This window comes from Silurus aristotelis (genome assembly GCF_946808225.1).
Source record: "Silurus aristotelis genome assembly, chromosome: 26".
Classification (NCBI taxonomy): Eukaryota; Metazoa; Chordata; class Actinopteri; order Siluriformes; family Siluridae; genus Silurus; species Silurus aristotelis.
Genome location: NC_139599.1, coordinates 8,971,441 through 9,250,409, shown reverse-complemented (window position 1 = coordinate 9,250,409; position 278,969 = coordinate 8,971,441). Strand labels below are relative to the sequence as shown.

The following is a 278,969-nucleotide window of genomic DNA, read 5'->3' as shown; positions in this document are numbered from 1 at the left end:
CAGTTCACTACACAGCACTACAATACACTATACTACACTACACTACCCAATACGATGCTGTATTACACTTCACAACACTACAATACACTATACTACACAGTGCACTACACAACACTACAATACATTATACTACACAGTTCACTACACAGCACTACAATACACTATACTACACTACACTACCCAATACGATGCTGTATTACACTTCACACCACTACAATACACTATACTACAATCTCCACTACACTGCACAGTACTATACTACATTACACTTCACTACACTGTAATACTCTGCACTCCACTACACTTCATCACACTACAATGCATTATATTACACACTCCACTAAAATATAATACACAAATCTACAGACTTCATAACACTACACAATAGTAAGCTGCTCTGCACTGTAATGTTCTCCAGTTCACTATAATTCATTATTACACTACTTTTACACTATACTACACACACTACTACACTAAATACACTATTCTGCACTTTCCACAACACAACCCCACACTACACTACACTACACTACACTACACTACCCAATGCTATGCTGTAGTACACTCCACTCCACTACAATACACTATACTACACACCCCGCTACACAATACTATACTACACTACACACCCCGCTACACAATACTATACTACACTACACTACACTACACTATTATACTCTTCATTTCAATGCAGTCACTACAATTCATTACACTGCCCTACGCTGTACTACACACTCCACTACACTAAAATACAATACACTATACCACACGCTACATTTCTCAAAACTACAATACACCACACTACACTGTAATATAGTCGACTTCAATACTCTACATTACACATTACACTACAGTACATAATACTACAGAAGTCTTATTTTATTTCTTTTATTTGCTGTTTGAATTTTTGTGTACTTTGTGCTCACACACTGTTGTGTTTGTGCTTCAGAACATATAAAATGTATTATTAAACCATATTTATTTTAAATTACTGGGAAGATTACCCAGCAATAATGTACAATAGTTATTTTGATTAATTAATCAAATAATTATAGTTATATTTAGAATAGTTCAGAATATTCAGAATAGTTATTCTGTATTAATTACATTTTATTATATTTATAAATTATAATGTTTCTAAAACACTTGGATAAACTGGATAAAAAAATTATATAGCATACATAACTTGCATAACCAGTTTTTTTTATAACATTTAATTTTGTATTGTGTATGAATTACAAATAAAATATTTATAAATAAATATCACGTCTAAAGTTATTAACAAACCTAAAGTGTACTATCTACACTGTCGTTTACTGTTGAAAAGACAATCTTTTATAGTCTGTCTGAAGATATCTGGACAAATTCACTACAAGATCTGTCTTGATTTTTTTTTTTTTTTTTTACAGAATAATTATGTTGCAACAGTTCTCATGTTTCAGAAACTTTCTGTCCTGTTAGGGTAAAGCAGGAAAGCATTTGCACTGGTTTAATCCAGTTCCCTATGTCTCACTGCTCCAAGATCCTACACAGCTTTATTTAGTCTAATCCACTTTTTCCGCCATCCAATATGATGACATCATAATAATACTCAGATGGAAATGAAGACTTAAGGGAAAGTGCTGAATAAACACAAACACGAATAAACCTACCATTTGTTATGGTTAATTAAACAGTCCAGGTAATAATAATCACTATATGTAAATAAATAAGCAATTGATTATCACTGTCAGTGATAACTTATACACTAATAAATTATTTACTACAAAGTTTTAACCCAGTAAATGTTCATTCTGTAGTAATAGAGCATATTTACTGCCGTGAGAATGTTAATTCAGCAGTGTAGGAGTTCAGAAATGAAGGAGTTCAGCACTGTTGGAGCTGCTAGGAATATTTAATTACTACTTCAAGGCAACAGCATAATCATGTTTTGCAGCCAGACACTTCATTAACTTTAAATCTGTAAAGAACTGTAGAGTTTTGTTTCACAAACATAATCCAGCTATTCAAATGTGCATAATAATTCTTTAATCTAATATTTTTAATCCAGTTGTTAAATCTACAGAGCTTTTTAGAATAATTTTTTAGATACACTTTGATCTTACAAACCCAGTTCCAAAAAAAGTTAGGACACTTTAAAATGTAAATAAAAACAGAATGCTATGATTTCTATGATAAACTGGGGTTGTATTTTCAGAAACGATTATTTGAGTTACGGGACATAAAATCAAATAAGTACTTACTGGTTAAGACCTTTGCATGATTTTCTGTTAAAAACATTTAATCATCATTATTTTTCCTTATTGATCAACAGTAAAACAATACTTTAAATTTCAGTACATTTCATAGCTCTGATTTTTGCACAGCACTGTAAATATAATATTTTAAATAATGGAAGAATTGTGATATGATCTCAGCAACAAAACATTTCACACACATCAAGCTATGTTTCATCTGAAGTATATAAATGTCAGAAATGTAGGATAGAATAGGATTGAATAGGATGTCATTGTATGCTGTAGTTTTACAGTTTCCCTTCACCACACATGTTTCAGCATAACAATGCCCCTGAGCACAAAGTGAGGTCCATGAAGTCATTGTGTACTAAGGATGGAATGGAAGAACTCAAGGGGCCACCACAGAACCCTGACCTCTGAACCCCTCTGAAAATGAACTGGAATGCTGACTACACCCCAGGCCTTTTAAATGAGCATAAATCCTCTCAACCACACTCCAAAATCCAGCTTTCCCAGGTGAGTGGAGACTGTTGTAATAGTGTGGGAGAGACTAAATCTGGAAGCGGATGTTTAAAAAAGCATATGGGTGTGATGGTCAGATATCCACAACTCTTTGTCCATTTAGTGTACTCCTAAAAACACTTTGGGCATCATGGATGCAGGAAATGATAACACAAGTGATAATTATAAAATTTTTCACAAATATGGTCACATTAAAAGACACATGAGTTGCAGACAGCTTTACAAAAATCAACACCATCTGATCAATAAGAATTCATAAAATCAACAGTGCTGTAGTATAATACATCTATACTCACTGTCCACTATTTTAATACCTATTGATTCATGCAGTTATCCAGCCAACTAAACAACATCTTGTTAATAAGAGCGGTCAGTGGAAAATGACCAGATTCATTTGCGCTGCCAGGACAGATATTGTAACTTAAATAATCACCCTTTGCATCAGTCTTGAGCAGAGAAGCATCTTAAAACATCAAACTCTGAGGTGGATAGGTTTTAACAATAGAAGCCCACATTGTCTGATTAGCCAGAAACAAGAATCTGAAACTTTCCTGGACACGAGCTCATTCAAACTGGTATTTATTGTGGTAAAAAAAAAGACAGTTAAACATACTTAATGGATTAGATATTTTATTACTCCCTGAAAATAGTGTAAACCACAACCATGGTTTGGAAAAATAGGAAAATAAGTCCTCTTTTCACTTATGTAGTGAGAACTGGAATGTTATTTTCATCTGACTTGCACAAATAATTTTCATATACATACATACATACATACATGTACCCCTCCTTGAACTGCCACCCCCCTCCTTGAACTGCCACCTTAACGTGGTGGAGGGGTTTGAGTACCCAAATGACCCTAGGAGCTATGTTGTCCGGGGCTATATGCCCCTGGTAGGGTCTCCCAAGGCAAACAGGTCCTAGGCGACGGGTCAGACTAAGAGCGGTTCAAAAAACCCCTTATGAGACAGAATAGATCAAGGATCGTGATGTCGCCCGGTATGGCGCAGCCGGGGCTTCACCCTGGAGCCAGGCCCGGGGTTGGGGCTCGTATGCGAGCGCCTGGTGGCTGGGCCTTCCCCCACGGGGTCTGGCCGGGCTCAGCCTGAAGGAGGGACGTGGGGCCGCCTTCCCGTGGGCTCACCACCTGCAGGAGGGACCGTAAGGGGCCGGTGCGAAGAGGATCGGGCGGCAGTCGAAGGCGGGGGCCTCGACAACCCAATCCCTGGACACGGAAGCTAGCTCTAGGGACGTGGAATGTCACCTCGCTGGCGGGGAAGGAGCCTGAGATTGTGCGTGAGGTTGAAAGGTTCCGACTAGAGATAGTCGGGATCACCTCTACGCACGGCTTGGGCTCTGGAACCACACTCCTCGAGAGAGGATGGACTCTTCACCACTCTAGAGTTGCCCATGGTGAAAGGCGGCAGGCTGGTGTGGGTTTGCTTATAGCCACCCAGCTCAGCCGCCATGTGTTGGAGTTTACCCCGGTGACTGAGAGGGTCGTTTCCCTGCGCCTACGGTTCGGGGCTAGGTCTCTCACTGTCGTGTGTGCCTACGGGCCAAGCGGCAGTGTAGAGTACCCGGCCTTCTTGGGGTCTCTGGGAGGGGTGCTGGAAAGTGCTCCGACTGGGGACTACGTCGTTCTTCTGGGAGACTTCAATGCCCACGTGGGCAGCGACAGTGACACCTGGAGGGGCGTGATTGGGAGGAACGGCCCCCCTGATCTGAACCCGAGCGGTGTTCAGTTATTGGACTTCTGTGCTAGTTACAGTTTGTCCATAACGAACACCATGTTCAAGCATAAGGGTGTCCATCAGTACACGTGGCACCAGGACACCCTAGGCCGTAGGTCGATGATCGACTTTGTGGTCGTTTCATCTGACCTGCGGCCATATGTCTTGGACACTCGGGTAAAGAGAGGGGCGGAGCTGTCAACTGATCACCACCTGGTGGTGAGTTGAATCCGATGGCGGGGGAGGAAGCTGGACAGACTTGGCAGACCCAAGCGTACTGTGAGGGTCTGCTGGGAACGTTTGGCCGAGTCTCCTGTCAGAGAGATCTTTAACTCCCACCTCCGGCGGAGCTTCGACCGGATCCCGAGGGAGGCTGGAGATATTGAGTCCGAGTGAACCATGTTCTCCACCTCCATTGTCGAAGCGGCCGCTCGGAGCTGTGGCTGTAAGGTCTCCGGTGCCTGTCGAGGCAGCAATCCCCGACCCGGTGGTGGACACCGCAAGTAAGGGATGCTGTCAAGCTGAAGAAGGAGTCATATCGGGCCTGGTTGGCTTGTGGGACTCCTGAGGCAGCCGACAGGTACCGGCAGGCCAAGCAAACTGCAGCCCGGGTGGTTGTGGAGGCAAAAACTCGGGCCTGGGAGGAGTTCGGTGAGGCCATGGAGAAGGACTATCGGCTGGCCTCGAAGAGATTCTGGCAAACTGTCCGGCGCCTCAGGAGAAGGGAGCAGTGCCCTACCAATGCTGTTTACAGTAGAGGTGGGGAGCTGTTGACCTCACCTGGGGAGGTCGTTGGACAGTGGAAGGAATACTTCGAGGATCTCCTCAATCCTGCCGTCACGTCTTCCATTGAGGAAGCAGAGGCTGAGGGCTCAGAGGTGGACTCGTCCATCACCCAAGCTGAAGTCACCGAGGTAGTTAAGAAACTCCTCGGTGGCAAGGCACCGGGGGTGGATGAGATCCGCTCTGAGTACCTCAAGTCTCTGGATGTTGTGGGGCTGTCTTGGCTGACACGCCTCTGCAGCATCGTGTGGCGGTCGGGGACAGTGCCTCTGGGATGGCAGACCGGGGTGGTGGTCCCTCTTTTTAAGAAGGGGGACCGGAGGGTGTGTTCCAACTATAGGGGGATCACACTTCTCAGCCTCCCTGGGAAAGTCTATGCCAGGGTACTGGAGAGGAGAATACGGCCGATAGTAGAACCTTGGATTTAGGAGGAACAGTGTGGTTTTCGTCCAGGCCATGGAACACTGGACCAGCTCTATACCCTCTACAGGGTGCTGGAGGGTTCATGGGAGTTTGCCCAACCAGTCCACATGTGTTTTGTGTATTTGGAAAAGGCATTCGATTGTGTCCCTCGCGGCGGCCTGTGGACGGTGCTCCGGGAGTATGGGGTCCTTTACTAAGGGCTGTCCGGTCCCTGTACGACCGAAGCAGGAGCTTGGTTCGCATTGCCGGCAGTAAGTCAGACTTGTTCCTGGTGCATGTTGGACTCCGGCAGGGCTGCCCTTGGTCGCCGGTTCTGTTCATAATTTTTATGGACAGAATTTCTAGGCGCAGCCAGGGGCCGGAGGGTGTCCGGTTTGGTGACAACGCAATTTCGTCTCTGCTCTTTGCAGATGATGTTGTCGTGTTGGCTTCATCAAGCCAAGACCTTCGGCAGTCACTGGGACGGTTTGCAGCCGAGTGTGAAGCGGCTGGGATGAGAATCAGCACCTCCAAATCCGAGGATTTCCTCAGTCGGAAAAGGGTGGCTTGCCCACTTCAGGTTGGTGGAGAGTTCCTGCCTCAAGTGGAGGAGTTTAAGTATCTTGGGGTTTTGTTCACGAGTGAGGAAAGGATGGAACGGGAGTTTGACAGACGGATCGGTACAGCTTCTGCAGTAATGCGGTCGATGTACCGGTCTGTCGTGGTGAAAGAGCTGAGCCGCAAGGCGAAACTCTCGATTTACCGGTCAATCTACGTTCCTACTCTCACCTATGGTCATGAGCTCTGGGTCATGACCGAAAGGACAAGATCCCGGATACAGGCGGCCGAAATGAGCTTTCTCCGCAGGGTGGCTGGGCGATCCCTTAGAGATAGGGTGAGAAGCTCGGTCATTTGGGAGGAGCTCAGAGTAGAGCCGCTGCTCCTCCACATCAAGAGGGGTCAGCTGAGGTGGCTCGGGCATCTGTTCCGGATGCCTCCTGGACGCCTTCCTGGGAAGGTGTTCCGGGCGCGTCCCACTGGGAGGAGAACGCCTCGGTGTCCCCCCGAAAGAGCTGGAAGAAGTGTCTAGGAAAAGGGAAGTCTGGGCATCTCTGCTTAGACTACTGCCCCCGCGACCCGGCCCCGGATAAGCGGGAGAAGATGAGATGAGATGAGACGAGACATACATATATATATATATATATATATATATATATATATATATATATATATATATATATATATATATATATATATATATATATATATATACACATATATATATATATATATATATATATATATATATATATATATATATATATATATATATATATATATATATATATATACAGTGAGGAAAATAAGTGTATGTATATATATATATAAATTAGTTTTTGGTAGACGGATTACAGGAAGTAAGATACGTGTTCAAGCAAGTAAACCACAAACGTGTAATTTTAGGGAAATTATTATGTGCAATGCAGTGATTCCAGCAGCAGTAGCATTGGAGCATTAGAGCATTGGGAAGTTTTGGAAGTTCTGACGCAGCGCACAATGTGGACACTGAGTAATTTCCGTCATGTAGGGGGGAGAAGAGCGGCAGAGAGAATGGGGGGAATCAGAAGGAGAGAGGGAGTGAGTGAGAGAGAAAGGAGGGGAGGGAAAACGGAAACTCGTCAGTGAAAGTTTTGCTCTGGGTGACTCACAGCTTTCCAAACTTAAGATTGCTTATATAAAGAGCGCTGGAGTTCAGTGCGCATTAGGATCAGGGATCCGGTGCGGTGTGGACGCGGAATGGACGCCATGCTAGAAAACCCGGTCTTCTCCTCCTTTGTGTTCTACAGCACACTGTTAATCCTGAAGATGTATACCATTGCTGTCATCACTGGACAAGTGAGGCTGCGGAAAAAGGTAAGAGATTCATGATCACAAACTTTGTATCCCGTTGTATCCCGTTTAATTGAGTTTTGCGTTGTTTTGAGTTTTATGTGGAAAGGCTAAAGTTTAGTACACCTGCTAAATCTTTTGCAACTAATCCTATCTACAAAGATAGTTGAGCACAAAAGATTTCACACCCCAACTTTAAAAGCGCGCGCGCGCACACACACACACACACACACACACACACACACACACACACACACACACACACACACACAAGAATATGCGAGGTAGAGGTTTACAGATGTTTACAGATGTTTCTCCCATCATTACAGTCATATTCTTTTATACCCTCTTGATCAATCATTAAGGAACACGTTTTTATAAAACTTTTTCATACCATAAAAAAAGATTTATCTTTGATTACCGACTGGGGTGCAGTTTTGTGTCCCACTGCAATTACATTCACCAATACACTAAGTACATGGTGTACAGGTTTGTCCTTGCCCACTATAACTACACATAACTACTTTAGAATACACTCATTAAAAATACTTGTTTATTTCTTAGTGTGAATCAGTTTAACGTGTTTTTCCATGAGTCATATATTATAGGTAATTTTCTTTCTTTCTTTCTTTCTTTCTTTCTTTCTTTCTTTCTTTCTTTCTTTCTTTCTTTCTTTCTTTCTTTCTTTCTTTCTTTCTTTCTTTCGATCTTTATTATCTGTGACTTTTCAAGTAAAAAAAAAACCCTAATTGTAGATTATAAGCAAAATGTAAAAATATATATTTTAGTAAACTCCTCCAGCTTGTTGTGATATTAGAACTGATACTGTTTTTTCTTTATTTGTAAATTCAAAATGAAGACCAAAATGTCTGAGATGGGCTTCTCCATAAAGTGGATAAGAGCATGTTTTTTTATACTCATTGTTGGATTAATGGCAATCATGCAATGACACACATAAAGATTAATACTGACTAGACTCGAGTGCTGCAATACACCTACAGACTGTTTCATGATGCATTATGAAACATTATTCTCCAGGCTTTTGCTAATCTAGAGGATGCAGAGCGCCATGGAGGAGCACAATTCTGCCGCACAGACCCATACGTAGAGCGCTGCAAGAGGTAAGAATGCAAACATCGATACTGGAAACATTTTTATCCGCAACGAACAGAATGTAAAACAACAGCAGACATCTTCCTGTATAGTACCTATAAAATGTTCAAATGGAGATGTTTCTAATGCAATAGTGGAATTTGGACAGTGTTTATATTATATCCCTATGGATATTGAGACTAAAAAAAGATTGTCATATTTTTTTTTATATCAGTTATATATGTCATGGTCAGTCTTTGCTTTCAATCAGCTCCTACAATCTTACAATTATCTAGAAATGCAGTAGAAAATTGTCTTCCTAAATTTTTGTGATTGAAATCACAACCACCAGGCAGGAATCTGCTCAATCTGGTAACCCTAGGAATTTGAAAACATGGAATATTTTTTTCCCTTTAAAGTGAGAGTGACGCAACTGTAAATTCTACACCCTATGGGCCTCTGTCCCAGAATTGTGAGAGGGGTATTTCTTAAGAAAGGTTTTTTTTTCTTGCAAGATTTTGTTTTCTTTGCTATTTTTTATTATTTTTTTCAACTTTGATAAGTTAATTCTATGTGATGTTCCTTGAGACATTTTAAACCCTTGGTCTTTGAGAGGAAATATTATCCATACATCCTAAATGTTTTTATGGATAGGGTGTTCATTATGCCAGTCTTTTTATTGGCCATTTATTGTTTTGCTTCAATATTTTGATGATTAACACATTATAAACAGTGCAGCGCATGTAATCTTTCCCTTGGTTTGTTTTCAAAAGTGGAATGCTGATTGCACCACTTTCTGATAAAAGTTACTATGGCAAACAGGAGTAGGAACATTTAATGGTGACTTAATAGTACAGGACCTGGTTACTGTGCAAATGTGAACTTGGCATAAAAGTGTGATGCAGTTCAGAAAAATTATCCTTATACCTCCCAGTCCACAAATACACTTCCTGACAAAACTTGAGTTAAAAACTAGGAAAAACTTTGTTTTACAGCAGTAATTCACTGTTGCCCTTTTCATACATTTTCAGTTTTATGTACGAATTAGAATTTTTTTTATTTTGTTTGCTAAATACTCAGCTATTGGCAGGATATTTGAGTGTATAAAGAACTTTTTGGGTTGTTTTCAAATTATAAACTGTTACTTTTATGACATCCAGAAAGCAAACAATGTATTCTATTCTCTACATTTCCTCATTTCTCAGAAAGAATAATTTCTGTCGAAAGAGGTGCTGAGCGCAATTACACACTGTTTTACCTTAGAAGGAAATATTTCATACATGTTAAATAAAAGTGTCTGTCTAAACAGTCCTGAGTTTCTTTTGATTCAGTTCCAAGTAAAGTCCATTTCGAATCCAATCCTTTTCCTTCCTCCACACACAGAGGTTTGGGGAATATGAGAATGTTATCACAGTACAGTATTTTTTACAAACATTCCACTTCCATTGTGTGCTGCAATACTTTTGCCCACAGCAGCTGAAAGTCTCCCAGCTGTGTTCTCAAGTGACTCTAAAAGCTTAAATTCTTTAAAACCAACCCTGTAGTTTTGATGGTTGTGTGGAATTAGTGGAAAAAAAACGTGCTTTTCAAAAAAACATTTCGGTCTGCACGACGGAGCACTGCACTATAACAAAATTTTACCCATATGTCAATAATATGTGTAAATAAAAATATGTTTTTATTTTTATTTTAGTCGTGAGAGCAGACTAAGTCACTTTGAATGCACACGTTTGCATAACATATCCACAATTACAATTAATACCTATTTCATTAATAAGAAGCAGAACCCTGAAGTCAACCCAGCAATTTAACCCTTACAACATCTACAATAGGATTGAATTAGTGATTTACAGCACGGTTATTTCTAAATCACATGAAGGACAAAAATAGTTAAAACTGCCATGTACACACATATAAAGTGTGTCTAAGGCATTATAATGGTTATAAAATAAGGGTGACTTCTATGAAATTGTGCCTATATTATTACTATCAATCTCTGCTGTATTTAGTTCCGTTCTTAGTTCTTAGTCTTTAGTTCCTTCCTTTAGAAAAAAAAAAAAAAAAAGAAAGTCTTTTGAAATGGAAATTGTGAGCTGGTTGAGAAGTGGAAGTTGGGTAATGCAGCATGTTGTTTCCTTTCATCTTTTATAATCTTGTGAATTTCCATTTGTAGATGCCACATATTTTGTGGGCAAACAGGAATATTTTACCATTTCAGACACTGATTTGAAGCAGTTACTGTACGTGAGGAATGATTATACAAGTAGAACTGAGTATGTTCCACAGTAAACCTTTTATTAGCATTTGGATGGTGTTGGCAATGTTGTTGGTATCTGGGCGTACTGTCAAGACAATGAATCAAGTAGAACACAGGCAGATGATCCAAAACAGATGTCATGATTTTGTTGTGTATGCATGCATTGAAGCAAATATCTTCAGCAGAAGCCTACAAGGAATTTTTCTCTATGTCTCATCAGGGGCCAGATCACTTCAGTTTTCTCTGTGTGTCTCTGTTTCAGGGCTCATATGAACGACATGGAAAATGTCTATCCTTTCTTTTTTCTGGGTGCCATCTACTCCATGACAGGGCCATCACTGGTGATAGCACAAGGTCACTTCCTGGTCTTCTTCTTGGGTCGAGCCATGCACACTGTGGCTTACTTGCTTGCCCTTAAAGCACCAACACGCTCATTATCCTACATTATTGCTCAAGTTCCTTGTGTCTCAATGGCCATCCAGGTACTTCTTACTGTGGGTTTTTAGGTGTGAGCTTATTTTGAAGGCAGAACTCAATAAAATGTATACATTTTTAAATTATTGATAGCTAGAAGACTAAATATGATACTTAAACACAGTATATTGTTAGTGGTATAATTAAATAAACATTTAATTGATGCGTTAAATGGATCATTGTTTAAAGTTGCAAGACACCATTTCCCCCTTTTTTGATGTGTGCAAAAAGCAGATGTTTCCTTTTTGAAAAGTTTCCTTCATGAGCTTCACCCTGTGATTAATCAACGGAACCTTTATCTTTTGAGGTTTTTTCCCCTGATAATCTCCCCATTAGTGCAAAACACACAAAACATCATCAGCAAAATAAAATGGAAGATGGATGTCTTTTTAAACATTACATGCTTGATGCTAATTGAACAGAACAATTGAAAATCGCAAGGCAAGACTTCAATTTGTATATATGTTACTTGAGGTTGTTGTTTTTTTTTTTTTTATCACACCGAAATTTCATCTATGCTGGTCTAATGTGTCCTGTACTTCAGGTAAAGGATGCTTGATATTTAATACCAGTATGTTGTAATAACATTAAAAAGTTATAGTGTATAGAGTTTTGGTACTGTATTTTTCCACAGTGTATTGTATAATAAATTATTATCTATATGTTCTAGCATGTATTTTATTTACACACACACACACACACACACACACACACACACACACACACACACACACACACATACAGTATATATATATATATATATATATATATATATATATATATATATATATATATATATATATATATATATATATATACGTATATAAATTTTTAAAATATTTTATTGTCTGTTAGGTTAGATGTAGCTGCCAAATAGACTGTATTATAGACTTATACAGAACAGTCTGTGTGTGTGTGTGTGTGTGTGTGTGTGTGTGTGTGTGTGTGTGTGTGTGTGTGTGTGTTTGGAAGAATGAAAGACTGAAATTTGCAACCCCTTGGGGTTATAAAATCACTTTTTAGACAAAGACAACAAACAAACCATGAAGTCCTGAATACCAACATTCCAGTTATGCAAGAGCTGAAAGGTGGACGTGAGAGGAAGTGAAAGAGACAATATTTTAACATTTTCTATGAACAGTGTTACTCACTAAAGTTGTTTTTATTTCAATTATAATGTGACAAAAACACATTAGTAAATGTTTGTTTGTAAACAGTAAATTGCACATTTGTGTGAGTTCCTGCAACAATATCACCACCTTTCTCATTCAGCTTATATATACTGAGTGACCCAGTTTGTGTTTCATAGCTTTATCTTCACACTATCATAGACTCAGAAAGAAAAAAAATCACACGGGCACACCAGTGATTGAATGATAGTAAATAAGGATAGGAACGTGTATGTGGGTTTAGATGATAATTTCAAGGAGATTTGAAGAAGCGTGCACTGGCGTGCCTCTCAGCCCAGATCTCTGTTTTGTATGTGTCAGCACTTGTCTGAGGCATTTCACATTTGTTCACTGAAGGATACTCGTTAAACATGTCATCATATGCATTACTGTTTAAGCATTGTTATTTTATAATTTGAAAGGAAGGGATTTAACAAAGAATTAAGGGGGACAAGACAAACAAAGACTTTTAGAGCTTCTATTGTGGTGGCTGAGACAGACAAATACCTTCCTTCTTGCTCAGAATGACACAGAAATACCTTTAAGTCTGGTATAGTCATGTGTCAGTGAACCTATACTGTGAAATTTTTATCTGGAAAAGAATCTTAATGTGCCCAGTGTGGTGCTTCACACAAAACAAAGCAGTTCACAGACATATTTGGAACAGGGCCTTCGTTTGAATGTCGACTCGATCCCAAAGGTTTAAAGAACACAACAAAACATCAACAAAAATATTACAATGTGTTTAATAAATAAAATAAAATTTCATAAATGTAAAAATGTATTAGAAGCAACAGAACTTGGAAGAAAATTCCCCAAATTCTATAGACTTATTTTTTTTGCACTAGTGGGTAGTGAGGTGGCATTGTATGACCAAAATGTAAATAAAAAACCAGGATGTTATATTTTTTCTGCTATTGGTACTGGCCAGACATAGTTATAGAAATTAATTAAGGGTGTAACAATGCATCATGACATGATCTATTGCACAGCAAAAATGTTAAGCTGTGTATCATTAAAATGTAACATATTGTATATGGGCATTTTATCAACTGAACTTCAGAATTCCTGATCTGTTAAAACCATTGAGTTTAAATAGATAGAAATGATGGTGAACAATACACATCATAATGACTGAGATGTATTCTAGGTTAAACAGCCACTACCTCTGAATCACCGTGATCTACAGTAGCCAGGAAAACCCATTTTAGGTTCTATTTCTGCATAAAACGAGGTCTCATGTAATGCTAAGAGCTCATTATGGTATGAGTCAAAAACTTCCTTTAATTATACTTGTATTTTTAATGTTCCCTGACTTTGGGGGAATGAGGAGCAGTAGGCAGGCTTGGACAATGCCAGAAACATTCTTTATTTTTCTCCACACTTTGATATAGTTTTCAGCATTTCTTTATCAAGTTCCATTACGAACACTTGGCTTTTTAAAGTGCATCTCTTCCTATAACAATCATTAACTCAAATTTCCCCCAGGGATCCTTAAAACTCACATTTCACAGCTCCACCCTCCATTAACACACAAGCGCATGATCACCCCACTGCTGCCACAGCGTTTATTTCTGTGTAATATATGGTAACCCTCACTACATTTACAAGATTATGTTATATAAGGACCTGAAACTATTTATGTGACAAATATATATAAAAAAAGGAAAGCAGGATTGGGCTTTTTGGTACTTTACTTGGTTCTTCACTGATGGTCATTATACTTGCTGGAGTATATAAAACTCAGCAAAATTTGATTGCACTGCTTATGTTTGGTTGCTTGCTTGTGTGAAAGCTACACTGAGGTGCCTGTAACATTCATCTATTACCTTCAAATAAAATTAGTTTCACATCAGTCTTATGCCCAGAGATTACATAGATCTTAATCAACCATGATGCTCATCTCAATTCCAGGAACATTAAAAAAAAAAATCACAAATTGCTTGCGTAATGAAAAATCTTAATATGATCAAGATCAAGATAAAATAAGAGTGAAACCAGATGCACAGTGCATGCTTTTCCAGCTATGTGCATATGCATGCATGCATGCTCTCTCTCTCTCTCTCTCTCTCTCTCTCTCTCTCTCTCTCTCTCTCTCTCTCTCTCTCTCTCTCTCTCTCTCTCTCTCTCTCTCTAACACACACACACACACACACACACACACACACACACACACACACACACACACACACACACACACACACACACACACTCCTATCCAAATTAAAGTTGTGAAGGTGATCATATAGCCTGCATCAAAAAGCCCTCTTATTGAGTAAGCTGAATGTTATGGGTTTATGGGTTTGTCTATGGGTTTGTCTTTCTGGAGCAATCAAAGCTTTGATATTTAACCCAAAAACACAACACTTGTAAAACACTTCAATAGAGAAATACCATCCACCCAAACCGCTTATACTGATTCATAAATATTCTACAGGATGATGTCTGTATTTGTGTATAAAAGAACATTCTCTTTTTATTTCCAGTTCATCTTGGGACTTTGTGTAATTGAGTAACATGAAACATGCAACACAAGACAGTCAAAATAGGCCAGACTGTGCAGACAGACTTTTGTCTGCTTTTTCATCTAAAATGAATGTCAGACATCTGTGTCTTTGCTCACAATAAACCAGACATTCACTTGAGTTCTCATGCCTTTTGAGAGGTGACCTTTTTTTTTTTTATATATATACAGCTTTTCTACAATACATTTTAAATACAGATATTTTACAGGTTGCAAATCAACACAAATCTGCAAATAATCTGTTCTATTCAAGCAACACTGCCAGCTAGTGTTTAAACTGAATATGTCAACAATATTCAAATTAAGATGTAATAGATGAAAAGGTTTATATAAACTAATAAGTAAGGGGTCACATGTAATTTAACAACCCTTCGTTGTCTTAAAACATGTAGGTTACCTGATACCAAGATACATTATATTATAGAGGATAAAAAAACTATAACTATTAATATTATAAACAGCCTCCTCTGCCAAGACCTGTGTTTAATTCAGTCCCCTCGTGAAGAAACAGCTGGCAAATGGTAACTCAAAACAGCACACAGCACACTCCAAATGCTAGAGCTTTCATGATTAATATTCTATTATATATTTACCACTCCACGGGTGCTGCCAGCCTGAAGGGCTGTCCAGATTGGCATCATCTATAAGACTGGCAATTAGGAAATAGACATGACATCTGCTCTGGCATTTGGCCTTGGCTAAATTCCCCAAATCTTAGGATATAATGTAAGTGTTAAATGAATACTTTAGTGTTTGACAACATCTCTATTTTGGTTATAAGAATCATAACCCCCCCCCATAAAACCCATAAAAAAGAGATAATTGTAAGTCTCTCTCGACATGGGCATCTGTCCAATGCTGGTAATGTAAAAGTAAAACCCTCTTTTTATTGTATTCCTCTAGTGCTGGAAAATCTATGAAATTAGAATGTATTAGACATTCCCTGATATTTGTCTCATCTCTTTATTAAAGCATTGATAGTTTAAGCATTGAATTAGCAGATCTTTGCATTTTAGCATTTGTTCTATATTTAGACGTTTTTGAGTTTGAATCCCAAATGACACCACATACATGGTCAAAAGTCCCAAACAAGTTCTTTGTCTGAGTGAGACTAACCAGTCTTGGACATCTTTGAGCTTGTGTGTTGGGATGAGTGCAGTAAGTGCTCTGTTCTGAGTGTTCAGATGCTCTGTGTTCTCAGACATTTTAATAGCAGGTAAAATATAATTAATGACCCCTGGTGTAAAACGTCTCAAATGATACGTTTCGTAGGCTAACAATAGATACATTAATACATTCCTGTTTTATTTACTTATGTTTAAAAATACATCAGATTGTATATAATGTATATGATATTTTGTGAATATTAATAAATATCAACCAATATTAACAAGATAAACCATATAATTACAAGGTCATGTAGTTTCTTACATATCCGCTAGGGGGATTTGGCATTCAGCGACGACCTTCATTGTGTTGAATCTGTTGCAATAAATTTTATTTCCGTTAAAAAAAAAACTTTAAGGTGACAAAAAATATATCCTATAAAACATTTTGCGTATGCTTATAATTTGTATTATTTTTAACGGATATATATTGCATAAAAGTGCTTAGTGGCGAATCGAGATATATCATTGTTTGAATAGATTTACCAGCCTGTCAAACGCACAGCTTCAACATGGCGGCGCCCGTAAGGAGCAGCGAGACTTCAGTACCCGGTGTTTCAGTTCAATCCCCAGCAGCGCCGGGAGCCAAAAATGCCAACCTACACTACAGTGTTCTGCTGGACCATCTTATCGGTGACAAGAGACAGATTAAAGAATTAGACCCGGGCGTTATGGGCGGTTTACCGACGCCACACAAGACAGATGATCAGAAGATGATTGAACGCGGAATGGAGAGCTGCGCTTTTAAAGCAACGCTGGCGTGTGTCGGAGGTAATGAGATCAACATCACGCCTAAACTCATGGGAATGAAGTAAGAGTATTGTTTGATATTTGGAATAATGGTCTGAGTGTTGATCTTTTATGATTTAGACCTGAGTGGAGCTGAATAATGATGTTCTGTCACCCACTTTAAAGTGTGACATTCACATGACGTCATTGTCTCTTTTCCATATTTATTCAGTCCTTGTGATTGAGCATCCATGACGTATTAATATGCTTTATGAAGGAGTTTCTTTGGTTACATAGAATACAAAATAATCGTTTTTACAGCAGGATATTACTTATACTATTTATATATAAAGTATTTGGGCATGGAAATACAAACTAATTACATGTTCGACAAATGGACTCAGATACTAGTGTGTTTACAAAATGCTTACATTTCTTTCCACATCCAAGAAAAATGAAGGACCTTTAGTGAGTCGGAATAGAAACAAAGAAATTTTATTATTTCTATTATTTATTGGTTATTTCTTATATCACTAAGAGTTGCCATGAGGTGATTGGTTGTAGGAACATGATTCATTTGTGATTTAACTGCATACTTTTTTTATTGCCAGGTTTTGTATTAGGAGGTGCTTTTGGAGTCTTCACAGCTGGCATTGACACCAATGTTGGGTTCGATCCTAAAGACCCGCTGAAGACCCCCACAGCGAGAGAAGTGCTAAGAGACATGGGGCAGAGAGGAATGTCCTACGCCAAAAACTTTGCTATTGTTGGTGCAATGTTCTCATGTACAGAGTGCATTATAGAATCAGTGAGTTTTTCCCCTTCACTTCCTCTTCTCATGAAGATGCACAAAGCAAATGTAGTTACATTACTACAGTACACTTTTAAACATTAGTTTCATTTTTACTTCCACTTGTCCTCTTAAAAATCAGTCAGACTACAGAATCACTCCTTTCTTTTGGTCTTCTGTCATTTCTCTGATGCATGATAGATAGCTATTGTTCCAGGGCTGAGTACCGAAGAGTCCAAGTTTCTTACTCAATACACTTTTTACTCCTTTATAATGCTCAGCTGCAGTCAACTGCAGACTTATAAACCCACTACAAAAAGGTAAATAAATACAGTTAATTGCTTCCAGTTTCCAGAAATTCTGTTGTTGAGGATAAACATGTAAAACCCCTTTATAATCCTCACCTTTATGTCACTCTCATTACTATGAGGGAAGAGTTTTCAACAAAAATGATCATCCATAAATGGTGGAATGGTCCTCTACATTCTTTGCCAGTGTTTTCTGAGTCACTCAGTTTGCACACGTATAAAACATCTACTGTAGCATCTGCCAAATGAATGTGTAAATGCAATAGTATGTAGCTACAAGATAAAATAATATTTTAAAAACTTCACAGCATCGCGGTATATCAGACTGGAAGAATGCAGTGTACAGTGGCTGCATTACTGGAGGTGCGATTGGATTCAGAGGTAGGAGTCACATCATTAATGTTTAAATTAATAAAAAATTAAAAAACACTGATAAAATTTGTCCGTTACACCAGGCTTACAGGCTTAAACTACATTTTTAACCCTGATTTGGTCACATTTTGTTTTTGGTTAAATGATAATAAAATGCACAATGTGACAGTTTTGTGTTTGGTGCTGGCAGCATAGGACACTTTTGTTATTAACATACACAGCGTGTGACTGCAGCTAAAAAACACCATTGTGGGAACATCAAAAATGCAAAAAAAACTCCTGGGGCAACTACATACTTCAAGACAGTAGCAATACAAAAACATGCAAATGGAAAGAAAACAAATTCTTCTTACTTTTAGCTCAGTTGAATTTATTTCTGTTTATGCAATCTCGTATGTGCATAAGGCAAGATCACGCTGATTGTATCATAATATATATTCTCGAATTTATGATCTTTACCATTCTGTATGATCTTACTGTTCTAGATGTCAGTAAAGATTTGATCTCCTACAGAGTGTAATACATTTCAAAAGAGCACAGTGTGAACATGGTGGCAATCACTGCTAATTATTCATTTTTAACACTGTTTATCCTTTAGCTGGCCTGAAAGCGGGTGTTCTGGGCTGTGGAGGTTTCGCTGCATTCTCCGCTGCTATTGAGTATTATCTAAGATGAACTGCTGCTTCAGAACTTCCCAGGTCAGATGGGCTCTGAACACCTGTAGAACCAAGAGCAGGCTCTGAACATGACTTTTTTTGGCAGGAGTTACTTGTCAAATAATTTTTAAATTGTTCTCATGGAGAACCAACTTTCCAATTCCTTTTCCTGACTTAGTGTGTGTTTTGTGATTTCTGAACGTTGTGTTGGGGTCAGGCAGTGTAAAAGTACCAGCTTTAGGTTGGGATTGCAATGCTGACAGGTGATCTATAACCCAGCAATACCTTATAAAACCTCATGTGTTCCATGCAGTCAGAGGACTTCTCTAGTTTAAAAAACAAATGAAGAAGCTGAGTGAGATCATGGTGATAATATCAGCAAATGCTTAATGTTATGTAATATGATATTTTGGTCCCATAGCTGTTCATGTATATAATTGTGCAACTAATAAAAAAATAAAATATCAAACCATACAGTGGCTTTGGACTGGCTGAATGTCACAAAGTTTAGGGAAAATGTACTTGTGGGTAATTAACTTAATCTACATTTATGAGAATAAACTGGGACTAAAGTAAATGTATTTTATAGAAATAAAACTTAGTGTTTAATAACCATGGAGTGGTTGTCCAGGACTTCCTGTTTCACTTGGGTAGAAATGAGTTGATGTGCAGAATAATCTGTGGAGTGGATCATTTCAATTCTTCAATACAAGGAAAAAGAGAATATACAAATAAATTGCGACCAAAGTGTGTTGAATTTTATAAATCATGCAATGGCTGTAAAAGAAATCCAGTTGTGTTTAAAAAAAAAAAAAAAAAAAAAAAAAAAAAAAAAAAGCAGTACAACATCAGTAACCTGTTAAAGCAGATTTTAGCAGCAGTAATGCTTCTTAAATGCAAATAATTATGCTTGTAGATGTAGTGTTATAGAAAAATAGCTCACCAAACTGTCATGACATGCAAAGTATTTGTTTTGAGTAACTCATTCAATAAAAGGGGCATGTTCAAATTAGTAGCAGTGTGGAGTTCAATTAAAATAGTGTCATTAATTATCCTTTATTACTAAAGAAATGCACATTTTACATTTTTTTATATTATTCTGAATGGCTTAAGTAAAATGGGCCATTCCAAAAGATTGCTCTAAGGGATAAGATAATTTGATTAAAACGTTGATTTGAGAGGGAAAGATGTATAAAGAAGTGCAGCAAAATATAGGATGCTCAGCTAAAATGATTTTACATGCTTAAAAATAGCAAGAAAACCAAAAACACCTGGAAGAAATCAAGCTACTACTGTTAAAACAGATTGAAGACAAAGATCATCAATTATCTAAAATTGTCTGTAAGTGCAGTTACTGTAAGCTGTTTGACTGAAGCTAAGATATTAGAAAGAATCCCCTGTAAAACACAAAAAAAAGGCGTGTGCAGAATCAGGTACATTTGACTGAGGAACACATCAATTGGCCCAAAAAGAAATGGTGTAACATTCTGTGGTCTGGTGAGAACAGAACGTATTTTTGGGTCATCGACAGTATGTCAGGTGACTGAATTCAGGACACAGTACACAATGGAGTACACATTAATGCATGGTGGCACAAAAATCAAGGTTATGGGAAAGTTTTTCATACTATGGCTTTCCTTCATATACCAGGGATCATAGATCAGTTTGAATACATAAAAAAAATTTACCATATTGCTCTATGCCAAAGTGGAAATTACCCTGAAATGGGTGTACAGGTCAATGACCCAAAAACACACAGGTAAGCAAGCAACATCTTCAACCCTTTGAAAACTTGTGGGTGAAATTAAAAATGCAATTTCTGAAGCACAAACCCAAATATTCACAGGAACTCATTCATCCTGGGCTGAAATACCCGTTTCTAGGTGCCAGAAGTTGCACAGAGGTTAGTTATGCAACTGAATATTAGTTCAGTCATTTAAAGTGAAGTTAAATTAATTGGTTTATAACTGAAGAGCAAAGTGAATTTTTTGGAATTGAATCTGTGATATTTTCAGATATAAAATCTATTAAAATTATTTACACTTTTATTCAAATACTGCTATTTATTTGAACACAGTTGTAGATGGTTATCATGTCTATAAGGTAACATGTAAAAACCACCAGATCTTTTTCTTGAAAGAGAACGTGCTTATTTTCCTTACATGAAAGGAGGAGGATCACCAGGAGATTTGTTGAAGAAAGTTCAATTTTGGCAGCAAGACCAAATTTACAAATAATCACAATCCCAATAGCAACAAAGACCTGACAGAAGAAATCCTTCATCTAACTCGTAGTTCTTGGGGTTCAACAGTGATGTTTTTGTACAAAGTAATAAAAAACATTTGTATAGAGTGATATGCTGCAAGAGGTGGTCATGCTATCGTCATGTGACACTACAGATTACTGTAACAGGGACTGCTATGACAAATGGAGCACTAGTTACAAAAAATATAATGGATTGCAACAAAACTCCACTTATTTTTTAGAAGCTCTTCAAATTCATTCATCCATTTTACAACCAACAATTATAAAAAGCTGCACATACACCACCTTTTGCAATTTTCCTGTCTTTCATGTGTCACTTAAAACATTTGACTGTGTGTGTGTGTGTGTTTGTGTGTATGTATGTATATATATATATATATATATATATATATATATATATATATATATATATATATATTAGTGTGTGTAATAATAATAAAAAAAAATACCCAAGAATTTCAGCAAATTCTGCAAATTTACTTCTTAGCGCCGAGTCACAAGGTTCAAAAAATAAATTTCTTTCTCAGCTGAAGGTTAGTTGTATGTAATAAGCAATTTACTTTCAAACAAGACATTTCTTAAAAGGTTACACTACAAACAAAAGCCTCATTGTATATCAAATCTGATACATAAATATATTTGTATTTAAAATCAACTTGAAAATAAGAAGAAACTTTTTTTTTGTTTGGTTTTTTTTTGAGAAAATTAAAGTGACACAAAAGGATATGAATTCACATTAGGAAACAATATACAATTATAGTGTAATTGTTGTCTCAGAATGAGGTCTTTCTTCGTTTAGGACCTGAATGTGGACAACAGTAAACGAATAAATGTTTTTAAGAGTTTAAGGAGGTTGCACTGAATGATGGACTGATTTCAACATTGGAAAGCTGTTACAGTGTAGTTCAAGTACAGTAGGTAGAGTTATTGCTAATGAGTTCAGTTATTAATAACTTCAGCTGTGAAGCTGATAATGCATTACATTCAGCAAAATAGGAAGAAATAAAAAGACATTAGACAATAGTAAGACTTTAGGGAGGAAATCTAATTAGAAGAAACTCATCATATAACAGACCTAAGGGTGATATTGATGATATTCACTTTCTTTAATTATAATAATTAAAAAGCATACCGGCAAAACCATTATGATCAGGTTTGCGCTTATGCCTCCAGCAGAATAACAGGCAGTATATTTGTCTTGGGAGTGAAATGGGCCACAGTAAATATTTGAAGCTGAGCAGGCACAGCTGCAGTGAGAACACTACCTGTACTGAGCTGTGTACAAACCTGAAATGATTTGAACAAAAGGCACAGGATAATGACACTGGATAATATGGACTCTTTTCTCATCCCTTTACATTGTGTAATGCCTCCAATCAAATTACAGCAAAAGAAAACTGCCTCAAACTAAGCATCTTAATACTGATTCCGACACCAGCCTAAGCAATGGAAGAGTCCAGTCTAACAAAGATGTGTTAAGACCAAAGCGGAAAGCATGACCTAGATAACAAATATCTTCAACATTCTCCTCAAACCTGTTCCTTCCTTCACAAAACCAGCACTGTATACGAAAGCACTTAATATATGTAAAGACTTCTAGTGTGGCAAGTCATATTTAATATTGTTGACTAAAGTGACAAGCAATCTTTGGTCTCGAAGATTACACTGCGAGCCTTGTCAGACAACAATCCACCAAAAGACGAAGCACAAAAACAAACTCAAAAGACTCAGTTGTGCCATTCCATGCTTTTTCCAGTTTAACTTTCACAGTTGTGTTCACAGTTCCAGCTTTCATATATAAAGTAAATCTCTATAGATCTAATGGGCTAACATTGTCTTTACCAAACCCTGAGCAGTAACAAAGCCTCATATGAGACTAAGCTTAGGACTTACTAAAGTCCATCTATATTAGGATTCAAAATATTCTGGTCATGTTTCTAATGTCTGAAAGGAGTAATAGATTTCATTGCACACATTTGGTGCTTTAAATAATTATTAGCACAGTACATAAGCATTTTATTTCATGGTATTTAATGACTGATGATGCACAGGTCAAATATAGGAACATTAGCAATAGTATTAATAAGAAAAGTGTCTCAGTCCCTTAAATTGGCCAGTTCACTTATTTTAATAAATGTTTCCACTATATCTACATCTGCAAACTGATTAAATCTACTCCAATACTGTACAGAAGTATATGGAGAATTGTTTTAAAGGGAGAATATCACATTTACCCGTAGTTTAATCAGTTAGCCAAGACATGGCTAACCACAGTTAACCTGTAGTGTGTCTGCTTGTCCAAGATGGATGCCTCAATATTACATTCATTTCCTAGCTCCAGTGCAGAACTAAAGAAGTAAAGACTGGTCAGCCATTTCTTCACTGATCCATTACATTCAGAGTAAATGGAAAATTGTGTAAAAATGTTCGAGTCCACAAACTAAAGGAGGAAGAAAAAGGACTGAAATGGTAAACTGAAGTCTTTGTCACAGAACAAAAAGAAAGAAAGGACCTGTGAATTGAATGAAGTGACAGACTCTCAGGTAAGTGCCAATCAGAGATATTTCTCAACTAACAGGCAACCTGGAAAACAAAGCTAATATCAGACTGGCATTATAAATATTAATTTGTATACGATGTGTACCTTTTGTTTGTATAAAAACATACAAAACGTACTTGAAGGTACATATGGAGTAGAGAAAGTACAGTAATAAAATAGTTTATCTGTAAATTTTTTTTTTTACTGGTTACATACTACCTTATATGATTCATTCTATCCTGGTGAGTTTCTATGCCATGTAGTCATGCTTTAGAACACTTACTTTGAACATGAGACCTGAAACTCTGCTGCCTCCTTCGCTCAGAAGGAGGAATTGAATATTCTCATGACTTTCCACAGAAATACGATCAGCCGTTATATCGGCTAATGCCAAAAAATCTAGCAATCCTGGAGCAGTTAAGGCCAAGCAATGGGAAAAGTGACATGATAAAGGGTTTATGAAACACTTACAAAAGGAAAAAAGTTAAAGGGTTTTTATAGTTTAAACACCTTTCGTACATTTGAGTTAGAATTGGGAGCATTTAAATAACAACCTGAATGCAAAATGTGAACAGTCTTAGTCTGCAGAATTGAAAGAGTAAAGGATGCAAAACAACCTACGCTCTGTTCACTCATTCCCCCTCCCTGCCATACATCATACAGTAATACCACACGGCAGAGCACCAGTATGACCACACGCATCCTCTCACTGCAAAGAGGACCAGTTCACCCCCTCCCCCCCCCTCATTCTTTACTCCAATTAATCACAGCATATCATGATTGTAACAGCGATATATGTGTTTTGTGTTCAGAGAAATACTAGTAGACCTTTCATAAAGTAACTAACAGTAGAAGCAGTTGATGCTAATCTGTACTGAAGTATCTTAGTGCTTGGTTATCGCTGTAACATTATCAGATCCCCTTACTCTATTCTGGCTTGGTGTGAGGTGATGAAGCCGAGTTCAGGTGATTGGAGCTGCGCTGGCGCATGTAAAGACGGTAGCCCTTTTGGCAGAGCAGGATGAACCAGTACAGTTGTGGTGCAAGGATGCACATGTTCCCCAAGTTGGCGTAAATCGGGATGTGCAGGGGCACAGCATAGAGAGGGAGGCTGTAGTGTTCTCCGTACACCCAGTACATGTAGGGAAACAGTGCAATCCGGCACACGAAGAAGCTCAGTAGCACCATGCAACCATTCACTTTGTGTAGCCAACAGTTTTGCAGACCCACCTACAGGGGGAAAGAGGGGTGGGGTAGATGGTGGCAGACAAAAAGAAGAAACATTCATAAAGAGGGACTTAAGGGAAATATGTTCACATTTACAATGCATCTTTTACAATCATAACATCAAGTCTCATAAGTAAAAATGAACAACATAACTGCATTTTCGCACTAGGGCTGATTCTACAGCCATGGCCAAAAGTATTGAATGACAAATATTAATTTTCACAAAGTGCTTCAGTGTTAGTTATTTTTGTTAGATGTTACTATGGTATACTGAAGTATATTTTTAAACATTGCATAAGTGCCAAAGGCTTTTATTGGCAATTACATTAAGTTTATGCAAAGAGTCAATATTTCAGTGTTGACCCTTCTTTTTCAAGTCCTCTGCAATTCGCCCTGGCATGCTTTCAATCAGCTTCTGGGCCACATCCTGACTGATGGCAGCCAGTTCTGCACTTGTGGTGCCTCAATCCCGCAGCTAAATCAACTTTAGGAGACGATCCTGGTGCTTGCTGGACTTTCTTGGGTGCTCTGAAGCCTTCTTCACAACAATTGAACCTCTCTCCTTGAAGTTCTTAATGAACCAATAAATGGTTGATTTAGGTGCAGTCATACTAGCAGTAATTTCCTTGCCTGTAAATCCTTTTTTCCCTTGAAGGTAACCATGGTAAACAGAGATTGATTGAGTTAGATTGTTCTAACTCAATCAGCATGACAATGATCTGCAGCCTTGTCCTCATCAATACTCTCACCTGTGTTAACGAGAGACTCGCTGACATTGTGTCAGCTGGTACTTTTGTGGCAGGGCTGAATGCATCTGAAATATTTGTAAAGTTTACTTTCAGAATCTTCTTTAGAATTATTTGCAATTCATCTAAGCATGCCTTATAACATTCTGGAGAATATGCCAATTGGCATCATAAAAATTGAGGCTTTGTGATAATTAATTTGTGTGTCATTCTTAAAACTTGAAACATGGCTGTAGTCTCACAGATTACATGTAGACAATGCATTCTGTCTGTATGTGTTCATAAATATATAGTATAGAGAAAATGACACTTAATTTTTCTTATTAATGCTTGTTATAAAAGTATATATATACACAGTAATGTTTGTTAGGGTCTTTTATTTTGTTTGCCACTGCACAGAGCATTAAGAGTAATATTTCAGTCAGAGCTGCTCTATATACAGTTATCAGCCATAGCATTATAACCAGAAACAGGTGAAGTGAATAGTGAATAGCAATTATTTTATTACAACGGCTCCTGTCAAGGGATGAGACACATTAGGCAGCCACCAAACAGTCAGTTCTTAAAGTAGTTGTGTTGGAAGCAGGAAAAATTGTGATGGCTATTTGACTTGGTTAGACATCTCCAAAATATAAATTTGTATGGGGTGTTCCATGTTATTCAGTGGTCATGAACTTTTAAAAGTGGTCCAAGGAAAGACAATTGGTAAACTGGCGAGAGGATCATGGGAGCTCAAGGCAAAGCACCTACAATAAGTATGATATGTTTTAGAGCTGACCAAGAAGCAGTGGAAGAAGGTGGCATGGTCCAATTAATCATTTACCTGCAGAAGTGATGGCACCAATGTACACTATGGCAAGCTGGAATGATACTTTGGGCAGTGTCCAGTGTTCACAATTCATGTGGATATTACTTACATTCTTAACTAAACATTGTTGCAGACCAAGTATACAACTTTGTGGCAACAATAATTCCCTTAAAGTTGCCTCTTTTAGTTGGATAATGCACTCTGCCACAAAAAATATGCCAGGAATGGTTTGAAGAACACCAAAAGCTCAATGTGTTGACAGCTTCAACCTAATCTACTAGAGCGTCTGAGTGACCGATACCACAGTCCAAGCCTCAATAGGTCAAAGCTATTTCAGAGGAACATGGAGGACCTACACAATATTAGGCAGGTGGTTTTACTGTTGTAATGGCTGATCAATGTATATTAGACTAAATACATATATATTTCAATCACAGACACATTCACAGGTGCAGGTTTAAAGCAAGCATATTGGCAAGAGATTCAAATGTTAAAATGTACACCTTATTGAGAGACCGATATAATTTTACTTCCATATCAAAATCACCAATTTTTGGACTACCTTTCCTCCATGTTCTTTAAACAGATAAAACAAGAAGCTATGAAACATCTAAAAGGAAATTCTTCCTTTAGCAAAAGTGTAATAAAAATAAATATATAAATTAAATAAATAAAAAAAAAAAAACTTGACCAACCATCAGATGAGAATTTATATATATATATATATATATATATATATATATATATATATATATATATATATATATATATATATATATATATATAAAATAAATAAATACACACAATTGGGGTCAAACGTTTTCAGAAAAACGAACATGTGCATCATGGTGGTCTTGAGTTTTCAAAGATTAGTTTTCAAAGACTGCTGCGCTCCCTTCACTGGCTTCCAGTAGCTGCACCTCAGTGTCCTCATCACATCTCGCACTGCACCACGCTGTCTGAGATCCTCCAGTACTGCTCGACTGGTACCACCTTCTCTCAGAATGAGAGGTAAGTATACTTCAAGGCTCTTCTCTGTTCTGGCACCAAAGTGGTGGAATAAACTTCCCCTAGATGTCCGTACAGCGGAGTCCCTGGCTATCTTCAAGCGACGGTTGAAGACCTACCTCTTCCTGAAATACTTAAATTAGCACTTTCCAGGTTTGCTTTGTAGAATTCAAGAGTTACATTTATATTAAGTTTGTAATCTTGTGTACCAGTGTAGATTTATTCATTGCTATAGACTCAAAGCACTTTTGTACGTCGCTCTGGATAAGGGCAAACTTTTTGGCTCGTTTAAATTAATGATCTGATAGTTTCTGAGCTTGTCAGACTTACCCATAGTAGCGTTTGTGGTGGACTCTAATGAGTGTATTAGACCAGACATATTTAAATAGAGAAATCACAAGTTGTATTCAATCAATCATTTACTTAAGAAGAGGTTAAATAAAAAATATATCTTAAGTTGCTGTAAGAATATTATGACTCAGCAGATTTCATCATATAATTCCAGTAAAAAATTTATGAAAGAACCAAAATGCATTATTTTGTTAACAACAAAGATGTTTGTTTCAATGATTCAATCACAGAAAAAAAAGTTAGAATACATCTTTAAATTTAAAACTACCATGATATACATGTCCTTTACAAGCATATGCAAACTGGTGACCCTAAATGTATATATATATATATATATATATATATATATATATATATATATTATACACTATACGGACAAAAGTACTGAAAAATGGCTCTATTTTTGTAGGTGTTTCAATCAGAGTGTATAAATTAAAGAACCTAGACATGCGGTCTGCATTTACCAACATTCATGGACAAAAATGTCAGTCTCAAGAGCTCAGTAAAAAATGTCATCCCAGATAGATATTTCACAGTCAACTGTAAGTGGTATTATTGGAAACTGGAAGCATTTAGTATCAGCAAGGACTCTGCCACAAAGCAGAAGACAACTGCATAAAGTCACAGAGCAGAGTCAGCAGACACCCTTCTAATTCTTTCCAGGTTTCCAGGCTGCTACTGGCATTAATATAAGCACAAAAACTGTACAGCAGGTGTTCCATGGAATGGGGTTTTCCCTTGCCCAGCTGCTGCATACAAGCCTTACACCAGTGAGTACAGTATAATGCATCAGGCGAAGTGAACGCACAGCAACACTGAACTTTAGAGCAGTGGAAATGTGCTCTGTGCGGTGACAGATCACATTTATTTGGCAGGCTGAGGGGAAAGACTGGGTTTGGAAGATGTCAGGAGAACTTTACCTGTCTGGCTGCATTGTACCAACTATAAAGTTTAGTGGTAATGGGCTTTTTTTCTTAGGTGTTAATCTAGGCCCCTTACTTTCAGCTTTATCATACCAACAAAACGCTTTGGACAATGGTATGTTTCTAACTTTGAGGGATTAGTTTGGGGAATGCTCTTTTCTAATCCAGCATGACTGTTCCCCAGTGCACAAATCAAGGTCCATAAAGACGTGATTGGATGATTTTGGTGTGGAAGAAGTTGACAGAGCACTGACCTCGACCCCAGGACTTCTCGTCCAACATAAGTGGCTGAAATGCTTATCTGGATAAATAGGCAAGAAATCCCACTGAAACACTCAAAAATGTTGTGAAAAGCCTTCTCAGAAGAGTAAAAGTTGTTATAACTACAAAGGGGAGACCAATTCCATATTAATTTATTTGTATGAGAGAATGCCATATGTGTGCCAAGCTGTCATTAAAGCTAAATGTAGCTACTTTGTTCAATCTAAAAATATTCTGGGTAAACACTTTTTTTTTGTTTTTTTTTTTGTTTACTACATATTTCCAAACATGTTCCTCATAGTTTGGATGTCTTCAGTATTATAGGGGTGGGAGAAAAAAAATCGATTCACCAAACTATAGCGATTCTTTTTAAAATAATTTTGAGATTGAGTTGTTTACATCAGAATCGATATATATTTAATTATTTGACTTTTCCAGAGAGGTGGTGGGAAGACGTTACCTCTTTTATTCCAACAGAGGGCGAAACGTATTTTGTTGTTGTCTGTATAAGATGACGTTGTATCCATTTTAAGCTGGACCTCATCCATATTTATGATGTGGTGCAGCCCGATTCAGTGGGAGCGCACCCGATTTAATATAAAGAGTGTCATTGGTTCACCTGAACCCGTTCGCAATTTCATTGGTCTAATGGTATGGGGCTCAGTGTTTTTGGCTTGAAGCTTGTGAAACCAGGAAAAACCCAGGAAAAATCCATAAATTAGCCGCTTCGTTGTTTAAGCCACGGGGTTTAAAGCGTGTGAAAAAAGTAGCGGCTTATAGTCTGGAAAATACGGTAGTAATTTGTTGCACATTTGAATATTATATTCAAGTTTTTGGTACTTGAAAGTTTTATGGTTCAAGGTTCTTTATGCACTATGTATGTGTATGCTCCTCAAATAAAAATTCAGAAAGATGTGATGCATTATTTTTGTTAATATAACTCATATACAGTCTCTTTAAGGGTATGATCAAGTACTTGTCATTGTCTAATCTTTATTAAGCAAACAAAAATCACAATTTAAACAATGAATCGCAATAGTTACAGAATCGCAATATGTATTGAATCGGCACAAAAGTATTGGGCTAGTATTGAATCGCCAGATTAGTGAATCGTCCCAGCTCTACAGTATTAATGTACAATGTTAAAAATAATAAAAAAGAAGTGTTCAACTTCTGACCGGTCCTGTATATAAAAGACTATAGACATATACAGTAACTTACAAAAGTGAGTACAACCCTCACATTTCCAAAACCATTTTAGTAGATCTTTTTAAGGGACAATACTATAAAAATAAAACTTGGATATATTTTAGGAGTAGTCAATGTGCAGCTTGTATACTAGTATAGATTTACTGTCCTCTGAAAATAATGCAACATACAGCCATTATTGTCAAAATAGCTGCCAAAAAAGTGAATCACTCTAAGTGAGAACAGCTGTACATCGTGTAACCATGCAATGTCACATGTACTATTCATCAAGTTCATGTTTTTGTTTGCTTGACAGGACCATACAAAATTGTGTATCTTGTACTAGAGCTGTTAACATTTAATGCTTTAATGGCACCTCATGGCAAAAACTTTGTATTTGAGTATTAGAATTGTTGCCCTCCACAAAGATGGCCCAGGGTATAAGTAGATCAATAACACCCTGAAACTGAGTTACAGTACAGTGTCCAGGGTCATGCAGAGGTTTTCCAAGACTGGTTCCACTCGGAACAGGCCTTACAAGGGTCGATCAAGTTGAGTCTTTGTGCGTCAGGTGAAGGAAGCCTCTTCTGAAGATGGTTTACGAGAAAGCCTGCAAACAGTTTGCTTAAGACAACCAAGAGCATGAATTCTCCAAGATCATGAATTACTGGAACCATGTCCTGTAATCTGATAAATCTAAGATAAGCTTGTTTAGCTCATATGTTGTCAAGCATGGTGGTGATGGCATCATGGTCTGGGGCTGCATGAGTGCTGCTGGTACTGGGGAGCTGTGGTTCATTGACACAAACATGAATTCCAACATATACTGTTTCATTCTGAAGCAGAACATGATGCCCCCTTCCAGAAACTGGGCCAACGGTAGTTTTCCAACATAATAACGACCCCAAACACACTGCCAAGATGACAACTGCCTTTCTGAGGAAGGTGAAGGTGATTGAGTGGCCAAGTATATCTCCAGACCTGAACACGATTGAGCACCTGTGGGGATTCTCAAGCAGAAGGTGGAGAAGCACCATGTGTCCAACATCCAGCAGATCCGTGATGTCATTATGAAGGAATAGAAGAGGACACCAGCAACAACCTGTGCAGCTCTGGTGAATTCCATGCCCTGGAGGATTAGGGCAGTGCTACATAACAATGATGCTCACACTTTTGACATGTTCACTTGTACTCTCTTTTGTTGCCAGCTATTTTGACAATAATATAATAATGGCTGTATGAAGTTATTATCAGAGGACAGTTCATTTGTACTGTAAAGTACAACCACTTTACTCATATCTATCTATCTATCTATCTATCTATCTATCTATCTATCTATCTATCTATCTATCTATCTATCTATCTATCTATCTATCTATCTATCTAAAGAGAGAGAGAGAGAGAGAGAGAGAGAGAGAGAGAGAGAGAGATAGATAGATATAGATATAGATAGATAAAGATATAGATTGCTGTTGAGGGATGAAACTGACAACGTCTGACCATGGAAGACAGAGATGTGGAGGAAGAGAAAGTGCTTAATTCTGTCTTATTTCTGCTTTGGCTTACACACAAGATTTTAGCTAGGTTTCAGGAAAAAGCTTGATAGACAGCACCTTTGCCAGGCTGACCTGCAGAAACAGCATTCTGGAAAGCTGCTGAGCAGAAAACACAGAGCAATTGTGTATCATGGCAACCTCTTTGAGAACAGTACAAAGTTAACGATTGATGGCTTCCACAGATCAGCAAATCTGTAAGCCAGTCATCAAAATCTTGCATTCAATAGTGTGCGTGCGTGCGTGTGTGTGTGTGTGTGTGTGTGTGTGTGTGTGTGTGTGTGTGTGTGTGTGTGTGTGTGTGTGTGTGTGTGTGTGTGTGTGTGTGTGTGTGTGTGTGTGTGTGAGTGTGTAAGTGTAAGTTACCTGGATCAGGATTTTGCCAAGAGAAACAAAAGGTGTGCTGATTTCTGTAAGAAAGAGGCAGCCAATGAAGAAATCACCATGGTCATTCCTGAAAAACTGATTCAGAGAAAAACACAGTCAGCAAAATACATCTTTATTTTGCTGTAATTATTTTGCTTTAATTAACTGTAAAATACAAAACAAACACCATGTTGCCATGTATATCAATATAAAACAATTTCCCTACATTCTCTGTCTCTTTATCTAGGCCTCCCTTTCTCTTGCTCAGAGAAATGCTGTATAACTACATGAGCCACTTAGAACTCATCTGTTCGAGTCTGTGTGTGTAGACAAAATAGATGATGAATAAATGAGGAGGTGAAGTGTAACACTATATGCCAGAATCCCAATAGTGTGCATGTGTGAGTAAGTGAGAAAACCCGGTGTTGAAATGTGTCTGAAAATGTTAAGTGTAATCAGCAAATGTATAAGCTGACATTAAATATTTTATATCATCAAAGTTACCGCTAACACTAATAATAATATCATGTTTCATTGTAGGGGAGAATAAAAAAAAAAAAGAAAAAAACCTCACTCAGCAGATTCTGAAACACCATCTGGCACAGACAACCGCTGTGTCACGGAGATCCCATATCTCTCTATTCTGTTGTTCTCGACTTATATCTTTCTCTTCTCAAAACATTCAGTTATTCACTTACATACTCTGTTTGGTCATATTTTTTAGTCAATGCGTTTGTATATTTGTGTTAAACACGTGCATGCGTGTGTGTAAGATGGTCTATACAGCAGCTGTGTGTGAATAATAGAAGGCACAGGTAACTTGACCTCATATCACTACTGACATCACAGCATCCCGAAACAAAAGGCCAGGTTCCCTCCACACCGCAACATTACACTGCTGTGTGTGTGTGTGTGTGTGTGTGTGTGTGTGTGTGTGTGTGTATACACGCGCAAAAACATCCATCAGTGCTAGCAGTGTAACAGCAGTCATTGTGATCAAACCCTCCTCCACCTGTGACAAAAGAGCTGCATTACCTTTCCTTCTCTCCACTATACTAACTGGTCCACTTGTTTGGACTTCATCTCTCACTTCTGTGTCTCATTTTTCACATTTCACCATCCCTCCCTCCATGTCCTTTACTGTTTACTCATCCTTTAACCCCACAGCTGCTCTCTCTATCATCTGTCTCTCACCAGTGTAATAGGCAGGAGAATGGTGAGGAGGGCGATGTGATGAAGGACTAGCAGGAACTCTTTCCTCACAAATGATCCGATCGTCCTCAGCGAGTGTCCTCTATAATCCTCATGGCCTTTGACCTGGAAACGGTAGTAATGGCTCAGGTACATTGCAAAGACGTCGTAAGCCATGTAGGGCACTCCATAACTGATGACAAATGAGGTGGCCAGCCAGTGCCTGAAAAACAAGTACATGTAATGCTTCTGGTATAAAAATCAATTACTATTAATTGTATTTTTGTACATAATTTTTTAAAAGTCTGTTTTACTATAACATTTATTATGTTACTAACTATGTTAATAACTGACATACATGCATTCATTTAATTGTAATAAACCAAATTAGCGGTGTTTCATCAGAAATACATACGCGTATATTTAAACAGTCTATGCTTTAATGTCCATGAATGTGAACATGATAGCAAACAATGAAGAAAAATATGAAATTGTGCCACACTTTTCTGAAATACAACAAAATATTAAGTTTCACGCTGAGACACTATGTAAAAGTTGTGTCATTGCTCAGAGAAAGTGTGTGCAATGTGTTGTGAATTACATACTAACTTTTAACTAAAAAGATCATAGGAAAAACTAAATTTAGTATCATATCTGTGCTCTCTGTGCATTGATATGTGCTTTAAATAAGAACCATGGTGGTTTAGATAACTTTTCTTTATATGTACCGTGTGTGTGTGTGTGTGTGTGTGTGTGTGTGTGTGTGTGTGTGTGTGTGTGTGAGAGATAAGATAAACCTTTATTCGTAATTTTCTGTATTACAGCAGCAGAGAAAAAGAAATGTGCCATGAGGTATAAAAAAAAAGACTAAAACACGTATAAAAACACTAAAGATCCGTTTTGCTAGCGTTAGCTACCGCTAACTAGGAAGTGGCTATCGGCTAACACTAGCGCTTTTGATTCTTTAGTGTTGTATGTATGCTGAAATGAGTAGAACACACACACACACACACACACACACACACACACACACACACACACACACACACACACACACACACACACACACACACACAATTACCGAATTGGGTCTAACTAGTGTATACTTTTTTCCATTTATTTAAAATTATGTAATCAATTTAATTTGTGCCAATTTAATTGATTACTCTATTTAATTAATATAATAAAAAGGTGTATTATATTAATATTATTAATTTTTATAAAGTATATATATTTTATATATTTTATAAACTGTTCAATTGTTGATCACAAATATCAATAATAATAAAAATAAACTGTGTTAATAAAAAACGACAAGCAATTTTATGTTGTGCATTTCTTCCCTCTAACCGTACTGAAATTGAATGGAACCGTGACTTAAAAACCAAGGTGTATTTTGTGTACCGTTACCCTCCTAGTACTGCTTAATATTTCCCACCTAACAGGTGCCATGGTGAAGAGATAAACAGTGTTATTCACTTCACCTGTCAGAGGTCTACAAACAATTCCTTGGACTTCATGGCTTGGTTTGTGCTCTGACATGCACTGATAACTGTGGGACCTCATATAGACAGGTGTGTGCCTTTCCAAATCATGTCCAATCATCTGAATTTACCACAGGTGGACACAAGTTGTAGAAACATCTCAAGAATCATCAATGGAAACAGGATGCACCTGAGCTCAATTTTGAGTATCATGGAAAAGCTGTGAATACTTATGTTCATAATGTTCACAAGGATTTCATAAAGCTTTTTTCATGCTGATATTATGGAGTATTGTTTGTAGAATTTTGAGGAAAATAATTAATGTAATCCATTTTAGAATAAGGCTGCAACATCACAAAATGTGGAAAAAGTGTAGCGTTGTGTCGCTGTTTTTTATCATTATATTGATAGAAAGGAATTTTGTACAATTGTTAGGTGGAAAACTTCTTGCCTACTTAAAAAAAAAAAAAATAAAGAGCATGTAAACTATACAATTTGTATAAGCCATAATTGCAATGTTTTGTATCTTAAAAATAAAAAAAGAGGTTCAGATACAGGTAGTGTGTTGTGGGAAAAACATTAAATAGAAGATAAAATTTATTATTTTTTGTACACCCAAAAAATCTAAATAAAATAAAAAAACTAAGGAGGCTGGACTTGTGTTGAAATTCCCAGGAAAAAAAAAAACAGATCAACCATAGCATTAAAAACGCTTAATACTGTGCAAGTCCCCAGGTTTCCTGGTGGTCTAGTGGTTAGGATGCGGCGCTCTCACCGCTGCGGCGGGGAACCGACCCCAGCCATTAGGGTTGCACAAGCCTTAGTGCCGGTCCCAAGCCCGGATAAATGGGGAGGGTTGCGTTAGGAAGGGCATCCAGTGTAAAAACATGTGCCAAATCAAACATGCGGATGGTCCGCTGTGGCGACCCCTAATTGGAGAAGCCCGAAAGAAACTGTGCAAGTCCCCCTTTTACCGCAAACACAGCTCTGACACACTGAGACATGGACTCTGCAAGGTTTGCTATGGCGTCTGGCACAAAGCTGTTAGCAGATCAGACTTGCTATGCCTTTACTCTTATCAATGAGCCTTGGGTGCCAATTTACAGACACTTTATTTAATTTACTTCTTTGATCAGAACACATAAACTTTGAGAACTAACTATTCCCTTGCTGCTAATTATTCCCATATATATTCCCAAACCTTGAAAGGTGTCACTGTAAAAAGATGTCTGTGTAACATCGCCTGTTCGTGGTTTTAATGTTATGGCTGATTTGTTTATAAGTGGAAGCAATATAACCATACTTATTTTCTTTCTCTCTTGCGCACACGCACACAAACACATTCTGTTAAATAAAAAACAGTAGCTTGACTAGTCTAGAGAAGTGGGTAGATTAATGGACATTGACATGGCAGTGCTGATTGGTTCATTGGGGCCGAGGCACGGCGTAGTATTAGATGACTCACCTGTTTGTTATCACGTTCTCACTACATGAGGACACCACAATGATTCCAGCCGTGGTGGCCATGATGGCATGAACAGAGGAGACCAGCCTGAGAGAGACAGAATGTGGAAAGACAGCTTAGTTTAAATTATAAACAGGAAATCAGTTAGTTCAATACACAGCAAATGTACATATAATAATAAAAAACACTGTATAACTGTGTGACTATATATAACTTCCACTTGTCCCACAATGCTGTATGTTCCCACACAGCACTGCTGAGCAGTACAGCATTGACTGTTCAATATTCAATTCACCGAGTGGCAGCTACCAGCTTCTCATTCACTTTTCACCAACAAGCATATTTTTTTTGTTTAGAGAGCCAGTATACTCAGTAGGTTGCGGAATCAGCAATTACCAGAGTAGTTTAATCCATTCAGCTACAGAACAAAAAACAACTGCCACCATTTGGCTCACAAAAAAAGGTTCATATTTCATGCAATCTACATAGTAGTATGCATGTCTCTCGCTGTACTACAAACACATTCTGGCTTTTATTTAATTATTAAATACTTTCATAAGTTAGAACAAATTGTATTTTTTGTTTTTAGTCACTTTAAAACAGATAAAACTGATTTATGTACAAAAGGTTTATTGTTAAAATTAAGTTCAATTACTGGTGAAAATGATAGATATAAAATATTTGCCATTCACATAATTTGTCCAATATATGTTTTAACACTAAAACATGGCACTGAAATAATAAACTGTGCTGCGCTAAACACAGCAGATTTCTCCTGGCAGATCTGATGAGGTTAATCAATGTGCATTTACAAATGAATCTTGGGAAAGTTTGCTCTCCCTACCCTGGGCTCTAAAGTGTGTGTGTGTGTGTGTGTGTGTGTGTGTGTGTGTGTGTGTGTGTGTGTGTCTGACATCATGGGTGCTGCACACGCTAATAAAAGCTGATTGTGCATATTAATTATGAAAAGGGGGTTCTACTCGTTCTCAATAGTTTGTTGGGGCTTTGAATGAGCAGCAGCTTTATTTGAAAAACACTGCATTTATCATCACTGTGTTAGTATTCCTGAAATGTACAGCAGGATTGAGATCTTGTGAGAAGCCTGTGAATAGCCTGTATTCTAATCAGCAAGAATTAAAAAATAAAATAAAATAAAAATACATTTAATTATTAATGAATAAAATAAATATATTCATTATAAACACCATTTGTCTGGCAGTAAAGGAAAATAAAATGTGAAACTCTTTTGCTGTCAGGCTAAAAGATAAAAGGCTCAGTTTTCCATATGGGATGACGCGTGTTCGCCATGACAACTCGGTCACATGACCTGAGGCTGCCAGCTTACACTAGAGTTGGCCCCAGGATAAGCAGCCCCTTCCTGAAAGAAACACACACACGCGAACAAACACACACACACACACGCGAACACACACACATAAACAGAGCTCTGCCCCCAATAACCCCTAGTTCGTGAAGACTCGCAGGCTGAACACTGTCACAAGGCCCAGATTTCTACAATCTACCCTTTGTGTGTCTCTGCCTTACTCCGGGGGGTGGGGGTGGGGGGGGGGGGGTGGTAAAGAAGGAGGGGTAAGTCAGGCAGGAGGAGAAGGTGGTCTTTGTTGTGTTTTTGTGTTGTGTGACTTTGTCTTTTCTTTCATTCTGCTTTTAATGCAAAAGCCAGTCTAAAAAACAATTCCCTGTCTTTTCACTTTCCAGTTTTAAATAAAAACATTCTTTTTATACACATCCATTGTTTAAAATGACCCTGAAATAAAAAAAACTGATGTTTGTGCTTGTTTTTCTCTGTTTCTTACACAACAATACTATATTATATCTGTATTTATTCAAATTCTTTTGATGACATTACTGTATTAATCTTATGGTTCTACTATTCAATGTTCTCTACAATGCTGATGTCATGTCCCTTTTTTGGGGGGTGGGGGAGTGGCTGTCAGGTCTTTCTCTACAGTAGCAGCTTGGTTTAGCTGTAGTTTTTTTTTGGCTGTGTATCTATCACATTAATATCTTTGCCAACAATCACTTGTTTGATGCTTGGGGTTTGTTTACTTAATACATACCAAAATCATTAGTAAAGCAATCATTTCATTAAGTTGCTTCATTAGTGACAGTCTAGCTCAGCTGGAGATTTTTTTTTAATTCTTCAGTCATTAAAAAAAAAACAAGCTCTTACTTTCTTCTTCGTTCAAATTAATCAAGTTTGCTGAGGTTACTCTCCAGTTAGATTTGGTGGGGTTGTGGCATACCTTTAACACTATAAGCAGTTGTGTAAATCAGTGAAGCAAAAGGAAAAGAAACACTTGCACAACACCAATTAAATAATGTCCATCTACAATGTTGCTTCTTGTTTGTTGTCTGTTATTACAGTAGCTGGATGGAAACTTCTTTACCGCATCTAGGAGTCTGTTACGAAAATAATGTAAGTTATGAAAATAATGTAAGTTATGAATTCTTTCTGTGCGGTCCGGTACCAACTGACCCACAGACCAGTGCCGGTCCGCGGCCCGGGGGTTGGGGACTACTGCCTTAAAGTACATGTTGCTTTAAGCTGTGGCTTTAACCCAGCAGATTGCAGGGTCACCAGAGCCATCTAGCAGGCATACAATAACATCTGCACATTCATTGGATGGTCAGAGAGCGCACAAGTCAGAGCTCGCAAGCCGCATCTGTTGCAAACTGCGCAAGCTCAGTTATATTAATGTGGATTTAATAGCTTTAGAGAAGAAAGTGATTTGCTCACATATATACTTACAAGGCCAAAATTAAGACCCATATAAAAAAAACCCAGCCAAAACAAGTTTAAACGTTGCTCTTTTACTTTTGCATTTAGTTTCCTGTAGAATTTGCAAAAATTGCCGTAATTAAAAAAAAATCTCCAAGAAAACCATAATGCATAGAAAAAATTAACAAAAATACACTGAAACCCGAGGTCATTTTATGAGGTTAATATTGATGCATCTGGTAGAGATAATTTATGTGGCACATGCATGTGGCTGCAGCGAAATAAGTCTTCTTGAATGGTGCTTTAGTAATTGCATTATTTTTTTGCTGCATGAGATACCTGAAGCGCTCTGTTATACTGCATTTCTGTATCATATTGATTGCTTCTATAGTTGTGGCATCATAATGATGCTTTTAAGAGGAAAAACTGAAGGCCTAGATGTGAAATGCATGGCCTGCCATTGCCACACTGCAATGACTAATTATAATTATATATATATATATATATATATATATATACACACACACAGCAAAAATTACTTACCGAGAGGAGGTATCACAGTTACACAGTATACTATTATACTACAGAGTATGTGAAAATAGTAGGTGACATACCAGTATTTATATCAGTAGTGGTGTAGATGTACTGACATTTGTTAGACTAGTAGTTTGGTACGTCAACAAATCAACTAGCACAGTCACTTTCTTCTAAGGGCTAACTAACGGTCTAGAATACAATAAAATATTAATGCCTCAGAGCTATTTGAGGCATCTCTCTTCCTGTGCACCATAAAGTGCGTCAACTTAATGGAAAATAAACAATAAGTCAACTAAAGTTTTTTATTAATTTTTTTTAATAAATAAAAAACAGACAGAGGGGGAGTGGTGGCTCCAGTGGTTAAGGCGCTGGGTTACCGATTGGAAGGTCGGGGGTTCAAGCCGCGGTATCGCCAAGCTGCCACTCTTGGGCCCTTGAGCAAGGCCCGTTAACCCTCTATGCTCCAGGGGACCCTTACGAGAAAAATAAATCAAGGACCGTGACGTCGGAGCGACGTGGGGCCGCCTTCCCGTGGGCTCACCACCTGCAGGAGGGACCGTAAGGGACCGGTGCTGAGAGGATTGGGCAGCAGTCAAAGGCGGGGGCCTTGACAGCCCGATCCCTGGACACGGAGAAGTGTCTGGGGAATCTGCTTAGACTGCTGCCCCCACGACCCGAATTACGGATAAGCGGGAGAAGATGAAATGGAAATGATGAAAGAAACAGACCATTTGTACTGATTGTTCTTGAGTACTTAAGCAAACGATTTTTGTATTTATCTTCATGCTGTTTGCTCAAATTACTGCTACCATTTCTGTTTTTCTGAACCAATGCAAGCAGCTGAACAGCCAATACTGTTTCTCTATAGCCAGTGACTACAGTCGATGGTCAGCTTGGTCTTACTCCTGTCTGGCAGATGGGTGAGCCTGCTTCTGTCTGCCAAATGGAACAGAGGCCTGGTTTATATATGTGAGGAAACACAAGCTGCATTCTTCACATTCTTGCCTGCACACCATATATACATCCGAGGGATTAAGAGTGACAACCACTGGTAAGCACCATAGATACGTTAAACCAAAGACTGTAGGATTTTTGTTAAATGTATGAACAAACTATCAACAACTTTAAAAAAATAAAAAATAAAAAAAAATAAAAAAATTCTAAGAAAAATCTACCGATCAAATTGAAAAATATTTCCAAAAGTTCTAAGTTCCAAAAGAATAAAATACAAAACCCTTTTTGGTAGATCTGAAACAATTTCAAACTTGAGGTATGACTAGACATAAGACATATTATTGTTGTCTCAAATATAACTATACAAAATATTGGTGAAAGTAAACTTGTTTTCAAATCAATGATAACCATAATTTGTTATGAGCTCTATCTCTTCGTGCACACTAGGCAGTCAAAGATCGAAGCTGGCTTGTCATCTTAAATAGTTAAGATATTTAAAAGTAGTCATTATAGTACATCTATAAAGGCCCACAGAATTATTTAGTTTGGCACATGTAAATCTAAAAAACGTACAAACCTAAACGCCCTGTATACACTAAATGCTTACACTATTAAGAATTGAATTTGAATATTTAGCACGCCATTGGAAGTGCAGTTACCATAAACCAAGCATACATATGCATGTTGCAGCTTTTTTATCACAGCTAACTTGAACTGAGGTTAAAATCTGTGTGTCATTAATTCATTTCAAAGTAAGAATAAACCCAGGTTTAAAAAAAGAAGTCATACAGGCTTAATGTCAAACGTGTGTGTCTCCTCATTATCACTTATGTGATAATTGTCTTCCTGCATCCTGGGGAAAACACACCCTTCCAATGAGCCCAAAAAATATCCAAAACCTTTCATAGGAAATACAGAGTATAGAGAGCTAAACATGATACAGTCATTAAAAGAGCTCCGGTATTTTCTCCATTTTTTGCCCCTCTGTTTCCAGATCCCTTTTCTGGTTCAAGGGTACAGTTTCCAGGGACTTGAACTGTCTCCAGCCTGTATTTCCTGCTCTCCCTTGCCTTCTCTCCTAATATCTTCCCCTACTCTTTTTCTAATTATAATCAGTTTATTTTATATTATCTGCTTATTTAGATGACAATCATTTATAGCAATGGCTGGCAGATGAGGTCTGTCCTGAGCAACAAGAAATGTGTAATGCTTCTTACCTGTGTGTGATCATGGCAAGTTGACCTGTGTAATATTGTTTGTCTTTCAGAAGGCTGTGAACCAGAAAGAAGGATCTGAGCAGATCTGGGTGTTTGCATGTGTGCCTGCGAGTGGATGCTGAAATTTGCTTTTAGAATTCATTGATGTAAAAGGAGCAGAAAAGCTTTGTGAAAAGTGACTGCCAAGTCCTTTTTCCCACCCACACATGCCAGGGTTCTACACACATGTTCCAATACTTATTATCATGGTATTCCCAAATGGCACTCCAAAATAGCATTGGCCTCTTTGAACAGGATAATGCCAAACTGCAAAAACTGGTCAGAAAATAGTTCAAGGTGTGGATTAAGCCTCCAAAAGGGTCTGCTCCTAAAAGTGTTACCTTAGATCACCACACACCTTAAGATGTCTTGCGAAATTAATGTCTTGATGGGACAAAAATCTGTTTTGGAAACACAAGGGGATCTACACATATATGAATAAACGTTTACCAGTAAAGAACATTTACAATCCAACCAGTCTTAAGTGAATTAAGTTAGTCCTTCTTGTTGAGGGTAAGCTAGGAATTTTGCTACAGGTCAAAAGATCATCCTTTTCCTTCTAAGCATGAGGACCGCAGCACATTTAATAAGAATTGCATGCTGCTCTATTGTTGGTGTAATCCACTCAAAGCAGCATTCCACTAAATTATTCATTTCTGTTCAATTACATGCTGAGTCATTTTGACTGTACAGTCTACCAGATGCTCTCTCTTAGGTTCTACCTTACAGTACTAAGCCATAGTAGCAATTAGAAGTAAAAAAACAAACATAGATTGTTTTAACATGAGTTTTAGATAGATAGATAGATAGATAGATAGATAGATAGATAGATAGATAGATAGATAGATAGATAGATAGATAGATAGATAGATAGATAGATAAACAGACAGACAGAGAGAGACAGACAGACAGACAGACAGATCTTTTTTCTTCATCCCACAACTAAAATTCAAACCCATGCCTTTAAAGTAAAAAAAATGTTTGCAGTTCTTACATTAGAACAATTATTTTACATAAGAGCTGTATTATCTGATCCTTCTCATCTTGTAATTTTATGCAATGTGTTAATCTGTTAGAAGCATGCATGCTGTCAGTGGAACAGCATTCTTTTTTTAAAGTTTATTAATTAAAGAAATTGCCCATCTTCTATCTATACTCACTGGGCATTTTATTAGCTAATCCCCGATTAGTAGGTGATGTTACTGAGTGTATTTCAATTGTTACTACAAAGTTTGCCAGCTCCTCTGTGATTAACCACAAAATGAATTTCCTACTTTGCTGAACAAGAAAGAACAGTGGTGAATGTTTCAGCATCAGCTTACTTGCCTCCCCCGTCAATGACAACTAAAAAAATGATACACACCGGACACATTATCTGCTTGTCCTTAGCACCTGGGCTACTGATTTGTCCATCCCTGACAACCTGTGTTAACCATTCTCTAGCCTTTATCTGTTACTGACCACATGATCACTGTGTGATCTTTAATATATCAATATCCAGTCCAACACCCAAATCAGCAACAATCTGATAATAATCCTTTACCATTGATTTACCACTGATTTTGAACAAGAGGACAAAGACTAACTAGAATCTTCACATTAGCATGGACATAATTAGGATAATGAGGCCTACAGACCAACATTTTCTAGATTTAAAGAAGAATTCACTTAATGAATTAGTGCACTGATAAATAGCTTCAATTAAACTGCACCACCATGCAGAAAAAGTGTGTACTTATGCAATAAGCTTTACACAGTTGTAAGTCTGAAGAATGGCCTACTGCCTGAGGAAACGATGACTGGTGCGAGATCATTCTGACTAATGAGACAGTAAAAGCAATTAACAGCAATTGTGAAACAACTAAACATTCTAGTCTCTTCTGTGATAACTTGAGTTCTATACCACATCAAATACAAAAGATTGTATTTTATGCTCTTTTTACTGTTTCCCACTTTAATAAACATTGTATTACAATTTTGATCTCTCTTCAGCCCCTGTATTGTAGAGATGAACACTGTTATATAGTTAAAGACTGTGGTCCATTTGTTGCTATGCACTGATCCCCCCCCTTCAATGGAAACACACATAAAAAAAAAAAAAAAAAAACAAACAAACACAATGACCAGAACATACTAGCAAATAAATAATTATGTAGCATACCACTCTTAACACCACACAAATCTTGTTCATGAATAAAAAGAATCTCATTCATATTACTGTATAAAAGCTGCATGGAAACGTTTGTACACCCATACTGGAACAAAAAGCGCAGATGGCATTTTGCTGAACTCATCACCTGAAACCTCAGTTTCAACTTCGGCTAAAAAGTGTACAGAAAGACAATATGAGTGCCACTTTAGAACTGCAGAGTGAAACAGCAAGCTGAGCTCACTTTCCAAAGCAAATCATGATGCTGCAATGGAAAACCGAGGAAGAGTTTTAGGGCCTGTACTGGAACTGCTGACTAGGTAATACTCTCACAAGCATACAGATGATGGTTTAACAATTGCCACAGAGCCCATCTCTTCCAACAATACAAAGTCACGTTAGATACATGCTGGAAAAAAATGCCCGTCACAGAATAATTTCCCAGTAGGAAAAGAAAATTGACACCAAATTGTGACACTGTTGGCTCATTAAAAATCTATTGATTCAGTGGGACAAAAACAAAGATCCATACCCAAACCAAGAAAATGAATGTCAGCATGAGCTTATCACTGTCTTGCATTACAGAGCCTTTTTAACCTAAGCCCAAATACATGGAGAACACTGATAAATCCACTATCTTCCTGCCATGTTGTAACTAATATATAGATAGGCTTACAGCAAATAGCCTCTACGTGTACCTTAACTCTGTAGCAACTTTGAAACTTAAAGTCCTTGGATTGTGTTTGTAATTAAACAATTTTTTGTTCCCATTATCTGGCCTCCAAACTGAGTGTCACATATCATTGCACTGTCTAACATTTTATTATGAATTATACATATGTAATTATGTATTATTCTTTTCTATGGCACTGAGCTGTTGAAAGGTCATTTCCAATTGGTCAAAAGGTGTTGATTTATTTTTTACAACAGCGTGGCTCATTCAATAGCTCCAGTGGCAACATTTATATTAATGGTCTTGCTCTAATAGATCATTTCTATAGTAGCAGCAACTTGGAGTTACTTATAGGGTGAAGTTTTCTGTGAAGAGATTATTTTTAAAAGCTATTTTGAAAGGAGTGCTTTATTACTGTCACAAGTGAAGCTGTTGAGCTACATAGGAAATTCTGAATTCAAGTCCTTGCAGTTTCCAGGTTACAACGTGCACATAGTATCATATTAATTTCAAGAGGCTGAAAAAAACAGAACAGTAAATAAACATTGCTTGATATGATTTGATGTGAGCTAATTTAACCCATTTAAAAATACCCACTTGATTTTGTGCTTGTAAAATTCTGGATATTTTAGTTAGACCTTTCTGGTCTATAGGTTACTTTATCAGGTCCTCCTACCCTATATGAAGGTGCACTGTTAAATATGGTGGGAAATAAGTGGTGTTTAAAAAGTATTATAACATCTCCACACACACACTACCATACCACTATTATGCCAGTGTCCCTGATGTGATGGGAATAATCGACCACCTGATTAATAAATGGCAACAACTTTAATGGTGGCTTGAAACCTTTAGCTAGTGGGAACAAAAATTAGCCACTTTATCATCTTTATTAATAGTCATACCATTACATTTAAGGCATTTTGGAGGCTTCCTTATTTAGATTAACTTATTTATAAACTTGTGTATTAAGGGTTTTGCTCAGCAGCCTTGCAGTCATAACTGGGCAGTGCTGGGATATGAACTTACAACAACAACAACAAAGTCAAATGATGTCGAATTAGTCCAATCAAAACTTAATACTGCGATTCCGTGACCTCTACTGAGACACTGGTTCTTATTTTTTCCAAGTTTTCCCAATTGGCATTTTCCTCTTTTTTTTTTGTTTGTTTGTTTTCTTCTTCTGCTATATGGCATGGCAGGTCCCAGTCTGGGCATCAGACTTTATCTGAGTCTGGATAAACACACGCCGGAATCGTGTCTGAAAGCTCAGTATAACGGGCGAGGAATATACACGCTTAAAAGAGATTATCGTCCTCGTCGAGTGGACAATCTGACACACACACACACACACACACACACACACACACACACACACACACACACACACAGGTATAATCTGATTAAAAGTGTCACTCTGTCCTAGGAAGGCTACAGATAAGCGGCCTAACGTTTTTTTGCTGCTCCTGTTGCTTATTATAACTTACATTCGAGCTGATTATAACGCGAACACAGCACAAAGGAACAGCTCCATGGCGCCTTGTTAGCCGGCGTTTCTGGGGTTACACCAGTCAAATGTTGTGAAGCAAAACAACATATTGCTTGGTTTTTTTATTATTATTATTATTATTATAAATATATGAAAATAAAAACAAAAAACTTTCTTACCTCTCGCTGACCAACACCACGTCGGCATCGCTCCAGCGCCTGAAGATGAGCGGCAGCGTTTTCCTGAACACTAAGAACAGGAAGGGAAAGAGCAGAGCCCCGTTCAGCAACACCCGCCACATCCTCAGCTTCTCCTCCAACACAAACTCGTGTGGGGTTTAAGAGAGAAATTCAGCCACAGGTGGCTCTGGCTCACGCGCGCGCGCGCGCACACACACACACACACTCTCTGGTTAGCACCGGTCAACAGCTTAGTTGAACTATTCCTTACATATCTCAGCGTTTTGCGGGGAGATAATGACGATTGGCTTACACACGTGCTTCGGTATCTCCTGCAACGTGAACCTCATTTTCCCACCTCAGCAAAGAGGGAAAAAAGTCCTCAAGACCAGGCAACATGCGAATGAATGAGAAGTCTGTTTCCGCACTCTGCCTACTCGACAGCGCCACTCAGGGGATCAGAGGGGCGGTGCATCAGATCAGTGCTGGCCATAACAACTCACTGACATCCACATTACATTAAAATTTAGCAGATGACCTTATCCAGAGCGAGTATTATTTCATTTTTACAACAATTTAAACAGTTGAGGGGGTAAAGGCCTTGCCCAGCAGTGGCAGCTTGGTGGTGTTGGGATTTGAAAAGCCCATAACTTTCATTATTAGGATTCTTCTAAACCATGTCTAAAACTCCTTGCACCCAGATCACACTGTATAGTGAGTGTCTTTAACGTTCTTGTAACAACAATAAGGATTTATTTCTCTCTCTCTCTCTCTCTCTCTCTCTCTCTCTCTCTCTCTCTCTCTCTCTCTCTCTCTCTCTCTCTCTCTCTCTTTCGAGGTACCAGTTGTCAGTGTTCCTGTCCCTTTATTCTTCAGGCTGTGCCTGATTCATCCCGAAACCCTACCACCACATAAAGTTCACATAAAGAGACCACTCTATACAGCTGATGATGACAGCCATAACAACAGTCTAAAGATCTTACCGAAGCTACTGAGCAACTCAAGAACTTTGTGCATGGATTTGGACTGAAATTTATATCAGTCGCTACAATGGCTTAGGAACAGATCTGCATTAAGCGGCATCACTGAACAGCAAAATGTTAAAATTACAGTATAATAAAAAGACATTCAATGCCACCCAGAGGAGGATGGGTTTCTTCATCCTTCTATCTCTGGGTATTTCCTTTCTTGCAACAATCAACACTAGTTTTGCTTATTAATGATAAACTTATATGGAACAATCTTAAAATTATACATTCCATAATCATAATCATAATCATTCCACTTCATAACCATTTTAGAATATCTCTGTAAAGCTGCTTTGGGATAATTTTTATTGTATGATTTACAAATAAAACTGATTTAAATGAAGTCATTTGAAATAATATCAAATCAATTTAGTTTTATTTGTATTTCTTTTCGCTGTATTTGCGCTGTTTTTGAGCTTTTAACAATGAACATTTTCCAATGCAGTTTTACGAAGATAAAGAGATCATTAAATTTATGTTAGTGCCTATAAGTTTATCTCAAATGAACGAGACAGTGATGACTCCATGTGAAGTTATTAGGAAGAAACCTTGAGAGACTCAGAAGGGTGACACCAAATGTCTATTCATACTAGTTTAATCATCATAAATGTTCATATCAGTTAATCATTTTAATTAGCATGACTTTACGATATTAGATAGATCTCCGTCTGACCCTGCAGAGCTCGACTGGGCCACTGAACACCTAGAATCAACATTACGTTATACCCTAGATGATGTAGCTCCCCTTAAGACCAAAATGATCAGGGAGAAAAAATTAGCACAGTGGTATAATGATCATACACGCACCTTAAAACAGACCACTCGAAAATTAGAATGTAAATGGCGTCAAACAAAATTAACAGTATTTCAAATAGCATGGAAGGAGAGCCTCCTAATTTATAGAAAATCTCTTAGTGCTGCTAGATCAGCATATTTCTCCACCCTCATAGAAAATAACAAGCATAATCCTAGATTTCTATTTAGCACGGTAGCAAAATTAACAGGGAATAAAAGCACTGCACTCACATGCACACCATCATTAGGTACTAATGATTTCATGAACTTTTTTAATAATAAAATTGAAAACATCAGGCAAAAAATCCAGACGGTTAATATAAATCCAAATTATTTTACAAGTAACCCTGTAGACAGCAGTGTAATTATAACAGACAATCAATTACAAAGTTTTACTCCTATTCACGAGAATGACTTAATTTCATTATTTTCCTCATCAAAATCATCAACCTGCATTCTCGATCCCTTGCCTACAAGTTTCTTTAAACAGATAATTCCAGAGGTAATTGAACCTGTTTTAAAAATAATAAACTCTTCCATTAGCACTGGTTTTGTACCAAAATCCTTCAAACTGGCAGTTATCCACCCCCTAATTAAGAAACCTGACCTTGACCCATGTCAGCTGTCCAACTACAGACCAATATCAAATCTCCCCTTCATAGCCAAAATTTTAGAAAAGGTTGTAGCACAGCAGTTATGCTCACACCTACTTATGAATAACATTTTTGAAATGTATCAGTCAGGATTTCGGCCTCATCATAGCACAGAGACGGCGCTAGTTAAGGTGGTAAATGACCTGTTATTGGCCTCTGATCAGGGTTTTGTCTCCTTACTTGTTTTGCTCGACCTTAGTGCAGCTTTTGACACCATTGATCACACTATACTACTTGCTAGACTTGAGAACGTTGTTGGAATAAAGGGAACAGCTCTCTCTTGGCTCAGGTCTTATTTGACTGATCGCTATCAGTTTGTTGATGTAAATGGTGAGTTCTCCACACTCTCTGAGGTAAAGTTTGGTGTTCCTCAAGGATCTGTCTTAGGCCCTCTGCTTTTCTCTTTATATATGCTGCCTCTTGGAGAAATTATTCATAAACATGGTATTAGATTCCATTGCTATGCTGATGATACACAGCTGTATATTTCAGCAAAGCCAGATGAGAGAGATCAGCTTAACAATGTTGAAAAATGTGTAAAGGACATTAGACAGTGGATGCTCGATAACTTTCTTCTGCTAAACTCAGATAAGACGGAAGTACTTTTACTAGGACCACATGCAGCTAGAAGCAAACTTTCCGATTACGTAGCATCTCTGGATGGTGTTTCTGTTTCAGCGTGTACGGCTGTCAAAGACCTTGGTGTGATTATTGACCCGAGTCTTTCCTTTGAGACTCACGTGAATAATATTACCAGGATCGCCTTCTTTCACCTTAGAAATATTGCTAAAATTAGAAATATGATGTTGTTACAGGATGCAGAAAAACTAGTTCATGCTTTCGTTACTTCTAGATTAGACTACTGTAACGCTTTACTGTCTGGGTGTGCGAGTAGGTGCATAAATAAGCTTCAGTTAGTTCAGAATGCAGCAGCAAGAGTCCACACTAGATCTAGGAAATATGACCACATCACCCCTGTATTAATCAGTCTACACTGGCTCCCAATCAAATCTCGCATTGATTATAAAATTCTACTACTGACGTATAAAGCACTTAACGGTCTCGCACCACCGTATCTGAGTGAACTTCTGTACCAGTATGATCCTCCACGCCTACTTAGATCAAAAGGTGCAGGCTATCTGTTGGTTCCTCCAATAATGAAGATTACAGCAGGGGGCAGATCTTTCTCTTATAAAGCCCCGCAGTTATGGAACAGCCTTCCTATCAGTGTTCGGGACTCAGACACAGTCTCAGTGTTTAAGTCGAGGTTGAAAACATATTTATTCAGTCAAGCCTTTAATCAGTAGATTTTTTCTCAGGTAAAGGCTCAGATCTGGAGGGAACATGGATATAAAGTGTTTGGTGAACTGGGATATTTGTACGCTGTCGTCCCCTCACATTCACACGTTCACTCAGGTTTGTTGATGGTGGTGTGGTGGGTCGTCTCTTATCCCAGAGATCCCTCATGTCTGTGTTGCCTTCTGGTTCTCCCTTTTAGTTATGCTGCCATAGCGAGTCTTGCCGGAGTCCAAACTGCACAGTGACTTTAACTCTCATGCAACAATAGGTACACTTAATAATCCATATCCTTCTCTTCCTGTCACCCTCTTCTCTCTCTCTCTCTCTCTCTCTCTCTCTCTCTCTCTCTCTCTCTCTCTCTCTCTCTCTCTCTCTCTCTCTCAGTTAAACATGCTCCTGAGGCTCCAGTGACCACTGTTCCTGCCCCTCTCCCCTCCGTGGATCTTCCCACTTCATCCAGGCCTGCCTCTGGATAGTGTTCTCTTTGACTGGAGGCCATTCTGTGCAGCTGGGGAAGGTTTGTCATCAACGCCTTGGGTGGTTCCATGAAATTCCGGAGTAAGAACGGGAGCTTTGAGGATGGATTGGACTGTAGTTGATGTCAACAGTCTCCTACACTGACTCAGGAATACATTTCGCTTTTGATCATCATCACTGTACCCCGCAACATTGTATATCTGCCACAAATGGACATTCGGTGTAACCCAGATGAGGATGGGTTCCCTCTTGAGTCTGGTTCCTCTCAAGGTTTCTTTCTTATGCCATCTCGGGGAGTTTTTCATTGCCACAGTCGCCACCGGCTTGCTCATCAGGGACAAACTTACTCATAAAGAACATATTCATTTTTAATCACCGCATTATCTGTGTAAAGCTGCTTTGAGACAATGTTCATTGTTAAAAGCGCTATACAAATAAAAATTAATTGAATTGAATTGAACTTTAAAAATACAGTTGAATGATTAAAAACTACAACTACTATAATGACAAAAGCACACCTACTTATAGGCATATTAACAAGTGTCTACAGATTAAAAAATATGTCTAATATCTTAATAAAATTAAGTGCTACAGTAGATTATAAGGTATTTGTTAAAAAACAACAAAACTATTTACAGTTTTGTCTAGAAGTGGGATGCCAAGCTTATTTCAGATAACAGTTCAAATTATCTCAAAAACCAAAAAATCACTATAGTGACCAATAACACACATAACAAAGATGTCAATAATAAATACATTTAATGTATTCATAACCCATGTAACCTAAAAAAAAAAGATGACCAGACTTTAGCAATATTGATTTTAGCAGTGTATTCACACTTTTATATACAGTACAGGATTTTGTTTTCCCTCAATAATAATAACCTTCATCTAAAAATTGCATGTTATGTTCAATTGTGTTATCTTTTAGTAATATTTAAATTAGTTTGATGATCTGAAACATTAAAGTGTCACAAACATGCAGAAAAAATAAGAAACCAACACTTTTTCACTACTGTATAGATATTCAGTAATATAAAAGCATGAATTCCATTGGAGAAAACCAGTTAATCATAAAGGTTTAAAAGAAAAAAACGTTTTTATAATATTATATAAAATATATAGTTTGCCTAGGAGTATCGCTTCTTTTCTTACCAGTCCAATTATTTAGCACAAAATAAGTTTATCTTTTAATGTATAACATCAGAATTATTTGCATGAGCTGGTTATATATTACAAAATATACAGTATGTAAATTCAGGGGAAACAAAAGTACACTTTTTTTAATTCTATGGTTTTATTATTCAGGATATAATAAAAATCATTGGGTCCTTTCAGGTCTGAAATTACAATCTTTATGAACAACAACAACATGACAGTTTACACTGTGTCATTATTTATTTTACATAAGTAATACCAAAATGGAAAAGCCATGTGTTATAAACTAAGTGCACCTTTTTTGCTTCCAAAAGGTTTAAGAGGTTGAGTATAGGCTCAGCCTTATACAATTTAAAAGTCCATCATTCTAAATTTGGGTCATGCAAAAAGACAATCATCTATATATATATATATATATATATATATATATATATATATATATATATATATATATATATATATATATATATATATATATATATATAGTACAAAAAACTGTACACTATATAACCAAAAGTAAATGGACACCTGCCCAGTTAAATTCATGTCTATTATTAAATGAACTACAAAGACACAGTATGAAAAGTTTGTTATGCAACACAAGCTCAGCTCTTTCTGCCCTTCATACATGCTTCATGGAGACAGGAAATTGTTTGCTTCTTTGCATTTCTGATAGGGTGGTGTTGGAGATTGCCTCCATAGCAGTCTAACAGTCTAATCTGATAATTTGCTATATCTATTTAATATTTACAAGTATGTTTTTTGACATTTTACCGAAAAATGAGAACGAAAAAACATATGTATTCTTAAGCATAAAGATATGTTAAAAAATGTTTTAGGCATTTTTTCAGCTTTCATCTTATAGATGTCTTAAGAAAGAAATGTTCAGAATTTCAAAACTTTACTAAACCAGCACCATTTGCAGAAAAGCAGTTACTTGTGTTCCTCACACCCATATTTCTCAGAAGATTCGCTGCCTTCCTGCTTGTCTTAGTGTTTCACATAAGCAGTGGAGGACATCTGCATGCACATTTTTTTATTCTGTGTGAAAACAACGAGAAATGCCTACATTGTATTGATCAAATGACAGAATGTAATGATTTTTACTGCTATAATACAATAAAATTTATATATATATATATATATATATATATATATATATATATATATATATATATATATATATATATATATATATATATATATATAAATCCCACAAATGTGTAACCAACTAGGTTGTTTAGATACCACTCTAATACATATCTTGGAGAGACACATGGATAGACAGACAGACAACCTCAAATTAATATCATTTTTAAACATAAAATCTTTTTATGCTTGTAAAACATACACATGCAAATATATTAAATAATAAAAAAGTTCCTTGAGACAAATGTTGGTTCTTTGTCTTCAGGTTTCTACTAATAGATTTGATTCCCTATAACACTGGATTGCTTTATGTCCTAAACCATAAATATCACATCCAATGGGAATTCACCATTTCCTTAACCATTCCCCAGGCTTTGATCCCATGGTAACTTCCCCTGTCTGTTTTAACTAATTAAATCATCTTAAAATCCACACGAAAATATGATCATAATTTTTGTACTGATAAGGAGGCTGCTTGGAAACAAACACAAATATAGCCATCATAAATGCCTTTCTGACATGTCTAAATTATAGTTGGCCAATGCAGCTAGTCGCTATGGTGATTGCAATTGTGGGCTGTTTGGGAAGAACTGTGTGGATATAAAACTAACAAGCAGAAGGGGACACTCTTCACACTACAACGGATCTGAAAGAAACAGAGAAGGTCTCCATCTGATCAAAAGGTTGTTTTGTTATTTTACTTGTTTTGCTTTATTCTAAAGCCAATTTATGTTAAATATTGTTAGGTTTTACTGAATTTAGACTTAAAAAAAACCCTAATATATTCAAACTTTAGATGTAGGAGATGAAACATCAGTTATAAACCATGCATACTTATACTCATCATACTTATTATGATCATACTTAACTCGTTTGGTCATTTATGAATACCTGTTTCAAAAAATTTCAATTTTAGCACTTCCCATCTCACTGAGCTATGTCTGGAAGCTGGTACATCGTTGTAATTCTGCTTGAAACAGGTAAGAGTGTAACTATATTATATATGTGAGATGTCCATAATTGAGTACAGTTTAAGGCTATTAAAATGGTTTATCAAACAATAATTAATTTTTATTTAATAAACAAAGCTTACAAAAGCTGGTAGACTTAAAATAACTGCAGACAAAGGGAATTCAACAAAGTACAATTTTCCCTTAGTTGGGTAAGTGTATCTCAGGCTTAAATATTACACCAATAAAAGTAAAAGTGTTTCATTCACATTTCTACTTGTGGTGGATGACGTACACAAACCATGTACTTGAGTTAAAACAGAGACACACTAGGTAAAATATTACTCCAGTAAAATGTGTTCCCTTTATAATTTCACTTGAGTAAAAGTACAAAGTATTTGCCTTCAAATGTATTTAAGTGTTCAAAGGGCTATGAAATTATTATAGCTATAATGTTCTATTATAATTTTTTCACAAGACTTTTGCTTAATCAAATTAGTTTTTTAAGAAAAAAAAATCTATTAATAAAAAATACAAAAAATGCAAATAAGGCCTTGGGTGTTATTGCAAGTTAGTGTCAGGAGTTTCTTCCATCATTTATTACTATCAAATGTTATACTTGCTGTTGAACTGATACTGAACTTTATCTTTGTGCAGTAGATACCACCAAACAGCAATCAAAACAAGTTCTAACAGAGCGTGCGCTCTACCCTGAATAATAGCTTTCTGTGTGCTTGACCAGTTAAGTTTTTATCCAGTTATAATTAAAAAGAAACGACTGATTACTCAAAACGGAGTTGAGTAAAAAGTTATATTTGACTTTTAAATGTAGTGCCGTTAAAGTAACAGTCCCCAAATAAAAATATTTTACAGATACACAAAAAGTACAGTAACAAATTACATTTACTTTGTTACCATCTGCCACTTTCTCTGAGTAAGACTGCAACCTGCTTTTGAATGTACTTACGCATCCACAGTAAAAGTTTCCCAGAATATAAATACACAAAGTTACATATACAGTACTTGAAAAATAAAAAAAACGTAATGAAGCACAATATTTTGGTACTGTCCACCACTGATTAAATGTTTTTATATTATTTTACAAGTATTGTAAGTTTTGTTGAAATGAGAATCAAATAAAGAAAGCTCAAACTCTAAAATCCACATTTTTGTCAACACACCACATAAAAGATGGTAACAAACACTCTGTGTGCATATTATTTGTTGTATTTTTATCACAATTTTGTGATATGCAATGAAAAAAAAAAAAAATAATAAAATAATATATATATATATATATATATATATATATATATATATATATATATATATATATATATATATATATATATATATATATATATATATATAATTTTTTTTTTAAATCAAGTAGTAAAGTAAAACAGCAAAAACTTTCATCAATTTTTTGTTTGTTACTTTAAACAGTACTACTTGGAGCAGTTTCTTTAAACAGTTCTACCATGCCACCCATCTCAATGCCCACACCAGAGGGGACATCATCAAATGATTCACTGGCTACTAGCACTGAGCCTGCAACAAGCCCAACCTCCACTGTAACATTACAGTCCACAGTAACATCTGCTGATCCTGGGCCAGAGTCACAGCAGACCGTCACCTCTGACCCTGGCTCCACTGAAGGATCACAGGAGGGTCTAACTGCAGCCGAGGCAGCTGGAGTAGCAGTAGGCACCATTGCTGGTGTGGCTGCGCTGGGTAAACAAATGGAACCCACACACACACACACACACACACACACACACACACACACACACACACACACACACACACACAGAAAGAGAGAGGGTGAAAGAGAGAGAGAAATAGAAATGAGTCATAATATGTAGATACATGGGTATACATGCAGTTTGAATAAAGAACAATGTATTTAAATTGCATTTTTTTTGCATATGATATGCATTTCATTTAAATATTAAATACAATAATATAAAGTAATACATTTAGTAATAAGACAATTGTATTGTGTGTACACATAAACATATAGTATATATTTTATATATAATATATTATATACTTTCACCAGTATTCAATATATTTATACCCTGGTGTATATGTGTATATATATATATATATATATATATATATATATATATATATATATATATATATATATATATATATATATACATATATATATATATATATATATATATATATATATATATATATACATATACACCAGGGTATAAATATATTGAATACTGGTGAAAGTATATATACTATATGTTTATTATCAAATTGTAGATGATGTTCTGTAAGCATTAAGAGACAATAACCCTGTCTCTCTGTAGGTGGGGGGATATATGCAGGTTTAAAGTTCAGTGGGAAACTGGGCTAACCTCACACCTTCACCTTCATCATAATCTTCACCACCTGGACCATGCACAGGCCAGTGGACCAGCTGTTCTTCCACAGAACTTTAATGAACTTATACAAGCTCTGTGACATGACCTGCATATAATAGGTTTCATACAAATGTATTTTATTTGTAATAAGTTTGTATGGTTTGTATGTTATGTAATTTCCCAGTATCACTGTTTATTTTCCGTGCCTACTTCATGTTAAAATTTTATTTTTATTGTACTGATCAATGCCAGAAACAAATTTTATTTCAAGTTTATGATACGCCAATTTAACAGGACATTGTAAATTTGCACAAGAGGAACATAGAAGATAACCACAGAAGATTGCTGGGTGTGTGTGCGTGTGTGCGTGTGTGCGTGTGTGCGTGTGTGCGTGTGTGCGTGTGTGCGTGTGTGTGTGTGTGTGTGTGTGTGTGTGTCCGTGTGTGTGTGTTTAAGTGAGTATGCATTCAGTTACTAGAGTTTCATGTAATGACAATAACAATGGTGTGAGTTAGAACAGGAGTGTAAATCAATAAACATGGTTCCTTAACCTTAATATATAAAGCAAACAAGAAATAGAGATAGAGTTTATATCTTCTTTGCTCTTAAAAAGATTATTCACAAACCATTTTTTTATTCTATTCTGATTAATAAACTAAATAAAAAATATTTGTGACTTTTTTCTTTATTTCAAATAAAGAAGATGATGTACCATATGTAATAACCAACCACTAGGCCCAAGCTATTTTTATATCACAATACCTAAAAATAGTTTCTGTCTCAGAGCTCCTCAGTTTGATCCTGTCAAGTTTGGGTTACAGTCTGTGTGGAGATATCATGTTTCCCCATGTCCAATTTTTTCTCACTGTCCAGATACATACAGATAGGTGACCTTCTTCTTCTTCTTCTTCTTCTTCTTCTTCTTCTTCTTCTTCTTCTTCTTCTTCTCTTCTTCTTCCCATTGATCCCATTAGGGGTGCCACAGCGGATCATCTTCATACTATTCTGTCCTCTACATCTGCCTCTTTCAAAACAACTGTATGTCTTCCTTCATCACATCCATGAACCTCCTTTTTGGTCTTCCTCTTTACCTCCTTCCTGGCGGCTCTATCCTCAGCATTCTCCTACCGATATACCATCTCAATCGGGCCTCTCTCAATTTGTCCCCAAAACGTCCTACATGCGCTGTCCCTCTAATAAACTCCTTTTTTAATCCTGTCCATCCTCTACAAAATCTCAACTTCAGCTCTGCTACCTCCAGCTCCACCTCCTGTCAATTCCACTGTCTCTAAACCATACAACATCGCAGGTCTCACCACAGTCCTATAAACTTTCCCTTTCACTCTTGCAGATACCCTTCTATCACAAATCACTCCTGCCACTCTTTTACACCCACTCCACCCTGCCTGCACTCTTTTCTTCACTTCTCTAACACACTCTCCATTACTTTGCACTGTTGACCACAGGTACGTAAATACCTTTTCCACCTCTTCTTCCTGCAACCACACTACTCCACTGCCCTCCCTCTCATTCACACACATACTCTGTCTTACTCCTACTGACTTTAATTCCCCTTCTCTCCAGCACGTACCTCCACCTCCTACGGCTCTTCTCAACCTGGTCCCTACTCTCGCCACAAATCACAATATCTACAGATAGGTGAACTGGCTATGCTAAATTCCCCTAGTGTCAATGAGTGAGGAAATTTGTGTGGGCATTGTGCTCTGTGATGGCTAATAGCTCACCGATTGTGAGTTCTCCAGCCTTGCACTGTACACATAGTGTTCCTTAGACAGGCTGTGGATCCACTGTAAAATAAGAATAAAATAGTTAAATGATGATGAATTAATATTCCTCAACACAACTTTACATTTGTATGCTAAGGGTGTTTACCATGTGAATAGTACATGGGAAAAGTTTTGTTTTAGCAAATCTATCAAATGTTTGTTTCCTTCTTTCCTTATTGCCTTAAAACAAAGGTCAGGCATTCCTACTCAGTCCTTTCCCTAATCCCATGGGTGTTATTAAGAAGTATGCAAGCAGCCTTATCTCTGACTGCATCCTATGTACCGTCAGCAAGATGGTGGTAATTCAGGATACTGTATGCTCACACTTCTCACACACACATCGCAGCTCTCATTCAAACAGTGATCTCAAAAAAGAGCTCCTAGGTTACACAAGTTATTGGGTGTGAACTTTCACTGAGAGGTTCATTGAGAATGCTAGCCACCCTGTTATCTGAATGGCAGAAATGTATTATGTTCGGGAGGGTTGCGTTAGGAAGGGCATCCAGTGTCAAAACGTGCCAAATTGAACATGCGGATCACGAATACCGATGATCCGCTGTGGCGACCACTAATAGGGGAAGCCAAAAGAAAGGGTTGTTGTAGACAACTTGATATCAAAATTATATTATATAGTATATTCTTGGTGCTGTGTGTCTAAATGAACTGACTGCACTGTAATAAAGCTAGAGTTAGTAAAAAAAAAAAAATTTACCTGCAAAAGGGCGTGTATGTACTCATCCCTTTTTAAACTCCAGTAAAATATAAAAGATGATTATATTTATCTTACAAACAAGGAATTTAAAGATTAATTTAATTTATTCAGGCTTAAGCATATGCTTAGACATCTGTTGTTCAAGACCTGAAGTAAAACCAATCTTCTGCTCAGTGTAACTAAACCATTTCAGAAAAACGAAGCAGAATTGCATTTTTAAACAATTCATTCGTTCATCATCAGTTTGAACATTTGACTTGACAGTGCAGTGGTGTATTTATTGCTGAGACAAGCAGCAGACTTGAGAGGAATCAAAGTGTTGAGAGGAATCAAAGTGCTATATATATACTATCAAAGTGTAAACACTTTTTTATTATTTGTAAATTATTTCTTCATTGGTTGTGCAGCTGAGATCACATCCGTACTCTTAGGCAGGACATTTCTCTGTTTTATGTCTTATATCATGGAATTAATTTACTGTTTTAAACCATATTAGATGTTTTTATTTTTTTTATTTTTTTTATTTAGGTTTATTATTCATTAAAAACATATAAAATACTTTGTATGTAACTTATAAATGCAAAACGATTGTTAAAGCATTTGGGTGTTAATTTAAATAGTATTTTGACTCAAGGTACGGTGGCCGAGAAGTGCAAAACACATTAACAAATCCAAAAACAAATTAACAAATCCAAAAACAAATTAACAAATCCAAAAACAAATCAACTTGTCTGGCTTGTCTTTGTGTTTTTTGGATTTGTTAATGTGTTTTTGAATTTGTTGATTTGTTTTCGGATTTGTTAATTTGTTTTCGGATTTGTTAATTTGTTTTCGGATTTGTTAATTTGTTTTTGGATTTGTTAGTGTTTTCTAATTTGTTAATTTGTTTTTGGATTTGTTATTTTGTTTTTGGATTTGTTATTTTGTTTTTGAATTTGTTAGTGTTTTCTAATTTGTTAATTTGTTTTCAGATTTGTTAATGTGTTTTTGTATTTGTTAATGTGTTTTGCACTTCTCGGCCACCGTAGAAAGGCTATGTTTCTTTAATTTAACATATTTGCAATTGTACTTGTGCGCCCTCTGACGTATGTTAGTTGCATTGCTAGATAGTGATTTGTATTCTTTTTATGTGTTTACTTTCTCTTAATTCTATTTGCTTTTGGTCCATTATACACAAAGTTTGTTTTAAGCAATAAAAAAATACTAGTTAATATCAAGAAAACCGTTTAAAATGATAACTAAATGAATTGAGGTTGGTCGTTTGGAGAGATTGCTACTCAGTGATTTGTCAGGTTTTAATTAACACTTGCTTCCCCGGTCAGGAAACCAACCCCAGCCACTCTCAGTGCCGGTCCCAAGCCCGGATAAATTGGGGAGGGTTGCGTTCGGAAGGGCATCCAGCGTAAAAACATGTGCCAAATCAAAAACGTGCGGAGGATCCGCTGTGGCGACACCTAACGGGAGAAGCCGAAAGAAAGCTAATTAACACTTGCTTGCCCTCTACTGGTCAGTACTCTTAATAATAGATGATTTAAAAATTTGGTGAAAAAGAGTAGTAATGTACACAATTAAACATTTGTATACACAATTGTCACTGGATAAAAAACTTGCATCACTTAAAAAGTAATTATGCTCTTTTGTATTGCTGTGGGCTAATCTAGATTTAAATTCTTTGACCTGTTTTTATAAGAACTTTTTTGTATATACTCTGTTTTTATGTAGAAACACAAGCAATGAAAGCTTCAAAATAGAATATATTAAAAGTCGAGAAGTCAATTTCAATCAGTGTAAGGATTTGGATTTGCACCTGTTTGCTTAACTCAGGTATAGATGCATTGATATCTGCATTCTTTTGGCCACACTGTGTATAAATGCCTATGATGGTGTTGATTTGGGTGAGTTACTGACAGACATGCCACTCTCACTCAACAAATGACTGCTTTACTAATGTTTAATGTCCCTTGTGGTATCACAGTCACATGCAGTGGATATAAAAAGTCTACGCACCCTTATGAAATTGCCGGTTTTCAAAATATAAAGACAGAAACAACAACAACATAAACGTCAAACGTGTTACATGTTTAATGCAATCTTCCAACAAATCTAGAAACAAAAAGAGAAATATTTAACAATTGAGAGCCTTTAAAATAAAACAACTACAACACTCTAATTGCATAAGTTTTTACACCCCTCCCAACGAATACTTTGTGGAAGCAACTTTAGGTTCCTTCCAATTGCTATGGGATCTCCTTTTGAGGTCATTACACAGGATTTTGATGGGATTGAAGTCTGGGATCTGGCTGAGCCCTTCCAGGACTTTAATTATTCTTTTCTGAAGCCATGTCTTGGTTGATTGTCGAAGTTTTCTCAACATCATTGGATGGTCGTCCTCATCTTTGAAATGTCTCTGTGAAATGTTAAAAATTTTTGATGATGTTTATGACAGTGTTTCATGGTGCATTCAATGCCTTCGATGTTCTTTTATATCCCTCACCTGATTGGTACCTTTCAACACTTAAGTCTTGCAGTTTATTTGGCAATTCTTTGTGACCCATGGCTCTTTCTAGAATACTATCCCATCCTTTCAAGCAAATATTACAGCAACTATAGCTGAGTTTTATTTCATTTCAATCAGATTAAATTTTATTGATTGTAGGTGAATTCCGTTTACATAAAGTCCAAATTTTTAATGTGACTGGTTTACTCTGAGGACAGATAGAGCCTCCATTAGAAAAGAATGTGCAGACTTATGCAATCAGAATGTTGTAGGGTTTTTTTATTTAAAATGCTCCCATTTATTAAATATTGCCCCTTTCACCATGGATTTTTGTTTGTTAGAAGAACTCATTACACATGTAACAAGTCGGACATTTTTGTTGTTACTTCTGTCTTTTTATTTAAAAACTTTACAATTTTTTATAAGGGTGTGTTGACCTTTTATAGCCACTGTATGTAACTACCAGTATGCAATATACAGTATGCTTGATAAAACCTCCAGAGATTTCAAAAGTGCCTTTAAAGGTACTCTGACATATATATTTGTCTAGCAAATCTTTGTGCTACTGTAATGTCTAAATGTATTCATGTGTGTATCATTAAAAAAACTTTCTACAACATTCTACACTGAAACATTTGTTAAAGTATCTTTCAGCAAAATATATTGATTAATAAAAAACAGTTTGGATAGTTTAATAGTTCCTAGGTTATAGATAATGATAAAAATGGGACTTCTGGAAAGATCCACAGTCATTGACAGTAAAGAAAAAAGAGACCAACAATACACGTTATGTCATATTGGTTAATTTATTCATATTTACATCTATCTGGCTTTTAAAAAGCCATAACGTACTTGACAGGAAGGACTCCTTCTGTGTTCGTCACATGATTAGGACTCACTTACTCACATACATACATTCATAACATGTACTTCATAAATAAAACATCACACCATCTGTATCACACACACACACCACACATGCTCGCTCTCAACAGACAATGTGCACAGATACACCAGGTGGCTCCATGTGCTGTAAAAGCTGTTTTCCATGTGAAAGTAATTTCTGTGGTCATAAAATTAAACAAAACCTTCATTGCAAAGATGAGCTCCACCAGGGGGCGCCTCATCTGCTCTGTTTTATAAAATTATATATATAAAAAATAAGAATAATAATAAAAAAACTTTCTGTGTATCCTAAATATATTATATTACATGCTTCTGGAGTTTAAAGCAAAAGCATCTAACATGTGATGTATGTCTCACAAAAAAAATATATTTTACAAACACCACAGAACTGCATCCAGTTAAAACCCTCATCATCGTCCAAATAATTAAGACACAGCATGAAATAATAATAATAATAATAATAATAATAAACATTAAACATAAGACCACTTTTTGACTGTGTAGTTTAAGTGTAAGCAAACATATGGGCATGTATTTATGAAAGATTTTGGGTGAGAGATTTTCTTTAGCTCAAGTGCAAAAATAAAGGTACCAAACATTGGCAAATTATATTTGGGGTAAAAGGAAAAAAAAGAAAAAAGAACAGACTGGAAAATTTTATTTTTCCTGTTATGACCCATATTCACATCCAGACTCTCAAAAATAAAAACATCAAAATGTCAGAATAAATTAAAGTCGCAATGCGATCATAATAACTAACTGTTGAGAAACAAAGAGCTCCATGTACACAGTGCATAGTTTTTTTACACACACACACACACACACACACACACACACACACACACACACACACACACACACACACACACACACACACACACACACACAAACACAAAGTCCTGCTCATTGTGAGAGGTAGTGTTCCAGTTGCTTTCTTTCAAGGAGTGTTTTCATCCTCATCCCTTTAGCAGCAGCAGTCTACATCCAGTGGAATACAGGATGATGAAGCCCTTATATTGGGAGCTTGTTTAGGGCTGTCTGAAATTGTCTCGGGCTTGTAAACAAGTCATCAAGCCTCAAACATAGTTCACTTCGTGCGCTATTCTTTGTTCATAAATCTTAAAAACAATCTCAGGTTGTGGCTCACAGCCATTGCTGAGGTTTATTCTCAAGTCCAGGCTATGGTTCTTAACCAGCTCCTTAGTGATTCCAGAATCCTTCGTTAGGTTACAGATGTGGCTGAATCACAAACGCGAGGAGTTTGCAAGCTCGTAGAACAGCACATATGCATCACTGCTGCGCACTTGGCTGGAGGACATAGGGCTTACTCTGAAATCAAGAGAGAGAGAATATGTAAATCAAGCACAACTTGCCTCTAATAACTGACACTAAAGATGTGAAACTCCTACCAAACTATTCTTATCATTCTATAAAATGTGCAACATTGTGTGCGTTCGGTGAGTTACCTGGAGTCGTTGTATGAGTACCACTCTCCTGTGGAAGGGTTGCGGCAGTAAGCCGTGTAATGGCCACCCAATGTGGTGCCTGTGTGATTTGACACTGCATACAGGTTATACACAGCATGCACTATAGAAAGAAAAGAAAAGAACGAGAAACGAGATTAAATACACTTCACTGTGCATCCTGAAACATTGCAGGAAAAAAAAAGAATTGCGTATTCATTTATAAAAAGTATAAAAGGATAACTGGTTGCTATACATACTGCTGTTGTCGGAAGCGAACTCGCACAGGTCCAGTTCTTTGATGGGAAAGTTGACGAAAGTAGAGAGTTTGGCGGTTTTCAGGCGAGCTTCAGAGAATCGCTTTAAATCTGAATAGCCAGAGAGTTAAGGACCAACAGACATGTACGCATTGATATACTGTATATACACAGTAACCCTAAGCTTATTTTCAATTAGTGTAAAAAATCGCCATTGTTTTATGTTAAATTGTGTGCAGAACTGGTGGCAGAGTGATTTCAGAAAGGATACGAAGCACCAGAACTTTGGGGAATTTCTGAATGGTAAATTTCTTTGTGCATTTCCGCCTGGCTTTACACCGTTGGCATGTCTGTTAGAGAGAGAAAAAGACAGAGAGAAAGTTCAGGTTAAGACAACAAAAAGAGAAGAATATCCTTAAATCTTGCATACAGCATAGGGATATTTTAATTTAGTCCTGGGCCACAAATAACTGCCTGTTCTTTACATAAAATGCTACATTAACATTAACATTGCATGATTATGCTAAATTAATACTTAGACTATTAGGGTAAAACACACACACACACTACAAACACTTACAGGTTTCTCATTCCCATCCAGTACATCTTCCTTGGTAAAAAGTCGAAGGCAGTCGATCAGCATCACCTCTCCAGAGCTCTACAGAGGAAAGAGAGTTCAGTTAAGACACTCTCTGACACAGTTAACTCTGACCTGTGTTTTTGTGTCTGTGCTTGAGTGTGTTTACCTTGGCAATAGGTAAAGACAGATCCCAAAACGGATCGAATACAGTGGAGCAGAAGCCACACTCGCTGCAGGTCAGTGAACTTTTCAGCTGGCCAACAAACAGATCTGTGGGAAAAGACCAAGGCATACTTTAGCAATCCAAACATACACACACACACACACACACACACACACACACACACACACACACACACACACACACACACACACACACACACACATATGCACACACACAGATTTACACACACACACACACACACACACACACACACACACACACACACACACACACACACACACACACCATTAGTCACACTCACCCACTACTTTGCTGTCTTCTCTCTCCAGGTACTTGTTCCACATTCTCTTGGCTTTCTCATCATCCCTGATGAGTACACACATACATAGAGTGAGAGTGTGATCTCAGGATTACATTCAGTACCAATAAATCCATTTATAATCACAAAATTTGCATTCAATACAAATAACACAGCTGGTAAAATTACTGTTCAGCCACAATTACTGCTTTGCCATTAAAGTCTTTAATTTCTGCAATTCCTCCAGAGTACTTTTGCTAAAAGGCTTCCTATTATTATTTACTTATTATTAATAACTATTCACTAAAACCCAACCTTCACTCAACTATTGCAATGTCTACAGGAAAGTTTCTCAGTGAACAATTTTATTGAATGTTCTGTCCTGCATAAAGTTCAGGCTCACTAAATGACTTATTTTAGGTGATGCAAGTTTTTGATTTGTCTGTTATCTAGCAAATGAGTAACTAGTTTAGAACACTATTACAAGAAGAGTTTTACATTGATGGTCTACAGGGCTCCAGCTATTTATAAACTCAGACATTTATGAGTTTGCAGATTTCATCAATCCTACTGAGCAGCCAAATCAATAACTATTCAATTAAACATTAAACAATTAAACAGCAGACTGTGATTCCAGCCACTGAACACAAATAAAAATCCTGGAGATTCTCTGCTTCTGGATCTCTGTTTCATAAACCCCTCTGTACCCTATTTTGAACTATTTAAAATGAGAAGGTTAGAATACTGTATAAGTGTGTGCTTACGAGAGGTGGTCGAAGTCCTCTATGGGTGCTCGGGGTTTCAGTGACCCTCGGTTCACTTCATTATGGAGCCCGTCCAGGAGGAAGCGTAGAAACTCCTGAGCATCCTGCTGACTGTTACAAAGACAGATATGAGAAAGGTGAAGCAGGGAAATTGAACACTTTGTACTATCATATAGATCACTCTACTCACAATCTACTCAGTTAGACTAATTTCAGTTAGTTCATAAATCATTTAACTGATGACACAGACAGTATAGCAAGGGTAATTAGCACACTGACATGATCTGAAAAGCAGCGACTTACTTGTAGCCCATGAAGCGTGGAGCGTACTTCTGAATCTGAGTCTTGAAGTCAGAGGGACTGATGGCTTCGTTGCTTGCTGATGTCCACAGCGTCTGAGTGAGCTTGGCAAACTCTAAAAATGCATATGTGAATATTATAAAAATCCAAATCGGATTTGAATGTGATCTAGATTCAAATCGAAACCTGCGTGCAAAGTGCTATATAAATAAAACAGAATTAAATACTTTGTAATACTTGAAACGGATAAACAATAGGCAATAAAAATTAAAATAGACACACGTGAAGAATTTATAGAAATCTTTATGGTTCTCAGAATTAGATTTCTATTCATAGCAGCATTTTAAGATGACAAATAATGAAAATATATTTCACTATGAATCAAAATCCAATTGGTAGAATTTTCCATCCCTATCTGATGCCTGTGATTGTCACACATATGGATGTGCACATACCCTCCATTAGAGCCGCCTTGGTTCTGCAGTTGTTGTTGAGGTCAGTACGGTGTGTGTTGCGCAGACAGTAGTCACGCAGGTCGTGTGTGTTACTCAAACACTGCAGAATGGAGTTCATGAAGCACTGTGGAAAGAGTGAGCTACTTATTCAGTTGTCATCAATAATCCATGTCATTAATAATCAATGTGGTAAATATTTTCCAAGCTAACCTTTGGGTGGTAATTTATACAGTAATCTATTCATTAATGTATGCATTCATGTGGAGTACTTACAGTGTTTCCCAGATTCCTTAAACCCACAAGTCCCAGAGCATTCTTGGAGTTCTAGAAGAGAAAGAACAGAAAGAAATAGAGATTATGATAATCAGCTGAGTTTAGGCAACCGCAAACACTTTTCAGCCAATATAGCATTACAGTAATAAAGCTCGACTCCATTCTGGATATATGTGCTATTGAGCACGCAGAAGAAGCCAAATGTGGTATACCAATGGTACCAGTGACTGTTAGGTTGTGCATTATATCACAAGAGGACCCCGTGAGCTGTTTCTGATTCCTTGAGAAATGCCCATGTTCTTGACATTTTACCTCAACTATTTATGTATTGCAACTCAATTACAATTTTTAATTAACATTTTTGATTAATTTAAATCAATACACTTATATTTAAAGCCTGTTTTGGTTATGAAATGTATCCAGTGATTTGTGTTTTTATTTAGCGTCCAATGCTTTACGCTTAGTGATACAGGTACTGCTGCAGGGGTGGGCATGCTGTAATGGTGACGAACACTGATGCTGGAGCCTGTGTGTGAGCTGTGAGCTTTGATTCCTCTTAACTGCATGTGGGCAGATTTGAAAAGAGACCCCGCTGGTCATCACTTCTCCTAAACAAACAGGCTCCATCTGCCGCATCACAACATGCGTGGCAACAAAAACAACACGCTGTTTATTAAACCGAGGATTAGTGTACAGTAACAGAGCGGCTGTGCTGATATAACTGTAGTTATGGAGGTAACGCTTGCGCCATTTTCTCCGGAGATTTAGATTCCAATGACAGTTAGTTGAAAACAAATATACACACAAAATGTGGGAGGACCACACAAATACGTTCATGTGCTCTGGCAGTGATAAAGAAGGAATCTAAGTTTAATTTTATTATATTAATTATAAATTTTATCATAAATCCAGTAGCTATCTCACCAGACAAGCAGAAGTTCTTGTGTGTGGACTAGGTTAAAATGGTAGCTAATTATTTTCATACCTGCCTGTTCCTGATTTAAAATAAAAAAACTGCCTGTCTTCTATGCATGCTACTTAATCAGTCTAGATCTGGTCTCTGTCAGATTGCTCAGTTACTACATAAATGTATGTTCCCACCACTGTGTAAGTTTAAAGCTAGCCTGCAAATGAAAGAAAAAAAGTCTATATATAGTATAGAGAAGTTTTTTTTAAAACCTCTTTTCTTCTGGTTGTTTAACCTACTTATGCAAAGATTGTTTATTTATTTATAGAAAAGAGGTCAGTGTACCGGTGATTGAAAAATGTTACAGTACAGTTCAGTGGACCAGTTCGGTAACAATCAGTCGGTTCCTGCAGATCTGATATCACGCCTGGAACTATTGCAACTTTCTTGGAATTCCCAATGTCTGTTCCAGGTTTAGTTCCAGTCCATTGAAAAATAACAGGTAAGGGCACTACTGCAGAGAGACTCATGGTCAGTTTTCCACTGATTAATCTCTTACACATAACTGTGTCCATAGCCTATTACAATGTGGAAAAGTAGTTTTCTCTCTCTCTCTCTCTCTCTTTCTCTCTCTCTCTCTCTCTCTCTCTCTCACACACACACACACACACACACATATACACACACGCACGCGCTCACGTGCTCCTGCTCAGACTGAGAGGCAGTGTGGCATTGAAAGTTTTCATCCCTTGCTCTTTACTGCAGAATTAAGTTCAGCTACAATAGAGAAAACTGTTCAGCATTGATTGACTGTGCAAGATTTAAGTAAATCAACTGACTTCAATGTGTAGGAAAGTATGATTTCATTTGACCCTGATGGGTTAGTCATGCATGACTCAACTTAGTCACTTCAAACAATCAATAGCAACTGCTCGTGCCTCTTACACCTCCACAGTAATCAGATGCCTCATATGAGCACCTCTGGCTGCTGCGCCCAAACTCCCTAACACACCCAATGTCGGTTACTAGGTTATACTGTTCATCACACCAGGGTGGAGGTGTGTGTCAGTCATTTTCAGCTCACCTGACATCATGATTGTATGAATAGATGACAACATTGGAGTGGGCTGACACCTGGAATAATGTATGATTCAAATAAAAAAATTTTTAATAAATAAAAGTGCCAAAAGATTATTGTTTGGTCTCTGTAATTATAGTTAGAGCTAAGGCTAGCAAAGGAAGCATCCCACAAAGACATTACTACACTTACACAGTTTGATAAAGTATCTTACAATTTTGAACTTCGCTGCTTTGGGCATTCAGTAATTGCATTAATATATGTATGTTTGCATGTTTGTATGAGATCTAGGTCTCCTTCAGCTTCATCACCACCCAGTTCTCTATGACAGGGGGCTAAGCCCAGGAGCAGCCTGCTGGCACTGCCATTGGGAGGGCACATTGTGCCGTTCACTCATTGGGAGGCAGCAGAGTAGCAGTGAAACTGATTGGACTTAATCCTAAAAGCCTAGGGCTCTATGCAAATTGGCTGGCAGGAGCTGAAAGAGAGTAAGGAGGAACATTGTGTCCTTAACCTGAGATTATACAACATGTCACATGCAGGCTAAAGAGAGCTTATGTTGCCAACCCGCATCACTTTCTATCCAACACACACACATAGCCAAGTGAGCATGTGGCCAAACGCTCAAACAGGTCCATGGCTGTTACTGTACACCCATCATTTCGTTTTCTAACAAAACATCAATTTGATATAGAAATAGTTTGATATAGGATGCTTTTCCTGGACAGACTGCTATATAAACAATGCACAATGCCTGGGTGAGCACACTAATAGTTAGGTGACTGATAACACACATTCCTCCACAAGGGAGCCTCTCAGCTGCCCACCAAATCATCCGGATTATGTAACAGCATGCTCTCATCATTTTAGGAAATACATTCACTAAGCTCAGGCTTTTACGCAAAATGAAATGCTTTCTTATAAATACAGCAAAGGCAAGTTAGGTTATTGCCACCCAGGATGCTGATAAGACTTTCCAAATCAAAGATCAAACATGTTCAAGCAAGGCCTGGCAATTTCTGCAATGTGAGCGTATACTGACAAAGTCAAACTCGGGCTGAAATGCCAAATAAACTGACCTTCAAATCAAATGTGTGTTTGATTAGGATTTTATCTGATATGGAAAACGGTACATGAAGTGCTCGACACAGTGAAACATTTCTGAGGACATTTCATGACATTAAGCAGTCCTTAAGTACAAACAATATTTTCCTGTAGTCCAGCTCCTTTAAGATGCATTTTAGCATTTCACCTGCTCTAACACACTCATGCTACTCTACTAAAAGATTTGTTAATGAACTGATGAAGTGAGTCAGATGTGTTAGAGCAGTCAGAATTTTAATTTTACCATTTAGGAAGACTATACCAGTAAATGAATAAGCCTGTACTCCTACGTCATCATTATTAATATTCCATTAACTGCCCCTATCAGATACAAAGGGTCCATTTCCCCCCAAGCTTGTCAAGGCACCTTCAAAAGTTGTACATAAGGTCCAACGATATCCCTTGATAATGTTCTATACAATTATGTTCCACTAATTTAAAGTACAAGTGATGTACCGCTGAGGGTACCAGCCTAGCAACAAGTGCTTGCGCCTTTAAATCCCATTTTATTTCCTGAAGTGACTACAGAAAATGTACAGTATTACTCTAGAGCTCACAGGGTATTTTAACTATTCACTTGTTGAGGGTGCATACCTCTTCTTTATCTACTTCTGCATAACAATGAAATAGTTGCATACACCTACAGTTTAAAATATTATATAGGTGCATTGTTGCTTTTCACAAGATAGATGTATGCTTCCAGGTATAATGGAGGTAAACAGTGTACACCCAGGCTGCCTGTGTGAATCCATCCACAGTTTCTTGGGAGTTTTAAAGGTACACTGGGTCGCAATGCACACGACTGTCTTAGCTACAGTTTGGTAGATTGCAATTTTGTGTGTTACAGAAAGTATGTAACAGGGATTTAAGGTCAGTTTTCAGCATTTTCTCGGCGCAGATGCGCAGTAGAGAGTGCGCAGTAGGCGTTTGCACAAAGTGAAAGCAGCACAGAGGTGCGCCAAGAGCATCCACGATCATGATACTGGATTAAGAAACAACTAAAACTGAAGGGTTTTTTTCTTGTACACGTCTAACGCATTCATTCTTTTCACGTAATAAGTAATCACACGTTAAGACAGAGTTGGTTACAGGTAGGGGACAGGTTTTTTTTTCGGGCTGCATGGTTCTAAAGCCAGGTGTGGGAACTGTTGACACCCCAGACAAAGATTACGCACTAAGTCTGGGTGGAAAGTCGACCTAAGAATACTAAGAAAAGGGTGAAGGGAGAGACGGACACGGGGACAGACGTCTTACCTTCGCTTGGTTAATGAGCAGACCGACGAAAGTGGACACCAGCATTGAGCGCGACACCGACGCACTTTTACTGCGCGCCTCCGCTTTGCTGAAGGGGAAAACGGACGCCGGAGGCTCCTCGGGCACCGTCACCGTGTACGACTGACGCAGGCTGGGCATGGTGACGATAAAACCGACCTTAAACACGAATGAAATCTCTTTGCGGTTATATGCGCTTAAGTCTGCAAGTCAGGGACGCTGTTGATCTCGTTTTCGGACAGATGTTTGTCGGCTGATGTGGTTACATGGCCAGTGTCCTTGAGCTCGAGTTGAAGCGAATGTGCAATGCATTCACTAAAAAATAGCAAATAAATAATGTAGAAAAGATGGACAGTAGTCCCTGTAGTCCGGGTTTGTCTCAGAGCGGTAGAGGACACTAATCGACAGGTCGGCGCGCCGCGGTTAGCCTTTAACTCGGAGCGCGGTCCCGCCCCCTCGAGCCTGACGTCACGGTGCTGTTTTGACGTCAGCAAGCGGAGGACGAGCCGAGACGCATTTTTCTCCCAGTGACGGTGTTCGGTTTTTATGTTCACCGTTTGTCCGATTAACTCCGTGTAGATGAGCTCACATGTATCTTCACTCAGTTCAGGGAAGTGTCCCTAATGCGGTTCTGATGTGTATGACTGTCCTGCACTAATGAACCAGCAGGAACAAACCACCAAACTGTGCTGGAATCTGAAGCCTCCAGCACCACACTTCGACTGCTTTGGCTTTTAGCTCTCTGAGTCATCCGCAGAAGTGCAATTGCTTCTGTAGTATTACACAGGTGCGTGTGAAAGTGCACACTCTCCAACAAAGCACACACACATGCACAAGCCCAGCTAAAAAAAGACATATAATACATAGTCTCAAACACCACATCTACTAAAGGTGTGTCAGTAAATAGTTCTGGAAAGCCACAACCTTTCAGAGATTTGGGTCTCACCCCAAGAACAACCGTATAAATTTATGCCTGACTCATTTCAATGGTCACACGGGTCAATAGGGTCAAAAACCATGATGCAGTTGTGGACATCAATAATATCTGAGGGCTTTGTGGGCTTTCTATCAGCATGTTGTGAGCAGACAGCACAAAACCAAAATTATAGAAATGCCACGCAAGAAATGAGTGCAGACACAGAAAAGGATGTTGATTATTCATACTATCTGCCCATTTCACTATCTTATAACCTCACAGTACACAAGCAATTTTTGTCTGTCCATCATAAATCATCATATAAAAATGCACATTAAATGACACCAGTAACCAACCAACTAATAGAGTGGCATGCCATCTTCCAGTCTCTGCTCTGTTGTTGCTTGGAAGACATGAATTAATTATTTTTTATTATATTGATATTTGTTTATTATATTAACAATTGCAGCTTACAGTATTTATTTATTTTTATCGAAATCATGATTCTTGACCAAGAAACCTTCTTGGTCAAGAATCACAATCTTTGGCATCGTTGTCAGTGAGGCTCATAAATGTGGACTGGGAATGAGAGTGAGTCAGTGTAGGTGCCATCAAAAAAATTACCTCTGCATGCATTTCTACTTCGACAGTTTCTCAGATACTATTATTGTCAGGCAAGTATGTGTTCATTGCTCCTTCATGACAGGAATTCAGAATTAATTAATCTGCATTGTGTGCCCAGACCAGAAGGTTCATTACATTTAGCTCTTCACCACATGCAAGAGTTGTGCCGCCTTTGTCAGGGACAGCTGAAAAGGTAATTATGCACCCATCAGGAACAGGCTTACTCCTTCTGTTCCTCCAGCTGTGTGGGCAGGCATCGGTCTCAGGTATTTTGGATACTCAGAAGTACATCTGTTGCATGTGTATTCAACAAAAAACAAAAGGGTTATATCCTTTACTGAGGATTTGTTTCCTGAAAAATTATGTTTAGATGATGCAAAATACCTATATCTCCCCTAAAATGATTTAAAGGAACACTTCACAATTTTCCAACTAAATTTTTTTAATCTTTATTACAGACCATAATAAACAAAATATTGTGAAAATATTCTACAAGACCTGCAATTATAAATTAGTTTCTAAATGACAAAATCTTCACCCAGCAGTGAATTGATAATCCATTTTCCTCCATTTGTGTTAATAAATGCATTCACTGAGAAAACATCACTCAGGATTTTGCTTATGTAAGGCTTGTTTGAAGCGAATGATTCTGACCAACAATGATGGATGTGACAAACACAGCTCTGCAATGACTAAGCTGTGTTAAAAATAAAAGAAAATTCAAAGAGAGTGAGAGATTGAGAAACATGAAAAGCTTTGACTCTGCATAGCTAAGCATGGAGCCAAAATCACATAGGAGCACATTAACTGTCTCTGTGTAACAGTTACATTATGCAGGGCTGTGCAAAGAAAAGACAAAGTAACACCAGCTGCCTCCCTCCCTCTTCCTTTTCTTCAATTTCTCACTGAATGTAATGACCCTTTCATGCAGAACAAACACAAGATACAAAAATACAACCCTGCAGTGATCTTAGCCTGAGTTTATTAAACAAACAGCCTGCCAATGACAAGTGGACAATGATTGAGCACATTTATCCCTGTGTTTGGCCTTGATGCAGGTTTTGAGCTACAGAACAATAGGTCTGGTTTTTATAGCCTTGCACACATCCTTCTGCATCCCTGGGCACTGGGCACAAAGCAGGAAAACACCGTTTATGCGATTCGTATGAAAGGGTAATTTAGAGTAACTAATCCACCTACTGGCCAGCCTGTACAGGAAGGCTAAAAGTTAATCAATAAACAGGAAAAAAAAAGAACCCAGTCAAGTCTTTATTTTTTTTTTCATCAAAACTCATTTCTCTGCAATGGAAATTGGTTTTTCCATGAAGGTCCAAATGGATAAGCTTTCTGCTTCTTTGCAGGTGATCTGATTGTCAGATAGCTCAAGGACCACACCATGGTCCTCATCCTGCTGTCCACCAACAGACTGGTTAGAATTTAAAAATAAAGGTTTGTTTGCTTAGTCATATTTGGTTGTTGCACTATTGCATGTTAGCTTGCCTAGTAATGCTTAAGCTATGCACCACACACACACACACACACACACACACACACACACACACACACACACACACACACACACACACACACACACACACACGTTTTTCGAGACAGATGCATGTTCCTTTTTTTATATAGGAAACTGTAGAATCTGGAGGAAACCCACAAAGATATGATAAGAATATAAATCTGCATGGGCAGTAACCAGATATCAGAATTCAACCACTGACTTTAGAGCTGTGATACTGATAGATCATGCATGGTATGACTACGAACACAAACTAACAGGGTAAAATGGTCGGTCTGAGCTATTGATAAGATAAAAGGGGCATTGTGGTAAGTAGATATGGAAGTGCTAATTTTGGAATTTCAGTTAGTAGTCGATATTGTGTCAGCTTTATTGTAACTTCCAAAGTTTATAATAGTCCATACTCAATTTACCAAAACATTATATGAAACATTTTACTGGCTCATCATTCTATTCTTTATAATTGAAAATATCAGTCATAAAGAGTTTACCTCCAGCATCTTTAAAGCTAATCTTAGAAACAAATGACAAAATCAAGCTGAATCCCAAATGGCTTCCTTTTAATTTAAGCCTACTACATATTGAGTAATATAATAGCATTCCATCAATGTTTGTCTGATACCTGAGTAACATGACTAACATTTAAAACATTTAGTATAAACCAACAAGCAGGACTAAAATTGTCAAAAGTGCATCCTGATCAACTGAATGCTGGTGGACCACATCATTCTTTTTTGTCTCTTTTCTTTCAGATGCAAAAGGGGTGAGAGAGATAAGATCAGTCATTACTGGTTTTGTATGAGCATTGCCTTAACTCATAAGAGCAAATTACCAATAACGAACATTTAAAATAGTATTTATTCATTTATTTTTTTGCCTTTTACTCGAAGTGGTTTACCCCCAGCATCTTTAAAGCTAGTCTTAGAAACAAATGACAAAATCAAGCTGAATCCCAAATGGCTTCCTTTTAATTTAAGCCTACTACATATTGAGTAATATAATAGCATTCTATCACCAACTAAATGTATTACACACTCAACAAAATTACTATAAAAAATTCTGCCAAGTTGATCATGATTTCTTGAAGGACAAGAAGTAAAAAGGTAGCAGAATTATTTGTTGAATATTCTGGAACACTGAGCCTCTTCAGATATGTTCAACCATTAAACTTCAATCAAGGTGGTCTTTTACTGCACAATTCTGAGCAACACAAATCATTACATGCTCATGTGAATTTGAGTTGTTGACTATAGTTAAATATGGCCAATTTTACATGTTTTATGGTCCGAATGCTGGCACAAATATTAAATTACTTACAGGTGGGAAGAATCATGAAGCACTGTTACTAATGAGAGCTTTAAAAAGATGATGGATCATTGCAAAGCAGTATGAGATGGCACCATATTTTATTGTCAGGTTGGCAGCAGAGGGGACCCAAATAACATCTGGCTTGTGGTGATACATTTCCACTAATTGCGAAAAAGCAACAGGCGGAGCAACAGATGGGCTCAAGTCGAAAGCTTGTAGTGACCTATATGGTAGGTTTAACCGAAAGGTCAGTCAGTGGCAATGTAACAAACTTCTTATATGTGTAGATATGCAGGAATGCTGCAGATGAACCACGCTGGTGTGGATGATGTGTGGGCTGCGTTGTTCATTAAAAAAAAAAAAAGTGAGAAAGCAGTGGATGCTGTATTTAGGCAGAAATTGAAACAGTGTGCCTTCACCTTGATGCTGCCAGCATACACACACTCAGACACATACACGCAGACACACACGCGCTGAAAAAAAAAAGGAGATATGTCGGGGATATGTGTGCACGACAAGCTTAATCTATTATAAGCTGCGGCACAGACGGAGTGATGTCACCAAGACCACTGCAGTGACTCAGTCTGGACCCGCCAGTCGAAAATAGAAACACAACATTGCACTGACCTCTAAAAGACTCCACAATGGCTCACGGCGCATGCACTGCAACAACATTCACAAAAATCACAGTGACGTAAATTGCACGTCACGGACTCATAGCAGCCTACATATGTGCAATGAATAAGACAAAGCATCAGGTTGCATTTATAGCCATGTTCCAAATAACCATGCTACACACATCTAAAACCGACTGTCACATACTCGCACAAGTCACATGACTATCAGAGAGCCATGTGATGAAGAGCAATAGCACTGTAATGTAAACAGACCTCCAATGTCTCTGTTAAGATGCTAATTAGCAGCCAGTAATTCTGTAGGAAATTAGATAACTAAAGAATCAAAGTCAAATAATGAGAAATTCACTGGTAATGCAGCTTTATTAAAATACAAGAAAACAAAGTGTAAAATTTTGAAATGTTTGTCTGATACCTGAGTAACATGACTAACATTTTAAACATTCAGTGTAAACCAAAAAGCAAGACTAAAATTGTCAAAAGTGCATCCTGATCAACTGAATGTTGGTGGACCACATCATTCTGTTTTGTCACTTTTCTTTCGGGAGCAAAAGGGTTGAGAGAATTTCTCTTCTAAGCAGATATCTTATTTTAGCTCCCTGAATGTGAAGAGAGCTTTGAGTGCTCTGACTTACTTTTAAATAGATCAGAATTTGAGGTTTTAATGGATTACAGCTGAATGCAACATTTCTTGAATAAACCACTTTTTTTGAAAAAATTATGTAAAAATGATTTCATATAATATCAGCAGTGAAGACATTTGGCTGAAATTAACATGCATCTGTCACTTAATAAAACTAATTACTGTGATTAAAATAACTTGCTGCAGCAATTCTAATGATTATCATTCTAATGATTAAGAAAGTAAACAGTATCTGGATTACATTATACAGCAAACATACAGCAATAAAATGTAGCTATAATGTAGCTCTGCACTATGCATGATATGAGTCAAATGACAGCTGAGAATCACATGATTCCTGGTGAATGCTTGAAAAGTATTTTATCTGTTGAAGATTTGCATGTTTTATTGTGTTAAACGTTTAACTAAATCCCTCATTGAGTCAATAGCACATGGCATGTAAAGGGCCCTTAAAACATGAGTAAAGATTTTCTGGTCTCGTAAAACAAAAGAAGAGTAGAGCGATATATCTAAAAAAAAAAAACAGAATAACCAACTGGTTAATACCATCCTATAGTGAAGCATAGTGGTTCTCAGTGTAAGGGATAGGAACACTCCCAGTTTATGCTTAAACCAGCACCACATATTGAGAAGATTCCTGGAGTAACTTAAGTAATTAGAATACAGAAAATTGTTTAGTTCATTTAATTCCACACGGAGCACTGGGTTTCATGTAGACCCCTGCAAACCACCTGCTGCTACGCACCACCTGCTAAACTCTGGAGTGCTCTGGACAGGAAACACAGAAGATGCTGCAGAATAAAAAAATTGAGGAATAGGAAGAAAACATTGAGAGGAGAAGATTCATATGAATGCCCATTTTTGACATTTAAAAAAAAGTTCCGCCTCCTTTTTTTTTTTTTGCAATTCCAATTTCTTTTCTGGTAATTCTGAGTTTTTCTTTCTCTCACAATTCCCTTGCAACTGCGACTTTATTTCTCGCAATTCTGTCTTTATTTCTAGGGGCAAAAATTCAGGCCGAAGAAAATGCAAGAAAGTTTCCAAAGGATCATTTCAATCTAAAACATAAATAAAACAACAAATCTTGAAGGGTTTGTGGGCCTCTTTTATGAACTCTGATCTTTGGTTAATCTTTAGTTTTTTCAATTTTCAATTGGATTTAATTCAGGTGATTGGCTGGGCCATTCTAGCAACTTTATTTTCTTTCTCTAAAACCAATTAAAAGTTTACTTGGCTGTGTGTTTGGGATCATGGTCTTGCTGAAATGTCCACCCTCGTTTCATCTTCATCATTCTGGTGGAACATTTTTTCATTCATACTTCCGTCAATTGTATGAAGTTTGCCAGTATTGTATGCCGTATTGGGCAGGAACAGTGGTCACTGGAGCCTCAGGAGCATGTTTAACTCGACTGAGAGAGAGAGAGAGAGAGAGAGAGAGAGAGAGAAAGAGAGAGAGAGAGAGAGAGAGAGAGAGAGAGAGAGAGAGAGAAGAGGGTGACAGGAAGAGAAGGATATGGATTATTAAGTGTACCTATTGTTGCATGAGAGTTAAAGTCACTGTGCAGTTTGGACTCCGGCAAGACTCGCTATGGCAGCATAACTAAAAGGGAGAACCAGAAGGCAAAACAGACATGAGGGATCTCTGGGATAAGAGACGGCCCACCACACCACCATCAACAAACCTGAGTGAACACGTGAATGTGAGGGGACGACAGCGTACAAATATCCCAGTTCACCAAACACTCTATATCAATGTTCCCTCCAGATCTGAGCCTTTACCTGAGAAAAAATCTACTGATTAAAGGCTTGACTGAATAAATATGTTTTCAACCTCGACTTGAACACTGAGACTGTGTCTGAGTCCCGAACACTGGTTGGAAGGCTGTTCCATAACTGCGGGGCTTTATAAGAGAAAGATCTGCCCCCTGCTGTAATCTTCATTATTGGAGGAACCAACAGATAGCCAGCACCTTTTGATCTAAGTAGGCGTGGAGGATCATACTGGTACAGAAGTTCACTCAGATACTGTGGTGCGAGACCATTAAGTGCTTTATATGTCAGTAGTAAAATTTTATAATCAATGCGAGATTTGATTGGGAGCCAGTGTAGACTGATTAATACAGGGGTGATGTGGTCATATTTCCTAGATCTAGTGAGGACTCTTGCTGCTGCATTCTGAACTAACTGAATCCATCTCGGGGAGTTTTTCCTTGCCACAGTCGCCAGTCGCCACCGGCTTGCTCATCAGGGACAAACTTACTCATAAAGAACATATTCATTTTTAATCACCGCATTATCTGTGTAAAGCTGCTTTGAGACAATGTTCATTGTTAAAAGCGCTATACAAATAAAAATGAATTGAATTAAATTGAAATTGAATATGCCGAAAAGCAGCCCCACACCATGATGTTCCCACCGCCAAACTTCACTGTTGGTATGGAGTTTTTTCGAGTGATGTGCAGTGCCATTTGAACCTTTAGAAATATATTTACTGAGAAAAATTGTGACATGTTCCATACTTGTTTTACCCACTGTATATATATATACACACACACACACACACACACACACACACACACACACACACACATATATATATATATATATAGAGCCATGGTGTAATTATTAATGCAGCCAATATATGTTTTAACACACACATACACAAAAGGCACATATACACACAGAAGAAGGCACATTATTGGTTATGAGAACTGAAATACAGTGAAACTTGCGTCAGCAGTCTTTAAGCCTCCTCCGGATGTTTGGCCAGCAGCACTCTTATTATTTTGACTGTATACTCCAGTATTTTGAATTTGCAATGATGCAATAACCATCTGGGTCAAATTACTGACCATCAGTTTTAGGCTTACTTCTTTATATTTTTACTTGATTAAAGATATCATTAGCCTCAACCCATGTTCACAACCCATGTTCAGTCTTTCCGCATTTCAAACAGACTTTAATATGTGGTTTATGACACTCAGTCTGTCACATGTTAACAAAATAGAAAGACAAAAAGATGTGCCAGTGCTAAAAAAAAAAAGGCAAGAAGCTTTATACTTGTCATGTGTACTTCAGAGCACAGTGAAATTATATCTTCACATATGCCAGCAATGTTGGGATGCTGGAGTCAGTTATCTGGAGCACTGTGGGTTTAGGGCCCCAAGAGTGTCAGCTTGGTGATACCAAGGCTTGTACCTCAGACCTGCCAATTAGTAACCCAGAGCCTTAACTACTGTGCAACCACCTCTAATAGTTCAAAACAATAGTGTCGTAAGAACATTCCTGTTCTACTAAATTCAAAGAAGTCATTCTCAATGTGCACCACAATGGTATGTGTAATAAGTTACTTCACACATTCTGTGTTGTTAATCTGTGCTTCAGCACACTTTCAAGGGTCACGTTTTCAACCTACCAGTTTCCGGGCCGGATCTTACCACATCTATTAAAACTGTAAAGCTCTGAGACAGCCACCTAATTTAATCAAGTTATTTCCACAAAACTAGAAAGTCAAGTCAAGATCCAAGAAGTCAAGAAGCTTTTATTCATATTTCAACCATATATAGCTTGAACCAGAACCAAAACCCTGGTGCTACATAAAACAACATAGAACTACATCACACAACATAGAGTTACATAAGAGAACACAAAGCTAAAGTTGTTTTGTCGCATCTATTGCATCGTGTGCAAACTAGTGCAAACGGTAAAGTGTAATTCAGTGATGGCAAGGCATGTAATATGTAAGAAATTACTGCCTGGAAGTATGGGGGATAGTAAAGACAATCAAATACAGACTCTGTTGCACAAAATAGAGCGAAATACAATAAATAGGTTATTTGGATAACATACCGGTAGAAGCATGGAGATGTTTAGGAGAGATGGCAGTGGAGTTTTTAACAAGATTGTTTAACAGGATTTTGGAAGGTGAGAGGATGCCTGAGGAATGGGGAAGGAGTGTGCTGGTACCGATCTTTAAGAACAAGGGAGATGTGCAGACCTGCAGTAACTACAGGGGAATAAAGTTCAGTCACACCATAAAGTTATGGGAAAGAGTAGTGGAAGCCAGGCTGAAAAAGAGGTAACCATCTGTGAGCAACACTATGGTTTTATGACGAGGAAGAACACCAAAGATGCATTATTTCCTTTGAGAATGTTGATGAAGTATAGAGAAGGTCAGAAGGAGTTGCATTGTGTGTTTGTGGATTTAGAGAAAGCGTATGACAGGGTGCCAAGAGAGGAGTTGTGGTATTGTATGAGAAAGTCAGGTGTGTCAGAGAAGTATGTGAGGGTGGTGCAGGACATGTATGAGGGCAGTGTGACAGCAGTGAAGTGTGCAGTAGGAACGACAGACTGGTTCAAGGTGGAGGTTGGACTGCATCAAGGATCGGCTCTGAGCCCTTTTCTGTTTGCAGTGGGGATAGACAGGTTGACGGACGAGATCAGACAGGAGTCTTTGTGGACTATGATGTTTGCAGATGATATTGTTATTTGTGGTTAGAGTAGGGAGCAGGTTGAGAAGAGCCTGGAGAGGTAAAGGTACACACTGGAGAGAAGGGGAATGAAAGTCAGTAGGAGTAAGACAAAGTACATGTGTGTGAATGAGAGGGAGGGCAGTGGAGTGGTGCGGTTGCAGGGAAAAGAGGTGGTGAAGATGGAGGAGTTTAGGTACCTGGGGTCAACAGTGCAAAGTAATGGAGAGTGTGTTAGAGAAGTAAAGAAAAGAGAGCAGGAAGGGTGGAGTGAAAAGAGAAGAGTGGCAGGAGTGATTTGTGGTAGAATAGTGTCTGCAAGAGTGAAAGGAATAGTTTATATGGTGGTGGTGAGACCTGCTATGTTGTATGGTTTAGAGACAGTGGCATTGAGCAAAAGACAGGAGGTGGAGCTGGAGGTAGCAGAGCTGAAGATTTTGAGGTTTTCGTTGGGAGTGACGAGGATGGATTAGAAATGAGTTTATTAAAGGGACAGCGCATGTAGGACGTTTTGGAGATAAGGTGAGGGAGGCAAGATTGAGATGATTTGGACATGTGCAGCGGAAGGACGTGGGGTATATCGGTAGGAGAATGCTCAGGATGGAGCCACCAGGAAGGGGGAAAAGAGTAAGGCTAAGGAGGCGGTTTATTGATGTGGTGAGGGAAGACATGCAGGTAGTTGGGTTGAAAGAGGCAGATGTAGGGCACAGGGGGGTATAGAGACAGATGATCCGCTGTGGCGACCCCTAATGGGAGAAGCCGAAAGAAGAAGAAGAAGAAAAAGAAGATTATTTGGCACTTTACAAGTAGATTGCATACAGTATCTCACAAAAGTGAGATTTCAGCAACAATTTTTGTAGATCTTCTCAAGGGACAATACTATAGAAATAAAACTTGGATATATTTTAGAGTAGTTAATGTGCAGATTTATAGCAGTACAGATTTACTGCCCTCTGAAAGTAACTCAACATACAGTCATTATTGTCAAAATAGCTGCCAACAAAAGTAAGTACACCCCAAGTGATAACAGTTGTAGGTCGCATAACCATGCAATGCCACAGGTCTTATTCTTCATGTTAATGTTTTTTGTCTGCTCATAGAAAATAACAAAAACAATCCCAGGTTCCTTTTCAGTACAGTCGCTAAATTAACAACAAATCAGGGATCTGAAAAATGTGTTCCATCACAGTTTAGTAGTGAAGACTTTATGAATTTCTTCACTGAAAAAATAGATAACATTCGAAAAACAATTGTGGCAGTTCAACCTCTGACAGCATCTCCCGACACAATCGTACTTACAACCCCACAACTACACTGTTTTACATGTATAGGACAGGAAGAGCTGTATGATGCTATTATGAAAGCTAAATCAACAACATGTCAGTTAGATCCAATTCCCACTAAACTACTGAAGGAAGTGTTATATACAGCTGGTGAGCCTCTTTTAAATATTATTAACTCCTCACTATCGTTAGGTCATGTCCCTAAATCCCTCAAGTTAGCAGTTATTAAGCCCCTCATTAAAAAACCTAATCTGGATCCAAACACGCTATCGAATTACAGACCAATTTCAAATCTCCCATTTATGTCTAAGATTTTAGAAAAGATTGTCGCTGCCCAGTTATGTAACCACTTGCAGGAGAACAATATCTTTGAAGAGTTTCAGTCAGGTTTTAGGCCCCATCATAGCACAGAAACTGCTCTAGTTAAAATCACTAACGACCTGTTTTTAGCTTCAGACCAAGGCTACATCTCCCTATTAGTTTTACTAGATCTTAGTGCTGCGTTCGACACTATAGATCATGATCTTCTCCTCGATCGCTTACAGAATTACATCGGTATTCAGGGACAGGCATTAAGCTGGTTTAAATCCTACCTGTCCAATCGTTACCATTTCGTAGATTTAAATGGAGAGCTATCCAGGATAATGCTAGTAAATTATGGCGTGCCACAAGGGTCAGTTCTGGGACCCCTGCTTTTTACAATATACATGCTTCCATTAGGAAATATTATTAGAAGGCATGGAATTAGCTTCCATTGTTATGCTGATGATACCCAGCTATATATTTCATCCAAACCAGGCGATACAGCTCAATTAGCTCGCATAACTGAGTGTGTTGAAGAAATAAGAGATTGGATGACCCATAACTTTCTGCTATTAAATCCTGATAAAACGGAGATTTTGCTCATCGGCCCAAAAAATAGTACACAGAAGCTCCAGCATCTCAGCCTGCATTTAGACGGTTGTTCTGTAACTACTAGTTCAACGGTAAAAGACCTGGGAGTTATTTTAGACAGCAACTTATCTTTTAAAAATCACATCAATCAAGTTACAAAAACAGCCTTCTTTCACCTTAGAAATATTTCTAAGCTAAGAAATATGTTATCTATATCTGATGCAGAGAAGCTCGTCCATGCGTTTATGACCTCTAGAATAGACTACTGTAATGCATTACTAGGTGGATGTCCTGCATCATTAATAAACAAGCTTCAGTTAGTTCAGAATGCAGCAGCAAGAGTTCTTACTAGGTCAAGAAAATACGATCATATAACCCCAATCTTATCGTCCCTACATTGGCTTCCTATTAAGTTTCGAATAGACTACAAACTACTGCTACTCACTTTTAAAGCACTAAATGGTTTGGCTCCCATGTATCTATCTAGTCTCTTAACACGCTACAATCCGTCACGCTCCCTGAGATCTCAAAACTCTGGGCTTCTAGTAGTTCCTAGAATAGCAAAGTCCACTAAAGGCGGTAGAGCATTTTCACATTTAGCTCCTAAACTCTGGAATAGTCTTCCTGACAGTGTTCGGGGTTCAGATACACTCTCCCAGTTTAAGTGCAGATTAAAAACATATCTTTTTAGCAAAGCCTACACATAACACACATCACACACATCACATCACAACCTTGTGCTCCAGAATATATGATCACATGCACATTATCAACTTGTGCTGTTAATATCATGAACAGCAGCTACGCTAATTCCTCTCCACTGCTTCTCTTTCTCTCCCCATCCCGAGGCTTCCTGAGGTTTGGCCAGCTCCAGTCACGTCCCACCTCGTGAAGATTATGGACCTATGGATGATCATGGAGAAGTAGATGCCGAGTGTTTAAAGGCCCTGGCATGGAGAAGCTGATGCTGGATCTATGATGATCACAAATTGTTCTGTATTGTTGAAAAATTTATGACCAAACTTTTGATGTCACCCATATGAGGATGGGTTCCCCTTTGAGTCTGGTTCCTCTCAAGGTTTCTTCCTCATATCATCTAAGGGAGTTTTTCCTTGCCACTGTCGCCACGGCTTGCTCATCAGGGACAAACGCACACCATTCACCTTCACTGTTGTTTTCTGTAAAGCTGCTTTGAGACAATGTCTGTTGTGAAAAGCGCTATACAAATAAACTTGACTTGACTTGACTTGACTTGCTTGACAAATATGTGTATCTTGTATTAGAGCAGTTAAAATGTAATGCTTTGAGTACAATTCTCTCATACTGACCAATGGATGTTCATCATGGCACCTCATGGCAAAGAACTCTCTAAGGATTTAATCATTTGAATTGTTTCTTTCCACAAGATGGTCCGGTATATAAGATCAGTAACACCCTGAAACCGAGTTACAGTAAAGTGGCTAGGGGCATACAGATTTGTTCGAGACTGGTTCCCTCTCGGAACAGGCCTTGCAAGGGTTGATCAAAAAAGTTGAGTCCTCCTGCTGTGCGTCAGGTTTAGAAGCTGACTTCAAAAAACAGAGGCATGAGTGCTGGAAGCATAGCTTTAGAGGTGGCAGAAGTTGAAGGTCCACTTGTCAGTACTCAGACCATATGCCACACACTGCAACAAGTCAGTTTGCATGGCCTTTGTCCCAGGAAGGTAGCCTCTACTGAAGCTGGCTCACAAGAAAGGCCGCCAACAGTTTGCTGAAGACAACCTGTCCAAGAGAATGAATTACTGGAACCATGTCCTGTGGTCTGATGAGACTAATATAAACTTGTTGGGCTCAGATGGTGTCCAGCATGTGTGGTGATGCACTGGTGAGAAAAACCAAGAAAATTGTGTCTTGCCTACAGTCAAGCATTGTGGTGGTAGCATCATGGTCTGTGGCTGCATGAGTGCTGCTGGAACTGTGGAGCTGTGGTTCATTGAGGTAAATTTAGGATTCCAACATGTATTGTTCCATTCTGAATCATATACATATGTATGTATGTATGTATGTCAATAGTACAGTCAATAGCCCTATTAGTGTTCCTACAACTACTGTACAAATCCATATTATGGCAAAAAAAAACTCAGTTAAGGAGAAAAAAAACTCGGAAAAGACAGTCCAACATTACTTTAAGAAATGAAGGTCAGTCAATAAAAAAAATGTAATGAACTTTAAATGTATCCTCATGTGCAGTCTCCAAAACCATCAAACACTATGATCAAACAGGCTCTCATGAAGACTGTCCCAGGAAAGGAAAACTAAGAACTACCTCTGCTAAAGAGGATAAGTCTACTAGAATTACCGGCCTTAGTAACCACCAATTCACCTAAATACTTCTCGGAGTTCAACTAGAGGTCATATTTCAACATCCAATGTTCAGAGGAGACTGCAGAAGTCAGGCCTTTATGGTCGAATTGCCGCAAAGAAACTATTACTTTAAAATCTATACTGCCTATATTGTTATACAAGCTGCACACTGACTACTTCTAAAATACATTAAAATTTCATTTTTTATGGTATTTAGTATTGTCCCTTGAGTAAATTTTCATTTGGTTGCTGAAATGTGAAAGATGTACTCACTTTTGTGATATACTGTGTGTGTATATATATTTATATATATTGTATATATACTGTATAATACATAATAATATATAATAGATAAAATATAATATACAGTGAGGAAAATAGGTATTTGAACAACCTGCTATATAGGCAAGTTCTCCCACTTAGAAATCATGGAGGGGTCTAAAATTGTCACAATGTATGATTTTTTAACTATTTATTTGTATGATACAGCTGCAAATAAGTATTTAAACACCTGTCTATCAGCTAGAATTGACCCCCTTAAAGAACTGTAAGTCTGCCTTTAAAATGTCCACCTCCACTACATTTATTATCCTAAATTAGATGCACCTGTTTGAGGTCGTTAGCTGCATAAAGACACCTGTCCACCACATACAATCAGTAAGAATCCAACTACTAACATGGCCAAGACCAAAGAGCTGTCCAAAGACACTAGAGATAAAATTGTACACCTCCACAAGGCTGGAAAGGGCTACGGGGAAATTGCCAAGCAGCTTGGTGAAAAAAGGTCCACTGTTGGAGCAATCATTAGAAAATGGAAGAAGCTAAACATGACTGTCAATCTCCCTCGGACTGGGGCTCCATGCAAGATCTCACCTCGTGGGGTCTCAATGATCCTAAGGAAGGTGAGAAATCAGCCCAGAACTACACGGGAGGAGCTGGTCAATAAAAATAGCTGGGACCACCGTTTCCAAGGTTACTGTTGGTAATACACTAAGACGTCATGGTTTGAAACCATGCATGGCACGGAAGGTTCCCCTGCTTAAACCAGCACATGTCTAGGCACGTCTTAAGTTTGCCAATGACCATTTGGATGATCCAGAGATGTCATGGGAGAAAGTCATGTGGTCAGATGAGACCAAAATATAACTTTTGGGTCAGAATTCCACTAAACGTGTTTGGAGGAAGAAGAATGATGAGTACCATCCCAAGAACACCATCCCTACTGTGAAGCATGGGGGTGGTAGCATCATGCTTTGGGGGTGTTTTTCTGTACATGGGACAGGGCGACTGCACTGTATTAAGGAGAGGATGACCGGGGCCATGTATTGCGAGATTTTGGGGAACAACCTCCTTTCCTCAGTTAGAGCATTGAAGATGGGTCGAGGCTGGGTCTTCCAACATGACAATGACCCGAAGCACAAAGCCAGGATAACCAAGGAGTGGCTCTGTAAGAAGCATATCAAGGTTCTGGCGTGGCCTAGCTAGTCTCCAGACCTAAACCCAATAGAGAATCTTTGGAGGGAGCTCAACCTCCGTGTTTCTCAGCGACAGGCCAGAAACCTGACTGGTCTAGAGAAGATCTGTGTGGAGGAGTGGGCCAAAATCCCTCCTGCAGTGTGTGCAAACCTGGTGAAAAACTACAGAAAAAGTTTGACCTCTGTATTTGCAAACAAAGGCTACTGTACCAAATATTAACATTGACTTTCTCAGGTGTTCAAATACTTATTTGCAGCTGTATCATACAAATAAATAGTCAAAAAATCATACATTGTGATTTCTGGATTTTTTTTTAGATTATGTCTCTCACAGTGGACATGCACCTACGGTGACAATTTCAGACCCCTCCGTGATTTCTAAGTGGGAGAACTTGCAAAATAGCAGGGTGTTCAAATACTTATTTTCCTCACTGTATATATAGGTAAACAGGTAATGTCACTTGTAGTTGAGAAATGCCAGTCCCATTTTCACCATCTGTTCATTGAGCTAAACATCCTAGAATAATGATCTACACAAACTGCAATTGGGGAATTAAATTAATTAATTATCCATGCTCATGATTAGTGATGCTAAAATCTTCTACAAAGCTGAATAAAAAAATTCCAATCAATTTTAAAAAGCTAATTTTGTATAATTCTACTATACATTTCATCATGATATTTGTCTATTTTTTGAGCAAGCTGATGTGTTAAACATCAGATATGTGATGGTTAGCCCAACAGCTGGGAAGATGTAAGTTGCTACATTAAATCTTAGCTCTGCCTATGCTTTCATATCCAGTTTATTTGGCTTAAAGTGACTGCCTAATATTGATGCCAGCACAAATATCGATACAATTAAAGGTTCTTAATCCATATGTTTTGGTAGTAAATAGACAAGATGACTAGTAAATATAGAATAATATTCTTGGAACAAAAAGGGGACAAAATAAAACAGCTCACTGAAATACTGCTCACTGAAACCAGAACATATACACAAAAACTATTTGCATTTCAGAGATACAATATAAGGCATCCACATGTACTCAGTGGTAAAATCATGCTATACATTCTATCTTCTACATGATTAAGATTATTATTTTCTTTTAATATAATTAAATAACAGTATTAAAAAAAAATGTAAAGACATTTTTTTATAGAAAAATGAAACCATAAATATAAGACACTTTCACCAGGACTGTTTATCATGCATTATCAAATATACATACATTGTTGGAGATTTTTTCTTCAAAGCAGGGCCAAACGAATGACTCCGTAGGTCACAAGACTTTGTGTCCTTTGCTCTGCTCAGAGGTCAGATAATGGCAAAATTCCTCAAGTTGTGCTGTGTTCAAGACATTTCTGAGAAAGCAAAACTTGCAGCATTTGTAATCTGACCTGCTCCATGGCTTTATCGTAGTACCAATCTAACAGCTGAGGCAGTCATGCTCTCATTAGAGCAGAGAGACAGAGAGATATGTATAAAGAAAGACAAGCAGAAAGAGAATTAATTCAGCAAGTGAACTTTTAGTAAATGGCTGTAGTATGCTGTATTAGTATCTAATGGTATAGTTAAACTAAGATTTCATAGACAGATACTGAAAGGTTATTTGTGGTCTTAGTGTTTTGATTTTTTTTTTTACTAAATCTTTTCCACACTTTTATCTCATGAAGGCAAGTTGAAAAAGAAAGCTGGTACACTTCCTGTAATATGGTTTTTTCCCCTTTACTGTCCACTATTCAAATTTTGTCTACAATATTTTATTCTTATACATTACATTTTCTGTAGAAATTTCAGTAATTCTGTGGTAAATAATTCACATGGACTTGTATAGCAGAGGCACTATATAAAAATTTCAACACTTTTCCACTGCCGGATGTCACCTCGTCTTTTGTGTCTTTTTATCTAGATGATTTTCTGCTCACCACGGTTGAATAGAGTGAATACTTGAGTTATGTTAACATTTGTGGCCGTTTAAACCCATCATTCCCACAAATTCCATAAGTAATAATTTGAGTTCAGGCAACACAGATTTTCTTTTAAATACTTCATTAAGACTCTTGTTATTATTACTATTATATCAGGAGCAACAGATACTAATATAGCAAAAAACGTAATGGCTGTTAGTGAAGAAGGCCTTGATAGTTTCCTCATGCAGCTGATAAACTCAGAAGCTCCCAGAATAAGCAAGTGTCAAACCCAATAAAGTAAAAAAAAAAGAGCTTTGGTGATAAAAAAACAACAACCCAATTCATTACTTCCCATTCTATTTGAACATTCCAGAGTCACACAGACTGAGCCTCTGACTGCATTGGCTTGCAAATAAGCTGGAACATTTCTAGAGGCATTATAGATTTATGTACCTCATAGACTCCCACATTTTAACACAGTGCAGAATTAAACAGTAACATTTCACAGAAGTGTTGCCAAAGGAAATCCTCAAGTACTTTGACCTTAGTTGAGCTGGTAAAAGTTCAACTGCAAGTTCTGCCTGTTATGCAATAGCAAAGATTCATTAAGAAGCCATGAAACAGCATTGTACTCCAGTGAGTATGTATGTGCAATAAGTGTAATGTGCATATACAACCCCAATTCCAAGAAATTCGAGACACTGTGTAAAATGTAAATAAATAAAAACAGAATGCAATGTTTTGCAAATCCCATAAATCCATATTCTATTCACAATAAAACAAGCAATAAAAATCTAATGTTTAGGAAAAATTCAAGTAATTCTGAATTTGATGGCTGCAAAAAGGCCATGTCTACCACTTTGTAGTATCACTACTTCTGTCTGTATATTTCTTTCAGACATTCATGGAATTACTCTCTCTCGCTCTGGCCACAGTATATAGATCCCCAGGGTCTTACTTTTTTTTTTTTCTAGAGTTTGCTTATATAATTTGCCCTCTTGGTCAATTCTGATAAATTGCTGCTTGTAGGAGATTTTAATATTCACGTAGATGATGCAAATGATGCCCCAGGACTACCATTTGTGGAAACCTCTTTGGGGTTAAACAATACATCACTAGACCGAGTCATCATTTTAATCACACGCTAGACTTAATAATATATTCCACAGAGCAGATGTCACTGATATAGATATTTTACCTCAGAGTGATATTACAGACAATTACCTCATATTGTACACACTACCGGTAGAGCAAACTAGCCCACATTATAGACTTGATAGGACTATTGTTCCACTAAGGACAGATTAATAGGTAACCTGCGTGATGCATATCAACATATTACTAAACCCCTAAATGCTAATGATCTTGACAAAATATCTAACAACATAGGCACTATCCTCATAGCCCACATCCGATTAAATAATCTGGGAAAAAAATAGAGAAAAACTAAATTAGAGGTTTTTAGAATTGCGTACAAAAACAGTATGCTCAGCTACAGACAGGCACTAAATGCTGCTAGGCCCAAGACCTGATCAAAATCATAGAAAACAACCTTAAACAAAAGGAACAAGGTTCCTTTTTAGTACAATGGATAGATTAACAACAAATCAGATATCTGAAAAGAGTATTTCATCACAGTTTAGTAGTGAGGACTTTATTAATTTCTTCACTGAAAAAATTGAAGGTTTAAGAGACACAATCATGGAGGTCCAACCTCTGACAGCATCTTGTAATCCAGTCGCACCTAAAACTCCACAACTACAATTACAATGCTTTACAAGTATAGGACATCACCAAAGCCAAATCATCAACATGTCTGTTAGATCCCATTCCAACTTATTTACTGAAAGAAGCACAAATTTCTATTATTGAATTCTGATAAGACAGATGTATTGCTCATCGGCCAGAAAAACAGTGCACAAACGCTCCAGCAATTCAACTTGATTTAGAGCGATGTACTGTCACTTCTAGTTCAACAGTAAAAAACCTGGGAGTTATTTTAGACAGCAGCATGTCTTTTGAAAATCATATCACCCATATAACCAAGCTTCTTCCACCTTAGAAATATTAGAAAGCTAAGAAACATGTTGTCTATTTCTGATCATTTCTGCTAGTCCATGCATTCATGACCTCCAGACTGGACTATTGTAATGCATTACTAGGTGGATGTCCTAGCTACAACAAGCTGAACAACAAGATGAACAAGCTACAATTAGTCCAGAATCCAGCAGCCAGAGTTCTCACCAGGTTGATAAAATATGACCATATAACCCCAATCTTATCATCCCTACACTGGCTACCTGTTAAGTTTCGAATCGACTACAAGCTATTGCTACTTACCAACAAGGCCCTAAATGGTTTGGCTCCCATGTATCTATCCAGTCTTCTAACATGCTACAATTCATCACGCTCTTTGAGCTATCAAAACTGGACTTCTAGTAGTTCCTAGAATAGCAAAGTCCACTTAAGGTGCTTCCCTCAAATTTAGCTCTTAAACTTTGGAATAGCTTTGATGACAGTGTTCGGAGCTCGGACACACTCTTCCAGTTTAAGCACAGATTAAAGACGTATCTTTTTAGCAACCGCTACACATAACACATATAATATATAAAAACAGCAGTTACGCTAATTTCTCTCCACTGCTTCTCTTCCATTAACCATCCCAAGGCATCCCGAGATTGCACCAACTCCAGTTGTGTCCCACCTCATGAAGATTACAGACATTCAAAGAGTAGATGCCATTTGGATCCCACTTCATGTAGAGTTTGGACATTAGACTTCTTTGAACGTTTAAAGGCTCTGGCATGAAGGAGTTGGTGTTGGATCTATTATAATCTTAGATGTTAAGCTATTATATGAGTTGCTCACTAGGTCCTGGTTCCAAAATGTCAACTGACTGTATAAGACTGTAGAAAGGACATTATTCATAATCACACATTTATGGTAGTTCTCACTGTCCGGTGTTATAAATTGTTTTTAAAATGTATATTCCACTCTTGATATCACCCAAATTATAATGGTTTCCCATTTTGAATCTGGTTCCTCTCAGGGTTTCTTTCTGATACCATCTAGGGAGTTTTTTCTTGCTCATCTGAGATAAAAACACATAATTTTCTAGATATAAACTTGAACTTGAACATTGTACACGGTGTCCCAACCTTTTTTTCACAAAGCAAATACCACATAGCCAGTTCTATGAGGAAAATAATCAAAGCTCAGGTACAAACACAAATTATTTGTGCATTTGGATGCTGCAGTGATTGCCAGCTGCATTTATTGCCCCTGTTCCCTATCTTACAAAAATACTTTTCTATTCTTGCTTTTGCATTCATTTACAGAGAAGTGTGAAAAAGGCCCAATACAAAAAGAACAGGAAACACAGACCATGAGGATACTGAAAGTCCAGGAAGAACATATAGGTAGAAAATGTGTAGTGTTTGAAGCATGATGTAAAAAGAATTTGGGTTGATGTGATAGCAGATGATGTTAGGAACAGGAATGAGGAAACCAAATTTTATTGTGAATGCAAACGTAACCATTTGCATTTCTTATTTAAAGAAATAAAAAATATAAAATAAGGATATATGCCACTAAGGACTTGTGTTTGTTCTAAGGTTTTAAGTTATAGCTGATATATAGATTATAGAAACAGAGTGTTAGAAAAACAGTGGGAGAGAGATAGACAGATCATGAATCAGACTGTCCTTTTGACGTCAGACTTATTAAAACATAAACACATACTAAATCAGGGGGAGTCAAAAACAGTGGTGTCTTGGTACATTGTTGTGCTGGGAATGCTTGTCACTTTAAATACATAGTGTTTGGTTTGAAATAAAATCCATTGTTGGGTTCTACAGTTGGGGTCTTAAACACTGAGCTTAATCTGGTAGAGTGTGCTTAGACAAAAAAGTGTCTAAACAATGTAAATGAAATAGTTATGCTTTTCATATTTGATGAAAAATGGTAATGTGTTATTGATTACATCATGTCCTAATGCAATAATTTCCAGCTTTTCCGCCCTTATCTGAAAACCACTACTTTATTGTCTAAACAGACACTATGTTCACGACAACATCCTGAACGACTTAGATCACCAAACACAGGGGTAACAAAACAAGAGAACACATCCTTTGGGTTATTTATGTGGGATCTAATCATTCATTAATTGTGACACCTTTACTTCTGCATGCCATATATGGTATTGTTCTGGCATTTAACTTAATAGTACATAGAATTATGAGAAATTGGAAAAATGCAAAGGTTACCAGATGCAAATGGCAATGTGTTATACACTTCTGAGGAAGTGATTAAAAGGCAGCCAGCACCATACAATTAGCTCATCTAATTGTATTTAAGAAAACTAGGCTTCAAACAACAATTTAGCAGGACAGATGTTCCGATATGATGAAATATGTAGTCAAATTGAGAAAAGAACAGAGTAAAAAGAACACGTTTTGCTTATCTAGTTGTCAGAGACCTACTGATACATTTACAGGGGTATTATTTTTGGATGCTAATATTCAGTAATATATTAATCTTGCATAGCAACTGAAAACAAAATGTTCTAAATGCACATTGAAAACCTTGAATTCTTAATAAATGAATGCAGTTGTACTCACATATTGCATGTGTCTTTAATGGAATACTATCATATTCCAGGAAATATTAAGCATGTAAATGCAGCCTTAAAGACCACTTTGATGACTACAGTCATTCATGCTGTGCAGATATAAAAGTCAGTGAAATACAGTCACATTATTTGTGTGCTCCCTTAAGGTGTGACTAATGAAGTTCAAGGAAATATCTGCTCAAATGCTGAGGATTGTTTTTAACTTATGTGTCATATGAAGACCAGGGCTTTTCAACTCTGCTTTTCATATTCTAAAGCCAAAAACTGTAAGCAGACAAACCCACAAAAGGCAGTAATTTGGTGTCCATAAGTTTGAACCTTCAGGAAGTCTTGACTACAAAGCATTTGCTTCCAACTATTAAAATATTCTTAACATTCTTAAAGATCCTTAAATGTAATATGTAAAGTGATTTTTACTTATGAGGAAAAAAATACAGTATCTATAAGATTATATGGTATACAATAAGGCAGAAAGCATTGAGTTTTTCATTTCTGCTTAAATTAGAAGCTAATGAGTTGTAACAATGCCTGAGATGTATTTCTAGCAACCAAGGGCAGGCCATCTAAAATTGGGAAAAGTCATTTTAGCATCATAATTACTGAAGTACTGCAAACATAGTCTGTAATGGAAACATCATTATTATGGCATCAGGAAATACTGCTGCTTCTAAAAAAACAATATCCATTTTCTGAAATTACAAAACCTTAGATTTTAAAGAGTCCCTATAATATATTATATAGTATAGAAGCTTGGTTATGTCCAAATGCAATATTCGGTGACCTTGAGTTAGACCTGTTCATGTTCTTAAAGACCTGACAAGTTGAAGATAAGATTGAAATTGAGACAATGATAAGATTATTACCCGCCCAGCATCATGCATGGTACACGTGCTATCTGCCTGTGCAGTCCTGCTCCACAGTACACACAGGCACCTGTAAACTGGCTTTTTGACATTGGTAGATGTACTGTAGGAATGGTATGGTAGGAATGTAGAACAAGGTGAATACCACAAACTCTTCGTCATGGGACCTGTTCTTCGCCTGACCACCATGTCAGCTTATTCAATCTAAGCCAATCAGAGCCTTGACAACTTGCTATGGGTAATACTTATAGCATAAAACAAGCATGTGTTAAAAGAAATCACAAGACAAGCTTCACATTATTTGTAGAAGCTGCCTTCCTCAAATCTCAGAGCAATCTCTGACAGTGACGTAGCAGAGTGTAAACCCACTGACTTATGGCTTTTTCCTCTCACAGCTTGTCTAATGGACCAGTGAATGGATGAAGTGAGAGAGAATGAAGCCTGTAGTGTAAACCGTTCAAGAAAAGGCCTCTAGATGAGTTGTGTTGATGCTACTGAAGTCGTGAATGCCAGTATCAATAGTGCACATGCTTTTTGAGATTAGGTAAGGCTGAAAATGTAATATATTGGGGCTGTATTATCATTATAGGGTTATTATCATTAATAGTGCAAGCAGTAATCTGCATGAAAAATACACTGGATTTGCAGTTTTGGGGGAAAAAAACATCTTAATAAACTTTAATATTTCTTGCCTTATTTACAACCGAATGTCCAAAATATTATTGTATTTTTATGTGTGCATATTAGATATGAGACAGAACAACATCTCAGATACTGTGATACAAATTACATAAAACTAAAGTAATTTGCTAGTTATAATGTCTGTCACAATAATTCAGTTTCATATTCATTATGAGCTCTACCTCTACTAACGCAACACATGTGGTAGTGCCAGAAGCAGCAGCATACAGAGCATAGCGTTTGAGAGTTGGAAACTACTGGCTTCGAAGCATGCTTATGTAACAGTTAAAAAAAAAAAAGTTTCTGACACAAACCCAAGACATGCAGGTTTGTTTTATTTGACCCTGGAACTTAACTGGACAAAATGATACTGAAACTTTACTTGATAGAAGTTACACTAGAATTTATATCTATTCAGAAGCAGCGTTTTGTGCTGCCAGTAACATAACCAAAAATGTATCTCAGAAGAATGAGAAACGTACAAAATGTAATTAGGGCTTGTTGTTAGTGCTATTAATCCATGGAGATGTGATCTCTCTGGAGAACATTCTAGAGAACTACCTAAACTGGTGTAGTTCCAGACAACCAACTATCATTCTCTCTTCAGATGGCTATCCTGACTTAGACATCCAGTTTTACATCAGGTGGATCCATTATTTTTTTTTCCCCAGGGAAGTCACTCAGGTGTTTGTTCTTAACCTTAGTAAGGTGATAAATCCTGATTAATTCATTGGCAACAAAAAAAATTCTGTTGGCTTTTAAGATCTCGATATATTTAAAATACTGATAATGATTCAGCAATGACAAAAGTTCTCAAATACTTTAAAGTAAATGTCCATTTATCACTTATCACATTCAATCATTCATTTCCTTTATTCAATAATCCACAATTTTGCTAAAACCGAATTATCTTAAAATAATCCTTATTTAAGGTATTATCTAAGCTCTAAATACCCACCAACTTAAACTTTAAGAATTTAGTGCCCCTCCAATAAGACACTGCAAGTTTTATGAGCCTGCCTTCCTCCAATCAGCTGTATGTCTGTAAAGTTTATGCCTATAATAAAGTCTGCTGGCATGATTAGATTGAACCAGAGAAATGCTGAGATAGGACAATTTCATCTTAAAGCATTAGACCTTCAGACCTTTAAAACATAGTTTAATACATAAATAAGGATTTCACTGCATTGTAATAATAATTCTTCTTCATAGATAAATGTCTTCAGATAACCTGTGAGGTCTAAAGCTCATCAAACTAAGTCACTACTAAAGTCACTACAAAATAATGTCTAATTGAATAGATTGGTTATGACAGGGCAGGGTGCATCATAGCTGAACCCTCGACTATATAATACACAGTGACATCTTCATTTGTCATAAAACACTTGAAGATTATTTGTAATGAGCACACACACCAATAGCACTATTAGCAATGGAGACTTTGCCAGAGAATAATTTCTGGAGTGACAAAGTAACTTAGGAATGTAGACGACAGAGGGTGTTTTTTTAAGAATTAGCACCTGGCGCAATTCAAAGGATAGGTTCCACTTTATTCCATTGCTTTGTCTGCCGTTAAATATTGGTGTGTGTGTGTGTGTATGTAAATTGTGTTAATAAGCATACTGACATACCTATACACAAACAAAACAAACCCTTATTACATTCAATTTTCAGTACTGACTCATGAGTTCAGCTCATTTATAAGGAATGCGGAACAGCACCTACAATCCTTCAACTTTTTCCTAAGATTCTTTATCTCCATGGCACATCTACAAACAGTAATAATAAAATTTTACATTGTTAGCAACCTAACATGTCAACCTTCAGGTGAACCAGCTCTTCAGAGTTGTCTTTTTATCAGGGTCTCCACCCTTATGAGTTCTAGTTGAGGCTTGTGTTGTAAACATTGTTGTGGAAACTATACATGTCGTGAGTCCGACTTATTTTGTAGAATCTTAGTGTTCAAAGTGTTCAAAAATATGTGCTCTAAAAGTGTTCTAAAATATGCTCTAAAAGTGTTCTAAAATATGTGCTATTGGTACACTTTCCAAAAAAGCATTAATAAGCAAAACATACAGGATTTCTTTGTACTTCTTTGGCCTTCCGGATGACAAATGACTCATTTGCCCTAAGTGTACTTAGAAAGAATATATTAATTCATAGCATATGGAACTGCAAAAACGTACTAAATATTGACCATAAAAAAACTAATGAAAATTAAAGCCCAACCAAGCTATAGAAAATATTTAAATTATTTATACTATGATTTACTTGGTTGTTTATTTATTAATTAATGTATTTATTTATTAGCTCTTCATAGACTTTATTCCTTTTCTCTGTGTGATAAGCATATAACTGTATGTTAAACTATGTATCTCTTAGTCTTGAATCATGTATATCACTGTCTGATCCATTTGAAGCTATTTTTTAAACTAGATTCCATCCAATTTAGTAGTACATAAAAAAATCTGTATTTTGCCCTCACCCTCTATGGGTGCTTGTTTGGCAGACAGTTAACAGACTCCTCCACTAAGACTTACATTATGACAAGTTATTTCCAAAAATTCTATTCTGAACTGTCTCTGTAATACTAAAACATAAAACAAAGATCATGCTCTAAATCACTTGCCGGAATTTCAATATTAAATAGACAGTCAGCAGTGATGTTATTTAAGAGTTTATTATACATAGAACTAAACATTCTGGCATTAGTTAGTTACTGTAGTAACCACAGTGGGCAACGAAACAAACAGCAACACACAAATGCAGTCAATTGCTCACATTAAAAATGTCCTTAGATTGCATAAGGAAAACGTGGAGAATTACGAAAGCACACTGCATGACATGTTATGTCATACACTTTTGATAGGATGGATGTTAAAGAAAGCTCAATAAATGCAGTGCTGCAGATGCCATTATATGAAGGCCAATATTTGCTATATTCACATATATAATTCACACTATTTATTTCAACCTGCACTAGGGTTTTCATAATTTCTGGTTTATTCTGGTGTCATAAAATTACTGTATACTAAGTATGACTTGTGGTAACCTGCCTGCCAACAATAGAAATCCCATTGAATAGTAGTAAGAATCTAGTTTCTGAAAGTTATATAATACTGCATATTTCATAACACACACACACACACACACACACACACACACAAAAAAAAAAAAAAAAAAAATGAGATACACAAATTGGACACTGCAGTCTGCAGAGTGGATCCTTTGTAAACAAGTGTACAACACAACAGTTCACGATGTGTTCACTGATGATATTATTCAGTGAGAAAGACTCAAAGTAAACTGTAAATGTCTTGACATTATGCTCTGTTGTAACATGCAGTCGACAAAAGAGTGGGCACAAAGAATGACGAAGAATCAAATGTGATGTAACTTACTGAGCTGAAGAGTAAATATTAAATGTCCAAAGGACTAACAATCATTTAGCAGAGATGTCTCAGTAAAAGAAAATGTGCTGTAAAAGATTACAGTTATATAAGAGATTTTAGACGTCTTTACAAAGACCACCAGAATCAAGCTGTCTTTTTCTTGCCTGTGTTGTTTTTGACTGGAGTCCAAGAAGACCATATCTTAAAAATGTTATAAATGTATGAACTGGCTGTACTGATACTGACTTCTAGTATCAGTATGGCCAGTTCCAGAATTTGTGATAACCACAGTACATTTATATGTAAGTAGCGCAGTTCTTTATTGATAAGTAATTTACAGATGATTAATGTTTATTTTGCTATAAAAATCACTCAGTCATCTTGACATATTGATCTATTTTTACTTTGGGTCCACAATGCCTTTTCTCTTACTGCTTACAGTGATGCAGCAGCGCTTTAGTGCTTTAGTCTGTCCAGCTCTTACAACTTCTTATCTGTACAGTCTGGAACTTTGAGTCCAGTCTTTGCTTTATCATCACTGCTTCTACATTCAATCATTAATATGAGAGTGAGTGAGAAAAGAAGCTCTTGTTTTTTTAGCAGTTAACCAGTAAATCTGAGGGTTACTACTCATCTTTATTTTCACTATTCTTCTGTTAAAAGAATCTGAATGTGCTAGCAATGTCCTACCCGAACTGCTAAACACAGTAATATTTCAAATTTAACACATTTAAATGCTCTTGAAAGCTTTTCAATGCTTCAGAAATTTGTATACAACTAAAAAAGTAGGATGCCTTTTACATAACATCCCTTATAATCCATGGGTCAAATTTCCCATCCTGTTTAAACAGTGGTCTGGCCAGTGGTCTGATTAGAGATTTATTTCCACATTACTGCAGAACACATAATCTCCACAATCCCAGATTCTGGAAACAAGGCACTTTTACTGCAGACTAAATCCACAGTGGATTTGTCTGTAAATTTCAAGAGTGAATTTAAATCCATACTCAAATAAAATAGTAGAAAAAGTTTGCATCAGTGTCATACAATATCACTCGTAATATAACAAACTGTGTAATTTAATACATATTATATTATTCTCTTATTCAACAAGCAATTAAGATGCATCCATGTGAAAGGTTCTAATACCTTCACAGACTGGTGATGAAGTGTAGAAGTGTTGCTCAACATCATCATTAAGCACTTTAAAAGCATTAGGTAGCGATAACTGATTAAATCATTAACTAATGTGGCTAATGTGTAAAGAAATATCTGATAAGGCTACAATAATGGATAGTACATGATACTGAATACCATAGATTAAATCCTCCTTTGCCATTTTCAGGAATTTCAGAAAAGAAATCAATATCAAAATCTGGGTTTTGAGATATTCAGTCAGAGCCTGTGATGTTGACTCCTGTGAGGTTGACTCTCCTGCCACTAATCCAGGTTGAAATTGAAGTCTGACACTGTACAATTCTCTCTACATTCTTTAAAAGCCTGTAAGACATTATCTTTGCCCAGTTGAAACTGTTTGCATAAAATAGTTTTGAATTTGTTCGGCTAATTAAATAATCTTTTGTTTTGTTTACTTACAATAATTATAAATATACACAAGTATATATAATCTAAAATCTATTTACATGTATTATATGTATACTTCTTATCTGTTCAGGTAGAATCATTAGGCTCCTACAGCAGTGTGTTGTAACAGATGTTTTGTTTTTTTTTGTCTGAGGCATTAAACAAACACTGCCCTCTAGTGAAACCTGGGCTGTGATGTGCATCAACACAAAATGTGCTCTTTTATTGTAAAATGTTTTCAAGTGCTGGGAGTTTGTTCTTTTCCAGAGTAGCCTTTTTTTTTTAAGTAGCCACTGAACATATTGTAACAATACTGAAAACTACTGAAGCTTTACATTTTGTGTAAGTAAGGGACATTGTGTTTCTGCCAAGTTTGAATGATTACAGGGGAACAGTCACTACTTTGGACTTGATTAAAAGAGTAGTGTTTCTAAGTGTTTCACTTAGAAACACTACCACAAACATTTCCAAAGGACTGTTTTATATTTTCTAATTCAAGGTTTTCTTATTTTTTCTTAATTAAAAGAATAGAATGACAGTAAGGGCCTACATACTGTTTACATTCACTGTGCAAAATGTAAGACTTTACAATGTAGCTATATTTGTCTTCAAAACTCTTAAGTGATTAGCTAATAATTGTATGAAAATCCTATTGCACTTGCATTACTATACAGTATATATTTTTCCTATTCAGTAACATTTTTTAGTTTCCAAAAGCAAGATGGATGGGAGGATTTATCACAGAACACCACGTACACACATTCACACACTTGTTCTAGTCTACGGAAGGTTCAGAGCTACTGTGCTTATTGGGAAATTTTTGGACAGTAAAACAAAAGAAAGTGGAGAAAACTTGCAAAGATGTGATGAAAACATGTAAAGACATCCTACACATACAAAACAACCAATGCTTAGGATCACATTAGAGCCCATTGAGCTGTGAGGTGGCAATGCTAAAGCACAAAAGCTAAAAATATATTAATTATTAATTAATATTAATTAATATTAATTAATTAATATAAAAAGTAATGACTGTAATGCTGTGCATTAATTAACTTATGCTATAACCTAGTCTAGTTTCTAGTTTTATTCTAAACCGAGTTTAAATAGAGTTCCAGTTGACTAATAGACGTTAAATGCTTAAGTCTGCTTTCAAAATGTAAAAAAAATTTTTTTTTAAAGGTAGGAAACAAATGTTGCTTTTCATTTTTGCATATGTGTGGAATTTGATACTCATTATTGCAGTCCTGATCTTGAGAAATGTCGACAGAATTGCACTTTTCATTAGAATGAGCGACCTCTAGTGATCAGATTGTGCCATTACAAGTTTTACTGTACTGTGCCAAACCGAATTGTGCAAAGGTTTTTCCCAACATATTAACCCTAATAAAATGTACCCAGGTGTGCCAGTGCAATTATACGTTTTACACAAACATCATGACATAAAAAACACTAGTTTTTATGTCTGAGTTTGCATACGCATGTTTGTGCATGTAGAGTATGAGCGTAAGATTTATTATTGAAGGTTGAAGGCAGGGCACTGGGTGTTAATTAGGGTTTGGAAATTAAGTGTGCTTGTACGAAAGTGTGACCTGCATATGTGGAACTTCGATTTGCAAGTCCTAACTTGCTTCTAATTTCTTTTAGTTGTCTTCAAGCCAAATAAACTTAAAGCTCTCACACAAGAGGCTTTAATATAAAGGGAAAACTAGATCTGAAGTGCCATGTTATGCTAATTTACAGGATATAAAAATAAAAGTAAATTATATTTTTAATTACTTTGGGTTGTACAAAGTGAGTGATTTGTTCTTACAGTGTCTTTGTCTTTGAAACAGCATGACAGAGAATCAAACTTTGAGAGGTATAGTTAAATGAAGGCTTTCACAGCTGTTGAAAAAATACCCAGTAAATATAGTGGTGGGCCAAATCTAAAACTAAATCTGTTTTACTTTCTGAAACAAAATAAGCATTTTGAACCATATTTAAATGTATTCAGATACGTTTATTTAAATATTTTATCTGATCTGATTTGGACAGTTCACATGCACAAATCTGAGAATGTACAGTATGTCACATCAACACTGAAATCTCTGTCACATTACAATCCCTAAAATGCATTTCAGCATACGAAGAGAGCCATTGCAAACCACGACTGCCAACCTGCTTTGCATTCTAGAGATATGTCTCCCATGGCCTACAAAACCCAATTCTTCTGTAAAATTCTTCATGATCTCATACTGATCAAACACACCATGAAATCTCACCAGGAATCATGAAAACTGTGAAAATTCCCACACAAACCATCTGATCAGTGTATTCTTTTCTGACATTACGAAACCCTACATCCTGTGTGTCAGATTGGTTTATGGTATTTTGGTTTTTGGCTCAAGTGCCTTGCCTTCATCTGTTTGTATATCTTCTAACCCATGTCTTTTTATTTAGTTTCATGACTATAATCTTGCTTAATGCTTAGGATTTATTTTTTAAATAAACCATTCTAACCATTCTATAAAGCTGCCTGAAGTGTTCCATTACAATCTATCTACAAGTGTCTACACTGTAATACACAGCAGGAAGATACATATCAAATTGTAAAGGTGCCAATAATTATTACATTATTACGCATATAAATGTGGAATTCCATAAGAAATATTACGTTTAAAGTATTTACTAGAGGTGTAACATCACACAAAATTCACATTTCGGTACGCACTTCGGTTTTCAAGTCACAGTTTGGTTCCATTTCGGTACAGTTTGGGGGTAGAAATGCAAAACATAAAATTGGTTGTCATTTTTATTAACGCAGTTTTTTATTATTATTAACTTTTGTGATCAACATTTGAACAGTTCTATAACAATTGTAATACTAGCTTGGTTAAATAATATATATAAAAAATTTATAATATTCTATAAAAAACAAAAAAGAATAAATCATATTAATGCATACACATTTTTGTTGTATTGATTAAATAGAGTAATCAATTAAATTAGCACAAATGTAATGGATTTAATACATTTGTTATAGCCCATTTGGGTAATACAGATTCCTTTTAAGAGACATAAAACGCTAAAGAATCCATAGTGCTAGCATTAGCTGATGAGTAGCCATAGTGACACTGCACTCACGCTAGTTTCTTTTTATACCCCTGGCATTGTTGTGTATGTTTGCAAGCATTTATAATCTTATTTTTCTTTCAGCTGCTCCCATTTGGGGTCGCCACAGCGGATCATCCGTCTCCATACTACTCTGTCCTCTACATCTACCTCTTTCAAAACAATTACCTGCATGTGTTCCCCTCACCACATCCATAAACCTTCTCCTTGGCCTCCTCTTTCCCTCCTTCTTGGCGGCTCCATCCTCAGCATTCTCCTACCGATATACCCTATGTCCCTCCTCTGCACATGTCCAAACCATCTCAATCGCTCCTTCCTTATTTTGCCTCCAAAACATCCGACATGCACTGTCCCTCTAATAAATTTATTTCTAACTCTGTCTATCCTCGTTACTCCGAATGAAAATATTAACATCTTTAGCTCCACCTCCTGTCTTTTACTCAATGCCACTGTCTCTAAACTGAACAACATCTCAGGTCTCACCACAGTCCCATAAACTTTCCCTTTCACTCTTGCAGATACTCTTCTATCACAAATCACTCCTGCTATCACTCTTCTCCACCCACTCCGCCCTGCCTGCACTCATTTCTTCACTTCTCTAACACATTTTCCATTACTTTTCACTGTTGACCACAGGTACCTAAACTCCTCCAGCTTTACCACCTCTTCTCCCTGAAACCGCACCAGTCCACTGCCCTCCCTCTCATTCACACACTTTTTTTGTAAAAAAAAAAAAAAGCAACATCGTTTTAGAAAACCTTGTACCAAAAGATTTTGGTACGAATATGTGTACTGTTACACCCCTAGTATTTACACAATTTAAATAAATTTGTGAGATATCCACAGAATTAATTATAAAACAATATAAATTCTGAATGCTGTCCCAATTTAGATAAAGAAAGCTGTCCAGCCCACAGATTTGCCATGCCATCTAAAAATGTAAAACATTTTTATTTTATTTTATAGTTCGCAGCTTAGATCAGTGTCATGCTGGAAATTTTCACTGTATAGACAGATATCTGGCTCACTGGATCCAGTTCTCTTCAACAATTTTCTTTGTTGATTTGTATTTTGCTCTAGTCATGTTGCCCAGGTTTTCCAGTAACGTCTGCTAAAAAACAGACTAAGAAATATGCTATCACAGACAAGCTGGATCGTTGGAATGTTACCTAGCTGTTAAACTGTTTTTTTTTTACATGTGCTAAACACTTGGCTCCCCAGTACCAGCAGCACTCATGCAGCCCCAGACCATTATGCTACCACCGCCATGCTTGAGTGTAGGCAAGACACAATTTTCTTGGTTCTCCTCACCAGGGCGTCGCCACACATGCTGGACACCATTAGAGCCAAACAAGTTTATCTTAGCCTCATAAAATAACAGAACACTGTTCATGCTCTTGGACAGGTTATCTTCATAAAACTGTTTGTGGGCTTTTTTGTGAGCCAGCTTCAGTAGAGGCTTCCTTTCTAGATGATGGCCATGCAAACCGACTTGTTGCAGTGTGCAGCATATGGTCTGAGCACTGATAAGCAGACCTTCCAATTCTGCAAACTCTAAAGCAATGCTGCAGCACTCATGAATCTTTTTTCAAGCCAGCTTCTGTACCTAACGCAAAGAACAAGGACTCAACTTCTGTGATCGACCCTTGTGAGGCCTGTTCCGAGTGGAACCAGTCTCAGACAACCTCTGTATGACTAAGGCCCGGGTATGATGCCTGGTCAGGGAACCAACCCCAGCCATTAAGGTTGCACAAGCCAGTGCACTCTTAGTGCCAGTCCCAAGCCAGGATATATGTGGAGGGTTGCGTTAGGAAGGGCATCCAGCGTAAAAACATGTGCCAAATCGAACATGCGGATCATGAATACGGATGATCCGCTGTGGCGACCCCTAATGGGAGAAGCCGAAAGAAAGTTTTACTGATCTTCTTATAACCTAGGACATCTTTGTGGAGAGCAACACTTCAAATTCTCAAATCCTCAGAGTCTTTGCCATGAGGTGCCATGTTGAACATCCAGTGTTCAGTATGAGAGAATTTTACTCAAAGCATCAAATTCTAACTGTTCTAATACAAGATACACAAATTTGTATGGTCTGTCAAGCAGACAAAAACATGAACATGATGAATAGGACTTTGCATTATTAAGCGACGTACAGTTGTTATCACTTAGGGTGTACTCACTTTTGTTGCCAGTTATTTAGACAATAATGGCAGTATGTTGTTATTTTCAGAGGACAGTAAATCTGTGCTGCTATACAAGCTGCACATTGACTTCTCTAAAATATATTCAAGTAGGGCCAATCCTATCGATTATTTTAGTAATCGAGTATTATAACGATTATTCCATAGATAAATCGGATAAAAAGTACTTTTTCTTATTAAAAATCAATACTAAATAAGAGCGAGAAAATAAGAGAGGTCTCTTAAAATGAACAAGTAATTTGTTTTTCTTCTAATTGATAAATAAAACTCATTATTATTCTGACTCTGTGTTTGTTTATTAAATCTCGCAAAGTATCGCAATGTGGTTTTCATGTCTCCAGAAAAGCTGCTTGAAATTTTCCACGCACTAAATCCGTGTTTTTGGCAACAACGTGTTCTACTCGGCCACTGTGGAGGGACTTTTTTAAACGCGCTGTATATAAATAAAAATATATAAATCAATTTTCAAATTACTTAAAAAACCTAACCACACTGTACAGTGTTTTCTTTGTGTTTTAGTTTGAAATGATCCCAAACTTTCTGGCATTTTCTTTGGCCTGAATCTGTTTTCTCCCCATTTCTCTATTTTTTCATTCTGTAGCATCTTCTGTGTTAACTGTCCAGCATAGTCCAGAGTTCAGAAGGTGGTGCGTCAGTAATAATGGTTCATGGGAAACACAGTGCTCCGTGTGTAGATAAATGGACTAAACCAATCGTTGAGAATTAAATTAGAAATGCTGTACATGCACAAATGTACAAAGCGATCATGTTTTTTTGTGTGTTTATCTGGTTTATTTGAAAGAAAGCATAATTCAAGTGGTGTGAGTGTGAGAGATAGCATATTGAAACTATTTAGCCTAATTTGTTTAGGTCATATTTTCTAAATCTCACCTCTGAACTCCAGTAGAATGGTCCTGAGCAGTTGCCACATGCCCGACTGGAATTCTCCCCAAAAGAAACCGCCCTTAATGGTCCTTTCCCACCTTCAACGTGCCCACACAGCTCCACCATTGCCAGTTCCTGTGCCAGGTCCAACTGGTTCACTGCGCGGGGCCACCCTTGCGATGGGGACCGACGTCGTATCCTATTAGAATGTAGGATTTGACCTTTGACCTGCAAACGGCCTGAGCTCTCACTGCGGAACGTTTCATGAAGGCTAGCCCGGGGCACAGGTCGCCCTCGCTCGTTAGGGTGAGAGAGGGTTACTGGGGCTGGGCATGTGCTGGGAAAAAAGTAGCGTGATGTGGAGGGTGAATATCTGGAGGGCTGAGGATGACCTTGAGAGATAAAAGTCTGACTGTGCTCATATTGGTTATAGAGACCATAGTGATCATAGGGGTCATATAGGCGAAAAGGGCTGAGTAGAGTGGAGCCGGTTGTGTATTTAGGAGATGAGAAAACTGGAGACATGGTGAAAAGGTGGGTGGAGGAATTTAGCTTCACAGCAGAGTGATCCAAACTGTAAGAAAATAGCAAATATAGATAATTGCATGTAGAACTGGATAACCTTTATGTATCTCTACAGCTGGTACAAAACATATGCCATTTATTATGGTTATAGCAGTTCACTACAGTTTAAACAGGATGATTTTGGGCATGCTATATTTTATTCCTACATATAATAATACGACCACAAAATTATAGGGAATAAAACAAATGAGTCATTTTTGATCAGCTAAGCAAGACTATGTGATTATGAATTGATACCTGTATGAATTTATTTAGATATAACATCAATTAGCCTTATTATCTACAACCTATTCCTGCTAGATCATGAATGTAGCAGGTGACAAGTAAACAATTTTCACACATTTCCAAAGCATTCCGCTGGTTTTAAACTTAAAAGTACCACATTTAATGTACCTGTTCTGTGCAGAATTTTAACTGAAAAACTTTTATTTTTGTTTGACATATAAGTGAGTAGACTTACCAGCATGACTCTCATGAGCTTATATCATTCTTATATCATTATATCATTTTTTTCAAAGATTAAATGGCACGAGAAGACTCTTCTCTTATGCTGCTTTGCAAATGAGATCATTATTGGCTCTTCTTGAAGAAAATACATTTGAGTACCCACAAAGAATGATTAAAGACAGATGGTTAAAAGAAACATTTTATAATCAATATGAACAGCAAAGACGAATATAAAAAACATCTGCCGCAAGTCTAAGATTATTACAAGATTACTGAATATTTATCACCTACCGAAGAGCAACCAGAAGAGCTTTAAGGTGAAATAGCAGTGTAGTACAAGTCTGAAAGTGTACTGAACAATGCACTTTCAAATAAGATATTCCCTCTGTTGGCGTTTGATGATAGTGGTCAAAAGTCATAAGTTTCCATAGCATATTATTCTATTAAAAGCCATTTAGTGGGCCATAAGAGGCAGTAGTATTCGGGGGGGAAAAGACCACTCCCAAAGATTTTCATCATGGGATAAAAGTTATCAGTCCGAAGCAATTTAAGGTGGCAAAGTGGATGAAAAAAATATCAAAATTCCCAACAGAGCATACAAAACAAACAAAAATCCAGAGAAAAAAAGGAAACATTTCATAATTGTGAGCATTTTAAATAATAATAATAAAAATAAACTATAAGACCCTGCATGCATAAAACCCTTCTATAATGGGGCTCTAACTGTCCTCACAGTTGACCAGTCACATTCAGAATTAGGTCTGCAGGTAAATAGCATACACCCGTCATCAATGGAAGAGATTCTGATTAAAACCAGATTAAAGTCATCTGTTTGCTGTAGTATTGTTGCATGTATGTTTGGGGTTGTATTCTACTAAGTGCCCTGGGCCACAAAGAGCTGACTAAGAAACTGCAAGAGTGGTACAAAATTCCAAAGCCTAGATGTGTGAAGAGTTTATAGACTAATTCACAAAGACTTGATGCCATAATAAAGGCAAAAGGGCCTTCTTCAAAGGTGTGCAATCAAGCTGTGGTAGTTTTTTTATGTACATATATGTACACAGAAACTAGTTACGGAGCTGCTTCTCTTGTCTACTGAAATGATAAAAAACACTCCTTTAAATGCATTCAAACCACTAGCTTGACTGATGACTATGTATTTGTTAATAGTGCATTGGTGGTCTAGCCATTCTTTTCACACTTTCTCAGAAAATGTTTTAGAGCCAAATCAAAGAATATAGAAATAAATCAATGGAGTCTCTGCAATGAATACATCAATGCAGAAATCATATGTAACTACAGGAAAGGATGACAGTGTTGAAGGTTTACTTTCAATTGTTTTGAAAAACTCAATAAGGAATAATTTCTGTAAAGAGTCGCTGTTGCTTAGTAAGGGCTGTGTGAACAGGCACAGAGGCTGCAGTTGCTATAAACACCCGTAGGCTCGGAAGTTACAGCTGACGCTCTCCATTAGGAGCAGAGATTTCATCTCGCATGCTTAACAGTATAGAGGATATCAATGCGAGGTGGTAATAACGCTAGCTGGCCCTGACTATTGAGGAATAAAGCAGGTTATGCCACACTTTATGGCCTAGAAACTAATCTAATCTATCTCTCGTCCTGCGTAGCACCAAAGATTCCCTCTTACCAGCGGAGCTCCGGTTCATTCCCCCTGTTCTCCGCCTAAATGGATCCGTTCCAGAGATGAATCCCGGCAGAAAGGTCAGTGTGATGGCTGGTCGGTGTAACGCAACTGTCAGCGATCTCACACAAGCGTGTGTTAACGGCAGAGCAGGAAAAAAAAAGCTACTGGGTTTAGATGTAGTCAAGGCGCCGCCCCCAAGCTATCGCCATGGCGACGTGGATGACAAACGCGGAAATGAACCGACAGTGGAGTTGATCGAGACATTCAGTGACCACTTTATCAGCTGCACATCTTGTGTACCTTTGCTTTTAACATATTCCTGGGGTGACAGTCCTTTATTGTAGTCCATCCATTATTTGCTATTGGCAAGGACATGCATAGGACCACCACTGATCACATATTATCTAGTCAGTGAACTATTCTCAGCTCAGCCATGGCACTGACATAGTGCACCAAAATGAAAAAAGAGGAAGATAGAAAGAGTGAGCTTACATGTATGTATATCAGATGCATAGTGGTGGCTCAGAGAGTGAGCATATATGTATCAGATATATGGTTGTGGCTCAGTGCCTCAGGACTTAAGGCTTTGGAGTACTTATCAGTTCAAACACCAGTACCAATAAACTAATCCTTTTTAGTCCTTAGCAATGGTTTTTTAGCTCTTCGTTGTTTTAACTGCACCCTCTCTTAATTGTAATTTATCAGCCAAAAGTACAGTTTTTGAATGTAGATCAGGTGTTGCAATTAAATGCTGTAACAGTATCAGTTGTATCAGCTGTATGAGTGGTTGTTAATAATATTAACCAAAAATATCAAACCAACAGCATGGATTTGCTTAGAAAATGTCCCTGATGAAGTTATACACTATAAATAGTTTGCTTATACATTCATATTAAGCAACTTAAGGGCTCTATCCTGATCAGCATGGTGGTGGAGCCAGAGCTTATGAGTTATGGCAAAAAAATAAATAAAACACTCTTTGGGATTCCAGTTAATTGCATGAGAAAGATAGGAGGATACCAGACAATAAAAAGAAATCATTGTAGACACCATGCAATGATGTAGAGATCATGCAAGAGAAACCATACAAAGACGGTGACAAAAGCTCAGGAGTCTACGACCCTTGAAGCTGTGGGATGGCCAAGCTATCGGCTGTGCCCAGCTGTATCTAATTGTTTGCTCCCTTCTGGACAGGGACAATAGAATCTCTACTCTGCATATGTTGTTTAATGGTGGACGACTCTAAGTACAAGAGTCACATTGACATTCTAAAGCACAAGTGTACTAGTGTAGGACATTGGTGTAAGTGGATAGGGAAGTAAACCTTTTAGTGTCATTGATGAATTAAAACCAACAGCAATGCTGTAGTCACTAATCTGTGTGTGGTCAGTAGATACAGTGTTTAAAAGCCCTAGCAACACCGCTGTGTGAATACAAAGGAAAGAAACACACTCAAGCATTCATGAAAGGATATACACACACTGATAGAGACAGAGTTGCACTTTTGGCACGCAATCCTTCTGACTAACTGAACACCCTGAAATAGAATCAAAGTGGGTTGAATGATGTAAAGCGCTTGCTTTATTCTCAAAGAAACGTGCGATCATAAAATTGTCCTACAGTAACAATGACATCCTTATTAGAGGAGGGTGCAGATATTTTAATTTATGAGTAATCCGGAGTTCTGGTGTCCATGCCTCTGATCCCAAACCTTTCTCTGTGTTTCATCTGATCAAGTGCTTTTATATATATCAAGGCTAATCTGCATGGGCATATAACTTACTCACCCATTGCTGCAACCTAATAAATGGTGACTGTCTAAAACTATTAGGCATCACAGTACAAGATAATAGTAAATTAATGTTCATTAAAAATGGTCAGTATATACAGGTTTAATGACTACCCTTGTAAAAACATGTCTACTTGAAGAAAAATGAAATACTTGTGTTGGTTTTGTAACATGCTTCCTCTCCTCCGTGGGGTGCGATTTTATTTCACAAAAATGTCATAGGTATACCAAGTAATATGGAAGGGACTTAATCATCCAGTACTCATCAGTGACATTCTCAATACTTCAAACATAACAAATACTTTTCCAGCAATGATTAATCTGAAAAATACTTCAATATGGCAAAAAAGGGAAATTAAATTATTGAGAACTTGAACAGGGAGCAAATGTTAAAAAAAAAGAAAAAAAATCTAATATAAATATGTAGCACTGAGAATTTTAACCACTCATTGCAACATAATCTCCCACAAAGTGGTGTTTATCAGACAGCATAATCTACTAAACTGCATGCCACTAATGTTGCTTTGCTAATCTGTGTATTTAGTAGCTGAACATCTACATCTAATAAATCAAATGGAGTTTTTTTTTTGGGCTGCATTTGTTTGCTAATGGCCAGGTTCTTTTGAACAAGGGTTTCGAAGGTGGATCTATTTTACACACGGTGGTTTGCTTTTAAAGTGTCCATGCAGCGGAATGAGGAGTGTTTAATCACAGTTCTTTGCAGTGTGTGGTTAAAACATGCACTCCTCCTCTCCTTGTTTTCACTCTATCTTGCTTTCTCAGCCCCCCTTGTTTTTGCCATTTCTCCTTCTCTCCTTAGCACAGCCATGGTTTAGTTGGCGTTTAACTCTGCTGGAGAAAAGCACAGAGGCGTGTGTGTGTGTATCAGAAGCATGACGCAGATGCCAATGGCAACCAGAGGAGCGAGGGGCTGGAGATCTGTGCTGGAACTGGTAGCTATGAAAAAAATAGAAAGACAAAAAATGTGTGGGATCAGGCAAAGCAAAAAGGAAAAAAGTGCAGTCCAAAAAGCAAAAGAATGAACTAGTCAGAGAAAGAAAGAAAGAAAGAAAGAAAGAAAGAAAGAAAGAAAGAAAGAAAGAAAGAAAGAAAGAAAGAAAGAAAGAAAGAAAGAAAGAAAGAAAGAAAGAGAAAGAAAGAAAGAAGGATGGATGGATGGATGGATGGATGGATGGATGGATGGATGGATGGATGGATGGATGGATGGATGGATAGATAGATAGATAGATAGATAGATAGATAGATAGATAGATAGATAGATAGATAGATAGATAGATAGATAGATAGATAGATAGATAGATAGATAGATAATGGATAAAAGAAAACATTGAATTAAGACAAATTAAAACAGATCAGATCCAAGGAGTGTGTGTGTGTGTGTGTGTGTGTGTGTGTGTGTGTGTGTGTGTGTGTGTGTGTGTGTGTGTGTGTGTGTGTGTGTGTGTGTGTGTGTGTTTGTCAAATGGATTGATGATGGATGTAATGCAATTTTAGGCAATTTACACTCAGGCTTATACAGGTAAAGAACATGCCATGTCAAAGACATTGGAATAGCCCGGTGTGTGAAATGCTTGTGGTATAATCTGTTTTGTCATTTAGAATGTGCTTGTGGGAGTAAGTGTAATTATGTAATCATGGCATTTTTTAAGTTCTTATCTGTTCTTTATATCTTGTCTGTTGAAAGCAAGTTTTGTGTGTGTTATCGTGTTTGTGGCACTCACCACGGCAACTCTTCCCATCTCTCTGCAGCATTCCAGTCACACAGCTACACACTGGGCCTGATAACTGACTAGTGCAGATCTGCTCACACCCTCCATTCTCATCTTCACACCAGTCTGATTCTGCCAAACACACAGATATACAGTACAGCCTCCTAAGCAATTCCCTTGCTCAATTATATCTTCACACATGCAGCATATTTCAGGAATCATTATCATTGCCCTTTGGTGTGAAAGAGTGTGTAAATGTGTTAGTGTCCATGGGTGCCCTGCTATGAACTCTAATACATGGTGTATTCCTGCCTTTGCCCAATATTTCAGGGAGAGACCATGGATCTATCCCTGACTTGGATCAGGCACACCTGAAGATAAATCAACTAATTAAATGAATTATCATCTTGCCACATGCTCACAAAAATATGCATACACACCCCCATACACACACAATCACAACCACATATGCACACACACTCCCACACACACCCACAGTACCTCGTTTTCTGATTGGGCCCACTGAAAGAATGTGTTCTTTTTGTTGACTGTAGTCGTTGTAGCTTCTTCTGTTGTGCGGACAGTTCTAAAAATAAATATAAAAGCAAAGTCCTCTAATTTCTTGCGAATCATTTTGATGGAGGTCAACTATTAGTGTCACTACCCTGTAGTTTAAATAGTCTAATAACATGAACACTAACAAAATGAAACATTCATTATATCTGCAATAAATAAGAACAGATAACTAGATATAATAGTAAGTATAAACAGGATCAGGTATGGATGTTTATACATGAATGAAGCCCACAGACGTGCACAAGAAATATCATTGCACTTCTATGATGCTTTTAGCCATTCTTTGCTAAACAGGTTACTGCCTGTAATCAGGATCTATAAAATTTTATACAGCACATATCTCAGTTAAGGAAAAACACATTATAAGACGAGCTGTTACACGAAAATTAATGACACAGAGTAGACCACATAAGATTTAATTTTCCAAACTATAAACAGCAGCTATATACAGTCAGTCCATTAGTAGCCTACCTTTTTCCTGTCTCATTGTATTTAACAACACATTTGTTACTGAGGAACAACAGTGTTTTTACTTTCGAAACCTTCCCATGTAAGAAAAACAATGCTGACACTGGCGACTCTGTTAAAACATGCTCAAAGAATGTAAAAAACGAAAACATATCCATTATTACACTTTTCCTTTTAATATATTTATGTGGAGCATCTGCCATACAGGTCCCTGTCTAAGTTGTTACTATGGAAACAATGGCATATTAGAAGAAGTGTGTTTCAATATAACCAAGTGTTTTGTCTTGCAGCCTGAACGTTTCTCAAAGCTGCTGTTATAGAAAATGAGTCAACACCTGCACAGAATCACGACTTCCACGATGCTGTGAAATAATTGTAAGTAATGTTTCCTTCAGTAACTATTATCATACAGGTCCATACATGTTCACCTAGTGAGGATTAAAAAGGTGTGTGTGTTTGTGTGTGTGTGTTCTTACCACTTTGCACGCGTTAGTCTCAGAGTCACACAACGTGACATCGCAGTGAAGATGCACCTCATCATAATCGCCGATGAACTTAAACACAGTGACGTGAAAGCGGCAGGTCAGAGACACACCATTCTCCGCCATGCCAATAGTGTTGTCTTTAATGTTGGGACACCTGAAACCAACACACTTTCATGGATTAGCATGAGTCTGTAAGTAACAATCAGAATAAATACAAAAAAAAGAACAGACCTGCTTTATTTAATCATAATATTTGACTGCTTTCTGTAATGTCAGCAAGGTTCAATACATTTACAGCAAAACACTTTTAGACACTTTTAAATTCAAGGTCTTTTAGATTTGAGCATGTGAACTTCCCACTTCAGTCAAGGCCACAGAAATTAAAATTAGGTGTGTGCACATGTATTCACCCTTTTTACTGTTTGAGGCTCCAATAACAGTTATTGGAGTTATATACATATATACAGTTACCATGTTATTGCCAACATTTAATTCTAAATTTAATGTATTTCTGATTGTTTAGACCTTTTGCTTATATAGGTAATAGGTAGTTTTTGGGTATAAAACACTAAAAACTGAGGATGACAGCAGTCAGTCAGTCATTTCCTGACCTATATCTGCGCTACCGTTTGGAATTTTTGACAGTGTTTTGGTATTGTTAATGATGTCTGTGCTTACACATGCTAATAGATATCTTTTTTTTATAATGTCATGACAGGAAGAAAATAGTTTCCTTTTAAAAGGTTGTCCTTTTATACAAAATGATTAAACGAATAGCCTTTTTTTAGATATTGTGTCAAAAAAACTTAAATAATCCATGTGTGTAAGAGTACGTGTTCACCCTCTCTCTATGATGATGTAACGGAGACGGTCACTGCTATAGCGCGATGGTGTGGCCCAGCACATATTCACTATGAGAATGAGTTGGCTGTCATCCGCTCCTTCCACAAACACGCCCACGAATAGCACATCTCGTGTGCTGAGCACCACCTCGCCCTCGCGGTATGGCTGGCGATACGAGGCGTTTTTATAAAGAGCCATCTTGGTGATAAAGTTTCCCTCTTGGGTGGGGAGGGTGAGGTTAATTACACTGTGAAATGAGAGGACAGCAAGTTCAAACATGTTTAATGATGTACTGTAGACTGGAACATAAAGTCATGAGGTAATGTAATTATTAAAAAGTAATTATTAAAAATTGTTATATTTAATTCATGTTGAAGCTACTAAGAAAGTGGGTAACAAAATAATAAAGTTATTACAAAATGATTAAATGGCAGATTATTTAAACATATACTGTAAGCTTACTTGTTAAACACAAATGTATGGAAAACAGCGATTAATGTCAAATGCATAAGCTTTCCTAAATAACATCAAAATGTTCAACTAAATATAACAAGCCAAGGTTAGGACTCATGAATGAGGCATTTGTGCAACCATGGAACCATTGTGAGATATAGGTTAATAACCTAAGTTGACCTCTGACCTCAGCATGGGTTTGAGCACTGTCTCCAGGGAGATCTTAATGTCCAGCTCGTAAGCGCATGAGAACTCGACATTGATGGTCTTGTCACGGGTCACCACACTCCCTGTGTTGTTAACGCTCTCGATCCACACCGTGTTCTTGTACATAATGTGCGTGCCATTCGACTGGACACAAAAGACCCACACACAAAGCACTCACAATGTCAGTGGTTTGGAATTAAATTACTTTCTTAGTGTAGATAACATGATCTGTCTAAATCAATACAGACAAAAATGTCAAATTACTTCCATATCTATTTCAACAATTGCCAGGACAATCGGTACACTCATTATAAAGCTCCTTTTCATTTATCATTTATAGGTATGGTTACGTTTATATTTTGATAATAACATTATTTATAATTTTTTGGTACATTTTTTGTGTCTAACCAGAGTCAAATTATAATAACTGTTTCATTTAATTTGTCTTGAAAAACCACTATGGCTTTATAAGATTCTTTTTTTCTAACAATATACCAACAAAATGTAAATACTATTAGTCAAAAGAAAGTTTTACTAAAAGTTGTAGACCTTTTGAATAAGACTGGTCATTTAGCCTTCTAAATTTGTATTAGAAGCTTAATTAATACAAAAATAAATCTGGAATAAAAATGAACTGATTAGTAAACCTTTTGCGATACATTTTAAGGATGCATAGAAAAAGCAGACCTACAGAACTGTCTGTAATTCTGATATAACCTATGAAATATGTATACACTTAGTTTTAATAATAAAAAAGCCTGCTTTTTTGTTGGTCTACTAGTTCATTGCTCAATCTTATTTCTTAGGGATTTATCTTAATGTATTCCTAGACTATGACTTATTTTTAGTAGCATGATCATATTATCATAAGACGGTTCTGTGAATTGTTGGCTATAAGGATATCTCTTAAATGTTGTAAATGTAAACATAAATATAAATTTGACATACAGTGTAATTCAAACTTGTATACTTTAATAAATATAATGAAAAAAATAATTGCAATTATTATATTTCATATGTCGCACTCCATTCCTGAAGAGTAAAGGTTCTACTGTTTAGTATTATCATTCATCACATTCAACTTGTAAGCTATTGTAGCTGGTATTGTAGCTGGTATTGTGGCTTGTAACTATAAAGGTCTTCACACAATGTTGTGTGTTGGAAGAAGAAAAACACCAACAGACTCTTCAAGAAATAAAATACATGTACCCAAATTAATGTACGTGTTAGCTAGAGATCTTGAAGAAATCATAGATTGGGAAATTTTTCGATGTCTCAAATACTTTCTTTACTATTTCTTTAGTGAAAGGTTGGCACACCTGCACTATGGATCCACAATAGCCTTTAGTGTTGTTGATGTGGAAGGAGATAAAGTCTTCACCCTCGATGCCAGAGCAACGCTGGTCGTTGATACGAACATCTTCTCTTTCAAAGCCGAGCTGGAAGAGGCGACACTTTGAGATAGACACCTCCATCTGAGCATGTTTGCATGTCACCTCAGCTTGAATTATGTCATCCTCACCTGTTTAATAGAAATTACAATGAAATGCAGAGAAACGTTAACTTCACTTGGTGAATGTGGACTTTTTTTTTTTTTATGAATTAAGTATTTTCAGTTAAGAAAACTATACTTGCCACTGAAAAAAAATATATATTGTTTTTCCTGGCTAAGCCACAGGTAAATAATCTATTTATTCATCTATCAGTTTGTGATTAAGTGGATGTTTAACATTTATTCTATTGGTAAGTTAACCTAATGGTCCGTTTAATACTTGAATACATACTGCCAGTCAAGACGTTATTGGCAAGACCATCCACTTGCAGTTATTTCCAATCATACAAGACCATATTCACATCGATCTGATGAGCAGAAAAAGGCTTTAAAAAACATCATAAATAGTTTGTGGTCTTGGGCTCAAATAAACCAAAAACAGATCTGTCTGGTTGTTTTGGCAAACTAATTTAAGTGTCTACTCAACTGATCCAATTTAATATGTTTATTTGTCAGGAGCTTTTAATAATAGATATTTACAAATCAACCTTAAAGAAATCAACACAGGCACTGCTAATGGAACAACAAGACAATTATATAACCTATGGCCTACATGGTCAGTTGAAAGTGATTTAGTTTTAGTTTAGAGCTAGTACCCTTAAAGTTGAACTGTTTTTTAGTTGTATTACATATTTTTATGAAATGTAGTGTCTAATGCTGGTTAAAGTTTTTTTTTTTTAACTGTGTATTAAAGCAAACATACAATTCCAAATAATCTCAATAAAATATTGTTTGAATTCTATAACGAATTCTACAATGACATGTGGTCTTCATGTCAGATTACACAATGAACACATTTTAACAACAGATCTACAGTTAAAGGGAATTACCAGGTTGTTTATTAGGCAGTAAATTAATAAACTACTAAACTGATTAAACTGACTGGTATTACCTGTTTGATCAATGGTTTGACACCTTTCAGAATCAGAATGTAGTATTCAGACAGACAATGGTATAAAACAACCATATACAATGAATATAATACAAATTACATTGTCCCTACAGTGTCTACATGAAAGACATTAAGTTTTAGGGAAGTAGGGGTGTTTCTGTGCTTATCACTATTGTCATGTGACTGTGTAGTTTAGTGAGCTACCACAGGCATCAAAAGACACGGTTAGCATTATTTGTGTATCGGATCATTAACTCTGATACATGTAACACAGTGTAAGACAATGTGGAAATTTCCTGGATTAATAAATGAACACACTGTGCAATAAAGTGTCCTCAACCTCATATTATAAGATAGATTTGCTTTACTTTAAAAATAACTAACTTTATAAGTAAATAATAAAAAATTGTTACCTGCCTTTGAATTTATTCTTCATTTTGGAATGCACTGATTCATGAAAACAAGCAGAACTATAATTACAGCAACATACAGTTGCATACAGAATCAGGAAACTATTGTACACATTTTGTATTTACCTTTTTTTTAGCTGAATTGCTGATTTCTGTTTGTCATTTAGCTTGTGGTGAGTAGGATATATGGGAATTTTGATAAATGTCCGAAACACAACAAAATGACAAACTGGGAAGAAAACTTAACAAAATATAACGAAATACGACATATGGCCAAAACATCAGCTGTTTCATTATTATTAAACAATGCTTTTTCATTTTCTCCCTCTTGCTCTCTCTCTCTCTCTCTCTCTCACACTCTCTCTCTCTCTCTCTCTCTCTCTCTCTCTCTCTCTCTCCCTCTCTTTCTTGCTCTCTCCTTCTCTTGTTCACTCATAACTTTTTAATAAAACTCATTAAAATAAATAGAATTTTATCACACTACTTCATCTGTTATTGACAGTGGGAAATCTGTACATAAAATAAATAACAAATTATTACCTTCATTGTTTTTCAGTGTGTTTTGCACTGTAAAAATCATGACATCTTTAACTTGTAAAATAAAAACTGTCATTATACTTACTAATTTCTGTGCTGGGAAGTTCAGGGCATCCACACAAGTCTCCTCCATTCTCCAGCTCACATGTGTTATTTGTGCAGATCTCCCCAGCACAGGGGTCATAGATCCATTCTGCTAAAGACACGTCCAGGAACAAAGTTAGCACGCACACACACACACACACACACACACACACACACACACACACACACACACACGCACACACAAACACACATATACAAACACATTACTTTCACTGACTTTTGTTTTTTCAGTTTATGCATTTTCTACATTTGCCAATATTTCCACAAGTTACAGTTTTTCTTATGGTTTCTATCTATCTATCTATCTATCTATCTATCTATCTATCTATCTATCTATCTATCTATCTATCTATCTATCTATCTATCTATCTATCTATCTATCTATCTATCTATCTATCTATCTATCTATCTATCTATCTATCTATCTATCATTTACCTTTAATGTATTGTTACAGTAGCTGCTAATATTAAACCAGTTTGTTTCCCATTGATACTCCTTATCAATGTTAATGTGATACACAAAATATCTACAGTTTGCATACTGCTCATGGTAGTGAAACAGGCTATGTCTGAAAAAGTCTGAGACACGTGTATTAGTTCACTCTCCTATTTACAATTTTTATACTTTTTTTTTTTTTTTGCATTCGTAAATTTCTTTACTGTTGACCACAGGTATTCAGGACACTTCAAATACAGAGACTTAAACAGTCACTGAAAATCACTGGGTTAATATAGCGGCTTCTGTATTGATTTGGAAAGATGTCTGGTTCAGATGCTTGTTTGATCACTCTTTCTATAGTCAAGCCTGAAACTAGCAAAAGCAAACAGGGTTTGGTCTGAAATATCCTGGTATTTACTAGATTATGTGAATTCTGGCCGCTATGTGAAAGTGACAAACCCTTTCTTTTTTGAGTTGGAAGTTATTTGGTTTTGATCATTCTATAAAGATTTTGCATGTTTGCAACTGCAAGAATATTTTACACTATGAGGCAATACAAAGTTCCACGTTTGTTACATATAATGAGTTCATGATGCAGTTAATAAAAAATGTTAGGGAGTTGTTAATGGTTTATATCAGTGTTGCCAGCCTCTAGTCTGCTTGTCTAATTTGCTTGTATGCCCCAGTCAGTTTAACATAAGAGAATAACTCTATTGCTTTGTAGATTTAATGAGAAATTGGTGGGCACCACACAACCTTTTTTTTTAATCCTAACTTCAATAGAAACAAACTGAATTTGGTTATTTTGGATATTTTCACAAGATTGTGCTAGTCAAAGTTAAAATGATATCTTGAAGCTTTTTCCCATCACCCATCACCCCCCACAATCACACTTCCCCCTCCTTTCCAATAGATGTCAGTGTGCCCTTACAGCAGTTCTCCTGGGCAATCCATTTGGTGGTGAGTGTGCCAAAGGAGCGGCACGCCTCAGCATAGGCAGCCATAGAGCCGCAAACCTGTGCCTTGCGGTGGTTGTAGCAGCCATCTAGGTAACAGGATTGGTAGAAGGGTTGTGGGTCCAGAAGTCCATGACATGGCTGGAAAAAGCCCTTTGGCTGGGTAAGTTTCAAACAGCTGTCCTCGCCTTGCAGATCCAATACATCTGTGTTATCACAGGACTGGGCCAGAGCCACATACTGAGTTTCATCACAACTGCAAAAAAACACAGGTAGAGAAAGAGGGTATGAGTGAGAAAGACTGAAAAAGGTTTTCAAGAATGATACATAGAGAAGTAAGACAAATAAAAGAAAAAGATGACCATGAGGGTGAGAGAAAGTTTGAGAAGTGGAAAAAGAAGAGAAAGAACAAAGAATATCATAAAAATACATTCTATTAAAATAATACACACCTGTTCTGCATACCATTAGTCTTCCAGCTCTGTGCAAGTTCTAGTGCACTAAGTGCTGGTTTGCCACGGGAAGTGATGTAATCATCCGAGGCGTCACCATTAAAGTTTCCACACAAACCACACACCTTGTTCTGTAGCCGTGGTCCCATGGTGATACTAAGTGTGTTAAAACGGTTATAGCGGACCTGAATGTCCTGTGGCGTGTCGATCACCAGAAAACCTTCAGATGTGGAGACGCGAGTCATTAGGCCTGTTACAAAAGGCACAGACACTGGTGTCCCATTTACCTAAACAGAGATTGAGGCAAATTTTATATCATAATGGTCTGTTGTTTATATCATAATTGATAATTCTATACATACATTTACCATTACATCTCATATATACAAGCATTTACAGTGTATTGGGAAAGCATTCAGAACCCTTTCACTTTTTTAAATTTTGTTATGTTGTAGCCTGATAGTGTAATCGTTCAATGGACTTTTTTTCATTAATCTACACTCAGTACCCTGACCAGCTGCCAAGTCCCTGCTGCAGAAGAGACACTCACTGTTGGTCTCGATTTGGGCAGGTGATGAGCGGTGCCTCGGGTTCTTGGTTACCTCTCTTACTAAGGCCCTTTTTGGTGGGGCAACCAGCTCTTGCAAAAGTCCTGGTTGTGCCACACTTCTTCCACTTAAGAACTATGAAGACCACTGTGCTTTTGGGAATTTTAAATGCATCAGATATTTTTGTAGCCTTCCCCAGATCTGTGCCTTGCAACAATCCTTTCTCTGAGCTCTGCAGGTAGCTCCTTTGACCTCATCACTTGGTTTTTGCTCTAATATGCATTGTCACCTGTGAGGCCTTTAATAGAGAGGCGTGTGCCTTTCCAAAACATGTCTAATCAATAAACATTTCGACAGGTGGGCTCCAATCATGGTGTAGAAACATCTCAGATACAGAGAATTGGTAGGTACCGAAGCTAATTTTCAAGTGTTGTTAAAAAGTGTCTAAATACATAGTGTGAGGCATTTTTAAAATCCTTTTCTGTTTTCACTTAGTCATTCTGGTGTCTTAAGTGTAGCTCGATGAGAAAAAAATCTATTTGAACTTGTAGTATCAGGGTGCAACATGACAAACTTGAAATGTGAAGGGGGTCTGAATACTTTCCGAATGAACTGTATAGACACACTCCTCTTTTAAAGAGTTTTAACCCCTTTGAAATGAAAATCATCCTAGTGGGTATAACTTAGATTTACAATGCCTTTTGTTCACACAAACCTGGCACGGGTAAGATTAATTTTTTATTTCCATAAATAATAATTACAAGTAGTAAACATCATCATCAAATTGTCTTGTTGACTACAATAATTCTAAAGAGAAATCACTGAGAGCTATGATTTGTAAGAGCAATTGACATTTTTACAGTATTCAAGTATACAGACCTTAACAGTGTTTCCAGAGATGAGGATATTTTCCTCATTTATGTATAGGTAGGCATGTGAGATGGTGGTAAGATTGGGTGTGCTCCACTTGTCAAAGTTGGCGATGAGCTGGAAGGAGAGTTCAGGCAACTTGTGGCAGATAGTCGACAGGACGAAGGAACAGGAGGCAGGCAGGCGGAGGGAGGCACCGTCAAAAGTGCGAAATACACCACCACCTGATGCAATGCAGTGCTGATTGCGACGGGCGAAGCAGCCACGCACACCGTGGCGTAGTACACACTCTTCCTCAGCCTTACAGCGCCGAGGGTCACATTGGATCAAGTTGCGGCCAATGCATTGGCAACGCTTGGTACAATCGTTGTTCCAAAACAATTGCTTAGGCTAGGGTGAGCAGGGGACAGAGGGATAATTGTAGTGGCTTGTAGAGCTTTCAGGACTTTGATTACAACTATATAGATCTTTCTGTGATTTGGCTATTTTTAATGGAGCAATGCATAATAAAATGTATTCATTTTTTATTTATATTATTCACTGTAATGGTGTAATAATTGACATTACAGCAATATTTTTCGTTCTTTCATAACATAGTACCTTTCATTCTGACATCTGAAACATTCAGAACACTTATACTGTGGCTCTTGTAACATTCAAAGAACCCATATAAAATAAGCCACAATGTTGTTCATTGTTGCCTGTTTAAATAATTACTTTATACTCTCGAAATCCTCCATACCCACTTCAAAGAGTTCTCTCACCTCATAGTACTTGCTGTCGGTATAGCAGCCACAGTTCTGGTTAAGGATGCAGCTTTTGCCATTGAGCACATAACCTTGATCACACTGGCAACCCTCCACACAATTCTGGTTGCAGTCTCTCTGGCCTCGTGCTGGGGCACACTGGGGTTGGCACACCATCATACAGTTTGAATAGTGACTGTTACTGGGGCATGACAACACTAGGAACACACACAAACACAGGGAGGATTGCCGAAAGGTCCCAATTCATTATTTTCTGCTAAGATTATTTAAAAATCACATGTATCACAATGTATTACAAATATGACAATGCAAAGTAAAGCTAGTGTGGAGCTGAAAGTTTTTGTTCCACAGTATTCATTATGCATTTATAACTCCCTTACCACATGGAGTAGAGCTCCTCCAGCCACTCATAGACACTCCCTGGATTTGACAGGTACTAGCATATATCTGTAACCAATTGCAGATTGTCTCTCGTGCTCCCTGGTCCACACATGTATCCTGTAGACAGCTCTGGTAAAAGTATGCTGGTGCCACCTTGCTGTGACACCTCGCAAATACACCCCCACGGTCAATAATAAGTCCACACAGCCTCACTGCCTCTGGCTCCACATAAACGTACAAGCCCTCAGCCAGGTGAAAACGGTTTCCTGGAAGAGTGTTTTCAATGTCATTGCTGACATCCATTGTCTGTACAGGCGCATGCACATCTGCTGCCAGGCCCCTTTCAACTAATCCACAACGTGGGCACGAGTCACCACACCCAACTTGACAGAAGGTGTCACGCTCTGCCCACATCATGCCCCATTCACTGACACTGAGGGCAGGACCAGAGATGGGCATTCCCTGACACAGACCACACGTGGAATTAAAGATGGTCCGGGGCAGAGAAAGCAGAAGTAGTGTATTCCAGTCAAATGCCACCTAAGAAGCAAAGATGGTTAGAAACAGTCCTATGATATCACATTATTTATAATACAATCCTAAAGTGACTCAATGTTGAATATTAATCCTTTAAATATAATGTTAATTAAATCTGATATGATAGCAAAAAAGTTGCTGCTTCACCTTCAGTCCAAAGTCAGTCTCCACTAGTAACTGTAATCCAAGAGTGTATATGTTGACTTTGCCTGGGCCCAATTTCAGAGGCAAGTACAAACGCTCCTTATTAACCTTGTAGAAATAAATTGAAATATATTTACATTATAAAATGTAATCATTATTTACACATATTTACTGTTATATTACTGGAGAGTGATCACAGTTCTGTTAGTTTTTTTCCCCTTCAATTCATTTCTCTGATCTTGTATCACATAGACAGACACCAAAAAACAGATTTTCAGCATCTTTTCTCTGCTCTTTCTATCTTTAATTGATCTAAAGTCCCTCAGATCTTTAGATGCTGTTGTGAACTTCTTCCAAATATCACTCAAGTATGGTTTTTCTCTGACTTTACTCCAGCTTGTTAACAGACATAGATTGTAATCAGATATTCCTCATGTTCCCTCACATGTTCGTTTGTTTTCAGTTTATTAAAAATAACTTTGTGACATAAACAATTACTTGGCCTCAAGAAAATGTGACCATGTTTATATTAGAATTACAGACAAATTCTTGTGATTATGAAATATTTTGTATATTAGAATTCACTGTACAAATGTTCATTGTTTAGTGACTTTGTATTCTTGGCTGTGCAACTATAGGGCCTGGCATAAGGGAAATTACACTGAAAATGTTCATGACAGGTATCAAAGTGTAAATGTATATTTAATACTCACCATGACTGTATGTTTAAAGCTTCTTGACACCTCAATCTCATATCCATAAACTGTCAACACAAAACCTTGCACCCAGATGGCCTGCCCTGTATCTCTCTCTTCATTCCGAACTGAAAGCTGGAACTCAGGCAGGTCCTCCGGTCCTATCTCTGCACTTAAACTGCCATCCAACCCTCCATGTCTGTCCTCATCTTCATTTAGTCCCCCGCACTCTGTGGTAACCAACTGAAGTGAGCAGCTGCTCTGAAGGTCAAATGGTACACCTCCAAAAGGCAAGAAATGGCCATATCCGGCCACTGCGCACAGAGCCTCAGTCCGAGGCTGGCAGAAAAATAACCCATCGGTCTCTTGACAGTATTCCTCAGGGTGGCATGGAGAAAAGTTGCAGTAGACACTGTTGTCTGTCCCATTGCAGAAACAGCGTTCTTGACATTCCCAGTCAGTCCAGAATGTGTCATTGGTGGCTAGTTGACGGCCAAGATAGAAGCAGCCACAGTCACTACGAGGTACACAGAGCCCATCACGGAGAACAAAGCCTTCTTCACACTGGCAGCCTTCAGAGCAGGGGTATAAGCAGGGCTCCTCTGGCTCATCCAGATTTTCACAAGTCAGTGGGCATGCTGTGGTGCACTCATCAAAATGACTGTTTTCTGGGCATGGCAGTGCTGGACAGGGGAGAAAGAAAGCAATATAAAAACATTGTAAAACCGAAACACTACTGATTTAAAACTGCCTTTTGGCGTTAAATAATTCTTACGGCAGTTTGTGGCACTCCTCCAGGGGCCCAAGTTGATCTGAGCATCCTGACAGGCTGAGGCATAGGCCTGCAGGGAAGAGCACAAAGCTGAGCGGTTACCCTCCTTCACGCACATGTTATACAGGCAATTCCTGAAGAAGGGCGATGGGTTTACAGCTAAGTGGCAGGCTAGGAATGAGCTGTTTCCTGGGTCATTAATGTTGCCACATAGCCAAGGGCTTTGATACAGCCGCAGGTCTGTACACATGCGATACAGGTCATCACAGTCACCGTTGCATGTTAAGTCATCAGCAATGGCCTTCCAGCCCTCAACAAACTGGTCAGCTGTGTCAGCCTGGCGGCCACTTGGCAAACGTAAATCATCAGAGGGATCCCCATTGAAGAAGCCACATAGGCCACAGGTTGAGTTGTAGAACATGGTGGAGAGGGTGATGTTGAGAAAGCCTTGGCGGGAGTAGCGGGCCCGAATTAAACCTGTCCATTCCACTACTGTAGCATTGCCAGGAGCACGGTACACAACCAGTGGTTCAGTTGGGTGAACATATGGAAGAACAACTTGTTCACTATTTACCTAAGGAGAGATGTGTAAGAGAAGTGTCATTGTTATATGTCCTTTTATCTAAGACAAAAACATTGCTTTCTTCCTGCATATTATAAAAATCACATTATGCTTTTCCGATTACTCAAGTTTATAATGAGTAATTATCAAAATGTAATTTTGGATTTTTCAAACCTTAACAATGTCAAAATCAGAGCCACCAATCTGTGCCTCCAGGTATGCAACCCTGATGACCACAGGCCTCTTCCATGAAGGACCCTTGTTCACCAGCTTTCTTCCAATCTTCACTTCCACTGCTGACAAATTGGCTGGCAGGCGCCCAAAAGTCTTCACCAGGTAGAATGAGCTTTCATCTGGGAATGGCATGGATGAACCATCGAAGGAGGCTAAGATGTATGTCTGAGATAATGAACACATGGCCTCTCTACGAGGATAACATCCCAGCAAGCCCACTTCAGCTGTGCACACTTCACCATCTTGGCAGGAGTCATTAAAGCAGGTGACCTCACCTGCAGGTCCACACACACAGCGCTGAAAACAGTCGCTGCCCACCTCACCCCCCTCTCCTGCCCAAAAGGTTTCATTGAGAGAATAATACAAGCCGTCGCGCTCACAACCACACTCAGACCAGCGAACGCAATGGCTGCCACTCAGCACAAAGCCTTGGTCACACTGGCAGCCCTCTGTGCATGGATGTGTGCAGTATAGATGGGAGGTCAGGTCGGAGCATGAAGGAGGGCAAGCGCTTGTGCAGACCTGGTAGTGGCTGTTCTCTGGGCATGTTAAAGCTAAAAAAAAGAGTGGTAGTTGGGGAAAAGATACAGAATGTTTAATAGATTAAAACAAAAAAAAAAAAAATAATAATGTTAATACAATAAGTAAGACCAATATTTTATTTAATGAAACATTACATATACTTGAAGCATACAGTAGCTTACCACAGAATGTACGTGACCTCCAAGGTCTGATGGTTACACCCAAAGCTTGGCATGCTAACGCATATGCCTGTATAGCCTGGCAAAGGGTTGTGATATTGTCACGATTGCTACACATGTCATACACACAACTGTAGACAAATGCAGTGGGGTCCACCACAGCCCGACAGTCTCTGAATGGCCCGTCAGTCTTGTTTATAAGCCCACAGTAATCAGGCCGGAAGTAAAAAGCTTCAGCTGCTGGCTCACACAAGCTGCAGTTCTGAGCACAACCATCAGAGCAACGAAAATCACTGTCTTCTGCACGCCAGCTACCACCCAACTCAACAACACTATCTGCTAAAGAACCATCTGGCAACACAGGGTCATCAGCAGGGTCATCATTATAGTTACCACATAAACCACAAGTGTTGTTGAAGTAGGAGCTGGGAAGGGAGATGGAAGCATAGTGCTGCCCATCATATGTTACCAAGAGACCAAAATCAGTTTCTAAGGCAACTGCAAGACCAGACTGGTATACCTTAATAGCCCCTAACTGGAGCTGAACAGGTAGAGTCTTCAAGAGACTGTCCACCTGAAATTATGAGATGAGAACTGAGTAAATTTACCATTGATTTTGTAAGCCATTTTACCTTTATTGTATATTATTGCATAAATATGAGGACAGAAATTCACCTGTACAGTGCCCAGGGTTCCTTTTGGTAGAGTAACTCGATGGCCATAGACCTCTACAGTAACATCTTTTAACCAGGACACAGTAGTTGTGCCACGATTTTCATTCTTAGCCTCAATGCTAAAAAATGGAAGACCAGGCACCTCCCAGCATGGCCGAGCCAGAAGGTAAGTGCAGGTACCCTGTGGAAATGGACACAATAAAAGCAGAGAACATATTGCAACATCAAGAGAATAACTAGCTTATTTTATTGTACTTTGCAGGTGGCAAATGAAGAATATGTCCAGAAGAGCACATGCACAACAACTCAGGCAATACCTTTTTCTAAATCAGGCACATTCAGTCTTACTTGGAAGTGGTAAAGAAAGCCATCAAAGGTGTGATAATGGGGGTCTCCAAAAACCACACAGGTGCTGGTTCTGGTGGGCTGGCAGTAGTATGCGCCTTCTTGCTGTTCACATGTCTCCAGCTGGCCACATGGTGCCTCCTGGCAAATGACTTCATTGTCCAAATCCAGACACCTGCAACGCTGAGAACACTGGTCTGACAGCCAGAACACCTCTCCACGTCGATAAAACCGTCCTGAATATGAAAAATTAGTTAGGTTTTCAAAGTCATCCTTCTGCAAACATTCCAGTTGTTGCACAAATGGGGTGAAGTCTTAAAATGTAAAATGTGGCGCCCTCTAGGGGGCAATATCACACAAATCACATAAGAATTTACTGAATTGGACAGTAAAAAAAAAAAAAAAACGTGAATACAAAGATGTCTTCTATATTTCACCCTATGAAAAAAGAAATAGAATCTGCCACTGATATAATTTGTTTTACATTTTAAAAGTGTTAAGGAAAACAGAAACCAAAACCAATAACATAATTTTAACTAATGTTTCATTTAACAGTTGTATCTAATCAAGGATTTAAACATGTTTTTAATTTTATTGTGGATTAGATCACCTACATTTAGTCTCTGGGAGTCTGATAAAATAATTAATTGCAATTTAAATTAGCCTTTTTAACTACTTATTCCTTTCCCATTTATGAATTGACATCATATTTCCATAGTTGCAGAGAATGGATGAATTTTGGACTGCCAAAGTGGAAATTGTTACAAATTTATCTCTTAAAGGACACCATGAAAACAGAATTATACTTCTGCTTCAATGCATATTTGCAACACAATGCAGTGACAGGGAGAATGGATGAATTTTGGACTACCAAAGTGGAAAATGATTACAAATGTAATGCTTAAAGGACACCATGAACATAGAATAATACTTCTGCTTTAATGCATATTTGCATTACAATGCAGAGACAGAGATAAGGGATGAACTTGGCTTGTAGATACATGCTAGCACTCATTACTCCCAAAAGCTAGCAACACATTGTTTGTCTGCTGTGTTTTTGCATTGGGAGCAAACACTGAGTGGTTTTCTTTCACATTCAGTACTTTCTTCTGTAGACATGCTCACAATCCCCAGCCACTTCCTAAAAGAGTAGTGTGTTAAATTTCTTAAAACAACTTGACAGATTAAACACTTTGTTAAAAAAAAAATCTTTGTCCAGTTCCTCTAACTAGTATCTTGATTTTAAATAAAACTTGAGTTTTCATCAAGTGAGTTTTCCCCTTAAATTTTTGATTTGCTTACCACAGAGAAATTATAAAAAATATGTTATATTTATGGTAACATTTGTGTTTTATGCAAAAATAAAGTTTAAAACATAATCTCAGCTTTAGTTGTTTATAATGGACAGTTTAATCGTGTTGGATAGCACACTTCACTGGTATAGGTGCAGGTTTTATTTTTAACTAAGCAGAAGCCTCAAAATCTGTGTGCTATTAAAAAAAACTCAAATATTCATTAAAGCAGGAATATTAACTAGGCTGTACTGTGGTTTTGATTATATCATTGATTAACATTTTAGGGTGCTGGGAAAGAATCATTGATCCAACACATGCACCAACACTCACAAACTAATTTCACTCAGACAATTGGACAATCAAATATGTATGTATGTAGCTCTATGTTGTTTTATGTAGCACCAGGGTTCTGGAGAAACATTGATTTAGTTCACCGTGTAACTAATAAACACATCTAAAATGAAAGATTGTTTAAATTTTTTCCAGACACAATCTTTTTACCATTAAAGCTGCAGCCATTGGCCGGGTCGATCTGTTCAGTGTCAACACGGAAGAACCAACGACCAGGCACGTTGACATTTGTAGTTTGTTCAATGTTGATCACATCATTTGTGCGAGAACCGGGAAGGTTAAAGAAGTGACTGACATCCCCACCGTTGAAACCTGACTAGAAAGGTCAAAATGTCCTAGTCATCAAAACAAGGCTCTCTGCTGAATTGTATTAATAAAATGTTTGAAGTAATCCCATGTTTTGTCTCCACAGAAAATTAAAAAACTATGTTACCTGTGCAGTGGTTCCTCCCAGGCCAGTAAGAGGATCTCCTCCACTAGCTGTACCTGTGCTCCATGTAATTTCTCCAAAGTTAAACATGGCAAAGTGGACAATGCCATCTGAAATTAACACTGACTGAAATGTATTCACCTATGAGAAAATAAATGCTTTTTTTAAGATTATGCATTTATTTATTTATACATCACCAGATCTAGATTTATATATGTCCTTTTCAAAATTAAAGGTTAGGGTTAACCTACCGGTGTTGTCTGACTGCCGCCATAGAATGTGACCTGGTTCCAGGTGGCAATAAAAACCCAGGAAGCAGTAAAGGATGACATGCTCTTGATATATTTCCTGACATCCTGAGTAGCTCTTGCTAGGATCTCGGGCTCTGTGGTCTCACGATAGTACACATCCCCACGGATACCATTGTGCACATCAGCCCATAAAGGAGCAATAAATGACCGACTGTCACTGAGAGGAAACGGCTCAGGAGTAAACTGGCTCACTTGAACGTTGAAGGAGATTACTCCATTGTTGTTTACCTGTATGTAAATATATTTCATATAAAAATGTATTTCTATGTAATACTGTATATATATATATATATATATATATATATATATATATATATATATATATATATATATATATATATATATATATATATATATATACATTTATCATGCATTCATAGTATGCACACTCAAGTTATTGATACATAGCTAAAACTGATTAATAACAAAAAAATTTGCTTGCAATATAATTGTTTCACTGTTGCACTCACATATAGAGAGCGGTAAGGGACACTGAAGAACACAAATGGAATTAATAGAGAAACTTCAGTTGAACTGCCATCATCCATCTTGGGGGTTTCTGTGTCCCTATGAGCTGGTCCAAAGGGGTAGATGATATCCTGAGTGAAAGCTAAGCAAAATAAAAAGAAGCAGTTAGCAAACTCTTTTTCTATTTGTAGCTCCTTTTTTTTTTACTCACCGAAGTAATGGTTGTGCCAAATATTACACATTTAAACAGTATGTCACAAGATTCTATACCTAGTTGTTTTGATAAAACCTCTTTCAGTAAGCCAACCTGATATAATAACTTTTATATAGTTAGTTATTATGCGATTTTTGTTCTACAGCTGATAAACAGTTATTTAGAGTCCTCAAATTTTGTCTGGACAAGCAACAGTCAAGGAGTGTTAATATTTACTATCACACTGGTCCACTCAATTGTGCTAAATGCTGTAAATAATCGTATCACTCCACTTGTCTGTTTGCTACATAAAAATCCAACTATAGAAATAGTTCATTACATTGAAACCTTTATGCATTTTGTTAATGGAGCAAATATAAACAAAATATTATATAATGTGAAATTTGTAATGTTATGTGTCATATATTTAGCTGTTCATTGCTAATTTCTTGTTTATAGAACTGTTGCATAAATGTCATATCATACTCGTTTTATGGAATATAAACAAGTCTTTGATTACCTACATCATTCCTGCCTATAGCTGAATTACAGTTGTGCTGATATAACATACAACAGCATGCTTGTTCCTGCAATATTGCTTAACTAACAATGATTATTCAGATGAAACATCAGGATGAACAATAAATTAATTAGGATGAACTATAGTAAGCAGAAAGACTCACCTCCTCTGGGGGCAAGAGTGCTGAACAGCTGGAGAAGAGACACTAAAGTGCTTGTTTTGACCATCCTAAAGACCTAAAACACACACATCAAAGAGCAGTTTGAGCAAAAATTTTAAAGTATAAATAATCAAAACCACATATTAATGTTATGATAGTAGTAGCATTCCGAGGCCGGTATTATATTTTCCTGGCCAATGTCAGTGATCATAGTTTCTTAATAGCTTGCATTGCACATGTAAATTGAACTATAAACTACGAAAGCACTTTAAGAAGACAAATAAGATAAGTTCAGTCCGCTCTAATCTTCTTTGGTTTTAAGAGCGGCCTCCCAGGCATCCCATGGGTCTTCACTGCCTTCTCGGTTCCCTGCCATGGTGGGCCTGTTGGCCCTTCACTGAAAAGGTCCCATTATGTGATAGTGAACAATGTGCAGGGATCACATTCACCAGCACTACTGTGTGTTATTGGGCAATAGAGGAGCAGTTCTAGGCTTCAACACTGCAGGCGAGCCTGTGGCGAAGAGTCAAGCTCTCTGCTCGCTGTCATTTGGAGGGTCTGTTACCGTGTGTTTGTGTGGTATGTCTCATTGGCTTTAGAGAGGGGATGTGAACAGTTCAGCTAATGGGTCTAATTGAGGCGGCTTGAATTGCCACAGTCTTTTCGACTACCTGAGGAACTCAAGTTTGAATTTCAGTCCCCTGAATTTAAAGACATTTTCTCGCAAAACCCTTTGATGGTCTCCAGGACATTTTAACCAATTACTATAGGCACCTTAGTACATATTCCACAATACGTAGCAAGATGAAAGATCTATATCTGACTTCATAAATAGATAGAGGGAAACTGCAAAAAAAACAAAACTGTGAGTCAGCTGACCAAGCCCTTTGGTGGATATTATGTTACAGTTACATGACTTCTTAGTTTACCACCAAGCTGATAAGGAGTTAAGGGTGGTCTCACACTAAAAACACATTCACCTTTAACCCCATGATGTCCAAACATGTGGATTATCTCGTAAGTGCAAGTGCAAATTCTCAACTGATCTTGTAGATATGAAGACTAAAATCTGAAATAAGATTAATTTTATGCTACAAAGTTTATTGTTCCTTTACATGAATTCATGCAATCCTTTCCAAGATGCACTGGCTATAATTAAATGTATGTTTACATAATTGGTTGTATTACTAATGTATTACTAGGTACTATTACTTGTTTTATCTATCTATCTATCTATCTATCTATCTATCTATCTATCTATCTATCTATCTATCTATCTATCTATCTATCTATCTATCTAATATATATATATATATATATATATATATATATATATATATATATATATATATATATATATATATATATATATATATAGAGAGAGAGAGAGAGAGAGAGAGAGAGAGAGAGAGAGAGAGAGTATGTCTCTCTAAATTTGTGTGTCTTAACTAATTTGATATACATTAGAAACGTGTCAGGGCAATTGGTGGTTTTCTGCTCTAACACAGACCAACTTAATAATTAACTGGTAAGGTAAAGTCTGTATTTAAGCAGAAATCTACAATTTCTGGGAGACTTAAGGCACTTTTTTCCTTAAATGTCTGTTATTCGCAGACATCCATCTCGGTTAACTCATGCCAGGCCTGTAACATGGTGCAAACATTTTTGGCCCTGAAAATAATTTATTTGTTTGTTTGTTTGTTTTTTTAGAATTACCAACTTGCATAAAATAACTGTTAAGCTTCTGCAATCTGTGTAAAATGTATTTATATGATGTTTAATTAAACCTGACATTATGTACATTATCATCACAATCATTATTAATTAATAAAAAGTTACAAATAAATTTTATTTATTATGAAATATACAGAGTTTAAAAAACTAAAACAACCAAAAGGTCATTTCTGACTGAATGTAAAAGGGGCTTTAAGGCATTCTTTAAATTCCTTGGTAATAGAATGTGAAATTCTGTTGATGGCATGAAAACACAATTTCTCTTATCAAATATGAAAAATTAGCAAAAAAATAAAGCATGTCTAATTAGTATATATCTGCTGAAATCATAGTAATTATTACCTGAACCTTAGAGTCATTTTATTGATACCAGAATTCCTCCAACGTGCAGAGTAGCAACTCCCCTCATTACAAATGACTACAAATCTCCACCTTCCAACATAACTGAAACCTAGTCTTCCAGAGAATATGTGGTGTTTGGACACATGGTCATGTGTGATGTACTCTAAGATGAAACCGACTACAGTCGAAACCAGTGTTTGGTGGAAATCCCTTGTGCACTCCAAGAGATTGTGAGAAATGCCAAAGGGGTAAATCCATCGCTCCATCTTTCAACCAGGGTTTAGTTGGCTAGCCCCATGAGAAACTGATCTCTAACAAGTTGTCTTATTGACAACAGATTAAGACCAACATCAAAGCCAGAGATAGATGTTATCAAAATCACTGGACTACTTATTTCCAGATAAACAGATGATTTACTTATTCACACATTAAGTGTGATCCCAAACAGCAGAGAGGAAAGGGATAAAAAGAGAGGAAGAACCTGAAGCTGGGAACCTGAATCAGGGATGAAGAAAAGCAGCTGATTTCTCTTAAAAGACTACAGCATCACCAGCCTACTGCTAACAAGTTAACCAGAGTTAAGACAAGAATAAGATAAATAATGATATCAACTCACCTGTCTTGAGAAGACAGAAGCTCAGCACCTCACTTGTGGCATCAGCCTTCCAGTCCCATCAAACTGGGTACCATCCACACTATTTTAAAAGTGGACAGGTTCTGTGCTGGAACCGGGGAAAGGGAAGGGGAGGGGGAAGGCACCCAAGAAAGGCTTCCTTAAACCCACTCACGCTAGAGCACTCTGCAAATCCAGGTATGCAGGATTACAGAAGAAAAGGAGCCCAGTAAATGAAGCCCAATCTGAGCCTGCGGCTTGTTGAATCTTTAAGCTTGGAAAGAGGAGAGATTTCAAATGATCTGAAGATGAGAGAAGAGAGAAGTGTTTGTGTGTGTGCCCCTTTAGTGGTGAGCTGGAGAAGAACTGACAGAGGCAGGCTCTAGCTTTTAGACTGCAGATAGTGTTAAAGTTAATCTGAGAGTGTTTTTGGGGAAAGGGGGGAGACAGGAGATGGAGGGGGTTGGAGATGAAGAAAGGAATAAGGCTTTTCAGCTGAGGGAGGGAGAGCAAGAACGAAGAGAAAAGGAAGGTTGAAGAGTGTGTGTGTGTGTGTGTGTGTGGTGGTGGTGGTGGTGGGGGGGGGGTTAGTGATGTAATATTGTAGGAAAGAAAATAAAAGGTATATTAAAATTGTTGGTACAAATATACTTCCTAGAAGAAAAAGGTTTTTGGAGCAGTGGTCAATGCCAGCTGTGGGTGAAGAGGTTAGATTGGGGACTGGATGCTGCTTAGTGGAACCATAAGTTTACACTGCATTCAATTGTTCTGTTTTCCAAGTCAGGTATCACTTTGTGCTCAGTGCTTATATCACTTTATAAAACACATAAATTTTCACACATTATAATAGATAAAATAAGACATTATGTTCCACATTATTTAAGCATGCATAAAAATTCCTTACATCTACTCTTCTTACAGCGTTCTGGTCCTGGAGATTCTGACTTGTCCAACACTAGTCTTGAAACACATGCACAGTACATTGCAAAATCACATACAAGAAAATAGATAATTGATTAATGTTTGCTATTTTGCTAATTAGCTTTCCATTAATGGAACATTTTTTTGATAAATTGTTAGGAACTGTGTTACAAAAAGTTATGAGCTCTTATTTATAGTGTTGCACAATGACACCTTTGGGGTCTCTGTTGGCTTCTTTTTTCTACTGCAGAATGAAGTTGCACAACATTTTTAACATATTTTACTTCGCTTATTTAGAGTCTGTTCCTCAACAAAAAATGTTTCAGAATAGTGTAAAGCTTTGTTGCCCACCCTTGGGTCATTTATTTACAAAAGAAAACAAGATGGAAAAAGTCTCTTTGTGAATATAAAGAAGAGTAGCTAGAATTACAGCATTAACATGAGTCAGTCAGAACATTCAGTGTATGCGCGTGAGTCAACGACAAAGTGTATGTTAGAGATTTGTTTAAGTGCTCCCCCTCCTGTTTGCTTGGTTCCCTACACTAATTAAGGACAGCCTTATTTGCAATGGCACACATTAGGCTGGGTCAGTCACCAAGGGACCTGATTTCCATAGATCTGGTGCTGAGATAGAATCAAAAGGCGGGGAAATAGTGGGTAAATCCATCGTGATAGGGTCTGGGAAGTAGATGGGAAAGAGATGGGAGTCAGATGCACCTTTGTTCACAGAGGGACAGTGAAGGTAACTAGAGACCAAAAAGGGGCTGGACGTGTGAAAATCCTCTGGACAGAAGGCCAAACCTGGATTCCGTATGTCCAACGTAGGAATCCCAATGGAGGATTCGTTTACACCTTGTTGCCTTGTTGTGTAAATGCACCCATATTCTTAACCAATCCATGCAAGAAGACAGAAAAGATGATAAAGAGTTCAATGTGAGACGGTACAACTCTGCACTCATTCTATCCTAGCCCAACAGTATAAACAGTGGTAAGGGAAGAAGAAAGGGCACGAGAGAGAAAGACTGTGATTTCTATCTTTTCACTATCTTGTCTTCCTTATGATGTAATGAGTTTGCTAATAAGACATATCATCCCATGTCTTTTCTCTCCATCTTCCACCCATTCTTTTGATTCCCTTTTCAGAACATTTGGTTGGTGATTGTGCAATAGGTCAGCTCATCCGAGATGGCTCTGTGTCATCTGAACCAGTTTCTGTCTCACAAAGGAGAGACTGTGTCATGCTTGGTGATAAGCTCCAACACCACTGTTTGGGTATCAGAGTCAAATGTTTGATAAAATGCAACTACTAGTCATTAGTGTTACTAACTACCTGTCAACCAAATGAAGCAGTTTCTAAAGATTCTGAAGTTTAGCACACTGTCAATAAGCACTATAAAGAAATGCAAAGAACTTGTAAACATTTCCATGGGAAAATGAAGTTCTCAGGATAACCAATGCTGTGTACTGGTAAGTCTTCCAGGCTTGAGCTTGGAAGGAGTAAAAGTCCTGGCCCATCAGTCTTCCCTATCCATCTCTTGCTTAGTTGTTGGTTCTTTCTTCTTTCCTTTTTGACCACAATGTCAAGCTTCTTTCAGGTAACCTAAACCTCCCCAAAAATTACTCCCTCTCCTGGCCACACAATAAGCCTCCTTCAGCCCTCCTTGTCCTTCCCCAGCTTTGTGGTGCAGAGGGTGGATCAGGCTACTAGCAACCTAGCCAGAACATGTTCACTCCTGGTACAGGGCACGGCATGAAAAGCTTTCTTAAAGCCCCCACCGTTCCAAAACACACCAACTCTCACAGCCACCTCCTCTGTGACCTTTCTTTTGAGATCAGCCCCTGCTTTCATGGCCTGGTAACCGTTTGTCTGACTCTTACACTTGATATCCGGGCAGTTCACCATGTTATTTGGTGTTGCCAAGCTGATGGTGAACTCTGACTGCTACTTTACTCAGGAAAGCTTTTGCTGCCTGATAGTGAACCCACTACGGATGTGAGTTTTTAATCCAGGAGAATGAATGGTGTGTGTGAGCTTTGCCAAATTTAGCACGTGCGACTCTCACCTGTAGGCGTGACAGGGATAGTCCAGCCCTTCTTAGCACCTCTTGGCTTAGTGACACCAATTAAACTTGATTATTTTTTTCAGCCAAGTTGTTGTAGTGATCCAGGTAACAGACATGCTGAAGTACTGGACAGGATCCAGTTGGATAGAGTTTACCTGCACTCTGGGGTAAGCGTTTTGTTGTGGATAGACTCTAAAATGCCACAGCTAAAACCACCTGCATGGTTGAGAAATAACCTGCATGCTTAACTGCTGAGATATCAGAATCACAACTAGAATCAGGTTTATTGGCCAAGTGTGTTGACACACACAAGGAATTTGGTTCCAGCTGTTAGTGACTCTTAAAGTACAGACATAAATAACACTATATATATTGACATGCTGATGCTGTACTAAATAGTCATGAAGTTGCTAAGTTCATACCCATTGAATTTTTGAAGAATTTCTGCGACTTTTTATACCCATTGAATTTTGTAAGTGTAAGAATCTCTGACAGCTCAAGTAAGGAAAAAAAGGAACCTCCCAACAATATATGGTTAGTATTTATGAAGGACTGATTTATTTGGAAATTTGGACAATTTACTAGGCCAATATTTAAGAGAATAAGAAAGATACACCTTTAACATTATCTGGTAAAAAATCAATTGCTGTACAGATATTTCCCTGATTTACGATGGAGGCACTTTACGATGACACCATCATAATTTGAAAAGTCGAGTCATGGCCTAGCGTACCCAGGAGTCTTAAAGAATGGTGGTCGTTATAAGGTAATATACTGTAATTTGTTAATAACTTATCCAATTAAAGTACACAATTTAGCAAAACGGCCATAATAACTTATCTGACTTTTGCAGTAAATTTATCTTAAGACTGACCGGCCCAATGTTGCACTGTTTTGCTGTAGTTTTCAGCACTTAAATCAATTAAATAAATCACTCAGTCAAATTATCAAAAGTGCATGTGTGCACTGTATCTTTTTAATATACATTTCCTGCAATTTGTGTATCTATAACTTTTAAAACATCAGTTAAAAATTTAATTAGTTACATCTGATTTTTTTTGGGCAGGGCCATATCTCTAAATGGACTTGCACTGAGTGACTATCAAGCGATTATTGCCCTGATTGATGTGGGACAGGTGCTGACATGAGTAATTAGCCGCTTTCATTAGTTATCAGCTAATATGACATCTACATTTCTTGGATATATTTTGTATTTATGCTGTCTTCCTTAAGAAGTCTTCTTACAGAATAAATTTGGGATTCTTTAGTTTGTCCGTGAGATGGTGGCTGTTTTTGACCCAGTTTTAAATACAAACTGCATGCAGCAATTAAGGAATTAGCAAACTCGTGTGATGATGAATAATAAGAAATGCTTTAATCCACTCTGCATTTTAGTTGTGCCTCCATCCAAATGTAAAAATTTAATTTTAACCAATGAATTAACATCAGACTTCACCAATCAGAGCTTGCTGCATTGTTTTTGTTTGTTTGCATCTCTGCAGAAAATCAATTTAAGCATTCATCAACTGTTATTGAACATGAATAAAAAACAAAAGCACAAAAATCCATGGACATTGCAGTTGATTATATAATATATTTGTGACAACCCTTTTTCCACACACTGAACAACAATGATTACAGACCAAAAACTCCTGTCAGTAACACATCAGCTATTAATCCCTTTACAACAGCTAAACATCAAAAAGATGTCAAAAAGGCTTGGTTAAAAGATGTAAATAAAGCAAAAAGATTGGCATAATGAGCTACCAAACTGCATGACAAGGCTGACTCACTTGATCAAAAGATTAGGGAAACATGATTTGAGATGGAAATGAAATAGCAGTGGTAGGACATGCGTCACACATTGATGAGGCAACAGTAAAATGCAACACTAATGTAATGAGATAAAAACAAAACACAAGAAAAAAAACACATTAGGACGTAATATAGCAACAGTGATTTATCAATGAGACAAACAATGCTAGAATAAGAACAATGCATGTAACAGTGTGGATAGCATATGTATCCCTCTTCAAGGAACAGCATATGTATCTTATTCATACAGCACCATTAGTTCAGCCAATTCAGGATTTGAGTCACTTTTTTCATTGAAACGTAAAATAGAAAGGCTGGCATGATTTTATTTAAACAGACTTGGCAGATGAATTTATTGTCATTAATGATGTACTGTCCACTGATACATGTTATAAATGTTCTTACAAACAAGTGAAATTCCCTTGAGTATCATCACATGACTTGGTTTGAATGCATGTATAAAGATTTCTTAAACCAATTCAATTTATTATAAAGCCTGATTCTTTTTCTGTATAACAACAAAAAGCATACACTAAGAAAACAGATATGAAAAAGATAAATCTTTTTTCTTATTATAATTTTTTTAAATCATTTAGTTTTAAAAAAATCTGTGTTACAAATCACACCACACCAATAAGAAGCACCTTTTGGATAAACTCTTTGTTTCCTCAGTATGTGACTTACCATACTCCTCCTCCAGCCTCAATATACTGTGGATATTTTGATTAAGTAAAAAAATCTTGATAAATAATCTATTTGAATAGCACATTAAATAAAACTGCCAAATGACTGAATGCCAAATTACAGCAATTTTACTCATGATACATGATACATACAACTATCAAGTCTTATGGGCATATTAAGTCTTGTGCACCAAAATCAAACAGAAAAAAACTGACCGAGAAAACCAACAAATCACACAGATTTTTGCATAAATAGAATTATATTAAAAAAAAAACCTTTATATTATTTGCCCATGCAAATTCCCATGTGATGCGAAGCTGAGTTCCACCCCATTGCAAACATTAAGTGGTCTCAAGAACGGAAGCTAGGCATGAGGATGTGAACTGCATGTGAATAGACACATAAACCCAGAGAGTTTTAATATAGTGGGTGACCCTGTTGTAATCTAAGCAGGAAGAAATCCATCCTGCTGTTTGACTGAGATGGTGTTACCACAGCCTAGGAACACTTCTTTGACTAGGCCAGTCATGATTCATTCGTCAAGCGGTGCTAGCCTCTAGGAAAAGCTAAGGCAACATTTCCTCCTTATTTACACTTGTTGCAAAAAATGAAGGAAAATTTAATGAAAATAAAGGGGAAATTGTAGCACAGGTAAATCAGATCAGACTCACTAATTCAATATTACTATGCAATTATTATTAGCTGTATCTGAATTTAAAAAATGGGTTTGTTTAATACGGGAGATTTGTGAATTCTATATACATGAAATATATAAAATACACAAATTATATGCATAGCAAAATAAACTATCAACGGAATGAATTGGAACCTTTAAAATCTTTATCTTAAAAAAGAAAAACACACACTGACCCTTTTCTATTAAATTATTAGTGAAGAAAGAAAAGCTTACCCCACAATTCACAGTCTTTTTGGAAACAAATACTTCTGCTGAACAGCATTAGATCTCCCCGGTTTAACCTAATAAATGGTCATCTTGAAAGTGCACATATCCCTTTTATCTCTTTGACTTCAATTGGGAGATCTTTGTTTGCTTCCATATTAACTGGTCCATTCAGTCTTTGTTTTTATAACTTTTTATTCATTAATTCTTTGATACTACCAGGATCTCATCTCCATCCTGTATGCTATAGGAATGGAGGGCTCGGCTTCCATACTTAAGCTCTTGAGGTTCTAATATGAAACCCTTTTCCCTGGCAATGAAGAAGACGCGCATCTTCTTGACTGGCAGATGCACCACATGCCTGAGCTGCTTCTTTAGGTCAGCCACAGTCTGCTTTAGCTGAAGCTCCAGCTGCTTGATGCTTTCCCCAAAGTGCAGTTCAATCTGGACACAGCTACGTGAGCGTAAATATATGTTTGCCAGTGGTTCTAGGCGCCCATAACAGGCCACAAGATTGTGAAACCTGTAAGAAACAAAAGAAACAGGAAAAACTTGATTAAGATACTTTACTAGTAGTACTGTACAGTAAAACCTTGTTGTAAAAACAACCTATAGTACGAGCAAACGGCGATACGAGCAAACTCGGTCGCTCTCGTTGTTCAGTGCAGCAAAAACATAACTTTTTTTTGTTTTATATTTTTATTTCACTAGAAATCTTGAAGAATTTCTCCCAATAAAATCAGTGATGGTGCTGTGAAAACGAAAGTAAATAGAATGACCATGGAAAGTAAAGTTTACGAGCGTGGTGCGCGTCTCACACGCAATCAACCACTACCACATGAGTAAGTGCAGTGTTGTGCTCGTTACTAAAAAGTAGTAACTAGTTACAGTTACTCGTTACTTCATTCAAAAAGTAACTCCGTTACTTTGTTGATTATTTACACCAAAAAGTAATGCGTTACTGTTAAAAGTAACTTTGTTACTTTTTTAAAGAACCTTCTTTAATGTTCCCATTAATGCCCTTTTATGCGTTATGATCTATACAAACACAAAACTGACTTAAACACAAAGTCATTTTTAAACACTATTTTATTGAAGTCAGACCAGCACAAACTGAATATATCACAAGAATTTCTGAAATAAATAACAAAACAAGCTGAATAATATATTCACAATCAAAAACTAAAGTGGCTTCTGCTGTTGTGTTGAGCCTTAAAATGTTCCTTTCACAGCTTAAGTATGAAAACTATCAACAATGTAGAACAGAACACCGGGTTAGCTTCTAGCTACTAGCTCCTCAGGCATGGAGGTCCTGGAGGAGCTTCAACAGATTGGAGTTGCTGTTTATCGCAGTAGATATGAGCTTCGAACCAGAAAGACACAGCTTACATTTGACTTAAAAGTTTTTGTCTTTATACTCAACTAAAGTGAAATAATGAGCATATTTCCACTTTGAGAAACTCGTCTTGCTCTCGCCTCGACTCGCCATTACTGCCGCACAGACCTGAATAAACGGAGACACGCCCACAGCGTGTCTTCTTCGCGTATACAGAGGGTAATCCACCAATCCTACAATGCGTCTTCTTCGCGTTTACAATGGTTCATTCACCAATCCTACAATGCGACGCTGCTGTAAGCAGGTTAGACTGTAGTCTACACTTCAGCCGAAATTAATTCATTTATAAAAGTAATGGGTAACGCACCATACGGTAATGGTAACGAAGTTACTTTATTTTTTAAAGTAACGCGTTACAGTATTAGTTACTGTAAAAAGTGTAAAACCAGTAACGCGTTACCGGTGGAACGAATTATGCTCGTACAACGGGGTTTTACTGTACGAGAAACTATTTAGGAAAAGTGCTGAGCTACATTTGCTCTCACAAGAGTAATAAAAGTATTATGATTCGAATAACAAATGTATCTGCTTTTTGAACATTTTATTCCATCCCACTATATTTTTTAGTAATAAGATCATTAGTGACTTTAGACATGCGTGAGGTGGCCTGGGGTGTAGTCTGTGTTCAAGTTTATAACAACATGTTCATCTTAGAGCTCTGTGCAGGCCACTTGAGTTCTCTTTCTCCAACTCTGGGCAAACCTTGTCTAAATGGACCTGCTGGCCCACAAAGACATGATCATGCTCTGGTCGTGCTGGAACTGGTTGTTTGTCCCCTTAATTGTGATGAAGGGAAATCTTAACTATAGCATGAGAAGACATGCTATAGAAATGTGTACAGTTGCCAGACTGCCACCGTTTTGTGTATTTTTGTGAATGTCAAGTTTCAAAATCAAATATTAGGTGGTAAACCTGAAGGCACGGTGAAGTATTGGCAAACACGGTCATAAAACATGAATACAAGATGTCATATAAAAACATTCTCTTTCAAAAAATTGTGTAAAATACTCTTTTTCTAAGAAAAATCTACTGTTGTTGGAAGGATTGTTACCATTTGCACTATCCATGCTAAAATAATAAGGTGGCTCATTAGAACGTTCTGTAGTGTGATTGAGGGCCTTGCAGTGTCAGATTGATAAAATCATGACTCATATATTTAATAATAAACAGGTTTTGCCATCAAGAAGGTCTCATCCAGGGACTATTCCCAAGTCAGCCCAGTGTTCATATAAAAGGGGTAACTGAAGAGTCTATAGTTAAAATAAGCCATGTATTAATAGAATTTTAATCATCTGGTCTCGTCGGTCATGGCCATTTCGTTTTCTAGCTGTGACTACAGAGTGTGTATAAAAAAAGACCTGATCCAGATGAAAAGACATGAAAGAATACATGGTAAAATATTAAAGATTCATGCCAAACACAAGAAGTAAGCATTAAAAAATTACTGGATTAGGTTAAAAAAACAAAAATGTTGTAATATATTTGAGCGTATTTATGTTGGTGTGTATTACTTTTAGTCTATTGGTTTAACTGCTTTGCAAAGGACAATGTGTTCTCTTGACATGAGAAAGTTTGCCGTAACCCCGCTCTCCAAGTTACTGGGTTTGTGGGAAAGATAAGAGGACATCAGGCAGGAATGATTCAAAAAATCTAGGAAGGGGGGTTAGTGAGGGGGGCTCTTTTTGCTTTAAAGTGCTACAGTACCAGCTATGCCAATCAAAGTAATTTCACTCCCAGACTGCCAAGAATAGTGTCCCCACAAAGCTGAGACTGAGCGTGGGTAGGTGCCTGCGGCTCCGAACCTTCACCAAGGGAATACCACTCCATCCATACAAAGTGCCACTCTGTCTAGGGAAAAAGCAAGACTCACTCAAAGGTCTCATTTAGCCTGAGCTAAGCTCTCTTAAATGCAAGCGAAATCACATTGGTGGTGATAACACATCCGACCTGAATTCCATCAGCGCACTATTCTCTGATCGGTCCCTGAGATGAGACTGGACAATAGTTGGTGGAAAGTAAAGCAGGTTCATAGTAGGAGATATACAGTGAGTCTACTGTACGTACTGAAATACTGTAAGCGATTCAACTTACAGAAAGGAAAAGAGACATAGACTCCTTTAATAAGGACTCAACAATGACCCAAATGATGGGGATGGCTTTCAGCAAGATTGTCATAGTGGACTACCTGTGTCCCACTGGTTTAAAATGCAACTTGTGTCATATGGATAGGTTAAAAAGGTTTAAAGGGTTAAAAATCAACTCAATGCGATTCCTGAAAAATGTTATACAAGGAATATTATTTACATTATGATCTTCATGTCCGTGCCAAAGCTTTATGCGCACACGCTCATGAATTACATTTAACAATACACACAAATCATCTCTTCAGCAATCTGGATTTAGATTTAGATCTACAGTCTCAACAAGCCCTAGGTGACAGTAGCAAGAGAAGACAGCCTACAAAGGACATGAGGAATGAATCTTATGAGGAACCAGATTCTAGTGGGAACTAATCCCACTAAAAAATGAGTACTGGGCAGAATCTGTGCAAACTCCAGGGTATTCAAGTTGGACAATTCATGGCATTAAAGAATGAATCACAAGTTTGGAAATAAAGATTTGGGAAAGTGTGTGTTGATGTGATTGTGTAATATATTTACAAGCAAATGTTTGTACAGACACTTTGATTAATAACTACAAAATTCCCTTTTTATTCAGAATCACTTGATAAAAAGTGCTTTGATCATTCTCTTTTTCTCTTCTAGCCAATTTTTTTTCCTTATCTCGGTTGCTTGCCTTTGCACAGCTATAGTTACTTGGTTGACATAAAGCTTTGAAACCTCTTTCATTTCCATCATATTCACCTCCCCTCATTCCTTTCTTGTTTTGCCACCTCGTCCATCTTTCATCCAACCGCTCTTCTGTTTCTCTTCACAAATCTAGCTGTGATATTTATTTCCACTGCTGAGGTTTTGGGTTCTCAAAGGCTGGTGGACATGTGGAACCCTTTATCTTTATTCTCATTAACTTCATTTAGTCACTCTTTAGCTTTTCCCCCACCTCTATCAGGCAATCAGCATTTACTGTGCTGACAAAAACAGGTCCTCTCTTGAAACATTTCCATCATTCTTAACAAAATCTCTTTTTTTGTTAGCACAAAGGCTGTGGGCAATAGGTCTGGCAGGTCATATATCAAATTGCCTCTCCATTACTACTTTTACTTCTTATTTCAGGGTGTAACTAAATTACTCTGCTTGAGAAATCTATAGGGTAAGGGCCTGATCTGTGCAACCAATGCATATGACTGAACAGTAAAGGTTTACAATTACTTGAGCCAGCACACCACTTGCTATATCCCTTCAAGTTCTCAGAGATAACATAGCCATGGTTATACCGGCCCAGATTTTGTCTAAGCAACCATGGCAAAGGCTGAGGTTACAGAACCTTTCAAGTTTTCTTCATTTCCTAAACAGTTATTTTTACAGCATGAAATCAAACCCTACAGAGCTAAGCAAAAGTAAAGGAGTTTTAAAGAGTCACTGGTTTAAATTTGACTCTGTACCTGCTGGTTTGTTTCTCATGTTTTAGGTAAAACACATAATGGTTCTTTTTTAGCCAGGGTGTGGCTATATTAAAGGTCAGTTACTGGTCTTTGAACATCACACACTCTCTCTTTCTGGTTTTCACTCTATTATCAGGAGGACCGATTACTACTAGTAAGGGCAAGGTATCTGAAACAGTAAGAGGCAACCTAAACTCACTCCTAGTGTTTTTACCAGTTCTACCCACTTAGCATCTGCCATTCCCTTGCCCTTTTGTTTTTAAAGTTTGAACTTCATTCCCCATGGAATCTTTCCATGCTGTGGGATGGAAAAGAGAGAATGTCAGAGAAAGAGAGATGAAGGCCAATCAATCTATTTTCTGTGTTGAATGTCACAAGAAATGTAACTCACTAGACTAAGACAAAACACAGCCCTTGAGAAGATGTGCTAATTACAGCAAGGTAGCAGTTTAACTATAAGATGCTAAGATTTACATGACCTTTGCTTGGTTTCTATAAAAATGCACTTTTTTTATTATGAAAGTACACTTTTTCTTCATCTAGATCTTTCCTTAGCACTTAAGGCCATTCACAATTCCATATCCCTCCTCCCTGTACCTTTCACTACAGGAGTCCCTGTGTCAGAATATTTACACATCTTCCTCAATTCATTATGTGAGAGAACAATAAAAAAAAGAACTGAGAGAGAGAGAGAGCGAGAGAGAGAGAGAGAGAGAGAGATTCACTACTTCACATGCCACCTGCTATTTCAGTCCCCTTAAAACCTTAGAAAAGACTCAAGAAGAAGGAAAGGTGGACAGGAGGATATAGAGAAAAAAAAAAAAGAATCAAGCTGCCACCTTGTATATCAGTTTCCTGGCAAGAGTATTCTGGCACAAAGGCGTCTTTGAGGAAGCAGAGACTGGATGCATTGTCTCTCAAAGGTTAGCCTCCTCTACAGGAGAGCAAGCCAGAGAAACGTCCTCTCCCAGGTTAAGCACAACACGGAGGGATAAATAATGTGGGGGATCCCTCGTCTTCTGACTTGTGCTGGGCACCAGAAAATACCCTCCAAAAATAAAGAGACAGGTGAAAAAGACAGAAGGGATGCAGAAAGGAAATATGAGGGATGAGCACGCACAAGACATCACCAAGCTGACGTGTGCACCAGACTAGTAGTTGTTAAGGAGATGACAAGGAACAAAAAGAAGTGAATTGCAGTTAACGTGAACAAGTGAACAAAGTGGTAAACGATATTGTATTTGTGTGTCTACATTATGCTTGTGTTACTGATCTCAGGCCTGCTTTGAATGGATCAGTGCACACACAGAGAGCTGTGCTGAACAATAGCTCTTAAAGCTTTATATTTCGAAGAGATGTGGATAACTGATAGCAACTGATCCAGCTGCACTTCAGCTATTCGAGAGTGGAGCCGTCACATTTATGGCCAATCATGTTCTCAATTTATCTGCAAATGTATTTGCACGCATCGCATTCAAAAGCCTTTACCTAAGCTTGGATGATGCACGCAACAGATTAGTCAAAAAGATTACTTCCTCTCAAAAGAGACATTTATTTAACAACCCAACAAACTGTTAAGAGGTAAAACTAACTGTTTAAGCTTGTCTACCACAGGACATATTTTATATTTAGAGTAAGAGAAAAAGAGAAAGAGAAAGTAATGTACCTTTGTGGCAACTCATCCTCAGGACAGTCCAGGTGATAGCGGATATAGAAACGTTCAGCATCCTTTCTTTCCTCGTCTGTCACCACACTTCCATTCAGAACATTCACAGAAGGCAAACTATAATCCACAGGAGACACACACACACACACACACACACACACACACACACACACATATATATATATATATATATATATATATATATAAAGAGAAAGAGAGAGAGTATATATCAGAATGAGATTATAGAGAATCTAATGTAAGTAAATATGTTATTGTGTATGAGAGCATGTGTATAAGCATGTACACACTATGCTATTGCAAGGTATCGCTTCTCTTTCTCGGTGTATGTCTGCAGTAACGGGATTCCCATTAGACGCACTTCCTGAAGTTTTGGGAAGTAATTGAGTTTTTCAATGTCTTCCCAGCAATTCAGACCTAAAACCAAAGAAGGAAAAACGTCAATTACCAAAACTTTTCAATCCATCTATTGTATTATAAATATAAAAACAAATTGATTATCAAAACTCTACTTAAATTACCCATAATTGAAACTGTACATCATGTAACAATACATCATGAAGCTTACTGTCCTTAGTTACATTTCGACAACCAAACATTTATCAAAAACGCTGTTTGTTTGTTTGTTTTTACCCTAGAACAGATGTTAAATAATTAAATAAATCACTGACTTTTGCAAATCTAAAACAAAAATCTGATTATTGTCCCTGTATGATGCCATTCATTAGTTAGAATACCAGATAAGCTCTATAGGAATGACAAGGGCCTTTTGTTATGTTTACAGATAGTCATTATGTTAATAATTCGGTTAAAGATTTTGGGATGACATATTGGAATAAATATATATCAAGAGTAGAACACGTTGAGCTGTGCCGTTATTAAAAAAAAAAAATATTAAAAGGGTGTTGTGATGCAGCCTGACCTGAAAAATAGTTATTTACTATTATAACTATAATAACCATAAACAGTATGCTATTAGAGCTATAACTATAAATGATAACTTCCTATATAAGCACAACCATGATGGTTATATTATTCTAATAGCACAGCAACTTGCCACCATGAACTTGGCAAGAATTGTTGTTTATGAATAACTGGCACTATTTATTTTATACAGTAGTTACATTGTATGCATTGATAAAACAAATTTGATTGAGCTCTTCATTTAATTTATAATACCACTTGTGCCATATATTTATACAATATATACAAGTGTACAATGTATACAAGATGGTATTTATTTAAACATAAATGCCATCTGACTGAAAACTTCACTGTTTAAGGTGATTTCACCTTATTATATATATATATATATATATATATATATATATATATATATATATATATATATATATATATATATATATATATATATATATATATATATATATATATATATTCTTATGTGGAGCATCTTCCATACAAATCTCTGTCTATAGTAAAAGTAATGTAGCAAATACAATACAATATTATGCATTTCTGTAGAATGAAAAGCATTTTCAATCCGTTGCTGTGTCATGAAGCTGCTTAACTAACCTGAATTGTGCAGGTTGATACTGTGCAGGTTAGGGAAGAGGGACTGCAGTGAGTCCTCAGACTCTTTAATGGAGGAGAGAGAGTTATTAGCGAGGATGAGTGATGTCAGACGCGGGTACAGGAGGCCCAGCTTGCGCACCTCGCTCCAGTCCTGTAGTAGATTATCAGTGATGTGCAGCAGTTGCAGCGATGAGCAGGGGACCCGTGACAAATTCACACACTTGTACTCATTCAAGCACAGAAAGAGATCCTCCAGTCTGCAGCAGAGACATGTGGTTTAAATGCAAACAGGAAACACAGGGTTTTTCTTACACATCTACACACACATACATACGCTTGTACACTCGTCTGAAACAGAGACATTAATGACTCTCGCAGACAGAATTCACCTAACTCAGACACATTTAGGAATGGGAACATACCATTTCAACATGTTAATAAAATCAATGCATATATCTACACACACACACACACACACACACACACACACACACACACACACACACACACAGATGCAGATTTTGTAGATTGCTCCCCGAGAGCTCTTCAAGTCAGCAATACAGACATATACACACACACAGACACATACAAATAAACCAGGATGGATATAGGACAGAGGGCTGCCGAATAAACATACAGATCTCTATAGATTTTTTAGCACACACTTGACTTGCACACTTACTCAGGGATATTTTGTGTAAGCATGTGCACCATGTCCCAGGAAATGCGTGTGTTGTTAAGGACAAGACGACGGAGGCCTGAGAAGGCTTCAGCACCCCCAGGATCAAGGCTGGAATCCTTCAAAGGATTATTGCTCAGATTGAGAAAGTCCAATTGAGGGATGTTAGCCAAAATCTTACTTATCTATAAAGGAAAACACATCAATAACAAGAAAGTCACAATTAAGGTTTCTGAACAAAAGCCTCTCAATTATTGTGCACATTCCACTTGTGCCTTTTGTCTTGGAGTAATTCACGTTCCTGTTGCAGTGGACAGTGTAACAGTGTAACCACAAGCTCCACTTAAGACACATATTCATTTAGACCCAACCAGTATATGTTTTATAGCATTTGCTGTAAATTTTTTGCAAAAGCTGCAGACATGATTTCAAAAATATGTCAATATTTACATACAGTATATATATATATATATATATATATATATATATATATATATATATATATATATATATATATATATATATATATATATATACAGATATACAATCAGGTTATACACATGCTCAAATCAATGTTCTAGGTAACCCTGTGCAGAGGTGTAGATTAGGCCTATGAGGTTTTAAACCTCACAAAAATTTGGAATAGAATATGAGAACTAAAGAAGTCATCTGGTATAAAATGTGACACAAACCTAAGAGACAGTGAATTATACAAAGAATATGAGACAGTAGGCATCGGGGGGGGAAAAATTCTAATCTAATAGAAGTTAAGTTTATTGCCAGTGTACTGCTGCATGAATATTTGTAGTTGTAACAATAATATTTTAACAAATATTATGGCTTCCACTATCATTAATCTGCAGCATATTTTATTTAATCATTTATTTATTTTTTTGCTTGCTTAATTATTTATATGTATCATGTTCCAATAGATCATTTGAAGCATTTCTTAATGCAGCCATGAGATAAAACTGTCCAGCTTCACCTGACCAGCTACCAAATGGCAAAAAAAAACAGGTCTAGCTGTTCAAATGGGAAGATGGAAAGAGTTTGTGAATTATCAGCACTAATACATCAAGTGTTGAAAAAAAACTATTTTGAATCAGTTTATTTGAAACTTATTTGAAGTTAGTGATAATATTAGAAAGCCATGTCTAAGTGATCCATCAGCAAACCAGGCTTTGTGTTCCTTTCAAATAAATGTGATCTTAGAGCACCGACAGGCCACAGTCTGAGCTCCCCCTAGTGGTCACATTTGCCCTTGCAACAACCTGATCATTTCCAGAGGGTCACTTTAGTCTTCATCATATTGCAGCGTGAATTAATTTTTGATGATCAGCCATGCATACACTGACTGCCCTCACCTCTCCCCAGTCTCTGAACTGGTTGTAAGACAGGTCTAACTCCACCACATGAGCACAGAATGTTGCCACTTCCTGTTCATCTCCAGCTTGACTTATTCCACAGCTTTCCAGAACCAGCACACTGGGCAGATTTAGATGATCTGACAGAGAGTTCAACAGTAAATTTTAAAACAACTTCTTTGCAATAGCATTAAAATTTATCTAAGAAATAAAAATGTTCACTAAGTTTTAATAAGCTTGGATTCAAAGTAGCAGCAAAATGCATAGTTAATTAATGTGAGATTATGTTCTTCCACAAAATATCATTAGCTTGTCATCAGTGGAATCACTGATATAATCGTCATTTCTCTTTTGCTTTTTATAATAGTCTATTTCCAAACATGGCAAACAGAACAGTTGTAATTATGTTACAATTCATATTTATATTATTTATTAATAAAAGTTTATATTATTATTATATTTGTGTGTCCATTTGGTCTTTTTGTTTTAGTTTCTCCACCAGATACTGTAAATATTCCACCAGGTTAGGGCTTTTGCTAACAGCAAATAAGTGATTGTAATTTAATAAATATTATAATTATGAACATTGCATTAATGGGTTTCAACACGTAACCTTAAAATGTATGATGAAAGTGATAAAAAGAATAATCTAGTTATTGATTGGCAATAAATTAAAATTATTTAAAACGTGAGATCATGTTGGATCTTAAATATTTAACCTTTGACAGGAGAACCCTGATAACTTTTGTGGATTACCACACCAGCACCAGGTCCACGGCAGTAGGGGTAGTTGTCCGAATTGTACTTCTCAATGATGACCTGAACCAGAGAACGTCCCATTTCATACTTCATGTCCATCTCAATGTTTCCTTTCGTCTCTTCACCTATGCATGTTAAAAAAAAGACCACAAACATTTATATATTTATAAAATAACATTTATAAATGTATATATTTTAGTAGGTTGTGATTTGTTTCCTGGCCAGTAGCTTGACATTTGGAGAGGGAGTGTATTTTAGTACACTTTACAGGAGCAAAGGTCAGTATGGGTGAACCAGAAATAGTAAAGCAAATGCACATACATGCATGGGTATAATACACTGTGAAATTAAGAAGTGTGGCGACTAAATTATAGTGCAAATAAATTGAAGCTTTATTATGAGGTGAATGAAAGTGACTGAACTTTAAAAAACATTTTTAGAACAACTGTATTAACACAAACATGTGATTCCAGCTTTGTGCTATGACTTTCTGCTGCTGTTTTATATATATATATATATATATATATATATATATATATATATATATATATATATATATATATATATATATATAAAAGCTTTCTGGTTGTAGCAAATCAGATTTGAGAATTCAACAGCACTGTAAAGTAGATGTAAATAAAAGATGTTTGCACAATTGAATTATATCTGTGTTATGCTGAGAAAGAAAACCCATTTATTATCCAATATGATACATTTATTTTAACATATTTTAAGCGAATCTTTAATGCTGCTAAAGCATTGATGGAACAGTTTTAGTCATGTGCATAAAAAAATAAAATAATAAATAAGAACTACAAAATACAAAATATGAAACATATCTACATCAGGACAGATATAATATTAATAAAACAATTTTAAACTTATAAAATAGTACTGAGATGTATTTATGTTTAGGATTTATAAGTGTTAAATACATTTAATGTATCAGTTAAAAGTAATAGATTAAAATAAATATCAAGAAAAAAAGATAAATGCTTATGTTTTATGTAATATAATAGTATTATTATTATTATTATTATTATTATTATTATTATTATTATTAATCCGCTCAATCTATCACAGAGTTTGAGTTTGGAAAAGGAAGACATCGCTGGAAAGAAAGTTTCTGCTGAGCTAAAGGTGGAGAAATGTGCTAAGTATCTATTTGCTTTTAATGGACATTAAAGGATCTTGTCTGCTTTGAGGATTTCAGAACTATAGTGATGAATAGGTTTTGAGTGAGATCAGATACCGTGTGTGTGTGTGTGTGTGTGTGTGTGTGTGTGTGTGTGTGTGTGTGTGTGTATAGTGTTATCAAATAACATGGTATATGTTTTCAAATATACTATATATGTACATTATTTAAAACGTTGTAGATATCGATACAAAATAAATATAAATAGCTTACACATTTTTGTATAACTCATGTAGTGTGATGTAGGATCTTGGTCCTGGGAAACCGTTTCTTGCACTATGCTGTATGTGTTTTAAATAACAAAAAAGCTTGCGTATCGTGCCAAACGTACTTAACTTGTTTAAAGCAACATTTATACTTGGTAAACTCCGCCCACTTCTGATCCACTACCTGTGACGTATCAGCCTTTTTCATGGGGCGCAAAAACACAAAACAACCGAGTATAACTTCCGCCGGAAGTAGTAGCAGCGTTGCCTTACCTGCGCCCACGGCAGTATGATTTGTTTATATTAAAATAGTATTAAAAAGCTCAGGAACAACATGTGCTGTTCGTTGTTGCACTTCTAACCAGACGAAGCTTAATTCGTGAATTAAAGAACAGTGACAGCACAGGTATGTCCTGCCCTATGGCAAGGGATACCTGTCTCTACCTTTATAGAAGATACTCTTTATTTTTCTTCCTTCTTTGGATTGTAGCTTTAAGATTTAGAACACTAGTAAACGCTAAAAACAGGTATCTACTACTAGCCTAATACTAATAATATTATACAATAATCATCATCAATCCCACTTCATATTAGGTGTCTTTAACGACTGGGCGCATATAAAAAAATAATAATAATTATTCATTTAAATCGTCCTCTAATTCCTCTATTAAGGAAGGGACGGGTATGCTGGTGGTTTTCTTGATACGTTCTGTCAGCGTGTGATTCCACGTCTTGTTTTGGTTAAATGAAGGAATGAGCAGCGACATTTGGGCGAATGATTGTTTACGTCGTACCACAAGTTCGCGCAAAGCCTCATGGGGCGTGAGGAAACAGGTGGATTGTTTCTGCAATTAGACATAAAAAAAAATCAAGCATTTTTCTGTTTCCGTTTCCCTTTGATTCTCCCTTTTTTCTAGTTTGGTTCTGTGGTATTAGAAGAAAATAAACATTACATTCTGCTCATTTTCTAAAGCGAAAATGTATTTAACAGAAATACAATTACTTACGTTGGATATAAATAATTTGTGATCAAAGGTAATGTTTTATCATTTGGTCATGTGTTTATGCTTCGGGAGTCACCACGATATCAGCTTCACACATGCTGTGACCCCGAGGGACTCCAGTGTCCCTTTAAATAGACTAAACCAACGGCATGTCGAGTGCGCATGCGCACTCCAAGAACAGCTGCGGAATGCAGGGCAAAATGTTGTTGTATTTCTGAAGGCACGGTACCATGACAACGTTTGTTTTCGACTGTCCCTGTTTGCAACGAAGTGAAAATAAACCGCTGAAAATTTTATTAAATAAGGCATATAATACGGTTATTTTATATGAACGTGTTCTGCTTTAGATCACCGGAAGTGTCAGACTTAAAGAGACGACTTTTTTGTTTTGTTTTCCTCTTGTTTTAACCCAAATGCACGAAGTGATTCATGCACTAAAAAACAACCAAAGTCTGCTTACTAGCGGGGAAATGACATTTTTGCAAAAAATAAACATAACTACGTATAAATGATTTTGGTTAGATTTAAAAACACCATAGTATTTCACAGCACGCGACGGTGAAACGAGCCAATGAGCGCGAGAGCAGCTGTTTATGTTTTGTTTGTGCAGGAAGTGAGAGTTAGACAGTGTACAACCCCATGATAACACTTTAATCTCTATCCACATAAATAAATCCATCAACACTGTTAAATTGAAATGCAAATAATGTAAAAAATAGTATTCACATTTTTGTTAACAATGTTTTTTTATGGATTTAATATTTGTTTAAATAAATCTTATTTGTTGTTTATGTCTAATTAATCAAATTAAATGAGTACTGTGAGCTGTCATGCATGCAAAGCTTGAGATCAGACTGAGGACAGGTTGTTCTTACCGACACCGAGCTCTCGCCAGGCTGACCTGCTTGTTTTTGTTGTTGATCAGAGAACAGTAGCGAATCAGACGGTCGTCTTAACGCGGAAGTGACGCGAGTGAGCGTGGCTTCATTGCAAACAAAGAGAGGGGAACTTAAAATTAGGTGAAGTTAGATTTTTAGATTCATTTTTGATAAGTTTACACATGAAGCCTTCTTGCAAATAAAAGAAGAACATACACCAACAATGGATACATTTCTGAAGTCCTGTAAAAAAAAAAAAAAACAATAATGCTATATGCCAAAAATGACTTTACCTTACATCAAGACTGACTTCATACCAATAAAATGACGTTAGTTCTCTTATGTGGTCCTACTCCAGCATGATTGGGGTCTGGAATTCTATATTAATAAAAAAAATAAATGGAATGTGGGTTAGAAATATGTATATTTGATGTGCTGATTTATACAGAACATAAACATTTGTTTTGTGAACAACAACATATACATTTGTTTATTTTATTAGGAAAATTCCATATTCATAAGAAAAAGTGGGCTCAATGTAGTTCAAACTTTTGCCATTTTATTAATGACTTCAAATTGTATGTAAATCTCTTGGGGGGGGGGGGGGGATTTAATGCTCTGAAAGCATTGAAATTTATGTAATTTTACTCTTTTTTTTCTCTGTAGATTAGTGTTAATTTGACATGAGTATGTAATACCTTCTGTTCTTTTGGCATTTAATAAATAATAATAATAACAATAAAATGAAGCATGATTGGGGTCAGATTCCTGTCTGATGCCCACCTCACCCCACTTGTGCAATGTCGAAAGATTTAAGATAAGATATACCTTTATTCATCCCACAGTGGGGAAATATCTTTGTTACAGCAGGAGAGGACATTTTTTTTAATAATAATAATAATAATAAATGCAAATATATAAAAGAATAAACACTATAATATACAGTATATACACAGTACAATGTATAAATACAATAAGGGAAGAAAAAAGTACGCATTGCAGGTAGTATTTTCACACAGGTGGTGTTGCACGTATTGCAGGTAATATTTCACATGTTGCATGTAATATTGCTTCTGCACCTTTAACTTCTGTTAAACCTCCCATTGTTACTAGGTAAGCAATATTATAATATAAATACAAATATAACAAAATATACAAATAATATAACAACAAACCTTTTTACATTATAACCTTGCTTATTTTGATTAATAACAGTAGGTGTTTCTTCATCTCTTGTGATTAATTGTACAGCGAATCTGATTGCTATTTTCTTCCTATTTTTCTGCAGGTGTAGCTCTATTATTTGTCTATTTGTGCCCCCTGCTGGTTGTATTATATAATTGTACAATGAGAAATGTGGAATATCTACGACAGGGATTTTCAACCGGTGGTCCGCGGCCCCCTGGTGGTCCGCGGCGGAATTGCATGTGGTCCGTGACAGTCTACATAATTTCACTATTAAAATCACTTTTTTTCCATAATTTATTTTTCCAAACATTTCCAGAATATTTGCACATTAGTGGGAAAACTGAATTTAATGACAATATCTAAAATATTCAAACTGACACAGGATAGGCTAGCTTTGCACCTATCAGGCCTATGCTTTGCTAACGTTGTGTTTTGCGTCATATACGTACACATTCATCTTGCACGCGAAATAGACCAGCCTCTCAGAGTTTAAAAAAACACATTATTCAGGTTTTATTAAATAGACGCTTAATAGTTTTCGGGAATTGAAATTTCATAGAGATGTCCGGAGGCATATGTATCATACACAACCCCTTATGAAGTTCTGGATAAATTGCCAGACAGAATTTCCAGAGCTTACAGTAAAAGCATTGAGGTGTTTTTTACCCTATCCAACTACATACCTTTGTGAGAGCGGTTTTTCCACACTGGCATATCTAAAGAACAAGTACAGGGCAAGGCTAGAACCAGAGAATGATATAAGGCTGTCACTATGTACCACTATATCACCACGAATAGACAGACTGTGTGGAAGTCACCACGCCCAGAAATCCCACTAACAGGTAAGGAGTAAAACCCCCCCCCCACACACACACACACACACACACACACACACACACACAGACAATAGTGGGCCTTGGATTACTTGTTAGTCAGAATGGTGGTCCCTGGCACAGAACCAGTTGAAAACCCCTGATCCACGAGATTTGGCACTGGCCTTTATATTATCTTAGACTAGCAGGCTATAACCAGTCTTCTGCCTTGCATGGTTGAAGTGATAAAATGAATGAGAGAAGAGAGAAAAATGACAAAGTACAGGATACTGTAGAGAGAAACTGAGTATATTTAAAGTACAGCTTGGTTTAAAAGCAGGGGTTAAATATCAAGTTATATTAATAATGACATCATGCTATAATTATATAATATTTTATACTTGATATATTACAACTGCATGGCATTTATGTGAAAAATTCAAACATAAAAGAAACGTGGTGAAACTAAAGACATTTGCACTGCATATGAAAATGTATGAAACAAAACAGTTTCTAAGCATCCAAAAACTGTCTATTTTCTGTAAGGACTGCCTAGTACTTCTTTTGAGTCCATTAGAAAACACTGCGATTTAAGGGAGTAATGGGTGCTAGAGCATGGACAATATTAAACACTCTGCAGTGCATGTAGTTTTTTCCAGTGAAACATTTTTGCACCTTGTTATTTTTTTTTCCCTTATGGTTTTAAATAGTTAGTATTATTGAGGGTTTTTTCTACACAATCATAATGTTTCTCTTTTTAACATGACTATGCTTGATGAGTTTCATGTTATATAGCAGGAGTATTCAACAAAAATATTAAGAGGTCCAGATAGAGAAGATTTCTTGAAGCAAAGTAAAGGGAGGAAAAGCTTGAATTTCCCCTTTTCTGTTTTACATCTTAACTTAAAAGTCTCAACCACTTTTACAGATAATAAATCTTAACACATCTTAACAATTGAACAGTTTTAGAGTATCACTTTCTTTCCCTCTTATATCCCATTTGCTATGTAAGAGAATTGAGCTCTAGCTTCTATTGACAGGATTTTAAACCTGGGCTTGAATGGTGTCAGGGCAATTCTCATACACATGTGGAGGTGCTCATGGTGACGATATATCGATTTGATTATGTAAACTGCGGCCTCGCGGTTGTATGTGGAGCCAAACATGGTCAAGATGTATAGGGGTGCCATCTGTGATGAGAAATGGGTTCTAAATGAACATGATGAGCTGCTGTCCAAAGCTCAAGCTGTCAAAATGCTAAAGTTTACAATCAGCTTATCAATAAAGTCAACAAAAGAAGACACATCTCTCTGTCCCTGAACCTGTTCCTGCACTGCTGGGAAGTGTGCACAGTCTCCCTGCAGATCTTCCTTGAACACCTCAAGTTTCCTCTGAAAGGAGCGGACAGCTGTCATCAGTTCACAAATTGAATTGCCATTGCCCTGTAGCCTCAAATTTCATTTCAGTCAGATGTGAAGTGATATCAACCAAAAAAAGCCACATTATCCAACTGTTTGTCTTTTTTTGAAAGAGAGAAAGGTCTGTTGCCTTCTGACTTGCAAGCCCTGCCAAAAAAGATGCTACTTCCCTCCTGATGGAGCAAAAGCGTGCTAACACCCTGCCTTTGCTGAGCCATCTCACATTGTTGTGCAACAAAAGATCATCATCATTGGCATCAACTTCTCTGAGGAGCATGCGATGCTGGTAGGAAGAAGATGCCCTAAGAAAACTGATCATTTTAATCATTGTATTCATCACCTCAGCATGCTCATCTGACAGGGAGGTGCAGAGGACAGATTCATGAATTATGCAATGGTAAGCTATGAGCTCAGGATTGTCCTCTTTCAGTCTTGCTACAGCTCCTTTCTCCCTATATCATAGCAGGGGGCTCCACCTGTTGTTATCGAAACTACTGTTTTGGCTCTATTCCACTCTTTGTAAACATCTCCTTAATAGCCAGGTAGATGTCTTCTCCTCTTGTACTGGTCTGAAGGGGAGTGACACCTAACAGGTCTTCACATAATGCTTTTTTTAATGCTTTCAAAACCTGACATACACTTACAGCTGAGCATTGTCACACAATTCAGTGGACTCATCCACAGCTAAGCCAAACATGATGCCTTAAGCACAGCTTCATCTAGCTGGGGTATTTGCTTTATTTTTATCACAAATCTCTGTTTTTCCCCTCAAGTAGTGTTTCAGCTACTGCACTCATGCATTTTTTGACAACCCCTCCATCAGAAAATGGCCTTTTATGTTGACCCAAAATACAAGTGACTCTGTTGGATCCCTCATGAGCACGTTGTTGGGCAGTGAATGTGTGGCTCTGGATCCTGGTGCACTGGTCATATTGGGCTCTGATACTACATAGTTTCTGTGATCTCACTTCAGATTTGACTGGGGATGTTTGTTCATGACCTTTACGTTTTGCCTCATAATGGCGTTTCACATTAGCACATTAGTTTCTGAACATATGGGAAACACTGGTTGAAATGAGTTTGTCCATTCAGGATTAAATGCTCTATTTTCGCTGTCCACTTTTCTTTTTTTTGAAGGATGCCATTTGTTAATAAAATTTTCTCTTTTTTTTCTCCATTTTACTCGTCTGTTTCTCTTCCTTTGTTTTCTACATGTCTCGCAATATTTTTTTTTTCTTCTACCGTCTCTTCATGTGTAACTTCTAGAGCCTCTTACTGTTAACTCATTGCACTGTAGGTCATTCTCACATTTAGCTCCTAAACTTTGGAATAAATCTTCCTGCCAGTGTTCATGGCTCAGACACACTCTCCCAGTTTAAGTGCAGATTAAAAACATATCTTGTTAGCAAAGCATACACATAACACACATCGCATATCATTGTGCTCCAGAACATTTGATCACATGCACATTATCAACTTGTGCTGGCAATATCATGAACAGTAGCTACGCTAATTTCTCTCAACTGCTTCTCTTTCTCTCCCCATCCCGAGGCATCCTGAGGTTGCCCCAGCCCCAGTCACGTCCCACCTTATGAAGATTTTGGACCGTTAAAGAAGTAGATGCCGACCCCACAAACATCCCGAACCATCTAGAGACATACCAGTGCCAATTGGAGTTGGACATTGGACCTCTTTGAGTGTTTAAAGGCTCTGGCATGGAGAAGCTGGTGTTGGATTTGTGATGATCTCAAATGTTGAGCTATTTTATGAGTTGTTTAGTAGCTCCTAGTTTTATAACTACAAATGACTGTAAAAGACTGTAGAAAGATTATTACTCATAATTGTACATTCCAGTGCTCATGTTAGTTCTCACTCTCCGGTGTTCCGTATTGTTTGAAGACTATAATCACACTCTTGATGTCACCCAAATGAGGATGGGTTCCCTTTTTGAGTCTGGTTCCTCTACCACTAATATCTCTTATATGAATTACAGCTCAGGTGAATTCTAATGGCTGTGATTTTGAGAAGACTTTAGCACCTGACTGTAACCTAAGAGTCACAAAACAACTGAATAAACATAATTTAAAAAGTGTGTACATACCAAGCCTTGAACACCAGAGAGTTGAAGAGAGAATAAATTGTATCGAGACTAGAGGTGAATGCTTTGGGACTGTAAGAGAAGACTGGCATTCACTAAACTTTTCCAGAAATGTGTCTACAGTATTCATCATCATGGATAAATACACACTATTTACCTTAACTGTTAAATTCTGTAAAGCTGCTTTGAGACAATGTCTGTTGTGAAAAGCGCTATAGAAATAAACTTCACTTGACTTGACTCGACTTGATGGCTTAAGTCGCATGCAATTGGTCTGTGCGCCTCCACTACCTTAAAGACTACAGAAGCCGCGCCTTTTGAAATAGAATTGTTTTAAATCATAACGTTCTGTTTTGGCTGCAGGTCTGAATGGGACGACTTCTTGGTCCGGACCCAGAAAAGTCTGCATTTTCAATTTCCCCTTCATGCATAGCAACATTATTTATCTTGCAGTAAAAACAATAGCGTGTGAGAATGCATAATGACTTATATTCATTTTCACAGTATCCAGTGCAGTTCAAGGCATTTCACTCTATAACTGATTTTATATACATTATGAAAACATTACTGCAATCAGAACTAGTTCATTTCAGTAAGTCTTTAGTGTGAAACACACCAAAGTTAATTACTGTTGTTGTACATTTATTTTATTTAAATACGGTCAACTGCTTTTTTTTTTTCAGTAATCTACATATTAATCCAAAATGACAAAGCCTAAAGACGTTTTCAGATTTGGCAGATTTATTAAAAAATAAATTAATAAATAAAAGAAATAAACGTTAACATCTCTTATTTATATAAATATTCTGACCATTGATTATGAAACTTCTCTAGTACTTAACTGTAGCCTAAGAGACACAAAACCACTAAGAGAACATAATTTATTGTTTGAGAATGTTTTTCTATACACAGTATTCGGTACAGTTCATGGAAATTAAATCCGTTTTTTTTGTAACTGATTTGATATACAGTATGGAAACATTGATGCAAAAAGAACTAGTTCTGTTCAATAAATCTGCAGTGTCAAATACGTCCCAGTAAATCACTGTTGTTTTAACACTAATCCCAATGAGAAGTGTGTTCCTTATGCTCCAAAAATGTACCCTACAAGTTTAGAACGAGTTTGCAGAGAAAATATCTATACGATATAGGTATAAATCATGTCCCCGTCCATGTGTCACCCTAGTGACCGTTCTGAGACTCAGCAGTGGCCTCATCAGCAGCAGCAGCATCGCGGATGTTTAAGGTAACCGCAGCATCCCGACCAACAAATCTTCACAGGGTGCACAGTGTCGTGTTCCACTTTCCAGGTAAAATATAAATGTTTTTATATTTACAAAAGAGAATTGCATGCCATTATTCAACGCTGAGCTTTTAGCGAAGCGGATCTGATACTGTGACATTGCCTAGATCACGGAGGATACAGAAAATAGCGATGCAGTGAAGATGTTCACACCGTGGAAGCAATTACAAATTAATGGGAATTTGAGGATATTTATAGTCCGAATTGACTTCGTGGCTGTTGATTTTTGTCGCGCTTTTGTGTGCGCGCGTGCGTGTGTGTGAATATGTGTGCGAGCGCGCGTGCAGCGCTGCAGTGTAAACACACCGACCGCACCTTGCAGTCTACTGTCGCATTTGAACATACTTGAATTATTTGCACGTAAATGACTGTTTTCTAACTGCTTTGACTGTGTTTAGATCATAGAGTCTGATCCGCCGACCATGACTCCGCATTCTCCTTTACTGGCCGCATGCAGCCTGCTGGGTAAGTTCTTCAATGTCCTCCTCACCCTTTTCACTTTATTCAGGGCGATCCTGTTTTTGCACTAATAAATGCATGAAGTGATCGGGTTTATCATGGCTCTCTGGATATCTTAAGAAAAAAAATCCTTCCGTATGTATGGAATGTCAAGATTTTTAACATCTACTTATAGGTCGAAATTCAGCAGCGAACTCTGAAGAGCTCCAGAGGCCTTATTTTGAGTCAGAGCTAAAATGTAAACATTTTTTTTTCTTTGTATATGAATTTGTGGGTTTTTTTTGCACAATTGAATTAAAATAGGTCAGAATGCTTTTATTATTATTATTATTATTATTATTATTATTATTATTATTATTATTATTATTATTTAAATACGCCAAAATACGTTTACATATTACATATAATCATACATTCCAGTGCTCATGTTAGTTCTCACTCTCCAGTGTTTTGTATTGTTTAAAGACTATAATCACACTCTTAATGTCACCCAAATGAGGATGGGTTCCCTTTTTGAGTCTGGTTCCTCTACCACTAATATCTCTTATATGAATTACAGCTCAGGTGAATTCTGTTGGCTGTGATTTTGAGAAGACTTTAGCACCTGACTGTAACCTAAGAGTCACAAAACAACTGAATAAACATAATTTAAAAAGTGTGTACATACCAAGCCTTGAACACCAGAGAGTTGAAGAGAGAATAAATTGTATCGAGACTAGAGGTGAATGCTTTGGGACTGTAAGAGAAGACTGGCATTCACTAAACTTTTCCAGAAATGTGTCTACAGTATTTATCATCAGGGGAACATCCAGTCAAATTACTCCACTTCCGAAGACGGTATCACACTGTTTATTGATTTAAAGCAGACTGTTCTTATTGGACAATTCGGCTTGCTTCAACATTTACATTTACAGCATTTAGCAGATGCTCTTGTCCAGAGCCATATAAAAGAGTGATGAGTCTCTATCATAGAATAAATCTACACTGGTATGCTAGATTACAATTAAACATAAATCAGCCCAGAACAGAGAAGGAGCCAGAACAGAGAAGAGCCTTGAAGTATACTTACCTCTCATTCTGAGAGAAGGTGGTAGCAGTCGAGCAGTGCTGAAGGATCTCAGACAGCAAGGTGCAGTGTGAGGTGTGATGCGGTCTCTAAGGTAAGAGGGTGATGGTCCATTTTTGGCCTTGAGAGCAAGCATGTGAGCAGTGGGGTGGCGTGGGAAAACATAAGCAGGTTGAACAAGTCGTGCAGCTGCGTTTTGGATCATTTGCAGTGGACGAATAGCGTTCAGAGGAAGACCTGCCAGCAGAGAGTTGCAGTAGTGTGGACAGAAATGGTTGAATCCTTCAGATGTCGTAGAGAAAAAATCAACAAGTACGAGCCACATTAGCAACATGTGAGGAGAAGGACAGTTGATTGTCGATGGTCAACCCAAGGTTGCGAGCAGTGGCTGAAGGAGAGAGCAGAGAGTTATGAACAGTTATTTGGAGATCTTGACCTGGAGATATATTACCTTGGATGACCAGCAGTTCTGTTTTTGCTGGGGTTGAGTTTTAGTTGATAAAATGGCATTGGCAGTGAAACCATGGTTTCTATGGTAGGTATACACTGTTTTTTAGTAAGAACAAAGATTTTGAATAACTGGACAGAACAAAAAAGTCTCTGTGGATCCCAGCTGGAATCCCATCTTTACTGTAAAAATCATAGTAAATTTACAGTAAAATACTGGCAGCTGGTTTGGCAACCACTGTGTTTTTTTATAGGACTACTGCTGTAACCACAATTACAAAATACTACTGTTATGAACGAATACACTATCCTACTGAAACATTGTCCTTAAATCATATTAATCTGCGTTCTTGCATTTTTACAGTGTGATTTCTGCTTTTTATACATTTTGTTTTTAAATAATTGAAAACAGCATCATTTAGAGCAGTAGATATTAAGACAGGAGAACAAATAGAAAATGGAAAACACTGTATTAATACATCTTTAAAAAAAAAAAAAAAAGCATAAAAGCACATTTATGTGCACATAAACTGAAACATCAGCTGTAATTAAATAAAAACCTTCAAAGACATTAGTTTACCAATAGATTATTTAGAGGAAAAATTATTTCCCCACACAGCACTGTCTATTTATCCTCCTTACAGGTATACTAATGCTAATACTAACGGAAACACAACGCACAAAAGCCTCAAAAATACACACAAACTTACACACCACTGGATGACCTTTTTAACAACAATAATGTGTTTGTTTATTTAAATCCCAAAACCTCTGCACCACCACAGAGAAGTTAAAATGTATTTTAGTCAATTCTCAAGTCAAGTCAATTTTAGAGTACAGTGTGTTCTACAGTATGATACTGTATTAGTGATGAAGCACTGTACACACACACACACACACACACACACACACACACACACACACACTGTATAGCACAAAGTATTTTACTGTTTTATGGAAATACAGCACATTAGTAATCACCTGTAATTTTACAGTAAAGATATAGGTGCTCTTTGGGGTAAATGAGAAAATGGGTGGGTCGCAAAGACAAAATCTTTTATGTTTTTGTTTGGGCACTATTCACATGGCTTCTCCAGAAATATGACTCATATCAGCAGTCAACAAGTCATTTAGAAGAGAATACATAATGCTCGTACACAATTAATGTGACTTGATATTTTTTCAATGTAATTGTTAAGTATTGTAAATAAATTTCATTTATTTTTTATTTATTTCTGGGTCTGGATGGCTAGCTGTCACTACCTTCTTCAGTGAAATTAAGTTTGTTAGTTAGCAACCCTTTCAAATTTTGTGAGCCTGATACTGAAAATACTGAATATTCTGATGATTTTACTTATAAGGAAAGATCGGATTAAACAGCAGCCAATGCTAACAGATAAGTGTCAGGGCGCAGACCAAGCGGAGACAACTGGAGTAACTCTATCATGATTATTCAACGTTTACACAGGAAACCATAGTCCGGGAGAGTTACGCACCATAACGTGTAGTGATTTCAGAAAACAGGTAAGATCTGCACAGCGGTATAATCCTCGGAATGGTTCTGATCCTCGGAAGGAGTATAATCCACGGAATGGGGGTAATCTACGGAACGGAGATGGTCCATGGAACAAAGATGATCCACGGCATGGACCAGCGGGGAATGCTGGCGGTCGGGGATCCACAAGATCTGTAGCATGACCTTTAAGAACCAACAGCCAGTGACTCTGGAACGGGAGTTTATATAGGTGAGTCGTTAACGATAACCAGGTTTTAGAAATCAAAGCCGAGAGTGGCAGCATGACAGCCGCCAAGGGGGGCGTGGCAGGTGGCATTACCCTCTCCCTCCAGCGGCGGAGTTCAGAGGGACCTTGGGCCATGACGGGGCTTCCGGAAGGGTCTTGGAGCATGCCGTCGCCTTCGGAGACACCTGGGAGAGCAATGTTGCTTCCGAAAAGGCTTGGAGGAGAGACGTCGCCTTCGGAGGGACTTGGAGGCGATAGGTCGCCTTCAGAGGGACTTGGAGGCAAGAGGTCGCCTTCAGAGGGACTTGGAGGTGAGACGTCGCCTTCAGAGGGGCTTGGGGGAGAGACGCCGCCTTCAGAGAGGCTTGAGGGAGAGACGCCGCCTTCAGAGGGGCTTGAGGGCGAGACGCTGCCTTCAGAGGGACTTGGAGGTACGACGTCACATCCGGAGGGGTTTGGCGACGATGTTATGTTCGTGTCACGGCCCGGCGGCGGTATGACCTCCTTTTTGTGGCCTGGTGGTGGTAAGGCAATCCTTTGGTGGCCAGGCGGCGCTACATCATCCCTTTCATGGCCACGCAGCAGTACAACATCTGTTTCACAGCCAGGCGGCAGGACAACGTCCCCTTCGCCGCCGGGTGGTGGTACAACCGCAAGTGGAGATCCGCCGTAACCATCCGGAACATTCCCGTGATTTGCCTGATGGCATAATCCCAGTTGGCGCTCCACATTGTGCTGACCCAAGAGAGAGCCTTCCCAGACAGTAGCGAGAAAAGGAACACAATCTTGGCTCGTTCGGTGGGTAATTGGGATGATCGTACCTCCATATATCTGCTGACACTCCATAGGAAGCCGCTCCATTTGGCCGCGTCGCCGGAGAAGTGAGCCGGGAATGGCATCGGGCTCATGGAGGCGTGCGGCACCGCCACGCATACACGAGCTGGAGCCGGCGGGCATGAATCGCAAGGAGCAGCAGTGGGCTTCTGGGTAAAATCCGAAGCGGAATTGGGATGCCGATCCATCACGGTAGAGCGATTTCTTCTCTTTGTTTTGGTCGGTTCTTCTGTCAGGGCGCAGACTACGCGGAGACAACGGGAGTAACTCTATCATGATTATTCAGTCCGGGATAGTTACGCACCGTAACACGAAGTGAATCCGGAGAACTGGTAAGATCTGCAAAGCGGGTATAATCCTCAGAATGGTTCTGATCCTCGGAAGGAGTATAATCCACGGAACAGGGGTATTCCACGGAACAAAGATGATCCACGGAACGGAGATGATCCACGGCATGGACCAGCGGGGAATGCTCGCAGTCGGGGATCCATGAGATCTGTAGCATGACCTTTAAGAACCGACAGCCAGTGACTGTGGAACGGGAGTTTATATAGGTGAGTCGTTAACGAGGACCAGGTGTCGGAAATCAAAGCCGGGAGCAACAGAGAGAGCGGCAGTATGACATCCGTCAAGGGGGCGTGACAGGTGAATCCCTGACAATAAGTAATACGAATAAGAAATAACACAGTTTCAATTTAATAAGACAAAAGTGCTTCCTCTGTTTTAAAAATCACAGGCTAACCACTTGTCAAGACACATCTGCATTACAATAATATGGAGAGCCTTTCAATTTTGATAAAAAAATGTTGCTATAAAAATATAGTACAAATTAAGTTTATTTTATGGCTTCTACATTATTATGTCAGTAAAGAAACATACACATGCTAAAAACATCATTATAGCTACTGGGTTTGCATGCCACAAAATAGCTATTATGACAGACAGATTTCTGAGAAGAACAGCTTGTCCAAAATTCCAACTTACCAGCTACTTTGACTACTAATAATAATAAATAAAAAAGCTTAATTCAGAACAAACAACATTGACTCAAATAATGAATTTAGTTTATTTCAAAAGTACTGAAGTAATCATTTAAAATGCAGTATAAACCATATCTTTGCATTGCAAAACATTTTTCAATATATACACAGTCATCCATATCGAGTACGGACACCACAAGACTGTACTGTGTGTGTGTGTGTGTGTGTGTGTGTGTGTGTGTGTGTGTGTGTGTGTGTGTGTGTGTGTGTGTGTGTACTGTGAAATCCAACTTGAGCTGTGGTATTCGGCACCAAGACATTAGAGACAGATCCTTGAAGTCCTGTAATGTGGGACTTCTATATATTAAATATGATTGTCCAGCATATCCCAAAATGCTCTATTGAATGAGATCTGGGGAATTTGGAGGCCAAGACAACACGCTGAACCCTTGGCATTTTCTTCAATATTCCTGGACAATTTTTTGCAGTATGTCAGGGTGCATTATCCTACAGAGAAGAAGGGTGTGCTTGGTCCACAACAATGTTTAGGTAGGTGATACATGTCAAAGTAAATTCTATTCAAATGCTGAAGCAGAACATTGCCTACGCATCACTTTGCATCCATCAGTTTGCCTTTTACCCATAATGCATTATCTGTGACATGATTACAACCTGCGTTTTTCAGTAGCTGGTCTGTGGGATAAGACTGGACAGGCTAACCTTTGCTCCCAACATGCATCAGTGAGCCTTGGACACACCATTTTTGGTATGCTGTAATATCGGGAAAACCCACAAAACCTGCCTTTTTTTTTTTTTTTTTTAGATGTGCCCCAGTAATTTAGCCATCATAATTTGTCGTGTTTTTAAAATTGGATAGATCTTTGGTCTTGTTAACTTGGTTCCAAGATATCAATTTCACTGTTTAACGTATACTCACTGTCACTTGAAGCAAAACCACCTAAAAAACATACATTGTTATGTACAAACATATGAAACAAACACAAAAAGAAAACACAAAATAATTTTGAACATAAACAAGAAAAATCCAACCTGCACATAAACAAAACTAATAGCATCTAACAGCAAAAAAAAAAAGTAGTAGAGTAGAAGAAAGCAAGACAAAGAATGCTGCTTACCATGAACAAGCATTTGGACAGTGCTTATTAACATGAACGTGAATCAGGTGCGCAATCAAACATAACATGTTACACTGAGGTGCAGTAGCATGTGGGAAATGTAGTTCATGTTTCTTTAAACTAACTTCTTAAAACTAAATAATAATAATAATAATAATAATAATAATAATAATAATAATAATATTATTATTATTATTATACATACTTTACATGCTGATATTATGGCTTTCATTAGCAATAATGAATAATTACTTTTATAACATATGGGCTATAAGGGTTATAAAAGACTCCCTGTTTATCACAAGCTGCTTTGCAAACAATTATACTGCTATTGTTTTTACCTACATAGTGTGGTTTGTGCTTATTAACATCAGTGATGGTTATCTTTAGGCTCTCTTGCGGACTACAGCTGTATAATACAACAATTATTTATTTTGTGAATGTGGGAACTGTGCTAAAAAGCAGGGTTTTTTTATCATTATCCAAAATTATCCATTTTATTCATTTTAAGTCAATTATTAAATTTTTCATTATGTGTACAATATTAAATGATGTTACATACATAACAGTAGTAATGCTATGTTTATTAAGTGTGCTTCATGTTTCAGTGTTTATGTCTTGTATGGTCGGACTGACTGCTGCATCAACGGGCTACCATAAACCAAGCTTTCTGGATTTTGACTCCTGGTGGTATCACACACCCCGCGGCCCTCAGATATTCTCCTGCCTTAGTTACTTGGAAAGGATTGTGCGTGTGGATTGCGAGTTTCCAAAAAGCGACAAGATCCCTGGGCCGTTTTGCGAGTTCAAACAGGATGGACGCCTGATGGGCACCATGAACCCCAACAACCCAGTGCACCTCATCCCACCCATAGAGACCAGACGTCGTTCCAATGTGACACTGGTGCCACCAAACATCTGCCGTCTCACCTGGATGCCCATGTCAGATGACCGGGCATACACTTACACCTGCAGGGTATATCAGGGAAGCACCTGGAAAGAGACTAGCATGTCCTTTAACCAAAGTAAGTGCAGTGTTTGTGAGTATTGAAATGATTGTGAATTTTAATGAGAGTGAAAAAAATGTTTGTTATGTTCACCTAAAATCTAAAAAGGAAATCTTACACAATTTTATCTTGCTCTGTTTATCAGGAAATCTGCTGATTTGCTCTGGTTTGAATATAATAGCTCACACTGCACTTTGGATTCTTTCCATTGCCATCTCAGTTCCTGTCTCTCTGGGGCTTCTGTCAGCGTGATCAGCACTGGTTTTTCAACATACAAATCAGAAGACATTGTGGTGTCCTTGTATGGTTCTAATGATAATCATATTCAAAACAGACTATGAAAAACTGATTCAACATTTTTATTTATATCTTACTTGTGTATCATCATCTCTGTATTGTTTTGCTTTACATCATAACCACCTACTAGAAAACTACTTTTTATTTTAGATCCACAGTGACATGATTTTGTCTATGAAATATTGTTAGTCTATAAAGAACACAAAAAAAAGGTCTCACCAACTGCTTACCTGAGACCAGAGATGGCAAAAGTACACACATCCTTCACTCAAGTAGAAGTACAGATACTCATGTTTTAAAAAACTCTGTTAAAAGTTGAAGTACTGACTACACATTTTCAATCAAGTTAAAGAAGTTTGGGCTCTGCCATTACTACTATGTTTTAGTGTCACACTCATGTATCCAGGCTGAACAACTATAATATAGAACACAAGCAGAGAAAAGATGATGCTGATCAGGTTATCAGGAATGTCTCTGTAGGCTAACCTACATCTGTGGTGCGTGATAGCCACAAAATAATACACTAGTGGTAGAAAAGGCTGCACAATGGCAATAAATAGGTTGATGAGCTGAAAACGGCATGCAATGAAAAGCAAAAATATTGGTCATGTCACCAAATAGATTAAAACTAAAGTAACGAGCCTGGTTTGAAAATGTAGTAGTAAAAAGTACAGATATTTGTGAATTTTAAGAGTGAAAGTAAAGTACTAATACCTGAAAAATCTTCTTAAGTAAAGTAACAAAGTATATTTACTTCATAACATCCCACCTCTGCCTAAAACTACCTTCTGGATTATATAATAGCCTGTATTGTGTTCACATTGGGCATCATTTATCAATAATATATAACAATTGTGTAAATGATTTCATAGGCCTCACCAAACTAAAACTTCTTACCCACATTTTGTAAGTAATGGTAACCACATTTTTTTGGTACTTGTATAGATAATGTCACATTTAGTCTGACTTGAACTCCTTCCTCCTTTAATAGGATGCCAATTCTTTTCAGTACATATTAGGGAAACAGTTAGTCTTCACTAACACACTTTCATTAACTTAATGCTGGTCAGCATAATAGCCAGTCCTTCTCAGCTTGTGTTATTTATAATTTCGGATCATTTGTGTGTCATTAATATGAAACGAGGCTTACATGAAGTTCTTTTATTTCGAATTTGACAACGTAATCCGGAAATAAAATTGCAGTAACCTATCACTGATTACACAATTATAATATTAGATTAGCCTCCTTACATGTAAATTTAAACAAATTCTGATTTTCTTAACAGGAGTGTAAATACACCTGTACATGCATGCATATATATATATATATATATATATATATATATATATATATATATATATATATATATATATATATATATATATATATATATATATACACACACATGACAAGTGTGTGTTAGCATTCACATTTTCATCTAGTTTCCAAAGAATTAAAATATTCAAATTTTTTAAACATTTGTCTGCAGTTACAATACAGTCCTGCCATGTATTATTACATTCTTTTTCAGATATCTACATGGAGCTATACTTTTACCTTTTGAAATACAGTATTAAAATTAATAAGAAACAGCAGAGTGAGTTCATTTTAGAGGTCAGTTGCTCAGCTATTACTTGTACAGATCCTTGGCATTTATTCACAGTGCACACATTTTAATGCTTCTTGATGCTATTCATGCTAAGGCAAGTTAAACCCCCCCACTATCTAGGAGCATTAATGCTCTTTCCTATCATATCTAGTTGTTAATATAATTACACACAGTGCAATAAGTGAGTATTGTATTATTATAAGGGTAATGTCTTCCACTGTGCACTCATGCACATTTAACTGCTTTTGTATATAAATGCATTTTTTTGCACTTGCTATTTTTTTGCACATATAAATCAGTAAGGAAGTTTCTGCATCATATTTGTAGGTCGTATTATAAAGAGTGAACAAGTTTAGTATTGAAATAGAGGTAAATGCAAGATGAAATGTGCTATTCTTGAACAAATGCCAAAGTGTCTATGTTGATGATGACGATCTAAAAATTGTGGGGAATTTTTGCATGAGCCATCACTATTTCAGGATTTGTTCTGAAGTCTCGCAAGTAGGGATGCTTCGGAGAAAAAGATGTCTAATGTGCAATGCTTATACCATACTAGGTTCTGCTGATTTTAGATCTTTTGCAATAAATCACTTGTCTGCCTATATGCTAACTCCAGTAAGCGTGTTTGTGTAGACATTTTCTGTTGCACTTTTTTTACTTCCTCACATCCCCAAAGTCTATGTACTGGAATGCGGTGAGAAATAAAGGAGCATAGATTGTGTGTCTGGCTATCATCTGTTTAATGAAATCCTCCTGCAGTGTAAATGGGAAAGAAACAAAATATATCCATATAAAACTCTATGGATGGATTATAATAAGAGATTAATTGTGGGTAAAATAGGGAACCATTAACAAATAGATGAAGAATTTGAAGCTGGAGAATAAATGAAGAATTTAATTACACTTTCTTGCACAATTGATGCATATGTTGAATTATTTTATTTATTTCCTTTAAGTGTTACACATGGATCAAATAGAGTGGCAGACATAACTAAAATATACACCTAATTATAGCATTTATTTACCTAGGATCAGTAGACATTTTTAGGCACCCTGCAGATTTTATTCAAGCTTCAGAGACCTGTGTTAACATGAAAAGAGCAAAAAGAAGAAGCAGATCACTGGAACCTCATGTACACACATGCCCCATAGCTAAACCACAATTGAGTGACACAAAAGACTCTGCTAATAAAAAAAAAAAGGAATGACTAAAATGTAAAGGGTGTAAACAAATTTCATTCCAGACTCCAGGAGCAGACACTTGGCCAAAAGGAAGTCTAACTTCTTATTTGAGTAAGCCACCTACACTAAATGAGTAAAACAGTAAAAAAAAAAAAAAAAAAAAAAAAGAGTCTTTCAGTTGCTGACAATTAGCAAATATAGATACACTACAAATACAATACAAAATAGAGCAGTTATGTGGATCAGTTGCCATCATACAAACTGAGACTTAACCTGTACATTTGATTGGCTTGGATGAAAATCCAGAAAGCAAAAATATATTTGTTAATTAATTTTTCAATACTGCATTCCAAAAAGATTTTTTTTCAAGTAAATGGATTTGGACACTGACTGACAAAAATTTCCTAAAGACAAACCTATGCAATCTCAGAGAGAACCGTTGAATCTCACAACTGACAAAAAGTACTAAGAATTTATTGTGATAAACAGAGTCTTTAAGAGACATGCTGGATAAGTGAGTAATATTTAACAAATATATTGGTGCATTACTTTTTCAAAGATGCACCTCTTGTAGCTGGCAAAGGGATTCAAAGGCCACTACTCCATCCTTAAGAGAAGAGATGGCCTGGTCTCTGAAATAATGTACCGATGATGGTGCAATCATGTGGTCTTTATCAAGAGCTGCTGACAAGCAACCATGAACAGACACTCATGCTGCCTGCAGTTTCTTAGGATGAAAGTGAGCAGTGACATATTTGACTGTGATAGCCAGTTTTACTTGATCATTGTTGATAAATACTCCAGATATCCCGATGTCTACAAATGAACAACTCAAAGCCCAGGTGCATTCATGTGAAAGCTCAGAAATGTGTCTGCACGAATGTCAAACCTACTTGTCATGTGCACAAAATATCATGGCTCCTACAGTTGTGCAAAGCAAAAAATATACATTAGATTATAAGTGGGAAGGAGAAGAACAAAGATTGGAAAATAGATATTTACCAATACAATATACAGTGAGGAAAATAAGTATTTGAACACCCTGCTATTTTGCAAGTTCTCCCACTTAGAAATCATGGAGGGGTCTGAAATTGGCATCGTAGGTGCATGTCCACTGTGAGAGACATAATCTAAAAAAAAATACATCCAGAAATCACAATGTATGATTTTATAACTATTTGCTTGTATGATACAGCTGCAAATAAGTATTTGAACACCTGAGAAAGTCAATGTTAATATTTGGTACAGTAGCCTTTGTTTGCAATTACACTTTGTTTGCACTCCTCCACACAGATCTTCTCTAGATCAGTCAGGTTTCTGGCCTGTCGCTGAGAAACACGGAGTTTGAGCTCCCTCCAAAGATTCTCTATTGGGTTTAGGTCTGGAGACTGGCTAGGCCATGCCAGAACCTTGATATGCTTCTTACAGAGCCACTCCTTGGTTATCCTGGCTGTGTGCTTCGGGTCATTGTCATGTTGGAAGACCCAGCCTCGACCCATCTTCAATGCTCTAACTGAGGGAAGGAGGTTGTTCCCCAAAATCTCGCAATACATGGCCCCGGTCATCCTCTCCTTAATACAGTGCAGTCGCCCTGTCCCATGTGCAGAAAAACACCCCCAAAGCATGATGCTACCACCCCCATGCTTCACAGTAGGGATGGTGTTCTTGGGATGGTACTCATCATTCTTCTTCCTCCAAACACGTTTAGTGGAATTATGACCCAAAAGTTCTATTTTGGTCTCATCTGACCACATGACTTTCTCCCATGACTCCTCTGGATCATCCAAATGGTCATTGGCAAACTTAAGACGTGCCTGGACATGTGCTGGTGTAAGCAGGGGAACCTTCCGTGCCATGCATGATTTTAAACCATGACGTCTTAGTGTATTACCAACAGTAACCTTGGAAACGGTGGTCTCAGCTCTTTTCAGGTCATTGACCAGCTCCTCCCGTGTAGTTCTGGGCTGATGACAATTTCAGACCCCTCCATGATTTCTAAGTGGGAGAACTTGCAAAATAGCAGGGTGTTCAAATACTTATTTTCCTCACTGTACATAACTGCATTTCATTGGCTCTGTACATGTACCCTGCACAATGACAATAAAGTTGAATCTAATCTAATCTAATCTAATCTAATCTAATCTAATCTAATAATAAAATATAATTCATTTGTTCTTTAGTGTTGAAGGATCCCAGTGATGAGGTATACTATTAACTTTCTAAAAAAGAAAATCTTTTTTTTTTGAGACCCAAAATGGTTCGGGAACCAAAGTTCATTAACAGCTACATGAAAGCAGGTGTGATTCTATGATTTTTTTAAATGGGGTGAAACAGGGGGGACCACGGGGGACCATGGGAAAAGTTATGTGCCCCAACACAAGTGAGATGACCTACAAATAGCACTGCACAAGTGCCTTGACAACGCATCTCTTTTTTATAAATAAAAAACATTGAACAGACAATAATTGTTTTCAACTGCACTTCTTGACTCGACTTGACTTGTAATGCATCTAGCCATCTATGACATGGTTTCTTCTTGAAGAAACCTTGAATGCATTGCTACTGTGCCTGACTTTGTCCCCTTTCTATTTTTTTCCATAAAATTCTGTCTAAAAATAAACAAACCTTTAACTAAATCATAAATATTACACATATAGTATATTTAATAGTCATATTTTCATCTGATTAAAGACAAAATCATTTGAATGTGAAGCTGACTGCAATGCAACTGAAAGCAAAAATGAAAGAGTGCAACTGAAATTAAAAAATACAAGACTACCACACAAAAATGTTTGTTTATTCAATACATACAGGTATTTACTATTCTATATCTTAAAATTCCAAGTCTCAGAATGCTAACATTATTAAAAACCCACATTTTAGCATTTACTACATTACTGTAAATTATTTGGTAAAGTGATTGTCAAGGGTACACACATCCTTCATTTAAGTAGAAGTACAGATAATCATGTTTTAAAATACTTTGGTAAATGCTGAAGTACTGACCATCCTTTTCTTCTCAAGTACAGTAAAAAAGTTTGGGCTCTGACATGTACAAGTAAAAAGTAGTCATTATTACTGATTTGATTAAGTGTCATGCTGGTATCTGGACCTCACATCATATTGATAATAGCACTGTCAATCGATTGAAATATTTAATTGTGATTAATCACATGATTGTCAAGGGCTAACTCGCGATTAATTACAACTTAATCGCATGTTTTTGTCTGTTCTGAATGTACCTTAAATTAATACTTAAAATTTTTCATACATTTATCAACATGGGAGTGGTGAGGCCAGAAATTTTTAAGTGGGTGGGCCTTCATAAAACAGGGTGGGCTATTGTATTATTGTAGGTATTTTATGAAAGCTGCACGCAAAATCACGGAAAATAAATATATAAATTAACTTATAACAATAAGAAGTTGAACTTACGTTTACATTCATTCATTCATTAATTTTCTCCCGCTTATCCGTAATTCGGGTCGCGGGGGCAGCAGTCTAAGCAGGCCCCCGCCTTCAACTGCTGCCCAATCCTCACAGCACCGTCCCTTACGGTCCCTCCTGCAGGTGGTGAGCCCACGGGAAGGCGGCCCCACGTCACGCCGACGTCACGGACCTTGATATTTCCCTCGTAAGGGACCCCTGGAGCATAGAGGGTTAAGGGCCTTGCTCAAAAGCCCAAGAGTGGCAGCTTGGCGATACCGGCTTACGTTTACATGACCTCCTAAAATATTAGTCTTAGACGACGGGGCTTCCGGTTAAACACGGAGATGATCAAGTGTCTCTTTCAGTTCACGTTCAAAGGAGAGCAGAGACAAACTGCTTAGACAAACAGTAAGCATTGAGGACTGTAGACATGTTTTTATGCGGTCTTTCAACACTACATGATGTCATCACGAGAGTAATAAGTGCTCGTTTTATTTAGTCGACATTTGGAATTATGTCCTCAGGACTGTTATCCAGCACTTCCATTAATGATGGGAGGTCCTGCCCAGCATCTGTCTTCCCTTTTAGTTGCTGCATGAACACTGGGAGCTCAGCATCATCAATGTCTATGTTATAGTGTTTACTTGCAACTGTTAGTGAGTCTCTGTCTCCAAAAGTATTTGTACTGGGTAAACAGGCAACAGCAGCACTCATGAAGCCATAGCTGTTATCATGAAAACGGCTGTTCAGCTTCCTGATTTGTCGATCCAACACCTCATTCCACAGATGCCTCAGATCTTCATCACTTTTCATGTTGCCACTTTTCCCAAGAGAGTTAGTGATCAATTAACAATTTAAAAGGAAGTTTTCTTTCTCAGGTGGAGGCAACATTCATTTTGTGTAAATCATGTTTTTCCATCAGGTCATTTGTTAATTTAAGCACTTTCTCAAAATCTTGATTTGTGATGTTTTTGAACACTTTGAACACAATTTGATTGCAGTCCCTCAATTAAATGAATGCAGTCTGTGACAAATACGGCTGGAGACTGTAGTCCTTTTGTTTCAAAAGCGCTCATTTTAAAAAGATTTCCAAATGTTACTAGGAACGTTTTTGTTTGCATTTGTTGCAAAAGACAGTCAGCTTCTAGTTTTGTTAGACCACTGCTGGTTTTAGAATACTCAGCTAATGTTTCTAAGATCGCATCAAATAGTGTCAGGATCTTGGTGACCGAGACTGACTAAGAGTCCCACCTTGTGTCCACTGACCATTCCAACTCCAAACTCTGCCGCTGGATTCAACTCTTTTTGAATGTTTATAAGACATGCATGACGACTATTTCTAGTCATGGAACCATTCAGTGTTTAAAAAAAAAAGGATTTATGTGTCTAGATACTTTTGCAACGCTGCCTAAAACGGGATTAGGGCGGTGAGAACAAGTGTACATACATAGCATGAGGAAAAGTATGTTTAAGGATCGTTTGCACTCCTTTGTTTGCACCTGCCATCACAGAGGCACCGTCAAAACAAAATCCCACATATTACTCAGGGTCCAGGTCAAGTGGCGTTAGCACCTGATGTATTTTCTCTGAAATCAGCTGCATGTATCCAGAAATGTGGCCCTTTCTTTTACAAGTCCTCTATGCAAGTATCAAATGCCATCTACAACCAGTTCATTCTTTGAGCGATCTTATACATGCCTAGTGTCATTTTGGTGTCACCTCAGGTCTTATCAGCAGCAAGAATCCGGGCGCTTCATATAAATCATTCTAAATATCAGAGCTCTTCATCGTCGCATTTTTTGGCGGCTGGTCAAGCAAACTGAACAATTCCAAAAGAATTCCCCTGTTTAATGCTTCATCGCTTTCTCTGTGACCAGGCAACAGAATATCTTGCTTGGCACGAAAAAAAAAAAAAACATCAAGCACAACTTTAATATGTTCTCGAATTCTTTCCACAAAAGATGCATTTACTTTCTCTCTCATAAGTTGATCAAACACTGTACATCTGCCATTGGTCTGTAAGCGGCTAGTTTCATTTATGAATGCAGGTGTCCTTTGCTATCCTGATGCTTCTTACCTGCTTGAGTTAAGATATCTTTACATCCATTCTGTGTACATTTTGCTTCAATTAGCTCAGGGAAGTGCCTGCAGGATTTACAGAAAACTGCATCTCTGGCTATGCTGTATACCAACCAGCCTGATCACCATACCATCGCATAGAAAATCTTCATGGTTTTCCTAATATCGTAATAACAAAAAAAACATAATTTATACATGTGGTCTGTGGTTTAAGGTGGAGGTTGGATTGCATCAAGGATCAGCTCTAAGCCCTTACTTGTTTGCAGTGGTGATGGACAGGTTGACAGAGGAGGTCAGACAGGAGTCTGTGGTGGTCTTGTGGTGAGAGTGGAAAGCAGGTTGAAAAGAACCTGGAGAGGTGGAGGTACATGCTGGCGAGAAGGGGAATGAAAGTCAGTAGAAGTAAGACAGAGTACATGTGTGTGAATGAAAGGGAGGGCAGTGGAGGGGTGCGGTTGCAGGGAGAAGAGGTGGAGAAGGTGGATGAGAAGTGAAGAAAAGAGTGCAGGCAGGGTGCAGAAGAGTGGCAGGAGTGATTTGTGATAGAAGAGTATCTGCAAGAGTGAAAGGAAAAGTTAATAGGACTGTGGTGAGACCTGCAATGTTGTATGCTTTAGAGACAGTGGTATTGACTAAAAGACAGGAGGCGAAGCTGGAGGTAGCAGAGCTGAAGGCCAAGGCGGAGGTTTATGGATGTGGTGAGGGAAGACATGCAGATAGTTGGTTTGAAAGAGGCAGATGTAAAGGATAGGGGCGTATGGAGAAGGATGATTCGCTGTAGCAACCCCTAATAGGAGCAGCTGAAAGAAGAAAAAGAAGAAGAAGAAGAAGAAGTCTGTGGTGGCCATGTTGGATGATTGTGGTTTTAGGCACGGAGTGATCAGTCAGTTGTAGAAGTGTTGGAAGCAGGAAAATGGGCATGCATAAGGACCTGAGTGACTCTCACAAGAACCAAATTGTCATATGACAGGCAAATAACAGCTGAGATTTTCAGCCTAAAACATCTTCATCACCTTTTTAAGTCAACTAATATATTTCCACAAATCAAATTTGTCTAGACTAATTGTATGCTATAAATAAAGGTAGTTAGTAAGTAGTACTCTATTTTTCATTTTCATGTTCATGATTTTCATTTTTATGTATTACATTCAAAATGAAGTGACCATATAGTAAATGCATTAAGTGTCGGCATGCAAATATCATTAAATGCAAATTTCTGGTGTTTATTTTTTAAATTTTTGGTGTAATCCATTTTCAAAATGTTATTAACCTGTAATCAAATATGGAAATACTAGAACCATGTGCTATGGGCAAAAAAACAAACCCTTTCTTCTGCTGCAGAACTTGGTTGCAACAATATGTCATATGTTGCAACCAATGTGTCAATGATTTGTGCATGGTGGTCTCTAAACAAGAAGTAAGCACCATGTGCTGTATTATGAGGATATTAACTGACATCATACGATGCCTCATACGGTGCCTGATTCTCATACGGTGTCATGATACTCCTCTGATCTAATATGAGAAAAAAATAAATAATAAAATAAATAAATTAATAAATTAATAATAATAATAATAATGATTATTATTATTCTATATATATATATATATATATATATATATATATATATATATATATATATATATATATATATATATATATATATATATATATATATACAGTGGGTACGGAAAGTATTCAGACCCCCTTAAATTTTTCACTTTTTGTTATATTGCAGCCATTTGCTAAAATCATTTAAGTTCATTTCTTTTCCTCATGAATGTACACATAGCACCCCATACTGACAAAAAAAACACAGAATTGTTGACCTTTTTGCAGATTTATTAAAAAAGAAAAACTGAAATATCACATGGTCCTAAGTATTCAGACCCTTTGCTGTGACACTCATATATTTAACTCAGGTGCTCTCCATTTCTTCTGATCATCCTTGAGATGGTTCTACACCTTCATTTGAGTCCAGAAATTTTTGATTATACTGATTGGACTTGATTAGGAAAGCCACACACCTGTTTATATAAGACCTTACAGATCACAATGCATGTCAGAGCAAATGAGAATCATTAAGGTCAAAGGAACTGCCTGAAGAGCTCAGAGACAGAATTGTGGCAAGGCACAGATCTGGCCAAGGTTCCAAAAAAATTTTTGCTGCATTTAAGGTTCCTAAGAGCACAGTGGCCTCCATAATCCTCAAATGGAAGACGTTTGGGACGACCAGAACCATTCCTAGAGCTGGCCGACCGGCCAAACTGAGCTATCGGGGGAGAAGAGCCTTGGTGAAAGAGGTAAAGAAGAACCCAAAGATCACTGTGGCTGAGCTCCAGAGATGCAGTCGGGAGATGGGAGAAAGTTGTAGAAAGTCAACCATCACTGCAGCCCTCCACCAGTCGGGGCTTTATGGCAGAGTGGCCCGACGGAAGCCTCTCCTCAGTGTAAGACACATGAAAGCCCGCATGGAGTTCTCCAAGATGGTGAGAAATAAGATTCTCTGGTCTGATGAGACCAAGATAGAACTTTTTGGCCTTAATTCTAAGCGGTATGTGTGGAGAAAACCAGGCACTTCTCATCACCTGTCCAGTACAGTCTCAACAATGAAGCATGGTGGTGGCAGCATCATGCTGTAGGGGTGTTTTTCAGCTGCAGGGACAGGACGACTGGTTGCAATCAAGGGAAAGATGAATGCGGCCAAGCACAGGGATATCCTGGACGAAAACCTTCTCCAGAGTGCTTTGGACCTCAGACTGGGCTGAAGGTTTACCTTCCAACAAGACAATGACCCTAAGCACACAGCTAAAATAACGATGGAGTGGCTTCCCAACAACTCCGTGACTGTTCTTGAATGGACCAGCCAGAGCCCTGACTTAAACCCAATTGAGCATCTCTGGAGAGACCTAAAAATAGCTGTCCACCAACGTTTACCGTCCAACCTGACAGAACTGGAGAGGACCTGCAAGGAGGAATGGCAGAGCATCCCCAAATCCAGGTGTGAAAGACTTGTTGCATCTTTCCCAAAAAGACTCCTGGCTGTATTAGATCAAAAGGGGGCTTCTACTAAATACTGAGCAAAGGGTCTGAATACTTAGGACCATGTGATATTTTAGTTTTTCTTTTTTAATAAATCTGCAACAGTGTCAACAATTCTGTGTTTTTCGGTCAATATAGGGTGCTATGTGTACATTAATGAGGAAAATAAATGAACTTAAATGATTTTAGCAAATGGCTGCAAAATAAAAAAGAGTGAAAAATTTAAGGGGGTCTAAATACTTTCCGTACCCACTGTATATATATATATATAATTAATACATAATCTCACATATTGATATATCTGGTGTAATTATGCTTCACTCATACTGTGTATATATATATATATATATAGTATGAGTGAAGGATAATTACACCAGATATATCAATATGTGAGATTATGATGTAGAATAAAGTAAAGCCGTTTTAAACGCTGGTGCTTTCAGGTTTATGTGTGATTTTCTAGCTGAATAGGAGTGTTCTGGGAGATTGTTTGGAAGTGTTTTATTCGAGGGGAAGGCGGGTGAACTGGGGAGGTGCCGCTCACTGGTTGTGCACAATGACACATCGCGTTACGCTCGCGCGCTTACAGTATTTGTGCTGCGCGCATCTCCATTACAACAGCACTATCACAAGTCAGGCAAGGACCAGAGCTTCTCCTTCAACAACTCCAATATCCAGCACAGGAAATCCACGGTAAGAATATTTGTAGATCTCATTTAGCAAAAGCAGCATATCTGGAAAAAATCTGAAAAGATGTAAATAGATTATGAATTCAACTCCCTAGTATCTTGTGCCAGACCAGATGCTGCGCCCTTTCTATCCATCTCTCACTTTCTCTCTCTCTTTTTCTCTCTCGTTCTGTCTTTCACTTTTTCATTATACTTCAGTCAGCTGTTCTTATAGGGACCATTATTTGTTGGTGTCCATCAGATTTTACTCCTTCTGACAAATTATGTTTTTATTTCAAACCTTTTTTCTTTTCTTTTCTTTTCTTTTGTTAATCTTCTTAAATCTGCTTCATTCTAGCTGAACAGTAAGTAAAGGGATTCTGAGGAATGCAGGCGAGTTCAGTCTTGTCTGAAGGTGAAAAAGCTTCCTCAGAACTGCAAATCAAAATTTTTACTATCTTAAATACCATATTAGGTTTTTTTATTAGGTTTGTCTGCAAAATGACTGCAAAATACCCATACCAAGGAAATATAATTTAGTGTCCACACTGATTGAAGTCATTGGCGCCTTTGGGCGACCCCACCCATACAACAATTTCACACAGTTACTGCTGAATTCACAAAATGTGTTCATGAACCCTACTGTATCTGTGAGGATAAAAATCAGCTCGGATGACATTAAATGCTCTTCCTGATTTGATTACATTGTTGTGCTTACTCTCCAGGTTTCTGAAGACAAAATGATGTATTACAGCATCCTCGCTTCATTCTGTCTGCTGGGTAATTCAACATTTGTATCTATACATTAGCCCACCAACATAAAAATTATTAAACCTCAAATACAACAGAACAGGGTACAACTAATTTTGCTACTGTATTTGCTACTGTGCAAAAGTTGACAACAAATTAATTTAATCCAAATTAACTTTAAGCATGACACAGTCACTGTGCCAGCCATTGGTTTTTACTCTATTAACTTCTATTTCTCTCCACTTTAGCACAAAAGATAAATGATACAAGAAAAACGTTCAAGAAACTAGTCAGGGTGGTGTAATGTGACCACTTGTCACGGAACATCTGCGTGACAATTTAGGGTCTGCTTTTATTTATACAGTAGCAACTATATATAATTTTTACTTCACCAGTTTCTATTAGGTCTCCCTGAAGCTAAGACAAAAATTAGGCTTCCTTTCTCACTTACAAACAACTGCATGGCAGAGAATAAACCTTTCTTTTAAGAAAACTTTAGTATATTAACATAATAATACACTTTTTTAGCTTTAGACTTTCACTGAATTCAATTACATTAAATAAAAATCATTTTTTATTTGTGTAGCGATTTTTACAATGGACATCATCTCAAAGCAGCTTTACACAGATAAAGTGGTTATAAGGTTGTATAAATGGTGTGTACATTTAATGCATGTAAGTTTGTTCCTTAAAATTGTTTATCCCTGACGAGCAAGCCATTGGCGAATGTGGCAAGAAAAACCCTAAAATGGCATGAGGAAGAAGCTCTTAGAGGAATCAGACTCAAAAGGGAACTCATCCTGGCATAGAATGTCCATTAGGTGTCCACCATATATTCATTTGCTATTATCACAGTAACAATGTATTCGAACGGCTGCATTAATTAAAAATTCAACCACCATGTGAAATAAACTAAATGTAAAAAACTGTAAAAGAAAAAAAAATAACACCTTTTAAGGCTCACGTATTAACTAGTAAATGCATAAATGCAAAATTATTTCAATATTTATATATATATATAAATTAATTCATGATGTGTTTTACTGTTTTTGTAGGTGTGGTCAACTCTCAGAGTATAAGATCACTGACTGCCTGTTTGACAAAGGACCAAAACTTAATAATGGAATGCAAGTTTGAGCAAGTAAAAAATCCGCCTGCAATATGTACCTATGAGGTTGATAAGAAAGTGATGGTCACTACTAACTCCAACAAAACTGTGAATGGCACCTTCAAGAACCGGGCTACGGTTGAAGTCTTTGATGATAAATGCATAATGACTCTAAAAGGTTTTTCAGATGATGTGTCCAAGATGTACAACTGCACCATCCAGGACAAAACAAGTCAGACACCTCAGTCTACAAAGGGAATCAATTTGGAAAAGAGTAAGATATATATTTATTTTATGTACAGTACATAACTGTCAAATATCTTTTGTTAAAAAATAGAAATGTTCAGGTTTGCCAAATCCCTGTTTTTCCTTTCCTGTACTATCCTCTTGTCTCCTTCTTCTCTGTATCACCCATCCCCTCTTTTTTCCGACTCCTGCTCTCTCTGATCTATTGGTCTATCTCAGCTTAATTGGATTTTGGATTAACGTCATAAAAAAGATGGCAATTAAAAACTCGCGAGTCACTCTGCATCCAGCAGGAAGTGCACTGTAAAAAAAAAACACATTTTTCACTAGTATGCTCTCTTGTAAATTGAGAGTGCTTAATGCAATGATCCCCTGATGTTATCGCTATACAAACACATTTTATTTGTTTGTTCTAGAATCCACTACTCCCTGCTCTGCTGGAAATACTCTGAAGCATGGTGGGGTGATTCTGCTGTTGGCTTTTTTCCTCCCTCTTTTTTCAAGGATGCTGTGAGCCATCTGAATGAGTGTTTGAGAGAAATACAGCCTTAAAAATTCACCACAGGCCAGGCCGTGGAAATGAATCCATCATTTCTGCACTGAAGAAATGATCTGGTCCTGCTCGAAAGTGCTTTCGTATGATGCGGATAATGCTTGTAGTCTATCATTTATATTAATTTCTGTAGTCTGAGTGGGTGACAAATCTGTGTTAATGCTGGGGTTTTCTTTCTGTGTATTGTCATGACTTGTTACAGCATGCTGTCATACATATTGCATACCATATTGGATCATAAGAAACATGTAAAGCATGTGGGTACTGTTTTAAATGTGATTATATGTATTGCTGGTTTATTTTGTTTTTAATTAAGTGATGCATTACTGCATTAAAATTGATTGACTATATAAAATACCTTGTCTGGCCTCGATGCGTTGTTCAAAGAAATAAAATGTATTTTGTGGTTCATTTAAGAAATATAACACTATCAATAACAAAACAAACAAACAAACAAACAAACAAACGATCCAACAGCAAGGGAACACATCTGCACGTTTATCAATCTTGTGGCATCCTGTGCAATCCGATATTTATTTTGTTCGCTTGTAAATTCTTTAATTTTTTCATTTTAATGTCTTACACAAACAGTTACCAAAGTGGTTCTCAATTATCAATTGGATGTCTGGTATGCTTTGCTTACTTTATTATCTCCAATACAGAGTTTTTAAACTGATAGTACTCTTAGTCCTTGACGTAGTGTCAGTAACCAGTATCAGGATATATTTATTTCTTCTACTTCTGTAAGTGGTTCTGGACAAGGGCATCTGCCAAAAGCCATAAATGTCAAGGAACTGCTAAGTGCGTTTCACTGGTGCTTCTCAGTAGGAGGCATACATTCCTATGCCATGTTAAAATTCACAGCACAGATGCTGATCATCCCTTATCGATTTGATTAGTTTTTTGTTGCATTTTGCATGATTTGAGCATCACAGCGCCATCTATCGGACATTCGGGCATGTGTTACGGAGCAGAAATTACTCAATATATTGGTTAACATAAATTGCCCTGTCTAATCTAAACAAGTGAGACGGTGACATTGCTTTTTTTGTTGGGATATATTCTTGCTTCCAGAAGTATTCAACCCCCACACACAATATTTAGTCAACTCACCTTCTGCTTCAATAACAGCTTTAAGTCTTTTTGGGATGCTCATGTACCAGCTTTGCACACAGTGACTAAAGGATTTTTGCCCAGTCTTCTCAGCAGATTTACTCCAGGTTGGTTGGGTGGTGCTTGTGGGCTGCAATTTTCCAGTAATGCCACAGATTCTCACAGACAGGACTGAGATCAGGACTTTAAATTGGCCAATGTAGGACATTGCACATTTCTTTTCTTTGCTGCTGCAACATTGAAATTTTCCCACAGTGGGACAAATAAAAGTAAATCTTATCTTTATTTTTTTGTACTTGAGCCACTCCCACTCTACTTGGGATCATGGTCCTGCTAAAAGGTGAATTAACTCCCAATACTTTTTACTTGATTGAAGCAAGTTTCCTTGAAGTTTTTCTCTATATTTTGCTCCATACTTTCTTCCTTCAATTCTAATGAAATGCCCAGTCCCTGTTGATGAGAAGCATCCTCACAAAATAATGCTTTCACCACCACAACACTGCACACTGTCGGAATGTTATGTCTTGAGTCATAAGACATAGTGTTAAGTTTGCACCTCACATACTGCTTTGAGTTGTAGCCAGAAAGCTCCATTTTAGTCTCATCTGACTACAAAACTTTCTCCCACATTGCAGCTGAGTCACTCACAGGCTTTTTGGCAAACTCCAGACATGCTTTTTAATAGCCCCTTTTGAGTAACTGCTTCTTTCTCATCACCCTCCTGCACAGGCACAGTTAAGCAGTGCTCTTAATATTGCTGACTGATGCACCATTATGCCACTCCCAACCACTGAACTCTCTGGCATCTTCAAAGTGATTGTTGGACTCTCTGTGGCTTCTTGTTAGATCACTGGCTTCTGAGGAATGGCTTTTCCTTGGCAGTGCATAAGTGGTATGATGCAGCTTCCATTTCCTGATTATTGATCCAACTTTGCTCCCTGGAAAAGTCTAACATTTGGATATTATTTTATATTCTTTCCAAATATAATGGATTTTACTTTAACTTTAACTTCTATGGAATTCTCTTTGGTCTTCATTTTCCTTAAAATTCACAGTCAGATTAGACCACATCTTTCAAAGGGGGGTTTTACTCAGAAAATGTGATAGCAAATATATTGAGTCACACTTAAATACCAGTGGTAAAGTAACTGTAAAGGAAATTTTTTTTCATCTGTGTAACCTGGCAGCTTCTTCACAGTACAGACAGGTTGAATACAGAGTTATTGTTTTTCCACAATTTTATATAATATATAATTTGATATATATATATATATATATATATATATATATATATATATATATATATATATATATATGTGTGTGTGTGTGTGTGTGTGTGTGTGTGTGTGTGTGTGTGTGTCAAATATATATATATAATATATATATATATATAATATATATATATATATATATATATATATATATATATATATATATATATATATATATATATATATATATATATATATATATATATGCAGTGTCGATGTCCTCTAGTGGGCTTGGTGGGAACTGCATGCTGTGTGAAACGCGCATGCGTAAAAGGTTATAAACACGCCGGAATGTTTTGCTTTGGCAGGTCTTATGGCCGTTTTGCATAAATAAATTTGCAAGGAAATCCCAGTTCGGGTAAAGTGGACGGGTTATAAGGTCATCTAACTTGTTATTTCTTTTAAACGTGTGGGGTTTTTTTATAGATAAGTTTGTCTTTACATTTGGTGTTTGCTTGAAAGATGGGTAGCTAACTAGCTAACTGCACTGCTAGCTGTAGAATACAGGTTGATAATGATTTATATCTGCTTGTTGCCTTTTTTTGGATCTTTTGGATGCTTTTATTTTTTATTAATTGACGCCTTAATACTCATTTGTAATCGAAAATGCAATACGTGAGGGTTAAAATGGGTAAAACGTAATACAGGAAGAGCGGCATGCTAATACCCATGATGTGCTTTGTTTCTAGGAGGTTTGCGGCTGCTACAGTGGTTTAGGTCACTAAATATAACTTATGATACAAAACACCAAGAAAAAGAATCTACATTCAGATAAAGATCAGTACCATGAAACTAAATGGAACTTAGATTCGATATTTCTACTGCTTTTGCACGCCATTAAAATGCACTCATTTGCATTGAAAGTGTTTTTATTGTGGTTTATTTTATTAACGCCCTCAACGTCAGACATTTAGACAACAAATTCATCAAAGTATAACTTTTTAAACGTGTTATATTACGGGACTGTACAATCAGATAGGATAGTTTATTCTTTTACCCATTATTCAAGAATTTATTATCATGTACAGAAAAGCATCTGTTACACCAAACAATGAAATGAGGATTAACAGAGAACGTATTTTATCATTTTAAGTTTCATGGGATACAATTAAAAGTATAAGGAACAAATGTACAGGCACTAAAAGTAGACATTTTTTTACAACTTTAGAACCCTTGTCTGTGTAAAGCTACTTTAAGACAATGTTCATTGGTAAAAATGCTATACAAATACAATTTAATTGAATTTCTTACTCGTGAATCCTCCAAACGAACTATGCCATAAATTAAGGACATAAGAAAAGTAAAAAAAAGTGTCTGTAATAGTTGTGTGTGTGTGTGTGTGTGTGTGTGTGTGTGTTGCATTTCTGTACAAACCTCCATCATGTCTGTTCGTTTTCCAGGAGCTGTATGTGAACTCAACCAGTGAGTAAAATCCCGCTGAAGCTTGAGAAGGAACCGTATATTTGGGCTGAATCCAATGAAGGGGTGAGTGTTTTACTGGCTGATCCGTGCTTTGCTTTGGTTTGAAGGAGCTTAGCAAACCAAAATGAAGGTGTCATTTACAAATAATGGAAACATGCAGTGCAAGCATTTGCTGCTGCTAAATGCAATAAAACTATTTGTGTGCATGCATTGAACAGTGTGTATGTATGAGAGGTTGAATTTGTTCTTAAACAATACTGACTTGCTTTTATATTCATCCTGAAATGGGGCTTTAAAATCTGTTTTTGGAAACAGAGACTTGACTGATATTTCACTAAAGAAAGCAAGCTGCTGATATTTCATCCATTTTGTCTTGGTTAAGCTTATTCTTTCTTTTTTCTTTGCCTTTCTCTCATTTGGTGCCCAATGACATCACCAGACACTGACTTTCCTCCCTGGTGATGAAGTGACAGACCTGCAGCTGCTTTTACTTCCCTTCTTGCCCTTTCACTTCTTTGCCTATAAAAAGTCTTGGATTGATTTTTGAAGTATGCTTATGGTCATCATCCATCTCCTTGATGAAGCACCATCCGATGTGTTTTGAGGCATTTGGCTTAATCCGAGCAGATCATATAGGTCACACACAAAATACAAAAAGGTACCATTTCTATTAGAAACATTCTATTATGTCTCGATGCTTTATTTAGTCAATTTAACTACACATAATACAAATAAATATGGCAATTAAATGCACTAAAAGGGTTTAGTTCCCACAGATATTCTCGTATGCAATTTCAGCAATAATTATTTTTTCTAAAAATGATTTTTTTTTTCATTTTTAGAAACCCGTCTTATTTTCCCTTGCATATATTGTATTGCTCTTTTAATAAAGTACTTTTTATCCAATTACTCAGTCGTTGAAATAATCAATAGAACACTTGATTACTAAAATAATCGATAACAGCCCTAATATAAAGTGTGTGTGTATATATATATATATATATATATATATATATATATATATATATATATATATATTTTTTTTATTATTATTATTATTATTTTTATTTTTTTTTAATGTTGTTAGATCATTTTGACTTAGTTCGAAGTAGCTTGCAAGCCGAAAACAGTGTGAGCACCACTGGTGTACATCTTGTGGTAAACCCTGCTTACCCTGGTAAAAAAAAAAAATTATAAATTGAAATAGACACATGCCTACCTTCAAAAGGGTGTTCGTGATCTGTCCAAACTCCTTAGTGTTCCAAGCCTCTTGGTCATATCCAGTGCAAGAAAGTGTAGACAGTGTAATCTAGTATAGCATCTAGCAACTCTGTCACAGTTCAACTGCAACACAGCATTCTTTTGTAGTGTTAAATCTTACAAATAGAGATACATTATTGAACTTTAAAAGTAAGCGTACCAGCATTATAAGCTTGATAAGGGTGCCCATGCTGCACCATCATAGCGCCTAGAGGTAGTGCATCTCTGCCTCCTGATCTTGATTGCTCAAAGCCTTGCTATGTGTACAAACACTTTGGCCTGTACTGGGAACAGAAGGTGTGGTTGCAGAGGCATGTTTTGTACTTACCAAAAACTTCTCCAACTGTTTAATTATTGCATCATCAGCAAAATAAGCTTCCTGATATCAGAGAAATCTAGAGAATACGAATTACTTAAATCAAAGGCATTTTTAAAATGATATTTTGTTACATTGACAATCCTGGAAGAAAATAATTACAATACATAAAAAAACCAGTGAGAACATTACGAGAAAACTAGCTTTCAGGAATTATTTGAAACAAACTAAGTGTGAAAACGTCCCAGCACACCTGACACTCGTAATTAAGGTGCTAAGTAGCATTTAAATATTTGAGCCAGGTGTGCTGGAGCTGATTGGTAAATCCCCAGGAGCTGGCTTTCTTTCTTTTTCTAATCATACTTAATTCTAATAGTAGAACTTCTAAGATCATCTGAGGTCCAAGAATGTGTTTTCAGATATTTGTAAATTTATGTGTCAAGAGAAATGCAGCATTTTTAATCTTATCAAAAACAAAAGCACGCCAGCTGTTTCTATGGGTAGGTTGACACCGGCACTGGGGTATGTTTTTCTTAAATAGAGCAGATAGAACATTGTCTTGCATTAATTCTTACACTCTAAAACCAAACTAGTACATATTAATAGCTTGCTGCTCCAGTTTTTATTTTTAACTGTATTTCCTGGTTTCAGGTTCGTTGTTCCTGATTGTTACAGTTCCCTTGCATTTGTTGCAGATCTTCAAATGTGTCACAGTGTAATAAGATTATTATTTTTTATTGATTGTCTAAGATCAGGCTTGGGAATCCACATGGATTTGATTACTCCTTCTGACTTTTATAAACAGTAGTAAGCCAACTAGTATGTTGATGAATGAGAATATTAAATTTTATTTTATATATCCTCCCCCCCTCCTCACAATCTCTCATTCTTTTACTCTTTTTACAGGCAACAGAAAAGCCCTGATCCACAGGTGGATGTGCCAATCATGGAGGAGGGTATGCCATTTTAAAAGACAAAAAAAAAATTTCCATCCTATTTGACTTGCATTGTAGTTTGTCAGTAGTGCCCTCCAGGGTATGATGAATTCTCCTTTTACTAAGCTATACTAGAAGGAGCACCTCCTTTTATTTTATTATTTATTAATTTTTTTATTAGCTTTTTTGTATGTAAAATGCCTAAATGTAATATGTGCTTCCTTTTGGTGGAACACTTGCTGTACTTGACTATCTTGTTTGGCAACTCTAACCCAGTCTGTGTGTTTTTTGTGAAAGGATCTATTGCTACAGCTGTTGATCCATCTGCTGTTACGACGATACAGTCAGCAGCCACATATTCTACCGAACAGCCAATAAAATACGTTTTCAAAACGGAGGGAAATACCGGACAGGTATGGTATTCGACTTAGGCAAAGCTTTGTCTTTAATTCTCTACCAGTATACAATTAATGTTAATTTTTGCTAATTATTATCTTGGAATTCAACTAGACTTTAGCCAAACTGGTTGCCTTTTAGTCTTTTAGCCCTGTTAGTGGTGCTGTTTGGGAGGTAATCCATTACTCAGGGAGGTTAACCTCTTGACCTCTATGCTGCAGGTGACCTATCGAGTAATCCATGTAGCTGATGGGCAAATGGAAGCCCAGGCAGATGGAACTGCAGCTGTTAGTGTTGTGACTGGCTTCCCTGCAGCAATGCAGGATGGAACACCCCCAATAACACGGGTAATTGGACCTGTTTCTACTGTCTTATAAGTTCCAGGTAACAAAATATTTGGTATATGAGACTGGCATAAGAACATTGTACTACTGGGACTTCTCTGGTTGGTTTGCCCTGTACATGTACCCTGCACAATGGCAATTGAATCTAATCTTATTAGACCCATTAGTTATTATTTTTTTATTACTGTGATATGCCATGGAACCTGCCTCATTATTAACACGAGGCACTGTTAATGCCATTGCTGGGTGGTCTTGGGACACATTTTCATTTCTTTATGGCCCCTGTGCATATTGTAATTATTCCTCAGAGATTGCCCCTAGAATGACAGTTCCAATATGGCTATTAGACTAATTAGCATTAGAGCCATGTTGTTGTGATTGGACCTTAAACCCCAATATCCATTACTGGACAGTTGTCCTTGAAATCGCAATGTTACATTAATATTGGACATTAGCTTTAGAACTACATAGTCTCATATTTGGATGGTTTACCTTGGATGTGTTGTCTTATAATAACTAGATGATTTTATCCTTAGATTTTCTCCACCAATTTATTTGTAAAACCTATAAGAGCTGGTTCAAATGTCAAGAATTTAGAATCAACAATATGAAAAGTAAGAAACGCTATCAAACTGCCCTAAACCATGTATTCTTATTAATTTTCAGGTTAGAAATCCATCTGTAAATACTTTAATACTGCTAAATGATCAATCACTTTCTGAGCTAGATATAGGGCATGTGGTATTACTATACTACTATAATACTACTTTACTTTACCCTCTGTATGAGTGTGTTTGGCTAGGGCTTTTACATACTTGATGGAAACCCAAAAAGACCTGCATGTTGTTTTAAACATTTTGGTGTTCTTTTATTAGTAACATGTTTGGATGGGAAACATTTTATTGTGTTTTCAGGCTGTGTACTCTCAGGCTGAGGGTCTGGATACTGAGGCCACAGAGGGTCACTACTATTACCCATCCACAATCAGTGATACTGCTCCAGCCACCATAGTAACCAATGTCCATGCGGCAGATTCCCTGCTGGCGCAGCCTACTTCTGCAGGTAAATAAGTGGTGTTTGCATACTGAATTCATGGTTCAGCCGCTTATTTGCTTACTGGAATTTGTTAATAGTTTGGAGAGGATCCTTGATGATTTATTTATTTAGGTATTTATAAACCAATCTGTTGTACAACTGTGTGCCTCTGTATTATTGCCTAGACATTTACATTTATAGTATTTAGCAGACTTCCTTATTAAGTCAAGAAGCTTTTGTCACTTCAACCATATAAAGTACACAGTAAAATGAGACGACGTTTCTCCAGAACCCTGGAGCTACATAAAAACAACATGGAGCTACATCACTGAACACAGAGCTACATCACAGAACACAGAGCTACATCACAGAACACAGAGCTACATCACAGAACACAGAGCTACATCACAGAACACAGAGCTACATCACAGAACACAGAGCTAAGGACTAAAGTGAGTGCAAACAGTGCAGCCAAAAGGCAGTGCCAACAGACAACACGAGAGTGTGGGACAGATACACAAAACGCAAAATAGCGCCCCGACCAGTAAAATCGACTGTAAAATGTTATACAGTACAATGTGCAAAAAAGAGAACTTTAAACCGGAGTGTACTTGTAAACATGAACACAATGTTGTGCAAAAACAGTAAGAGCAGCAATCGAGCGGTGCAAAACAGCCTGTATACGGTCAGACCCCAACCTACGACCACTCGACTTACGACATTTCAGAGATACGAGTCACCTCAGACGGAAAAAAACAGATTGTGTGTGTGTATTTTCTATTTCAAATAAAAATTTTTATTTACTTTATTTGTACTATGTAAATTAAATTGTCCACAATGCTGTTGGCTTTGCGGCTGCTGCGTGTGGTTTAAACGTCTGTGATGGAGGGGAGAGAGACTTTAATGATCTTCCGATCCAAGATGGTGCGGCTCCCAAACCAGGCAATGATGCAGCTGTTTAGGATGCTCTTGATGGACCCTCTGTAGAACATGTTCAAGATGGGGGGGTGGAGATAGGCTTTCCTCAGCTTTCTCAAGAAGTGGAGACATTGCTGGTATTTCTTTTTGATGGAGCTGGTGTTGAGTGACCAGGTAAATTTTTCTGCCAGATGAACACCAAGGAATTTGGTGCTCTTGAGGATCTCCATGGAGGAACCTTCGATGTTCATTGGAGAATGGCCATTCTGTGCTTTCTTAAAGTCAACAACCATCTCTTAAGTTTTGTTAATGTTAAGAGACAGGTTGTTGGCTGTTGCAGCTCCTCTCTCTATGCTGACTCATCGTTCTTGCTTATGAGACCCACCACGGTTGTCATTCGGTGAACTTAATGTGGCATTGCTACACAGCCATCAATCAGCAGTGTGAAAAGCAGTGGGCTGAGCACAAAGCCCTGAGGGGCCCAAGTGCTCAGTGTGGTGGTGCTGGAGATGCTGTTCCCGATCCAGATTGACTGTGGTCTCCCAGTCAGGAAGTCCAGTTGCAGAAGCTTCTAAATCCGACGCTGAGGGATAGTAGTGTTAAATGCTGAACTGAAGTCAATGAACAGCATTTGTACATATGTGTCCTTACTGTCTAGGTGGGCCAGATGGAGGGTCCTGGCCATGGCACCGTCCATGGAACGGTTTGGATGATAAGCAAACTGCTTATCCTCATTGGGGGGACCTCATTGGGGTCCAATGAGGGTGGTAGCTGGGTCTTTATGTGCCTGGACGTTGTCTTGAGGCAGGTAGGCTCAACAGTGCTGCTCAGGGAGATGAAGATGTCGGTGATGACATCTGTTAGCTGTTCCGGACATTCCCTGTGCACTCTGCAAGGAATGTTGTCTGGTCCAGCAGACTTCCGTGGGTTAACCCTGCATCGAGTTTTCCTCACTTCAGCCGTGGTTAGACAGAGCACCTGGTTGTTGAGAGGAGGAGTTCTGCACCTCGAACTAGGCGTAGAAGTTATTCAGCACATCTGGGAGGGAGGGGTCACTGTCACAAGCGTTGGGTATCTCTGCCGTCCTGGAAGTGGCCATGTTTGTCATGTTTGCGCTTCACCTCTCTGATGGTTCGGGAAAATTTGTAAGTGTAAATCAACACTGGTTTGCTAGATTACAAATTTAAGATGCCATCAGCCTTGAACTGTTTTATTTTTATTATTATTCCTTTTTTTTTTTTTTTTTTTTTTTTTTTTTTTTTAGAACAAAGACAAAGCAATAGTATAGGCTTTGTATATTATGTATTAATGTAATTAATTAATAAAATATTGGAAGTTGGATTATACCAGGAAAGATAACGTGAATACTGATGTTTTAGATTAATTATTTTGAATATCTGAATACAATTGTGTATCACTGTTATTTAGTTTTGTATCGTAGTGATGGTATTCTTTTTTTTTTTATTTAGATTTTTTTTACTTTTTTAAATTATTATAATTATATATATATATATATATATATATATATATATATATATATATATATATATATATATATATATATATTTATATCTGTTAAACCTGATTGGGTATCATTTAATTGAGCTGCTTATTTGCAAGTCAATTAGTACAAATTTTTGTTTAGTTTTGATTAGTTTTCAGTGTTGTAAAGGGATGTTTTTTCTAGTGTGTGCATAATTTCATTCTATTTGTCCTCAGGCCAACTCTATGTAATGATGTCACCACAGGATGTTTTGAGCACAACCAATCAGAGGTATGAATCTTTTTTTGTCTGGATGGAGTGAGGGCTTTTTTTTTATTTATTTTTTTTTATTAAACTTTCACCTAAATCATATTCTCCTCTTGATTCCACAGTAAGGCAGAGACTCCTTGCTCTTCAAGAGATGACAAGAGGAGAGCACAGCATAATGAAGGTAATTGAGCACTTGCCATTTAATAACATGGAAACTGGTCTGGATTGTCTGATTTTACAATCCTACACTTTTGGAGTAGGATCAGTTTCCTTTGCTACATATACTTACATTGAACATGACATCCATGAACATGGCTTGACCATGAGGCTGTTGCTGCCTTGTGGAGGCCTCATGGGAAATACTCTTCTGTCTGCCCTAGTTTTACAAAAACCTACTATGCACAGTCACTTATTTCCTTATTGGCTGGGCTAATTGCCTTCTAAGGCAACTTTCATACTTTATCTGACCAGTGCATTTGAAACTGGTATGTTTTGGTGTGCATGAGACATGGTGTGGGAGTTTTACTGTTCCAGACTTGGTAGTGGTTAAACGGAACCGGTAGCCCTTGGTATATAGTGTTTCTTGCATCTCATGAAATTTGCAACTCTTATGATCCTAGAAGGTAACCCAAGAACCAAGCTAAGTTAACTTTAGGTAGAGCTCTAAAGATTGTACTTCTGGAGTAACGCATGAATTTAAAAAATGTGATATAGGTAATATACATTTTTTACCTGCCCACATATCCATACTGATGGTACAAATGCTACATTTATTTACTTTTTGCCCCCTTGTTTCCCAAGTTGAACGTAGACGCAGGGACAAAATAAACAACTGGATCGTCCAGCTGTCTAAAACAATCCCTGACTGTACTTTAGACTCAACTAAATCTAACCAGGTGAGTCTGAGCACAGTCTCAGAAGATAGATTCTGATGCAGGTAGTGCATGCTCAGTGGAACTAGTCATTGTGTTTGCATTTTCTCTTTTCCTGACTTTCTCTGTCTTTTTAAGAGTAAAGGTGGGATCCTGTCCAAAGCCTGTGATTACATTCAGGAGTTACGCCAAAGCAATTCCCGATTATCAGAGGAGCTGGAAACGCTGGAGAGACTAAAGTTGGACAACCAGCTTCTCAGACAAGAGGTTATTAGATGTAGCTTTAATACGTTTACAATATACACAAAACATGGACCCATGTCTACCAAGGCTGAGGAGAGAAAAGCTTTTCTGGTTTTTCAAGCTTTTGAAATTATATAGTCTACAGGCATGTGCATTTGGGTCATATTTTATGTACAGTGTGGCATGTCCACCAAATAAATATTTGTTTAGTGTAAGCAATAGAGAGGTGTGCATCAGGGAATGAGTGCTTTAATATACTTAACCAGTTAAATCAGGACCAAAATATTCAATTAAATTTTATTTGTATAATCCTTAAAACTGGACATTGTCACAAATAGCCTATTACTGGTAAGGGAAACAATATTAACTGCAGGAGGTGGTGGTCAGAATTTCCTCATGAGTGGACATAAATGGGAAAAACTACATTTGATTACGAACAATCCTATGCACACTTCAGCAGTACCTTGGGCTAGGTACAGGGTTTCTGCCCTGTAGAGCAAGCTCTACTCAGCTTTGTTCCCCTTTCTCATTTTCTTTTTGCATATTTTATATACACATGCATAGGTGGAAGACTGGAAATCTAAGAATCAGATGCTTCGAAACCAGCTGAGGCATCACGGTATCGTCACCGCGTCGAGTATGGACCCTCAGTGAAGCCCTGCACCTATTGGATCGTGCCTCCCGCAACAGACTTCTAATGAATTACGCTAAAGCAGCCCTGCTCTCAGCATTTTTTTTTAAAGAACACTCTTTAGAGGTTGTCTGGCAGATTGGTTTTGGACTTGATTTTTAAGTCTAATTTGCCTTATGGCTGATAATGTTGGGTAACGCTATGAATTATAGAGAAGGTAATTGATTTTAGAGGAGCTTGTAAAAGCTCTGTTTTCCTGTGTGTTCCTCAGAGTAAATGAATAATGGACAGATATAGCACAGGTATACATATCACTGCACTAAAAGTTGTTGGGGTTTTTCTTTTTTTGGAGCAAGATCATTACTGTCTAAAGAGTAATTTTATTTTTTGTCTTATGAGATGATCAGTATGTAAATGGGAAATTAAGCTCATTTTATGACCTGAATTAAAATTAAAAGCCAATACATTTGTGCTACTAAGTTACAGGAATTTGCCATGCCTCTCAGCATGTACAGGAGATTTACATTGCTGGTTAGTGAGGTCATTAAAATCTTTGTACTGGTTAACAGGGTCAAATTTCCTTAATTTTCTATTCTAAACAATGACTTGCGTAAAATTTAACCCCTATCAGAGTCAGGAAAATATTCTTTAAAACGTTTGATAGCTCTTTAACATGTACATATGCTGTTGAGTCATATGGGATAGTTTACCCTCACTATATATGTCTGTTATTTGTTTTGGCAATATACTGTGTATTGCCATATGTTTAGTGAACATAGGCTTTGGAGAAGAAAGAATCCAGGGATTTCTATATCTCAAACTCTCTATTAATTTTTAGTAACGTACCAATGTTATTTGTACCAAATTTCCTAGGTTTGTATTAAAAGAAATAAAATGTGTTTTGTATTAAAATATTTAATACAATCTCTCTCCTGCTCTAACATGCACATCTGTTTAGCTAGGATTAAAATAATTTTGTCTGGTATGCTTGTATTTAAATGTCCTTCAACATGACTTGACCAAACATGACCTAGACAAAACTTAACTATTGTTGCTAATTAAGTAATGGAGCTGAAGCTTAATACTCCTATGTGTAAAAATATTCCATTCATATTTGTATAGTGCTTTTAAAAAAGGACATTGTCAAAAACCAGCTTTAAACAGAAAATTCTGTAATAAAAAAAAAACAATGTTTGTTCCTTTTAAATGTACGTTTGTTGCTAATGAGCAAGCCAGTGGTGACTGTGACAAGGAAAAACTTCCTAAGATGGCATAGGGACCAGACTCAAAGAGGGAACCCATCCGCATCTGGGTGGCACCAAATGTCCATTTATTATAGTGTTATAGATTAAATGCAATGTGTGGTCCTGAGCCACTAGCAGACTGTTGATTTTAAGTGCAGTCATAAAATACAGTATAATATTACATAAAATATATTGCAAATACATTATCTCACTTGAACGGGCTTTTAAACATGTCACTACAATGTCTATCGGAGTGCTTCTTACTCTCAGTCCGGATAAATGTTTTGGCATTTCATCCTAATTAATATTATTATAGCATAAACTCTTGAACCTCAGCCATTAGGGTTGCACAAGGCAGTGCAATCTTAGTGCGGGTCACAAGCATGGATAAATTGGGGGGGGGGGGCAAAAATCAAACATGCGGATCACGAACCAGAATTTCAACGACAGCCACAAGTATTGTTAGCCAACAGGGTACCGGTGGATTGGATTACTGTTGACCGAAGGAGGAGAAGGAGAGGGAAAGATGTCTGCAGAGACAGCAGGAAAAGGAGAAGTGTAGAAAATTAGAGGTTAGGGTGGGCACTTAAAATGGTGGTACTATGACTGGTAAAGGGAGAGAGTTAGCTGATATGATGGAGAGGAGAAAGGTAGACATGTTGTGTGTTCAGGAGACCAAGTGGGAAGGGAGTAAGGCCAAGAACATTGGAGGTGGTTTAAACTGTTCTATCATTGTGTAGATGGAAAGAGAAATTGTGTAGGGGTGATTCTGGGGAAGGAGTACAGTAAGAGTGTAGTGGAGGTGAAGAGAGTTTCTGATAGAGTGATGAATGTGAGGCTGGAAGTTGAAAGGGTGATGATAAATGTTATCAGTGCCTATGCTCCACAAGTGGGCTGTGAAATGTAGGAGAAAAATAAATTCTGGAGTGAATTAGATAAAGTGGTAGATGGTGTACCTAGGAATGAAAGATTTGTGATTACGGCAGAGACAGTATGGTTTAGAGACAGTGGCAATGAGTAAAAGACAGGAGCTGGAGCTGGAGGCAGCAGAGCTGAAGATGTTGAGATTTTCATTGGGATTGATGAGGATAGACAGGATTAGAAATTAGTTTATTGTTTTGAGGACATGGTGAATGTTTTGGGGACAAGGTGAGGGAGGTGCGATTGAGGATGAAGCCGCCAAGAAGGAGGAAAAGAGGAAGGTGCAGGAGGAGGTTTATGGGTGTGGTGAGGGAAGGCATGCAGGTAGTTGGTTTGAAAGAGGCAGATGTAGAGAACAGGGTAGTAAAGAGACGGATGATCCGCGTTGGTGACCCCTAACAAGAACAGCCAGAAGAAAAAGAAGAAGATAGTATGAACTCTTAAATTGTGTGAGATCAGGATATAATACTCGATTAGAATTGTAAAACACAGAAGTGATCAATCAGCTGGTACTATAATTTTTAATGCTTATTGGTTTTTTGGGTCACGTTTTTAATTAACATTGGTAAAAATAAATTCTAGACAAGTATGTATATGCTTTGTTATATGCAAGATCCACTAATTGGGCATAAGTAAAAAGTTGGAGGAAAAAAAACAAAACTGCTGTGTTTGGGGACTGTGTTAGTATTCAAGTCTGGTACCAAACACTTGAATTAATTACAATGGCTTTTTTTTCGGTTGCCTTTTCAGTCCTCTGGATGCCTGGTTACTAAACATTCCATCCTTTATACTGAGCTAAGAGAGCAGACCAGTAGAGGACCAAAACATTGTTAGGTTCACAGTAATATAGATATAGCTCTAACTAATTTAACTACAAATACAAATCATTTTGGTAGATAAAAATCATTAAATTCCCAAATCAGCCAATATTAAACTGGGTTTTAAAAACCAGACAGAGTCCTTAATTAATGCAGAGATTTATCTGTAACAAAACCTGTGCTGAATGAAGTACACCATTCATGTGTTAGAGTAAAAATCTACTCCTTTAACATATTTAATTGGGCAAAATGTCCACGCTTTTCAACACATTTAAGAATTAAAAGGAAAACTACTGATCTATAAAAATCTATTAATTTGTGGAATTATATGGTTCATTATTCTGCACAACTGTGGCTTTAAGCTTGTGGTCTTGTGACAGGTAATCATTTAATGTAATGTGTATTCACGAGGAGCTACTTATTTTTCTGAAATGTAGCAGAGTAAAAAGTATAATTTTACACATTAAAATGTAATGAAAGTTCCTGGAAAAAAAATGAAAATACTTTAGAAAAGTAGATACTTGCAGAAAGTACCTAAATACTGACCACTTACAAATGACTAAATCCAAGTGTTTCTGTTCAGTGTCTGAGAACCATAAACCCCCAGAACATGATCAAGAACTTTTCCTTTTTCAGATGCTTTTTTCTTAAAAAACAAACAACAAAAAAAAACCCTCCACAAACACTCAGCCTGCACTTTGAGCTTTTACGCCATCATTTAAGTATACGCCTTTACTGAAAATAAGTACTTTTCATTTCAAGGTGGTGTTTAGTCTGTGTCAGGAAAGCTGACCTATAAGCACTGTATGAGTAACATAAATTATTGGCTGTTAGACAATGCCACAGACCAAGAAATACTGTTTTACTTAAAAAACATTAAGCTAAAGAGAGAGAGACACAGTCTATAAATGACAGGTAGTAATTAAAGAGCCAGTGAGAGCATACAGGCCTGAGAGAGAGAGATAATACAAAGACTACAGTATCTTTATATTGTGACAAAACCCCCTTGTGTCACTGAACACTGTTCATTTGTCAGTGGTGGACAGGAATAAAGTTATTTAACTCCATTATTCGAATCAAGTCAAGTTAAATTTTATTTATATAGCGCCTTACAGCAACCAAAAGGAGCACAAGGCAGTTTCCAGTAAAAAATAACAAAAATAAAAAAATAACTTTGAAAATGTTTTACCTAATTACATTTGAATGTGTACTGCATTACATTTTAATACCTTTTAAAGGAGAGAGTTTTCTGTTGTTACAGACAAACTGTGGGAATACCCTCAATCCACACAAACTCTCCCCAAAACTGGTCATGCCGGCAGGTTAACAACATTTAACAACATTTAATGCAATTTTGTTTATTTACAAGAAGCTACTTGCATTTCGGAAATGTAGTAGTATGACTTTACTTTTTACTCCCCCCGTGAGTGAATACATAAATTGCAAAAAATGATACCCTGTTGTGAGGCTACAACCGTACCTCCACAGTTCTCACGAGAGTTGTGTGGAATACTGGTACTCTCGTGTGTTTGTCTGTAACAATATAACACTCCCATTAAAAATGTATGATGTGCAACACAATGGAACATTAAATTGCATAAATTATTAAAAATACTTTTCAAATCAGTGCTGCTTCTCTTTTAGATGTAAGTACATTCAAAAGCAAGTATGTTTGTACCTTTACTCAGTATTTAAGCAAGGGATTGGAAGATTTAGAAGATTAGAAGAAAGGGTGTTGGAAGCCTTTTTACAACTAAAGGAATGATGTGATTTGACAATCAAATAATAAATATAAGCATTAAGTTATAAAGAGAGAAGGGGAAAAAATCCAAATGCAAAAGGCCAAACTTGATATACCCTTCACACACACACTTCACTCTTCTGTTATCTTGAAAAAAGGTACCAAATCATGCAGGCCCTCATGTCCAGACTGTATAACAGCTCCTTTCCACATGCCATCTGACTCCTCAATACAAAGAGACTGGACTGACACACACACATGAACAAACCCATTAACTGTTTGTACAGAATTGCTGTTTTGTGCGAAAAGCTGCTAAAAACAATTATATTTATATTTACATTTGCACCAACACAAATCTTCTCTACTGATCATTGCTGCATTGTCACTAAGCCTACCATCTCACTGTTTGGTGTTGTTCTTTGCACAAAACAAAAAAAAACACACAAAACTAACTTGCACACACTATATATATAGTGCATGTGTGCAAGTTGGTTTGTGGGTTTTTTTTTGTTATGTAGTCGTATGTGCACCTTCATCCTGGGGGAATGTTATACTGCACTATATATGGTTGAAATGCAGAGGAGCAAAAATGGGGTGTGCAGGAAATGCGAGGCATAGGGACGACGCATAGGGGTGACACACATGAGGGTGTCAATTGCATAGTGTATTTATTCTTGTATTTTCTTTTTGGGAGATGGAGGGGGTTACCAACCATAATCTTGCATACCGCTAAGCAAATGTGCAGTTGCACCAGTGTTGGAATGACAACACCGGTCTTGACACGTTTTCTAGTATGAAGACAGTTGGTCCCATGTCCACAGGTTGATTTGACGTTGCGAGGAAAGGATAATAATGATCTGCTATCGCAAATATTGGTAAAAGCAATGTGTATGCACATATCACAGTATCAGCTTCAAAATGAATAAACATTCAGCTCTCTGTGCCATGCTTGCTTACTTCCTGTTTTGTGGTCAAACACTACTGAAATTGCAGAAACGATTTTTTGGGGTCACAACCAAATATAGGAAAGCTATAATAGCTTCACCTTGAATGTGAAACCAAAACTTCTAACATATTCGAACACAAAACAAGGCCAACTTGACCGGTGTCCATCACAAGTCTCACCGCGCCTTGGACTCTCACTACGTCACAAACTGGGCGTGTACTAATGCAGCACCTCCGCCAGGTACCGAGTTTCACACGGAAGGGCGTTCACTTCGTTTTATAACCAAATCCTTTGGACATATCAGCGCACAAACTCTGGTAAACGGACGCGAATTTCCTCAGAGAAACTTCTTTTGTCTGCTTTGTCTCTCTCTTAAAAAGGCTGTTGGAAACGGAATAGTTGGTTTCGCCGTCATGTTCTTCGTGATTGCGCTTCTCTGCTGGCAAGCAACAGGTATGGAGGTTTCATTTCCAAATGAAGCGGTGAAACTGTTGAAAGGGCTTGTGTGTAAAACAGCTATTTATTTTTTTCTCTCTTTTTATGTTTCTTATTTCTACAAAGTTACTAGAAAGGAAGTGCAGATGTAACAACTTTTTTTAGTACTAGTGTGTGTGTGTGTGTGTGTGTGTGAGAACTGACTCGCTCGGCAGGTGATTCCAACACAATCAATCGTTATTTTTATATGTGCGTTTTACAATTTCCAAATGCACTGCATTTCTCTTGGTGTCGTTCCACATTCACGTCACGTAGTCGCTCACTAGGAGTCGATTCGGAATCGAGCCTTTAGTTTCACCTGGACAACCTGTATTTCTACCCTTCCCCCAGTCGAAACCTGCTCTCTCTCCAAACAAGGAAGTAACCCTATGGCAAATACTCCAAAACCTGGAGAGTCGATTTTTTTCTGTTTAAATAATTGGAAAACAATTTTTTTTTACTTTGTATTTCGATATGAATGTGTTCTGGCATGTGCACGAAGCCTCTGAGTTATTTAAGTATATAAGTAATTTAAGCCTGAAGTGAATTAAGGGGTATTTATGAGGCATGAAAACGGTTTGAAAATATTCAGATTGTACAGAATATAATATCTATTCCACTGAGCTAGAACTTCTAACTTTTTTATTTTTTTGGGGGGGACAGGCAGTTCCTTAGCATTCAGTATGTTCCTTATCCAAGCTTTCAGTTCCAGCACACTTCCATGGTCTTTAATAGTAGATCATTAAATATTTAACCTTGTAGAAAATGATCGAATAATTCTGTTTGTTTGTTTTCAGTGTGACTTAACTCTTATTTATTATATTTCAATTATATTTATGCAATGACTAAAAGAGTAAACACATAACATCCATTGTTCAACCTATAATCTTTTTTTGATCATAAAGCAGCTTACTAAAAGTAGATCTAGTGTGTGTGTATATATATATATATATATATATATATATATATATATATATATATATATATATATATATATATATATATATATTTTAAAACTTCCTTAAATGTAGCTATAGTTTCCCTAAACTATATCCAAGCAGAACCAAAAGTGACACAGCTGCAGAAGAAACATTGAGAGATATGACGTGAAACCCAGTAGTAGGATTGTAAATCATTAGTATTTTGACACTGGTTGAACTTGTTGACTTTGGAAAATACCGAAATAGAGGGACATATGCTGACTCATCTAAAATGTATTGATACTGTTTTAAGTGGTTTTTTTTCACGGAATGTTAGAAATGTCCTTGCTGTACTCATTCTTTCATCTCATCATGTAATTATTCTTTGTTTATCCTCAACCAGAACTGTGAGGTTTAAAAAAAAGTACAAGAGTTCAGATTTCTACAGCTGCAATATGTCTTTTCCACTCATGGTTTCACAACATATTGTTTATTCAATAACCAGATTGCTGAACACAGTCACATTCATACGTAGAACTGCACATAAGTACAGGGTTTTACACTAATAAAGAAAAGAGGGTTTAGGTTTTGTGCTCGTCTTAACAGTGACGATGATCTTGTAATGCTGCGAGACTAAAAAGAAATTAACCACTGGTGTGCTTATTCTGTTATCAAAGTACAAACTGTTTTTGGGAGTCAGTATAAAAATCTCTTCTTGGCGTCAACAGAGTTGAACAGACAAAACATGGTCCATTTATGTTTAAGAAGGATACTAAAATGGCCTTGATACCAAAAAGGCCATCTTTCTCAGAGTGGTGTGTGGAAACTATAGCAGGGGATATGCTTTTTATTTTGTAATTATTTTTTAATGCCAGTGTGTAAGTAAAGTAATTCTGTAATGTGGGGTTTAGGTACATTTTTCTTAACCACTTAAAGGGTTTCGTTGTAATAAACATTTTGAGAACTTTTGGTTAATGTGACGGAAACTCCTTATAAACTCTCTTTTTCATTTTTTAAGCAATAGACAGACTGGCTACTTATTTCTCAATGCTTTGCTTCTGACTGGGCACAAAACTTTTGTAGAATTTGAGGCAATACTGTGGTCAAGCAGAGAGAAGACGTGAAAAGAAAGTCAACAGGCTTGAAGCCAGCTCTCTGCTATGTTCACGGACCGCCTGACTGAACTTTTACAGAAATGTTGTATACATTATTAGTGATCGCCTAATGGGTTCATGTGCAGTACTTTAAAGCGCTCATTGCAGCATTTATTAATTTAACAGCATAAGTACTTTTGAAGACATTTATCACGTTTTATAGTTACAAAGCCATACAATTAGTCTAATCTTAAATATACACAAGCATTTAATCACGATTTAGGTACCGATGTATCATCAGAGATAGCAGGGAATTCATAAAGCAGGAATTCTTCTTGAAGCTTCTTGATAAGATGCAGTTTTGGACAAGTTCTTAAGCAAAACTAAAAGCAGTTCCTAAAATGTGAGCCAAGTGTAATAACTTTATTATTAGATAAATCCTATGTTGTGAAGATAAGTTAAAGATGGTGGATTTTCATATATCTGTTAAATGAAATGAAAACATTTGATGAAATTAAAAGAATCTTTTTTTTTTTCCTTGTGAATACAACAAGGGTTTTACACGTGCAAAATGCAGCTTTACTTCTGTCTAAAGTTTGTTTGTGGCAATGTGAAATGATAGTTTAATAGTATAACAGGGTGAAATTAACTAAATCTGTCTTCCTCAGGCCTGCATGCCTTTTCTGCCAGCTCGAGTACACCCAACGTTATGGTTAAAGAAAATAGCGGTGAGTACGTCCATTTCTTCCACCTTTCAGCGTACTTTTTCCCCACCTTCATTGTTTTTACACTTTAGGTCTCTGTTATGAATTAATAAGCAACTCACATTTAGAAGTGTATTCCAGCTTCTGGTCCTTATTTGTTTGTCTTTTTTGTGGTCTGTTTTGACTGGACAGTTTGACAATTTGTAATTGTTCACTGAAGGAAGCAATTGAAAAGAAACTGTGTTCTTTGGGTAACCAGAGGCTTTTGCTTTAGGGCAGGTTTCATGTTTTTCAGTAACTGTGTAGAAACACTTGCATTTAGCTTTGTTTTGAATAAATATCTTTGTATTTGTTTAGGAGCTGATTTGAAATGCGATTACTCTGCTGATTTTGGATCATTAACTCGAGTGGAATGGAAATTTAGTAATTTAAAGGGCTCACAGTTCTTCATCTACTTTGATAACCGGATCACAGGTAGGACACCCAAGTTAGAACCAATAATCCATTTATTTTCTACCAATGAAACTAATTTTGTCAGCATACTTTATGAAGTTGATTTTTTTTCATATATGTTTATATAAATATAATTTAGGTGGAAAAAAAATGTATACATTTGAACTGTGCTGTAAAAATGTAGAACAAAATTCTTTCTTTCTTTTTCTGTTTAGATAAGTATAAAGGACAGATGACTCAGTACCCAGGTGGTCTGAGGATTCAAAATGCCACCAGAGAAAACACTGGGGATTATGCCTGTGAAGTGTCTGGCAACTCCGGCTATGCAGAAGTTTCGATTAAACTAACAGTGCTCGGTGAGTTCCTCATCCTTTAGTTAGAAAATCTACTAAGCATTTTTGATATGAAATCCAAATAAAATAAACGAGATATGAAATGACTGGTCAATCATAAGAGTGACCAGAAATCTTAGAACTTGCTCACTATTGAATATCTGAAAATCTAATGCACAGGAAAAAACTTGCATCATCAAGTCTTATGCAATTGATGGTAAAGTACATTGTTAACAAATCACAAAACTGATTTAGAAATTAAGGAGTAATTAGTCTTAGTTTGAATTCACAAATCTGCATCCAGAATTCCTTTGGAATTGCAGTGCAGTTCAGTGCCACTGTGGCTACTCGATCCATACCGGAAACACGATATGTCCAGCGCATGTGAAAAATGTGCATGTCAAAATCGACTTCCTGTAATTGTCAACTAGAGCTGTTGCTATCGATTATATCGAGTGTTCTACTGATTACTCCAACGATTATTCGGATAAGAAGTACTTTTTCTTTATTAAAGAGCAATACTAAATATACAAGAGACAATAAGATGGGTCTCTTATAATGAACAAGTAATTTGTTTCCTTTTTTTAGAAAAATTTACATTTTATTAATGAAATTTCATACAAGAATATCAGTGAAAACTAAACCCATTTAGTGCATTTCATTGCCATATTGCATTTAATGCAAATACAAATATATAAATAAAAATATATTTGCGATTAGTATATAAAAAAACTGTAAACACACTTAAGTGTTTTCTGTGTATTAGTTGGAAATGATCCAAAACTTTGTCGTTTTCTTTGGCCTGAACCTTATGGAAGCCAGTTTCCGGCACACACACACTCAAAAATTTTTTCTTTTCAATGTGTAAAGCTTTCTGGCATTACAGAGGGGTGACGCTGTCCGAAAAAAAAAAAAAAAAAAAATTCGGCATTGCGAGAACAAAAGTAAGAATTAGGCAAACTTTTTTTTTTTTTTTATGTGGTGGAAACTGGCTTCCATATGAATCTTCTACTTTCCCCTCGCTGTTTTCTCCCCGCTCCTCAATTTTTTCATTTTGTAGCGTCTTTTGTGTTTACCTGCCAGAGCGCTCCAGGGTTTAGTGGGTAGTGCGACAGTATAATGGTCCATGGGGAAACTCAAATGCTCCGTGTGTAGATAAACGAAGCCTAAGGGAAATAATTTGCCTTGATGGTTTTTTTGTATTCTAATTACTCCAGTTACTCGGAATCGTTTCAGCTCTATTGTCAATGTTTGTAAGACACTAGTGATTTTTATTGTGTTTTATATAAAGCTTTAATAATCTCTCTTGAAAGGAGAAATACCAGTCAATCCCACATTTGGAGGGAGTGAATGACTGAATGAAGGATAGAAGGAATTAATTAATATATGAATTTAATGAATAATTTATAATCGGTTGATAAAATTTGAATCAATATAATAAAGTTTATTTTATTAATTCTATCTATCTATCTATCTATCTATCTATCTATCTATCTATCTATCTATCTATCTATCTATCTATCTATCTATCTACTTTATATTTAATTTTTTATTTAAACCAAGCAGGCATTTTATTTCCATTTGATTTAAAAAGTGTACACTGTTGTTCAAAAATTTTAATAATAATTATAATTTTTTAATTTTCCCCCTAACTGAAATGAAATTGAACCGACTTTAAATTAAAAACCAAGAGATGTACCACAAACTACCATGTACTGTTACACCCCTAATTCATAGTGAACATTTTTTTATAACTTGATTTTTGGCAAATTTTATAGTTCATTTTATTGCAACAGGAAGTGCTGTGTGTTATTTTGAAAAGTGTACACTTGTCTGTAGGCCTTCCTTGCAGGGAATCTGATTGTTAAAGGAGCTTACATAAATGGTAAATTAATGATCATTATGAAGTCATCATGTCAACAATTATTATTAGCTATTTGAAGTAAGACTTAATGTTGTGCAACATGCCTGAGACAGTTTAGATCATATGTGCCAAACTCAAGGCCCGCGGGCTAAATGTGGCCCGTCACGTTATTTTATGTGGCCCCCGAGAGCTTAAAAGGTCTGATTATCTTATACTTAATAAGTCAAAAGGGTGCATTGACCATAAACTACATTTCCCATAATGCATGCCGATCATGTGACCCGTGAAGTGACGGCATCCCACCACTAGATTGCAGTGTTTCCACATCAGTGGCATTCTCCGAATTAAGAAATACAATGAATGATCCATAATGTCCAGGGAGAGTAAAGTTGATGCAGATGGAAGACTGTTTCAAGAAAGATGGGAATGTAAATATGTTTGTGCTTCAATGAGAAAAACCGGTATGTCTTTTGTGTTATGAAGCAGTGGCGGTTGTCAAGTGTACAATCTACATCAGCATTTTGACACCAAACACGGAGCTAAGTATGCCAAAGTGAGCCTTCAAGAAAAACAACAAATGGTGCAAGAATTAAAAGGCAAATTGCGTTTGTTTATGCAGACGAATGTTCACTGTAAACAAACGATCTCTCATTAGTTGGATGTATCCCCCTGCAAGGCCGTGTACAGCCATTCGTTTATGTAAAATGCTACACCTGTCACACATGTTCTTAGCACACACAATTGTTGGTTAGACTGTTATTCTGCCCCTCTCAACTATGACAAAGTTTTGAACAAAGTTAATGTCATAACTTATTTATTCTTATTCACTTGGATAGTTTGATCACTGATTAATGGAGTAATGTGGGTTTCATAAGCTGACAAATTAAAAGGATTTATGTTATAATAAAGCATCAAGCAAACATTTCTTTTTACATTTATACAAATATATACGTAATATTGAATAAAGTTGAATAATAAAAATCCAGAGTTATTTAACATTAAGGAGTAGTTGCATTTATTTTACATTACCTTTAGTTACATTTAGCTACATTTTATACTGCCTAAAAGTTACATCTGGCCCTTTAAGGGTAACCATAATGCTAATGTGGCCCTCTGTGAAAATGAGTTTGACACCCCTGGTTTAGATCCTCTTGTCACTTGTGTGTTAAGCATGAATGCTGTTGTTTTTTCAGCAGCTTCACTTTTTCCCCTTTTAACTTTGTCAATTTTTTTTGTTGCAGTTCCTCCTTCTATACCGATCAGCCAAATCCCCACATCTGCCACGACAGGCCGGAACGTCCTACTGACTTGCTTTGACAAGGACGGTTCTCCTCCTTCCACCTATAAATGGTATAAAAATGGCACTCCTTTGCCTGATGACCCCAGCAAGTTCCCCGCCTTTAAGAACTTGACCTACAAATTGAACGCTTTGAACGGCAATCTGGTCAGTTGATGTCTTTAAACAATAAAAAGTTAAATAGGGTTAAAAGTGCTGAGTAGTTGACAGTTTACTTTATATCTGTTTGTGAGTAACAGGAGTTTCCCAGCGTGAGTAAGGCAGACAGTGGAAGTTATTACTGCGAAGCTTCCAATGGGCAGGGGGTTGCTCAGCGTGGGCAAACCGTGTCTATGGATGTCCGTGAGTAAACCTTTTCAAAATGTTGGTTACAGTGGTGTAATAATGTAAGCTCATAATGTATGATGTACAGTTCCAGTTTAATTTCAGGATTTTTTTGTTTCGATCTCTAGGTGATTTGAATGCTGGAGGTATCGCTGCTGGAGTTATTATAGCCCTGCTTGCTATTGTCTTGCTTATCTTTGGCCTGTGGTATGCCAAGAAGAAGGGCTATCTTCCCAGTAAGTACTCCTTTATATATATATATATATATATATATATATATAATATATATATATATATATATATATATCTCACACAACTCTCTCTCCAGTGAGCAAATAACACTGATTATCTATCTCTTCATCGTAGCACCTGTTAGTGGGTGGGATATATCGGGCCGCAAGTGAACATTTTGTCCTCAAAGTTAATGTGTTAAAAGCAGGAAAAATGGTCACGCATAAGGATTTGTGTGCGTCTGAAACGGGCCACATTGTGATAGCTAGATGATTGGGTCTGAGCATCTCCAAACTGCATCAATATACACAGTATACAGTCAAATATTGTATAAATACAGTGTTGCATTAACTCCACTCTTTTCTGCTTTTTCTTCTTTTCAGCAATGTCTGACAGGTAGGAGATACTTATTAGCTTCTGTATATTTTCAATGTACAAGATCTTTCATCTTCATTTTTAGTTTCAACTATTATGAACATATCTATTTACTGCTGTGATTTGTTTGTGTTGTATTACAGCAAGGGAAAAACAGTGTATACACAGCCTGCACAGAACTATGGTGATGAAGATGATGTAAGTACTTAATCATCAAATGTTTTTACTTAAAAGCCTATATGTTTAGTATTAATAAGACGTAGAGTACCATGTGACACAACGTTTGTTTGTTGTTTTTTTTTGTTATATGACCATACTGTTTTAGAACACTCTAATATCAGATTGTTTGGTTTTATGTTCTTACATTTTTACCTTTTTTATTTCCTATTTCAATCTTTTCTTTATTTTGCATATAATCAGCCAATCAGGTGCCAACACTCCAATGCATAAAATGATACAGATACAGGAAAAGAGCTTTACCTATTGATAAGGGGATGGAATGTAATGACACTGACTTTGCTCCATGTTTGTTCCAGATTAAATGGTTTAAGTATTTAAGAAACACTTTACACAACAGGCTCTAGAGTTTACACAGAATAGTGCAAAAGACAACAAAAAAACCCTGAGACTCTGCAGACACCTCTTTGATGAAGAGAACATCAAACAGTAGCCCAAACATTGGTTTGAATAATTGAAATGAAAAGCATCTCTGAATGCACACAATCAGTGATTTTGATGTTTTTCTGTCTGTAAAGGACAGTAATGTGAGGCTACAGTGGGCACCTGCTCTAGTTAAAAATAGGGAAATATTGCTTGGTTATCTGCATCGAAGGTCCAGTTGCCCACTGTAGCTTCAAATTCTTGTTCTTTAAGGCTGACAATTGTAAAACCTGATATGGTCAACTGTTGTAGCCCATCCGCTTGAGAGTTTGGCCTGTTGTGTATTCTGAGATGCTTTTCTGCTCAGCATGGTTGTACAGACTGATTACTGAGTAACTGTAGATGTCCTGTTATTTTTGGGTTTACACACCATTCTTGATCAATTCTAGGGACTTGTGTAAGGAGTTTCTGAAATACTTAAACTAGCTCACCAATGATTTTGGTCACACTTCTTTCCTATTCTGGTGCTTGATAGAAACATCTGTCTATGATTTTATGCGTTGTGCTGCTGCCAAATTATTGGTGGATTGTGTAACTGCATGAATTCCTAATAATATGGCCAGGGAGAGTTTTATTTGTCTTTGTTATTGCTGTGTAATTGGTTTGGTTCTGTGGGTTAATAAGGTAAGTAGCAAAACCTGCAAATTAAGATGATTATTCAAAATGATGTTTGTGCATAAAATGTAAGATGTTGGATTATGTTGATAAAATAAACTGTGCTCTCTTCATCAGGGGCCCTGCTATTTTATTTCTGTTTGGTTGTTTGACATTAAAAGTGATATTGTTTGGGAACCCCTGTTAAACTGTATATTATAGCAACCTTTTATTTCTCTTAATTAGCTGGAGTACGGTAGGTTTCTGTGTATAACTAAATAGAAATTAAGTTTAATCCTTACTGTGTGTGTGTGTGTGTGTGTGTTTCAGGGGGAGTTCAAACAGAAGCAGTCTTTCATGGTATAATTTGCACTGTTGCAGATATAGAAGATTTCTCCTGCTATAGTGTATTCTACTAGCTCCAGCTCTGGGATGTCTGTGTGTTTTTCAAAGTGCTTCTTGTCATTTTGAACTGTTGGCGCTGAATCTGTAGCAGCAGTGTGCTTTTAAACCTTTCAGTGAATCACGTTTTTGCACCTTACCAGATGACATCATGGCTCAACGATTGATTCAGTTTGTTTGTTTTTTTCTCCTTCAGTAATATTGATTTAAAGAGAATCCTGAGCAGAGTGAAAAGAATTTGCTAATTCTTTTTCTTTTAGGTTTGCTGTATATTTTATTTCTTTTCTTTAATTTTGTACATTAATAGACTCTGGTGTATTTTTGGAAGAACTTGACAAAACAACTCATTTGGCTAACATGTAATACTCAACTCTTTCTTTGCCTAGACATTACACAGGTACGTGTGCATGTGTGTGGATGCATTTAAGTCACTAAACTTGTATATCTTTCTACATCAATTTGACAAACTAATGTATATTTGAAATGAGTCAAGGTACACAATTCTTATCTTATTTATGTGAAGGAACTGTTTACTCGTTTGAAATTTTGTTTTGCTGTGTGACCTATGCATTTTAGGCTTCTTACTTTTCTGTGTTTTGTTTGAGCCACCAAAATAAGATGTTAGTGGTCTAAACCTGTAGCGGATATGAGTGAACATCTGGTGGATTGGCAGCATTATGATCCTTTATGCCTAATATCTGACATGCTCTTATGTGCTGTACACTGATTTGCTTCAATGTTTTAAAAGATTCTGTGAAACTTAGTTATGTTAGTCATATTGTCTTTTTTTTTTAAATAAATTCTTTTATTAATAAAATCTTTGTGCATCTGTGTATTATTGAAAATAGGTTACTGTTTTTCACAGCCAGCAGGGTGCAGTGCAGCCTCATTTTAGTAAAATAAGGTTTTAAATAAAGGGTCGTGCTGACTTCTGTGTCTCAAATGCTAGAAGTCATGTCATAATGATTGCTATTTGGTTAAATAAATAAAGATTAAAATAAATTATTTAAGATTAACACTATATTAAAAATTCGGCTGAGATTTTATTTTAAAAACTTGCATTGGCTGATAGTTGATATGCCAATATTCATTGGACCTAGAACCAAGTGTGTGAACACTGATTACAGGGACACTAATCCATGCCCTTTTCCCCAAAATGCCTATGGAGGAGAACCTACAAGTTGAAAGTACAAATTGCTTAAAAGGACAGAAGAGAAAAATACATTGACTTTAGTTTGAATTAAATGACTTTTCTATTTATTATGTTTGGAAACACATTATGTAGAATATTGTGCAATACAGACTTTTAAAACCACGAAAACAGCTTTGAATAGTACTTAGAAAATGGGTGAATAACTGTTGTTAAAATATCTGTGTCATACTTTTATTTTTCATGGCTTTCTCAATGTAAATGGTATACTGCATTCCACTGCTTAATGGATTCATTGCTGAGTTATTAATAGAGGTCATTTTACTTTGGCAAATAATAATAATAATAATCTTGTCTGACATTTCTGATTTAACTCGCACTTGGTAAACTGTCACTTGAAAATCATTTTGTGCCAAAACGATTTTAATGATTTAAAATATTCTACACTTACCGTCCACTGTATCTCTTGTTTATGCTGTTATTTAATCAGCCAATCATGTGACTGCAACGAAATACTTTGGATAATGTTCACACAAAAAAATCTGAATGTCTTTAACTGTGGCCTGGGTATTGAAGCAAGATGGGCTGCTATTACAAATTGCTGATCTCTTGAGACAAACAGTCTCGAATTTAAACAAAATGGTGTAAAAAAACAAGGAAACTGTTCTTTCTGGCATTTGGACTAGGTGTAAACAAGTGCTATGCTGAAAGGAATTGTACTTTGTTGGAATAATGTCTGAAAGCAGAAATTAAAGCATTGATTAAGGTTTAGAATTTTCAGAGGTGTAACTTACACTTGTAGCCTTCATAATGTAAAAGTCTTGATGCCGCATTAAATTAAAGAGACATAACTTTAATATATTGTTAAATTCCAGTGGTGGGCGGTCAGGGCCAGCAAAGCCTTCTCAGAAGCACTGACCTACATTTATAACCTAAATTCTAATATGTGTTTCATTAAATTGTATTAATATATTCCTAACAGTTTATTCTCTTCATTTTGTAGCGTTTCTCTTGGCTGCACTGCTTCCAGTACGTGTATGTGGATGTTAGATTTTTTTTGTCCAATCAGATTTTAGCCTCTATGTGCTGCCATGGCAATCTAATCTGCCCAGGGCCTTTAAAGTCAGTACTGCTGGCCTTTTTACCATAGAGAATATTACTAATGGGTCTGTTTCTTTAACTAATCAGATTTCAGATTCACCTCACAGGACTAGCTAGCTGGCCCAGAATAGTGTCAGCATTTTTCACACATTAATACAATTGAAATAAACTTTTTTATGCCTACGGAGGAAGAGAAATTGGTCTCGGACATACTTAAAAATACATTTTGAAGAAAAGCTAGACATTGTGAGGAGGGGTCGCCAACCACGAAACCACGGTTTGTTCACCACTTCCAGACCAGTGAATACGAGTGGTACCTCTGGCTTACAGCCTCTGAGGAGCGGTGCAAATTATGAGTCTACATCTCTGGTGAGTATGTTGTATTTTACATTTTTAATGTTTTTGTCATGTTATTAGACAAATATTGATTCTGAACTGCTCCAGATGATGTAGGTGCACAATTGCGGTTGTAGTGTAGAGGTTTGGAGCTTGCTTTAGTAAAATGGTATTCACCCTCAATACCTGAAATGCCTCTCTCTGTAATGCCACGCGTTGTTATATTGCGTTTTGTTTTGTTTTTTGGTATTGATTGTTTCCATTATCGTGATGTGGTGGTATTAAGAGGTGGATTAAGTCGGGTAAATCCCCACTGAAGGCCCAGGTACCAAATGCACCGCCTGCCAATGTTAAATTCAGATATAACTGATAAATTCAGTAACAAGAACACTAAGTAACTGCAACTTTAAGAATGGAGTTTGAGTGAAGGCTGCGTCAACCTATCAGAAGCCAACCTGCGTTCTGTATCGCCCTTCAAGCGAATCGACCTATTAGCGGACTGTGTCTGGCGGAAGGGCGCGGTGATTGGATGAATCCGCCTTCACTTAAACGCCCATTCATAAATAAGTCATCGCGAAGAGGAAGCGAGGAGGCGAGCTGCGAGGAGGCTAGAATGATCGCGTCTGGATTTTTTACCGATGCGTTCGGCTGCTCGGGGCCGAGACAGATACACAGCGCTTCCGCAGCCCTCAGCACAATCGCGTGTATTATATAACTGGTGCAAAAGTGACTTCCGAGCATTGACCCCTTGCTTTTGATATATTGTTTTTATTATTATTACCATTATTTATTTATTTATTTTTTTTGCAGCGATGGCTTGATCGCTCCATCATCAGAAAGCCTGACGCGCTCTTGAGAGTGAGTCCATCGTCTATCGAGAACGCGCAGTTTTCTCCATCCTGATCAGCGCGGACTAATGCCCACTTGGCTCTCGTCAAAACTCTTGGTCCGGTTAGTAATCCTGATCTGAATGTCCGCCGCACCCGAAGCCATGGCAGGGAAAGAGGAGCAGCTTTACGCCAAAGTGACTCCACGCAGGCAGAGGCAGAGCCGCGCTGGAACCCTGAAACACGGCTCAAGCCTGGACGTGCTCCTCAGCATGGGCTTTCCCAAGAGCCGGGCGTGAGTAACCATTCACTCATGCTGTCATCTCACTTCTCTGTTTAACATCTGTGACTGCATTAAAGCTCCCACAGAACTGGCAAAACTCTCTGTAGGTTCCTTGTGATTATTCTCCAAGTGCAGCTGCTGGGAAAACCATCGATTTTTACATAACCTAGTTACATTTAGGTGTTTAATCAATGAATTCATTTGTCAACTCATCACAGTTCACATTTATGTACAGCAGGAGCTGTCAAACCTATGATTCTCCCTTGAAGACAAAAAAAACAACATAAATTATAAAACATTATGTGAACGTAAATCCAAGTTAAACATTAGACACGTCTGTGTATCAGATCATCGTCTTTTTACTAGTTTTTTTTTTTTATCTTAATCATATAACCTAAACAACTTTTTTTTTCCTAATTATAAAACTCACCATTATAAAATTCACATAACCTATCCTTTATAATGAGGTTAATAGTAACTAGATAATAACCATCACAGTAGTACGTGGTGGTCAAATGATTTGCGTGATCATGCACACTCGGACATATTGATTGTTGAAACTACACCTGAGGCCGTTATTAATATTATCTAATATTTATAAGCTGAACAACTGCACCAGGTATGTTCAGACCTTACAAAAACCAGAGGAAGCTTGACAAAGCTTTTGGAAGTGTGAAACAAAAATATATGTGAAATACAACGAAATTTGAGAAAATAAAAAATCCCCACAGCCATTAAAGCCAGCTGACAGAATATTCAAAAAGGGCCGGCATCAAGTTAAAGCTTATTCATGCCTAATATGCATCAAATTAAAAACTATATAATAAGTGAAAATTAACTATAAACTGCATGTAGTAAACTGAGGCTTGAATAGCGTAGTTTGAAAGTTATTATAATTTGGATTGATTTTTGGATCATTTCGAAACTAAAGTGAGAAACTGTATGGTTGGAGTTTGTTCTTTTAAGGACCTTTTGCTATGTAACTGTAGTTGGAACAAGATTTATAGCGGTTACTGAATTATATTGCTTCATATATTAATAACTAAATAAATAATGAGCTGAGGCTATAGTGTTTAAACCTGTTCCCCTCAGGCCATAGTTTTATACTGTCCCGGCTCTAGACACTCCTGTGGGAGTTGATCACAGTCTTTAAATTCATAATTGAAGGGTGTGGAAATAGACTAAAAACATGGTCAACTTCTCTATAATCACACGTCCATTTTCACGACTCGGATAACGGAAGAAGCCCATTCAGCATGCATTATCGTCTGGCAGTAGAGGATAAAAAAAAAAGTAGGTCCCTCAAGTGCAATATAAGTGTTATCTCTTGGAAAAAACAGTGAATATGAATACACGTACAGACAAACCATCCTTGTTCTGTCAAACAAATCATGGCGTAAAGTTGGTGTAGAGGAATTCAGATAACATTTCTAGGGCTGAAATTGTTGCTTGAGTTCCTACACTTTATGCTTCTACACAGAGATTGCTTTATACACAGAGATCTTGTCTTGTTGGAACAGGTTTGTGCTTCTTGCTTCCAGTGAAGGGCAAATTTTGATGCTACAGCATGCAAAGACTTTCTAGAAAATTGTGTGCGTCCAACTTCCGTCAGGTGTCCACATACAGTGCTTTTGACCATGTAGTGTATTTATAAATAAATATTTGTGCTATGTTTTGTAATTCTGGTGTTTGTTTGTACAGTATTTTTGCATTATTCCTGTGAGAAGATAGCGGTTGTGTGTTACACTGATATCACGTTGCTGTTTTGCTGTTAGTGCTTAAGAATAAAAGAGCAAGAGCTTCTTTTCTCACACACCATTTTTCATTAACATTAAGTACAATATTTGAGAAGTCCAGTGTAGTATTAGGGAACACAGTAACTGCTGGACGAATGCAATGCAGCCATTTGATGCAGTTATAGCAGATACTCACTTTGGTCAGTTAGAGGACAAGATGATGGGTTCGATTGTGGTATTTGTAATATCTGTTTTTGAACAGAGTGTACAGATGGGGATATGAGTGAGAGTGTGACAGATTAAAAGTGCTGCTTTATTTGGATCTTTAGGTAAAGAACAGTAAATGGCATTGTGGGGAATGTAGGAAACTATCCTTATTATAGAGAAATGCAGTATAACAGAGTGCTGCATCACAGGCAGATATCTCATGCAGTGGGATTGAATGGCATTAATAAAGCAAGAAACACACTTAACACAATTCAACAAGATTCACCACAGCCACAGCTGCACTGCCTGCATTATCTCTAGCATCAATATTAACCTCATAAAATGACCCCGGGTTTTATGTGCGTTTTTTGCGCATTTTTTTTCTATGCAAATACTACAGGAAAGAAAACATTTCCTTATGATGTCCAGCTTTTCTTGAAAAGTCTGTCTTGAAAATGTCCTTCTAAGTGGCCTTCAACTGAGAACACCATCCAGAGTCAGGACAGGACGAAGCAGGCAGATCCAAAGATAGAAGAGGGGCAGGAACAGTGGTCACTGGAACGTCAGGAGTATGTTTACCGAGACAAAGCGCACGAGAGAGAGAGATACACGAGGGATAGCAGCAGGGGGAGAAAGATATTAGGTTTATTAGGTATTCTTTTTGTTGTACACAAGTTAAGGACACTGTGCAGTGGGGGACTCTGGCAAGACTCACTGTGGCAACATTACTAAAAGGGAGAGCCTCAAGGTAATACAGATATGAGGGATCTCTGAGATAAGAGACGGCCTGCCACACCATCATCAACAAACCAGAGTGAACGTGTGAGAGTGAAGAGACAAAAGCATATAAATATCCCAGTTCACTGAATATCCATTATATAAAAGGCTTGACTAAATAAATATAGTTTCAGCCTCGACTTGAACACTGAGACTGTGTCTCGAACACTATTTAGAAGGCTGTTCCATAACTGTGTCTTTATCAAAGTCTTCATTATTTGAGGTACCAACAAATAGCCTGCACCTTTTGATCTAAGTAGGCATGGGGGATCATATTGGTACAGAAGTTTACTCAGATACTGCGGCACGAGACCATTAAGTGCTTTATACCTCAGTAGGGGTATTTTATAATCAATGCGGGATTTAATTGGGAGCAATGTAGACTGATTAAAACCAGGGCAATGTGGTCATTTTCCAGATCTAGTAAGGACTCTTGCTGCTGCATTCTGGACTAACTAAAACATATTTATGCACTTACTCGAACACTCAGACAGTAAAGCATTACAATAGTCTAATCTAGATGTAACAAAAGCATGAACTAGTTTTTCTGCATCCTGTATTGACATCAAATTTTTTAATTTTTGCAATATTACTAAGGTGAAAGAAGGCGATCCTGGTAATATTATTCACATGAGCCTCAAAGGACAGACTAGGGTCAATTATCACACGAAGGTCTTTGACTGCTGTATACACTCTGACGGAAAGACCATAAAGAGATGCTATGTAATCGGAAAGTTTACTTATCTGCATGTGGTCCTACTTCCGTCTTATCCAAGTTAAGCGGAAGGAAGATATCAAGCATCCACTGTCTGTCCTTTACACACTCCTCAACATTGTTAAGCTGATCTCTCTCACCTGGCTTTGCTGAAATATACAGCTGTGTATCATCAGCATAGCAGTGGAAGCTAATACTATGTTTACGTATAATTTTACCCAGAGGCAGCATATTTAAAGAGAAAAGCAGTGGGCCTAAGACAGATCCTTGAGGAACACAATAACGAATTCACCATTTACATCAACAAACTAATAATGATCAGTCAAATAAGACCTGAGCCAGGAGAGAGCTGTTCCCTTTATTCCAACAACACTTTCTTGTCTAGCAAGGAGGATATTATGATCAGTGGTGTCAAAAGCTCAAAACAAGTAAAGAGACACAACCCTGATCAGAGGCCAATAGCAGGCCATTTACCACTTAACCGGTGCTGTCCGTCCAATCGAAGGAATGGAAAATGCCGACTTTATTGTATACCTGCTAGATAGCCCCAGTGTGGCCAGACCTCGATGTCTATTTGGATAAGCTACAGCTTCATTCTCATGTACTGTAAGCTACAGACACCCAAACTGATGATTCTCAAGGCTCAACACAGATTCTTTTGACACTGGCAACATGTGATATGGAGTCTGAAATCTGATTTATAGAAACTCGAACTGAACTTTAAGCAGTGTAACCAAGAAAATACTATGAAATGAATAGAATTCAATTTCGGGAATAGTTTAATGCAGTGTAACCAAGAAAATACTATGAAATTAATAGAATTCAATTTCGGGAATAGTTTAATGCAGTGTAACCAAGAAAATACTATGAAATGAATAGAATTCATTTTCGGGAATACTTTAAACATGTGATACTGATAGAGTTTAGGGCAGGAGAGAAGGCCTTGCTGGCCCTGACAGACCAGAACTTGCAGCTTGTTGACCATAAGCGAAAAAAGATTTCTGTATCTGGGATGAATAATTTTCCATGGCAGAAAGCACAGTGTAATGTGTTGTTATTTTTATTTTTTATGAGAGACATCAATTAACTTTTTAAAAATTAACCTTCGTGATATGTGCTACTTCTCATTTTGGTTGTATTACTCATAAACAAAGATTTGTATAATGATATGTAGTTTCATAAACAGATTGAGGCATTAATAATTTATAGGGGATTTACCATAAAAGGGCAAATTAGTGAAATTAGTCACTGTTTTTCACACTTTATCAAAGATTAGTCATTTCCAGACCACAGAAGAAGATTAAGTGTTTCCCTGAGGTAAACCGTGAAAAAAAAAAAAATACTGCAAATATATCCATGTCTGAGTGTGGTGAATCACATAAAAGCTATTTTAGGGAGAAAGGCTAGTTTAACAAAAGTCTATGCTAAAACTCCACCCATACAAATATTTATATCTTTCTTCGTTTATCACTAGGATTTGCTGATTTGTGTCCGTGATACACTTTGATCTTTGATGTGTAAGATTCTGAAATTTTCAGAATGGTTGCTAAATGTTTATGTGATCAAGTGGTAATATGAAATAGTGGATGAGACTTTCTGAGTAAACAGTGTTTTTTTTTTTTTTTTTTTTTTTTTTTGGAGAGTTCTTCAAATGCTAGTTAATTCTTGCCTCACTACTGGCACTAATCCTATTTAGAAAGGCTAGTCAGGATTGTTTTTACTGCTTTATCTCTGTAAAGCTGCTTTGAGACAATGCCCATTGTTAAACGTGTTATACAAATAAAAATTTATTAAACTGTATTAAATTGAATATAATGATGTTCCAGTGATATAACAGGCTTTCCTATTTTAATTCAAAGGTTTAGATTCCTGAAATGAATTCTTTGCCATGCGGATTGTTTCTATTGCTTTTAATATTTTCATAACAGCAGTATTCCGTAAGTGGCTTTTGCACTGGCCACTTTTATCAGAATAATGCACTATGCCACGCTGCAAAAACTGTTCCTCAACCATTCCTGAACATGATATTGACCAAGTTGCTGACTTGTTTTTTTTACAAATCCCCCGGATCTTAATCTGATCTATGGGATGTGCTCGACAAACAAGTCCTATCAATAAATGCCCAACATTGCAACTCACAGGACCTAAAGGTTTTGCTCATAAAATCTTGGTAAAATGTTCTGCTATATGGTTGTATAGGCACTCTATAAAAATGTGTATTGATCAAACTGTTTTATAACAATAGATAGTTGACAAGTTTAAAGTCCTTATTCTATTTCGTTATGCCAGTTTGTCTTCCCTACCTAAGAAAACTGATGACCGTAGATATTGAGCTTGGTATATATTAATACCAATAATATATTCATGGTGTATTTACCATGTCTATCTGTGTTTAGGAATTGCAGCTGAACACAGTACCTGCATTTTCAGTTCATACTTGTTTTGCTTACCCTCAGGATTTGCAAGTGTGGCCTCAGATTCAGCTGCTCTACCAGTGCCTGTGCTGTGCCTGATATCTATTGTACTCTTTACTGGCTACAAGCTACACAATATTGAAGCGTGTAATCTGCTTGACGCTGCACATTTGCATGTGCAAACATGTATTTTGAACACCGTAAGCTTTTTGAGGCAAGGATATAGTGGCACTCTTTATATGTTTTACGTTTATTTTGTTGCAGTTAATGTAAAAAACAATCTTGATCAAGATAATCTAAAGCTTGGGAAAGGGGTGTGGTTGGTCAGTTGCAATTCAACTGAAATGTCATCTTATTGTGTAAGCATGCACTTTCTTGGCAGGGTGTAATCTAACATGCAAGACCTACACGATTTAAGTCGTGATGGGGATTTAAATGAAAGGTGTATTTAGCTACATAAGATATAGCAGATTTTTCTTCCTAATGCCTGAATTGTGCTACAAATTTAAAGGGACAAGTTGTAATAGAGATCATGGAAACGTATGTCTAAGAATAGATTACCTTTCACTGCGGCAGCACATGATTTGAATTGGTATATTTGAAAAGATTCAGCCAAGGTGTGTTCCTGCTTCCTGCTCACACAATATAGACCAGGACTAAATGGTTGAAGATGAATGAGAGAACACTATGCAAACAGAGCGGTAAAACATTTAAATTGGGAATTCTACAATTAAATAAAAATTTTTATGCTGAAAATATTAGTTAAATGTTCACTTTTGAAGCGTGTGACATGCTTTGTGGCTTGAAGCCAATATTTTCCAGAAGACAAAGCTGCATCTATGAAATACATTTGAAATTTCCATTAGTGAACTTTACCAAGAGAATGAGCTCATAATATGAGTAGCTGGTTCATATGGTTGTCTGGTTTTTCCCCATGCATTTTTGAACAATAAAAAGAATTGCAGTGGCTTTTGGATAAGTTCTGCTGGAGGTAATCTCCTAAAAGTACACTCGCATCATAAAAAGCATTGGAAATCAGTTGTGTGTTTTAGGGCACACCATCTTCATTCTTACTGGTGAAGCCAGAGAACTCTGCCAACTCCACTAACCATGAAACACACCATTAAGCTAATGTCAGAGAGGAATCATTTGCTCATTTATCAAAATCAAAACACACTCACACACACACACACACACACACAATTCTGTGCCATTACCATTTCTTAGTGGGCATTTTCTAGTTGAATCTAGTTGTAATTTTATTTTTTACCTCAAAAGATGCTCAACATAAATGCTTTCTTAACCACTGAGCTACCACTACCATCTCTCTCTATCTCTCTATCTATCTCTCTATCTATCTCTATCTATCTCTCTATCTGTATATGTACTCTTTTTAATGTACTTAAGATGTACTGTTATTATTATTATTATTATTATTATTATTATTATTATACCTAAGTAGAAAAATAAAACTGATCATATCCCATTAAATTTGTAACATTGAACAGTTGGAAGCTTGTGTGTCTCTGTGTTTAAAAAGCCCTAGCTAAGATTACTTTTTGAGGAAGTTTGCATTAATCTAGGAATTAAATGTTTAAAACAGAATCAAGTGAAACTTAACATACTTGTAGAGAATACCTGTCATCAGCTAAACATATAATTAAATATATGTTTACACTTTGCCATTTAATTCAGTTTGCGTATTAAGATTATTCACAAATTTACATAAACTTACATAAAGTATTCAGTGCATTACATCTAACCAACTTCTTGCATTCTTCCTGTGTTCTTTGTTGTCAGTTTTGTTTTTTTGTAAAATACAGTTTCTGCATCAAAAGTCTAGATTTGCATGGCTTTTTATATGATCTGTGCTCTGTAATGCTGATTGGGTTTTTGGCTGTCATGTTTTTGCTTGAGGAGACGTCCTTGTTTTAGAAGATGTGAGACATTTGATCTAGATTTTATACAAATCTCTCACTTTGGCACAACCAATCCTCTTATAATACGTATCTAACTCATGTCTTCCAAGGAAATTAAAAACAGCATGCAAACTCATGGTCTTTGATGTGCATATTTTGACCAAAACAGCTGGAAACCAGGAACAACACAGGAAATTGGTTATGTAGTCTTGTGCCATGTAGTTATGTAGTGTTACATCTCGTTTAGCAATCAGATCAGTGACCCATTTTTAGCAAAAATGCAGTTGATTGATTGAACCTTGATTTGACCATGATAAAACATTGTGGAACATTTTTATCACTTTGGTTATAACGCCACCTCCATCATTCAAATTTCAGCTTTTACAGTACAGTGTGCCTATTTATTGAGATCTAACTCAGAATAAAATATAGGGTATGCAATGATAATTCACACTCAGTCCTAATGAAAGAATTCAACAAAGATAATTTCTTCCAACAGACAGATTGATGTTTTTCATAAGATGAAGATAGTGATTTAACAAACTTTGGGGACAGCGTAAAGTGTAAAGCAGGTTATATTTAGTAATCTGTATCAAATAAATGAAATTGAGTTTATCAGTGAAAGATAATAAGGAGTAGTGTTTATTTTTCCCTATTTTTTTTTTTAACTAATATCTAGTTAATAGACCTACAAGAAGCCACTGACACATTTTTTTCCACCAGGCAACCACTAATAGAAAAACAAATGATTAACTGGACACACAAACAGCCTGTCTCAGGTGTCCTGGTTGGAGAATTGTCCAGCCTTGCATTTGGTTAAAATTAGTCTTTAAACATTTAGGCATCAAATCTCCTTGTCTTCAATTAATTGGCCGTTGTTCAAACCATGATCTTTTCTGCTCTAAGAAGAGCTATGAGAAGCTACAGACACTATACATCCATTTCATGAGGTCACAATGAAATTACTATAATATATGTGCAGTGTAGGTAAGTCTTGTGTGTACACATTTTAAGAAACACACACACACGCTGGAAATATTGAGCTTTCTGTACCTGTGTTGGCAGTTAAACAATTTTTCAGAAGTACATGCCCATGTAAGTGTTCAGGGAAACAGTGAGTAAAACTTGAGGTTGGAGTGTTTGAGTTTAGAAACGGCTCAGTTATTTTATTCTAATATGTTTAATAAGTCAGAAAGGCTGACTGAACTTTGCGCCATGCTTGAGTGGGCCTTTGTATATTTTCTGGCAACACTTTCTATTTGAAGGGGCTGCATAATTAGAATGTTTACCAGTCAAGCCATTTTTAAAAAAAGGAACCAACTCTGCATAGCAAGGAAGCTGTCATCAGAGCCTTCCTTACTGTAGACTGGAGCTCAGTGACCAGCCTTCCATGAAGTGGGGATTGCTGTGTGTATTGTAATGTCAGGTTTTTCCAGGCCGATGACCCGGGAGGCGAATTGCCTCGGTGCGCTGGTCAAGACATTATTCAGTATACCGCAATGTGAGGATTGTGTTTGAAACTTTATTAAGGTTAAAAGGTCAACAAAAATAAAGGTTGGAGCATGCCAGATTGGTCAAAATTCTTTTGGGAGCAGGAGGAAGTGGAATAAAAGTGACCTTTCCGAGTGTAGTCTTGCACAGTATGCAGTTAAGCATTAAAAAGGGTGTCATTTGGCCTCAAATATTTTTAAACTAACAAAGTGCTATTTTTTTAAACAAACGTCTTTTTTATTTTTGTATTTTTATAGTGCTTTAAAATTGACACAAACATGCTTATAAAAATATAAAAGTTCAGGATATAACTTTTCCCTGAACTATAGCTGTAATTTTATACCACCTGCCACAGCAGTAGCTAGTGCATTTATTAGTCTACTAGTTGACTCGTATATAAATATATACTGTACATTACATTATAATAAATAATGGTTATGGCATTGCATAATAATATAACAATGCTGGAATATGTACAGTATAACAAAATTGATGAACTAGTATTAGGTTTTATGTCAGACAGCATTATGGGTATGCTTTAAGTTTTACACCTTGTACTAAAAGCTAAATAGCAGGTCACTCAAGGTTTTACACTCCATCCCATGTGAATCATATATTTTTGTGATGCTGGAACAGGTTTGGTTCTCCTAGTTCCTAAGTGAAGGGAAAATGTAATGCTACTGCATCCAAACACAACCGATATAATGGTGTGCCTCAAACGTTTTGGTAATATTTTCACATATGTCAGGTGTCCCAATACTTTTGTCTATACACTATATATAAACTGATTTATCAAACTTGTTCTTTTCTTATTCAAATTTGGACGTTTTCTGCCTCTCCTACTAAAATATTTCTTATTTAGTACAATGCAGTGTGATGCAAAACATCACTGTATAGTCTATATATATATATAATTGATTATCAGGATTTTCATTATGGATTGGGTATTTATAAATTATTTTTAATTATGCAAACCCTGTGTGTAAATCACTGGTAGGGTCAGCTAAGCCTTCTCTATGGCCTAAATTCAGAAAATCAGAACCACTGATTTATGTTTTAATATTAGTGGTGGTTGTCTATGAGTAGGTATTAAATTATTTGCAGTAGTTTATTGTCTTCATTTTGTAGCATTTCTCTCAGGTGCTCTGCTGCAAGGAGCACCGCATATAAGTGTAAGTTTAGGTTAGAGTTTCTATTGATCAGATTTTACATGTTGCCGGCGTAAAAGGTATCTATGTGTCTTGTGCCTTCACTGTCACCACTGCAGGTGTCCTGTAGTTTAAAGTTTATGTTATTCGAAACCGATACTTTAACCAATCAGATTTCGACTTGCTGATTCAGAGGCCCTTTAGACGGAGTGCGCACTAGTCAAAGCTCGCAGACCGCATCGTTAGCAAAGCTAAAATATATATATATATATATATATATATATATGTGTGTGTGTGTGTGTGTGTGTGCTGGACATTGTGAGGAAAGATCAACTAAAACAACTAAATACTTTTGCATTTTCTTACCTGTTGATTTTGCACAGAATACACAATTTGCCTTAATTTAAAATCCCCATCAAAATGGTAATACTTAAAAGAAAGGAAAAAAATGCACAAAAGTGCAATGAAAACCATGAGGTTATATCATCAAATCTAATTTTATTTGTCACTTACATATACATACAGAGTACGACATGCAGTGAAATGCTTGCATGCTGAATCATGAGGTTATTATTGATGCTTCCTCTAGAGATTATGTACAGAATATGATACAGCTGTGGCTGCAGTGAAAGGAGACATGTTGAATTGTGTTCATTGGGTTACTTCCTTTTGGTCTCATGGTGAACTGGACTGGTTTTGCATGTTAATAGTGAGACTCCATGATGTCTGTTTTGATCAGATTAGGTGTTTCAGAGAAAGTATACAGGGAAGTTGGAAAACCAAAGCAGGAATCATACAGTAGGACTAAGACTAGTGGGAGAGTGAATACTAACATAGCCATCCTCATACATGTTCAGCTTGGTTGAGATTTGGTGACAGTGAAAACCATAGCAGATTATTTACCTCATTATCATACTCATCATATCTTTCCTTGAGCCTGCATGCTTTGTGAATGGGAAATGATTAATTGTAGGATATAACTCTAAGGGGACAAAATTCCCTTCAACGCATTAGGCTGCTTTCAGGTAAGTGTTTTGTGATTAGATTCCTGTGGGGTTCCAGCAATTCATCATATACCCATTTTATTGAATTTAAATGAATCCTTTCTTACAACATCATTTGGAATAGCATGTATTGGTAGCTTTGTACAAGGTAAGTGGCAAACTGGGTCAAAGTTCATACTGATTAATGTTGTGTGACTGCAAGGTAAAGTGGCGCCACTTTTTCCATAGGAAAACAATAGCCTTGTTGCCACTTATTGTCTGGAAGCAGCCAGAACAAACAGCTTTCTTTTATTTTTCGCCATTCTGTAAGACCCTGTGATTAGAATATTTTTAACGTTCCCCAAACATGCAAGCTGATTTACTTGCTGATTTTTATGTTTCATAAAAACTAAATAGCGTGTCTTCACCTCATTTCATGTCTGGCTTGATGAAGCTTTCTGCCTAAAGGTGCAAAATACTAGTCAGTGCAAGCCAATACATTGTGCACTTGATCTGTAAATGACTCAAGTCAAAGAGTTACTTTGGGAATGTGCACACAAATGAGTACATCCAGAGGGCAAGTATTACATTTGCACAAATGTAAATTAAACACACTAAAAACACTGCATTGTGTGGAAATGTGAATTAAAGACAAAGCTCCTCCTAATGAGCTGCAAAAATGATGTCATAGCAAGGACAAATAATTCATTTTAACATTTATTTTTAATTATTTAATTAAATGTTATTTTGTTTGCTTCAGGAAATAAATACTTAAATACTTTAATAATAAATAAATATTAAATAAATAAACGTTGCTGACAACAGAACAATATTGCTTCAACCTTCAAGTTAATAAAAGTGTCTACAAATAAATATAATTTTTCTATAAAAATTTAAATAATCATTTCATAGGAAAAGCAACATTTACTGTGCATTCAGAAAGTGTAAAAAATAAATAAAATAATAATAATAATAATAAAAATTAATATATATATATATATATATATATATATATATATAATATATATAATTATTTATTTATTTATTTATTTTTTTTATTGTTTTTTTTTTATTTTATTTTATACATTTTCTGTGATCACAAAACTGAGGGGTATGGAGTGCATTAGGCACAAAACAAATTATGGGGTCCGAATACTTGAATGCATACCACATTTTAAATGAAATTGCCTGAAATCTTATATTTAATGTAATGTTGGAAAGTCCAGTGTTTAACATTTTCAGATTTTGGTTCACTTTACCTGCAGGCACAGAATTTACTTATTATTTAGTATCAGTTCATACTGGAAATTAAATCTAGATGAATTGCAATTTTTATTTAGAAAATAATATCCTTTACTTGAAATACTAGACACTGCACTGACCATTCATCTGTAGCCTGCTCCACATTACAAAAGAGATGGAGCCATCTGAGAACACTGCGTTCTTTAAAATGGCAGAAGCGCCCAGTGTGAATGCTGCTGCGCTGCTGATGCAAATTAGGAGGAAAAATCTATGACCTTTTGGCTTGTAAAATGAGCAGTTCCTGTAAAGGCAGTTTTGAGACATTGATCTGTCATTTCTGTCAAGGTAGAAAATTGTTAAATACACACTGTTTGGTCTAAAAATGTATACCCTTAAAGACGCTTTTCCGGCATTTAGATGGAAACTCCTTGCATCAGAGTAAGCATGAATGTACATCATTTGGTTTTAGAAGCTGAAGTTTTGGGGAAGTAAAAAAAAAAAGAAAAAAAAAAGAGAGCCTGATGTCATAAAATTAAGCAAAAATTTAACTCTGTGTGGTTGGTGTGGTTTTTTTTTTTTTTTTTTTTTTTTTTTTTTTTTTTTTATTATTATTTTTTTTTTATAAAGTAAAGTTGTAAGAAAATGTACAAACTGTATTCCTGCCCCAAGCTAAAATCTTTATTACTAAAAAAGCCATGCCCTTTTTATCTTTTTTGCACGATTTCTGGAAACAAATTACTGTACTGTACTTGCATAATGGAGTGTATATAGCAGCACCAGGATAAGCCGAGCAATTGTATAGCATTGATCTGCACAATTGTTATTTCATTATAAGTATTGGCAAATGACTTTTAGCATATATAAACATTTGTAACTGCTGTTTTATGTGTTTTTGCGTCTGTGCTTTTTATCTTTCTTTCGGGCCTAATAGCTAGTACAGCAGGTATTGTTTTGATCTCGCTCCTTAAAACTTATCACAGCTAATCATCAGTAAAGACAAACCACTCACTACGCATGTGCGATTTCACTAGTCTGACTTGAAAATATGTTGAAATGCACTTTCACTTCCTGTTCGGAAACTTAAAGGTTTTTATTTTCTGTAGTTGTTGCAGTAAAACATGCTTTTTAATGATTTGTTCTTTTCCTACATGTTAATAGGAGAAAAAGGAAAGAACATGATTTCTTGTGGACACACACACTGTATACACACACATGCATGAATCCTCCTACACCACCAGGCTCCTTACGCACTCGCAGCATTTTGTCCGCTGAGAGGAAGTGGCCTGTTTGAGGAAGTGGTTTGTGACCTTTCAAGTGCACCAGAGCTGCCGGGACGTAAAGAAACCCATATGTGCTGAGTGCTGAAACTCAATATGAGAGAGTTCACACTATAGCAAGCATATGCAGAAACACAATTGCAGATGATGCATATAGAATTCATGTAAACTACTGCATTCATGCATTAATATATGTACGCTGTATATACTCTATATAAAATAGAAACAGCGTATTTGAATGCATATATGATCTAATAAAGACTCTGTCTGTAATGGTGTCAACAAATGATCAATTACATGTTACTTTATTAAATGGACAGTTACCAGTGAACAGTTTGGCCACTTGGCTTGGTTTTTGTGGGTTTATTGACTGCTAGTTTAAAAAAGTTGCAGTATATGCCTTTATTGCTTAATGTCTACCATTGAATTCAAATGTCCACTGTGGAGTTCTCTGTAGCAGGCCACATGGCCATGCAAGGTGTGCTTGTTCATCATTATATGGTGTATTATACCATTTATATTATATTATATTAATGGTCATATCACATGACCATTTGTAGGCTTCACCTACTGTGAACAGGAAATCATATTTTATATTGTATTTTTATTTGTTTGTCATTTCTTTTTATCTTATTATATTTAGCATTTTATTTTAAGTGCAACAATTGCTTGCTTTTGTTTTTGTTTCGAAATAGGGGAATTCCTCAAGTGTCTTTATACTGAAGAAAACACACACCTCCCCAAACTAGTTCAGTCTGAAAATCGCTTAAGAGACCAAGATGTCACTGAGGTGTTAAAGTGTGTACAAAAATAATACAATTGCAAGGAAACCACCGTAAACTAACATTTAGCAGTTCTCGTTAGCAGAGATCATTGTTTAACATACATGTAGATGAAGGAGGCTTAATAAGCAGATCTCTGGTTGCATAGCAAATAGCCATTCAAATATAAAATAATATTATTAGAAACTATTTTGTGCAGCATTAATAATGATTCAGTATTGAGGGTGCATGTGCATATAATGTTATATCTTTACCTTATATAGTGCCTGTATATTTTTCCCCTTTATTGAATTAATGTATTACTTTAAAGTATTATAATATTAACATTAACATTAATTTATTTTATTGTATTTGTGTTATGTCTGTATGTTTAGGTTTTTTTTTTTCCTACCAGATTTTATTATTCATTGATAATAAGTATAGTATTTTCTAATATTCTATATAATTTATATATTTTTTTTTTCTTAGTATCTTATCTATATGCATGGCTGCTTTGAAAAAAAAAAAGACTAACCCTAGTCTCCCTTTTTTTTTTTTTTTATGATAAACAAGAAAATTTTTTTTGAATAGAATGAAAGTTTTAAAGGCTACACATTTTTAAGGCAAGTGACAAAGTAAAGAAAAATTTGGGAGACATTTTGCTGAATCTGTGGGTCGATCAAACCAATACGTAGTTAGTCTGAGTAATCATTATTTTCATGTCTATATCTCTATAAACATTTCTATTCTGATGGGAATTTTCCCGTCCAAATCAGCTTGGTGTCCATTTAAGACAATTTGGATTTTTTCCAAGATTTGACCTACAGATAATGATCCAGGTTTTCTTCTACCCTAGAGCTAGAGTTATTCTTACCTTCATGTTTTTGCCACAAGCTGCTGGAATATATATCTACACTAGCAACTCTTATGATTCTTGTGACTCCACCTCATCTGCATGCAGAAAATTAGTGCGTGTTAATACCCGTTGGAACACGGTGTGATTTATACAGTGTTTCATTTACACTTCTTCTTGAGTTTCCATCTCCTGCATCAGCTCGGCTTTAATTGAGATCTAATCAGTTCACCTAGTATTGAAGACACTATTTTACACTTCCTTCTTTATCAACACAATTAATTTTGCTTTATTTGTGATCATTTTCATCCGTGTTTTAGCTTCCTTAAAAGTTTGTTCCCTGTCTGTAGGATTAATGCAGAATGATGTTTAAAAAAAACAAACAAAAAAAAGTAATCTTTATTTTTTGACCAGGTTTATATTTTTTAAATGTTTAACACAGTGCTTTCAAGCTGAAATCCTACAGGTTTTGGTAAAATTCTAAATATAAATGCATGATGCCAGAAGAAATAATATCACTTGTGTATAAGAACAAACCCTTTAAAAATAGATTGCGTTTTTGTTTTCATCTCCCCTAAAGAGCAGAGCATGTTTAGACCTTTTGCTTAGAGGGCAAAAGCTGGGAATTTCCTGTTTCTTTACCAATTCAATTTAACTTGTACTTTTCCAGCATGTACACACTGCACAGCAATGACTACTTCCTAAAATAAAAGTAAAGCCATAACAAAAATCGTTTTAAAATGTTTCATAACTAAACAATATAAACTATGAAAGAAGTGTGGTTTCTACCCACCAGTTGAACTTCACTGTTGCATTTTTGAGAATATTTGATGGTAAAAATATTAGCTTTTTGATTTTTAAAACATTGGCCACATTACATCAGTGTTTTTGGCTGCAAAATATTCCCCAGATGACAAATTTGTTTAGATATTGAATGCACAACTTGAATGCATAATTCATAAAAAGCTCAATGTTATAAGAGAATTGATAACGGATTACATTGAAAGGTGACCTTCGGGTTTTTGTTTGTCTTGTAGGTATTTTTTCAAATAATTTTTTTTATACTAAAGTTTACACTACTTAAACTGAAGAAGCCATCAACTCTACCACTAAACCTCCTGTAGCTCTTCTACTCAATGTGTAGACACACACACACTTTTTTTTGTTTTTTTTCTTTTAAAACATATTGAATAAAAATCATAGTTGGACGGTTTAAAAGTGAGCTTGGTCGAGTGCATGAATAAAAAGAAATGTAAAAGAGCATTGTGTGACAGAGAAGACCTTCTCAAAAGCGGCTAGCAATTAGTGTGTGGTGATAACCGGAGTCAGGAGTGAGCTGGTGCCAAGCAGTCAGCAATGGCACACACTGACTTTGTCTGTAGGCAAGAAATGGCATGAGAAAAGAAAGATGGTTTTGTGTGTGTGTGTGTGAGAGAGTTTGAGTGAGTGTGTGTGTGTGTGAGAGAGAGAGAGATAGATAGATGTGGGTGTGAGAAAAAAATAGACAAGGTTGTGCTGGGCCGAGAAAGAAAATGAAGAATGGAGAGCGTGTTATTTCCATGTTCTTTTTTTATAAACAATATTTATAAAAGAAGAAACAGTGAATGAGTTAACAGAAAAAAGTCTGGCATATATTTGAATGAAACACTAAGTGTAGTCAATCATCTGATGTTTAATTAAAATAAGTTTACACTGGCATTTGATATGCACAAAGGAAGTGGCATCTTTTGAATGTAACGCACTTTGTTTGGCTCATATTTCTCAGTGATGCGATCCACCACTTTGCTTTAACTGTATCCTGATACCTTTTGAAATCCTGTAAATCTGATGCACTGCATATATTAACTGTGGGTGATCTGGCCACTGGTGAGATTATTTGTGTTAGTTGGATAAATTCAGAAAGAAACATGACTGGGCATGCAGTTTTAGGAAAGATAATCCAATGCAATGCAACTTGAGTTGTTTTTATTGAACATTTATGGTTTGAAGTGGTTTATTCTTCTCACAGTTCAGGCCCACACAGCTAGGTTAGAAATTTTCACGCTTGATTTTTCACAAGTCCACTCAAATTACCATGAATCTTTGTAGTAAGTCAATTAAGGACGTCTACTTTTTCATATCAAATAATAGAAAATAGTTCAAATAGATTCATTTCAGCTTCAAATCACTAGATAAGAATTCTATTGGGTCAAAAGGTTTACATATGCAAGTTTGCAGTGTCTTTAAACAGTCCGGAAGCTTTTAGAAGCTTCTGGTTTAGCTGGTTGTCATAATTAGGAGTCAATTGCCCTTGATGTCATGGGAAAATCTAAACAACTCTGCAAAGATCAGAGTAATTTCCAAACAACTAAAGACACCACAAGCATCCATACACATACACAAAAGAAAACCCTGTTTGCCAATCTAAAAATCCTAGGACCACACTTGATGTCAGGGTCAAGATTGGGCTTTACCCCATGCTCTCTACTTAACTTTTTCATACTCTTGACTGGAATGAATGGGCATCGTTTCTGTCACTGCACATTAGAGGTGTCCAAGTTAGACAGCATCCTTGTAATAAGTTCTGAGGTATTTTATGCCAAAAAGCCTTCAGCTTTTGTAGCATAATTATTTGTGGTTACTCAAATGGAATAGAATGAACTTACTACAGAAGCTGTTTAACACCTGTATACTGTGTGAAGGGAAAACCAAGAATGAGTGGGAAACCAGTGAACAGTAACCAATGTATGTGTTGAGGGGGAAAAAACCAGCGTATCAATAATTAGCCACAAAATTTGCTAATCATTAGTCAGCAGACCATGTGGAATATCTGAAAGAGAAAATGCAGAGGGCTGAAAAGGGATGAGCTGTAATTTCCATTCACTGTGTGGAGAATTGAAAGCTACATGGGGCACTCGAAGCCTCCGGAGATGAATGTCCTCAAACGGAAAATAGCAACTGACGAGCTGTGTGACTTTTTGAGGAAGATCTTAGCATGCGTGCTCACATTCACACGATGGCATCCAGGTGTACACACTAACCGAGTGATGATGATGAAACAAATTAATCATTTTGTAGCAAACTGGCAATGAGAGCAGCTAATGTGAAGAGGGACTCAATAAAAACAAGAGACAAGAGATGAGCACACCAAGAGATGTTCATTTATTTCACAATTTAGTCAATTTAGGTCTGTTCAGCTTCTAAAGTTGTGCAGGTTGATTGATTTGACTCACAACAGGATTTTATTTTTTTATATAATTTAATTAATTATTTAATTCATTCATTTTTTTTTGCCATTTGCCTTACTGATGTGCATTTATTTTTTTTACTATCTACCCCTGACCAGTGTTGGGCAAAAACCCGTTACTGTAGCGCAGTTACTTTTGAAGGTAACTAATACTTTAACGCATTTTTTTAAATAAAGTAACTCCGTTACTGTTATCGTATGGTGCGTTGTCCGTTACTTTTATAAAATTAATTAATTTTGGCTGAAGTGTAGACTACAGTCTAACCTGTTTACAGCAGCGACGCATTGTAGGATTGGTGGATGAACCACAGTTAACACGAAGAAGACGCACTGTGGGCGTGTCTCCGTTTAATCAAGTGTGTGCGGCAGTAATGGCGAGGCGAGGCGAGAGCAAGAAGAGTTTCTCAAAGTGGAAATATGCTCATAACGCATATAGATGTATAGACCATAACGCATAAACGGGCATTAATGAGAACATGAAAAAAGTAACTAAAAAGTTACTTTTAACAGTAACGCATTACTTTTTGGTGTAAGTAATAAACAAAGTAATTGAGTTACTTTTTGAATGAAAAAAGTAATTTCTTAGTAACTAGCACAACACTGCCCCTGACACACGTGTAGTTCTAGGCCACATAGTGTTGTTGGTTTGAGAGGATTTGACTGTGTTTTGTGTGTGTGTGTGTGTGTGAGTGAGTGAGTAAAGCAGAGTGTCTGAGTATAGCCACATGCTGACTTATTTCTCATTAAACAGGAAGTAGGTGTCTCCTCATCGAATTTGCCAAAAGAAGTCGACAGCCCAGAACAAGAGACAGGGGAACACACTGCTTGTGTGGTCAGCCGCAGAAAATGCAAGACCTTCAATGCATATATCCTGTCCGTATTTAAAAAAACAACAAAGAGAAAAGGAAAAACAAAAACAAAAACAAAAAACAGAACAGGATCTTTATTTTTATTTATCTTTTTTACTTTCGAAAAATGCCATAGAGGAATATGCAAAATAAGTGCAAATTAACTGTTATTATTGTTAAACACATACATGCGCACACATGAATACATCCTTATTTTCCCTCCCAACTGCATGGGCAGGACATGCAGTTTATAAATAAGTCATTGAGTTCCTGCATGGAGTTCTGACTGGAGAGGAAGGGAGGAAGACTCAACACACACACACACACACACACACACGTTTTACTATACGTATGAGGACCTTCCATGGATATAATTATTGAATGCAGCTAATTAATACTATGGCTATAGATGAATCCTTAGCTCAGTTAAATAAAAAGCTCAACAACAAGCAAATAAATAAATAAATAGTTCACTTAAAGGGGGCCAAGTCAAAGCTGTCACATATTTATTTCCCTGTGTGGTAACCTACTCTCCACTGAGATGTTAAAACCAGTCCAGACACACGTAGACACACTGATAGGCTCTGTATGTGCTACATTCGAACCTAGTTTGACATGTTGTTTTTGTTTGTGGGCCTGAAGTTTCACATGGTTGGATATGTTAAGTTCTGTGTGCAGTCATGTGTATGCCGCGCGTGCTGTGTGTGTGTGTGTGTGTGTGTGTGTGTGTGTGTGCGTGCGTGCGTGCGTGCGCGTGCGTGCGTGTGCGTGCGCATCGCAGGCTTAATTTGTACTTTTGTAATTTTTTGTTGTTTTGTTTGGTATGCATTTAATGTTTGTAGGGTATGCGTATCTGGTGTATGTACATATGCGCACACGTGCGCACGCAAACAAACACACACACACACACACACACACAAACACACACACACACATATATACCGACGCTCCCCACCTTACGAACGAGTTCAAACCGTTCGTAGCATGAATTTGTTTGTAAGTTGTTACTGTGTTCGGTATTGAGTATGCATATCTCCTAATGATGTAAGAGCTATAAATACTATCAAATAAACAATAAAATATACTAAAACAAATAGAAATAATAAAAAAATACACTATACAATATGTTGTATTAAGTAAAAAAAATAAAAAATGAATAATAATAATAATAATAAAAAAATTAACTTATAAAAAATTAATTCGTCCTAGTCCAGTGCGCATCATGTAGACTCGTTATGGTCGATGACTAGCTAGCGGCGGCGGCTCTCCTCCGGTTAGAATTTTTTCACTTTGAGGACAGGTTTGTTTGTATCCACGAAAGTTCATAAAGTGGGGAGTTTGTGTGTAGTGGAAATATATTCTAGTTTGGTGTGTGTGTGTGTGTGTGTGGATGGGTGGATGGCAGGTGTGGTGTAGGACTACTATTCTGCCTCTCTATAATTGCTCACTCTTTCCTTCTTTCTCAAAACTGCACATGCAGGCACACTTTTGAGCTTTAAGGTCCATGGTAAACCCCCTAATGAAAATGTGTCAATACAGAGCATGTGATTACTTACATAGCAACATCCCCATAGTGTACATTTTAAAATTGTTTTAGATTGAAGGAATGCCCCATTAGTCTTCACTTGAGATGTGAGATTTAAGTAAACAAATGTACAGGTTGTCTGCTGTCCTAAAAACATGTAACACACTGTGGGTGGCCTATGGAAAAAAAATTGCACCATTCTTGCCTGCAAAAATGTTCCGTGTCCTTTATTGCATTGCACTGTCTGAACAAACATTGTTTTATCTGTTATAAGATTAGTAGAGGTGAAAAGAGTAAGTAAAATATTTTACTAAAGTAAAAGTACTGGTACTTTGATTAAATTTTACTTAAGTACACTAAAGCTATTGGTTTAAAAATTTACGTTATAGCTCATTTAAAATTTACTGTTAGGTTTTTTAACAGCAGGGGAGGGGTGGAGGATTCTAGTGTACACCTTTACAAATTAAAGGGCAATAACAAAAAAACAACAGTCCATGACTTTAGACTAATGTTTTACAGCAAAAAGTAAAAAATAAATATCCTGTTATACAGTCCTTTCTGATTCAGACAGCGAGTGCATGCATTTACCAACAATTATTTTTGATGTCCTTTTGCTTTCAGCCTGGTCTGCATCACTGTCATCTGTCTTGTCCGTCTCCATCTTTCTTTCTTGTAGGTTTAGCGTGTTTGTTCCACCGCCCATCATCCAATCAGTGCAGTAATTTCCAGGGCACATTTTTTCCCCCTTGCATTATTTTTTATTATTATTATTACTTTTTTTTTTTTTACTCAGTAACGGATGATTTTAATGATTTTAAATGTAGCAATAAGTAAAAAAAAAGTAAAGTACAATACTTCAGACAAAACATACTTAAGTAAAATTACAGATTTTAAAAACTACGTTAAAAAGTATAAGTACACAAAAAATAAAATAAAATAGTGTTAATAATTAATGCGAGTTAAAGTAATTTGTTACTTCTCACCTCTGAAGATTAGTCAGGACACTGTTTAGTTTCTGTGTGTATCATGGTACTGAAAAATGGAGGGGCTGCGCAAATAAATTTAACTTTTTAAATAAATAAACAAATAAATATGTATAAAAAAAAAATGTAAACCTGAGACATGTGCGCCATTACCCCCAAAACAGGCGGTGGTAATTAGAAAGTTGTAAATTACATTTACAGCATTTGGCAGACACCCATATCCAGAACACAATCAAGCAGTTGAAGGTTAAGGGACTTGCTCAAGGGCCCAGCCCTTGGTGATTTTGGGATTTGAACTTGTGTCCTACCGATCCAAAGCCCAGTGTCTTTACCACTTCCACAGGATTCCATTGGTATAAAGAATGAGTGATTTTTGAGTCACTTGAGCATTTCCACTTCAACCACATCTCATTGACCTAATATTGTGCACAGGGGCATTGTAATGCTGGGGCACGGTTGCACCCCTTCATTATAGTAATGGGAAATTGTAATACTACAGTATTTTTTAAAAATGTCCTTCACATTTTTTCTGCATCAGTATGGGAAAGGGGGGAAAGAATGTCATTGAGCATACTCACAAGGACATGAGAATGCTGTTGTAAAAGTGTCAGATGTGCGGCATGCTTCTTTCTTTTCATCGCTAGCAGCTAGAGGTGTACATCGGAAATAAGATCCTGCGTGACCCATAGGACCAACGGAAATTTGTGGGATTGGATGTTGTGGGTTAGTTTGGGGGGAAAAAAAACATCTAGATATATTGGGAAAATATTGCAGGCACTAATGCCCGTAGGCAGGATTGGTCAGACTTTCTGTGGGAAGAGGATTTGTCAAAATTCTTTTAAAATTTAAATAGACAGAAATGGGTTGAAGAAATCGCACACAACTCTGCTGGCAAGTACTACCTCCACAATAACTAACTGAGGAATCTAGCAAGTTATGCCAGGAGTGGAACTGATTATAAGATAACCTGAGCCTTCCTCTGAAAGAGAATTAAAACACGTTTCAACATTAGGCATTGCTTCAACTAACAAGCCAAAGAAAATTGTTTTTAATTTCTTATAGTCAGAGTTTAACATAGTTAAGTGAACTGTTTTGGAGTGAATATGTTTTTGCTGGCCAGTCAAATCTTTTTTTATACAGAGTCATGAGTGGGGAATCCTAAAATTGTTCTCTATTTACTCATTCTTCAGTACTGGAACTAAACTTTGGCAGTGGATGATCATATCATGTGAGTACACAAGAACAAATGAACAGTAATGAATATTGAAATGCACCCTGCAATCAGGGTAATCAGAAAACTGGGAAACAACTCAAAACGAATTGAATGCAAGTAAACTACTTATAAAAGAAAAAATTTAATCTGTGTTTTTTTGTACAAAATGTAATGTACTCTTAATTAGCATTGGTTGTAAACTGAAGTTATCTGGGTTGTTTTGCATTAAGATCTGTAAGTATTGTGTAAGAGCTTGTGAATATGTTTGGACTTCTGGTTACTTTCTACTCTAAGGACAGTGGCTGCAGAAATAAGTGGAAATAGATTAACTAAAACAGACGAAAGTTGGAAAAACATGCTCTGATCTTTTATTCTGATCTTTCCAGTTTTAAACTAAATGACATAATGGAAAAGGGAGAAAAGTGTGATGTGTTTGAGAAAGAGTGTGAGACAAACAGTAACATGTAGCTCCTATAGAACAGTGTCTGTGTGTGAAAAATGGAAAATGTGTTAGTATGTGTGTCTCATGCCTTCACATGGAGACATATGTGTAAGCTTCTAACTGCTGATGTGTTCTAGTTTTTAAATGTGTAGAAACATACACATTTTTATTGTTTTCCAGTGTGAACATTTTGTACTTGTAAGTGTGAAAGTTGATCTAAGATGTGTCTGCTTGCATTTGTGTGGCCATATGGCAACGTATGAGGGGTGTTTCCCCATCCCAGAATGCAGTGAGGCAACATGGAGTGATGTGCCTGAGGGAGGGTTGGCAAATGCCTGACTAAATATAGAATGATTGAGCATGAACTCTGACCTTAGTGGCCACACACACACACACACACACACACACACACACACACACACACACACACACACACACACAGGCTTTCCCCTAGTGTCTGAATAAAGACCCACACAAAATGACTCAATGGAGATCTGTACACATTCAGTACTGGCTCATAGTGTCTCAATTACAACACTTATTGTGTATAGAAATTATTCTGCCCTTTCTTTCTAATTACACTGAGAATAATGGAAAGTTTTATCTTATTTAGGGAGGGCCTGGAGCAGAATGTTGAGTTGTTTGTATTTTTTTTCCCATTAAAATACAAAAGACTTTTACATGTTTTTTAGGTTGTTTTCTATAGAAATGTTTTTGCAAATTAGACTGGAAAGTGCATGTCCTACTGTTTGCATGTCAGCAAAATTTCAGTTTTTCACATTTTTCTTTTTGTCAATTGATCAGATTTGCTTTTCTTCTATATACATTTTCAACTAATCAACTAACATTTGTATTTTGTACAATTGTATAACTGGTATTTTGTAAACCGCCGATCACTTTAAATTTTCACGCACAATAGGCGCAAGAGTTTGCACAGAATGGTGTAAAAAAAAAAGGCTTGTGTGTGTGAAAAGATCTTGTTGGGAGAGGTCAGACGAGAATGTCCAGGCCAGTGTCTTCATAATTCAGACCACTGCTCCTTATAACTGTAGTAAGCAGCAAGCATCTCAAAATACGCAAAAACGCTGAATCTTTAGGCAGATGGACAACAGCAGTATGATCCACTCCATGAACAATTTCTATAGATATTAGTGGGCATAGATGCACCAAAACAGATGAAGACTGTAAAATCATCTTTTTCGATCTTTTTCGAGTTTTAAACTAAATAAATATTCTACCTTTAACCCCAGATAATGAACACCTTTCCACCCTTCAGGAATTTTATGCAATGTTTGGGCTCTATTTGTTAATCCAATTACTTTTTTGGAGAGAACTTAAATGGATATGATTAATCTGTAGGAAGATTAACATCGGATTTCCTGCAGATTAAACTCAATCTATTATGACACCAGTGGCAAAGTATGCAAGTGAGACCTGAAACAATCAACAAGAAGTTTAATGTCTTCCAGCAGAGCTGTCTATTCGAAATCCTTAAGATCCTATATTATGATCATTTCGATAACAAAGAAGTGCTCCGGAGTGTCATATATGAGCTCCATATCATGGTCACCCTCACTTTGACTGGATAGTCATGTTCTCCAAACTAGGAACCATTGTGTTCTCAAGCCTGCAGTAATATGAGATATAGCCACCCAAATGTCAACAATGATGCACCTGAAACAAATGGAGAAGAAAGTTTATTCAAAACCTAGTTAATGCGCAATATGCAATAAAACTAAGAAATATTAGTACATTTTGTTTAGAATATTATACCTAATAGTCGTTTTGGATATTATTTAGTATTACACCACCAACACTGTCCATTGTTTGATTATTTTCCGTCCACCTTTTTAAAAATATCAGTGAATTTTATTCTCCCCTTCCTCAGTACCCAAAGAAGTACCAAAATAATTTTCTACATAAAACCAGTCGATTAACTACTATCGCAGTCTAATCCAATGCTAAGGATAGTTAACAGATCCTTGTGTAATTTTCATGTTGTCATTTAGGAAAGTTAATAACAATCATCTTCCAGCAAACCACCCAAATATGGCATGAATCCAATAAGAAGAATTCTGTTTATAACCATGGAGATTACATTTTGTTGCATCTCTCTTCATATTGAGCCTCATGGACAAAAGAGCTCATGATCATGACTCACCATGCATTTCTCCCTGCTGTCAATGAGTGCACTGCTCGTGATTATAATCAATAGCATGGTGCTTTTTTGACAGACACCAGCCTAAGTGCTTCTCAGGACAGCAACCAAACCCGAGTCATAAAACAGTCAGTCAAACAATGAATTAGACAATCTCACAAGTAAAAGTTTAAACTGGATCGACTGCGTACATTTTAGACTTACTCTTATTTCCGGTGTGGTGAGAAACTCTATGGAGGCGGGTGGAGGATTATTCTGATTACAAAACATTTCCTGTCTTTTGTTCTTTGTGTTACATGCATCTGTGTGCTTGTTTAGCTCAACGGTTAGCGGTTTTCCCTGATCATTTTTTATTTCTGGCCTGCCTTCTTCTCTCTTGCCATTTAAACTCATGTTACCACTCTAGATTAGCCTACTGCACCCAAGGACCAATAAAGATTCTGCTGCTCCTTCTGCTGCATTGAATTGTGAATTCTGGTTGGTGCAGTTCAGGATGTCATGAATGGTTTTATTTTGAAGTGACTGGAAAAGGGCTGTTCCTGTGGAATTCTGGGTAGTGCAGTTCGAGAGTTTAAAATGCATGGTTGCTCATGGCAAAACTATGCTTTATTGATTTCTGGGTAATGTAGTCTGTAGTCTAGTTTGGGTCTGGTTTTTATTTTGCTAAACTCCTTGTCTTGATGTTAATTTTATTCCTCTTTATCTCTGTCAGTATAACCTTCAGTACTGCAAAGTCCTTCCACATTATATTAATTGTTCACTTGCTCAATGAGCAATGGGCATTTTATTGCTTGCAATGCGTTATGGATAATGTATCCATACCCACCACCCCTCCCACTCTGTGCTGTGGGCTTTATCAGATGGTGCTGCTCTGGCTCCCCCGAGCTCTGGTGAGCCTACGTGATTTTTAGAGCTTTTATAAAAAGACACTAATTAGATTTGAGGCTGTAATTTTATAAGCTGCAAGTGAGGAAGAGAAAAAGACTCTTGTGTCAGCTGACTTGTGAGCAAATGGGCAGTTTAGTGAAACCTCCTATTGGATTATATGCAATTATACTGCCCAGACAAGCACGATTATCTTTCACAGGAGAGTATTATAGACAATTAGGCTGTACTTTTATATGTTCGTATGCTTAAGTATGATTCATATTTATGTGGCCTTTTCTACTATAATTATGGCTCTGCCAGGACTTGGGGTGGAAATGATGTGTGTGTGGGCTATGGCTTGTGTGTACTGTCTCTTTTTTTGTGTGTGTCTAGTCACGTCTTCCTAATGTGGGCCGTATGTGTCACTTCAGTCCTAATTAGGTCTTATTACGAATGCCGCCATGCTAAACGCGGAGCTAAGGACACATTCAAACTCATTTGATCATTTTATGAACAGGACTTCTCTCTGACACGTTTCCTTTGCGGTCAGCAGTCTTTTCACCCAACTCGAAGCAAAAGCAAGTTTTTTTTTTTAAAACAGCCTTCTCACTGTCAGCGCAAAAGGCACATAGCTCCAGAAAGCTTAGAGCAAAAAGTCCTGTGTCAACCAGTTCGGTCACCTGGATCAGTTAACTCTGAGATTGGATAATTTTTCAGAGATTGAGTTTCTGAAGTGAGTCAGCCACAGCCTCTAATGTAACTGACATTTCAGTTCCACTATAAGACAGCAGGATATGAGACTTTTAATGTTTTTTTTGTATTTTAGTATAGAAGCCAAATCTATTTTATTAAGAGTCCTGAGTTTCTACTCATATAATAAAGCTTTATATTAGAAGTCACTGCCATGTATAGACTTTGGAGAAATGAATAATTCTTGTTTGTTTTTATATATATATATAATTTTTATATATTTTTTAATGATTTTATTAACCCGAGATAAATACAGCGCGCATTTCTGTTTGACCATTTTTATGGAACACATAAAGAAATTAATATAAAAGAGGCTAAATTAAAACTTTCAACGGAACACACGTTGTCACAACATCCTTTTTTTTACTCAGATATATATATATATATAAAAATAAAAATAAAAACTCCAGAATGTTTTAATTTTTTTCTATCCACTAAACATTTTTTTTACTGATGCGCCAAGTCTCAAATTAAGCACCGAAATCCACCTTGATGCACACATCCAGCAAATAAAACCTTCTGTGTGGAAACATAGCAAGTGTTCCGTTTGGTGTCCTGATGATTTCTGTAATTTGAAAACATTTACCAGTAAATTTTAATACACATAAAATGTGTGTGTGTGTGTGTGTGTGTGTGTGTGTGTGTGTGTGTGTGTGTGTGTGTGTGTGTGTGTGTGTGTGTGTGTGTGTATATATATATATATATATATATATATATATATATATATATATATATATATATATTGAAATCATAAAAAATAAAAAAAAACACAGTAGAATCTTAGAGCTATGTTTAATAGTGAAGTTAAGAGCATTTCCACACACACAATGCAACAGTAACTCAAGGGGATGGGACTAAACCGCTATGTAGCCTTAAGAAAACCACTTAATTTTTTTTTTTATTATTTATTATTATTATTTTTTTATTTTTATTTTTTACATTTTTAATTTTTTTTTTTAGGTCAGCCGACTACCTAAATACACTGATTGACCCGGTTATTCCATCAAAAGATTTTTCTTCCTAGATGGCATGGGCATATTCCAAGATGACAATAACAGGATTCAGTGGACTTTAATTGTGAAAGAGAAAGCATGAGGCATCATTTTCACACGAATTGGCAACCACAGAGTCCAGACCTCATTTAGGGATGTGCTGGAGATATGTGTGGTCTGATTCTCCCATCATCAATACAAGATCTTGGTGAAAATTTACTGCAACTTTGGACAGGAATAAATATTGTGACATTGCAGAAGCATATTGAAACAATGCCGCGGTCCAACAAAATATTAGTGTGTGATTTTGGGTTTTTTTTGGCAGGCAGTGTATGTGTGTATATGTATGTATATGTGAGACACAAATAATTACAAATAACTCAAATAATTGCTGGCAGAACTATTAATGGTGCAATAATGATAATTTGCTTTAATTATGATTACCTTTATGACTAAAGGCATTACCAGGAAATGTTATATTTTATAATGAAGAAGTTTTAGAATAGCTAGAATAGATTGTTGTGGTTGTCAAAAGTCAAGTGTTACACATTTATATCAACAAGCTGATTAGAAATGTTGCATGAAAGAAACTATTCCTCAGAGCATCTGACAAAATGGGGAGGACAGTGTTCTGAAAAAAAGAAAATCTTCAAATCCAACCTTTTAAAGGACAAACCATATGACATAGCAGCTGTTTTCCCTTCTTTTTTTCCTATTGGGGGTTTAGATTAAAGACTCGATGAATTAATCTTACCACTATGTGATGGCATGATGATGATGAAGATTATGGTGAATTTACGTATGGCTTTTGGACTTTTTTTTTTACTCTGCTGAAGGCAGAGGTATGCCTGTTATCTTAACAACTTCCTGAGCACTCGTGTTCTGATAAACATCCTCCGGAAAAGAGACTATTGATTTTGTGACCAGTGTAGGAATGGAACTGATCTCATGTTCGTTCTCTCTCTCTCTCTCTCTCTCTCTCTCTCTCTCTCTCTTTCTCTCTCTCTCTCTCTGTCTCTGTCTCTGTCTCTCTCTGTCTCTCTCTCTCTCTCTGTTCCCCTCAGGCTGAAAGCATTGGTTTCGACCGGTGGCAGAAATGTACAAGCAGCCTGCGACTGGTGAGTAATCACATACACATATATATACACACACACACACACACATGACCTGATAAAAGTCAACGTAGCTATTTGCCAGCTGCCTTTATGAGTCTATTAGGTCTACTTCTGTGGCCATTAAAGTTAATCACAATGTGCAGCTGCTACAAACACACACTTATTCTTAACACCCACCAATCCCTAGCCCTCTTCAGACTCATGTACCACCATTTTAAACGAAAAACTGTATCCAGCATTACTTTGTCTGTTTTCTAGGTTTTTGTCTAAAACAGTTGTCTTTTGTGTGTATAATCACATTTAAAAAGATGTTTGTGTCCAATTAAAAAAATTGTGTGTGTGTGTGTGTGTGTGTGTGTGTGTGTGTGTGTGTGTGTGTGTGTGTGTGTGTGTTACAATATGCATGCTTGTATATGTTTACTAATAAATTTGAAACTGTCCAATTGCTTTAGAAACACAAGAAAATGACAATTTCATGCACCGTATAATCAGCCATACCGATGGTCCTTACCTCAGGCTTTACTTTTGCTAGGGAATCTTGCTGTACTCTTAAAATTAATGTCTTACACCAGTTCACCAATTTATACGAGGTGGTATCAAAATGTTTAGAGACTATGCTTGTAACACAGCAACAGATGGCCGCACAAGGCTGCACGCTCAGTCACATGGAGCACCGACCTTCATAAGTCTTTGTGCCAAAACTATCTACTTAGGGAGTTGTGCAACTTGTGTTATTCTGACCACATTCTTTACCATGTATGCAATTTCATCATGGACAGCATGTTACAACAAAGAGCAAACAATAAATTTCTGCCATTGAGACATTTGACATGATTCTGCAAGTTTTCGGCGATGCTGCAATGAATCGTCCGTGGTGTTTTTAATGGCATGTGTGCTTCAAGAGCAGAAGAACATGGAATACGATGAGTGATCAGGAAGCCTTTTAATGAGCTCAACTGCCAGAAATGTTAAAACCATTTGGCAACTTGTGTATGATAATCATCTAAGAACAATCCACAACATTGCTGCCACTCGCTGTGTGTCATAAGGAGCAGTCCAGGCAATCCTCACGTTTGATTTGAAGATGCGCTAAGAACTCACTCAGCGTGCCGTGGATGACCAGTGCTTCATGTTGAAGATCATTACCAGTGACGAAACTTGTCTTTAAGCATCAGTCTTCACAGTAGAAGAGCCCATCACCTCCAAGACCAAAAAAGGCGAGGCAGGTGCATACTCATCATCTATTTCGCCATTTCGTGGCATTGTGCATCGAGAATTCGTCCCCAGGGGTCAGGCGGTCAAAAGTGAGTTCTACTGGCATGTTTTAAGACGTATGAGGGAGGACATTCGGCGAAAGCGACTGGACCGGTGGCACTTATTCTTGAAACTTTTTGACCATTTATTAAGGTGTTGTTTTAATACTGTATATGACACTGCAGTATAAAATGTATATTAAAAAGGTATATTGGTAAGCTATGTCACAATGCTAATTCTATGTTTCTCCAGCACTTACATCTGAACAAGTAAATGTTTGTGTAAAAACAGTTTGCTACAATGGCTTAGGGCTACAATTGTGACAGTTTTGCACTCAGGTGTCCATCAGTGAACATTTGATAAGCTCTGGATGAAGCTATAATGAATGGAAATTTAATGTCCCCATGTTTCTTCCTCATACTATTTCAGGGAGTTTTTCCATGTCACCGTCACAATTGTCTTGCTAATTAGGGAACAGATTTATAGGGACAGATTTCTGACATTGCACGGCACGGTTGAATTTAAGCTTTTTGCTACCTAGCATATCTGTTCAATGTTTGTAATAATAATTGTAATGTCTTTACTTTAAAAAACTTGACTGCTATTAAATCTGACAATATGCTGATATAAATTAAGACCCCCAACTAAAGATGAGCTAGCTAACTAGCGGTTAGTTTATTAGCTAGCTCGTTCCCACAGCAGGAAGTGGAAGTGGTTTTTAGTTGCATATTATATATAATATATACAGTGAAGAAAATAAGTATTTGAACACCCTGCTATTTTGCAAGTTCTTCCACTTAGAAATCATGGAGGGGTCTGAAATTGTCATCGTAGGTGCATGTCCACTGTGAGAGACATAATCTAAAAAAAAAATCCAGAAATCACAATATATGATTTTTAAACTATTTATTTGTATGATACAGCTGCAAATAAGTATTTGAACACCTGTCTATCAGCTAGAATTCTGACCCTCAAAGACCTGTTAGTCTGCCTTTAAAATGTCCACCTCCACTACATTTATTATCCTAAATCAGATGCACCTGTTTGAGGTCGTTAGCTGCATAAAGACACCTGTCCACCCCATACAATCAGTAAGAATCCAACTACTAACATGGCCAAGACCAAAGAGCTGTCGAAAGACACTAGAGACAAAATTGTACACTTCCACAAGGCTGGAAAGGGCTACAGGGAAATTGCCAAGCAGCTTGGTGAAAAAAGGTCCACTGTTGGAGCAATCATTAGAAAATAGAAAAAGCTAAACATGACTGTCAATCTCCCTCGGACTGGGGCTCCATGCAACAACTTACCTCGTGGGGTCTCAATGATCCTAAGGAAGGTGAGAAATCAGCCCAGAACTACCCGGAAGGAGCTGGTCAATGACCTGAAAAGGGCTGGGACCACTGTTTCCAAGGTTACTGTTGGTAATACACTAAGACGTCATGGTTTGAAATCATGCATGGCACGGAAGGTTCCCCTGCTTAAACCAGCACATGTCCAGGCACGTCTTAAGTTTGCCAATGACCATTTGGATGATCCAGAGGAGTCATGGGAGAAAGTCATATGGTCAGATGAGACCAAAATAGAACTTTTGGGTCATAATTCCACTAAACGTGTTTGGAGGAAGAAGAATGATGAGTACCATCCCAAGAACACCATCCCTACTGTGAAGCATGGGGGTGGTAGCATCATTCTGTGGGGGTATTTTTCTGCACATGGGACAGGGCGACTGCACTGTATTAAGGAGAGGATGACCGGGGCCATGTATTGCGAGATTTTGGGGAACAACCTCCTTCCCTCAGTTAGACCATTGAAGATGGGTCGAGGCTGGGTCTTCCAACATGACAATGACCCAAAGCACACAGCCAGGATAACCAAGGAGTGGCTCTGTAAGAAGCATATCAAGGTTCTGGTGTGGCCTAGCCAGTCTCCAGACCTAAACCCAATAGAGAATCTTTGGAGGGAGCTCAAACTCCGTGTTTCTCAGCGACAGGCCAGAAACCTGACTGATCTAGAGAAGATCTGTGTGGAGGAGTGGGCCAAAATCCCTCCTGCAGTGTGTGCAAACCTGGTGAAAAACTACTGGAAATGTTTGACCTCTGTAATTGCAAACAAAGGCTACTGTACCAAATATTAACATTGACTTTCTCAGGTGTTCAAATACTTATTTGCAGCTGTATCATACAAATAAATAGTTTCAAAAATCATACAGTGTGATTTCTGGATTTTTTTTTTAGATTATGTCTCTCACAGTGGACATGCACCTACGATGACAATTTCAGACCCCTCCATGATTTCTAAGTGGGAGAACTTGCAAAATAGCAGGGTGTTCAAATACTTATTTTCCTCACTGTATATAAAATATTATAGTTCAGTCTGTATATTTATCCTGCTATTTGTAAAACAAATAAGCAGGTTATGATAAGTTTGTAAGATTTTTTTCACACCCAATAGCTAGGTAATTTACTCCTACACTAAATAGTTTACACTGACTTTTCCCTTAGGAAGTTTCTTTTCAACTCAGTTCATCAGTTCACTTTTATCTTCTAAATTAGCTTGTGTAATAACACAATTTGCAGAAATGAGTCCCAAATCCGTTTGCTCAGAACATTTCTACTAATGACTGATAATCTCATTGTAATATTAAGTGAGGCATATCTAGTGGGGGAGGATTTGAATCCTGTCAGGAAAAAAGGTTCAACCTGGATTTATTTTCCTTTTCCTGGCTTTCTACTGCCCTCTGCTGATATTCCATTAATTCCCCTGCATTTCCTCTTAAAGCAAGGGAGTGAAAGCTTGTAAAATGAAGACCAGCAGTCCTAGAACAACACATTTCATTTAGCAGTGTGTTTTATTAACAGCCAATCCTGGAAAATAAATGTTGTAATATTCTCATTCAGAAGTTTCCATTTCTGTTTCTGCTGGCAGGTTATTCTCTCATGTGGATGACCCGTTTCTTGACGACCCCTTGCCAAGGGAGTTTGTGTTGTACCTACGCCCAAGCGGACCGCTGCTCCATCAGCTTTCTCAGTTCTGGCAGCAGAGTCGTGCTATGTGTGGCAAAAACAAAGCTCATAACATTTTTCCTCATATCACGCTCTGCCAGTTCTTCATGGTCAGACTCATTTACAGTTGCTTTTTTAACTAAGTGCTATAATGAAATAAACTATATGGCCAATAGTATGTGAACAAAGTGCATTAGTAAGATCAGGTGCTGATAGTGAGTGAGGAGGGCCGGGGTACGGTCAACGTTCCAGTTCATCCCAATGGTGTTTAGAGGGGTTGGGGCCAGAGCTCATTGCAGAATACTGGAGTTCTCCATTAAGTGGAATTCATTAAAAAACATTCTAGTAAATTATGCTTATAAATTTGAGGCAGCAGTTTGTAAAAGACCCTTATATGCACATGTGCATGTGATGCAATTGTCCACGTAATATTTGCCATATAGTGGATATTTCATTCGAGCAGCCTGTCGAATATTTACTTATTTATTTTATATATTCTTTAGAGGCATAATATAAAGGATCAGAATGGCAATGAACCGAGGATGAAGAACATTCAATATAAATCTAAATTGTATCTAAGGACTTGTACTTGCAGGTCTCAGATGATAATGGGACTCTGTATGATGCTTTATTACATGCTGACAAACCAGTGAATGCTTTAAGGCTTGTGCACAGTGCTGGTACTAAAAGAGTCAGTATTTTAAGAACCTTTGTTAATATTGAATAAAAAGATTATAAGTCAAAGTAGACTGAAGTATAATTATTGTAGGAAAGCAAGAATGCTTATTAAATATTGTTAAAAATGAAACTGTGCCACTATTATTGAAACCATTAAAACATAAGTTTTCTTAAGTTTTTTTTTTTTTTTTTTTTTAACCCTTTCTTTGTTTGTATTTACTTTTTACCGGAAACGTCCCATTAGCAGTCATGCACTTCCTATTTGAAAAAAATATAACATGACAGATGTTAAATTCTCTGATAAATGATAACTAGTTTGTAGTCGGACCTTTCAGTGGAACAACAATTTAAAACTTGCATCCAGACCCAACAAAACTGTGGGTACACAAAGTTTTAATTGCAGTGGAGACAATAGTTGTCAAGTAAAAATACATTAAATAAATATCTAATTTAATAAAAAATCCAGAGTCATATTTGCAATATAATATTAAGTTTATATGGCTTAATTTTTTGTTAAATAATCATTTTTAGTAGAGAGAGAGAGAGAGAGAGAGAGAGAGAGAGAGCGAGCAAGGGACGTGTGTGTATTTTCTGTTTCAAGAGAATGTACATGTGTTTTTGTGTTTGTGTGTTCAGTGTACGGACGCTAAGGCCGAGGCACTGTGTGAGGCTTTGCAAACTGTCGTGGGACAGTGGCGAGGCCGTTTCCCCTCCCCCCTTCCGCTGGAGCTCTACATCTCCTCCAACTTCATTGGACTCTTTGTTGATGAGAAGATAGCTGAGGTGCTAAAGAGCTTTGCAGCTGATTTTGCCACTGAGGCTACTGCCAAAGCTGGTAAGCATATTTCACAGTGTAAAATTTAGGAATATGCAATGATATATATGAGGAAAATGAATTCTTACACAGGCAACATAATATTTGTGTTCTTAATTTTACAACATTTATTGTATTTGGGTTAACTACAGTATGTTTATAACTACTTTCTGCTTCTTGACAACACAGACGTCCATGTGGAGCCACATAAGAAGCAGCTTCATGTAACTCTGGCGTACCATTTCCCAACCAATCACCTCACCTCATTGGAAAAGCTATCTAGGGGAGTGGACGTGTCTCTGGGCTGTGATTGGCTTGCCGTTCTTTTCTCAAGGGACATCCGATTTGCCAATCATGAGGTATGTATATTATTTGTTATCCGTTTTTTCATTTCCTTAGTTCTATCTATAGATCAGCCAGGATAGACTGAAGTGGTGAGCCTTCCAGTCAGTGTTTAGTTTCAGTCAGATATGTCTTACATCTTTTGGCAGCCTGCACCATACATTTATAGAACTTTGATGTCTTGGAGTGTCAGTGATGCCTCCAGATGAAATCTTACTGTGGTTCTGAAGCTTAACCTTAAAATTAAACTTAAAGTAATGGAACATAATATTGTCCTGGCCTAAGTCTGTTTCTTTTGATCCAAGCTGCAGATTTTTCCTATTTGTTGTACTGTAAATGTAGAGAAGCTCAAGATGAACAGTGTATATCCACTGAATATGCTAAATATCCAAAAATGTGTGCTGCTTGTCACCATGTTAATAGTTTGCCCAGATATATTTTTTAATTGAGAAAATATTGCTGATTAGAGTAAAAAGTGATAGATAAGAGGATATTATTATGGGGATGGGGATTGCTTTTCAAAATATCTTTTTTATTATTTTTCTTGTTGTCTACCACACAGCTACAAATAAAAAGAAAAAAACAATAATTCCAAACATGAAATCTGCTTTTTGCATTACAGACATTGCGGGTGATGTATCCATACACTCCCCAGAATGAGGATGAACTAGAATTGGTACCAGGAGACTTCATCTTTATGTCTCCAGTGGAGCAGGGTAGTGCCAGTGAGGGATGGGTTTATGGCACATCTATGGGCACGGGTCTCTCCGGCCTGCTACCTGAGAACTACGTTAGCAGAGCAGACGAATGTGACACATGGGTGCTTCATGGGTGAGAGAGCCATTTTACCCACTTGCTAGAAATGAATAAACAGGAGTACAAGCGTACTTGTATTCACTTGTTTTTTTCTTATTTGGCAGGTCCCACTCTTTCCTTAACTGCACCTCCCCAACTGTGAGCAGTGGTGCAGTAGGTGGACCTTTTTTTGATGGACAGCTGGATGGACGTCTCCTTGATGACCACGGTTCAATGGAGCATCTTGTATGTCATCCAATGCAGGTAACCAAGGCAAGATTTAACCTGACTGTAGCAGGTGGCATGCTGTAGCATCCCTACTGAGATAGTTTATAAATGTTTCATAACCTGCGTATTAACATTTGTTAACGTTGACATTTTTTAAATACTGATAAAATAAGTAAAAACATTTCCCTTACATTTGTCTTGGGTTTAGACAAATTACACAAATGTGTTGTCTCTGTTAACCTGTCCCCTAAAGTTTAACCTGTTCTCAAACAAAGCAGTCAGAAAAATAGAAAAACATTTAAGAGACTCGATGACCTTCAATCTTTAATACTGTATAACAACCGCTATCTCCCTTCTAATGTTTTAGATGCTGCGGACCGATAGCCAGTCTCGACTGCCCAAGAGAACACTTTTTGTGTGTCGCCATGGTGAGAGGATGGATGTGGTGTTTGGAAAACACTGGATTACTCAGTGCTTTGATGCCAAAGGTCAGAGATCAGGGGTCAGGGGATGTTTACATGTGTTTGCTTTGTCGAATAGCTTGTCCCATGTTGACACTTGCCCTTGCTTTATTTCTTACTTGTGCATCACTGTCACCATTTCCTGTGCATGACCTGCTACGTGGTTCTCTAATTCTCTGAGGACTTTGGATGTGTTTGCTTGGCTTTATATTCAGTATATACAGTATCTCACAACAGTGAGTACAACTCTCACATTTCAGCAACCACTTTAGTATACATTCTCAAGGGACAATTCTATAGAAATGAAAATTGGATATACTTTAGAGTAGTCAGTGTGCAGCTTGTATAGCAGTACAGATTTACTGTGAACAAATAGGAAACTGTTATTTGCACCACTAAAAAAAGGCCTAATATTTAAAGTAAAATATCATTAAAAAAATCATTCTTTTGCAGAAAAGTGATCAATGATGCAATACAACTTGCAATGAGGCGTGTGCCAAAATGTTTTATTTTTCTTATTCGTTGCAAAAGAAATCATTGGACATTAGACTTTATAGTTTTATTTAATGTTGAGGACTTTCCAAACATGACTATACCTATCTCAGTGGTTAAGGCTCTGGGTTACTGACTGAAAGTTCAGGGGATCAGGCACCAGTATTTATATTTTGCTATATTGCATAAGAAATCATTGCTCATTAGACTTTATAGTTTCATTTAATGTTGAGGACTATGTACAAGTTCATCCCAAACACAGCTATACTCACCTCAGTGGTTAAGGCTAAGGGTTATGGCTACCAAAAGGTAGTGGGTTCAAGCCCCAGCTTTGCCAAGCTTCCACTCTTTGGCCCATGAGCAAGGCTCTCAGCCCATTCTGCTACTGGGGCACTGTATCATGGCTGAACCTATGCTCTGACCCCAGCTTCTTTGATGTCACCTAAATGAGGATGGGTTCCCTTTTTGAGTCTGGTTCCTCTCAAGGTTTCTTCCTCATAACATTTAAGGGAGTTTTTTCTTGCCACAGTCGCCACGGCTGCTCATCATAAATACACATCGTTCACCTCAACTCTTAAAATTCTGTAAAGCTGCTTTGAGACAATGTCTGTTGTGAAAATCGCTATAGAAATAAACTTGACTTCCTAACATCACTGGGATATACAAAGAAAGAATTTCAATGTGATGTAATGTATATGTGGCAAGTAAAAAGCCTCTTTCTTTTTTTTTCTTTCTCCACTATATTATCAAATATACAATATTAAAAAATAAATTGAAATAAATATCTTTAATATTACTTTTATTTTTATTTTAACCATATAAAGTTGGTACAATGCACAGCAAAAATAAAACAATTTCCAGGACCAAGGTGTTACGTAAAACAAAATTTAGCAACATAAATTTACACTACAGTCGTCCCTCGATTTATCGCAGTTTGTATCTCACGGTCCCACTTTATCGCGTTTTTTTATTTGGTACATAACTATTTTGTTTTGCGATTGGTCTCGATTTCATTTCTTTATTAGAAATGAGTAGCATTACAAGAAACCGTAGGTTTACGCTTGTAGTATCCTCTTCCGTCAAAAAAAGGTCGGAGTTTAAGACATACGTCACCAGATTTAGACAATAAAAAATAAAGAATGCAGTGAAATGTATCTTTAACTCAGCCCCTTTTTTGATGTCATAGGACACTTCAAACAATAAACAAGAGGAGAAACTATGCATAGGCTAAGCAACAGTACTGCATCCATTTACAGTTTTTCGCAGTCGGTTTTGGCATGTAAGACAGTGGACGACTGTATTACTATAGAATAACTATAAAAACATGAACATTACTACAAACCTTTAATAAGCTGGCACAATATCCATCATCAGAGTATTTAGCTTTTTTATTTGGGATTTAACAATACTCTGCTGCTGATCTTTGAGATGAACCCCAACCACGTTTTCATGAACTTTAAGCTTTTAAAAGTTTATTTTCCCCGATATATTGAATAGAACAGTTAGTCACTATCTGAGAGTCAAAGAAAATATATACACAGCAATAAAGATAATAATCAGACCCAGCTCTGTTCATTTTAGAAGTACATATAGACCCAATTTTGTTCCTTCTGCTTTCTTTTAATAATGTGTTTCCTTCCTTGCAAATGTGTTTCAGGTCGTTATGTCCGATCCAACCTCAATATGCCGAGTAGTCTTCCAGTGCGAAGTGGAGGTTGCAGGGAGTATGATAAGGACTGTCCTATCACTGTGTTTGGAGCCACACAGGCTCGATTAGTGGGTAGGTACTATACAGAAACACACAGTACCAGTTTAAAAACACAGTGGTAATTGTTGGTAATTACCTGTCATTGTAATCTGCATGCAAAGGTGCTTTTGTCGGAGAAGAATATACTATGTAGAAATATCAACCTTTTGTGCCAGGTGATGCTGGTGGTTGCTTGATCAATGTATCTGATGTACCTCCATCCTTCTCTGATCTGGTTATCTAAGTTAACGTAAAAGCTTTGTGGTTGCAGCTGTTGTATTTCAAACTTGTCACTAACAGCCTCTCTTTTGCGGCAACATTATTTTTCTGTTTTAAAAACATCCCACCATGATCACATCAATGGGTTCCGATGAACTACAGGTATTACATTTTTGTCACAGCAGGAAACAGCCCGTTGATGTCGAAGTACATTTGTAAAATGACAGGTGAAATTAAAGGTGGAAATGAATGCTTATTAAATAGAATGAAAGATATACTAAAACATGTACTGTAGTGACTACAAATGGTGCACTTTACCTATTATTAACAGGAAGCAGAATCTGACAGAATCTATTAAAGGTTTTGTTGAAAAACCTGTATGTGTGTATTCTTTTGTTCTGTTTAGGAGAGGCCTTGTTTGAGAGTCACACAGTGATTGACTTCGTGTACTGCTCACCCTCCTTGCGATGTGTGCAGACAGCCCATAATATCCTCCGAGGTACACTTGCCATTATTTCTTTCACTTACCATCACTCCATTTAGCCCTGTGACCTTCAGTCGAAATGACCAAGCACTTTGGCTGTTTCCTTTCTTACTATTTTCCCCCTTTTGCTTCGAAAAGGTACTTACATGTTACTCATTTCTTTCTCTCTCTCTCTCTCTCTCTCTCTCTCTCTCTCTCTCTCTCTCTCTCTCTCTCTCTCTCTCTCTCTCTCTCTCTCTCTCTCTGTATATCTCTTACTTTCACACTCTCTCAGGGCTTCAGCAGGATGGAAAGACTAAAATCCGAGTTGAGCCTGGACTCTTTGAGTGGACTAAATGGGTATCGGGGTCCTCCTTACCCAACTGGATTCCACCTACTGACCTGGCAGCTGCTAACTTTAGCGTGGACACAACCTACAGGTTCTTATTTAGTTCCACGTTATTTATTAGACTCTACATTCTGGGCCAAAGAAAATAATGTATACTGCCTTTATACAGTAATGTGGGCCATGAAAATTAAATTCAGTTTGGTGCATGAATGCACTTTTTGAAGTGTAGGGTCGCCTTTGCCTCTTGGGCAGACACATGACTATGTTTACCAGGAAATTAGTTCATGGAGTTAAATAAATGTTAAGTGATGGCAAAAATAATAGTTAAAATAAATGCAGAGAAGATGTAAAATAGTATGTTGCATGATCAATAAAAAAACTAAACAAAAAGCAAATCTTTAAATATTTAATGTGGTCTGAGTAATGACTGTCTAACTTTTTAACCTGGTCATGATGTATATCATTTCTTTGACTGGATGACTGAGGAATGAAGTAGAGTTGTGATAAAGTAATCTCTTGTGCCCAGACCTCATATTCCTATCACCAAGTTGACTGTGTCAGAATCGTACGACACGTACATCACCCGCAGTTTCCAAGTGACTCGGGAAATCCTAGCCGATTGTAAAGCCCTGGGTAAGAAGCATTGCAAGTCTTTTTCTCTTGTATGCAGGCAATTAATCCGATTTTTTTCACTGCGCTCTTTGAAATCTGATACGATCAAAGTGAAACCCATACTGACATTACAGGCTCCATTCAGGAAATATTTCCTATTGTGTACTAATGCATTGCAGACGAAAGTATAAAAAGCTGAGAAACATTAGTATATAAAGTATATTCTCTAATGACCAGCTTTGAACTGCTTAAATGGGTGTGTTACCAGATTTATGTTTTCCATGTGGTTTTGTGAACAGGAAACACAGTGCTGATAGTGGCCCACGCTTCGTCTTTAGAGGCCTGTACACGCCAGATGCAGGGCCTCAGCCCACAGAACGCCAAAGACTTTGTACAAGTGGTCCGAAAGGTCTGTTACATTCCTACTTCTTTTATTTATTTATTTTTATTATTAACAACATTTTACTGATGTTTAATCGTGGCAGAGGAGCTTTTCCGTTAACAAAATGGGCCATTTCTAATTGTCTATGCCATCTCTAATTGATATTTTAGAATATACCTGCTGCTTGTACAGCCAGAATAATTTGTGACCAGTAGTACCTTCATGTATCTGTATCTTAAACTGTTTATTAGCTTTAAACCAGTATAGAGAGACAAACTACTACTTAAAAGCTTATAAATGACAGATGAGCATTACTTAGCGGCTAATATAAAGAGACAAATTAAGTATCAATATTTATTTAATTAATATAGAATTTAGAAAAAAAAAAGCAATTTAAAAGTCTTTTTTTCCCCCCAATCCCAGAGGTAGCGGAAATTGATTATTGTATAATAAACCTGTACAGAAAAACTCTTAAGAAAAAGCTTATTATGTTTAAACAAAATGATCATTAGATATTTATAAATGTCACTGATGGATTATTTTATGATGAGTCATCTTTAATTCTTTACATAGCAGTGTCATGTGAGGTGTGTTGTGTTGTGTTACCAACTTAAAGCTAAGGGGTTTTCTTATACCTGCAGGTTTTAAAGAGTTTTAATAGGAAGTCCGCTTATACCTCTTATATTAAAGTACATATAGATTTGATCTTGATTGTATCTGCATCTAATTTTTTAAAACAGCCACGAAATAAATTCCTTTTTACTTCTCCAAAAGCTCACAATATTCAATTGTTCTCAATTAATGTGGCTCTGTTTTGATTCACTGATGATCTCATCTAAATAAAACTTCCAAGGTTTAATGGACAAACTGAACAAGTAGGCCACTGGTTAATTTAAATAGGTATAGTTTTTGAGTAGCATTCTGATTAAATTGCATTAGACATTGAGATGTGATCCAGAGAAATAGCATTGCCCATTGCCTCTTATGGTACTCATGTTTCACATATTGTAAATTATTTTATTTGAAACTATTAATAACAGATACTAACCAAGATATAGGTTTATTAGGTAAAGCATGCTGTTTTCTCAATCGAAACATGAAAGGGTGGTTTGAGTTACCACACAAAAAAAATCCTTTATACTAAAGACTTTCCCATGCCAGAAGACTTGCTGCCTATTAGTGCTGACACCAGAAACTCTGTCCAAAACTGCTAAATAAATGTGTCCTCACAATAGACAATATCAGGAATCCTGTAGTGAAATGAAACTCACAAACTTATGATTAAGATATTATCATCATTAAGAAGTGATTTCATCTTGGCTTTGTCAAGCAACATACAAACAAGCTGGCCCAGGACTATGGTCTAAACCACTAGGAGGCACTGATGTACCATTTTAGAAAACAATTCTCACTTAACCATTTTCCATTCTTTCAGATCCCTTACTTGGGTTTCTGTGCCTGTGAAGAGATGGGTGAGACGGGGGTGTGGCAACTCGTGGACCCACCCATCCTGCCTCTGACTCATGGGCCCAATCACAGCTTCAATTGGAGGGAAACTCTGCTGCAAGACTGAGAGGCTCCGCCTTCTTTCGGTTAGCTCGCCTTTTAGCTGGTCTTGCCAATGGCAGCTGAGAAACACGCTGTTACTTACTCTCTTCTTCCACTCTGTGGCGCTCCTGCACCATTACATTTTTACACAGAGCAAACATAGGCTTCCATCCAGCAGCCTCTCTGCTGCACTATTCCACTTTCTTACTATCTGTACAGCAGCAGTGATGTCTGTGTTCATAACTACGCTCATACAATTATGTCATGCCCTTATTATTGGGCATGGCCACTGCTTGGCTGTCATCGATTAGTGTAAAGTTTCAGGCTGCTATGTACGTAGAGTAGCTGATTGCTTCCATGGGTTTTCCATCTCAGCAAGAGTTTTTATGCCAGCTGCACCGAAAGTACATCACCCGACGCTTCCAAGATGGCCGACCTCCTAAACAGCCTTGCTCACCCTCGTAAAAACTGATGCAGCAAAGGGAGCATGGCCGCCGCCAAACACACTGTGAGAAAAGCAGACATGTTCAGCGTTTTGCACCAAGCTTCCAGGCTACTTTTCAAATATCTTGTCAACAGGAATCAAGCACAAGAGACGAAACTCAAGCATGACAATCAGAAAGGAGTGGAGCGGTTTAAAAGGAGCTGACATGTCCTCTCAGACACAGAGTTCGCCTCAGGATGAAGTTGGTATAGGGCTTATTTTAGCAGTTCATTACTTTTGCATGCAAAATATGAATAAACCAGGGTTTCACAAACTATTGGCAGTCGGGGTCTTCTTTAAATATGAAAGAAATTCTGTGCCACTACTTGAATTTAACCCAACTATTCAATTAAGGACAATTAAAAATATATGTAATATTTTGCCTATTTATTGGAGCCTTAGGGCTTCTTATTCTTGAAATTTTAACAAACAAATCTTGTCTGGTCAAGTTATTTATAAGCTGACTTGTTTTTGACTTATTGATGTTTGCACTTAAACCCATTCAATTCACCCGACTAGTCAAACAGCATAATAAATATATTAACTCACTCTAATGGACCCCAGACACCATTTTGTGAATCCTTTGTATAAACAGTCAGGTCAAAAAGTCTGAGTCGACCATCAAGCACTGCTTTTGAATCCACCGTTAGAGAACTCTGTTCATGCACACCATTTACTTCAGTTTATATATACGGATCTACCATACATGGCCAAACGTATGTGGACACTTGACCACCCATATGTGGTTCTTTCCAAAAACTGGTGCCACAAAGTTTTTATACACAGGTGTTCATGGTGTATGCTGTAGATTTCACTGGAACTAAGAGGCCCAATCCTGTTCCAACATCACAATTCAAACTATGGTTGCACTGGAAGAACTTGAGTGACTTCCTCAGAGCCTTGAACTCAACCCCACTGAACACCTTTGAGAGGAATTGGAAGGCTGGCTGCACCCCAGACCTCCTCACCCAACATCAGTGCCTGATCTTGCTAATGTACTTGTGACTGAATGGGCAAATCTAGTGAAAACCCTTCACAGCAGTGTGGAAGTTATTATAACAGCAACATGGGGCTACATGCAAAAAGATTTAGGAAGCACAAATCAGTGTGATAATCAGGCATCTACAGACCTTTGGCCATATAGTATAGTATATAAAACATTTTATATTCACATAAACATATATACACCCAGAACACACACTGTCAATTGTCTCTTAATAACCTGATCTTGAGTTTAGTTACAGTTTTTTATGCTTTATACCTTCCCATTTGCAGCATTCGGTCAATGTCATTTTTCTAATTTATATAATAAATAATATTGTTACTTCTGCTTGCAAATAGAATCTGTAGTTCTATTGAAATGCTGAAAGCAATTCTTGGTAGTGGACTCAGACTATCTCTTGGTATGTAAACGCTCGATAAGCTCTTTACAAGCAACAGGTCAATCAGAAAGCCTTATTTTTTTTTCAGATAGGAACTTGGAAAGTAGTCCACAAAACAAGTACACATTTGTACATAGTAGCACTCATCGAACTTTTTCATGCTATCATTCTCAAATGACAAGCATATAACTGCATTTATTTATCTATTCATAGCGTAACTGCTAATCATTCTTTTCTGGTGCTTCATAAAAAGTATTTTTATTATTTGCTTCCGCTGTTTTTGTAAGCAGAGGAATTAAACTGTAGCAAATTCAAATTCAACATGCAGTCCCTCCACCCGCTCCCTTATTTGTGCTATACACATCAGCCTTCGCAAGTAACACTGATATATTTGTGGAGTTTTGGGTCTTACGCTAGTTTAGGTGTGAACAGCAGGTGGAACAACATGCCAAGCCTATATGTTCTATAGCCTATTCTTTTTTTTAACATGATTTCTTTTGTAAATCTGTTTGATGTTGTATTAAGTACAGTTTCTGTTTACTGGTTGGTTATGCATAATTTGTCAAACTAATTTCTATAATAAGAGGCTTTTTTTTTTTTGTTTGTTTGTTTTTTTACATCTTTGTGTTCTTAACTGTTCCTCAGCTGTGATGTGAACTTCAAACAAATGGTTTTTTTGTCCTTGGAACAATGTAATGTCTCCTAAACTATGTTCACTTCTTCCCCGTTATACAGAGAGAAAATGATTACATTCACACTTTATTTAAATTCCTTGAAACTAACCGTCATGGTCACTTTTAATGTCTTGTTAGCTCTTTCAAAAAAGAATTGCTTCCTGAGAAGCAGTATATGTGCATTTTAATGAAGTATGTTTTAGTGTGTATGTGTGTGTGTCTAAGAGATTGTTCTATTCAAGATGAAAATGCCACCCGATGAACATAATATGCCAAATTATATAGCGTTCTTCCAAAACGGCTGCATTCACACATCATTCACATATCGCTGGAGTATAAAAAGAGCTGAAGGAAATGCTAATGACTCCTTAATGCTAATAAGTCACCATGCACTTGATGGTGAGAGAGAATGACTCAGAGCTTCACAAGATTCTGAACAGTACCCCCGGGTTTTAATGCCGTTTTAACACACCCTTATCAACTTTCCTTCACAATCATCCACATCTCACGGGTGGCAGCTTGGCATTCGCACTTTTTCCATGAACTTATTATCAGCGAGAACAATCATGTCGTCAGGCCCATTTCCATCCCAGTGTGTACAGTCCGTTTAATTTATATAACGTACAGCATTTGGGTTGCTAACCAGCTTGCTTGGGAGTAGCTGACTGTATAAAGGAATGAAGTTGTCAGTTATGATGTACAATTAGCAACTTTTGCTTTAGAAATTCTAATCTGAAAGCAACAACTCAGTGTCACATAAAAATGTACATTTTTATTGCAGGAGATTTTAATAAAAACTTTAATTATGTGAAATTCCTTGCTTTTAACGAAAACCACTAAGGGAAAGGCTAATTACATTGACTATGCTAACATAGTAATGATTAGCTTATGACTATAGATAATTGTAAAGGGATTGGTTTATATGATTTGAGAATGGAGCTTCAAATCGAAAATGATAAAAATAAATAAATAAAGCCTGTATGAAATCCTGTGAAAAATCACGCTAATGTGAGACTTGATGTTAATAGCCCAGTATCTGGACCCAGATCTGGCGAGTTACCTTTAGCTAAATAATTTACAGAAAATGCAACCCAATTCCAAAAAAGTTGCGACACTGTGCAGCATTCAATGATGAGCAAATCTCATGAACCCATATTTTATTCACAATAGAAAATGTATACAATGTTTGAACTCGGGAAATGTAACAATAAAGGAAAAATATCATTTTTAATTTGATGGCTGCAACACATTGAAAAGCAATTGGTACAGGGCCACGTTAATCACTGTGTAGCATCCCCTTCTTTTAACACACACATCTGGTAACTGAGAGTTTGCTGGAGTTTCGGGAGAGGAATGCTGTCCCTCTTAATGTCTGATACACGATTCTACCTGTCCAGTCATGGATCTTCTGTGTCTTATTTTTATTTTTTTTATTTCATGATGTACCAAATGTTTTCAATTGGTGAACGGTCTAGACGCAGGCAGGACACTTGAACACCCAAACAATACAAAGCCATGCTGTTGTACCAGCAGTATTCAGTATAGCAAACTGCTTGTATAGTATTATAGCAGTATAGCATTGTCTTGCTGAATTTATACATGCACCTCACAGAAAATGATGTTGCCAGGATAGGAGCATATATTTGTTTCGAAATGATGGTGCCTTGCCAGATGTGCAAGCTGCCCATTCCATAGGCACTAATACACCACCAAATCATCAGAGATGCAGGCTTTTGAATTGAGCTCTGATAACAAGCCAGATGGTCCCAAGGACATGGCATTGATGGTTTCCAAAAATAATTTTAGATTTTGATTCATATAACCACATAACAGTTTTGCCTCAGTTTATTTTAGATCAAATTTAGCCCAAAGAAAACTATAGCTCTTCTGGACCATGCTGACATACTGTGGCTACTTCTTCCTCAATAGTGACCAGCACTTGTGGATTGCCTGCTGAACTATTTCCACAGCCAGTGATTTCTGGAGGTGTTTCTGAGCCAATGTAGTAAATTCCATTACAGAATCATGCCTGTTTTTAATGCAGTGCTGCCTGTGGGCCAGAGGGTCATGGGCATCTAATATTGATTTTCCCTCATGTCCACCGTGCGTAGAGATTTCTCCAGGTTTTTAGAAAGTTTGTTCTTATTAGGTGCTGGATATTAAAAGTCTTTGCTATTTTAGGTTGAACATTATTATTAAATTGTATTTTTTCGCACATTGGTGATCCTCTGCCTGTCTTTATTTTTAAGTGATGCTCTGATGCTATTTTTCCCACTCATGTTACTGACCTGTAGCCAATTAACCTAATTAGTAACAAAATGTTCCTCCATCTGGTTCTTTTTAGTAACTTACTTTTTCCATTCTTTTGTTGCCCCTGTCCCAACTTTGAGACATTATGTGAACATCAAATTCTCAATGACCTTATTTTTTCCCTAAAATGGTACATTTCTTCAGTCTACATATTGAATATGGGTTCTATGTTCTATTGAGAATAAAATATAGGTTTAAAATATTTGCAAATCATTGAATTCGTATTTTATTTACAATTTGACGCGGTTTCAAAACATTTTTGGAAATTGGGGTTGTAGATTGGCTGTAACAGACTCTACTTGAAGCCTCGCAGTTTCAGAATTTAGAATGATAAAGCCGATACACTATGGTCAGGTTAATTGGTTCCTCCACAGTACAGTGGATGATTCCTGCTTTACTCACTGATCATTTATTCTTTAACATGAACCGTGACCTTGTTTCACACAATACCCTTATTTCTGGTTAATAAACATGGTTAAAAGTATTAAAGAGGATTTAATGAAGAAAATCCAAAATACTTGATAAGTATAGGTTTAAAAGATTAGTGGAACAGGACCTCAATAAAAAACGTCACCAGTTTGGTCACCATTTAGTATTTAAATGTAAGAAATGTAATTGTGACTTGGTTTATAACAGTCCCAGGTTACAAACTATAGAAGCAAAAGGACAGAGACCAAATTTATCGAATTGAAGGTTTTGTCAGGGAAATGAGGAAATGAGGCTGTTACACATAATTCATTAGTAAATAAATGAATAGCAAATGGATGACGGTGTCATTAATAACCGTGTGAGCTCACTTTAACTTTGTATGTATAAGCCATATATTCAATGATATGCTGTTTAAGCTGATATTGTTACTCATGATCATTAAAGTGCAGTTTGTGACCTCGAGTCATGTAGCTCTTCTCCACATGCCAGCTCATGCATGAAGACACACAATTCACTTCTTACAGGTAACTTCTTTACTTGAAACAAGTACACACAAGTATACTGCAAGTTGTGTTCTGTGTTTTAAATTAAATTATTACTTTGATTCTTATGCATTCCAAGGATGTGTTTCAGAAGATTGTTATATTTTGCTGCAAAGGATTATCTCTGTAAATTGTCTCAGATTATTTTGTGACTTATCTGCTTAAAAGATATTAACAATGTTTGAAAGAAAAATGAAATAAATGTTTTATCACCATGAGATTTGTGAAGCTTGAGTTATGTGGGGTGAAGTGGGTCTTCAGGAGGCGGAAATTGTGCTGATCATGAACTTTTAATAGCAAATGCTTTGCTTCCTGTGGTGCCATATAACCGGATAACAGTATATACAGAAAAAAAGAACATAGGCAGGCAAAAAATTGTGGTTATACCGGTAATATTGCGCTATTTCTATATTAATAATGTTTCATGTGGTGATGGTGATAAAGTAACAGCAGAAAAGCATTTGCTCTTTCATCTGGAGATTGTAAATTCAAATCCCAAATGATGCTACTGCCATCTGTTTCTGGGAGCCAAGAAAGTTAAAGCCAAAATTAATCATTCTCTTTTGGTGGGAGAGATGGCATCACATTCGTCTGTGTGTTTGTGGATTTGAGTGTTACTCTGTCATGTGACAGCATGAGCAGCAGTTTGAAAACGATGTGGTTGGTTGGATTCATGTTTTTAGCACAAGCATGTGGTATCCTTCACTCTCCCTGATTGGCAGTTGTATGATTGGCAAAAGCTGGCTGCTGGGTGGAAAATGACAACTAGTTTTGGAAGAAAAATGGAAGGAAAAAATATAGTAGTTTCATAATTGAATAATTAATACAAGCACTGCCTGTGTATTTGCTTTTAGCAACTCTTTAGCATATTCCCTTTTGATTTTCCTGCATTATTTAAATAAATTTTACTGTCATGTGATTAGTTTTTCAAAAGAGGAAGGGACTGGTGGACATGAATCTATAATCAAAATGCAATTCTTTGCCAGTAGGTGGCAGTGCAAATTCAGTAACAGTGCACTGGGCCATTTTGCTACATACTGTGTTTTTGGCATGGGCTAATATGCATTTATGGAGAGTTTTATAAAAAAAAACATTTAAAAGCCACTTATTTACTGGCAGGGCCTTGTAGAATTTCAAAAAATATTTGGGAAAATGTAATATATTTTTTATAGTATAATATGTATTTGATTTACTATTATTAAACTAGGTTATAAGGTTCTAAAACTTTTATAAATGCTTTGAAATTATTTATTTGTTTGTTTGGATGGTTGTTTACATATTTAATTAAATTTATTTATATACAGTTTATAGTCATTTTAAATACTAGTTAAAAGGTGTGGGTTACAATATTAACAGTGAAACATGTACATGCAATCCAAAGAAGTCGTGCAGAAAATCCAGTTCAGTAAAAAAAAAACACACACACACACTTTAAAGCAGTTCTGCCTGCAGGCTCCAGACAAATCTGTTCCAAAGTACAGGTTTTTTTTTTAAATAGGTGACTTCAGAGTTTCTGATTTCCATTCTAAAGATTGTTCGCACTCACTGTCACCAAACACAAAGTGCATATGAGGGTTAATGGGCCGGGTGCAGGTCCTGGAACACACAGAAAAACAACATGCTATAAACTTCAATGCTCCTTTACTAATCTGTGAGGCGCACAGGTCTCAATTTCAAATATTTGCTTTGCTATAAAAATTATAGCACTAGTAAAATAAATATTTTAGTCTATTCAGCATAACACAAAAATGCCCCAAAATAACTGTAGCGCTTACAGCACTTGCAGTCATCAATTCCCTCTGCAACAGTTCTAATATTTACACAACTATACTTCACAGTTCATGAGAAAAATATCACACAAAACCTATTAAAATATTATGTCACAAATGCATGCTTCCATTTACCAACACCCCACACCACAGCCATGTCCTGATTCTCCTTTTCTTCACTGTTTTGGGTTCTCCTGTGTATCTCTGTGGCAGTTCTACATCCTTCAGCCACCCATGGTCTTACCTAAAGGGAATTGAATTTGGCCAGAGACCGTCCAAGAATGTTAAGAAAGTGTAAATATGATGTGCTGGATGTGTACAGAGAGGAACGATTTGGGATTTAATTAAAGTTTATTTGGGAAAATCCACGCACATGTTCAGCACTTGATATAAGAATTCAATTGACAGCAAATCTCTCCTTCAGTTCATCAGGGATTCATCAGAGTTTCTGTACTTTCTATACGCTCAAATGGCTGCGCACAGGCTGTCAATGTCAAAGTGCTGACACAGTGATTCTATTTGAGTTTCTCCATATTTCATACTCCTAACTCCCAGCTCCCAACTTTTTATGAATAAATCTAAACTAATATACAGTGGTAAACTGATTGAAGATGGTAAAAAAAAAGTCCTGCTTCGAACACATTAATTTTGAGGACAAAATGTTCACCTGCTGCCTAATATATCCCACCCACTCACAGGTGCCATGATGAAAAGATAATTAGTGTCATTGACTCACTGGTCATAATGTTATAATGTCATAATTTTAAAATAAAAAATAAAAATCACATTTTACATGTCAAAACCAGACAAATCCAAAGGACATAGTTTTTATATTCTATATAGTCGAGTTGTTTCTTGTGAAGGGGAAGTTTTTCAATCAATTGTGAACAAGCTTTTTGGAAGATTTAAAGAAAGAAAGCAAAAAAAAAGAAAAAGAAAGGAGACAGGCATTCCACAAGGGGGGAACCACAAACTGCAAAATACAAATGTCACCACACATCCTTGAAATGTCAGCTGGCATTGCGTGTTGAGACCAAATATTTTTGTTTGAAAGCAAGAGGTATAACATATGAAGTTTTTGTCCCAAAGCCTTGTTGTCTCTGCCAAAAGACTCACATTAGACCGTACAGAGCTTTAAACAAGATGAAGAGCCAAAAATACTTGCAGCAAGTCAACATAGAAATAGCTAAAAAATGGAAAATCAATGTTTTGCAGTGCTACAGAAAACCGAGAAGCACTCTTGCCTTGCTTTGTGTGCTGTTTTGTGTCTGGTGTTCCAGGCACTCTTGATATTTAGTGTAGACCCTGGTTGCCTCCGCCAAGAGGTTCATACTTGGCTCTACATGCATCAACAATATAGACAACACAAACAAACAAACGTGTTGCAATTTTATTTCAGGCCAAATATAAACCCTAATAGAAGGTTTAAATTGAAGAAGAAAGATGACATGCACAGAGGCTTCATGCGATTATTCTATCCATAATCCCCAGGTCCCATACTATATTTGCATTTGCATTTACATTTACGGCAATTAGCAGACGCCCTTATCCAGAGTGATGTACAACCTAGAACTGAGGTCGTGTAGGTCCTTTTTAAACAGGTGAAGGGTGTCAACGGTTCTGCAGCTGAATATAAATATCACACATTGTATATTGCACATTGAGCTGTCATCTTTCTCTCTGTTCTATACAATATAAACAAAGCTAATAAATATCATATAGACTAGTTAGACAAGCATTGAATGAACACTCTAAAAGAGTGAACACTCCCCTTCCATGTGTTTTGTGTAGGAAATGTGGAGTGCTTCAGGGAAGATTGGCTAGTGTTACCTCTAAGAGGGAAAAAGCTCTTGCTTTTGTCTTCCTGCATCACCTTGAGGGCAAGTTTCCTTTCAAAGCGAACAATCACGTGACCATGTTACTACACAAAAGTATTATTGCTTCAACTATTTTCCTAAAACACAGACATGGCCGCTCAAAAAGCAAGTGCTTTTTTTCCTCACCAATATTCCCTGAACAAGAGCTTTTGTTCCATGCTTTTCTCATGACCTTCGACCTTAGGTATCAGTCGGGTGCCTGTGTGCAGCATTGAGGTATCCTTTATAACACCCTGGTACTTACTCATACTCACATAGACTCTCTCTCACGCACACACATACACACACACAATGTGAGAAAATGTAGGAGAAGTAAATACCATTAGATGTTGGTTTGTAGTGACTTTTTTGATTGTGCAGTGATGGAACACAGTCATCAACACAGAAAAGATTTTAAAATGAATGTTTGTAAACTTTGTCACACAATTAATCTGTAACCGAATATAAACCAGGTGTTTTTGTTTTGAATGGTACAAGAAACAAGTCCAAAATCTTTTACATTAATTAAAGCTGATTCTGTGTGCGTGCGTGCGTTTCTTCTGTGTTCTGCCCACCTTCAATTTAGGCTCCTTTATTTAAAATCAAAAAGTGAGATTTGTCCATTCCACTTGTAGATATTTGTTGAGGAACATAAATATTTCCCAAAGAATAAGACTGGAAGGTGAAAGAAAGAGAAACAAATATAATAAACAAAAAGTAAGACAGAGAGATGAGAGTGACAGAGAAAAGGGTGATAACATGACACAGGTGGAGGAAATAGAATTTAAGAAGGAGAGAAAACTTTTAAGGGAGAAAGAGGGAGGGAGGGAGGGAGGGAGGAAGGGGGGGAGGGAGAGAGAGAGAGAGAGAGAGAGATGTGCAAATAATTAGTTCATAAAGATTTTCTTTTTTTCTTTTCTTTTTGATAGTGGTTGAAAAATAATAACCATAGATCATACTATAAATACAATACCTATGGAAACCTATCAAAACAAACAAACAAACAAACAAACAAACAAATATATAAATAAATAAATATTGCATCTTTTTGGGCCAGTTGTTCAAAGGTGAGCTGATCGGATTCTGGTTATCGGATTGGATCAAATCTTGAAAATGGGTTGTTCAAAAGGGAAAGAAGGGTGTTGTTCAAAACTTGTCAGTAGGATTTGGATAACTTTGATCCAAAATAACAGGATTATCCTGATCCCAACAGGGGGTAGGATTTCAAGGTGGATTCCAGGAGGAAAATGTAGTAAAACTTTAAAATTGGTCAAATGATACATTTGTATCATTTAGTGTATATACTTTTATTTATATTTTGCACTTGACTTGTGTAACCGTTGTAACAGTGATAAAGTAGATATAGTAGACATAGGCTACCAATTAAGCTATTCAGTATAGTAAAGTAAAAATAATGAAATATGAAATAATCCCCCAAACAGATTTCAATAACAAACAAAAATATGTTGTCTAACAATTGCATCCCTTACTATACGTCCAGTCAGTCCCTCATTCTGACAGAATGCCAGAGGTTGGTCTGGTTCTTTAACAGGCTCAGGTGCATCATAAACATCATCACAGAGAGGGACAATGCGCTTGGTAGCGATGTTGTGCAGGACGATACACGCTAGTATTATGTTGCATGCTCCCTGTGGTTCCACTCACAAGTAGTTAAGGCATGCAAAGCGTCTCTTCAGAACTCCATTTAAACGTTCAATTGCACATCTTGGTTTGCAATGAGCAGTGTTGAAGCGTGCCTGCGCCGGTGTGGTTGCTGCAAGAAAAGGAGTCATCAGCCATGGTAGGAGTGGATAGGCACTGTCTCCTAATATTATTCCATCCGGTCGGTTGGTTTGGAACTCTCTGTATAAAGCACTCTCTCTCAGGATACGTGCATCATGAACAGACCCAGGCCACTTTACGACACAGTTTGTAATGTAGAGGTCAGCATTGCCCACAAGTTGGATGTTGATGCTGCGCCTCTCCTTTCGGTTGATGTACTCCCAATCCATCTCATGAGGTGCTTGGATATGCACATGAGTGCAGTCAATAACCCCAATAGTATTGGGCATGTTCCCCAAAAGAAAAAACTTGTGCTTGGCCTGGGCAATCTAGACATCCTTTGGAAGTAAAACAAACTGATTGACCAGGCTGGCCAATGCCATTGACACAAATCACTCACAGTTGATTTGTTCACTCCTATATTGTCACCAACTACTTGGTAGAAAGTGCCAGATGCATAGAAGCACAGACCAATGAGGACCTGTTCCTCCACGGACAGACTGTGACTCTTGCGGGTTCTCAGTTGAAGTTTTGGCCTGACAAGGTCTGCAGTTTACCTAATATCAGCGAAAGCGAGCATACAGTTCTTCAGTGGTTTATTGCTCCAGTGGTTGTGCACGCTCAACATACACCCTTTGACGGTATCCTCTTTCACCAAAACGTTGGTAGCGATGGACAATACCTGCCTTGTCAGTGCCTCTCTCTAAGTTCTCTGAGAAAGGCTGAATATAAGATGGCTGTCAAATACCCACACACTAATTGGCTGACGTGCTGTGTTCCATTAAATCAATCATGCCCAAGGCCTATAAATACTATGTCCACTGCAACAGATGAGGTGGAACCATGGATATAAAAAAAAACTAATTTTACTGTTGCAGAAACCCATGCACTGCTGGAGGGTGTTAAGTGCCATTATGCCTCAATAGTAGGAAGCTCTGTTGTGGGTGGAATGATGACTGACAAAAGGAAGAAGGACATTTGGGTTAAAATCACCCAGAATGTGAATGCAATGGGGTCTGGCCGAAAGCAAGTGAAATTTAGATGGAAAAGTCTGAGCCCAGAACAACAAAGGACCTTGCTGAAACAAAAAACACCCAAACAGGCACCAAACCCTTTAAGAAGGGTGAATACACAGATGTGGTTCTGGACATTATTGGAGGTGAGATCTCTAAAGCTCTGCACGTGATTCAAAGTGTTTTAGGGGATGGTGAGCCTACGATTGTAGAGAAAAGTGAGCCAGTTCCTCCTAATGCAGAGGAAACATTCATTCTGGATCTCAGCACTATTATTGAAATACAACCTGGATCCTCACTGGTAGAGCCAGCAGTCACAGGAGCTCAGAAAAGAGGCTTGAAGCGTCCTTTGCCGAATAATAATGATGATGCCTATGAATCACTTCTAAAACGAGAGACTGAAAGAGCAGAAGCACAGATACTCCTGGCAGAGGAACAAATCAAGCTGACCAAACTGGCACAAACCAAAGCAAAACTTCAGATCCGCCTCCTAAAAGCAGAGCTTGGAAATGCTGGTCTCTCCTCCTCAGATGAAAAAGAACCCTGAGCATTCTTTATTTTGTTAACTATTTTTTTAAGATATTTCCAAAATATCCACAATGTATTTGTTAATGTATATTTGTTTTTTATTTTATGGTGACTCAGATAAGAGGTCATAAAATAAATGGAATGGAAATGGATGTTTTTGTTATTTTTGTGTTTTGTCTCAAAATAAAAAACTCTTGCAGTGACCACATGTTGGCTCTTCTACCAGTTCTTTACATAGCTGGTAGCCCACGTTGTGATATGTTGTCCCATTTAGAGCACAGGTAATCCGGATTTGCCAATCTTGAAAACTGTGTATCTGGATCAGGGTGATCCAGTCCAATGTTGCTTTGAAAAACTGTCATAAAAAGACAGATTACCTGATTCTGAATAGGAAAAAATGGGATTTCCAAATCCGGATCATTTTGATCCAGATACAATTTTTTGAACAACTGGCCCTATGAGATTTGAATAATATTTTTTTTAGTTATTCCTTTATACTTTGTGTGCTTGTTTTTATTCTCTACATTATGAACCTTCAAAGATCAACTGCAGTTATGTAATAATTTACTTATTTGGTTTCTGAAGCCTTATGCACCAGTTTATATGAGCCTGTTTCTTTTTTCTGTGAATGGAATGGGTTTGTGACATGAGAACTGAAATATGCAGTAAGGATATGATAAATAAAGCAAAAATTCATGTGATTTGGATCCGCTTGACAACCACAGTATTTCAAGGCTGCCTGACAAACTTTAGAGTGGCATCAAGACTAAAGAGAAAACAAGGAGAAAAGGAATGGAAGAGCCTTTTATCATTTTTATCAATTTTCGCTTTAAAATCCTAGTTCAGGGTTTATTACTAGCTCATTTGAATAACATTTGCCCTTACATTACACAGGCTATAAGTTGTTTTCTTTTGTATTTGTCCAGTTAATATGGATGTTCATACTGTACACTTGCTCATTTATGCAAAAATCCATTCAGAGACCATTGCAAGTCTTGCAATGGGTAGCTCAGTGGTTAAAACATTGCATTACTGACTGGACATGTGTGCATTCAAATTCCTGCACCCCTATCCTATGAAACAACTTATGATACTCTCTAAACTATGAATTGAAACCGAAAAAAGTACTAAAAATACAAAAGATAAATCAACTATTCCACTGTTGAACCTTTGGTCAATGCCCTTAAAATTAGATAAATATAAGTAGCTCTGGATGAGGGCATCTGCTACATACCATAAATGCAAAGTAGCAGGGCCAGATTGCTTCAAGATGACAGGAAGACTATAGCAACTCAAATTACCACTCTTTACAACTGTGGTGAGCAGAAAAGCTTCTCACAATGCACTACAGGTCAAACATTGTAGCAGATGGACAACAGCAGAAGCCCACATCAGGTTCTACTCCTGCCAGTCCAAAATGGAAATCTAAAACTAGAAAAATAAAATGTGCAGACTTTTTACAATCATCAACTAAATATTTTATGTTAAAGAAAGCACATTTAATCTCCTCTCTCTCTCTCTCTCTCTCTCTCTCTCTCTCTCTCTCTCTCTCTCTCTCTATATATATATATATATATATATATATATATATATATATAAATATATATATATATATATATATATATATATATATATTTTATTTTTTTTATTTTTTATTTTTATTAATTTTTTTTTTTTTACCACATTTCACACAGTAATTACTTTCTAACCCAATCTTTAATTCTGTGATTTCAAACTACACAATTGCCTCAGTCATGGTAGCAATATAGTAACTGTAGCTCTTATGCCGAATGTAATTCAACTGTCAATCAGTTTGAGAGTTCAGTAAAATCTTTGAGCCATGAAGTATTTCTAAGATGATATTTTATGTTTTATCTGATTCATAGAGCTGTATGGATCCAATGGAGGAAATGCAGCGATATTATATTATGGGTTAACTTGCGAGGATTGACTTAACAGTCTACACTGAGAAAAACATGCCAGGGGCACAAATTGTAGTTATTCAGTCCTCAAATGACAAGGGATTCTGTGGCCTGGAAAAGCGTGGCTCATTCTAATGTTGTGGAAGAGAAGCCTACATGACTGTGACAAGTTTGAAACACAAGCAGAGAATGATAGCTGGTTGTCCAAAACTACAGTGAGGTTTTGTGTGCTGACAGGGTTTTGTGTGATCAGAGACGGGGATTTAGTTTCAGCTGATGAGCTGTCATCCATGCTGAGATGCCGCCACACGTTCTTGAGATCCATGTCGAAGCCTGAATGTCTGAAGAAAGACTGGGTTGTATCTCATTAGTATAACAGTGATACAAAAACTGATATTAATTTAAGGAGCGAGAAGGTATAGAGAAAAAACTAATTCAGAAGACAGAGCATGCCTTGTGTCAAAAATGTGCATGGAGCAGATGTGAATGTCGACTAATATGATCTCTCCAATTAGCAAACACATTCCTTCCAACCTGTAACACTAATTTCAAAGCTTAGCAGAAACAACAGCGAGTCTTGTGATTAACCATGTCAAAGGCTACTGAGAGGCCAATAAGGATAAGAACCAATTACAGTTTAGCTGATCTAGTGGCAAGAGACTTCTAAGCAACAACTACTGTGGAATGGACTGTGGAATGCACTGCTTTGATTGGAGGCATTTCAGAGGGTCAGTCGTGCCGAGTGAGACAACTGATAGAAAGCTGCACAATCTGAATTTAGAAAAGAATGCAATGAAGTGATACTCATTGGCATTCGCTACCATCCAATTCCTCTAGTGCAAGCTTTTTCCTTTGGGAACTCAAGCTGTATCAACAACACTTTGGGAACGCGTCTGCGTGATCATGCTCTGAACTACGTGTGTAATCCATCCAATAGAGTAACTGGCGGGGTGACATCATGACCAGGAAGCTATGAAAAAAACATGCCGTGGAGATGGTGCTAGCTTCTTTTTGTTCAGGAAGCGATCTGTGTGTGTCTGTGTTTTTCTTTTCTTCTCTCCCTCTACTGCAGGGGTGGCCAACCAGTCAGAGACCGAGAGCCAAATTTTTTTACTGTGTTACCGCAAGGGCCACATCATACACATGGGCACACATGAACATCAACCATCCCTTCCTCTAACCACACACAAACACACACACACACACACACACACACACACACACACACACACACCAACATAATGACAGAAATTGACTCCTACAGTTCTAAGACCACAGGACAGTCATTTTCAACAATGAAGATTGTTTGCCATGTCTTACACACACAAAGTCCACAAACAAAAATATAATAATTTACAATAGCGTTTTTCTTTTACTATGCATGTTACTTAGTGGGAATTTTGTAAGAGCCGCATGAAACCAGCCAAAGAGCCGCATGCGGCTCGCGAACCGCGGGTTGGCCACCCCTGCTCTACTGTAATGTAGTGGGGCTGAAAGAATCCAGTTATGGGAGGATTGCCTGGGTCGAAAAGATGCTGGTTGGCTATCTCTCCTCCGGCCCCGCATTGTACTGCCCACCAAACCCCGTCGGCTCTGGTGGGCAAAGCATACACGCCGGTGGGTGAAACTCTTCCATTAGCATTGGTTATGTACCTAAATCCTTTAAACTGGCAGTTATTAACCCCCTAATTATGAAGCCGACCTTGACCCATGTCAGCTGTCCAACTACAGGCCAATATATAACCTCTCCAAAATTATAGAAAAGGTTGTAGCACAGGTTATGCTCACATCTACTTAGGAAGAACATACATTTTTTAAATGTAACAGTCAGGATTTAGGCCTCATCATAGCACAGAGACGGCACTAGTTAAGGTGGCAAATGACCTGTTATTAGCCTCTGATCAGGGTTTTGTCTCTTTACTTGTTTCGCTCTACCTTAGTGCAGCTTTTGACACCATTGATCAAACTATACTGCTTGCTAGACTTGAGAACGTTGTTGGAAAAAAGGGAAAAGCTCTCTCCAGGCTTAGGTCTTATTTGACTGATTGATATCAGTTTGTTGATGCAAATGGTAAACTCTCCACACTCTCTGAGGTAGAGTTTGGTGTTCCGCAAGGATCTGTCCTGGGCCCACTGCTTTTCTCTTTATATATGCTGCCTCTGAGTGAAATTATACATAAACATGGTATTCGCTTCCACTGCTATGCTGATGATACACAGCTGTATATTTCAGAAAAGCCAGATGAGAGAGATCAGCTTAACAACGTTAAGGAGTGTGTAAAGGACATTAGACAGTGAATGCTTGAACACTACCTTCTGCTCAACTCTGATAGAACAGAAGTACTAGGACCACATGCAGCTAGAAGTAAACTTTCCGATTACGTAGCATCTCTGGATGGTGTTTCTATCTCAGTGTGTACAGCTGTCAAAAACCTTGGTGTTATTATGGACCCTAGTCTTTCCTTTGAGGCTCACGTGAATAATATTACCAGGATCACCTTCTTTCACCTTAAAAATATTGCTAAAATTAGAAATATAATGTTGTTACAGGATGCAAAAAAAATTTTCATGCATAGTTCATGCTTTTTTTTACATCTACTGTATATTAGACTACTGTAATTCTTGATTGTCTGGGTGTTTGAGTAAGTGCATAAATAAGCTTCAGTTAGTTCAGAATGCAGCAGAGTCCTCACTAGATCTAGAAAATATGACCACATCACCCCTTTTATAATCAGTCTACACTGGCTCCCAATTAAATCTTGCATTGATTATAAAATACTACTACTGACGTATAAAGCACTTAATGGTCTCGCGCCGCAGTGTCTGAGTGAACTTTTGTACCAGTATGATCCTCCACGCCTACTTAGATCAAAAGGTTCAGGCTATTTGTTGGTACCTCAAATAATGAAGACTACAGCAGGGGGCAGATCTTTCTTTTATAAAGCCCCACAGTTATGGAACAGCCTTCCAATCTGTGTTCGGGACTCAGACACAGTCTCAGTGTTCAGGTCAAGGTTGAAAACTTATTTATTTAGACAAGTCTTTTATCAGTAGATTTTTCTTAGGTAAAGGAACAGATCTGGAGGGATCATGGATATAGAGTGTTTGGTGAACTGGGATAGTTGTATGCTGTCATCCCCTCACTCTCACACGTTCACTCAGGTTTGTTGACAGTGGTGTGGTGGGTCATCTCTTATCCCAGAAATCCCTCATGTCAGTGTTACCTTCTGGTTCTCCCTTTTAGTTATGCTGCCATAGTGAGCCTTGCCCACTATGCACAGTGACCTTAACTTTCATGCAACAACACAGACACATAATAATCCATATCCTTTTCTTCCTGTCACCCCTCTTCTCTCTCTCTCTCTCTCTCTCTCTCTCTCTCTCTCTCTCTCTCTCTCTCTCTCTCTCTCTCTCTCTCTTTTGGTCAAGTTAAACATGCTCCTGAGGTTCCAATGACCACTGTTCCTGCCCCTCTTCCCTCCGCGGATCTTCCCACTTCATCCAGGCCTGCCTCTGGATAGTGTCTTCTTCGGTTGGAGGCCATTCTGTGCAGCCGGGAACGGTTTTTTATTAACGCCTTGGGTGTTTCCATGAAGTTCCGGAGTAGGAACGGGAGCTCTGAGGATGAATTTGTACTGCATTTAATGTCAACAGTCTTCTACACTGACTCAGGACTACAGTTTGCTTCTGATCACCATTACTGTACCCCGCAACATCGTATATCTGGTGCAACCCAGATGAGGATGGGTTCCCTCTTAAGTCTGATTCCTCTCAAGGTTTCTTCCTTATGCCATCTCGGGGAGTTTTTCTTCGCCACAGTTGCCACCGGTTTGCTCATCAGAGTCAAACTTACACTAATAAAGAACATATTCATTTTTTATCACCACATTATCTGTGTAAAGCTGGTTTGAGACAATGTTCATTGTTAAAAGCGCTATACAAATAAAAATGAATTGAACTGAATTGAAGCCAGCAGCTGCCTGCACATAATGGCAGTCTTACAGGCCTATCAGGCTGACCTGCTCAAAAAGCTGGAAGGGGAAGGCTACACAAAGAATGATGACATCCTAGAGTGGCTGCATTTCAAAGTTTTCTCCCTCTTCGCTCTCATAGGGCTGCGTGGCGTTAGCAGCCCCAGCCCAGCTTGAGTCTACATTGTGAGGTCCAGAGGCACATTGTTGCCACTCGCACTCACCTGGTCGGGAACTTTAGTTGACGTCATCCTCAATAAAAGGGCTTCGACAAAATTGTCCTGACCACTCAGGTGTGATGGGGGTGGAGGTTTGAAGGGGGGCTTGGGAGCGCCTCAGCGCTCGGTGCCCACCTCTCCTCAGTGCTATCAGGAGATCGGTCTGGTAACTCTGCCACCTGTGGTGTTTCAGGGCACAGCGGTCTCCAGCGAGTGCCTCAGCCTCCGCCCGGGAACCTTGCGGTTTTGAAGGCCCCTAGAACAGCCACTGGGCAACGCTTGAGCTGAGAGGTCAGTTTTAAGAGATTGATTTCCTTAAAACACTATCTGGCAGCCTGGACACTCTGGTCAAATGTGTCTTGATGGGTCCTGCACACTGTAGAAAGAAGCTACATGGTTCAGTTCGAGTCTCGTCCGCCTCACTTCAATGTGGTGTTGAAAGGGATGCAGGCTCTGGTTATGGAACAAGAAGTACACACTCTCTTAAGGAAGGAGCCCATTGAGGTAGAACCTCTGCTTGACAAAAAGTCCGGGTTCTACAGCCGGTACTTCATAGTTGTCAAGAAGAATGTCT

The 278,969-nt window shown here is 37.2% G+C and overlaps 12 protein-coding genes, 3 long non-coding RNA genes and 1 pseudogene across 22 annotated transcripts; 9 read left to right on the top strand and 7 right to left on the bottom strand.

The window, feature by feature from the left end:
- The first annotated feature begins 7,363 nt into the window (after nt 1-7,363).
- On the top strand, nt 7,364-12,052 carry ptges (prostaglandin E synthase). Its single transcript, XM_083531061.1, has 3 exons — nt 7,364-7,591; nt 8,606-8,688; nt 11,179-12,052. The coding sequence occupies exons 1-3, from the start codon at nt 7,475-7,477 to the stop codon at nt 11,420-11,422; spliced, it is 444 nt and encodes a 147-aa protein (XP_083387187.1). The 5' UTR covers nt 7,364-7,474; the 3' UTR covers nt 11,423-12,052.
- A 4,667-nt stretch (nt 12,053-16,719) lies between these two features.
- timm22 (translocase of inner mitochondrial membrane 22 homolog (yeast)) lies at nt 16,720-19,578 on the top strand. Its single transcript, XM_083532021.1, has 4 exons — nt 16,720-17,020; nt 17,590-17,786; nt 18,385-18,457; nt 19,047-19,578. Exons 1-4 carry the CDS (start codon nt 16,762-16,764, stop codon nt 19,121-19,123), a joined length of 606 nt encoding a protein of 201 aa, XP_083388147.1. The 5' UTR covers nt 16,720-16,761; the 3' UTR covers nt 19,124-19,578.
- Nucleotides 19,579-22,393: 2,815 nt separating this feature from the next.
- Nucleotides 22,394-46,926, bottom strand: tlcd3a (TLC domain containing 3A). Its single transcript, XM_083531992.1, has 5 exons — nt 46,460-46,926; nt 36,480-36,566; nt 33,534-33,753; nt 32,340-32,435; nt 22,394-25,138 (listed from the first exon to the last, which is right to left on the bottom strand). Exons 1-5 carry the CDS (start codon nt 46,579-46,581, stop codon nt 24,836-24,838), a joined length of 828 nt encoding a protein of 275 aa, XP_083388118.1. The 5' UTR covers nt 46,582-46,926; the 3' UTR covers nt 22,394-24,835.
- Nucleotides 46,927-53,597: 6,671 nt separating this feature from the next.
- LOC310720694 (uncharacterized protein) lies at nt 53,598-56,638 on the top strand. Its single transcript, XM_083531477.1, has 4 exons — nt 53,598-53,701; nt 53,935-53,998; nt 55,415-55,702; nt 56,299-56,638. Exons 2-4 carry the CDS (start codon nt 53,956-53,958, stop codon nt 56,343-56,345), a joined length of 378 nt encoding a protein of 125 aa, XP_083387603.1. The 5' UTR covers nt 53,598-53,701; nt 53,935-53,955; the 3' UTR covers nt 56,346-56,638.
- Nucleotides 56,639-62,135: 5,497 nt separating this feature from the next.
- Nucleotides 62,136-109,400, bottom strand: usp2b (ubiquitin specific peptidase 2b). Of its 2 annotated transcripts, XM_083531913.1 has the most exons (13): nt 109,248-109,400; nt 106,574-107,141; nt 66,829-66,879; nt 66,556-66,679; nt 66,104-66,215; nt 65,801-65,911; nt 65,040-65,104; nt 64,721-64,824; nt 64,555-64,632; nt 64,246-64,324; nt 63,978-64,085; nt 63,721-63,841; nt 62,136-63,583 (listed from the first exon to the last, which is right to left on the bottom strand). In XM_083531913.1, exons 2-13 carry the CDS (start codon nt 107,090-107,092, stop codon nt 63,499-63,501), a joined length of 1,557 nt encoding a protein of 518 aa, XP_083388039.1. In that variant the 5' UTR covers nt 107,093-107,141; nt 109,248-109,400; the 3' UTR covers nt 62,136-63,498. The 2 variants fall into 2 exon arrangements, with proteins under 2 accessions (XP_083388039.1, XP_083388040.1); XM_083531914.1 differs by lacking the exons at nt 106,574-107,141; nt 109,248-109,400 and adding an exon at nt 71,172-71,644.
- On the top strand, nt 109,226-117,234 carry LOC310720916. Of its 2 annotated transcripts, none has more exons than XR_014531857.1 (4): nt 109,226-109,321; nt 114,098-114,182; nt 114,307-114,483; nt 117,099-117,234. It is a non-coding gene; the product is annotated as an uncharacterized lncRNA (long non-coding RNA). The 2 variants fall into 2 exon arrangements; XR_014531858.1 differs by lacking the exon at nt 109,226-109,321 and adding an exon at nt 111,905-111,986.
- On the bottom strand, nt 110,803-132,163 carry tecta (tectorin alpha; the record flags this gene model as incomplete). Its single annotated transcript, XM_083531659.1, has 25 exons — nt 110,803-111,990; nt 112,776-112,895; nt 113,265-113,349; nt 114,284-114,446; nt 115,134-115,382; nt 115,776-115,939; nt 117,115-117,317; nt 119,272-119,382; nt 120,662-120,942; nt 121,139-121,425; nt 122,566-122,946; nt 123,321-123,520; nt 123,704-124,244; nt 124,389-124,493; nt 125,099-125,763; nt 125,856-126,426; nt 126,589-127,202; nt 127,353-127,923; nt 128,025-128,204; nt 128,372-128,604; nt 130,165-130,330; nt 130,448-130,585; nt 130,696-130,983; nt 131,226-131,365; nt 132,100-132,163. 25 exons carry the CDS (start codon nt 132,161-132,163, stop codon nt 111,866-111,868), a joined length of 6,645 nt encoding a protein of 2,214 aa, XP_083387785.1. The 3' UTR covers nt 110,803-111,865.
- Nucleotides 132,164-140,525: 8,362 nt separating this feature from the next.
- tbcelb (tubulin folding cofactor E-like b) lies at nt 140,526-152,274 on the bottom strand (the record flags this gene model as incomplete). 2 transcript variants are annotated; one of them, XM_083531939.1, is made up of 7 exons in its annotated part: nt 140,526-141,692; nt 147,794-147,910; nt 148,102-148,228; nt 149,348-149,604; nt 150,030-150,211; nt 151,391-151,530; nt 152,110-152,248. In XM_083531939.1, 7 exons carry the CDS (start codon nt 152,246-152,248, stop codon nt 141,371-141,373), a joined length of 1,284 nt encoding a protein of 427 aa, XP_083388065.1. In that variant the 3' UTR covers nt 140,526-141,370. The 2 variants fall into 2 exon arrangements, with proteins under 2 accessions (XP_083388065.1, XP_083388066.1); XM_083531940.1 differs by lacking the exon at nt 151,391-151,530 and having other exon boundaries at nt 152,152-152,274.
- Nucleotides 152,275-162,027: 9,753 nt separating this feature from the next.
- On the top strand, nt 162,028-172,439 carry LOC310720971 (uncharacterized protein). The gene is made up of 5 exons (XM_083532140.1): nt 162,028-162,258; nt 162,650-162,716; nt 169,524-169,940; nt 170,068-171,245; nt 171,290-172,439. Exons 2-4 carry the CDS (start codon nt 162,674-162,676, stop codon nt 170,172-170,174), a joined length of 567 nt encoding a protein of 188 aa, XP_083388266.1. The 5' UTR covers nt 162,028-162,258; nt 162,650-162,673; the 3' UTR covers nt 170,175-171,245; nt 171,290-172,439.
- Nucleotides 172,440-182,036: 9,597 nt separating this feature from the next.
- On the top strand, nt 182,037-185,242 carry thy1 (Thy-1 cell surface antigen). Its single transcript, XM_083532083.1, has 4 exons — nt 182,037-182,255; nt 182,956-183,010; nt 184,036-184,362; nt 184,751-185,242. Exons 2-4 carry the CDS (start codon nt 182,971-182,973, stop codon nt 184,846-184,848), a joined length of 465 nt encoding a protein of 154 aa, XP_083388209.1. The 5' UTR covers nt 182,037-182,255; nt 182,956-182,970; the 3' UTR covers nt 184,849-185,242.
- LOC310720941 lies at nt 182,167-186,124 on the bottom strand. Its single transcript, XR_014531883.1, has 2 exons — nt 186,001-186,124; nt 182,167-182,296 (listed from the first exon to the last, which is right to left on the bottom strand). It is a non-coding gene; the product is annotated as an uncharacterized lncRNA (long non-coding RNA).
- A 1,373-nt stretch (nt 186,125-187,497) lies between these two features.
- Nucleotides 187,498-198,308, top strand: usf1l (upstream transcription factor 1, like). 3 transcript variants are annotated; one of them, XM_083531985.1, is made up of 11 exons: nt 187,498-187,650; nt 188,672-188,756; nt 191,176-191,225; nt 191,502-191,617; nt 191,822-191,947; nt 192,859-193,006; nt 195,617-195,671; nt 195,773-195,831; nt 196,452-196,546; nt 196,668-196,789; nt 197,330-198,308. In XM_083531985.1, the coding sequence occupies exons 2-10, from the start codon at nt 188,749-188,751 to the stop codon at nt 196,758-196,760; spliced, it is 750 nt and encodes a 249-aa protein (XP_083388111.1). In that variant the 5' UTR covers nt 187,498-187,650; nt 188,672-188,748; the 3' UTR covers nt 196,761-196,789; nt 197,330-198,308. The 3 variants fall into 3 exon arrangements, with proteins under 3 accessions (XP_083388111.1, XP_083388109.1, XP_083388110.1); XM_083531983.1 differs by having other exon boundaries at nt 196,661-196,789; XM_083531984.1 differs by having other exon boundaries at nt 187,502-187,629; nt 196,661-196,789.
- Nucleotides 198,309-203,214: 4,906 nt separating this feature from the next.
- Nucleotides 203,215-213,607, top strand: LOC310720859 (junctional adhesion molecule A-like). 2 transcript variants are annotated; one of them, XM_083531986.1, is made up of 9 exons: nt 203,215-203,519; nt 206,223-206,282; nt 206,616-206,732; nt 206,927-207,067; nt 210,149-210,351; nt 210,444-210,546; nt 210,657-210,768; nt 211,278-211,332; nt 212,719-213,607. In XM_083531986.1, exons 1-9 carry the CDS (start codon nt 203,480-203,482, stop codon nt 212,752-212,754), a joined length of 867 nt encoding a protein of 288 aa, XP_083388112.1. In that variant the 5' UTR covers nt 203,215-203,479; the 3' UTR covers nt 212,755-213,607. The 2 variants fall into 2 exon arrangements, 1 of the variants encoding a protein (XP_083388112.1); XR_014531832.1 differs by having other exon boundaries at nt 203,284-203,519; nt 210,657-210,764; nt 211,143-211,332.
- A 2,330-nt stretch (nt 213,608-215,937) lies between these two features.
- On the top strand, nt 215,938-265,554 carry ubash3ba (ubiquitin associated and SH3 domain containing Ba). The gene is made up of 14 exons (XM_083531865.1): nt 215,938-216,499; nt 246,079-246,132; nt 250,309-250,495; nt 251,700-251,898; nt 252,067-252,236; nt 252,842-253,050; nt 253,140-253,278; nt 253,610-253,730; nt 255,853-255,975; nt 256,568-256,660; nt 256,920-257,064; nt 257,500-257,606; nt 257,885-257,994; nt 259,403-265,554. The coding sequence occupies exons 1-14, from the start codon at nt 216,348-216,350 to the stop codon at nt 259,538-259,540; spliced, it is 1,947 nt and encodes a 648-aa protein (XP_083387991.1). The 5' UTR covers nt 215,938-216,347; the 3' UTR covers nt 259,541-265,554.
- On the bottom strand, nt 241,686-244,184 carry LOC310720918. The gene is made up of 2 exons (XR_014531860.1): nt 242,610-244,184; nt 241,686-241,921 (listed from the first exon to the last, which is right to left on the bottom strand). It is a non-coding gene; the product is annotated as an uncharacterized lncRNA (long non-coding RNA).
- Nucleotides 265,555-268,716: 3,162 nt separating the features above from the next.
- Nucleotides 268,717-271,656, bottom strand: LOC310720666 (putative nuclease HARBI1; annotated as a pseudogene). The gene is made up of 3 exons: nt 271,614-271,656; nt 270,437-271,455; nt 268,717-268,731 (listed from the first exon to the last, which is right to left on the bottom strand). The product of its transcript is annotated as a putative nuclease HARBI1 (transcript).
- Nucleotides 271,657-278,969: the final 7,313 nt, after the last annotated feature.

What these genes read in the sequence shown, in the direction of transcription:
- tlcd3a (XM_083531992.1), bottom strand. Translation starts at nt 46,581, where the DNA reads ATGTGGCGGGTGTTGCTGAACGGGGCTCTGCTCTTTCCCTTCCTGTTC. An exon ending in GTGGTGTTGGTCAGCGAGAG is followed by an intron (nt 36,567 to 46,459) that starts GTAAGAAAGTTT and finishes TGTCTCTCTCAG; the next exon opens with GCTGGTCTCCTCTGTTCATG. An exon ending in TTCTCCTGCCTATTACACTG is followed by an intron (nt 32,436 to 33,533) that starts GTGAGAGACAGA and finishes TCTCTGAATCAG; the next exon opens with TTTTTCAGGAATGACCATGG.
- thy1 (XM_083532083.1), top strand. Translation starts at nt 182,971, where the DNA reads ATGATGTATTACAGCATCCTCGCTTCATTCTGTCTGCTGG. An exon ending in CGCTTCATTCTGTCTGCTGG is followed by an intron (nt 183,011 to 184,035) that starts GTAATTCAACAT and finishes CTGTTTTTGTAG; the next exon opens with GTGTGGTCAACTCTCAGAGT. An exon ending in GGGAATCAATTTGGAAAAGA is followed by an intron (nt 184,363 to 184,750) that starts GTAAGATATATA and finishes TGTTTGTTCTAG; the next exon opens with AATCCACTACTCCCTGCTCT.
- usf1l (XM_083531983.1), top strand. An exon ending in GGCGCAGCCTACTTCTGCAG is followed by an intron (nt 193,007 to 195,616) that starts GTAAATAAGTGG and finishes ATTTGTCCTCAG; the next exon opens with GCCAACTCTATGTAATGATG. An exon ending in TTGAGCACAACCAATCAGAG is followed by an intron (nt 195,672 to 195,772) that starts GTATGAATCTTT and finishes TTGATTCCACAG; the next exon opens with TAAGGCAGAGACTCCTTGCT.
- ptges (XM_083531061.1), top strand. Translation starts at nt 7,475, where the DNA reads ATGGACGCCATGCTAGAAAACCCGGTCTTCTCCTCCTTTGTGTTCTAC. An exon ending in AAGTGAGGCTGCGGAAAAAG is followed by an intron (nt 7,592 to 8,605) that starts GTAAGAGATTCA and finishes ATTATTCTCCAG; the next exon opens with GCTTTTGCTAATCTAGAGGA. An exon ending in TACGTAGAGCGCTGCAAGAG is followed by an intron (nt 8,689 to 11,178) that starts GTAAGAATGCAA and finishes TCTCTGTTTCAG; the next exon opens with GGCTCATATGAACGACATGG.
- LOC310720971 (XM_083532140.1), top strand. Translation starts at nt 162,674, where the DNA reads ATGACTCCGCATTCTCCTTTACTGGCCGCATGCAGCCTGCTGG. An exon ending in GGCCGCATGCAGCCTGCTGG is followed by an intron (nt 162,717 to 169,523) that starts GTAAGTTCTTCA and finishes TTCATGTTTCAG; the next exon opens with TGTTTATGTCTTGTATGGTC. An exon ending in TAGCATGTCCTTTAACCAAA is followed by an intron (nt 169,941 to 170,067) that starts GTAAGTGCAGTG and finishes TCTGTTTATCAG; the next exon opens with GAAATCTGCTGATTTGCTCT.
- LOC310720694 (XM_083531477.1), top strand. Translation starts at nt 53,956, where the DNA reads ATGTCTGGAAGCTGGTACATCGTTGTAATTCTGCTTGAAACAG. An exon ending in TGTAATTCTGCTTGAAACAG is followed by an intron (nt 53,999 to 55,414) that starts GTAAGAGTGTAA and finishes TACTTTAAACAG; the next exon opens with TACTACTTGGAGCAGTTTCT. An exon ending in TGCTGGTGTGGCTGCGCTGG is followed by an intron (nt 55,703 to 56,298) that starts GTAAACAAATGG and finishes GTCTCTCTGTAG; the next exon opens with GTGGGGGGATATATGCAGGT.
- usp2b (XM_083531913.1), bottom strand. Translation starts at nt 107,092, where the DNA reads ATGTCTCCAGTTTTCTCATCTCCTAAATACACAACCGGCTCCACTCTA. An exon ending in CATTCTACTGGAGTTCAGAG is followed by an intron (nt 66,880 to 106,573) that starts GTGAGATTTAGA and finishes TTTCTCTTCTAG; the next exon opens with AACTCCAAGAATGCTCTGGG. An exon ending in CCCCAAAGTTCTGGTGCTTC is followed by an intron (nt 64,086 to 64,245) that starts GTATCCTTTCTG and finishes CTGGCTATTCAG; the next exon opens with ATTTAAAGCGATTCTCTGAA.
- ubash3ba (XM_083531865.1), top strand. Translation starts at nt 216,348, where the DNA reads ATGTCCGCCGCACCCGAAGCCATGGCAGGGAAAGAGGAGCAGCTTTAC. An exon ending in TTGTATGTCATCCAATGCAG is followed by an intron (nt 253,279 to 253,609) that starts GTAACCAAGGCA and finishes CTAATGTTTTAG; the next exon opens with ATGCTGCGGACCGATAGCCA. An exon ending in AGCCGATTGTAAAGCCCTGG is followed by an intron (nt 257,607 to 257,884) that starts GTAAGAAGCATT and finishes TTTTGTGAACAG; the next exon opens with GAAACACAGTGCTGATAGTG.
- timm22 (XM_083532021.1), top strand. Translation starts at nt 16,762, where the DNA reads ATGGCGGCGCCCGTAAGGAGCAGCGAGACTTCAGTACCCGGTGTTTCA. An exon ending in AACGCTGGCGTGTGTCGGAG is followed by an intron (nt 17,021 to 17,589) that starts GTAATGAGATCA and finishes TTTTATTGCCAG; the next exon opens with GTTTTGTATTAGGAGGTGCT. An exon ending in CAGAGTGCATTATAGAATCA is followed by an intron (nt 17,787 to 18,384) that starts GTGAGTTTTTCC and finishes AAAACTTCACAG; the next exon opens with CATCGCGGTATATCAGACTG.
- LOC310720859 (XM_083531986.1), top strand. Translation starts at nt 203,480, where the DNA reads ATGTTCTTCGTGATTGCGCTTCTCTGCTGGCAAGCAACAG. An exon ending in AACCGTGTCTATGGATGTCC is followed by an intron (nt 210,547 to 210,656) that starts GTGAGTAAACCT and finishes TTCGATCTCTAG; the next exon opens with GTGATTTGAATGCTGGAGGT. An exon ending in AAGGGCTATCTTCCCAGTAA is followed by an intron (nt 210,769 to 211,277) that starts GTACTCCTTTAT and finishes GTTGTATTACAG; the next exon opens with CAAGGGAAAAACAGTGTATA.